The sequence below is a fragment of the Megalops cyprinoides genome, chromosome 6 (assembly GCF_013368585.1).
Source record: "Megalops cyprinoides isolate fMegCyp1 chromosome 6, fMegCyp1.pri, whole genome shotgun sequence".
NCBI lineage: Eukaryota > Metazoa > Chordata > Actinopteri > Elopiformes > Megalopidae > Megalops > Megalops cyprinoides.
Genome location: NC_050588.1, coordinates 23,530,116 through 23,768,641, shown reverse-complemented (window position 1 = coordinate 23,768,641; position 238,526 = coordinate 23,530,116). Strand labels below are relative to the sequence as shown.

At 41.8% G+C, this 238,526-nt stretch overlaps 8 protein-coding genes across 13 annotated transcripts; 3 read left to right on the top strand and 5 right to left on the bottom strand.

Annotated features, from left to right (window-relative positions):
- Nucleotides 1-57,751: 57,751 nt before the first annotated feature.
- prickle2b (prickle homolog 2b) lies at nt 57,752-74,824 on the top strand. Its single transcript, XM_036531844.1, has 8 exons — nt 57,752-58,476; nt 63,771-63,954; nt 68,218-68,331; nt 68,725-68,862; nt 69,838-70,041; nt 70,752-70,938; nt 71,823-72,671; nt 73,495-74,824. The coding sequence occupies exons 2-8, from the start codon at nt 63,823-63,825 to the stop codon at nt 74,376-74,378; spliced, it is 2,508 nt and encodes an 835-aa protein (XP_036387737.1). The 5' UTR covers nt 57,752-58,476; nt 63,771-63,822; the 3' UTR covers nt 74,379-74,824.
- A 14,473-nt stretch (nt 74,825-89,297) lies between these two features.
- On the bottom strand, nt 89,298-94,580 carry slc2a9l1 (solute carrier family 2 member 9, like 1). The gene is made up of 12 exons (XM_036531759.1): nt 94,557-94,580; nt 93,966-94,061; nt 93,672-93,832; nt 93,442-93,566; nt 92,840-92,969; nt 92,532-92,680; nt 91,855-92,042; nt 91,184-91,294; nt 90,820-90,921; nt 90,381-90,456; nt 89,985-90,112; nt 89,298-89,483 (listed from the first exon to the last, which is right to left on the bottom strand). Exons 1-12 carry the CDS (start codon nt 94,578-94,580, stop codon nt 89,298-89,300), a joined length of 1,476 nt encoding a protein of 491 aa, XP_036387652.1.
- Nucleotides 94,581-94,917: 337 nt separating this feature from the next.
- Nucleotides 94,918-99,325, top strand: psmd6 (proteasome 26S subunit, non-ATPase 6). The gene is made up of 8 exons (XM_036531140.1): nt 94,918-95,128; nt 95,770-95,975; nt 96,249-96,394; nt 96,770-96,989; nt 97,184-97,292; nt 97,718-97,886; nt 97,980-98,057; nt 98,545-99,325. Exons 1-8 carry the CDS (start codon nt 94,984-94,986, stop codon nt 98,639-98,641), a joined length of 1,170 nt encoding a protein of 389 aa, XP_036387033.1. The 5' UTR covers nt 94,918-94,983; the 3' UTR covers nt 98,642-99,325.
- A 383-nt stretch (nt 99,326-99,708) lies between these two features.
- LOC118779499 (ataxin-7) lies at nt 99,709-131,794 on the bottom strand. Of its 5 annotated transcripts, none has more exons than XM_036531637.1 (13): nt 131,651-131,794; nt 129,085-129,180; nt 126,078-126,293; nt 125,820-125,888; nt 119,833-119,937; nt 111,072-111,324; nt 110,403-110,653; nt 109,933-110,015; nt 108,561-108,826; nt 107,445-107,643; nt 105,922-106,043; nt 103,535-104,558; nt 99,709-103,183 (listed from the first exon to the last, which is right to left on the bottom strand). In XM_036531637.1, the coding sequence occupies exons 3-13, from the start codon at nt 126,283-126,285 to the stop codon at nt 103,166-103,168; spliced, it is 2,598 nt and encodes an 865-aa protein (XP_036387530.1). In that variant the 5' UTR covers nt 126,286-126,293; nt 129,085-129,180; nt 131,651-131,794; the 3' UTR covers nt 99,709-103,165. The 5 variants fall into 5 exon arrangements, with proteins under 5 accessions (XP_036387530.1, XP_036387528.1, XP_036387527.1 ...); XM_036531635.1 differs by lacking the exons at nt 129,085-129,180; nt 131,651-131,794 and adding an exon at nt 126,388-126,511 and having other exon boundaries at nt 99,709-103,046; nt 103,127-103,183; XM_036531634.1 differs by lacking the exons at nt 129,085-129,180; nt 131,651-131,794 and adding an exon at nt 126,388-126,511.
- Nucleotides 131,795-132,124: 330 nt separating this feature from the next.
- On the top strand, nt 132,125-135,154 carry thoc7 (THO complex 7). The gene is made up of 8 exons (XM_036532068.1): nt 132,125-132,180; nt 132,728-132,845; nt 133,092-133,219; nt 133,455-133,541; nt 133,770-133,827; nt 134,446-134,512; nt 134,600-134,669; nt 134,952-135,154. The coding sequence occupies exons 1-8, from the start codon at nt 132,162-132,164 to the stop codon at nt 135,008-135,010; spliced, it is 606 nt and encodes a 201-aa protein (XP_036387961.1). The 5' UTR covers nt 132,125-132,161; the 3' UTR covers nt 135,011-135,154.
- A 7,690-nt stretch (nt 135,155-142,844) lies between these two features.
- On the bottom strand, nt 142,845-145,303 carry LOC118779586 (sentan-like). The gene is made up of 4 exons (XM_036531758.1): nt 145,293-145,303; nt 144,903-144,937; nt 144,388-144,527; nt 142,845-143,000 (listed from the first exon to the last, which is right to left on the bottom strand). The coding sequence occupies exons 1-4, from the start codon at nt 145,301-145,303 to the stop codon at nt 142,845-142,847; spliced, it is 342 nt and encodes a 113-aa protein (XP_036387651.1).
- Nucleotides 145,304-151,241: 5,938 nt separating this feature from the next.
- Nucleotides 151,242-193,343, bottom strand: synpr (synaptoporin). 2 transcript variants are annotated; one of them, XM_036531639.1, is made up of 6 exons: nt 193,254-193,343; nt 193,046-193,111; nt 161,176-161,300; nt 154,829-155,027; nt 153,301-153,492; nt 151,242-152,030 (listed from the first exon to the last, which is right to left on the bottom strand). In XM_036531639.1, exons 1-6 carry the CDS (start codon nt 193,269-193,271, stop codon nt 151,749-151,751), a joined length of 882 nt encoding a protein of 293 aa, XP_036387532.1. In that variant the 5' UTR covers nt 193,272-193,343; the 3' UTR covers nt 151,242-151,748. The 2 variants fall into 2 exon arrangements, with proteins under 2 accessions (XP_036387532.1, XP_036387533.1); XM_036531640.1 differs by lacking the exons at nt 193,046-193,111; nt 193,254-193,343 and adding an exon at nt 170,234-170,522.
- A 19,879-nt stretch (nt 193,344-213,222) lies between these two features.
- On the bottom strand, nt 213,223-234,231 carry nampt2 (nicotinamide phosphoribosyltransferase 2). The gene is made up of 11 exons (XM_036531633.1): nt 233,998-234,231; nt 224,905-225,040; nt 223,393-223,496; nt 222,984-223,112; nt 222,448-222,606; nt 216,626-216,756; nt 215,889-216,114; nt 215,080-215,199; nt 214,845-214,985; nt 213,742-213,867; nt 213,223-213,493 (listed from the first exon to the last, which is right to left on the bottom strand). Exons 1-11 carry the CDS (start codon nt 234,043-234,045, stop codon nt 213,320-213,322), a joined length of 1,494 nt encoding a protein of 497 aa, XP_036387526.1. The 5' UTR covers nt 234,046-234,231; the 3' UTR covers nt 213,223-213,319.
- Nucleotides 234,232-238,526: the final 4,295 nt, after the last annotated feature.

The following is a 238,526-nucleotide window of genomic DNA, read 5'->3' as shown; positions in this document are numbered from 1 at the left end:
CTGCCTGTAACAGTTTCCCAGTTTTGCCACAGGTGCCAGGAACAGTCCGAAGGCCACGGCTTTTTGCAGACAAAGCAAAGGGATTACACAGGCCGACTTAAATGTCACTCGGTTCATTCCTTTTTCAGCTCATTGAAAGGTTTCGCAAATTCAGGTCTTCGCAAAAAACTGACCCTAACAGGAGTACCTGCATGATTCTTCTCTGTGTGTTATGCCTACAGCAGTCACAGACCAATCATTGCTGCCATTTGATGCAAAAGGGTGACGATGATCAAAGCTTTTTAGGTCACGGGAAGAGTAAACAGTGGGATGGTGTCCTCATTTGTAATCCTTAACACCTTTTCTAAATGGCTATAGAGTACAAAGGAACATCTTTGCAGAATTAATCTGTTTTGGAAAAACACAAGCATAATCTTAAATGTGCAAATCGGATTTGGGGGGTACAACAGTGGTGCAAACGGTGTGCAGTCTTGGCATTGCTCTGGTCTGTGAAAATGTGTTGGGATTGAGGACCCTGGCATTTGCTGGAATCTCAATGCTCAGTGTTGCCAGTTTAGTCAAAATAGTGTGTACAGTGCATTGTGCCTATGTTTGCCATACTGGTTATCCCAAGCCCTTTAGCTTGAGATACAAAGCAAAGGCTTGGTGGAGAACAAATTCTCTCCTCCTTCACAGGGAATGGAAATGAGAAATCCCTAGCTGGAAGACAGAAGTCAGTGCTTTGTTAATTAGATGCAGGGAGAAATTAATCATTTCTGACCAAATGTGATGTTGCTGTCAGAACAGAACAAATCGCTTGACCGAGAAAAATCTGTTTTGCATGAAAAAGTCACAATGCATTTCAGAATGCTGAAGAGGGAGCTAGAAATTAATTCAGTAAAACACTTTGAGTTTTGGTTTTTATTTGGTGGTTGTAGTTGATTCCTGGTCATAAATTTAATTTTGGTGTGCTTTAAATACAATTTAAAATCTAGAAATACCCGGCCAATGTCAATTTTAACATGAATAACAAACTGTTAATTGTTGTTTTTTTTTCCGTACTCCGTTGTTACACCGGTCTCTTGGTCTTTTCTTCTCTTAGTACGGTATTAATATTATAAATATTGACTATGATGTTAAAGAATGAAGTGTCTCATCTTTAAGCCGTAATTCTGCTGGTTGAATACCGTCAGGGTAAAGCAGCAGTATCCCCATAGTCTTTTCCCTCTCATTTGGTAGTGAAACGGGCTAATGGGACAGTGTGTATGGGAGGGTGTGTGTTGGGGAGTGTGTGCATATGTTTGTTTGCGCCGCGGTGAGGATTTGCTTACGGATGTGCGCGGATACTCTTCCAAGTGTCTCTTTTGCTTGTGTGATCTTGTTTCACGTTTCTGAAACCAGCCTGACATGTTCACTCGCGGCTCCAAGAAAAGACATTCCAGTAGATCGGTGAGTAGTTGCTTCATTGTACCGTGCATTTGATTTTGTTTCAGCGCCCCATCTCACCAAAGGTAGTCGGAAGGGCATTGTTAACGCGACTGGGTTCTTTTAGTCGGACACTGGGGCTCCAAAACAGCAGTGTCGCTATGTTATGCGTTTGTATATAGGGGTTTCCTTTATCAGAATTTTGAAAAGAGCATTGCTTTACATTGTTATCGTTAGTTAACAAATGTGTTAGCTTATCATTTCCAGTTATTTGCGCCGCTTTGCTGGAGAGAGTAAGTTCATGTCGATGCAACGCTGGTGTGACCGGTGCACTTAATACAGAAATTAGTGTCCTTCATGATCTTTAACAACGGAAAAACACGTGACATATTTTTATTTTGCTTAGTTTGTCATTACTAGATGCGCACCTGGCCGACCATTTTATGACTGCATTATTTATACTTTGACGTCATGCATGAAATATGAATGAAAGTTAGGTCGCTATGTGTGTTTATATTTCATGTTAGTTCTGCTTGGCGCGTCAGAAATGAATGAATACACGTGAAACAACCGCAAGCAACTTGCTAAACAACACCACACTGTGGGATAGTTTACGTCAAGTCCCATCTTTCGCCTTTTAATTTGCATTATTGTTATTTTTATGGCTGTTGTTGTCACTGGTTGTGCAGTTATGGCCCACTTACAGGTGGATTATTCCGCATGCAAGTCGCACAGTGCACATTAACATTGAAATGTATGACCTGCTGTATTCCAAAAATGATTGAGGTGATATGCATGGGTAGGTGAAGTCCTCAGCAGTTTTGAGTTGTTCTGGTGGGATGGAGTAGATGTAAGCCTACTTTTGTAGATTAGACTACAACAACCAGGGCAAATATCAATTCATATTTGGATGGGAATGGGATTGGGGGTAAGTACTGTGTAGGAGGACTCTACTAATTATGCCAGCATTTTTGCATACCTGATGGTTCTCACAACGCACCTCCTCTCCTCTCCACCCCCAGCTGAATTCTCTGGATGACCATGAGAGAGGACAGCCGTGTAATGTGTGTGGTGAACAGTGCCCTGGCTTCGTTCTGCACAAATGGAGGTACACACTCCCTCACCCTCACTAGCACCCAGCAAGCTGCTTGTGCTGGTTATTTTAGTTCCTCATAAGATGACATTTTCAGTCGGTACCAATATTAGGGAAAGATTCAGATTTTCCAATGGCATTTGAAATAGAATTGAAGTTAGTTGCTGAAGAAAAGTTGGTCTCAAGACCTTCATATACACTACAGGATTGATTTCATCAAAACTTTAGATTGACAGAATTTATATACTCTCATTATCTGATTTGTCATAGTGTAGATGAGACGTGTGTTGAAGAGGTGTCACAGCTGAAATATTGCTCATTGGAGCCCGTAGAGTCATGTTTATTTATCAGACCTATCTAGGAACGGGCAGTAATGTTTTCCTGTATGTTTGAAAGAGGTTAGTGGTACCTTAACATATTAACTGCTTGAATGTTAAGACAATACTAGTGGTAAAACACACACACACACACACGCACACACACACACACACACACACACATCAAAGTGTAGCATATAATATATTCAGAATGTTATTAGTGTGAAGGCAGAGGTCCAAAGCTGTGGAGGCTGTACTGAAGTGGTTTAACCTGCTCTCATGATAGCTCCAACCACTCACATATAACTGTTTGCAAACTTTGAACTGGAAGCCATTGAATGCATAGAAGTGGAATTTAAATGACCATTTAATATATATATTTTAAAATTAATATTAAAAGTTACATATGATAATCAAAGTCAAGAGCTCCCATAATATTACTTTGCTTAGCAGACATCCATAACCTGGGTAGCTGCATTTTCTTTAAAACATTAATCATTTATTCAGTGGGGTATTTATTGAAGCAATTTAGTTTAAGTTATGTTCCTCAAGGGAACAATGGCTGTGCCCCTCCTTTTGGTCACAGGTCCAGGTCCTTAATTACTACACCGTAGCAGTGTAAAACTATTTACCCTTCTATATGACTGGTGCATACTTGTTGGCGAAGACAAAAACTAACCTTGGGCTACAAAATCTACAGGGTGAAAGGCAAGGGATTGTAAGCTTGCAGTTCTTGTAAACTGTTACTGGGCAATGGACGACCCAGGAATGTGGCCTTAATTGCACATCTTTGTAGTGAAACTATAAATGTGAACCTTTAACAACAATTGCCAGCAGATGTTTCTTGTATTGTCTAAGCAACTTGGTGCTTTGAACAGTGTAGAAGAAGAAAAAAAAGTCTAAACTGATATGAAGCATTTTATCACTTTAAATGCTTGTGAACATCTTGATTTTAGCTGCAGTGGTGGTTTTTGAAATTCACAAAACATTTAGTATTTCATGTTCTCATAGTATCAATCACAGACTGATATTGATGCTTATTCAATAGTAGTTTGATGTGGTGTATGATAGTGGTCTAATTAACCAGGAATCGCAGAATAACAGATGTTTAAAGTAATATTTTAAATCGGTGTGTCATTTGAAGTGATATGTATGCCATGAGCACACCTGAGATGAGTAAAGATGGCATTGCCTAGTATCAGCTGTCTATGAAGAGGGAAAGCATGGAATCATGTCACTCTGAGATTGCTCTTTATTCATCATGGGTAATACAACTAGACTTTACTCTTTTTTTTCTTTGCTCTCCACACTTCTCAGTTATAGCATTGTGGACTGTGTTCAATACATACTAGTAATTGGATACTCATAATTTTTAAAACTCATTTTATTCTTATGTGTTTGCACACTGCGGTGTTCTGTCCCATTCAAAGACATGTACCACCAGAAGTGCCTGAGGGACTCTGGGGAAGTGTAGTCATCTTATTGGGGTGAACTCTCAGAGAATAAATAAGCTACAGCAAAAGGCTCTGGGTGGGCACCAGGACCTACATTCGCTACACTTTTAACACATGTACATCTTGAACTTCTCTAAAATATTCATGGTTTTTCAAAATATTCAGTAGATCCTGAAGATGTCAGGCGGAATAGAAGCATGTTCACATTTAAAGAGACAGTTTGCTGAGATACAGTCCCGGGCTTTTCTCACTTTTCGGTTATGATCTTTCTTTTTATGTTAGAAAAGAGCTCAACTCTGCTTTGACTGCTGCTAAAGAGCTTCCTTATGTATTGACTTTTAAAATAGAACACTTAACATTTCTTTCATATTCATTTTTTAAATTAATGGTATTATGCATGTAAATACTGTATATCCACAATCTGAAACCTTTCACCACCAGAATCTTTATGGGTGTTGCAGTTGTACTTTTTTATGTTACATTGTCAAAGTTTTTTTTTTTTTAATCTTTATTTTTTTTTTTACTGTAATGCAAAAGTAATTACACATTTCCTGCAGTGATACATAAGCATGCACATGCTTGGGTCATTATTAAAGGAGGGATCTGCATTAGGGTTATATGTTGTACTTCACATTACAATAAAGCAATCAAGTATTATATTAAGATGAATACATTAAGGTAAAAATGTTATCAAATAAAAAGGGTTGTGTTTAAAAGTATAGTTTTAGAGTTAATGTGACGAGCCCAACAGTGTAAGTAGAACAGGCAGGACTGAAGAAACAAAACACTTGAGCAGAGTTAGCTAACTCAACCCGCTCTCTGAATTATTTATGGTTGCCGTTGGCTTGATTGATTTCCATTGTGCTAATGAGGCTCATTACAGACCCTATTAACATCAGCGGTGTGAGAGTTTGCTATCTGATCCTGCGGATTGCATGACCCACTTATTTTCAACAACTCCTTTGGATCGCTGTCTCGATATTGACAATATTCTGGTGATGCGTGTGAGTCTTGGTGATGAATCTCAAAGTTTCTCCTGAGGTATTTCTGTGTAAATTACACTAGGCTAAGCTGTACACTCTGTAATTTAAACCATTTTTTAGCATGCACATTCTTTTAATTTCCTAAGACTGCTTCTCCCTCTAGCTTTATGACTTGAGGAGCAATGTTATTCTTGGTTGGGATACAGACAAAGCTCCCTGTGTGTGTATCCATGCTGAAACCCTAGCTGGATTAAAAAGGGGAGTTTTTGTGTGGGGGGTGGTGGGGAGGGGGTCTGTCAGAATCTAGAGGAAAGGAGGATTGCCGTCTGTCCTTGCAGTAACCCGATCAGATCTGCATGACACTGGCTGGGTTGCCTTTCAGCTTGTTAACAAGCTGCGGCCTTAAATAAAACTGTCAGGATGATTTGGCATATGAATAGGCTTTTAAAAGTGCTTTTTTTGCCTCAGAAGAAGAGAATCCAGGAAAAAAAGAGGGTGAAACACGGTGGCCACTGCCACACAAAGGCGGGGTGGATTTACCACTGGGGTTCATGCTATTAGCATGGAGATGCAAACCTGAAGGCTGTAAAGGGATGAGCTGATAATGGCAGCCAGTATCTTTGATATGGAAAATCAGTAGCATCTGTGCAACATGGCAGCAATCTGCTAGTTCATAAAGCTAATTTGCTTTGTGCTTGTTTTATATTGAAACAGCCTTGGAAAAGGCATTTATAATGAGTGAAGTGCTGAACTAGCAGGTCAGATACTTGTTTAAACCCACATGGAGCATAAAGTGTTAAGCCTCCATTTCCTTGAACAGAGTGTTAATTCAACGCTCTGTCTGATTCCCGGGTAGATTTTTCAACCCTCTCTACCCAGCTGTGGTGAATTGTGTGGAGCTCAGTGGCCCTGCCATGGGCAATTCTCAGAGGATAAGAGGGAGGACCAGCTTTTGATTGCGTGCAATGAGGGAGCTTCAGCGATGTTGGTCACAGAGCCGTGGAAGGTGACTGTTGGTTTTCATTTGGTTTGCTGAGGCAAGTAGCGTCCTGAGAGAGGAGGGCCTCTGAATGGTGAAAAGCCTGTTCAAAATCAAGAGGGGAACCACGGTCCTGCCCGCCCTCTTTGAAACAAGTGTGTGTGGTTGTTCAGAGGCCACTGTTACAACAGACTCTTCCTTAGAGGGACTCTGTTCAGCCAACATCCAGTTGATTGGTTCCATTGAGCCCCCTTTTAATTCAAAACCGCTGCCCTGAATAAACCTTGCTTTATTCCCCCTTGTCCATATCCAAGCACTATGTTTGTGTACTTAATATGAGTGTGCTTGGGTACTTGGATAAGTGCTAATAATCTTATAATAAATCCAGACAGTTATTATACCCATGTGACACTCCTGTGGCAGCAGATGTTTAACAGCGCCTGACGTAACATCAGTATCAGTATGTATTACTGTTTCAAGGCTGTTGAGCTGATCATTACAGGAATGACTAATTTGTACATGTGAGGAAAAGTTCTTTTTTTTTGGTTATCAGACGTGGCAGGAGAAGCTATCTAATACTGAGGGAGGCTGTTCAGCTCATTTGTGTTATCGTGTGCATCTTGCAGTGATGAAAAACTCATCCATCCAGTTGGAGTGGAAATTAATTTCAACTATACATGCAGCGTACCCCATGTCACCTGACATTACTCCATTGTGTAGTATGAATTTCAATCAGATGATGAAAGCATTCTCAGCTTATCTCGTAGACATATGTGGTGAGAGTGGCAGTATAAAAATGCACAAAGGTATCTTATCTTTACTGGTTTTTGTTATCGTTCTATAGACTTAAGTTATAATAATTTAAATAGATCATTTGTTTACCTTTGTAATGTACATTAAAATGATCCAAAGCAGAGTTGGGGTCAATTCCATTTCAATTATAATTTCAGTGAATGAACTGAAATTAAATCCATGAACTGAAAAATCTTCATAGAAAATGAAGGGCAATTTTCAGTTCTTGAATTAAATGTCAGTACATTTCTTGATGTGACTGAACTGAAATGGAATTGAGACCCATTCTGATACGAAGAGTGCTGTAGCTATGATAAAATATATAAAATGTGTTTATGCACAGGGTTTTAGGAATATTCAGCCAGTAAAACACAATGGGGCTTAACTTACATTACCTTCACATTCCTCCACATGTTTTCCTTAACAGCAGCTCTGGGAATGTGTTGACTGAGGGTTTGGGTTAAAAAGTGCAGAAGCAGCCAAGAGCATGTTTGCCAAAAAATGAGAGATCAGCAAAGTACAGACAAGCTGCCCTATGGGTTATCTGCCAAAATCTGTCCAGCTATTGTGTTTTCATAGTGGTATTTTTATATTCCACTTCTCATCAGAAGGATTCTGTGTACATCACCATCACCAAGGTAAAACACCCAATTGGGGGATGGCAGCCATTTTGTGCCTGAGCACTCACCTCTCAACCATTGGAGTGGAGAGACAGGGATAATTAATTACCCAATTATATTGGAGCCAGATGGAGTGGGCCAGACTGGGAATTTGGTGAAACACCAGGGTGTATACATAGGATTTGCGTTTAGGTGCCATAGGATCTGCACTGACTGCAGTGAATTAGAATAGCGGATTAACAGCTTATCTAAAAGCTGCATCTTGTGCAACGCTACCCATAAATTCACTGGGATGTTGGTTTGTGCTTGGTCCAAGGGGAAGAGGGAAGAGGGCCCCCTACTGGCTGTCTAACATTGTCCATGGCACCCACATTTTTCTGTTGTTTTTCAATCATGTGTCCTTTCCAAGTTCTAAACTGAATTCATGCTGATTTGATATTATTTCCTACTGGGATTAAGCAGCTAGGACACTTTTTTACTTCAGAGTGCCATGAAAGGGCATGATCAGTCCACCTACACACCCGCCTTTGATTGTCTTTGTGCAATCTTCAAGGACCCAAGACAGGCAGCACATTTTCTTATCAGTCTGTGCATCACCAGCAACAAAGATCAGCAGTAAACCAGTGGAACAGGTGCTAAAATGAGTCAGTCTGAAGGCGGGAGCAGATTGGCATCAAAAAATCCCTTCGCCATTGGGGGTCAGAGTCAGCCTCGCCCTAATCTAGACCCCTGAGAAGGAGACGCCTGCAAGTCAGTTGCTGTTTTCAGGGGATTAAGGACAGGACACAAATTGAATCCTTGGATTGATCATATCTTTAGAAACACTCGGCGAATTTGCCAACCTCAACAACACTAGTTTATCTATAATTACAATGTCAGAAGCATAATGTTTGCTTTGCATAGTGAGCCTGAGTGGTAATATCTCTCCAGGACAGTATCTCCGTGGGCCTGAGGGCCTACTGGGCATGTGTGTGTGTGTGTGTGTGTGTGTGTGGGGTGGGGGGGGGGGGGGGGGGGATCACTGTACCGCTGATCGTGGTCATCCAATGCACCATAGCAGCTGTAGGAGGGGATTGTGTTACCTCCCTCCAGACCCATGCCCCAGGCGACCATCTCCCTGAGCAACGCACGCTTCGGAATGTCTCCATGGTGCCATTCCCTCTCTTATGCATGGGTGACATGGCCTTCAGAGTTGGCCCCCAGGGCAAATTCAAGTCAAGCAATTAATTATTACCGGGAGGCCTTTGTTTCTGAGTGACACAGGCCGAAATCTGATACAGTCAGCCCCACCGCTGCTCTTTTTGGACTCTGCTTCTTTCTGGATCTGGAAGTTGAGCTGGGGTTTAGACAGGAGCGACACACACAGCCTGGATAAAACCGGGTTAATTCCTCGTTATCCCTCTGTGATTCCCACTGTATTTCACACCTGTATATGAGAAGGGAGCTTGAATATGAAATGTTATATCTTCTTACATTTAATAAAGGATGGACATATTAGTACTTGACCCTATATATGTCCCATAGTCTTTGGCTCATGGAATCTCCTATGGTGCCTTTATTATACTGTAAGTGATAAAGAGTAAAAGACCTAGTTCACATTTACAGTTATGTCTGAAATTAAATAGAATGAAGACAAAGCACAGTGTTACTGGGGCAATTGCGAGAATAAGGGAATGTGGAGGTCATGCTTGATATTAATAATGACAGCCTTCAAGCAAATGGATGACTTTTGCCTTTTGTCTGCAGAAATGTAAAAATGTGCAAAGCAGTTTCACCATAACACATTATATGGAAGAAGATGAGGCCATTTTCTGACTCTTATAAAAGCTGAACACCTTTCTGGAGGTTTAGTATGGTCCCTTGTTGTATTACTCATTTTCTGCATTAGAGACTGCTTTGCTTTTTCTGTAGCTGAAACAGCCTTCCTTAATGCAGTGATCTGGAATGAGGAATGTAATATTCCTGTATATAGGGCTTTCTTCCTGAACGTCAACAAGAGTCTGTTGACTCCTGCCCCAGTTTCATGGAGGGTTCAGAGGGGTAATTCATTGTGAGTCTTCCCGTTGCTTATCTCTTACTTAATTAGGGCTTATGAGTTAAATCTGCCTTTGAAGTGTCATCTCAAACAGACAGGAGCTTTAACCTTCAGCATCTGAATCAATTTGTATTCAAGAGATATCACATTGCTTAGTTTCACTCCATGTGCTGTGGTAAGGATTTCTGTATGTACTTTTTTGCATTTCTTTTTGCTTCATCACTACCATCACTTAAAGCCATGGAGCAGCACATCTGAGAGGCATTGCTGTTTGGTAAACTGTTGTTTATGTTTTCTGTAAAATGGAGCCTACCTCTGAGAGAATAGCCATGTCTTAGTCAGCAATGGGCTCGTGGGTCGCGTGTTTCTAAAAGAGCAGATTCATTTCCCCTGGAATTTGTCCCCTGACAAACGAGACATTGTCACCCTGGGGCTACATTTAAAGGTTTACTATGCAAGTCTCCCTGGCTGTTGATTAACAGCACTTGTGGACTGGCTGTCACGCGGAATGTCATTGTGCTCAAAGGTTTCCTCAAAGCAAAGGCAGAAAGCAGTTTGCTTTATACTACCAGCAGTGTGCTGAGGATGTTAGATGGGTATTCAACCTGAATTTAGCCTGAGGGTTTCCTGAAGATACATTAAGTATAGGCCTCCTTAAAGGAGAATACACAAATAGTGCACTTCTTTTAAACACTTCTCAGCACACTAATGTTTTCATTCATCTTAAAACATTTGTGCTTAATGAAAGTCAGACTCAGCGGTGTGAGCACTTCGTCAGATGTGTTTACTGTAATAATTTTAAGGAGTTATTAACATTTATGAAACCTTTTTGTAGTTTTGTTTGTTCCTTTCTTTGAATAATGCCAATGAAACACAAACACACACCATACACAGATGTCTGGAGGTTCTTGCTCTGATGGCCTGTTAGTTGATTAATGGTATAGGTAATTAATACCCTAGTGGACACTTTAGGACATTTCAGCTCCACAGGTGACCCCTGTCCTGGTTTCTCCCCTTGTCTTTTTGATCTCTGGGGTCTGAAATTTAGCATAGATTAACCGTGAACTTTGACCCTTGTGCTAATCATTAGCACCAGCTGTGGTTTTGATGACAGCAGACTTGTCATATAACTGGGTCGATTCTCACTGTTTGACATGGGGAACAGGTTTAAGTTTTTGGGGTCGTCCTGCCCAAAGTTCTAAATAAGTAAATAAATGCCCTGGGTCCTCAGAGAGTTCAAGACAGATGTTTTACAGTTGATTGGGTATAATGAAAAGGACATTTTATCACCTTTATTTATGGGTGGGCCCCATCTTGTGGAATGCAGGCAATTACTGTCCTCTAAGAGAAGTCCTCTCAAAGGAGCTTTCTCTGGCTCGCTGAGTTGGAGCATTACTCCAGTCACACGATGTGTCTTCCCTTCATTTCTTCTGCACCCAGTGGGGCTTTATTTGTCTCTCAGAGCAGCACACTGAAGCCTCAGGAACAATTTCATCTTTGTAGTCCAAAATGGCTGCTTTGCCCACACAAAATAAAGAGCAATGATGTGTGAACAAAATGTGTGTATTTCTGTGTATGTATGTGCATATGTGTGGAAGGTATATATGTGTGCATGCAGTTATAATTGTCTTTTCCTCATTACATTATTTTAGCTTAGCAGGTGCTCTCATCCAGAGCAACTTACATTTTTCTCAGCACTCCTGATTTATATGAACACTGAAGACATGTGGTGGTTGTGTCAACGTGGCGGGTAGTCCAGTATTATTGCCGGTGTAAGAAGCAAATTAGGGGTCAGAGAAGGAGGAGCTGAGATGTCTGAGCTTGGAGTCGGATATCCTCTGATGTCTCATTCTAACATTGGAGTTTACACACATAGCTCTAATCAGTAGTTTTAATATGATCTCTGCATCTAATAAGTCTAATGTTCTCACCTTGAGTAACCCCAAGTTAGACCAGGCAAGGCTTGTTTGTACCAAAATTGTATCCTAAGGTGAAAACTCATGAATCAGTTACTGAAACAATACAGATGGCCAGCCATAGTTCTTTAGATGCTGCTTGATACAAGTGCTGAAAGAGTACAATTTAGCAGGTTTTCCACAATTCCCTCCAGAACTGAGAAGGGAATCCGAATTGGATCAGTCAGGGTGGTGATGAGTTGTGTCAGATGGTTAAGTGTCAGAAGGAGAACTTACGGAAGTTACAGTGCTTTGACCAGGGTTGAATAGACCTGTTATAGATATTTGTAAGTTGTTTTGTCCTCAAGTGTATCAGTCCCTTTCTCTCCAAACACCCAGAGGCTTCGCCCAGTGGTGCCCCCAGTTTACTTCCCATGAAAATATTTGGAAAAGCATCAGGAGAGACATTGTTTTTGGACCTTGTAAGAAAGGAAATATGGTCATTAGGTAGTGATATCCATTGGACAGAAGTAACCATCAACTCTGGAGCCAAATGGATTCATTTGTTTGAGGGTTTTTTGGGGGGCAGGCAGGGGGTTTGCTCACAGCCTCAAGGCTTGTTTTGAGAGCTGGGCAACATGGTCACCACAGGAAAAGGAGGGTTTCCCTTCAGAGTTAGGTCACATGGTTACTGCAGGTGAGAAGGGCCTTCCTCTCAGAACCTTTAGGTATTGTTGTAGTAACCACTAGGGTTTTGAGGCTTCCCTTGAAATCTACAGCATTGTAGCTGCAGGTAGACTAGGAGCAGCTTGATGTTTGAAGAAGATGAAAATTCCCTCTATCCATAATGAGGGAGAGCCCGGTGCTCTCACCAACCTGGGGCACATTGTGGGTCCCTCCTGGCAGACAGTGTTGGACCAGAGTGCCCTTTAAGGGGCCTCATTCGAAATTACAGCCATCAAAAGCCTGTGGACCTCAGGGGTCTTGCCGACTCCCTGCACCACTTCAAAGATACCTTTGATACTGCCTCCTCATAATAGCAGAAAAGAACAGCTGAATGGCAGTATAGATTGTTGTGACAAGATGTGTGCATTATCCCTACATATAGCATTGTTTATTACGTGTAGATTTAATTAGAAGTGGCATTTATATTTGCTTGTTATCTTCTGTGTGATATGGAGAAACAATATGGTCACTATACTGCAGCAGGCAATGCATTGCATGTATATTATATATGATATTTAAAGGGTAAGGGATTTTTTTTCATTAGTGTTTGGAGTAGTGTACGTATGTGAACCTAAACGTAATGTCAGCTTTTTAGTATGCATGACCAATTTATGAATCAGTATCAGAGAAAATCAAAGGCTAAATCATGTTGACCATTACATGTAAATGCCTATTCCCTAGCACAGTTCTGACCAGAGCAGTTGTATAACACATACATGCCTCTAGGCTCTTTGAAAAATCACTTGGTCTATTAATTAAATGGCATGAATCTTAACTGTCTGGATTATTTCCGATTTTTACGTGTATCAGTGATTTTATTCATCAACATTATTCTCTAGCAAAAAAATGGGGAATATATTCTGATATATTCCCCATCTGACAAGATTGTGTGTTTTCAAAATTAAATCAGAATGGATTGTACCATGATGTTTCCTTAATTAGCCCTTACTGGGTGGCAGTGTAGCATAGCAGTTAAGGCGCAGGACTCATACCTGCAAGATTGCCAATTTGATTCCCCATAGGGACACTGCTGCTGTACCCTTGGGCAAGGTACTTAACCCACAATTGCCTCAGTAAATATCCAGTTGTATAAATGGATAACATTGTAAAAAAACTGTAACTGATGTAATTCACTTTGGATAAGAGTGCCTGCTAAATGCCAATAATGTAAAAAAAATGTAATGAGTCATACTCAAAAAAATTATTTTCACTCATCTTTAAGCTTTCAATGATTACATATACAGATAGTTTTGTTTTGTATATTTAAAACTCAAAGAGAACTAAATGAGTAAAATTGTACTAAATGAATACTTACATGCTCAAAAATTAATATGTATGGTGTGTGTATTTTTAGATATTTTGCCCTGTATAAGATAGCAACCAGTAGAGGTCACTATTTGTGTCATGAAGACAGTTTTCGCAAGGAATACCATGCATATTCTTTTTCACATTACTGCTAAAATGTAGTAATATGTCACAGAAGAGAATGTATTTGCAGCAGTGTGTTAATGCTTTATAATTTGAAATTTAGGGTAGGGTAGGGGCAGAGTGTTGCCTTATACCAAAAGTGTTGGAATGTGTTTCCTCTATACTTGACTACTTAGATGTTCGGTGGCACAGTGCATTGCTGTGTGTGTGTGTGTGTATGTATGTGTATGTGTGTACTTCTTAATAGGTTTATAATTTTTCAGATGAATATATTGAGTGCACATCAGCTTCTCCCATTTACTCTATTTTTCCATGGAGAACAAACCTGGTTGTTTTATTACATTTGTGTCTTTGCCCTTCAGCTGTGAAATGAAAATGAATTGATAGAATATTGAGACTTCTACATCAGCCTTCGTTTTAATATGAAAGCCTGTGAGCTGTTGGAGCTGTCATTTTCCCCTTTTCCCTGGGCATTGGTTAGTGACCTTAAGGCCATAACTCTTTTTGGTTCAGCCCTGCCGCCTGAGCTGGGCCTATCAATCCATCTGAAAAGCAGGGGGCAGGAAATAGCCTCTAATAGGATACCTGAAGTGGTGCCAGCTTCCTGTGCTGAACAGGGCATGGTTCACTGAGACACACTCACTGCTCACACACAAATACACACCCACACTGTGCAGGCACACTGCCCTTTCACACATATTCCCCAATCACACACACTCACCATCCAACACATTGTCTGCTCACACTCACTTCTGGGACGCAAAAGCCATTCGCACATGCTCGCTGCGACGACATATTTGTTCCATAAACACTCTCATGCAGCTCACACACACCTGACACTCATGCACTCATACTCTCACAGTGAGAACATGCCCCCCGCTCAGACTTTCTCTGAATGCACAGCACACACTCTCCAGACTGAAACTCCCATTGCTTGCATACTCCCACACACACTGCCCACACGCACACACGCGCACACACGTGCACACACACACACTCCAGCCCTGGTACAGTCAGCACTTACACCAGACGGGGACGGAACAGCCTCACGACTGCAGCTGCCGTGATGCAGAGCCCTGCTATGCCTGGCTGTTAATGGTGGGTACTCTAAAACATGTTGAGCAGGCCCTGGTGTTTATGGTGCTTCAGGGTACTGTAATGGTTTTACACCTAAAATATGAGAACACGTTAAACTCTTAGAAGCGTGTTCTACATTTATATTTATTTGGAGTAATGAGGCTTTGTGTAACCTTTTCCAGTTGACTTACTGGGCTTTGAGAATTCTTTTTTTTTCTCTTGCTTGTGCATGAAGGGAGGGGGAGAGAGAGAGCAAGTGGGAGAGCAACTACTGCCAGTTGTGATCAGTTTATCAATTTAACAGTCAGAGGATTTTTGTTTTATTTCTGTGCAAATTCTAAGAATCTCATTTGTTTCCTTGTTTAAGTGCTGTATTCCTTTTGTGGCTCGACTGTTGGTGGAAAAGGGCTCTTCAGAGCAAAGAAATTGGAGCATTTAAAACACCAGGTGGCGCCAGGCAAAAGGAGGAAAAAAGCTTGCTTGCCCTGTAGGATATCTTCAGAATGTGAAAGCTGTTATTGTTCTTTATAATATAGAAGTCATAAAAATAATCACAGTGGAAGAAAGCAGTGTTCCTAATACTTCAGTGAAAAAAAATATGTATAGGCTTGGATGCTGTGTCCATGTACTCATGGTGGGCAAATTATGTGTGAAGTGACTCGTTTCTAAGGAAATTGCAGGACACGACAATGGTTTGTGCCTTGACAACTGAATGGAGCAGCCAGCAACTCAGTGAAGTGACTGTGGTTGGAAGGCCAGTGAGGCTGATTCCTGGTGCACAACTAGATAAACACCAAGGGGAAGAAAGACAGACAAAATACCTTGCTAGTCCCTCTGGCTGAAGGAGAACCTTAAGTCATTTGTCTTGGCTTCAAATTCCAGTGCCTCTTTAAAGTTCCATCTCTCAAACTGTCGTTAATCACAGAACATGTCTGATTATGGTTCAGTGCAACCGCAGATCTTGCAAGTGGGAATGGATAATTAATAATTATTCTCAAGTACTTAAGTGTGAAGTGGTAGCTCAGTGTAGCCTGCTGCTGGATTGTGGTCTCAGAATGCAATGATGGATGATTTTTGGAGCAAGTATTTCTTAAAGAGCATAGGAAGTGTGTAGTGATGTTTGAGAGCAGATCTCTTTACTGTCTAGTACACTTAAACATGCTATTAAAGATTCAGACTTCTGTTTGTAAGAGATGTCAATATGGGACTAGATGTGTTGACACACCATACCATTTTACCAGGGCCAGTGGCTGAGTGTATCTTTTATGTTTCTTCTCATGATATTCCCATCTATCATTGTGAACTTCCAAACATAGGCTTTAGGCTTTCTGTATTGGTCTAGTTTGGACCAGTGATTACTAAACTGGGGGCTGGTGAGCTTATAGTGAGGCTGGTGATCCAATGATGAAAGGAGCTTATTGTGGGACACACATGTAAATATGAGGCATTAAACATTGTATATTATAAATGTTAGTGTACATAGTACTGGGGGGATATTGGAATCTGAGGGCTGCCAGTGTGAGATGTTTTAAAATCAGTTGTTTCAAGTTGTAGCAATAGCAAGGGCAAAATTGTGCCAAATATGGCCAAAATATGGAATTATTTCCATTTTTATTATAGCCTTTTGTAACCTATCGCTGTTCCCATTTGCTGTAAAAATCTTAAAAATGTTCAGCCAACACTAGACAGTGGTGGTGAGGTGCACATATATGTCATTGTAGCGAAGGACGAGAGCAGTCACCCCACCCGGCCTCGAACCTGGGTCTACGGGGTACCAACCATGCCACTTTGACCGTCAAAGTCGCATGGTTGGTACCCCGTAGACCCGGGTTCAAGGCCGGGTGGGGTGACTGCTCTCGTCCTTCGCTACAAATGGTGTCAGAAGTGGGATGGCTTGCCGCAAGGCCATCGGAGGCTTGCCTGGTGTGTGAGCCGTATGACGGACCCCCAGGTTCGGTTGACCCCAGTGTGTGAGGGACCCCAGAGATGGGTGAAGCGCGGTGTGAGGGACCCCAGAGATGGGTGAAGCACTGGTGAGTGGGGCACCCTGGGATGGGAGAAGTACGGCAGGAGAATGCGTGAGGGACGCCATGGTGCGTGATGCGCATGGGCGCGCTTCCTGAAGGGGAGGGCAGTGCGACGGGGTGCCGTCACTACGGTTGAGGATGCGCTCTGACTGCCATACCATCAAGCCCGGCTCTTTGGCGTCGCAGTCAAAGTTGCATGGTTGGTACCCCGTAGTCCCGGGTTCAAGGCCGGGTGGGGTGACTGCTCTCGCCCTTCGCTCCAGTCATTTATTATACTAAGTGGATTTTATGTATTACGTAAATAAGGATAAGCATGCTTCTAGAAATCATCTCTATAATGTTTGGTCCTTGAAGGTTGGCTTATATGTAGGTTTATTTCCTCTGTGCTTGTGAATAAGAGGTGTGTTTGCCTTTACATGAAGTATTTGCTTTGACAGGATGACAAGTTCAGCAGTCACCAAAATTGAAAAAAATGAACTCTAACAGATGAATAACAAATTTTGATTCAATACAGGCGTGTGTCATTTAGTTAAGATCCCTGGTTACAGCCACAGAGCTCAGCTTACATAATGAAATCTGTTTTTTTTTTTGCACTAATCCTCAGGTCAATACTTTTTGCTGGAAGTTAGAGGTCTCTGCTAATTGTAGACCTTACTAATCGTGAAATCCTCAGAAGCAATATATTTCCCAGCTCTTATTCCCTGCTGTGTTTCATACCATCTAGTGACTGTTGGCCAGTAATCAAAAGGTCAAGCAGCAGACTTTATCAAAAAGATGGACCGCTGCTGAGAACATAAGAGAGAGGGAGGGGTTTAGCTAGAAAGAAGCAGAGGAACAGAGAAAGAGCTGATTAAGGGAGTGATAGAGAAAGAGAGAAACCGAGCGTGAAAGTCAGACTGTAACTGAAAATAGTATGAGCCTTCAGTGTCTGATGTGACTACTCTGCAGACTCTGCATAGATATAAGTGCAGAGGGTGAGGGTCAAAGAAAGAGTTTAAATGAAGTAGTATAAGCCTTTCCTGTCTGCGGAACACAGAATAATCATTCTCTATACAAATGGAAAAAGAACGTGAAAAAGAGAGAGAAAAAGAGGAACTGACTGCATGCCTGTTCACTTGGAGATCACAAGACTTTAACCCGTTGAGGAGGGTCTCACAATCGCGGTACTCCCCCAATACATAGAGCATACAAACACAGGAAGAGGCACTGATCCCTGAGTCAGTGATGAGTGCAGGTCTGAAAGCGGGCCAAGAAAAGTTCTGCATGCCTTATTTAAACCCCCTCGGTGTTCACTTTAACCCAAATGATCTTCCTCAGTTCCGGAGGGGGTTTGACCCACGTACACATTCCTCATCTGTAGACTGGCTCTCTCATTTAGAGCCAAGATCAAAGCCTCAAATATTTATCAGCCTTTTCTTGTGTGCAATTTTCCTCTCGTTTGATTATAATGAGCACTGGTCTGATGTGGGGTTATTTATTTATTTATTCAAACTTTGTCCTCGTCATCAGAAGCTTTTTTAATGTCTTTCCAGACTCCTTCCAAATAGATTTTCAGTGAATACTGTATACACATATTCTGAGTACAATGTAAACAGTTTAGTAAGAGAAAGCTGTTACAGTGATTCAAGACAAAATACTGTAGTTGATGCCATGTGGCAAAACTTCCTTGCATTGTGCAGAACATAGATCATGTTCAGTGTCATTTGAGAGACATTGATTTTCCAATGTTGTTTCTTGTATTACACATGAACTCACATATATGGCTTTAAGTCTCATTTTCTGCAGCTATAATTAATTGCACCCCAGTGTTGTGCTGTGTTTGTTTTGCATTGCTTTTTACAAGTTGTACATGTCCATTGTCTCTGTAGAACTTGGAAAACTCAGTTTCCAGATGCTCTGTGCGTGTTTTCAAGAAGGCTCCAGGCTAGCTAGGCTGTGTGTCTGTGGTGTCTGTGCTGGCGACTGCAGATTGGATAACCAGAGTTATGCTCTCTCTCTGGGGGATGTTCCGAGGCCAGGGAAATAGTCCTGGCCTCTTGCTTTGTGTGAAACAGTGAAAGAGATGTAATTAGCTGTGCATCAGTGGTGATAGGGGAACGGGTGGATGAGGCACAGGCTGCAGTGCAGCCCAGTGCTTTTCCTGGGTCTGCTGTTCTGGAGCCGGATTGAGTTTCGGGCCTTTGTCCCCCTCGCAGGTGGGGTGCGGGGGGCACGCCACAAATTGAGCAGGTGCTTAACGCCTGAGCCCCCCATGCCCTGAGGCAGAGGGACGCCGTGCGGCCCGTGCGGAAATCCCCAGCCCCGTCCCCCCCCGCCCCCAACCCTCCGGCACCCCACATCAGCAGAGTGTGAAACCCAACGCCTGTGGCGTGACAGAGAGTGAGATGGGGACTTCTGTCAGGCAGATGATCACGTCAGATGGGATGGTACTTGCTGATCGCCTTGGCTGGAGATTTTCGGTGTTGAGTTGATTCCTTTGTCTCCTTAATAGGCGGAATGACCGTCTTCACTGAAGCGTAACCCCTCTTTTCCCCAAATAAATCAGTCTCAGCAGTGCTTCAGTCCTGTCCATACTATTCCTGTGCTCCGTTATAAAATCGCATAGGTCTTCGTTGAGCTGGAATCAGAATCTCCAAAGCACATAGTTGTGAAGTGAGCATTTCCCCCAGCTTGCTGTCAGAGGCTTTAATTTGAAACGGGTCTCTGGCTATGTTTTGTCATTCTTCTGCATGTTTATGGATGGACTCTTTATTTTGTGTGGCACTTTGAAGTCTCTGTTAATTCATGCATGCCCGTGGTGAGCTGGGTACTGTGCACTGAAACCTGGCCCTGAGTGCAGACTTGTAGCCTGCTTGTTTGAATTTTAAATCCTCAGACTCCAGCGCACCATCTACCTTTAGTATAAATAATGAATTCCCGGTATGTGGTGAATGCCTAATGTCGGAGTACACGTGTGTACGGATGTGGTATGATGTAAGACGGTGAACAGGATGTGTATCAGCCAGTTTACCCAAGGTGTGTCAGCTCAGGGGTTCTTTTCCAAATTCTGGTTACCCACGAAATATGAACTGGCTGTGGTTTGTCTGACAGATGTGTTAATATGGCCATGAATTTGATACTGTAATGGTGGTAGAATTTGCTTTGACTGGTTTGCATTTTTCTACTCTTTGCTATCATGAGCTGCAAGCTCAGCAATTATCCCAAACTGGCCTGAAATCAGATCCATACTTCAAGCCTCCTCATATCACTAATTATGGACTTGGCATTACTGGAAGCTTTATAGCTTTGCACAAGGCGAACATTCTGGCCCCGAATCTAAAATATTTGCATTGAGTTTATTTTGTCCCTATTAAACATCCCGCAACATGGCTCCTGCATTTTGGTTCTATATGAGTTTGCAGAGTTTTGTTAATGCTCCAAAAGGGCCAAAATAAAAAATAATAAACACACAGTAATTAGCTCAACCTGAATTCTGTGTGCCTTTTTCATTTAGTTCTCATGCAGATGCTAGCCAGAAGGAGGAGGGGGAGAAAGTGAAAACCAAATTTCCCTAACAGGATATCAGATGGGTATTAGGTGCATTAAGTGAGGGAGGTTATCCTGCTCCATAAATCACCTTCATGACAGGGAAATGCTGTCGCCTGAGCTCCACACTGAACTGCTGAAGTCTAATCTGTCTGCAGTCACCATCTCCTTTGAGTGCCTTATTGGCACCTTCTGTAAATATGACACTTAACGCCTGTAATACATAGGCAGCATGCGTTTGGCAGTGGTCTGGGTTCTACATATGTGATCAGACAGTCTCTGAGGGGTGAATTATTGCAATGTGTTACATAATCTTATTTGCTTTCTTTACCTGCCTGTTATAAAACTTGTAATTGGAACAGGTGCAATAAATATGCGTTTAATGAGGGAGGAAACAGGGCAGACTGTGAATGGAAAATCTAGATTTGGATCGCTGAATTAAAAATAAAAAAAAAATTCATATTCCCCAAATGAATTTGAAACGCTGGTGGAAATGACAGGCGTGCATTGTCTGCTTGCTAATAATTTGCAATTCATTTTTGAGTCACAAATTATCCGGGCTCTATTATCAAGGCTGAAGTTGGGAAGAGGGCTCCTCTGAATGTGGGGAGGATTGGGGCCGTCTGGACTACGGTGTCACCGGGGTCTCATTGAATTTGCCACAGAGGATGAATACATGCATCAGCTGGAGGTAATTGAACGTCGCCTGTGATTAATGACAGAGGACAATTGACTGTAGAGCTGACAAGCTTCCTGGGCAAATATAAAAGGACTTTCCCTAGCATGTCTATACCGAGGGCCGGAGCACATGACAGAACGTCAGGTTATGAAGTCTGTGCCTTCTGAAATTGGATTTCAAGAGCCCAGCACCTGTGAGTCACTAGGGCTGCAGACAAGAGATGAAAGCCCTTTGTTTCAGAAATGTCTCGGGAAGAACACAACCGCAGTGTTTAGCCTCGTGCTTTCCATAGAGTTGCACTCGCACTGCGAGGCAGGCATAGTCAATGACAGCTGTGACGTATTTGCAGAGTTTATAGCCAGGCTGGATGCGCAGGTTGTGACTGTCACCCGATGGCTGGAAGCATTAAACCAGTTTCACGGTGGCTTTGGGAGAAAAAAAAAATTATTTGCTGTTAAAAAGTTAAAATGAAAACCAATAAAAGTGTATATTTAAAATGATTTGCTGCAGTTCTGCTTCATGACAAGGAACCTTGATAAACAGCATACTTTCCTTTTTTTCAGTCCTTCCAGTTTCATTTGATGCTTTTTGAGGTTTGTGCTGAACATTCATGACACATGTGTACATGAATTTTGTTGATTGTCATTATGCCAGCTTTGATTCTGGTAACATAGAGAAACTACTTGTTTTTGAAGGATTGTTCTAGATATTTTTGTAGGAACATGCAGTTTGACAGCATGTATGCTCGTGTGCGTGATCAAAGCCTGTGATGCATATTCAGTAGCTGTAAGATGAACGTGATACTGCTTGGCAGATACTGGACCTATGGGGTCTGAATCATATTTTTCAGGCGGACGGGGTGGAAGTTCCTAGATGGTGAACTAGCTGTCTACTTTAAGAAAAGCACTCCTTCCCCTCCACAACTAACAGTTTTACTGTGTGCCACTCCGAGACCCGTAATGCTTTTTACATGATGTTGCTCTAAATGTCTGAACTCTCTAGAAAGCCGAAAATGGAATTACTGCTCCAAGGGATAAGCATAATAATCTGGGATTTGATTGCATAATAGTTGGACTGACAGCACTGGAGTTCAGGTTTGACTCTCTGTTATTAGCTGTAAAATGAAATGAAAGAGCCCTATAAAGAGCTATGTAAGCTTGTTCTAGGGATCTGTCCTCTTACACTCTTTCACCCATATTGTTTGCCTGCAAATAAAAAAAAAACTTCTGTAATATCTTTGGAAACATTTTTTAATGTTTTCACGTACGTAGTGTGATATCTCAACATTTACAACAGAGCTCCTGCTGTGTTGTCTGATTCAGAGGCCTAAACCTTGGCCTTCTGACATATCTGCTCTGTGCACAGTTGTAGAGGTAAATTATTCATGAGGGGCATTGCACTTGTAGGGGTGTTTAGTTCTACTCAACGGCGGCAGAGTCCGCGATCCTAATCCTAGCAGCCATCTGTTGTTTTACCTACTCCAGCTCAGGAGCAAATAAGTGGCCACGTCCGCATCAATATGGCCAGTTTGTTACCGTCAGTCAGTTGAAGGTGGGTTAAGTGTCATTTGCTAGGCCCAGCTTAAACCTTTGTTTTGTGTTAATAAGGTCACTCAGCAGTCAAAGGTCTCCGCGTGGTGCCTGTGTTTTTTAGGGTTGTTCCCAAACGGGATGGGAGCATCAGTCATGATCTGGTTACAACGCAGCGAAAGGAAGCTGTGGTATTGCATACTAGTGTTGGTGTAGTTGGGTGTCAGTACCGTAGAGGTGAAAGAAAATAAACAGGGACTGGAACTTGTTTCATTATATGGCATGCCTGGACCTCTCTGGTTGCTAATTGTGTTGCCTTTTGTCACCATCAGTCTCAATATATATGACAGGAAACATTTGTTTGAAAATATATAATGTTAGTGGCTTTGTGCGAGTGTATACATATAGAAGCTTGCATATGACAACAGTCATATGGAGACTGGGGGCATTTTTTAGCTGTTTTATTCAGTGAGTTTCACAAATCTCTCAATGTTTTCTACTTTTGTTAACATGACGAGGTATATATTTACAGCTTTGACCATAAACGTCACTCACTCACTTTTGAAGTGAAAGGCTTTTGGTTGTCCTGGATTTCAGTGGGTTTTTGATGACATTTCTGTCAGAGTAAAACTGTTATGCAGTTGAAGGAAATCTTATTTCATTCCATTAACTGGAGGCTCATAAATTATAAATATGTATGAGAATGTGGCACTTTTATGTACTTTACTTGAGGAGAGATTGCTTCAGATGATTACAAATCCTGGTTTATATAAATAACATGACTCCTACTCTCCCTCTACTGAGCTGCACACAGGAAAATGTCATCATGTTTCCTTTCATGGAGGCATTTAAATGGCTTTTAGTGGGGAGATGTTTAAACACCATGCTCAAAGCACCCCTGACTCATTCCGATTCTATTTTAAATTGCACTCTTGCACGGTTTGTCCCAGTATCCAGCACAATGAGCATAATGCATGCTTTGAGAATTGTGACGGCATTCTATATGGTGACCTCATGCACGACCGCGATCTCCGACGTGAGGCGCCTGTGTAAGTTCTCACGGCAGCCGCTGTCAGCGGTATTCTCCAGTAGCACTTCCCAGCCTTCCAACAGATCGCATTGACAAATGAAATTGGACAGGGCCGGTTTGCCCATAGCCCTAAACGGTCTCGACGTACGGACCCGGGAAATGAGCTCGCATTGCTGTGTGCTTTGGCACACTGACGCGCACAAACTGTCCAGGTTTTTTTTACAGAGAAAAAAACCCCATGCAATCTGTTGCTAATATGTCTGAAGAATCTAATCGGGACTCTGTGAAGTGTGCAGCCCGGCAGGTCCGGGTCTCCTTTCTCTAATCAACATCACTATTGTTTCATTCCCCGTGCTGTAGGAGCTTTAGCGACGTACCAGACTGATGCACTTCATGATTTGCGCTGACTAATTTATCTGCCATATGGTACCCAACATCATGCCAAAAACTTTATAGTTAATTGAACAATATGCATTATATAGTGCTTAATGATTTTTTTTTTCTATGATGGCATAATGTTTTGTTCCAGAAGGTCAATTAAAATGTGTGCTGCACCATGCTAGTGGAATTTCTGTATATTCCTTCTGCTGGTTTAGCGAGTCTTCATCTTTTATTTGCCTGAATTTAGGTTTTAGGGTTAATGAAACGTTCTGGATGTGTCTGCTCGCCTGTCAGGAAGTTTTGATCACTCAGGTCTTTAAACCCGCTCCTGGTTTTCAGCCGAGGCTGCTGGCCGTGGAAGTGTGGCCTGCGACAGTTTCAGAGAAAGGCTACGGACAGATGGTATTCCAGCTCAGACTGCGCACGTATGCCAAGCGGATTGTATTTGCTTTATTAAACGTCATGTCTAATTAGACCTCCGCGGAGTGCTGGCCCCCGGTCCAAGGAGACGCACCGGCGGCGTCTTTGAAGTGGCGGAGACCGCCTCTGCCACCCGTCCGGAGACGGTCATACGTCACGCTGAGCGAGTTTGAAAGATGAAGTTCAGGAGATTTCACCACCTCACGGTAGCTGACTTCCCAGCAGTTGGGGAAGCATTCTGCGGTTTACGCATGAACTGAACCGGCTGGGTAGTTACTAGACTGTGGGTCAGGCAGATGGGAGGTGGATGCTGCAGTGACCTGTTGCGCGATAACCGTAAGATGTGATTCAGTTCACACATCAGACTTTGAAGTTTCTTCCCCTAATTTTTTTTTTTTTTGCATTGATTTGCATCCTTAAGTTTTGTAACCTTTGTAGTGCAAAACCGAAATTAGCTGTACTTCAGATTAATGAGCTTCAATTATGAACGGTACTAAATTGCAATGAATAATTATTAGACCTTAGCTCACCACCTCCAGGTGAAAATTTTAATTCTTGTGGATTAGAAGCCTTTAAATGCTCTCTGAATACATTACTGCACTGTCCTCTGCCCAGACTGAAAAACTGAACTCATCCAATGCTATTGATCTGCGGCCAGCCAGAGGTTGCTGACCTGGTTCGATCATACATTTGCTGCTGCACAGTAATTATAACAAGACACCTTGCCATTGCTCTTTGTTAATCAGAAAACAGATTCTGCAGTGAGCTAGCCATACCATAGTCTCAGACATGTTATGCACGTAATGTTGTGTGTCTTTGTAGGGTACTGTGAATAAGAATAAATGACTAAATGTAACGTATAGTATAATCTACAATGTGATATAACATATATTCTTATGCTCAACATATCAGCTGAACATATCAGCCAAGTGTAAGTTCTTTAATACAGACTGAAATATCTGTGTGTAGGAGGACTGGATGAGGTGTTTGGCTTTCACAGTTTCGCATGTGAACCGCGGCAGAGCACCCTTTCATTCCTCTCAGCAAGTGCTCTGTATAAACTGTGGGGAATGAAGTCCTCTGAATCAAAAGGAGCGATTTTTTTCTTGTATCAGAAAGACCTTCATAACAAACTCACAGATATCAGATGGACTCAATAATGACCGCCTTATCTGTGTGATCGAAAAAAGGTCTCGGCCAGTCGAGATCGGTGGGTGCGGTTCAGCTCTGGAGAGACATCAGGGTGCGCTCGGAATGCTGGGTAGGTTGTGTTTCCAGCACTTTGCTCTGACTCACCGCCGCTGTGATTCATGCCGAACAATGGCTGTCGATTCAGAGGAGCCCACGGCTCCCTTTTCAAGATCACGTTCGCATTCACGGCCATTCGCGCTGCTCTTGTGATGTGGAGATGCAGGGAGAGAGAGTTGGCTTCTCCCTCATCTGCAGAGCTGAATGAAGCCCACAGAGATGTGCTGAACTGAATGTGAAGGATCACAAGGAAGCAAACAGAATAAGGAAGCACGAGATAAGATGAATAAGCACGATTGTCCTCTCAGAAGGCTTATATTTGCACACATCTCAAACTGCGAGTTGCGAATTCCTCACGGAGAGGGACACACATTCTGATTCGGAATGGAATTAAATTAAGGTTTTTAGTCGTCATCCTTCTCGAATTGCATTTTGTTGACTTAAAAACCCCTCCTGAGCAATGTGGATACCTCTCTCTGTTTTCTCTGTCACACATAATGCACATAAACACACACACAAACTCTCTGTTTTTCTTCCTCCCCTCCCTCCCTCCCTCTCTCTCTCCCTCTCTCTCTCTCTCTTTCTCTCTCTCTCTCTCCCTCTGAAAACATCCACAAGCAATGTGATTATATTCATTACTTGGAGTTGCAGATAGTAAATGCACACTAACAGGTTCTTCATTAGATGTTTTTCACCCAAGCCGAGGCCTTGAGCAACCTTCTGGGAGGGTCACAGACATCTGTTTGCCCCAGGAGGATGGTGGGAATGATAAGAAACCAAAAACATCTTGCCTGTCTGCCTCTCTCTCTCTCACCCAGACCTGAGCTGCATGGCTTCCCTGTGGACTAGAGCTAGAGCTATTGATAAAACAGGTGCTGAGTGGGTTGGGGCGGAAGTCAGAGAAAGAGAGCGAGAGGGTGAGAGAGAGGGAGGGTGAAAGAGAGAGAGAGACAGAAAACAGAAGGAGAAGACGTGAGGGAGAAGCAGCCCAGGTGCTCGGTCCTAGATGATGATTCAGTCTTGTAGTTTCCTGACCTGTCATTTTTTTCTCACTCTTTTCCTCTGTTTTCTCTGTCATTTTATTGAACTATAGTAGAATTCTATTGACAAGCCAAAGAATGTAACAAATAGAACAAAATAAAATCTGAATCTGTATCCTCTTAAGTTTTGACTTCCATCCAATTTTCTGTGCTGTCTGAATGGATGACCTTCATCAGGGACATCAAAAGTGATGGTATATTATCTTTTTTAATTAGGTTTTTTTTGACGGGCTGTGTGAAACAGCCCACAGGGAATAACAAGCTCATCTTGAAGAGCTGGACCCACTCAACTATGAACCGTATGGCTGGGAATAGATAGGAAACCACTTTGGAGAAGGCCAATCCAATCACCCAGGCTGTGAACCAATCCCCTCTCACTAACGGGCTGGCTCACTGCCCTCGCCCATCCCGTGGAAGTGTTTGATGGCTGGCAGCCTTTTGGAACACAACCTTTCAAACTGGGATGCTCCCTGCTCTCCACAGCAAAGTTAACCACTCCTACCACATGGGAAGATGTCCCACAATTATGATGTCTTTGAGAAGCAAGTTTATCAATGCAGCAGGACTTGATGATGACAATGCTCCCTTGTAACGCTTGTGTCTCTAGCTTAAGTGTTTGTCATACAGGAACCAAATGAACACACATAGTTAAGTATATCCAGGGGTTACTTTTACTTTTATTGGGGAAAACTGTCCATCACAGTGTTGTCAAAATAGTTTTTATACACATTCTGTTCTATCTGCTTTGTTGGCTGACGTTCCTACAATGAGCTGACAAATCTACAGAATTCTATGCATAAGAGCTGCTCTTCCATTCCTTTTGGAATTTTGTTTTGCTTTGAAGTAGATGCACGTAGTGCTTTGATCTTCCCACTTGCCACATTCTAATGGACACATCTCTGTTTTAAATTGTAACTTTTGGATTTTTGACATGTGCTGGTTGTTACATGCTGCAGTTTATTGAAGGCTGACACACAGATTTATCCTGTTCCTGTGAGTCTGCATAGCGACGAGCAATGCTTTGGCCATCCATTCACAGCAGCGTGTTCTATAAATACTCCAGAACAAAAGAGTTACAGAACAGCTTCTCTATGAAGAAGCAGTTGAATTCACTGCAGATTGCCTTTCTCATTTTTTTTCCTATGTGGTGAGATGCAGCAGGGGGAGGGAGGGGCCTCCCAGCTACAGTAATTGTGAAAGGGGCACAAGCGGGTCACGTTTCTGCACTGAGCGACCTCACCCTGTTTGTGCTCATCATTAAATAATTCCCTGGGTTTTCATCCAGCACATGGATTGCGTGAGGCTCCATGACCCAATACACACTGTAGAAACAAAAGCTTTTGTGTGTGTGCGTGTGTGTGTGTGTGTGTGTGTGTGTGTGCACGTGTTTATGCGTGTGCGTGTGTGTGCGTGTGTGTGTGTTTTGCCTGCAGACCTTCCTTTGTTCTTTGTTCCAGACAACAGAGGAAGATCGCTTGGCTTGTTGCTTTTAAAGGTGGCTGCCTCAGAGTGTCTGTTATATGACATCTGTTTGTGTGGAATTGGATTCTGGCCGTCCCCAGTGGCGTATGCAAATGGAGCGGCGGTGTTTTATCTGCAGCGTGTGAGCAGACAGGACTGAGACGCAGAGGGAAGGGGAGAAGCCGTCGCTCCTTTCTATCCAGGGACAGGGATAAAATCACCCATGTGAAACAGGGAGACGATCTGACACCGGCTTCATGAAGTTTACACTTTCCTGTCAGAGAGGTTATTGCCTTTTTCCATCCTTTTGATGGACTCCGTAAAACGCAGTCTCACCACCTCCTTTGACTCTGGGTTTACATTTTTACCTCAGGGATTACTGTCCTGTGCTCTTCTTCGTTGAAAGTAATCACCCCCTTCATTTGAATGGCTCATCAAATTTAAGCCTTTTTTATCGACCTGTGACTCATGACCCTATCATTTTAATCTTAAAGTTATTCTTTAAAAAAAAATCTGACACCTTTGTTTTGCAGAACAACCCAACAGAAGGGTTTCATGACATTATGCATGCAGCGAAAGTGTATAGTAGTAAATAAAATATTCACGCGTCCATCCACAGGGACACTGTGGGGCAGAACCGTTTTATGGTGTCTGGTCATACCACTGGGAAGGATCAATAGCTGTGCAGGCAGCAGGACAGCGACCACCGCAGGCCCTGTCAATGGAAGCAATATCAGCTGATTGATTGTGTCACAGGGAGGGGCTCCACAGGGATTTCGGGGAGGGGTGGGGGTGCCGAGTGGGCGGAAGGTCCCAGAGTGAAAGGAGAGCGCTCAGCTGCAAGGGTCTGGGGGCGCGCATGTGCGTTTGGGACACTCGAGTGATCCCATATGGGGGGCTACAGCTCTCACAATAGCCCAGTCATTTTGGAAGAATTCCCTGCTCAGATTTTTTTTTTCAACATGGCCAGACCGCTTGACTTTCCATTGTGTGGCACTTTTGAGGGAATGGCTTTTTAATGAGACCAGGAAGCATGTGTTTGGCGTCAATGCAGACAGTTTGTAGTGCTTTGTTTGGCTGTTTAGATGAGCACACTGATGAGCAGAGGGTGGGATTTGAATGTTTACCTTCTTGACCCAGAGGCTGATGAAAAAACTGCAAGGAGAAAAGTCGTGCGCAGACTTTCTCAGAACCCTATTGCTCATCGTACCAACTGTCGTCCTGTTTGAGAGTCTTTCTCATGAGACACCTCTCAAAGCTCAGTTTTAGTATCAATAAACAAAACTGTTTTCATTCACATTGGTGATCTCGTGTTTTGTGCTGATCATGTGGTAATGATACACCATTCACCACTGACTGTGCTTCTTAAATCCACCAAATAATGCAAGCACCATAGGAAGGTAGGGGCAGAGTGCTCTGGGAGGGAGCATAGAAAATCGGTTCTTGGGCTGTGGAATCAGATCGAGAATAATAAATATTTCATTAGAGGACATTGGCTAAAGTATTCCGATAAAAACCCATCTGATTGTGTATGCATTGGTTAAGGAATGTGATAAGATGCGAGAAGCCAATCAAAGCAGTGCAGGTCACACAGATAAGGAGACAGTCTGAAGCGAATGAATACTAATGATCACTTTCAGAGGGAACGGTTGCTCAGCAGTGATTCACAGATCTGAGCCTTCCTGCCGTCTGGTAAGTGTCATCGCACTGCGGACACGCAGATGGAGTCTGATGCAACGGTGTTTGGAAGCGGCTTTGAGTCATGACCACTGCGTGACCTTGTCCCGTCCCTTGCAGGAGGCTGCCGTGGGTTCACTGGGCGGGTGACGGTCGGGAGGATGAGGATGAGGTGCTTTTCGAAAAGGGCTCCCGTCTATCCCATGGGCTTCGTGATTGACCTCGCCTCCATGTCTGTCATCGCCCACATGCAGATGAGAAGCGCAGATGCTATTATATATCTGTCCCGTAATGGAAAAGAGTCAGGTTGCGGTCACAGACCTGCCAGGCTCACCTTCTCTGCCCCGAATTAAAAAACAAATTACCCTTCAGCTTCTGTGAAGGCCGTACAGCGACTTGCGCCGTGTGCACGGTTAACAGCGGTGATTGAGCCGCTGCTTTCTTAACAAATAATGCTGCGATTCTAAATAGGATACAGTCCGTAGTCTTTAGTGTGATTGACAGGACAAACAGCCATCCTATAAACCTCATTAGCTTCTGTATACAGACTTGGGCAGGAGGGGAATGGGAATGGTGATTAGCAGAAACGGTGTGATTAACACGGGGAGCCAAAAGGCCCACGCTTAGCCGCTCGCTATTACAGATCACTTTCACTGTCTGTCCCTCTGTCAGCCCCCAGCTCTCTGTAACAGACGCCTTCCAGAAAAGATGGGTGAAGAGAGGGGTGAAGGGAGGGAAAAATCCAGGCCTCTGCAGTATATTGATCCTGGCCCTAATTACAGTCCCTGTTCTCCCCTGTGGTCCCTAGCTGCTGGCTCACGCTGGAATTCTTGTGGCGTTTCCGGCAGAAGCAGCTGGGCATTGTGAAGCTAAATGTATCTTCAGCATGGCAGGAATGCACTGAAATGCATGGAGGATCGTAACCCTTCGGATGCTGGATCAAGGGAGGGGTTCATTTTTCAGTGCTGTGCAACAGCGCATTAAACAGTTCCATTGTATTCTCATACACTTCAGTGTTGCACATTGCATTGAGTGTGTATTCCTTGCAGTGTAGGTTTAAAAGGGTTTAAATGGGTAGATAAAGTGTTACAAGCAAGAGATTAAAAACCTGTCAATGAAGGAGCAATCTGCTGGACACTAATTGTATGTTTTTCTGAGCTTTGAGCTGACCATTTTCCACTAGAGAATCATGACTTTTTTTTAGGTCCATCCTAATGTGAGTAGAATGAGAGATCAGAAACAGCTGTGAGAGACAAATTGGCATCAATAGCTTCGGGCTCAACGTCATTCTGGTCTGCAGTCTTGGAGAAGGAGTCCCACATTTCCGACGAAATGTGTTCGATGAAAATGCTCTCAGTGCTTGCGTAATTTCAACTTTTTTTCTTCTTATTTTCTATGTGGGTCAGTTCAGATGACTGAGGTGACGTTTGCACTCCCTTCCCAGTAACGCAGTGTGCTCTGTAGTTCGCAGACTTCCCCCCACGCTGTGCCGACGCACTGAATACCGCAGGCCCTGCCAAGGGCTTGACGCCAGCACAGCGCGGTGCAGTTTTTCTGCCTTGGCCGTGGGTCAGCTGTGGTCTCTGCAGGCTTCGCCTCTCCACTCTGATGGAGGAAACCTGGATAATGACAAGCCTGTGAACTGACAATCAGCTTCATTCTTTTCATCAGAGGACAACTAATCCCTGCCTGTTTCAGCTCCACACACTGACACATGGTGCATGTGGCTACGGGAGTGGGGTGGGATATAAACAGTTATCAGGATAATCTATGGGGTACTGCACAGTGCTGTCCTTGGCCCTTTTGAGTCCTAATTTTTACACTCATTATTAACTGTCTAGACACTGTCTTACTTTGTGGCATTTTACTGTTTTGATATTGCATTGGGGAAAAAAGCCTGACAAAATTACATTTAAAATTTGTCTTTTTTTTTGACTTATTTGGTGTAGAAGAAACTTTTTCTTTCCAGGCTTCAGTATAATTGCTTTAGAATTTGAGAAGAAAGGGAATTTCAAAAGCAAGGCACAGACTCATTCTTTCAGAGCATGATGACTTTCTATTATGTGTATAAGATGTCATTACCTATTTTCAACATGCTGCAGAAAAGAACAGGAGAGAAATGGCTTTAACATCTGACGCAGTCATTTGGTATCACGTTTTTCCCTCCGTCCCTGGGCTGGGAAAAGGGAAAATTGATTTGGATCTGTTGGCTTGGCAAAATAGTTTATATCAGTACAGATGCTCAATCTTGCTAATATCATTAACGGCTGCTCCTGTTCATTTCCAATAGCTTTCTGTGTGATTTTTATATGTAGCAGAGGACCAGATTTTTATGTGAACTGAAATATGGCTGAAATTCTTCCCCCAGGAGCAGAGAAACAGAGATTAGGCAGACTGGTTGATCTGACAATGCCCTGATTCATAGGATGCATTCGCAGTTTCGCCTGTAGTGCTGTCCTCGGATTCCCCGTCACTGTGGGACTTGATTGATCACTTCAATTAGTAATGAAGTGAGAGAAGATGAGTTAACCACTCGGGGTGGAGGGGTACAGTTTAGATCTTCAGTGTTTTCAACAGCACGTACGCTTTGGTGAAGACACCCCAGGCAGTTCTCCCAAACCTCTGCAATTATCCTACATGTTTCAGTCAGCTGTGTGCGTAACACTCCATATATTAAAAGACAGAAAACTAAGAACAACTGTTGTGCTTTGGCTTCTTAAAAACAAAGCAGATGCATTTTGTCCATTAAAACTATTATTATTTTTGCAGCATTTTATAATAATAGGTCAAATAAATATAAAGAAGTTTAATGTTTAATGTAGTGTTCTGTAAGATGCATACTTTCCATATGGAATATGGAGTTTCACATGTTCATTTATCACCATGACTGCATCAGAGAGAGTACGTGATGATGTCTGTAATAAGAGAAAAAAATTACCCTGGGAAATGTTGAAAGTAAAAACGTAGCTTATTGCTTGGCACAGCTCTATGATACATTCATGTTAAACATCATAGAAGCAGCTGTGGAATTTTTACTGCTGTTCACCCTGGCATTGGAGCAGTGGTTAAGGGGTGAGGAGGGGGGGTGCGGGGGGTCTAGCTGCACACTGTGCTGTGTTGTCAGGTAAGGACAAGCTCCTTCCACAACTGGATCCCCGTTGTCTTTGACCACAGAAATCCAACTAGATTTATAGAAAGTGCCTACCCAGAGGTCCCTGGAACAGTGGGGGTACAGTGCAAATAGCGTTATAAAACATATCATATTATGCCCACAGCGCACTGCCCCATTTTTAAAAATGAACACTGATGTTATTATGATGAGTAACTTTGCTGTTGCCTGTATTCACATATACTTGTAGATATTCAGTTTCATATTTTATTGATGTTGAAACAGTGGGGAGGAGGGCCTAGATTTTAAAAGGAGTTTGGGGGTGGTGGAAGTGGAGTGTGAGGATATGAAAAAAAAAATATCCAATGTTAAGGCGCACAGAGTCACACTCCATGCTGGTTCAAGATATTCATGAGTCAGTCAGTTTGTGGAAATAATGTGCTGTTCTCCTTTATGGAGAATCAATTCTTTTGAATTCTTTTAGCAGGAGTTAACTGAGAATCCCATCATAGAAAAAGGAACTAGGATGTGGTCAGCTCGACAGGAATGTGCCAACTGCTCACAGACCTCACCTCAATAGATAGAGTCAGCACCCCACCCAGACAATCACTCATAAAAACCCCAGTTACCCGCAAGAATGTAAACCTAAGGTTTCATAGCCCTAAAAGTTTTTTTTTTTTCTCCTCCCATCTCTTCAGGATTGCTGTGGGGCCGCAGCTATGGTACATACCCTTGTGATTTTAATCAGAGTCTGGCAGCTGGGCTTTGATTGGCTGAGAGCTGATGACTCACTGCAGTAGATGGAGGGAGGGGTGGGTGGAGGGGAGGTGGGAGTCATTTTCTCGCTGAGGAGGCAGGCTGCACGGCTCTCTGCTCACTGACCCAAGCTGATCATATTCCTCCAGAGCACAGCGCTCCCCTCTTTGCCACCCTGCCTCCGAATGGCCCTGTGACCTGCCACTGACTAGACCAGGGGTCTCCACCAGCTCCAGGGCTGTCCACTCTGCATCCTTCTCCTTCTGCTCTTTATTTTTTTCCTATCTGAACAAGGGACAGATTCTCTCAGTTAAGAAGACGTTAAGCGTGTTCTCCTCTCAGAGCGCTCCCTTCTCAGAGCTGTGTTGTGTGCATTAGCTCCTGAGTGCATCTGTCCTCTGAGTGCACTTTTGAATTCCTGCAGAAGGAGTGAGGGAGAAAGCGAGAGGTGAGTACGGTGCATTTGTCTTAGACTACATGAGTGAATGTGTTTGGTGTCATAGCGGAAGGTGCCGCTTAAATACAAGCATTCAAAGCACAGCCACAGATAGTTTCTTTCCCACTTCTGTCATCGGCAGAAGCAGAGATCTCACACCTCCGCTCGGTCTGTTTAATGACTTCCATCATGATGATTTGATTCTGCTGCATTATTAATGTTGTGTTGAAACATTACTGATAGCTGCACAGTGTTTCTTTTAAGTGGAGTGTGTTATTTTTGGGATGTGAGTGGGTTTAATGGTGAAAGTTGTCAGTAGCTCCTCAAAGAGCCATCATGCCAGCACAGTTAGAGTTCGTCCATAACTGCGGATGTATCTGTGCATATGTGCTTATGCGCGCGCGCGCGTGTGTGTGTGTGTGTGTGTGTGTGTGTGTATGTGTATGTGTATGTGTGTGTGTGTGTATGTGTGAGAAAGAGAGATAGAGAGTCTGTATGTCAGTATCTGTATGTGCACACACAAACACTGACGTCAGTGTGTGTGTCTCTGTGTATCTATGTGTGTTGGAGTGTGAGTGTGTGTGTGCACATGCCTGTGTATGTGTGTGCATGTCACAGTATAAAGCACCCTTTTCTGAGCCTCGTCCCTGAAGAACAGGGTCTTCACTGTGTCACCCTGTGTGGGGAACAGGAACTGAGCCGCTATATCTTTAGCTGTGGGGGGAAAAAAAAGGAGCAGCCCCCGTCATGTCAGCTGTTGTGATTTAAGTGGAGTGACAGGGCACAAATCTTCAAGCATCTCACAGCTGCACGACATGCCTTCTTTATTTTTAACTCCTCTTCTTTTATTGGCTCTCTAGAGGAGGGGGCCAGCCTATTGTCTTTCTGTTCAGTGGGGATGGGGGGGGGGGGGGGGTCATCCATTTCTGTAGCCTTTGGTGTGCTGCCTCAAATCACCATGCCTTCGACAAGCCAGAGTCCAATCAGTACAGTAGAGACCAGTACAGTGTCTCCTGTCTTTATAGACCGTCTAAGTCAGTGAGTAAATCAAGGAGAAGGCGGCCTCTTCCCTCTTTGTTGTGACACTTGTGAGAACGGCCGCTGCCAGATGGGAGGGAGGAAATCGTCAGACAGGGGCAAGACTGAGTTATCCCTCAGCCATTGCCGGTCCCCTTCCCAATGCGCTGGCTGCCATGATTCCCCACTTGCGTGGCAACGTCCCCCAGAGTCCATGGTGGCGACTGATTTAGAACTTGCTGAGGGCCGTCGCTGGCTGTCTCTGAATTTATGGTGGATCCAGACTGCAGCCTGCGCAGCAGAGCCAGGGATAGAGTGATGGGCCAGGGCAGGCTCGCAGTGAAGGGGTGAGGGGGGGAGCAGCAGAGCACAGAGGCTAGGGAATGGAGGGAGGATAGTGTACAGTCAGTGTGCCTCAGCACCCCAGGCCATGAGCACGTCCATTGACTAGCGGGTGAGTGGGCAGCCCCTGGGGCTACAACCCCCCAAAGAGCTCATTTTATTGCCATTACCGTGCAGTGTTAGTGAATCGCTGCCAAGTCTTGATTTTGCTGGTGCATTCAAACTTTATGGGGGAACTGCTTTTCCACACAAAAATCACACTCTTTACCTGCTGGTTTGCATCTCCCCACATGAAATTTAAAATCTACAGCATTTCATGTGGGTGCTTTGTTTGGAATCCTCTGTTACCATAACTTTACACCAATAGTATATAAGCAGTACACATGTACAGTAGCAGTGATTTGTGAGCAGAGAGTTGCTGTGGTACTAGGCAGTATATTACATAACCTCTTTACCTGCTTGTTATAAAACTGCCTGTTATACCTACCAGTTATAAAACTCTAATTAGTGAAGATACAGATCAACCTGGAAAAGGGAGTCTGCAAACAAAATAAATTAACCCTGGGCAGAAGCCAACCCCTGGACAGTGCAGACTAAATCTTTAGTTAGATTTAAAGAAAATGTGCTTCAAAGGGTAGCATTGCCATGATAGGAAATCAAACAGATTTAATTAGACCTTTCACCTTTTCACTTTGACAGAATGCTGTTTGGACCCCCACCCCTTAACATACAGGCACACACATACACATACACACACACACACACACACACACACACACACACTAGAGTCAGAGTGAGGGGTGAGTGGGGGCCCTAACTAAATGATCTGTCACTCAGAGCCTGATGACTCAGGCCTCTGATAAGAGAGGGTACAGGAATAGCTGTCTGAGAACCTGTCAGTCACACTCAAGTGGCTCCTGCCGTATTCCACCCACCACTACCAGAAAGATTGGGCAGGGGGAGAGAGAGAGCAAGGGGAAGAGAGAGATGGGGGGGGGGGGGGGTGTGAGGGAGAGGTAGAGAGAGCGAGCGAGCAAGAAGAGAGAAAAGCAGAGAAAGAGAGAGAGAGAGAAATCTCACAGGGTTAAACCATTCTGCTTATAGCCCACCAGTCCCCATGATGTGCTATCCTGTTGTATTTGACAAAACCATAGAGCATTGCTTTTTTCTTTTGATTCCTCCAGATTTAAAAACATTTCTCTGTGATCCTTTAGTGTCTGGGCATACTCTCAATTACTTGCTAAGCTATGCATGGTAATATGTGCAAAAATATGCACAAGGGAGTCATTATCTTTATTATCTTTTTACAAAATAGTTGATTGTATCTCTTGTTGCTTTATCTCATACTGTGAAAATTATGCAGAGGCTTTTGAGAATATGACTGCTTCAGCCTGTAGCCTGTAACAGCATAGCTATCCCTAATGGAAGTGCTGTGCATAGCATCACATTCTCCATGTCATCGCATCGACTGTGTGGGTTAGAATTGGAGTTTTTATATGTAAAGCTGTATCTATTGTAAAGCTGTACCTATAAAATCTATTTGTATTGGGTCAGGGAGGGAAATGCAACCTGAGCTCTGTTAAAAAGAGTAAGTGTTATTCAAAACATACTAGGGTTTTTTTTTTCCTCCTGACCAAAAATATTTATGTAGCAATGTTGGAATTGACCTTTGGGCCAGAATTTCCATGATCTAATAGGGGTCTCTGGTACAAAAGTTTAAGACCTATATCCAGCCCTTTTCAGATTTTGTGCTGACAGCAATGGAAATGAAGTTGGCCATGTTACAGCTCTCTTTCCAGAAGCAGACAGTCATTTAATTCCTCTGTGACTCACTCCAAATAGTAGACTGCGATACTCACAGAAGACGAGCATTGTCGTTCGACAATATAGAACACAACCGCACAAAAAACAGATGTTGCTTTTTAGTTGTCACTCTGCCATCTTCACATTGCTAAAGAATGAATTGAAAGCACTAATTTCACGAAGATGTGTTTTATATCTGTTGCTTTATGAACATGTTTCGCTTGGGGGGGGGGAGGTGGTTGGAGTGCTCCGCTGAGGTCCTCAGATCTTTGTCTCACAGTTAATTAAGAGGAAAGAGGCACGGCGGCATTGCAGCAGAAAGCTGTGCAAATTGGCTTTAATGGCATCCTTTATAACCGAGCCCTTGAAGTTTGAATTGGCCTCTTTGTTTATGGGATGGAGTGCTGGGAGCATGGAAGACTGGATGTGTCACACTCGCAAGTCCATTTGTTTCTGAACGTTCAGCTCGCTCTTGTGGCGCTACATGAACACGCGTGCCCAAGGGAATGTCAGAGGCAAGGGCCGCCAGTTCCTGAAGTAGGCCACATTGGTTGACCGTGTTGAATGTATGGTCGCCACCACTGTGACCAAAGGCGTTAAGCATATTAAGGAAAGGTCATGTGTTGAATGTTAATGTGTCGTGCTAACCTGCACAAATCCTAATGGCATGTTTGGTATTGTGCTTTGACCTTAACATTTACTGCTCAAGGCTGTTCACCACATTGCACATGTGCAAAAAGACCTGGTGCAGCATGTTATGTGCCATGGTTACAGTATGTCCCGAATGCAAGTACTGCATGAACTGAAGGTCACGAAGGTCATGTGTCTGGGACACACATGCAGTATGTTCAATACCAAAGATTTTAGATGCAGTGACCCCTAGGGAGGCTATCCATTGAAGTGGTTTGGGCTGCATAAAATTGCCATGAGTATTCAAAAGTAAAGTGACCTGTGAAGTGCTTTATTGTGCATGTGAACAGGGCAGTTTATCTCCATCCATACACTTCAGATTGCAATGCCAGAACAATGCTGATGGTTCCTACTTAGAGCAGGCTTGCAACATGCATTAACCTGTATCTCCATTAAGAAGCAATGCTGCCCAGGGAAGTCTGCAGGTTGAAATGTGTCATGACTTTGCTGTATAATAGAAGCCATTGCCATTCTCTAATCTGCAAATGCTTTTTGGTTATTCAAATCTGCAACTTTCACAGTGTCTGCTAAGCATATAAATGAGCTACTAATCTATAAGAATGTAATTAAGAGTATTTTGATAGCTGTTTTCTGGGTCTGTAGCATAATGGATGCCAGAGGTGTCCAAGTAGTACAGTTTACTTTCAGAGTGAATAAAACCAGCCGAGCTAGATTTCAGGCATGTATCATGAATTGCTTTTGCGTCAGAGGATGATCCAGATTTCCAAAGGGCATCACTGCATTTAAGTTTACAAGTTTTTTTAGTCACTTTTGGTCCACACTTTTTCAGTATCAAGCAACTTGCCTGAAGTTTTTCACTGATCCTTTAAAGCAGTTCATCCTTTCCGGGCATAGCTGGCAATTGGCCTTTTGTTCTTTCATCTCCCCAAATAGCTAAAAGGCGCTCCATTTCTGTCTTCCTGCATGTCCCTTTGCTACTGTCTTTGCCCGTTTTGTTGTTTTCCCCCCCAAAAAAAACAACTCTTCATCTTGTACCTATGAACAAAGATACTGTCTTGTATAATCCCCTGCTGAACTCTCGTCTTGTGTTCAAGGGATAATTAAGGTAGAGCGTTTGTTGAATGTGGAGCTACACTGTCATCTGCAGCTACATCTTAAGTACTGAGCTTTCAGATTTGACATTGCCACTACTGAGCAAGTACTAAACAGAATTTACCATGGGAAAACTAGAAAGGGAAATGGAATATTGTGGGAGCTCAAACACAGTATCTTGGTTCTCTTGTGCTAACAAATATGAACATCATCATTTGGCTTTCTGGAGTCTGCGGTTATACTGTATTTTAGGTGTCTGATAGGTTATTGTTCTGTTAGTCCCACACATGGGCAGGGAAAAGGCAGGCAAAATGGCAATCCCAGGCAAAAGGGGCAAAATGTAGTCATTTTGATGAGACTGTGTCTTGGAAAGATCATCCTGTCTATTGGTCAGCAACGTCCCGCAGCTGAACTGTGAATATCTGGTTTGTAGACCAAACTGAAATCAGAGGACCTTTTCAAGATGGAATCGACACTATCTGTGTATATTATCAATACTATGCTGTGTATCTATTTGTTAGGCTGGCTAGGTTTAAAGTCATTTGTGTGTCTAACACATGAGGTGGCTATCAAGTTACACCAGCCCATGTAGCCCAGGCTCTGGAACACTTTGGCCAAGCGTTCTAGAAATACAATATTCTTGCAATACAATTTTGTTTCCACTTAAGAATTTGAAGCTGTCTGTCACTCTGTTTCAAATAAGAAATGTGAAAGGGCCCTAAAATGGCATCTCTGCTGGAGGCCTTGTGTCCCCATCTTCCCAATAATGCCCAGACACAGGGGGCTTCCCCCAGCAGTGATCTGCGGAGGTGACCGCAGTGGATTGCAGCTGTGTGTGACATGTGTGTGTGGTGGTGCTAGCGGAGTCACAGAGGCGTGAATGTCAGTGCGCCCCCAAAACAGGACAGTGACATCCCTGACATTCCAATTTGCGTGCTCTGAGGAAGCAGGTGAGGAGCACGGACCTGCGGCTGCCAGCTGATGTGGGGCAGGCCTTGCAGACTAATTTAACAGTCTAGAAGGCAGATACATTTTCATGGTTATATATATGTGTGTGTGTGTGTGTGTGTGTGTGTGTGTGTGTGTGTGTGTGTGTGTGTGTGTGTGGGTGGGGGGGGGGGGGGGGGGGGGGGGGGCGTTAGGTTGCCAAGCCATCCCACAGCTGACATAAGAGGGTGTAATGAAGTTTGTTTTTTCCCCTTTCCCACTGTTTGATGCAATCGGTCTTTGTCATAACCCGCAGCCTTGGCACGGGAGTCCCTGAGCCTGCATGGATCGCATGGTGATGGCCCATTGTGGACGGAAAGCCCCAGTGAATCCGCTTGATGTACAAGATGGCTCTTGCTCAGAGTATGAATTTTTATAAGTCATTGTTCAGGCGAAGGACTCCAAAATATGAAATGCAAAGTGGTTTTGACCTCATGAAGATTGTGGCAGGCTAAAATTTCCCTGTCTCTGTTGTCTGTCTTTTGTGAGTGTTTTCTGTGAATCAGATTTTGACATTGAAATTGTAATTCCAAGCCTTGGTCCTGAAGCAAAAAAAAAAAAAAAAAAAAGGGGCGGGGGGGGGGACGGGGTGCATTCCTGAACATGACAGTGAACGGACTGTGGAGGAAGAGAGGGAGGGACAATGATGGCAAACGAGGAAAAGCAACCTAACAGAAGGCAGCAAAAACAAACCCTTTATCCTACATCTGTGCCCATGCTGTTTGCAGAGTCAAGGTGTCACAAAGAGTATTCGCACAGCTCTCTAGAAATAGAACAACCCTGTGAATTCCTTACTCAAGTGTAAATCATGCCCCTTTAGAGTTCTGCAGAACAGAGTGCGTGACGATTAAGTGGTCTTTCTCAACCCAGTTGTCATGTGAATGAGGTTCTTCCCCCCCGAATTTGTCTCAGATGGTTCCTGGCCTCTCTTCCGAAACCAGGAGCTGCTATTGGATGAACTCACTTCCACACGCTGTTCGATTGGCACACAGCCTCTGTACGCCCCTGGGACTGAAGAAGGGCTTTTTTTCCATCTGATCTACTTCTTGCTCATCCTCCTTTCCTCATGGGTCTTACGCAGGAAAGAGAGAGGAATGCAAACTGGTAGCTATTAAAAGTATGTCCCAGGTGCCTTTTACACTACACTTAAACTCACAGTAAATGGATGAGGATTTAAATATACGTGTGTCAGAGTGGGGAGAAGCTTATTTTTTCTGAAAGGCTGTTAGACATTGAGCAGATTCCTTGGAGATTTATTGAGAATTACAGAAAAGTTGAAAGCAGCTTTGGATTTAGAGGGAAAAATTTCAATATGCTGTCCATCCCTCTGTGAGAATGAGTCAGAGGGGACAGTGCTGGTCCATTCACTATAGATGCCCCCACCCTCCCCCCAGGGGATCTTAAAATATGGGGAGAAGTCTTGAGGTCCGTTACTGATGTCCATCTGGGCTAGGTCCAGGCCCTGAGGGCGTACACTGATCCCTGCACATATTGGTGACCCCTGACCCCCCTCACCCAGCCTGGATCCGTGCCAGCACTGGGCCTCTGTGCCAGGATTGTGCTGTGCCCCTCTGAGAGGGGTACCCCCATTACAGAGCAGTGGGTCAGCAGGATACCAGGTCATGACCAGTCTGACCTTCAGTCCTTCTGAAATCACCATCAGGCCTACTGAGGTACAGCTCTTCTCTGTTGTGATGAGCCTTGCATTCACCCCCCCCCCTCCCTGCCAGGAATCCTCCTTTTCAGCATTATCTTTCACAGTCTGATTGCAGTGGTAATTTTCTTGAGCACTGGGAGAGGAATTCTGCATGGGAGTGAAGCCCCTATTCTCACGGCAGTGCACAGATGTGACAGGGGCGCCTTATCGTGTGGTTATCTGTGCTTTGGCACACGCTGTGGGGATGATATGCAGGAACAAGCCTAGGCCGTCCTCTTCATCCAGGTAGCAGGTCTGCCCAAGAAATCAGCTTCTCCCCTGCTCTGTGTCAGCCACCAGGCTTCCTGCGCAGCAACTGGAGATCGTTTAGAGGCCATTTCCAGCAGACGGTAAGATGAGGCTTTTCCTAATCATTTTCCCAAATCTAAGTGGGTCTGGCACGAGAGAGGAGTGCAGAGCAGGCCAAGCTAGTCCCTGTTACACATACTCTCATCCCCTTTGTGTGTTTGTCCAAAGTGAGGATTGTTTTATCACCTGCTTTTTATCTCCCCCCTCCCATCCCTCCCCCAATCAAGATGAACAAAATTACAGTAAACCCAATCATCTTTTGGTAGAAAGTTTTGCACATGGACATTGGTATGACATGTTTTTGTTTTTGTTTTTTTGTTAGGGGATAATCTTTGTTTATGTACTGTGGTTTACACGTGTGTGCATGAGGATTGTTGTGTGTGTGTGTGTGTGTGTGTGTGTGTGTATACGTGTGTTTGAGAGAGAGAGTCCCAGTAAGCATGATAGAAAGGTCACTGTGTGACAGGCTGCGGGCTGGTGAGCCTGCGGGTAATTAGAATGGGTCTCTTTCTGCCACTGCGCACACAAGACCTCCCTCACAGCCCTGTGGGAGCCTTGGCTGTCTGTCAAACAGAAAGCCCTGCTGGCAGAGAAAACAGGGGCATGCGTGAACCCCCTTCCACCCACCCACCCCCAGCAGGGCTGCCAATCATAACTCTCTGCAAATGGCACCAGACATCAAAAATGTGGCGTTATTTTTGATTGCCTACAAATTAAGTGGCTTCTTCTAGGCATCACAAGAATTTGGTCTGAAAAAGACGTTCCAAGGGCCACTACTTTACCGTAATCCCTGACAGAATTTATCGTTGGAAGGAGATTTTCCATTTTCAAGCAGATGTGGACATTTCAAAGTGGAATTTTTCCATTTCAAGATTCCACAGACGTGTAAATTATTGCATGTCAACTAGGGCAAAACAGGTTGAACAGGTGGCACTGTTCTGTTGCTCTAACCAATAAAATAAGGGGAAGGGGCATGCATTCTCATTGACATTTAACTAAACAACACAAGATCCTTGAGTAAACTAACTGTAACTCATTTGTGTTTGTACTTAATGCATGACCTCCTCAGCACTCACGTGATTACAGTGCTGTTTTATAGAAGCACACAGAAAAATGTGTGTGGATCTTACTTTCTCGTTTAAATAAACAGATGGACTACACGGTAAGAAACTGACAAGGATGAAATGTTTAAAAAATTAGTTGATATTTTGAAAAATCAAGAAGCTGAGCTTTTACATTCTCAGCGTCATCTCATTGCCGTTCAAGCAAGACCAGTGTTATACAACCATTACGATTCTAGTAATGAATTTATTTCCCAGAAAAAAAAAAGAATCTTCAGTCCTGGATATCAAGTGTTTAGTCATGCATTCCCTTGCTAATGGTATTAGCTATCCCCAAAATACCCTTCACAAGAATGCTGAATGCTAAATAGTGTTTTTAAGGGACCCTGGTGTAGTGTTCTTTACTGTTCTGTGATGTTGAGGATTACATTACATATTATTCATTTCATTATAGCTTATTTGCCTAGCAGAAGACCTTATCCAGTGTTACATGCATACATTTTTTACGTGTCTATTTATACTGCTGGATAAATACTGAATCAATTTGGGTTAAGTACATTGCTCCATGGCACAATAGCTGTGCCCCTCATAGAAGTTGAACCTGAAACTTTCTGATTACTGGTTCCATCTGGTTACTTACTCCAGGTTACTTACTATGCCCTAGTTCTACCCCTTGCTCATCACGTCAGACAGGTTGGTTGAGGCTGTATTTTTTGCCACAGGAGTCCTGTTTAGGCTCATTATATGCATCAACACACTCACAGTGTTCTAAAATAGATTTTTTGAGCTCATTTTGTTAAATTGGAAGCCATAGACATTGGGAGGAAAATGCTGAGAAGTCAATGGCTGTTTGGACCCAAAAGCTGTGGGGTAAACTGGCCACAGCTGTGTGAGCAACTCTTAGCCTAGCAGTGAACCCATTCCGCCACATGGTCTAACTACTGTGAAACCCCCTGAACTCTGTCTCCTCTGTTTAACAGGAGAAAGAGTTTGTCAACCACCCATGAAACTTGCCTCAGCTACAACACTTTTTTCTGCCAATTCAGCCAGTCTAGCATTAGGATTTTGCGATCATGTTATATTTGGAATGGTACAACATATATAAAAAATGTGCCAGGCATAATTTCTGGAAACTTTTTATTGTTTTTAATTTTACGTTTGTACTTAGAAATCTCTACTATGTTGTTTGCACAGAAGTGCGTAGCATTCTATTTGGGTAGAACATTAATGATGAAATTATCAAGGAGTCTGTGTGCACAAAAAAAGAAATGTCCAGTGTATATGTGTGCATAACTTGATAATTCACTCACCACCCTTTGGCTGAAGTACATACAGTGATAAGGACAGATGAAATGAGAGCTGTCGTTACCCGGGTGATCAGGTAACTGCGTTTGCACTGTGTAAACTGCAAGCAGTCAAACCTTTTTTTCAGTCTCTGACCAGAGGGATTCAGACCTTGTCTGCCTGCACTGCATGTTGTCTGCCTATAGTAATAAAGTGGCATATAAAACAGGGTTTTACTTTGAAGCTGGACAATGACCTAAAACCTGCTACCTTTATAGCCCTCCCCTTTGTGTGTTTGTGTGTGTGTGTGTGTGTGTGTGTGTGTGTGTGTGTGTGTGTGTGAGAGTGTGTTCAGCGGTGGCCCTGCAGGAGGCCTTTTCTGACTTGTTTGGAGTTTTGGACCAGGGCTGGGGGGAAGGGGGGGTGTTTTTCGGTCTTAGGCTGGGATGGAGATCATTAAAGTTGTCATGCTTCCTTCCTGAATGCTGATGTCATCCATGCTGGGCTTACTCCCCACATTGCACCACGTGCAGCCTGAAGCATTAAAACCACAAACACAGGGAAAATGGGAAACATATTTATTTTATTAATTAATCGTCTGTTTAGAGGCTGTACTCTTTGTCTGAAGCATATAGCAGCACCTCTCCTCCATCTCATCCCACTGTGTCTGCCCCCCCCCCCCCCCAACTCGCTTTTAACCATGAGCATTTACTAACCTGCCATTTTTCCAATGCTCCCAAGGCCTTTACTATCAATTGAATATGAAACAAGACAAACGTGTGTATCAGTTTTAACGTATGCCTCAATCCAGCCTAGCAATACAGCATTGATATGTATTTGCTGTATATAAATGAGATTGCTCTACACTACCCACTACTCCTCACCACCTCCCTAATACACACTTACACCTACCCATCATGCATTTCTCCTAACCTAAATCTGTCACATTCCTCATTACGCAGAGATAAGGCACCTACTTGGGTCATTATAGATGGTATCAGAAGTCTACAGTATGACCATTTTGTGGGGGGGGGGGGGGGGGATTTCTCTGTAAAAGTAGCACAATGGAAAGCTGTAATTATTTTACCACATACCTCTCTTCTTTTAAAGCTTTCTTTAAAGGTAATTTGAATGATCAGTACAGTCCTCAATTAAAGTTTATGGAAATGACTCATTTTGTCTGTCACTGTCAGCTCAGTTCTATATGCGTGGTCGTTTTACCAAGGCCTTTCATTTGGCGAGTGCAATAAGGACATTGATGTGAGTCATTCCTCCTTTGATTTGAATGTCATTGCTTGACAATTAGCTGGTCCTCAGCAAGATTGGCCAAGACAATGAGAGGAACATGGAGTGAGTCACGGTAGAATTGCTTTTCTGTATTGATAGGGAAGGATTCTGCTCTTAGTTTGATGTTTTTATGTTTGAATAGATTTCATGTTTGAATTGATTGTCCCAGAAAGCCCTCGCTGAGGGTAGGTCAATGTCTATACCACAGGCAGGGCACAGTGGACTGTGTCTACGTGTTTATGATATATTACATAAATACATATATATCCACAAAAAAATTATTTCAACTTACAAAAATGACAAGTTACTCACACATATGTATTCTCTGTAAATGAATAGGAATACTTGCAAAAACAGATATCCAGTTTCATGTATCTTTTACTGCCAAAACTGGAATGCAGGTTTTCTTGCCACTAATACCCTCATTGTCTCATGACCCTGGATATGAACAACCTATCTGAAGATCACTTTTTTCCTGTGAATTTATTACTGTTGGTCTGGATGTTTACGCATCTGTAGTCCTGCTGCTCTCTGCTGACAGTATTATTTAAGGTTGGCTGACACTTAAAGCATTTTTCAGTGGGGTGAATCTACATGTAGAATCTGTGTATGTGTGTGTCTTCTGTCAAACATTCTGTCTATGATAGTTTGCTAGCTAGCTATTTAGATACTATTGCTTGAAATTTGTCAGAGCAAATTAGCCCGCTAGAATGATACATTATGAGATTATGAGCTATTACAGCTTTTGTTGTTACTTTTTTCTGTGAGATCATAGGTAAGATTAGCCAGGTAGTTATATAAACTGAATAGAATGATCACAAATTGATACCTTATTAAATGGTTGTAATACTTACAAAACATATGACGTTGATATATGACAATTCTTGAAGTATTAGCCTGGTACCACAGGCTGTCTGATTCTTGTCCCCTCATATTATATTTATGATTTTTTTAGATATATGTTTTAATGCATTTTGAGTGGAAAGCTTTTGGTTTTGGTATGTGTAATTCTCCACATACTGTAATTTGTAGTTATGGAGCAATGTGAACATGAATTGCAGTGGTGGCCTCAGACCTCTGACAGGAGTTCCACATGGACTGTGCACATTGTGCACAAGAAAATACAGTATAATACAGTGACTGTTTTGGCTATGATTCAAAGGCTCTGCATCTCAATTAAAAATTTCCTTTTAATTGCCTCAAAGTGAAACTGGACTTTGCTAGTAAGTCATGAGAAGTGAAAATTGGCTGACTAGGATTCTTTTTTTTTCTAGAAGTCTGGCAGAAAATCAGCACGAAATTTTAAAGCAACTATTGCCAGTTGCTGGCTAAAAATGAATACTCAGGTCATAACTGGCCCTGTATAAAACCTGCCCAGAGTTGGGCTGATTGTGAATACTACCTTAGATTGCATAGGGTTTCCCCAAGTTGAATGACTGTACAGTATTGGTCAACACTTGATCTCCAAAGTTTACCCAGCCTGCTGGCTGGTGAGGTGCTGAATTTCACCCCTGCACTCTAAAATGGTAATTTGTGGTGAGGACTGCTGGGAGTGTGAAGGGTCTTGTCACCGCTCTCTCTTTTGGCTCCTGTTGGATGCTTATGTTGCAGGTTAGCTGAATCAAAGAAAGCAGACTCTTGAAAAAAAAACCCACATCTACAGATTAAAGACTAAGAAAAAGGTTCTTTTTATAATATCCGTAATAATTTGCACATGTCAACCAAATGTCTCCCAGATGGTAAAGTTCATACATTGTTCAAGCTCTCTGATACTCGAATTTGTGCTATGTCATTAAAAAACAAGAACAACAATAACAAAACGGCTTGTTCACATCATTTCCAATATGGGAGAGGCTCATTTTTATTTATTTATTTTCCCCCAAAAAATAAGCTGAAACTGCATGTCATAAATCAAGTCCTTCCTGTGCAGTGCAGATGCTGCTTGTTCAAGCAGGAAAAAAGGCCTGCTAAAACCAGAGTGTTCTCCTTTATATGTAATCAAATGAAACCAAAAACAGCATTATTTGTTTCTAAGGGTCCTCTTCCGATTCTGCTTGGGGGGCAGGTCAGGGTGGTTGAGGGGTGGCAGATACAGAAAGGAAACACAAGCAATGTTTGCCAAAGCTAAATGCAAATACACAAGATCAATAGTCTCAGCCAGGTGTCTATAAAGGCCATCAGAGGCCCATAGCCTCCCGGGGCTGTGTATTGACAGGGGGGAGGTGATTTAGTGAAAGGCAAGGGCCATTACTCTAAGTGTGGTAGAGAGACACTCCACAGCGCACACACACACACCTCATTGAGTTCCCCTCTGAAGCCTGTTGCCCCTGTTTGATAAATAAGCAATCTCAAGGTTGCAAGGTCACAGCAGCTAATAGGATGGCCCCTGTGTCCTCCTTCAGAAACCGTGTATCTTATAAGGGTGATGCAGCTGGACACCATTGGCTTTTCAGATTTACGCTTGCTCTAAAGACCTGGAATATTGAGGAATCAAAAGTAACTAATCTGTTGTCCTAGTGATCTGGCCAAAGAGGATACATAGATACAGTATCTATGTCTGTGTAGTATATTTATTCATACCACTAATTATGCCCTGATTTATATGTACATTTTTTCTATGATATCCTATTCAATCCTATACTTATAATCCTATGATTTAATCAGGGGTATGGATAAATACTAAGAGTACTTTTACATATATATTTGTTTGCTGTGACATATTTTCCAGATCAGCTTGTACAATTTACACAAGTTCACATTTTATCCATTTATGCAGCTATATTTAGTGAAGCAGTTCAGGTCACCTTGCTAAAGGGGATGTGCCCCACCTGGGAATCAACCTACAATCTTTGTGTTATGTAGAAGGCCTGGCTTCACAGCCATTGCAGCACACAGTTGCCCAGAGAATATATGCACATGTCATTTAAGCAGTACATATATTCTGGAGGAAGACTGGCCCTGGTTGTGCTTGCCCAGAGTTGGCCCCGCATCACTACATCACATGACCGAGAGTGCTTTTGCTAATGCTCTCTCTGAAGTGGCTGGTGGGGAGCGGCAGATGCAGAGCATAGCAACAGAGTCACTTCTCTCACCAGGCGCGAATAATAATGTGCAGTGATTAAACATTCCACCCGCAAGCAAATGGTTTAAGCATTTTTAACATGAATTAACATCAAGTCATGAGTCACAAGCCGAAGGGAAGAAATCTAAACCGAATAGAAATCTTCATCAAGAGGGCAGTGTTTCATTATAGTGTTTTTTGTTTTTTTGAACTCTCTCAGCATTATATCTTCTTCTTGGTTTATATGGCAAATGCCACATTAGAGTACTGGCAGGTTTTTAAGTCATCTCTACTCTGCTCCTGAGGCATAGGGTGAAAGCTAATGTTTGATTGTCTGAGAGTTCTCCCCAATATTTATCCCTGCATCACTCAAGCCAATGAATCCCTTTTTACATCTGTAACCATGTTAAACTATTTCAGGGAATCCCACACACATTGTGGGGTTGAAAAGAGAAATTTGTCACCGCTGAATTATACAGTAGATTTCCAGGTCGTTAAAAGCCTGTGTCTAAGTGTGTGTTATTTCAGAATTCAGTGTGTTCACCCAGCAGTTGAAACTGTCCAGGTCTAAACTTCAAGTTTGGCAAGCAGCTTTTTTTGTAAGTGGTACATTTTAATTTTAAAACTCAGGATAGGGAAAAGAGGATCCTCACAGATTACAGTTACATCCTTGAACGTGGAATATGCACCATGTTACAGGAGGCCCTTTGAATAATTTCCACATGTAACTACCCATAATGAGTGGGAATGACTGGAAGCACTCCAACCAGCACAACAGGGAAAAGATTCCCATTTGGAGTCCAAAGGAGTTGTGTCTTGACGGCAGCATAATGCAGTCTTATTTACTTTCTCTGTGCGTGTCCTCGCCTCTGGTCACACAGAGGATTGTCTGTAAGTGAAGACCAAAGGCCCCATCAGACTCCCAGAGGAGATAAACTCATAGTGAAAAGCGTGCAAAGAGTATGTAAAAGTGTGAAAGGGGGTAGGCCCCAGATTTCATCCATGTATTTTAAACCCCCCAACCAGCACCCCTTCCCTGTTAAAGCAAACATGAGAGAGTGAGAGGAGCATATTTTAGAATGCTTGGATCATTAATTGCTTTCAGGATGTTATCCTTTGAGAGATTTCCAATGACCAGCAGTAAATAAACAGAAACACAGCAGACATCTTAGGAAAAAGGAATCTGAAAAAAAAAAGATGGGGAAAATGAGAGATAACTGCAACACTTAAAAAAATCACCAGTTGTTCACTTGCCCTACCTAAATGCCACGGAAAGGTTAGCAGTTGCCTCCCATTGTATTTTGTATTTTAGATGTGAAAGGTATGAAAAGAACGCTGTACTCAGGAAAATTGATGAGTTTTTGTTTTTGTTTTACTTTATTTTGGTAGTTGCTGAAATAGTGAGCTGGTATTTAAGGGCCTGACTATATAACAGTTACTCCCAGGGGGCAGGAATATGACCATGAAGTCAGTGCACAGGGGTACATGGTGGTGTTATGTGTCAAATGAGAAGACTAACAGCTAGTACATCAGTTGCCCTTTTTAGTATCAGTCTATTAACACCAGAAGCCATCAAAACAACTGTGACTATATTGACAGGTGTTGTATTTTCTGTATGTGGTTGATGAGCAATATGCTTTTTCTCTTAATGGGCTATGTGGGGTAACTGGATGCTACATTGACAGTGCAGCTTTTTCACCCTGGGCAGTTTTCACCATTTATTTTAAGCAGGTGCCATTGTGTTGTGTGAGGCAGAGCATCTCCCCAGTCTGCCCCTCCTCCAATTTCATAATAGAGCTGATCCCTTATATTTACATTGGCCATTTGACTGAACTTCAGTATCTTTGTTCAGTGCACTCAAAACTGGATTAAAGTTTAATCCCCTTTATCTTTTTTCTTTGTTCCCTCAATTTTATCTGTTCATATGGTAAAATGGCTCTGCAAAGAAAGACCACCTGCATCTTGCGATTTCATTTTATTTCTTAATGTAATTATGTTTTTTGTTTGTTTTTTAATAGTCTGAAATTATACATTTAAACTCATCACCACTTCAACAGGAGCCACTGAACTGAACTGCTTTTTACAGCAAGATACAGTTGAAGTACACATTTCTTGTAAAGTGCTTGTGTCTTGTAATGTATTCTCAGTTTTTTAACATGGAAGGTAAAGGGACAAACTTTACTGACGAGAAACTGACAGATTATTTTATGCAACAGTTTGATGGAATAGTTTTAGGTTCATGTCAACAAATCTAATTTTACGGCATTTGGCTGGATTGATATTATGAAATACCTCTCCGCTTCTCCCCAGGTTATTCACTTGATGCTATATAATACCTATGACCAATTATGTCTGGCAATATTAAACCTCTGAATGAATGCCTCTTTCCCTGAATTTCAAGATATAAATTTGTCAGCTCAACTTATTCTTTTTCAAAGCCGGTATCTCCCTTGCACGTTTTTCCGAGTTGCTAGTTTGCCGTCGTAAATCAAACAAGTATTTAAATCTGGAGCCAAATATAATATTTTTCCCTGAAGATGAATGAAAGCGTGTCCGTTTTTATATTGTAGACTGGCTGAAGTGAATGTTTGCCCTAGACAGACAGTAAGTGTCTCCTGTGCAGCAGGGAGGGTAGGCAGTGCATCATGGACTGGGGTCCACGCCCTCCCGGGCAGTAATGCTTTTAGCAGACTGCGCAGTGCAGCAAAACACAGAGGTGCTGTTTCATTTGGCTTGCCTATGCACCCTGACTGTTTCCACTGAAAGAAAGGGGGGGGGGGGGGGGGAGAAGAGAGGCAAAAAGCCCTTGGAGCTGTTAGTATCATTGGGATTTTTTTTTCTCAACGCTTTGCTGCCCTAAGTAAATATGTTCTTATTCGAGCATGACCTGCATGGTGTATACATTCCATATTTTAGCATTCTAAGTGGAAATGCAGAAGTCTTTTATTCAATCTAACTGCAATTCACTTAAATTAGAGAACACAGTCTAAGTTTAACTTTTTCATACTCGCATAGCATCATGGGTTTGAGGTTTAACAGTCACTGAAATTAACAAAACATGTTGTGTAGAAAAATATGTAATTGCTTATATTCATCACTCAAATTAACGTCAAACCATATTGCTGTTATATTAAACAGAGGCCTAAGCTTGGAGTGTCATATAAGTATATCACAGTCATAAGAGGAATTTATACTTACCATTAAAGTGAAGGGGGTTAATATCTATTATGTGATTTAGTTCTATGCCATGACTGAGTAGTTTTATAAAAGCTTGATCAAAGCAGGATTTATAGAATTTAACCGACATGGCTTTTCCTCTAGAAAAGTTGCATTAAGACTCCATTTATGCTTTGTGCTGAAAGGAATTAATTGCCACTTGTCTTCACTCTAAAGTTCAGACACACAAAGGAAAGTATGACGCATTATAAACAGAATGAGTAGAAACTTAAAATGTTGATAAGTGTGATTCATTTCCAGTTATTTTGTTACTTTTAGATTTCATATCATGCACAGAAAAAACCAGGGGAAAAACAGATTTAATTTGGTAGAAGCACCTCAGGAGTTTTTGAAACGAGTAAAGCCAGTAAAGAATACAGTCACCTATCCCCATTGGTTTTCTTAAGTATAAAGACTGCCTGCTCCTGTCAGATATGATGAACATGAGGACACTGTTTTATGAACGCTAACTTTACAGACAAGAAATTGTAAATCAAAATTAAAAGTTGACATAAGCAAGATCAACACCAATGGGTCTTCCCAACAGGGTACAGAGACTGTTCAAATGCCGCAGTGTTAGATTGAACGACCGCTCATTTTAGCAATCTTCCCAAACTAAATATTTAAACAGGGCATACTTGAGCTTGAGTTTATTTAACTGAAAAAGTTTGGAGTGCTCATTTTAAACCATTACAGAGCTCTCCTGAAAAGCTGATTTGGGTTTTTGGCACAATAGCATAATCAGAGACAGTTGGTTTGTTTATTTCATTTGGATGTGGGGCTGTTTTATTTTTCGGATGTCAGCGTTCAATGTAAAAAAAAAATGTAATGATGGCAAGTTACTAGCAGTTTTGATCCTCTGCCCTAAAATTTTTGGCAGTATTTAAGTACCAATATGTGCACGGGAATTTCCAAGATATCTGAACATGCAGCTGTTTTAAAGTTCCTCAAGCACAGTGATCACCTGGCTGTGTGCAATAATCTCCCACATTAATGACACATCTTGTCATTAGGGGTTGTGAATGTAACCGTGGATACTGAGTCAGACAGGCACCATGGTGACTGGGAACAGAGCGGAGAGGAAGAGAGGGAGAGAGAGAGAGACAGACAGAAACAAAGACAGAGATATCAGACAGAGAAAAGAGAGAGACAGACAAACAGAGAGACAAGCAGGGAAGAAGAGAGAACCTTGTCTTCAGAAGTTCTAATGCCTTGCCGAGGGGAAGGAATCGCCTCCTGAGACATGCAGAAATATTGACATCCCCAGCCATTCTATTATGGATTGTTTCACTGGGGGATGTATGCAAGTTCAGCTGGAAAATTGCCATTGAATGCTCTCTCTTGGAGTTTAACATCAGCCCTGCTTCACTGAATAAGCCCTCTCAGATTGTATTGCATGAAAGAACAACACAATCATCAATGTGTATATGCCATGTGTCACCTGCAATAAGATATCCTTTAAAAAGCATTGTGTTGCTTTGGAAGGCGACAATTTGTTTTCTTATCAGTGCAGACACAGTTGGTGTCTTGTCTTGAACTCTTGTCAAAATTAAAACTGTATCATTTCCATGGCATGTTACAAGTATTTACATGCACAGTTAGGCATATTATTCCTGAGAGAGTCTGACTCTACTCAGTTTGTGCAGGGTAACGAGTCTAGTGTCTCAAAATTTAATGAAAGAGTATGTTTGCTGTTTTAGTAAGTCATCCCCCATTCAAATGATTTATGAGTGTCATCTGTAATTTCATTTTGGGTTTTTTTGTCGAGCTTTTCTCTCAATTTCTAACCAGTAAAAACCTTCACTGTGCACAAACTGCATATTCGTACATTCACATGCAGGTTCTCTGTGAGATTCTTGGTGTCTTTAAGCAATCAGATAGCTTTCTGAAGAAGAGACAGTTTTTCAGATTTTTCAGTGCTGAAGTTGAGCCAATAACTGGTAAGAAGGTCAATAGAGCTTCAAAATGCTGAATCATGCATGCAAGTACTTGGTATATAACATCAAACCTATACAATTGTGATTGTTCTACCTTTCTTATTAGCAGTTCCTCCACTAAGAATGAGCATGACCCAGCTCTGTGACATATCAGAATCCACTTGTAGATCCGAAGCATAGGGGTAATGAAGGTAGATGAGAAATGTGCTCGTCGGCCCCTGAGACTTTCTGGAATTTTTCTGGAAATGGATGCTCTGATGGACGTGTCCTAGCAACACTTTTAGTGAAAGAACTCTTGTCTAAGTGGGCCAGGAGGGGCAGAAATAGCCTGCCCCTCAAGTGTCTCTTCACAAGGTCATCTCAGAGCCCAGGGCCCCATGGAGCAAGTAACAGGCACAGCACGACCTAATGAATTACACAGCTCCAGAGTAGGGGTGGGGGGGAGAGAAAAGGACTAACGCTGGAGCAAATTAAATTTCAACTAGGCTAGCTTTATTATCCCCCTCCTTAAAATATCATTTCAGCCTTCAACCGTGCAGAATTGAGCCTGTTAATGTTCCACATGGAACACACAATGGCCTCTTTTTATTGGGAGAGTTTTTACAGCAGCGTGCTCGAGCTAAGCGAGGTCGGCCACAGCCTCATCTCTCCACCCCCAGCGTGTGTAAACACTGGCTAAGCATTCGTGAAAATCCCCAGGAAGAGATTGGAAATGCTGTGGCAGAGATTGTAGAAATTACCCCCCACCCACTGCTGCACCGTCGTCCAACAGGAAGCTTGCCTGCAGAGACAGGAAGTTGGTGCAAATACCATGATGCAAGGCCTTCCCAGCCTGTGTTTTGTTATCTCTTTGTGGGTGCAGACCAGAAAAGGAGTGCTCCACAGTAATCACGAGCTGGACGAGAGATACAGCTGCACTGTGTTGACTTACAGTGATAATCATCTGCATTTTTGACTTGAAAGGAAGGCGTTCTCCAGAAAACATAAAAATGAAAAATGCTATTCTAGGAAATTCAACATACAGTCCATAGTTCTTATCAGTACATTTTATACATTTTCATGAGGATTTAATCTGCTTCATATTTAAATCAGGGACTACATTCTTGTTGTAGATAGGGTGTTGTTTTTCTTTTTTTGTGTGAAGATTGAATTTTGTCCTTTTTTTTCTCTCCTCCTTGATAATGTTTGAATAACATTATTGTTAGATAACATCTTGTCACAAATAGCACCAAATTCTTCAACAATAAGTGCATTCATTTATGTCCATTTGTCTTTCAGTAGGTGAAGTACACACTGACACTGTTCAAAGTTGCTTTACGTGGAACAAGAATCCTGTGACATATCTGTGCATTTGGTAGCAAGCTTAACTGTATGTAAGCTAACAATTAATCTCCCAAAAGACTTGGTTTTTAAATGCAATGTAGGCCATGTTCCAACAGTGTGTGGCCAGTGCTGGTTTTATATGTTCTACTGAGTGAACAGGATGCCATATAAAACCAAGGCCAGCCTACTCAGTGGTCAAGGAATTACTCTGTGGCTGTGAGGACTGGGGAGCTGTCACTCACAGATCCTTGTAAAAGCCCTTTGGAAGGCCTAAGTATGGAGGCTCTCGGGAAATTGATATCCTTGTATTCGTCAAGCTATTTGGGTTATTCAAACGTGTAAAGCAGAAATGCTGGCCAGAAGACGTTGTATGGCTTCCCACGTGCAGTCGTGAACCCTGAATCAAAGCCAGGGGCAGTGTACAGGAAAATGAGGGCCTGTCAGCTGACCCCTGGGATGTAAACACCACACCAGAAGGACAAATAAACACAGAGAGCCACAGCATTGCTCCAAGTCCAGTGCACCAGTCTGTGCCACGAGCTGTTTGTAACCATGTTTGTCCCTACATGATGAGATTAGCAGCAATGCTGCCGAGGCAAAGATGTTACACTTTGCCGTCACCAGCTGGTACTGTATATAAATGATTTAAACCAAAAACAGTTGAAAGGGCAGGGTTCTCTTATGAGCAGCCTATGGGCTGTTTCACTTTAAGTGTTCTTGCCATTAGAAATTGTTCCACTTTCCATAGCATATGGCTTAATTCCTTTCTCACACCTTGTATCGTCTTTCCTTCCCAGTTCATTTCCCTTTGAAACCAACAATAAAGCACTCGACCACATTGTAATAACATTATTTTGATATGACATGAGTTGGTCTGATTGTTATTTTTATTTATTTTTGTGCCATAATCAATGCAAGAAAAGCAAGGAAATTAACAGCAGTTAAACAGTCCTTACACTAATTCTGGAAACAAGCTTAGAAGGAATTAGGCTTAACACCATGCAAGTGTTTGCAAGATTACAATGTACCAAAATAGCCAAGATGGAAACAATCTGTTGCTGAGAAGCAGTCAACTGGTTTATTTTGCCATTCCAGAAGAGCAGGTTCATAACAGAGTCTACAGAGACTCAGGGACTTTTCAGCAGTCAAGAACATTTTACTGTAGATTGAAGTGCCCTGATACCATGTTTTTGTGATGTTTTTCCTTCCAAAAGTGGGTCTTTGTTTCACTTGATTTAATAGTGTAATGTTAACTTTAAATACAGCATCCTACTGTATGCTTGCATTATACTGTAAATAAGCTCCTCTTTCAAAATGGCAAATGTGGTGGTGAATTCCCACCTCTCTTTTTATGCTCTGCTGGGTGTGTAATAGAGCAGAGATCCAAGGCTGAACAGGACAGAACCTGCATATGTCGTTTTGTTTCGTACTTATTCCTGCTTATTATACTTTCATATTTCATGAGTGGGGTTTTCTAAATGTGTAACATAATACACAGTCGCGTGTTAGCACATAACTTTAAATTTTCAAATCGTAGACAATGAAATAGTAGGCAGGCAGCCAGAGAAACTCCAAGTAAATATTTAGAAATGTTAAATTATATTATCTTTGGCGATGCCTGGGGCTGCAGTTTTCTCATTAAGAAAACGGAATTAAACGCAATTACCAGCTAAGAAGTCAAAAAGCGAGTGTATGACAATGAACTTCTAAAGTGCTTAAGTGAGGGCTGACCAGGTAAATTTCAGCGAATGCATACATAGCTATCGGAGGTTTGCTTAATCGAAGTGCGGGGTTTCTCGGCAGCGATATACTGTCAGTCTAAGGTGGAAACACCAGCATTCAAAAAGACAAGCATGAGTTCATGGCAGTAACCCACATTTTTGTATCCCTGTCTTAATATGTAGACTCCTTATATAAACACTAAGTTGTGGCTATTACAGCTATAACTTTAGTCTACATGGGACCTTCAAAATACATTACATACCTGACATTTAAATGTTTATTTTATCATAGCAAGTTTTATTATACACAAATGTTCTAAGTGGAAAGAAAAACTAAAATGGTACACAACATTTGAATTTTTGCAATATTTATACAAACTAAAGTTTTTTGCAAATGAAAACAGAACGATTAATATAATATTGTTAACTGTGGTATACAAATATTAAAACCTTACAAAATTTAATTAATGGATTTCTTTGTTCAAACTGCAGAATTAAGAAAAACGTGTATTGTAATGTATTAGTGCCTATTGTGGGTGTTGGGGGTATACAACGTATCTTGTAGTGAACTATTAAATAAATACATGCATGATAATTAGGATCACCATTATATGTAGATTATAGCCTACAACACATTCGCGTATTTTCAGTTTCCTTCAACCGCAATGTCTTAATTCGTAATTTACATACTTTGCCCGTGCCTACTCTTTACTTGATGCGTACGTGCAGGGTTGTCGTGTTAAAGGGGTCACTTGTGACAGTGTTTTGTTTGCCGAGCAAGCTTTTTTCCGGCGGAGCGGGACTTGTGGTTCACACCGAGGTGCTACCAGCTCTGGGGGCAGTTGATTCATGGAAGATGTCCGATTTACATGCAAATGAATACAAAACAGCTGCAGTCATTGACGCCGCTAATTATGTCGCTGTTAGGACGTTGACTTGCTGACATCACGGGCGCTTATTAGCATTCAGGAGGCTGTGCGGGTTGGAAGAGCGAAAGCCGCAACTCTTGGACTCGTTATCCAGGCGGAGAGCTTCCTACTTCCTTTCAAATGCCTCGTACTGGGGAAACCTTGGAGATCAAGTTAAATATACGCCGGCTTCTCTTCCTGCAAGGTTCATTTAATAAACCCCCCTCATACCGTGTCTGCTGCATTCATCTGGACTTCTTGCAGGGGTAATAAGATGGGAAATCTTGTATTCTGAAAGTAAGAACATGGAACAAAGCCCAAAGCCGTAAAGGGAGAACATTTGTGTATCTAAGCTCCCAGTGCGGGGACGTAGTTTGACGTCGAAAGAAAAGTTGGGGTCGCTGTTTGGCTTAAGAGTTGTTTCCAAGAATCTGGGAGCTTTGGTGTTTGTTTTGCGAAGGGGTTTGACAAAGGCTCGCAGCTCAGACGGCAGAGGAACAGCTTGCGGTGTCACACGGACGGAAGAGAGCGAGTGGGATGATTCGTGGCAAAGCGGTGGCGCAGGAGCGGTGTGAAAAGGCTGGTAATGAGGATCGCATTTTGAAAAATAACATCACGGGGAGCGGGGACAAGCTCTCCTTTCAACTTACCTTGTAGAAGGTGAGAAATACGCCTGTCAATATCGATTGATGATGCTGTTTCGTTCAGTTTTAGCATCGTGTTTGTTTTCTGTTTATCTTTATGTTTGTTCTGGTCTGATTACGCATTTGCTTGCGTTTTACCGATACGTGATCTGCCTGTATCTGCTTTGATTGGTAATTAAATTGTTCTTTGGATGAAAAGATCCGATACTTCCGAAACCCTTATGATGAACTAGAGTGAAAATGACGCATCTGTGCAGCATTTTGACATTTGTCATCCAGATAACATAGTAACAAAATGCGAAAAAGCTAGCCTCGAGCATTGAGAGTACGCGATTGATAAAGCGCCCCGGTGGGTTACCGTTTCTGTGCATATAACATTCTGTCGCCACTGTTGCGTAAGGCAGCTGAATATGTAGATGTGCCCACGTATTTCTGAGTAAAATTTCACCCTGGATGTGTACGGCGTCTCAGAAAATCGCATACCTCTGTCACAAGATGCTATCACTCAACATTTTATTTGTTTATATGAGGCTGTATTATTGAGAAACGTAGGTTTTTATCAAGTGAAGCAGTGCTCTCTCTTTCAATCTGTGTGTGTGTGTGTGTGTGTGTGTGTGTGTACCTGGTGGTTGGAATGTACTCTCCCTCCTAATCTTGTCTGTCTTAACTATTTTATTTGCTGTTTTAGTGTAGTATTCTCATTCTGACTTGGCTTTTCCAGTAGGATTAGTCTTTGTTGAGTTACCACGACGGGGTGGTCATCCCCTGGATTGATTGAGTCTGGATGGGTCACTCTGGATTAGCATTTGAACAGACTAACAGAAGAATAATGTGACTTCAGCAGCTGGAGCTTCTCTTGGGCAAGGAGATCGCTCTCTCTCTTTCTCTCTTCCCTCTGAAACAGACGTCACCCCTGATACCAACGCCACTGTTTACTGGAGCTGCCTAGCCTACATTCCGAGCAGTGGTTTTCTCTTGGCTTAATGGATAGGGAAAGGCAATTGATTATATTCCCCTATGTTACAGTCCAAGGGATACAGTTTCATTTGACTATGTACCTTTTTCTGTTATTTTTTCCCAGACACAGACTATACAGTTTTACAGTGTTATGATTTTTACATCTGATGGCAGTGTTATTTTCTGAAGGCTATTTGTCAGCTTGCTAATGGATCACACAGATGTGCTTTTTAGTCCCCAAACGCAGTGTTGTCAGTCAGTGCCATTAATCCAGTAATGTGCAATATCTGTACCTGAGGCAGTCAGTCCGTGATGCTCTCCCCCCAAACGTCACAAAATGAAACTACCTGCTGCTACATGTGTCACCAGTGTTGTCTCAGCTCTTACCATGTGTTAGGTATGTAAACACATGATGAACAAACAACGTGAGCGGCACAGAGCCTCTAGGATGTCCTCTGTTGTTAGTTATTACATAAATGTGATCCTGGCTCTTAAACGCCCACACAAAACCTGTGTAATTCAGAAACGGTTGGGAGGCTTAAAAGCATGACATGGAGCATTTTCTTTTCTTGTGCCAGATAAATTGCTCTTCAGATACGGTATTGGCTCAGTGCAGAGGAGGCGCTCAGCCCAGTTGCCTGTAGTCGTCTTTTTTTTCTGTGCTGTTTTCTTTGCTCCTCTGTGCGCACAGGTGTCTGTGCGCCAAAGAAGGAAGAGTCTCCGGATTTATGATTTATTGCGGTGGATGGACGCCGGCCTAATCTTCATGTGATGGAACATATTGAACCGCGGTTCTTTAATTGGTGGCTAATCGCGCGTCTTTGCTGAGATGAGCTTGATCGAGCCTGTTGTAGCACGATCGGTTCTAGCAGTGATTAAAAGCTTAATTTATTATCTACTGACCTTTCCAAGGGGGAAAAAACCAACGAGCCTTTCTGCATTGTGAATTTATTTCACGTACATTAACACCATCCACTACATTTTAAGCACCCGCTGAAAGTGCATGCTTAAATACTGAATTAAGGTTTTTTTTCCCTTCTCCCACTTAATCCAGAGCTGCAGAAAGACATGGCAGACCAGCCTCCTTCCCTCACCCCCCTGAAAAATGAAATAAAAAGGGAAAAAAAAAAAAGAATTCGCTGCTGCTTGCACCCAGCTGTTTGGAGCTCTCCAACCTAGAAATGCCATTTATATGTGTTGTTTAATCCATCCGGAATGATGCCATGGAAAAGCTGAAGTGAATCTGTGAGCTGCACTGGAGAGGTCGCTGTGGTTTATGGAAACCACTTCAGAACCCACTCCATGGCTAGGATAATGTGCCTGCATTTTTTGGGATGGCGATCCCATGTGTTCCTTGACCGGGGGACAGCGTTTAGAGCCTGGGGTAAGGTCTTTGCCAGTAGGAGAGCATTGTTGTTTGAAGGGGCGTTTTTTTCTGTGAAAGGAGGGGAGAAGTAAAAAGAAAGTGGTTCACAAATTGACAGCGGCATGCAGTGGAGCCCAGCTTTCAGTCTGTTGTTGCTGGGGTCATTTGGAAGTGCATTTGATGATTTAACACCCTGTGGTAAATTACTGTTTTTTACAGCATGGATCCTAGGGATTACTGCTGGTCTAGATACCTTCTAGCTATGAGAGGCTTCCTTTCAGGCCTGCTGGTTCTTTCATCTCTGTCAGGAGGATTAGGTCATATTTAGTGATCACAAGTTACAAGTTGTCTCCTCTTATTCCTTTTTTTACCGGTTTTTTGTGATAGATTGACTCCTATTACTGGAGTGCTGAATCCATCTTAATTGAAATCATGTAGAATGAATGAATAGAGAATGGTTGCAGGATGGCAGCTTTAAATCCCCACTGTGTTGAAAACGCTGTAAATCGGCAAGTGGGTGTTGGTGTTATTTTTCCACTTCTGTCTGTCCTCATCGTGTGAAATCGGGCCTCTCTGAAGTAAATTGCTATTTGGCATCTCTGTGACCTTGTCTTACATCTGGACCAAGTCAAAAATTACCCCAGTCCAGCCCTACTGCTTTCATTCCAGAGGGAAGGAGAATAATAACACAGTCAGTTTAGCCTCTACACTACAAACCTCGATCACAGTGTGAAAGGTAGTCCACGGGCCTGCATTTTTTTTAACAGGCTATTTTTAAATGCTGTCTCCAAGCTTGCTTTTCCATCCAAGGCAGAATGAACCAGAATCACATTAAAAAGGATGGAACCTGTGGGTTTTTTTTGTTTTTTTGCCTGCGTCTCTCATTTGACCCTCTGAATCATCACTCCTATTGTAGAGCAGCTTGCAGCGCTTGTAATGGAGAGGGTATGTCATGTCCTGTTAATCATGCATACATTAGGAATAATGCAGAGCTGTCGTGCTCTAATGAGAGGACTCTCTTGCCTGAGGCTGTGGCGTTATTACCGCAGCGATGGGGGTTTCTCGTCCTCGACTGCAGTATGGAGAGCCTGTCAGGTGGCTGATGACTCTGTCTACAAGCCAGGCTGCTTGTGCTACCGACTATACTCATCATCAGTATTCATGGATGAGCTATTCCTGTGTTTGGTATTCATACTTTTCTTTAATATTCATGCAGGCCTGTTGCTGTAATGCAGGTGAATTGCCCTTGCTCAAGGGTGCTACTGTGGCCAAGAGCTTGACCGCCTGTGAACCCAAGGATTGCAAGCACAACCCATCCACCCTGCTGCCCAGACTCCACCCCTAAGCACCCACCCTAGCCCCCAAACAATATCTGACCTCATAATTGTTTCAGTGGTACCACCCTGACCTCAGCGTGATCTGGCGACTGTATCAGATTTACACGAGACATGTTTGGCAGGCTAAACCACCGACTCCATCAATAGGCTCACATTGCATAAGCTGATAAGGCTGCCATTGATCGTGTTTCCCTGTGTGTTTGTATGTATTACACAACTACTCTCAATATTCCCTTTTCAGACTGTGTGCTGCTGTGTTTACCGATGAGGCATTTGTGAGAAAATCATGACTTTAAAATGGCCCTTTTCTCATCTTACAATCTGAGAGCTATTGGCAGGATCAGGATTCTAGTGGTATCCAGAATTGCTGCTAACTTAATATTTTATGATTCGACATTGTTTTCAGGGAAAAAAAAATAGTTGTGTGTTGACTTTCAGTGGTGAAAGCTGCCACAAACATACTTGCGCAAAAAAAAAAAAAAGTAAATAGAGGTTGTATTCTTTAGTTAATGCCTCCGTGAAGGGCCCTTCTAATTCATTATCGTACTAAGTATGAAATACTCGTCATTAATGCATATTTATGTTAGAGTTGTGGAGGCGGGGGTGTTGCAACATCACAATAATGTTGTAGGGAATAAAACAACATTTCTGCAAGGCTGAAGCATCTTAACAGAAATGACGTGTAGCCTGTTAAATCTCTGCTTTGTTTGACAGTCTCCAGCCTGTTTCTGAGGGTCTGAAACAGTAATGGGGTTTGTCGTAAGCTGGCCATTTGTTTTTGCAGTGGAGGGCAGGTGAGGTTAGAAGCTTTAGAAGCTAGGATCGACTCACTCCTTGTGATTCTCGGTTGAGGGCCTGGTGTTGGTTCTGAAAGCAGAGGCCACAGGGTTTGCGAGACCTCTAGCTCTCGGCTGCCTGGATACAAACCAGATGCAGCCTGCCTGTTTGCCTGTGTGTGTGTTTTTTTGATCTGACGAATAGCAGGAAATGGGGGATTCTGGCAGAGCTCCACGCCTTAACTAAGTTAGGCTTTCAGAGCTGAGGGGAAAAGTAGGCATTGGTCACAAATGCAGACACCGGTGTTTAAATACAGGCAGAGCAAGGGCACTTTTACACTTTCTCAAGCCTTCTTGAATCTTATACAGATTCTTTGATTTTTTATGTGCTGGAGCAGTGTGTAGCTTGGATGTAAATCTTTTTCCTTTTGTTTAAAGTTCAAAGACCACCCAGTCTAACATGCTTTGAATTTGAAGACCTCCACAGTATTAAGCTGAGCTTTGGCAATATCTCCTTCTCGTCTGTAATTATGATAAACCATCACTGACTTCATTTCTCATTCTGTTCACACTGTTCATTTCCTTGAGGTTTAAGGTAGTCCGTATATAACCAGCATTCAGCCCCCTTGCAGTGAATCCTGGGGATTGAACATCCCTGGATGACCCCTGACCTTAGAAACTGTTGTGATGGGCTTATAGTCCACAACTTCAAAATATCTGATAGTTTTTGTTATTTATGATCTGCCAAGCAGCGTTTTTGTTGCTTTGCCTGTTAGATCATCTTTGAATTCTCTCTCTGATTTTTCTCTCACTCTCTCTTACATGCGTACACACTCTCCTTCCCTCTCTGACGGGTTTGTTCTGACCCTCTCAGGAAGATCTGCCTCCACTGTAAGTGCCCTCGAGTGGAGCATGTGGTGGCAGTGATGCCCCTGGAGATGGAGAAGACGGTCACCAAGCTGATGTACGACTTCCAGAGGAACTCCACCTCCGACGATGACTCGGGGTGCGTTCTGGAGGAGTACGCCTGGGTCCCGCCGGGACTCAAACCAGAACAGGTACCCCCCACCCCCGCATGCACACGCACGCATGCACGTGCACACACAGAGACAGTGTCCTTTCATTTCTCCATGTTAGTTGTCCATTTGCTAACCTTTGGCCTGGTTTATAGTCATTGTTTTGTTCAGTTTGATTTGGAGTTGATTTGTGTTCTTCAGCTTGTGAAATGTGTGATCATAAAGTTAACTCTGCCCTAGGTCTTCTGCATTCTTCTACATTTGTTGAAAGGTTATGACCAGTACACAGGCTTTCAGAATATCCCTGGTCGGCTTTAGAAGTTCATGGTTGAAATGCTGTAGGCTTTGCTTTATTAGACAATGAAAGTATTTATAGATGTTATTTTCATTTTCTTGATTAACTGAGAGTGGGCTTTATTACCAAGCGAATGAGTTTGTCAATAAATCATTAAGGTATTGGACATCTTCTAAAGGACTGTGTAGAAAATGGCCTCTCTTCCTTGAGGTCACACAGGGGATGATGTGATGGCACTGTGAGATCAAAGCACTGTAGAATGGACCGCAGGGTGCATCAGTGGAATAAGTAAGATGATCTTAGGAGAACGCAGCTGAGTGAATGTAAGGGATGATAACAAACATTAGAGGTATTTCCTGTGCAGGACTGTTGGGCTTATATTAATTGATGTATTAAATAGTATGAAACACTACTTAGTCAAGTGTTAGTGCTACAGTTTTGGGCAGTTTTTTTCTTACTGCGCTCAGGCAAGGAATCAGAAGTATATTCATGGAGGATTCAGATATTGTACGAAAATGTGGGTCAATCATTGTCACTTGTGTCTGTTGACTCTGGTTCAGTTGTGCTCCAGTAACCAGGCTGATATGTTTTAATCTGATAAAGATTGTCACAGTTGGATTAATAATTATTAATAATTTTTTGTCGTAGCATTTAGATTTTTTAATATCAGTTTGAAAGCCTGGGTTCTTTTAACCCTTAATAGCAAGGCTATTGGCTGGTTCGGGAAGTCTCAACCAATTACATGTACACTTACTTGCTATCCCAAACATTGGGAAGTTGCTGGGATGTGGAAAGATCACTGCATGTATGCACCTAACCATCCATTAACGCTTGTTTTCCATTAGGAAGGCCAATCCCTCACTTGGTCCTTAATTACCGCAGGGCTGTACGATGTAGGCAAAGATAATGATTGTGTGCCTCACCAGTCATTAAAGTTAAAGCATTATTTTCCATAATGCAGACTTAACTATCAGTTTAACCTCAGTCTGTTGCCTCACACTACTGAAGGCACACCTGTTCAAAAGCTGCAGCACCTTAAAACAAGGATGACTCACCAGTTTTCCGAAGTATCACCTAGGCACCCTCTCTTTCACACTCTTTCTCTGCCTTTTCTTTATCATTTTTACTTTCTTTTTTCTGATTTTCTCTCGCTCTTCATTTTTAACCTCTATTGCTTTCATTCCCACCCAGTGTAGAGGTCACTCTGGGCAGGCTTGATTTGTTGCCACAGGCCTGCACAGTCTCTTCCTGGTTTAGACAAACTGAGACAAATGTCTTCCCTGGATGGAACAGACAGTGGAAAAGTCCTGCCTGAGCATAGGCCAATATCCCATCATCGTCCCATCTAGAGATGGCTTTGCCTGAGGCGGCCGCGCACCTCATCTGGTTGCGTTCAGACTTTATGGAGTGGAAAGCTCGCTCTTCCCAGTTTTATTTCTCTCACCCGTGCACTCAACATGGAAATGCCTGTGTGAGTTACTTTTGCAGAAATTTAAGTGTTTCCCGTTTCTACCTATTTTTTTTTAATATATGTGATTTATAAAGGACATTGGTCCTCTATCCCAGTTGTAGGTATTGATCCTCTAATAGGCTGCAGAAGGACAGAGGCCCACTGTTCAACCTTTGCAGAAAGGGCGTGTTTAGCCATGGATGTACCTGTTGGTTGTTTTTGGAACTGTGGTACATGATACAGTAGTGCTTGATGACAATCACAGTTTCGTTATGTATTTAGGGATCCTTGTATTGCCTTTCCAGTATAATAGCTACAGCCCCATCTCCAGCGTCAGCAAATGCTAGGCCAACACAGGGGACGGCTGATATGTTATGTGTTACATAATGCTTAAGATGTGTAATAAGGCAGATGCCTATTCAGGGTGGCAGTGTAGCATAGTGGTTAAGGTGCAGGACTCGTAACCAAGAGGTTGCCGGATTCCCTGCTTGGGCATTGCTGTTGTACCTTTGACAAGGTACTTAACCCATAATTACCTCAGTAAAAATGTCCAGCTATATAAATGGATAACATTGTTTAAAAAAAAAACTGTAGCCAATGTAAGTCGCTCCGGATAAGAGTGTCTGCTAAATGCCAATAATGTAATGTATACAACAGCGGGAATTGATTGTGGTTTGCGTATGTCATTGTTTTAACTGCACTAAAGCACTGCAAGAGAATGTAGATGTTTCTTAGCTTTCATAAAGTATAGCAAGAAGACGTTCCCCTTGATTCAGTCAGTATTTGTCCTAAGGTTTGACTTTTAGTTAAGTTCAATTTTTTAACCAGCAATGTGAGTGCAAAAATGCCCAAAACCAAGTTTGTAAGTAACACTCTTTGGTCAAATTATTCTGTTGCTTACAATGTCATGTGTATATGTTGTCTCAAATCTTTACTGCTCTAGGAATCCACACTGCCTTTAACTAATTTACATTTAACTAATTTGAATAATTTCATGGTTTTGTGACCAGCTCTATGGTCGCTATAAACTAATACAACAATGCATGTTGCACCCAGAGAGAAAAGGCTTAAACTACCCTGCTGTGCTCCCTGAGGATTTGCAGCAGAGAGCAGCATCATTGTGTTCCAAGTGAAACCTTACAGAATGGCATCACTGTGTAAATGTAAATGAATTGATTTGGTCCACGACATTCACTTAAGCATTGGTTGAGGATTGAAAAAACAATGGGAGAGCTCTGCTCCTGAGACAGTTCATGCACTTCATTTGCATGCCTGGTAAAAGTGCAGTGTCTCTTTAAAGACGAATGTTGATCGAATCCAGGTGTTCGTCAAGGTCAAGAAGCCTTTAGCCACATTTCAAACATTTTCCTTTCCATTTTACCCTTAATTTTAGAATGATAAATAAGCACAGGACAAAATGTCTTTCACATCAGCAGGCTGCATTTTTTTCCAAATCCCCGTGTAAGGGTAAAGAAAATATGCTGTCTGTGAGAATAGAAATAACAGCTATTCAATCCAAGGCTAGCCTTTATTCTGACAGATTGTTTGCCTTGCACATATCAGCCTCTACAAGCTGTGTATTACATACAGGGACAAGGCAGATGAGTTTAACAAATGTACTGAAAATACAGCAATCTGGTTAATATCATGTTTGTGTGGTACCTTAGCACAGATTCTTCATTGCTATCTTCCTTTAGTGTATACTAAAAAGCCCCCCACCCACCAGCTGAGGTTTTTTGATGAAATATTAAGATCTGAATTAATGTCTCAGTTTTCACAAATGCCTGTGCAATGATGCTGTTGGGTGTCTTGTTCGGTGTTGTTTCGCCCTACCGTGTTGTTATTGTCTGTAGTTTCATGTTGTTTGTCAGATATGGCAGTTAATTTCTGTTATTGGTTATTTGTTATTTATCTGTTGATGCACACTCTGTATTTTGGGAAGCAACTGAAAAACATAAGATAATCTAAATATGTCTGGTTCACAACCTCATCAAATGGCACCAACCACAACTTTAGTTCAGAATGACTCATAATAAATCAGTGGTATGTCTATGTTTGGGCTAATTACATGGCTTTTTTATGAATAATCAGATTGTGTAGGTGAGATCATTACTGAAACCAGAGATCCTACATCAACCCTCCACACCCAGTAATTCCACAAATCGAACAATTCATCTAAGACACCCAGTGCATTGTCATTTTAATTTGAGCCGTATTTTAAAGATTCCTAGTGCGAGCAGAATTATGGGAAACAAAGCATTCCCTTTGTCAGCATGCACAGAGAGAGGCTGAGACTAGATTCAATTAACTCTACATTGGAAATCCATAAATCAAGACGGTGTAATGGCAGTATCTCCGACTGTGCAGTGGGAGAGAACAATGATCGCACTCAGTGTGCTCCATTTGCTCACACAGGCACCTCTGAAAACCCCCTGTGTCTGGGTTTATTTGTCTGGCCTAAGCGTTGTAGCGCTAATGGTGGAATGCAAGGACTCTTTATAGCTGGTGGTGGATGTTTCTGGTTGCTAAAATCACCGCTGTACCCTTCCCCCCTCGTCAGGTTCACCAGTACTACAGCTCGATCCCGGAGGACAAAGTGCCGTATGTGAACAGCCCTGGAGAAAAGCACCGAATCAAGCAGCTGCTTCATCAGTTGCCCCCGCACGACAATGAGGTGAGTGTTCCCGCCACCACTGGGACCTCTGACCAGACTCTCCGTGACCCTCAAAGTACAAGCTTGTTCTGAAGAGCCAGAGAACAGCAGCCTGTAGCAGCATGATTATACTGTGGCAGGACATTAGTCACTCTGTGTGTGTGTGTGTGTGTGTGTGTGTGTGTGTGTGTGTGTGTGTGTGTGTGTGTGTGTGTGTGTGTGTGTTATGGTGAGGTGAAGTAAGGAGGATTGTGGGCCATGATGCATTTCTCATTTGCATTGTAATGACATCTTGAAATATGAATTGATGCATTCTCATGTTACCAGGCACATTCCTGTAAGCCTATATGATGGTTACGGTGAGGATGAGGATGATGAAGAACATTATGAGCTGATGATTTCCTCTGTCCGCAGGTCCGGTACTGTAACTCTCTAGATGATGAAGAGAAGAGGGAACTCAAGCTTTTCAGCAACCAGCGCAAGCGGGAGAATCTGGGTCGAGGGAACGTGAGACCGTTTCCCGTGACGATGACCGGAGCGATCTGCGAGCAGGTAAATTCCCCCAGGACCTGGTTTCTGAGAGAGGCAGGGAAATGACACCGGGAGAGCAGGAGGACCAAAGCACAAAAGAGTAATGTGCCTTTCCTTTGTGCTTTAAAGCGGCATGAGGAAAGAGGGGGCGTTCTCATTTTCCTGGACATTTGTCTCCGAACGCTAGGTCCAGCAATCAGAAAGTGACAGTTTTCAGCCAATTCATCCAGATCTATTAATCTTCCCCTTATTTTCTCTAAAAGGGCTCATTTTTTCTTTTGGCATGTCAATACATACACCTGATTGGTTCGCTGATGCGGTAAGATTGTGTGTCCAAAAGACAAGCAAATTGCAAACCTATGTAAGCTGGATTAGTTTCCCCTGGCATTGGGTCAGTTTGTTCCTTCTGTTCCTATGCCAGAACAGATGTCACAATGAGACCATTTGCATCTTGCTGGCTTGGAATCTTTTCATCCTTATTCAATATCTTTTGGTTCTTAAAATGAATTCCTGATCAAATCCCCTTTGTTGTATCTTAGAGAATATGGTATCAGTCTTTATTTTGAGGTGGCTGTTTTCCCTCAGGGGCCAAGCACATATTTTTAACATTTCCATGTTTTACATATTTTGTTACCATGGTAGCAGTAAAAGCTTCATGAAATATTTAACAATGACATCCAAAAATGGGCAATAGCGGAAACGATGGAATGCTGGGAAGTGCTCTTTAATGGCTAACGTCAGCCATATTGATGGGTACTGATGAAGATTCACTGCTTATTCATGTATTCTTTGGCTAACACACAGCCTTACCCAGAGAATGCAGTGAGGAGAAGCAGCACTTCCAGACCTCTCAGATAACACGCATTGATTTACCCATATCCTCACGTTGGCATAAGCAGTGTGTTAGTTAGATAACATCATCTTGCTCCCTCTCCCTGTCTTCCCTCTGCCTCTCTCTACTTCTCCCTCTCTCTCTGCACCCCCCTCCCCCTCCAGTGTGGGGGACAGATAAACGGGGGAGACATGGCGGTTTTTGCCTCACGGGCGGGTCACGGCGTGTGCTGGCACCCTCACTGCTTTGTGTGCAGTATGTGTGACGAGCTGCTGGTGGACCTCATCTACTTCTACCAGGAGGGGAAGATCTACTGCGGGCGGCACCACGCGGAGCGGCTCAAACCACGCTGCTCAGCCTGCGATGAGGTAGGACAGCCGCAGCCAGTCCTCACCCACAGGACACGTGTCACTCACGCTAACAGGGTCAAACTGCACCCGTGACCCACAATGCATCCCAAACCACTCCCTCACTCCTTGTTCCCCTCGGCAGCGCTGATCCCAGATCTGGGCTCAGCAAGGGTGAGATTGTGAAGTGCTCGCTAAGCGCTGATCAAACACTGATTTTGCTGAGGGGAGTCTGAAACAAGGGAGAGGTTTGGAACGCTGCCCTAGTCAAAAAGACTGTGCACTGTTTTGCTGTACTGTCTCAAGCTGATTGTGTTCCACAGGAACCTTCTGGAATTCCAGCTTTGATACTGATCCATCAAGTTATTATTTTCCATGATTCATTTTCCATATTAGCACTTAGATAAGCATTGGGGGAAATAAATGGCTGAAGGCCGATAAAGAGCCGAAATTCTCCTCTAACATTGCATGATGGAGAACACAGGGACCCGTGTGATTTATTTTTGGACGCATCTATGAGTTGCGCAGGCTTCCCTGTATAATGAGATCAGAGACCAGATATGTGCCGCACGCACCGCAGCCCTCAGAACGTAATAACAAATGCTGGAGCGCTGCCACCTTTAGGCCTTGAAGCATCGTCCTGTCACTCCCTGTCGCCCTGCAAACGCTTCGTCGGCGCTCGGCCTCAGAGGCTCTGTAGCATGATAAATGATGCGTTCTTGTTCCCCTAGATCATTTTCGCGGACGAGTGCACAGAGGCGGAGGGAAGGCACTGGCACATGAAGCACTTCTGCTGCTTCGAGTGCGAGACGGTGCTGGGGGGCCAGCGCTACATCATGAAGGAGGGCCGGCCTTACTGCTGCAACTGCTTCGAGTCCCTGTATGCCGAGTACTGCGACTCGTGCGGGGAGCACATAGGTACAGACCCATTCGTCAACTCTGCCTTTTTAATGCCCTGACCAATATACGTCAACGCGTGTTTTCAAAGCAAGACCAGTATGTGTGCAGCAGTAGGTTTTCAGCAGCAATTACTGGGAGAAGAGAAACGTGCTGGGTTTAGCTCCGAGTAAGATGTTAAGCATGGGTATCAAATTATACTACAAAAGCACCAAGAGTTTGGGTGCTGGGGGGGGGACATACGTATTTAGTGTACTTATTTAACATATTTTAGAGAAAAAACATGGTCGCTGCACTTCAGCGGCCTCTCCAAGCATTGCAGAAGTTCTTCAGTAAGAGTGGCACAGCTGTGTTTTGGCATATCAGCGAAGAGAAATTGGGGCCATAATTATTTGTTACACAGGATACAGAAAGTATTTGAGTAAAAGTCATTATAAACTGAAACCATAAGTAAACATGTTGAAAGCAGATGGCGGCCATTAAGGAGGGCTGTTTTCCTTGGCATTAGAGAGTGTGCCTCAGATGCAGTGTATTCCTATATCAGTAAGCATCCTACATGATTACAGTTTACCCAAAGCCCACAAATGGCATGGCCCAGTATTTGAAGTGTATGTAAACTGTACATACATACACACGCGTGTATATAATCTCCTATTGTCGAACCATCGAAGGAGACTGCGGTACTGAATCATCAATTTCATTAATCTTACTCTTTTTACAGGAAATGCCATCCAGGGTTTCGGTTCCTACTGCTTCTAGGATCATATATGCCATATGCATAACATTGAGTTTGTTATCCACGCTGCTTCTGTACTGTGGTTATTGTAGCGCTCCTGAAACCTCTTGCATCTGGCTATGTTGTTGACCGTTGTCCTTCCTCACCTTCACGCGTTGACGCGTTTCAGGTATTGACCAGGGCCAGATGACGTATGACGGGCAGCACTGGCATGCCACTGAGTCGTGTTTCTGCTGCGCCCGCTGTAAGAAGTCCCTGCTGGGACGGCCGTTCCTGCCCAAGCAGGGTCAGATCTTCTGCTCACGCTCCTGCAGCATGGGTGAGGACCCCAACGGCTCCGACTCCTCCGACTCCGCCTTCCAGAGCGCGCGTTCCCGTGAGTCCCGCCGCAGCGCCAAGATCGGCAAGAACGGCGCCAAGCCGGAGACGCGCCAGTCGGCCCCGCTGCTGGCCACGTCGGCCCGCTTCTCGGCCGACATCGACCCGCTTTCCCTCCAAATGGACCTGCTGAGCCTCTCCAGCCAGGCCCCCAGCCTGAACCGGGAGCCCCAGGCCTGGAAGAGCCAAAACGAGCTGTACGCCTACGAGAGCCGCGACGAGGCCACGCCCAGCCCCCTGCAGCTGCTCAGCCAGTGCAACATCAGGACAGGCTACAACCCCGCCCTGGGTCCCGGGAACCCCCCAGATTCCAGGGCCAAGGAGCCGAGCAGCAGCAAGAGGCCCCCAATGGCTGCCCTGAAGGGGCACTCCTTAAATGAGAACTGGTTCCATCAGGGCCAGGAGGAGTATTTCCCTCCAAAACTGAAAACGCAGGCGAGTTTCAACGAGGTCTCCCACAATGGATTCTCCGACAAGCGCTCGGTCAGTCTCCACGTGTTCCAGAGGGACAGAGATATGGGGCCTCAGCTGGGCCGCACCAGGCACCCGATCAGCGCACTTAGCTTTACCGAGCAGCTCACTCCCCTGGAGCAAACACCAAGGGGCTCCATGGAGTCACTTGCCCTATCCAATGCAACAGGTACACGCTTCCTATCACACCCGCCATACTGTTAATACAGCACATATAGTGATTGTTAAACATACTTGGAAATGTATACAGTGTAGCTTTTGTGTGATTCATATTCACAAAAGAGAGTTTACTATTCTGTGTTGCATTAAATCATTTATTCATCATTGATCTTTATTTAATAATGTTTGCAATTATAGCAAACTCACTTCCAAGTCATTTATCTTTATCCATGGCATGTCTTCAGCAGTGACTTGTTTTCCTGTTTTGGGGGGCCAAATTTTTACAGGGTAACAATTGGATTAAGATTGTCTCTGCAATGTGGCAAAATAATGCGTATCATTACATGCACATTTAAGATCTGAGGACATGAAAAGGAAGTTGAGTAATTGATATTCATGCTAATTGTCTCTCTGGGTGATACTGAATTTAGTCTGTTGTACCATAATAGAGGTATAATAGACTTGGATATCATAGGTCTAGCTGAACAGGAAGGAAGCCACACAAGAGAATGCAAAGATGAGTTTCAGTGGTATTCTTGTAGTGTTTTTGCAAAGATGGCACTAATTATTTCTACCTCTAACGAGCATCTGTTGTCTCTTCAATTATTGTTTGCTTACATGAATTTCACATAGAAGCTTGTTCCAGAAAATACATAATTTTTATGTTCCCAATTTCTATGAGTCATAGAATCAAAGTTACTTATCAGTTTTTATTTTTCATGGGGGAAGAGTTAACATCTGAGGTTTGTTTCAGTAAAATCTGAAATGTGTGCTTGTTTTTAGTCAAGAACATCCCATGTAAACAACATCTGCTACTGATGTCTGTTTCACAGGAACGTCAGCAGACGGGGGCACCAAACGGCAGGAGCACTTGTCCAGATTTTCCATGCCGGATTTGAGCAAGGACTCTGGTATGAATGTGTCGGAGAAGAGCAACATGGGCACCCTGAACTCCTCAGTGCAGTTCCGCAGCACGGAGTCCCTGCGGAGCCTCAACTCCGTGCAGCGCTACGGTGAGCTGGAGCCGCCGGTGCCACTCAAGTACCCGCTGCAGTACCACGAGGCCCCCGCTCTGGCCCGGCTGCAGCAGGGCTTCTCCTTCCAGGAGGAGGACCGCCTCGGCTTGGCGGGCGGAGCCAACAACGCGAGGCTGGCACCCATGAGCGAGAGGACTCGGAGGCGGGGCATGGGCCAGGAGGAGCCCCGCAGGCGGCACCACCACCACCACCGCTCCCGGAGGTCCCGGCGCTCCCGCTCCGAGAACGCCCTGCACCTGGCGGCCGAGCGGCGCCCCCACGCGCAGGAGCGCCCCCAGCTGCACGTCCGTGAGGACTACGACCGGTTCCCCCCACCCAGGGGCGCCAGGGACCCGTTCGGGGGCGGCAGGTTCAGGCAGGAGTCCTACCGCCCGTGCCCGCGGACCACCTCGGACCTAACCCTCCAGAACCCCATGAGCCACCGCCCGGGTAACTACGGCTGGGACGACTACGAGGACGACGACTGGTGCTCCACCTGCTCCTCCTCCTCCGAGTCCGACGACGAGGGCTACTTCCTGGGAGAGCCCATCCCCCGGCCTGTGCAGCTGCGATACCTGACCAGTGAGGAGCTCCTGCACAAGTACAGCTCCACAGGCCTGGGCGGCCCCGCCCCACTGGGCAGCCGGGGCCAACTGCACACCCGCAAACGCAGAAAAAGCAAGAACTGCATCATCTCATAACCGGCAGCCACAGGCGAGGCCGCACCATAGGAGAATGTTCCCCACCTCCCTCAGGGAGGGCTTGTAAACATTTATACAGTACAATTTAAAGCCACAGCTTTTTGGAAATGCTTTTAGTATTGTATGGTTTTACAGTGAGTGATAATGCAGTAAGGTGACCGTTGACAGCACAGCATTGCATGTTTTCCATTAGCTGTTTCAATCTTAACTTGAGTATCATATTACTACTTACTCCTGCCTTGCACTCCTTCTGCCAACATGTTTATCAGTGACAGTGTACAATTGGATATATTTGTTACTCCACTCAAGCGCAGTAAAGTTCAGTATAGTTCTGCTTTTTTATGCAATGTGGTTTTAGTACTTAACCATTTAATTCAATTCTATAAAATGTATATAAATAAATTCATTAAGTTAAGGATGGTACATTGTAAATATTATGTAAATGAGGTCCCACATATTTTTATATTTTGTATTGATAGAATCATTCATGTATTATAAAATGTAGAAATAGGAACGCATGCACGTTTATTTGCTGATCTTGTCTTGCATTGGAATTAAAGAGTATTTCAATGAATTTTCTGGAAGATGTTGCTTCCTTGCCAGAACTGCCTATGATATTATTTTAATCTTTGAAGTTAGAAGCTTTTCTTCCCCTCCATCTGCTCAATGCATAAATGTACAAAATAACTGGGGAGTAAATTGTATTATCATCTCTATTATAATAAGGATAACATAATAGACAGATGGTCATTTATAGCTGTTCAGTTCATATGCAGAAAGATCCTAGCAAACCACACCCTTAAGCCAAAAGAGAACGCAGATGATTGGCTGCACGTTGCATTTATAATACACTTAGAGGGAGATTGCTTTATCTCCCCCAGTGGATCTTTTATGAATAGTCAAAGGGAATAGTTTAGCTGTTGTGGCCAAAAAATAATAGATTTGGATTCTCTTAAGTGGAGAAAAAAAACACTTGTGCTACTTCACTGAAATCCAGCCATTTTAGTTTCTCCAGTGTAAACAGGCAGTTGTCACAGTCAGCATATTAGCATCATTGCAATGGTATTATTGGAATGTTCATGCTGTACAGCTGTCTGCACACACACAGTGGCCAAATGACCAGAGAAAAGAAGTCACCGTCACCACACCTTTTTTTGCAGCAATACAATAGAAATGGCTGCATAAACAAGATCTAGGGCACATACTTCTGATGGGTTCAGAGATTTGGTAGGTTTCTGTTGCTCAGCGCCTGGGGGACAGTGCCACTCCATATGTAATGCTGTTTGAAAGGAACTCTGTGGCTGCATCATTGTTTCCAGAGCAATGATCACAAAACAAACTTTCAATCTTCATTTTGGCAGCTCTGGTATTGATCTAGCATACAGTTCCACTCCTGGGGGCGTTAGCAGATGAAACTCATTTGAAACTCATCATTTTCCAATGTGTTTCCCAGCCCCAAGCAATGATTTTATTTTGTTGATTTTTGCCTGCCTTTTTTCTTTTTAGAAAGTAATTTGTTTAAATGAATTGTCTATTCAGCTAGGCACCAACAAAAGGCACCTTTTTAGCGCTGGAAGAAGACACCAGTTCAGCAAAAATGTAGATGAAATTGCAGAATGCTGTCATATGCATTTGTCACTCCTTCTGAATCTGAATGTATTTTTTAGGTTAAGAAGTGACAGGTCTAGAACACTCTAGATTATACATACTTACATTTTGTTTAGTCAGAAAAGTCAAAGTGAAACTGACCCCCAGTTTTTGAACACCACACCAAAATGTAATCAACATTTTTAATTGGGCATTTAATGTAGATAAAAGCAAATAATGAATTGTGTCAACAAATACCTGCAAAGAATTTGCGTACAACAATAAGAGTACAGCAGCCAATGGGAAAAAAATATATTACAAAGCAAAACATCCAAGCAAACCAAAATAATCCTCTTTGGAGAAGTATATATGTGTGTGTGTATGGATAAAAGATATCTAATTCCAACCATGTTAAATCCACCATTTACAAGTGGGATTTAAATAATGATATTTATAGTCACTGATAACAAGAAGACCTAAATGCAGCTGATACATTTTCACTGAGATGAGACTGGAGGAGTATTCAAAAATAGACTTTTCTCAAACACCCCTCTTTAAAAAACAACAACCAATTTACCAATGTTCCAGGCATGCAAGAGAATTCATAAAGGGAGGCTAAACTTAGCTTCCCTGACTCTAATGAAGACACAGAGTCAAATGCTGGGAACTTGACACTCCTTCGGTGGCCTATTATAGCCCTAAAGACACATTGTTGTGTCCAATTCAAAAGAGTCCTTGAAGGGTGCCAGACAGAGGCGCCACTGTGCCTTAACGTGAATAGTGCTCTTCCCCTTGTGTTCCAAGGTATGTGCAGGTCAGAGGCACTCAGTTCAGCTGATCATCTTTTTAAGTGGGTTGCAAAACACTCTCGAGTTACATGACAGTACAAACAGAGTGGATGGGGGGTTCTGTTAGAACAGTCATACCATAAAGGGAGCGTGTGATATACCATAAAGCATCACAAGGAATTACTTTTTTGTTTCACCAAATTCATTCCCATGAAGGTAAAAACTCCTGTAGCTGAGTATCTGAGGTGTCTAAATGGGAGGAGCTAGGCAGCTGACAATAATCAGTGATCAATGGGAAGGACTACAAGTGAGAGGAGGAAGCAGAGGGGTCTCTGGAGTCATAGTCCACAATAAACTTCTCCATAGCTTCCACACAGTACTGTTCCATCTCTCTCAGGTTCTTCCTTAAGGACGACCGAAGGGATTGCTCCAGTGACGGGTCCTTGGCAATTAGCATCTTCACAACAGTCTCAAACGTGTCGCAGTCTTGCCTGTATACCTGTACAATTCAAATACAGTGGCACTGAAACATGTTCAAATGTGGTCAGTTGTTTGAATACTGTTTACAGACAGTGATGCCACTTCAGTACATGCACTTTGTACTCTCAATTCACTCTGGATATGAGACAAAATGCAATGTCAGGATTCAGAAATGGTTCTAAACATCTTTTGTTATAATAATGTGATAAATAAGCAAAGACTGTAAACAAATCTAATGTCTAAATCTATCTAAGGATAGATGTAGAATAAGCATGGATATACTCACAATTCTGCATGTATTGCCCTCCCCCTCATGGTTCTTGAAAATATTTTCACCTTGATAGTGTTTGACGGTGGTGTTGTGCGGAGGCGTTTCATGCCAGCCTCTTTTTTTAGATTTGTTTTGCAATGATTCCATAATACTCACGGGGCTAGTAAGTCATAGTTAAGCTCATAAAAATGCATGATATAAGTGCTGGCAGTTTAATGTCCTTATAACTGGTGCTCAGATGGGACTGCTATGCCAAGGGAGTTTTGGTCATTTTTGCCACCCATCGTAGTGATGCTGGGAATTTTAAACTGTAGCACAGTAAATGAGAAATAGAGGATTGTCATGACAACAGACAAAAGAAATATTGTTGTGCCATCATTTATGTAAATAGGGTCATTTAACAAGTGCATATTAATCACGCATTCCTGACCAAATGCTGGCATTACCTCCAACTATATTCATTTCTCAAGAAAAGAAATAAAGACTAGCGTACAGTGTACATGTAGTGTACAGAATTTCAATGCCTCATTGTCCGTTAGAACAATTAAGCCAGAATAGAACAGATAATTTGCTGACTCAACTGTGAACCTTTTAAAACCCTATTACTATAATTTAAATGCACAAACAAAATGTTTTTAGTTTTGTTAGAAGGGCTCTATATTTGAAAATGTACAATTTGACTTTTATAGCACTGTGTCCGGTTAAGTTCAAGGGTAACTGCCGTTTGTTCCGTATAAGGAGAAAAGTGGAGCTTTCTGAGACATTCTGGAAGTGGCTTGAAAGCCATAATTACCGGTCCTTTGGAGCAAACTGCACCAAATTACAGCTTAGTGCCGATGGACTAAAATAGCATGATTCAATTATTTACAAATGAGGAATGCTGGTATGTTATCGGCTCGGAGCGTAGGACCGAGGCCTGAATGAGAGACGCGTGACCAGAATGGGACGTGCTGACTCGCAGTCTGTCCTGTGTCATGTGTGTTCAATTACCAGCTAGTGGATTAGCCCTAAACAGCACTGGAGCACTGGAGCAGGCCACTGCCCACACCAAATAAACCATTTGTTAACCATTATATCTGACCTTTAGCACTGACAGTGAGTTGGATTTATGGAGTTAATAACAAAGCAAACAAACAAAAACAGACAGGTTGACATTTGATTTACTGAATGAATTGCTCAATATTGTTTTCTTTCTTTTTTTCCACTTCCAATATTTTATTCCTGATATTGATAAGATCTGACAAAATCCCCTCACTGAGCCACTGGTGAACCAAAGGCCAAGTGCATCTGATGTCACAGTCTTAAATTGGCAGTAATCCTCAAACATAAGAACAGTAGGGGATGGGGATTTCCTTGACTGATCTTTTTTTTCCATCTTCACTAATGAAAAAGGTCTATGTGTGCTGTTTTGCGGGTATCTCCTCATGTGACGTTATCATGTTAATTCTGTGTGACTTTAAGTCTCTCTGTGGCATTACCTCTATCTGTTAAGCCCCCTCCCTACCTCATGAAGCACTTTCCACCCACTCCCCCTACTTCGCCTACCACACTCGCTCTGTTCAGCCTGTCCTTCTCTGACATTGAAGAGACACTGCTTTCATTATGTGCCTGTGTGTGCACCTGTGTGTGCATGTGCATGTGAGCACGTGTGTGTGCACATATGTCTGTGTGCATGCGTGTGTGCTTCTGTGTGTGTGTGTGTGTGTGTGTGTTTGTGTGTGTGTATAATAGCGTGAGCAATTTTCACAAGTATTATGCAGGGGTCTTAACCCATTTTAGTGTGTTATTAGCATTATTAGCAGAAAATCACATCTCCCTCTCCCGTGATGCTCAACCGCTAGGGGACAGGAAGTGATGTCAGGTCCCAAACACATGTCTCCCTAACACCAGGAGAGCCCTTCACAATCCTTCACAGTCCTCTGTTTCCCCCCATCCCAATGTTCCCAATTTTATGTTATGAATTTATAAAAATGTCCCTTGCACATGCATAGGTGCAGCCATGTGTTAGCCCTCTACCACATGGTGCAATGTCTCTCAGTGCTATTTCTAAGACGGGATATCAAATCACACAATTAGGAAATCTCAAAACCCGCTTTGAGTGCCTGATTCTCACACTTGCTATTTAAAGTGAATGACCAGGTAATGCAAGCATTTAACAGGTCATATTTAAGTGAGAAAGAGCCTACTTCCACAATTCATAAAAGAAGTGCAAAAGCTCACTGAATACTAACAGTAATTATTTCTATCAAAAAAGAAAAAGTGGAGTCTAAATGCAGGCTCAATATAATTTTAGTTCATATGTGAGCACCAGCATGTAACACAACAACTGCACGTACCATTTTTAGTTTCATTATTTTCATGTAATTGTGAAGAAACTATAGCAATTTAATTCATATGCGCATATTATCTGGAGCATTCATATTTTAATTGGGCCTATTTACAGCTCATAATCCATAGATCAAAAAAGCTGTGAGGCATTCAGTTGTATGGAAGCGACACGCTGGGTATTTTTCTTCCCCCTGTGCCAAAAGGCCCATCTGGTTCACATGGATGTCATGCACCCAGCCGCCCCGCGGTAACTAATGACATTATCGAGCCCCAGTCCCTGGGGGGTCCCATCTGCACGCCACCTGCACCACGCCGTGCGGCTACCTGCCCCCAGACCTCTCGCTCGCAGCGCCCGCTGCCTACGGTAACCATGGAGATTAGAGGTGCAAAAAAGGAGACCTGCTCCACGAGCAGGAAGGTATGAAGGAATGCTCCTCACATGAATGAATTATTTATTTCTTTCACTCTCTGACAGGGATGTATGTGGCAAGGGGAGATATCGATTGTTTATCACTCGTCTGCTTGTAGATACTTTGTAAGCATCATGAGTCATCACTTCCAAGCACACCCCTTATACAACCCAAACCTCCTCTTCATACAATACTTGTATTGCTTGTGGGTATTGTTTCATGTGGTTTGAGGCTTATGATGTAATATTATCATCACATTGTATTATCATATCTAAGATTTACAGTACTAAATAACTGAAGGAATTGTCAGTACTGCAAAGGCTGTAAGGATTTTATATCAGAATGTAGTGCCCTCCCTTTCTGAATCACTCAACAGCAAATGTTCACAACATCCTTCTTCTTCTTGGGAGAGCCAGAGTTTTTAAACCTCTCTAATAACTCTCAAAAAAGACAATCAGATCAAGCAACCTCCTGACATAACATGTTACCAGTGCATCAGATACTGTTTCTCATGTAAGCAATTAAAAAAACAGGTTATTTAATAGCAGCAACTTGCAGTTTTGTCCATATCATCGACATCATGGCATTCAATATTATCATAGGCTACTGGCTGTAAATCACATTATATTATTCACATTGAAATGTTTCTTATGTTGTTAGAGGCACCCTGGGGGATGCCAGTTTGAATCCCTCTGGTTTAGGCCGCATAGACTTTGGGACTGCCTCGTTCCATCTCTATGTGAGTAAGAAATGAATGGCGCCTATGATGGATGGACCACTTCAGCCCCCAGCGCTAAATGAATCAGAGATTGTCTTTGATGTCCTCATTTCTGGACAAGTTTTTCTGATTTTCAGTCTGACTCTCATTTCTTGCCTTGTGATTCATACATATCTGTTATGTTGTTTGTTCCCATCTGCACTGTATTGTTCACACTGTAGTTAAGCAGACTGTCATCTGTCCTCACAATAAAATGAAATACACCAATAATATCTTCATAGACTTACATAGCCTTGAATCTATATCTTACATCCATACAAATGGAAGTGTATATCAGTACATAAAATGACTATGGTGCCATTGTGCTACATTAATTTCAAAGAAATTGACTATGAATAAGAATAGGCCACGGTATCATTTGAAAGGCAAATTTCTGTAAGAAAACAGAAATGCAGCAGGGTATGAGAACACCGGCTGGCTGTATTTATTTATATTAGTTCATACACAAACCTTTTGATATCTTACATGTTATTTGCTTGTGTATGTGCGTGTCTGTGTGTGTGTGTGTGTGTGTGTGTGTGTGTGTGTGTGTGTGTGTGTGTGTGTGTGTGTGTGTGTGTGTGTGTGTGTGTGTACGGGCACACATTTCATCCTATGTATAAACTTTCACCTTACCTCCTTCATTTGTTTCTGTGGGAAGCATCTCTAAAGCTCAAATACTCACATCTTTCTCATCTTGTTTCTATACTAGAAGCAGTCCTTGCAGCCCATATATTCAACCCTTCCTCATTTGTCTGTACAGTAGAAGGGGCCCTTAAGTCTCATATATTCACTCCATCCTCATTTTGTCTCAACAGTAAAGGGGGTCATACATATTTTGTCCTTCCTTGTCTTGTCTGTGGTAGAAGGGGTCATTGAAACTCATTCATTCAGCTCTCTCCCATAGGTTTGTGTTGGAAGGAGCTGCTGACACTCACCTCTTCTATTTCTCTCCTCTTCTCTTGGATGGCTCTGCTTCTCACTGCAGCCTGCATCACTGCCAGAGGGAGCTCTTTTCCATGGATGGTGCCCCCTTCCTGTGAGATCCAGGGGTGCAGTCATGTGAGGACAACAAAACACATTGAGGTTTTCTTGGGATGGGGAAATAGTAGAACTCAGACTCACCTCATGGAGATATGAATATAGGGATTTCTCAGAGAAGAGATTTGAATATTGTTGAATATACAATATATATGTATACTTCTACTATAATCTATCCTTGTAGTATATGTGAATAAAGTACGTGTGAGTAACTATTAATAATCCAGCATTCAACGCTGATCATTAGAATATTGAATATCTATGGGATGCTGACAGTTATCATTTAGAGCAGCTAGCACCCACACTAGCAACACTGTTGAATGCAAGACGTGACCTTGTATTCAGCTTAGTGCTTGAGTTGCCTGATCAGGACCCCCTAATTATCATAGCTTTCAATTATCCCTCCTCTAATTCTCTTTCCATCTGCCACATTGTTGCTGCCACTTAATCAAAAATACTTCCTGTCTTCAGCCCCACAGTGTGCAAGTCTCATAAAACAGCCACAACGTACAATGTGTGCACACAACTATGCCAAAGGAAAATAACGTACAAGAAAAGAATAACCTACATTTCACCTCAAAAACCTCGGGGGATGGGTTTCTAAAGAAGGATGTTCACTGCCTTGTAAGAAAGCTTTCAAGTAGTATGAGTACGGCCATATATTCAAAAAGACATTTCAAAGATATGATCCATTATAGACTTCTTTGATTTAAAGATCCCTTTCCCCCTCCCTGGATGTGCACACAAAGGCCTGCTCTTGAAGTTCAGTAATCTGAATAAGATTACTTTAAAATATACTGTACTGATACAGCTGAAGTTATTGAGCAACTCAGCATGGTTTGTTCCTAGCCACTCAACTTGTAGCAGGCTCCATATGACCTTTTCATGACAATCCAAAGGGATGACCTATTGTGCAACCAAAATATTTATCCAATATCTAATTTAAAAAAATACAGTGCCTTTTTTCCATTTTCCTTGTAAATTAAAAGAATTGGTAATAGTACTGTGTTTGTTAACACTAAATACTTTTTTATGTCTCACCTTTATTGTGAGCTTTCACAATGGAAAAGGACTATGGAGGTTTGATTGAAAAACATGTTTCTATTTGCTTCTGTTTGAAAGGGAATTTTGCTTAGATTTTTAAATACAAGGTACAGATGGCCATTGTAAAAAAAACACTGGCATTTGAGACATAAACATCAGGTGAGACCAGACCCTCTTGCTCCACCTGCTAATCAAAAGGAACAAATCCTGCAACAGCCGAATCAGTCTGGAGTAGAATCAGCCCCCTGGCAAAAGGAAATGCCACCAACGGCTGCAAGTTCAGAAGCTTGTGATTAGAGCAAGGATCAAAGAGTTAATATAATCCTGAACATCATCTGAGTAATACCTGATATGGGAGTGGAATGGATGATGCAGGATGATAAATAATCATTTGGATCATTCCTGGGTGAGCTACATTAGTAAGGAACACATTTTAGCATCCATCCCTCACTGCCAATGATATTGCCTGTCTCACGTGTGTGTCGGATGTGAGTCATGCACTGAATGAGAGAAAACAGGAACGTACCCTGGCTGAGTGAGAGCCCGTGTCCATCTTTCGGCTTGTGCTTTTAAAAGTCCTTTGAGCATCTGAAAACATGAAGGACAGCAGGCTTCAAAGGTAAATTGATTTTGATGGTTAATGCATTTTTGCACCAACAGCCTGTCTAGGCATTATAGCTACAGCTACAAACACGTAAGAGGATGCATCTGGTTCCTGCCTGTACAATGTACCAATGTACAATTATTTCATCCCTTTAAAGAGAATAAATTAATAAAATGTTAATTCTAATTTACAAACGCAATTCATAAATGGTAAGAGAGGAAACGGTGTACATTGTAACTGGGCAACACTTAGAGATATATTAATTAGCCTATGCGGATTGCACATAAATATCATTACATTCTATGGAGCCAATCAAGCCCTTTTCATTTTCAAGTGTTTAAAACATGGCCCGGACGTCTGTAGTGATATCTGCTCGACACTCTTGTCAGGGAGCAAAATATTACAGTATCAGCCGAGAAACATGTTTCTTTAAGAAAATCCATTGGGTACAATTTAGAAATCTGCCTCGCAACGTTTGACTGCAGTGTTTCTATGTGTGGGGAGAGCTTTGTTATGGCTCATTATATGCAATTGGCTCCAAGCCCAATCCTTCTGTCACAAAAGGCCTCTGAGTCATCGCATCTCTGCAGCACACATACAAGAACCTGCATCCACTAGAAAAGCAGTGCTGTAGTCTGTCTAAATGCAGCTCTCCCTCACATAGAAAGACATCTTTCAATCTGTACTGAAAATACATTTCAGTCTGTTAAGAAAGAATGGCCTTGAAAGCAGCTCAACGTGAGTGTCATTTTTAGGTGAAATATCAAAATTCTTGAGACAAATAAGTGGTGCCACGGGAACGCTTTCGTGAATGAAACAGACTAATTCCTACACAGAAATTTAGTGTAGCCTAAATTCCGTGAAAGGATTTCATTGCAGAGTTGAACCCTCCTGCTTTTTAGTGTGACCTTGGTTACAAGCAATAAATTTGAGAAAGCGTTACCTTGTATGTAAACATGTAAAAATGTTGCTTATTTCAGATTGATTATGCACCAGACACTACAGAGTGCTGTTAATTTTTCTTTTTTTCCTTTGTATTCTTTTTCTTCATAGCTCATTAAGAGATGAGGAAAAGGCGTGACGGTGCTGTACATTAAAGCTGCAACAGTTAGTTGTCACAGGCCTATGCGCGCTAATGTTGATTAGCAGTGCCATCTGCTGCTTGCAAACTGTTATAACCATGAAAGAGGGTGAGAGAGACAAGAGAGTGAGGGGAGGAAGGAGACAGAGAGAGAAAGGGAAGGAAAGAAAGCACACATCCACAAGCATGCACTTTTTTCAGAGTATATATACCCTCCTGATCAGCTGATCCCCTCATGGAATCATTTCCACCTTTCTTCAAGTTTGATTGCATGGACTGTGTAGATGGGGCGGAGGGCTCCAAATATCTCTTGCAATGAAATCTCCCACCTACTGCTGCATGGTACCTCTGCCCCCTGAAACCAAAGCCAGGTCTTCGGTAGAAACGCTCCTCTTTTCTAAAACTTAAGTATCAGACACAACACATATTCCCAGTTACCTATCTTACTGAAATTTCTGCTATAAATATAAAATGTGACTGTATAACCTGCAAGTGTAATGAATGATTATATTCTATGTGTCACTCAGTCTAAACATGTTGTTCAAGAGTCTTATAAATGTGTGTAGAAAACATATGAAGTATGCATTTTAAGTTCTCTCCTACGAAGGTCTGAAGAACGTTCCACCATATTTAGGCATGAAAGCAGCTGTTCTCAGTTTAGCTCTAGGTTGTTGAGAGGGTCCTGTCTCCACCTGCAGAGATTAATGAACATCAACACAAATACTGAGCAGGTTTATAGATAGTAAACTCAATACCCATTGATGAGGGCTAATATCAATGTAGGGGTACCCTGTAGCTTGGTACTCAAGGTCAGGACAAAAGGCTGTGGGTACTTTGCAAATCCTTTGATGTTGTTGAATTCCATTAAGTGACGGCATTTTCATTCATAGATTTTAACCAGAATACAAAATGCCCTTTTATTGTTTCCTGAAAAAACGTCTGACAGACTTTGTTTACAGGACCTTGCTTTCATGTTTGTGGCTACCGTCGCATGATTGTTTCTGCTTCTGGTCCGATTCCTCACTGCGCTCTTTGTCCCGAGAGGCACCCTGCAAAGTGAAAATGGAAATATTTCTGACAGAAACTGCCTGGTAGGTTCTTGCAGGTGTCACTTGACAGCGGCTCTCTTACAGTTTGTGGTTAAACGTCCGCAAAAGCTGCAACAGTACTTGTATATAGCCTACTCAATATAGATTAATTGCTGCTTGTAGTCTCGAAGTTGAAAAAGGTTTGTAATTAGAAAACGTTGCTAATATTTATCTTTGGACAAAAATGCTTGCTTTGGATAGCAACATATAAGACTTTTCTTCAGATCACCATATATTAAAATCACATTTAAATTAGACATATACGTGTTTTGTGTACACAATCTTCAGGCGTCGGTGAAAGCAAGAAAAAGCATTCTATGACATATATAATATAGACTACATATTAAATATCTTAAATATAGCTATATCTACTTATAGATCTTAAATATATTACTTATATATATTACTTATATATTAATTCAACAGAGGAAAGACCCATGATCTTCGCCTCACATGTCCTCATTCACATTCAATTCGCATTCATTTCTTAGAAATCCAATGGATTTAAACTAAGGTTCACACAGTAATTAAACCATGCTTACCATTCTGTTTCTGTGTGGATGTGAGTATACTTCATTAAGTGTAGTTGTAGTTGCAATTGTGTAAGTTGCAGTTTTATCATTAAGTTTAGTTGTAGCCTACGCCTCTTTCAGTTTTGGTTATGAAGCCAATGCATAGCCTACTATACCATTGTGTTGCAAAGGGACGTTGTCAGAAAGACCAGGAAGAATAACATCCATTTAGCGTGCGCTTTGACAGGCTCTTAAAAGCCGTCCACTACACGACTACGTCAGCGTATCAGTTCCTCTTTCGAATTTGAATTTAGTGATGGATCCCATGAGAAAAGGCAAAACTCGAGAATTTTTTACTTAAATATGAGTGTTAAACAAATGAATTGACGTATGTTCCACACTCGAAGCTTTTGAACAACTTGAAAGTGAAACATGGCAACGTGCTCTAAATATTATCCTTGATTGTGCCTGTTCTACCGTAATGATGACAGCTAATATTCCTTTGTTTGAATACTTTTTCTCCTTTTATTTTAATTTGTTGAGCGTATTGTTTTGCCTGTCAGGTTTGTCATATTTTATACTGTCTATTGTGAAATACTACTACTACTATTACTACTAGTACTAGTACTGATAATAATAATAATAATAATAATAATAATAATAATAATAATAATAAACCGTATTGTTATGTAATGTAACATGGAGTTCAACAAGCCAAAATATATTATTTAAAACAAAGAAATTTTGAGAATGATTGTTTAATTTAGTAATTCCATTAATATTCCTGCACCAATGCCTGAAAACAGACAACACAGCCAGACAACCAGAACAGTTCCTAGGCCTTGCTCTAGATGGACCCAGGAGCTGTTCAAGTCACTAATTTAGGCCCCTTGATCTTGACTGTCTCACTCAACTGTCTTGATTACCTCCATTCTGCATATACAGGTAGGTCGTGCACAGTGCGCACACTCACAGATGCAGTCTTTTTATGTTGCTGCAGTGACCTTAAAAGAATTTTTGACGATGCTTGAAATGGCTTATCAGCTAAAAGTGGTGTGGCCATGCCACACTTACATGAAAAGTGATATGGCGTTTGCTATACTTATGGCAGCAGGCACACATGGGAGACAAGTGTAGCAGAGCTTAAATTCATATCTTGTGTAAAGCTACTAGGGCAGCACATAGCAGGTAGCAGAGCAGTTTCAGCTGTGACATCACTCTTGAGACTTGGTTAGCAAGAGTTGTTGCCAATGGAGTTGGGGTTAAATTACTTTTACCTCAACTGGCAACAACATTGACCATTAGAATTTAGTCGTGGGATGTGAACAGGGGTTCTGATATCATTTGCAAAGGTACCAACCTCTGTCACTGTGGTTAGATTTCTGCCGTGACTCAGATCACTTGACTGTGACTCAGATCACTTGCTGTGGAGAAAAATGACGTTGAAGGGAGGTGAATGTAGCAGAGCTGAAATTACTAGTGTGTGAGAGTCCTGCATAAAAGCCAGTAGGGTAGCAGGTAGCAGAGTGGTGACATCACTCTCTGAGGCTTGGATAGATCAACTGGTAACAACATTGGCCATTAGAATTTAGTTGTGTGATGAGACAAGGGCTTTGGGTTCTCACAGAGGTACCAACCTCTTTCACGTTTTTACACAAGCTGGCAATGAATGGACCTAAAGCAGACCTACAGTAGTACAGCAGATATTAATGTAGCGCTGCTTGGAATTGCCCCTGAAGAGCTGGAAATAACTTTGGGCATTGGCTTTTAGTATGTATAGTATATAGTATTATTTAGAGCTAGTAATGATATATTATGGAGTAAAACTGAGGTTTTTTTTTTTACAAAACTGTTGTGCATAGAGAATGTCTAGTTATTGTTATTCTCAGATTCACTTCAATGATTAAATGCAGCATTCATTTGTCTGTTTGTCCCACCTTTGGTATTTCAATAATTGCCCTCTGTATAGGTTCAGTCTCAGTGGCCTGGTCTACATGGTCAGGCTGTGCATGTTTCTACGGTCCCTCAAACAAATCCATTGTTAATCCTTAATTTCTAGTGCCAGATAACGAGGAGCAGTGGGGTTGATGCTACATCTCGTCCTGCTGAGATAATGTCAATCATTTTTCTGCACTCAATGTAAACCGCATATAGGACACTTTTAACTGCAGATGAAGCACTTATGCCGTGACAGCTGGTGAGCATTGATAAGGGAACTCTCACATACTCCAGCTCCAGCCACTCAGGAGCTTCCCTCTGTACAGTGCACAGAGTTAATGGGGCTCACGCACGCAGAAACAAATGCTGATAAAAAAATGTTTAAAAAATTAAATTGCCTGATTTGTTTCTGGAGACTAAAAAAAAATTAACAAATGTATTTAGCACAGAATTCTATGGCATGAAAGGGGTAGAAGCATTGTTGATGAGAATATCAAGAACTTTCCCGGTTTTGTTATTTCATCTAATTTATATGAAATTGACCACATGTCAAAAGGAATAGGTCATGGTGTTTTTTAACCACTGCAAACAAAACAATATGTAAAATTCATAGTCAAGTAAACAATCTATTAAAACCAAGAAAGTGTTCACATAATTATTTAATGGACACAACACAATTTCATTACAAGATATCTGTTTAATGTGATGTTCAACGGCTCATTAAATACCTAATTTTTCAGAGTGAATAGCCATAAACTTGGCTAAAACCATTTTAAAAATGCAGAAATGAGGAATGAATGAACTGGAAATTAAACAGAATGAAGATATAACACCAGTCCAGTAGCATTTGGAGTATGCCCATGACTACACTAGCAAACTAAACAGATGCAAACATCAGGAGAAAGTCCTTAGATCAATGTCTCCATCTGGTGCAGAGTAAACAGACTCACTGTTCCTCTGTTACAAAATTTCAACACATTACATAATGGTTTAGAACCTTGTTTCCACAATCATGTCTTTGGTTAATGAATGTCTGCATATTTGGATTTTGTTGAATTCTTCAGATATTTCCAGGAGCGTTTTACCCTTTGTTTCAGGTACTAAGAAGAAGATGAAGAGCCCAGCCGTCAAACAAACACAGGAGAACAACACAAAGCTGAGAGACTTCAACAATGCCTGCAACAGAGCAGGGAGACAAAGCAGGGGGTGAGATTTTCTTTTCAATACAACTGTGGAAAAAAAAGAAACCAGATGAACAACATAAAAGCTTTCTGAAAGCATGTGATTATCCTTTGTTCCCGTCAGGGGTAAAAAACTTTGTCGATTTTGAGAAAAGTGTTTTAATTTTTGCACAAATGTGCTGTGTTAATTAGAGCGCTGTAGTGCTTCCCAGTGTGGATGACAGGAGCTTCATGCAAATGAGTAAAACTTAATAGCTTACTGGACTGACAAAGAATAGAGTTTTAATTACAGTTTCTCAATATGGCATTCACAGGAACATATTAACCCATCATCCTCTAATATATACTGAGGGACTGAAGCGTAAAACAACACCTTCTAAAACATTCTGGGCCAATTTCAATGGATTATTTCTTAAGTGTTCGAGTGCTTTTGAAACGTCATATCCTTTGCATGGCTGTCAAGAGGCGAATGTTGTGGTGCATTCCTGAAACTCACAATTAGAAATGGGAAGGCCAATCCCATTACAGCGAATCCCAGCCACCTCAGTATCCCAGTGAACACAAAGGCGGCAGGTCGAGATGACTGGATAAAGATCTCGTGAGTTAGAGAAGGCATTACGCCCGCTGAGTGACAGAAAACAATTCCAATTACACATCACCACTTCATCAATGAGGATGGGCCCACCGACCTGCACACAAGTATTTACAATATATACAGTATACAGAGAGGTATCAAAAGACAGTGAACAACCTACATAAAATGGAACATTATAATCTAACTGAATAAATCATACTTGGCTTGAACAACTGAACATTGTGGAAGACTATCTGTTGACTCCTCATTAAGAAGTTATGTCAAGGTGAGTGTAATGCAAGGCTATGGGGTACGAACCTGGTCCTCCTACATAGAATATGACAAAGAGAAATATCAGGCCAACCATACTATATGGAATCCAAAAGCTGCTTCCCTAAAAACAAAACAAGTATAAAATGCATAAAAATATTTGAATTACCACAATCAAAAACAAAACGGGTAAAGGTAGCTTTAATGTTTGAGATTAACGACTGACTTGATATGAATTGCCAGCCCTGTAATTTTGTGTTATCACAATTTTTAATCAGTACACATCTTGACAAGTATAAACTGGCTGGAACAAACACTACCTCAGAGGCGAGTGTGAACATAATTATAGCCCTCAGATGGAACCCAGACCACGTCCGCCCTAAAACCACCAGCCGAATGAGCGAGAGGCCTTGCGACATGCGGGGGAGTTTTCTCTGCTCAGCAGAGAGCACAGTGCTGTCATTGGGAACAGGCCAAGGACTCTCACCTTCAGGTGCAGCAAGAGCGTGATTAATGCCATTGTTACAGACATGGCCCCAAAGCCCCTCCACAGCAAGGCTCTCCTCCCCACACGCTCAATGAGCAGTCCCTGCAGAGGCACAGAACGGCACGCTTTCTCAGGAAAGGGCCCCTCTGAAGAGGAGCGTACATCACCCTCTACACAGTTGGGAAACCGAAACCAGGAGAACCTCAAGAAGTGATGAACGATTTTGTATCTGGAAAATGGCATTTGGGTCCTGTGACAAATAGCTCTATAATGCCAGCAGGGCTGAACGCGAGCGATGAAACATCACCATGAAAAGCTGGAATATATGCTGACTATATGACTGTGCATGCTCTTCCAAACTCACACATGTGAAGGAGGTCATGACTTCAGAGGCTCCCACACCCAGGGTCACATAGCGGATCTTGTCCAGTGGGATACCTGCTTCCTGGAAGATGTTGAAGGAGAAGGCACTGATCTGGAGAAAGAACAACAAAGGCTCATTGGATCACTCTAATCCTCCTGTGACTTTAATAAAATTACATAGTGCAAAGAAGAGTTAGTTCTTCAGTCCTTTATGTCTCATTGCAGGTGTAGGAGTGTATACACATCATTGGAAATTATGCATGCACCTGGTTGTATGTGTAAGTATCTACATTGGCATGAGAGTATGTATATGTACTACTGTGACAATGTGGTTATGTAAATAAGGTGTTTATGTAAAATTGGGGTCGTGTGTGTGTGTGTGTGTGTGTGTCTGTTTATATGTGTTTACATGTAAATGCACATGAATAAGTGTGTTTGTGTGTGTGCATTTGTATGCTGGTACTATATACATGTGTACCACTGTGAGTGAGTGTGTATGCATAAGAGTGAGGTTATATGTGTGTTTGTGTGTGTATACGCATGCATGTGTATGACTGAGGATGTCTGTGTGCATGTTTGTGTGTGTGTGTGTGTCTGTGTGTGTGTGTGTACGTGCATCCTCCCTTCACAGCAGGAAGATAAGCAAAGCGGTGGAAGCGGTGTGCTATTTACAGCGGAAATGCCGCAGAACTGGATGCAGACGTTAATGACCAGCATGGCGAGGAGCTGCAAGCGCACTCGTCTGTCCCTCAACAGCTCCACAAGGCTTTGTGTCTGTTGCCCTTTTATAGCTGCCTGTTCCGCTACCATCTCTTCAATCTCCATCTTAAAGTCCCCCTTACCCCACAGAGTCTGAAGGGCTGCAAATGAAAAACAACAAGAAGACAGCAACAGGTCTTACATTACCTGCTGTATAATCAGCACATCTACCATTATCTGTGCTGGTAGCTAGATACTTTTATGTAATACATACCTAAGTGGATCCCCTCATCCAGGCAGTAATTCTGCCAAATCTAGTTGTGCTGCTCCTTTAACTTGACGGAGAAACTAAGCTCAGCCTAAGTATTTACAGTCCACAGTGTCACTGAATGAGTGGAAAAAATGAATACTTGACTTCTCGCAAATCTGATTAATTTATTACAGATGATCATGAAATTCTCATAAAAAGTCAAGGCCAATTTCTTTAAAAAGAAATGACTACTGTGTGTTTACAGAAGTGAAGACTGCATAATTGGACCTGATAGTGTCCGTGTTGAGTGTCAGTGATTTTACATGGTATTAGTAGAGACAGAGGCTTTCCTGCTCTGTGCTGGAAGATTCTCTTGAAATGAAAAACAGACAGAACTTACCCTTTTTGCACATTGCCTCATTGCCTTGGTCTATTAATAAATATCTGGGGGCCTCAGGAAAGAATGGCAGAGCTATCAGCTGAATCACAGAGAAACATGCAGGAACACAGAGCAGGACATTCCACAGCTCCTCACGGCCGAGGATTTCCCTGGGATACAAAACAAAGTCCCATCCCATGAGACATCCCATCCTGGCAGGGCTTCCAGCTGAATTATCTCTAAGCTTCAGTCCCCACTTCAGCATTTGATTGCTAAATTTGCTGTTCCTCACTTTGAAAACAAGAATTCTCAAACACTCTGTACTGTACCTCAGACCAGCAAGTTGGCCAGACAGTTTACCGATGGAAACAAAGGTAGCTGATGTCAGTGTCACCATCCCTCTCAGTTTTTTGGGGGAGCATTCACCCAGGTATAGGACGTGGATGTTTGAACCCAACCCTGGGGTAGGGGGGAGAAACAAGAGGTTCTTGATTCACCCAAGAGTATCAGATCATACAGAACTAGACGACTTCCAAAACCAAGAAACATTGTCATTCTGACATTTTTCTAAATGCTACTTTTATGTGTTTATAAGTATGAATAGTTTGATGGTGTGATTTAGCCAAAGAACATGAAGTTCACAAACTTTTAAAGCAGTGGTATTTCATGTGCTTCACAACATCTCCTTTTTCTTACCAGCAGATTTCAAATACTTTGCCCTTTCATTGCAATCCCAAGCTCACGCACAGAGTATCAAAGGTCACACTTATCTCTGCATACAAATTAACACAGCCTGCTCCAAAGGAAGTCAAAATGCATCTTTGAAATCATCTTCCTTGATATAATATAAATACTTATTACATTCAATATTGCATGGACATTTATAATGTCAGTGGATATTTAAACATAAAACTATGTGTATTCTACGCACCTGCAGCAAATCCAAACAAGAAACGTGCAACCATTATCATTTCAAAAGAGTTTGCACTCCTGCTTGAAAACATGATTACCGCAGCCACAATACTGATAATGTTATTCCAGATCATGCTTTTCTTCCTAAAACCAAGAAAAAGAACACTGTGAACATTTAAATGAGCATTAACATATGATAAATGTATCAAATGAAATCTCTTTAAGATATAGGGAAAATGCGTGTCTCACCTTCCAAATTTGCAAATAATGTCCTTTACACTCACAGACCCCAGAACGCCCCCTACAGCGTAAAGAGACACCATAGTAGACCAAATTAAGGTAACAGTCTCTGGCTTCGTAGGTTCTCCATACCGAGCCACCCAGCTCTGATTGATGAAACTCTGAATGTACTGCAGACACAACCAACAGGATAAGGAGTTCGCTGAGCACCCTGAAGATACATGCATCTAAACTGTAATGTGTCCCGGTCAAAGCTTTATGCTTCACAAAGCAAAGTCGTGAAAACGATAAAAAAACTCTTACCGGCGAAGGTGAACTGATAACCGTAATATGAAATCCATTCTGAAAGGTTCCTCCAATCCCTAGAATGACTATGAAGACTAACGCGTTTCCACGGACCTGAAATTGAAAACAATCTTATCCCGTCTGAAAATATGTGTAATATAGGCTACTTCACCATAGGGAATGTTGAGACGGCAGGTATGCAAACCCTTATGAATAGATTCTGATTAATTCTTACAAATATAAATATATAAACGATATAAAATAGAACTAAAAGGTATATTGATTTGGAAAAAGTAAATGTGATTCCAGTCCAGGGATTTTTGACATTTCTATCAAATTCTTGTAAAAAGTCAAAAAGTCATGTATACACCCCCCCCCCCCCCGCCCCCCGTTATCTTCTTTCGTTACATTCATTTATATGTTAGTGTTCATTAAAATGTGTACATAATAAATTTTATACAATGTACATACAAATAATATAAATTATGAAAATATCGATGACTTATGTTTGCAAATGATCAATATTACAAAATATTTATATTTTGCAAATAGGTAATTTAAAAATGTTTATATTTTGTAGCCTGCAATTATTGAAAATGTTTATCCTACCAGTTGCTTCAGTAAAGTTTCCATTTTGGGTTGTTAGGAGCTCCCCACCAGCTGTCCGATAGCTTACTGAGTCTGACTTAGCAATTTATGCTCTGTTAGGTATTGTTAAGAACAAGATTAAATTTTAAAAGAATATTGGGCAACACTTAAAGTACAATGCGAAACACATCATCGAATACATTAGCGAGCTAACTATATTCTGCTCAGGATTTAGCATTTTAATACTGATTACCACAGTTTGCAGGTTGAATTGATAGTTAATAACTTTTATGTTCAACCAGTGGATGGCAGTAAACACACTTTATCACTCTCGCTCTCTGTGGACGTTCTTTTTCTGCACTCGTTGGTGTCAGTACGGTAAAGGAAGCGCGTTTATGTATCCGTAGTCCATACAAACTCTGCTGTTAAAACAGGGACGACTATAGAAATGCCGCTGGAAAATTTGGAAGAAGAGGGTTTACCCAAAAACCCAGATCTGAGGATAGCACAACTGAAGTTTTTGCTAACTTTAGATGGACACCGACAAGACGCTGCAGTTAAAAATGAACTCATGGAAGCTATCAAAGAGAACAGTAAGTACAAAGGATCGTCAGCAAAATCATACCACTGAATACCTAGCTAGGTAGCAAGTTAGCTAGATGTGCATCGTCACTAGGGCCCGGAACTGATCCTGGGGCTCGACTACCTCAGGCAGCCGTGGCCTAGATGCAGGGCTTAGGCTACACATAAACTGCTACACGCTAGTTAATTAAAATTGCACTTGGTTGTAATTAGCAACGTAGCTAGCTATTACTTTTTGTTTGTAGTATTTATAGTTAGTTAGTTACATCTTGTGCATGATACTGTTAGGTAGCATGATACTGTTAGCTGATAGAAATTTTGCTAGCTCGCTAATCGGACACCTCGGATAGTTGAGAGAATGAATCAGCTAAGTTAGCTAGTTTAGCTAGCTGCCAGTTTTAGCCATTTATCAGGACATGTCAGTTAACTGCTTATTATGTATCGGGGGCTTTTGAGACAAGCTAACAAACTATAGCTAAGTAGCTTGATTATTCGTTTGATTAATCAGTTAGCTACCTGAGTAGCTAGCTTGCTAACTGGCCTTTTCGTGCTTATTGAACAGATTTTCCTCAATGCACCCCGTTTTGTTGACTGACGATGTAAAATGTTATAGGTGGTGAACGACTGAACTGTCACATTTTTTGTTTTGTAGACATGGCACCATATTATGAGGCTCTGTGCAAAGAGCTGAAATGGCAGGTGGATACCGACCTCCTGAGCAAAATGAAGAAAGCGAATGAGGAGGTGCAAAAACGCCTGGATGATGTTTTGGAGGACGCGGAGAAGAACCTCGGGGAGAGTGAAATACGAGATGCTATGATGGCTAAAGCCGAATATCTCATCCGTATTGGAGATAAGGTAAGATAACGTCTGATAGTTTTACGTAATCAAAAAATAGTAAATATTGATGAGACAATATGTGAAATGCATGGAGTCAAATTGTCATTGTGATCCCAGTGTTTAGCTAAATTTGTGTACCTATCACTCGCTTGGTTGCTAGCATGACATGTGGACGCCAGCCATATTTCACCACTGTAGTGAGCATGACTGTGACTTTGTGGATAATTAGAATAATGTCATTGTGATCATCATCGTGCTAACCACCCGAATACTTTTTGTTTGTTCACATAGGAAGGAGCGCTGACTGCTTTTAGAAAGACCTACGACAAGACTGTTGCCCTGGGACATCGCCTAGATATAGTATTCTACCTGCTTAGAATCGGTTTGTTTTACATGGACAGCGACCTCATAACACGGAACACCGAGAAAGCAAAAAGGTAAAGACAAGTGTTTTTCATAGTAGTTTCTTCTCAGGTCTGTGATTGATTGGTAGCATTTACGCTTTGACTTTCCCTTTCACACATGACTTTAGTGGTCAGACGTTTGAGATTGCAAGGTGGTAGGATGCACTTTGTTTTCATATGCAGCTCTTGTGGTTAAGTTGACCGTTCAAAATTATTGTAACCAGCATGACTTGCTGTTTTTGTCAGTGTATTTTGTGTATCTTTAACCCTTGGTTTTTGATGGCCTTTCTAAATATGATTTTTTTAACGATATCATATAGTTTTATATGTTAAATATTTGAAAGTTGTGTTACGAGTAGGTTAATTCCCGAAAGGTCACAGGCTGACAGTGATCCCCGCCTTTTGTAGCCTCATCGAAGAGGGTGGTGATTGGGACAGGAGGAACCGTCTGAAGGTGTACCAGGGGCTGTACTGTGTGGCCATCCGGGACTTCAGGCAGGCAGCCGAGCTCTTCCTGGACACAGTGTCCACCTTCACCTCCTACGAACTCATGGACTACAAAACGTTCGTCACATACACTGTGTATGTTAGCATGATTGCGCTGAAGCGACCAGACCTCAGGGAGAAGGTAAGTCCTGAGCAAACATCTCATCACCTGGTTGCTGTTGTATGGCAGGGAAGCCATATTTGTGATAAGGGTGGATTTAGTGGGATTAGATGCATAGCTGGGTTTCACCTGTCCTGTCCAGGAAATGTTATTTGAAATAAGTGCATCTGTTCAGTTGTAAACACCAGAACTCTGTTTTCCCATTACAATGCTAGGTGATAAAGGGGGCAGAGATCCTGGAGGTGCTGCACAGCCTGCCAGCAGTGCGCCAGTACTTATTTTCCCTCTACGAGTGCCGCTACTCTGTGTTCTTTCAGTCCCTGGGTGAGTCATTCTCCTCCCTCCAAAGCCTGTGCACTGACCATAGGGCTGCTCCTAAGGGAGTCCTGCCAAGTAGAGGTTTGAGGACTAGATTTTTGACCAGCAGATGGTGGGCTCCTGTACCTTAAGTAATTTTTAAAACTCACCTATAATAGACATTAGTCATTATCCAGGGTGACTCGGTGTAGCTCACATTTTTACATGTTATCCATTTATGCAGTTGGATAGATACTGAAGCAATCCAGTTTAGGCACTTCACTCAACAGTAGAGCAGCAGGGCCCCGCCTGCTGAACCTCCCGCCTTTGTGTTCCAAACCCACCACCTCAACCACTGCATCATGTTGCTGGCATCTTTACACATGGACAGTGGTGCATGTAGAATAAGTGACTGGATGATGTCCACATAAACCCCCTCCTCTTTCCTGCAGCTGCAGTGGAGCAGGAGATGAAAAAAGACTGGCTGTTTGCCCCTCACTACCGCTACTATGTTAGAGAGATGCGCATCCACGCCTACAGCCAGCTTCTGGAGTCCTACCGCTCACTTACGCTGGGCTACATGGCAGAGGCCTTTGGGGTTAGCACCGAGTTCATTGACCAGTAAGTGCCCTCATCCACACCCTACAACAAATCAGGCCCAGGATGGACCAATGTCACAGTTGTGCAATATAAAGTTATTCATTTTTTTTTTAGGGAACTCTCCCGATTCATTGCAGCTGGTCGACTGCATTGCAAGATTGATAAAGTGAATGAGATTGTGGAAACAAACAGGTACAGTATAACAGCACCAAGATGTGCACTTCATGTAGCCATTAGGAATTTTTGCCAAAACTAAAAACAACACTGAATATGGATTTACAGCAACCCAGATTTGTCGAGTTCAGTTGTAGCTCTGTGTGAAGCTGTTATGGTTGGACCTTGACCAGGATTTGACTGCTGGCAAAAATGTTAAGCTTCCTTTGCCAGAAATCTCAGGTGCCCCCTGCAGAGAAATTAGCTGCTCCTGCTTTCTCAAGGTGACATTACTAGGATGTTGACCCAATGTAAAGTTTATTTCCGAAGCTGAACATAGTGCAAGTTTTGTAGTCTTGAGTGTATTTTATTGCATTTATGTAAAATGGCCTGATCAATAAAACATATGTTATCATAGGATGTCAACTAAAATAGGTATGTTATGCAAGCCACAAAAATGTTTGACTTTTTTTTAATTAGTTTTTTTTTTTTTTTGAATTGTTTGTTTTTTGCTATTTCTCACTAGACCGGACAGCAAGAACTGGCAGTACCAGGAGACTATAAAGAAGGGAGACCTTCTACTGAACAGAGTCCAGAAACTGTCCAGGGTGATCAACATGTAATAGAAAGTATGCCAGGTTGTTCCCTGAGATTTATGGGTAAAGTGATGCTTATGTTATAGTTCGTCTGGAAGAAATACTCCCTGATTAAGCGTTTAAATGTATATAATAAAAGTTCTTTTCACAAAAAGTCCACATTTTTCATGACATTCAAATATATGGCTATTTTGAAGACATCCTTTTGGGGGTAGAGTTTAACTTTGTTTTTTACAGCATAGGGCACATCAAACATGGCAATTTTACAATGACCAGTATTGCTCTATGTACAGATTTATTCCTGATCATCTTTTGCAATTTCATCTGTTGTCACTTTGCTGACAGTGGTTGTCTTGCAACACCTGGCCCTTGAGTGTTCAGTATGCTGTAGCAGAACTGTATTGGTGTTCTTAAGTAACTATCCAGATTACAATAAATCATTTCTGGTAGTTGCTGTACATTTAATCTTTGAGGCAGGTTCATGCCATTGTGAATTCTGCATTGTATTCAGATTTCCTGTATTTACCAAGAGCTCCAGTTTGAAACAAGAGTTGAAGAAAATTAATTCAGCTGCTAACTGCAGCTAAAAGATACTTTTTTGGTTTTCTTTTTTAGTATTTATCATTGTTACAACCATGTAGTCATTTTATGGTAAACAGTTGTCCATACTTTCCCACATCAATATTTTTTGTTTATAAAATAAAAGTTAAAAATTAGTCCGCTTCCTGAATAGTTTGACTTTGTTTCTCTGCCATTAGCTTAACAACTGTGTTTTTGTGGTACTAAGGACAAAGAAACTGGGGGGTGGGGGGGCCAAGCAGACCAGGTGAGGGAGCATGCCTTGGACTGTCAACATGAGTCACTGTATTGTGCAACAGCTGAGACTAAAATTAGTTCAGAAAAGAGCATTTCAGAGAAGAAGCCGAGACTCTGTTTCCTTATAAATAACTGTATAAATTATTTTTTATTTACAGAAACCTGTTACAAAACAAATAGACTATACAATCTTTTTTTTCTTTAAATATTAAGTAAATCTCCTAATGTCCTACTACATTTGTTCATGAATTACATAGCAGCCAACACAAAGTCCAGCTGATCAAATGCATTTGATTATGTATACTTTAAAAAAAAATCAACTATACACGCTTTTACAAAGGAGTTTGCATGTAGAACCTTTTCCCCACAAGCAAGCTGCTTTCCGTCTTAAATTCACATTACACATCTGTAGTGCTTAATTAAACAGTATCTTTGTATGTTTCCACCACTTGAAAACACTGGCAGAATCACCACAGGAGTTTGAATGTAAAGGGAAGTGAAACACCTTCACATTTTGTTTTTAATTTTTCAAAACATCTCCTAACAGACCAAGGACCTTTAACACGCTCGGGTTATGCATACAAATGTGGGAAGAAACCTGGATTAGAGTTCAACAGTAGTCTACAAATCAATATCAACAGATTTAACAGGGAAAAAAATACCCAAGGTTCTGATGAGCAGTCAGATCTGTACAGTGAGTGTCATTGAAGCTAGCCAACACTATCAAGACTTTTACCACAATTTAGGACCCAAATGCAGGTGTAAAAAGCAAGCTCATAAACCTTTTCTTTAAACATTCAAGTCACGTAAAACAATAAACCCAAAGAGTGGTCCTTAAACAGTCATCATGTGAAACTAATTCAGGCACTTTTTTCCATCATTTTCTAAAAGCTGCAAACTAAACATTAAGTTAAAAGCAGTGTTTCAAATTAAATGTTTGGCAACAATGATGCAAGCAGCTGCATTGGATTTTAAAGTGTTTTTTTTTCCTTCTTTCTTGTAATAGTTGCCCTACTCCCAAGACCTTAAAGGGAAAGTGTTGCCAAAAAAGACATTTTCAGCTGTCACCCAAACCCAGTACAATTCATCCTAATCATTAGAAACCAAACTGGACAACAGATATTTTGTGAGAAGGACATTATAGAGGCCAACTCGCCATGGATAGGACACTATTTCAGTGTTCAGAAGCGACATGCGAGATTAGTAAGACCTCCCAGGGTTAAAACACTATTCCATAAGCTACACTTCAGTGACAACACTCCACCTTTAAAGGATCCAAGTGCGTGTTTTAAGAGACGTCCTATCTGTCTGTTATAGGCATATTGCGTTATTGGCTTGGCAGTGAACCACTTCAACTAATAAAAGTTTTAACTTGTTATTCATTTACTAAATAAATAAATAATGATGATCTCAATTGTACCAAAATTGTATATAAGAAAAAAATGCCTGTGCAAAAATACATATTTAAATATGTACAATCTTTTTTTTTTTTAACAAAATATGTATTCTGAAATTGGGATACTTCAGTATCTGTATAATACATACAAGAAAGCTAAAATAATAGATACAAAACTGACTCTGCTTTACAGCTACGTTTTGCTTACTGACATCAATAGGGTTAAGAAATCTACAGGAGTCACAATGGTACAATAGTAGCTAGTAGCCAAAGCGTGCAGCTGCCTCACTCAAGCCACCTCTAAAGACAGTTCGCCAAAATAATAATAATAATAATAAAAAAAAAAAATCACCAAAAATGTGTTCTACCAGGGTGAGGGAAGATTTTGCCGGTCAAGGCCCAGGACATGGTTAACATGGAACCCGTGAATGCACGACCCAAATTTCCCATCTTTGCATGACTGATTTTCAGTTCACATTTAGGATTTGCAGTGTGTGAAGAGATGTCACTGTAAAAGCATAACTGCAACTTGCAATTAGTGGTGTAGATTTAAGGGTGTGGGGTGCTGCCTCTTAACAATGCCTGCCGCTCCTGGTCAGTTGTATGTGGGCAAATAAATAAAGCACTTGCATAATCTACTCACAAATAGTGGCTTTCTGTTTGGTCAGTACCATTCACAGTATAGGGAGTCTCTTGTGGATGCAGGTGCTGACTTAATTGATAAAATGTTTAAAAAAAACTGTTCCATCCAGTAATACATGACCTAGCACAAGAAACCATATATTAATATCATTCAAAAACTGAGTTGCTAGTTTAAATCCAGTTATTCTGTACTCTTGTCCCATGTTTAGTGTATTTGTGCTAATTATCAAAAGTGCAACATGTGTGTGTTTGTTTATCCAAGTTAAAGGATGAGTCTGGTCAAATTCTGTATGTATCAAATGCATCCATGCTAATGAATAAGCTTCAGAAATGAGTCACTTCTCACTGATGTATCAATCATACCTGCTTTAGTCTACAATAACAAACAAAAATTATTCCCCAACATACAGTTGTTCCCTTGGACAAATTCCACACACACATATGTATGCATTTACTCACGAGAAGTATACCAACAACCTGGTATGTGACAAAGACATTATAGATCTTTGAGCAAAAAAAAAAAAAATACAAAAAGTATTTTCCCAAGTTGTCTGATTTAACTTTGTAGTACTGTGTTAGTGTGTGCAGTAAACTTGTTTCAAGGTGTTTATCAAAATATACATTTTTGACCAGACTTGTCCTTTAAGTTTCTGAGGAAATACAAGTTGTTCTACCATTTCAGCAGTTAGATTTGGTCTTCACAGGAATTAACACACTACTCAGCAAGCCATGAAGGAGATCAACTTAACGGCCTTGAAACAAAGAGGAAATGTACACACCAGTGATCACTTCCAAGTTCACTTCTTGCATAAGCCTGTTTATAAAATCAACAAGGACCATGTCAGACAGATCAAGAGACCTGGTTAATTACTCCAGAAGCCACAAGCAGCATGGATCTTGGACAACCATGAGTTGATTCAGGCACCTCTCGGACTTGACTAAAGTAAGCTTGCATCATAGCCTACACACCCCAACCCCTCCCCTCTCCATTCATTTAAATCAGAATAGCTTGGCAATTTTGGACAACGGAATCTGTGCCCATGTTGTAATGATAAAATCAAATGATAAAGTCGAGTTAAAAAAAAAAAATCATAGTGATTGTGTATCAAGTGTGGGAACTCCTGACAGTTTCTTATCCCTACCTACCTACTCCTCCAAGGCTCGAGTACAGGCAGGTTAGGTTTTTATTCCCAGTAGTTTAGCAGAGTCTGACCTGACGAACACACGCAATGTGCACTTGCATCCATACTACAAAGAAGAGACTGGTAGAAACCGAAGCGTTTCACCACAGTAACAACAGAGTCGTTCCCCCAACAGCACGTCTGGATGCGAGTACAGCGCTGCATGAACCAGCCCTTATCTGTACCTCAAAACTTATTGTAAGGTCACTGAACAGACTCCTCCCCCACAGGAAGACCTCACAGACCAGCATTCCACTGTAACACTGATAGGAGCAACAGCCTGACCCACTACATCGCCCTCCCCCCCCGGCTGTGTGGGATCCCCATGGCGGCACGGCTGCAGACATGGCTTCGGGGAATTCCGTGATGTCGCTGACTGTCCGGTGGATCTCCACCCCTGAGGATTGTGGGAAGCTGAGATTAACACAAAAGGCCTCGTGCAGTTCAAGGTACCAGAGCCAGTACCGTTCTGCTTACATTGTCCATTTCTGTGCAGAGAGGACCATACGACTGTTGTCAGGGACGTGCCTTTGGCTGGAAGAGACAGGAAACAGTGATTAGCACATTTAAAAAAACAGCTTTGCTTTTCCTTTTCCTTCCTTTTTTTTTTGCTCGGTTATTATTGCCCCATATGAGTCTTTCATCCTACCGTCATGTATGGCTCTGTTAATTGTCTGGAGATACTGGCATACACTGTCCAAGTCCGAGACATGTAATCACAATGCACTCTGGCGTCAATTTTGAGTGTACTCTTTACTTGTAGCTTTCACCTAACTTCACAAAGCAACATGTAATGACACACAGAAAAGACTTCAGGATGTCAGAAGCACAGCTGTGATGCTGTCAGACAGGTTGGAGAGGATGGGTGGGGTGCATGCCGCCTACCTGTGGTATGAGTGAGTTGCTGGGAAGTGCTTGCGTCCCTGGGATGGCGCGGCCGTGTTTGCCGTGGATGTTGTTGACGACGGGCGGCTTGGCCATTTTGGGCCTCCCGGGGCCCGGGCCTCCTCCTCCTGCGCCGCCGCCGCTGCTGTTGATGCTGCCGGAGGCGGGGGAGCCCTTGCGCTTCTTCCCCTCCAGCCGGCCGTCCAGCGGGGCGTGGGCCTGCTCGGCGGCCTGGTGCACGAAGGGCCCCAGCGACAGCGTGGAGTCGCTGCTGTTCATCACCACGCTCATGCGCTTGATGGACTCCGCGGGGCTCCCGCAGGCGGGGCCCCTCCCTGATTGGTCCTGCTTGAGGCTGAGAGAGTTCGTCCTGCCGGGGGCGCAGTTAAGTCCCACGCTGTGGACACCGCTGTGCGAGGAGGAGGAGGAGGAGGAGGAAGAGGAAGAGGAGGTGAGCGACGGGTGGAAGGCGCTTCCTGAGCCGCCCGAGTTCACAGCACAGTTTCTCTTGAAGGACGAGGACGAGAAGGAGGAGGAAGAAGAGGAGGACTCGGTGGGGTAGGGCGTGTGGGAGGACAGCGGGGAGCTGTTTTTCCTCTTCTTCCCCGCTCCGAGGCTGCCACCACTGCCGCCGCCGCTGCTGTTGGAGTTGGCGATGGAGGCCGAGGGCTCGCGGGCTCTGAAAGGCTTACTGCTCGGCCTGGCCTTGGAGGCTCTGCTGGACAGGAGAGAGGGAACGCTAGAGTGTCCTGAAGGCATCTGGGGCGATGAAGACACTTGTCTGGACAGCGTGTTGTAAGGGGGGTGGTCTGTGGAACTCAGGGGGGAGGCGCGGGCATTCAGGGTCGTTCCGTAGGAGAGAACAGACTTGCTGTCGAAGGACTGCGTGTAGGGGGGCGAGGAGATGGCAGAGGCGGGGCACAGGAAGCCTGTGACACTGGCGCCGCCGTGAGACGAGGGCAGGGAGTTTGTGCTTGTCCTGTGGGGCGTCGTGGAGGAGCTCTCCGAGGCTGGGGGTATTTTCCTGGAAAAGAAACGCAAATGTTAATCGTGCCCTTCTACTGCTTTTAACTCTCGTAATTAAGGACACAGCACAGCCAATTTACTGAATCCACCTGAGTAGTTAAAAAAAAAAAACCTGACCGAAACAAGCGCATACAAATAAAGATATTTTAAAATGTTTTTTTTCCTTCTGGTTTTCGCTGTGCTTTTTGCTGTGCTTTCTTCTACAACACTGAAAATACACCAAGCACTTCAAGGGCTTGGTGCCAAAGTCAGTTTTTCTGCAATACTGGCCAGGTACTCATAAGCACAATCAGGTTTAATCACTTCTGCCAGGGAACTTACTGTAACCAAATATTGTGTACATTAAACAGTGTCTCTGGTGTTTAGCAAATAGGTCAAATTTATATTATTACAAAACCAAACACAAATACACCGAAATGAAAGGTAAAACATTAACCTGTACATTGAATCTAACTTAAACCTCATCCACGCATCCAGTGCCTCAGACAGGCAGAAGATAGAAAAGCATCAATATCACATGCATTCTATTATCATTCACATATTTACCACTGTTAAAAGTCTCCACTTTCAGGTATATCTGTGTTATTCACACAGGTGTGATGGAATAGACCCATTTAAGACCCACAGGTGTTGACAATGCATGAATAAACCCGGGAACACAGTAAAATGTGTGGGCCTTCCAAGTTTTTGGATCAAATCAATCTCACTCTTCACAGCACGGCACCTTGTGGCCGACGCCCACGGCGCGTGGATGACACACATTTAAAACTGTAAAAATAGCACAAGGACAGCAAGCATGACCCAAACTACAGAGCAGCTTCACCCAGACATCCCCTGTGAAGACACGGCCATAAAGGAAGTCAGCACCACTCCGTTTTCAGAGAATATATTTCAGAATGACATACAGTTATGGCCATATGATTTAACTGCTTATTGTATTGATTGGCTTTCTATATGGCCTTATCCATTCATGGCTTTTACACATGCAGCACTCAGACCCCTAACCTTCATACCACAGTTCTGCCCCTTATGGATATGTACATACACATTAAAAGCCCTTCATAAATGTCATAATTCATAGACTATAATGATTATATTTTATACATCATACTATGGATGGTCTCCCTATTTTATGGAACAGTTATATCATGAGGGAAAATTACGGCAAAGTCTCTCACAAAAAATTTAAGAATTGTGTGTTAGATTGTCATTCAACAAATGCAAGGTGCATCATGCGTATCATATTTTCACATGTGTGGGTAAGGATCCATTACACACAGCCCTGCTTTCTCATTATTGACTCAGTCTGAACACATCTGTGCAAATGAAAGCACACAGACACACTGCAAAAAGCCACTCACTTCCACATCTGAGAATTGACGTGCTTCTCCACCATGGCGGTGAGCACACATCGAACTCGATCCCAGCGTCGGTCGAACGCAAAGCAGCTTCTCCCGAACTGTCGGCTCCCAAACGTGCAAAACTGTGTAGAAAAATGCACCACATTAATGCAGCAACCCCCAACTGCAGCGTGTGCACAAGGTGTCCGACAACTCGAAATGTCTCCCAATTCCCCTCTTCAGAGATACTGAGGAACCACGAGCCGATTCCACAGACTTACATAGGCAGAGAAATAGGTGGTGACCTCAATACACAAAATAACTGACAACATACAGACCTTTTAACCTCATTTCTTGGAATGTTTGGGTTTCCGCAGCTCTTAATGAAGGAATGAAATGAACTGAAATGAATGAAAGATCTACTTGACTATTTTTAGAACTAGTTACTTATTTGGAGTATTTTTTGCTAGGCAGTAGCCTATAAATATTCAATCTGTTTCATGAGGTGACTTCTCATGAAGTAAATCAATGAGATTTTGCCAGATTTTTGTGGTGCGATTGCTTACTGACAGCAGCTTTGTGGAGTGTCAGATGTTGGGCTTGGGAAATTCCCTCGCATGGCTTTACAATACTGAGCTGGGAAAGACACGTCAAACACATTGAAATGCACATCCCATATTTTAGTTTTTACTGTGTCTACATCTTAAAATGTGTAATAAGGTTTCCATAACAAAACAGCCTTGGACTTAAATGGGTCCTATTGTTTGAAACAGTAAACAGTATGGTCCTGTAGCTAAGTGCTGGCAGTTCTAACCACAGCCTTCTCAGCAGTTTGGACACCACAGAGAATTACCCAATGCTCAGTGCAGGCTGAAACCCAGCTCTGTCAGGAATACATCTTCAGTTATTTCAGAACAGAGCAATTTGCTTTCAGCTGCACCACTTAACAGAATCGTTTCATAGAACATTGAATTTATTTGCAACCATTTATTGGTACACAACATTAACTCTGTATGTAATAGAACAAACTCGGTTTGAAAGTGTTTGAGGAAACTTAACAGAGATACACATTCAAATAACGACTGAATCAATCCAGGTACATACTCAGCTGGATAAATCAATTGCTGAAAGAGCAGACCCTCTTCACGAGGTCTGGAGTAAAAGCATTCTGCAGAATAATAGTACAGATGCAGCACAGAGCGACTGTGTGTGGGAACACTGCGAGCACTCAGAGCTGAAACACCGAACGGCCGCAGTTACAGCTGAAACGCAGAGCGATGATGTAGGGGAAACGGCACATGTATTCACAGGTAAAACAAAAAGCAACTGTTTGGGGGAGAGGCCGGGTGTGGTAGGATGAAACTCAGTGCGACCGTGTGGGGAGTAGGGAGTGTATGCTCACAAGTAAAATGCAGAGCAACCATGTGGCAGACAGGGAGGGTCTTCTCACAATTAAAATGCAGAACAACCGTGGGGGGGAGAGGGCACGTGTACTCACAGCTGCAACGCAGAACGACTGCATGGGGGCGGGCATGCATACTCACAGCTGCTGGTCGAGGGTGGTGACCTGAATAGTGGCAGTCCAGCTTCTCCGTGCTCTCCTCCTTCTCCTCATTCTCCCCCTCGTCGCTGGACAAGCGGGACGTCCCGTCGGCAGCGGACAGGGAGTGGTGGAGCGACTCATGGATCAGGGCAGGGTCTCCCTGCAGGTTCCCACTTGGGTGCAAGGAACTACTGTTGAGTCTGCGTGCACAAACACACACAAACACACACACACACACACACACACACATACACACACGGCTTCAGCTTAGAGGCATCTGGAGAAAATAACACTAGTGAAAAACATATAGTCGGATGTACCAAGAATTCATAGATCAGAGTAGTAATGGGAAGAGTGAGGCATCATAAACCCTGTGATTGATGACGCATGGAGCCCCAGCAATAACTGATTTGCTGCTAATGGAAAGACTAGTGCTCCACAGGACACTTTGATTCAAATGTCAAATCAGCCAGTCACTGCTGATGCACACATGATTGCTCCATCCATTTCGGGGCTCATGCCACACTCTTCAATCCCGTTCAGGGCTATTCACCTGGTGCAAGCTTGACACACACAATAAAACACTTTCCCCAGAGCTCCTTTTCAAATACTTGTCAACAACAGCAGCGGGGAGGAATCGAACCAGCAACCTTCTGGTTGTGACTCCCGTTCCTTACCACTACACAACACTGCTGCCCCATGATACATAATAATGATCAGGTAGAGATGTAGAAACATTTTAAGAGAACAGCAATTCAATCTTCAGAAAAAAACCCAGTGCAATGACTATGGAAGCAGTGGGTTTAATAATAGTGAGCACAGACACCATCCAAACACTGCTGTACCAAATAGAGTTTCAGTGCATTCAGCAGAGTAGTCAGTCATTCACTATAAACTATATGATAAACACCTATTTAACATCTCTGCTCCACATCTTAACCATGCAAGATGTCAAGGTAAATTCATGTGGCTCTTTATGGGTCAAGACTGAAACAAATAATTCATGCTCACCATCTCCAAGAGCAGTATTAGTTTCAGCTTAGGGTGCTGCGCAGTGTTGCACTTAAGACTCAGCACAGACCACCAGGACTGCAAGGCCGAGGTTCAGCTCACTCACCGTGGAAGACTAAGATTGTGAGGTTTGGGTTTGCTGGGCGCTGAAGGCTTGGCGTCGGCGGCACTGTTGCCGTGGGAGACCTGGTGGGGGTCCTGGGCGATGCGGGAGGGGGAGGGGTGAGGGTCCCTGAGAGGGGGGGTCTGCTGGGGGTACTCTGAGCCACGCAGCAGCTCCTTGTCCCTGGCTTTACTCTTGTGCTCCGCTAATAAAGTGTCAAAGCGCTTCCTGCGACCCAGCACCGCCCTCCGCTGGCTTAAGGAATGTGTCTGAGGAGAGGACAGGACCAGCCAGGCTTTACTCACAAAGGTCAAAGTTCAGTTAACATGAAGCAGCATGGACATTAGGAATCCTGACAAGGTCAGGTTTATAAACAGGTGAGAACATAATAATCAGATTAAGTCAAATTGTACTTATCATAAAGTCTGTAATAAGGTAACTGTCACAGGCCACTTCAGAGAGTAATAAATCACAGTAATGCAAACAGCAGACAACAAATCATTGGTAGTAACACCTGACACACACCACGTCAGAGTTTCTGGTATGCTGGTTCGTAAACAAATCAATGCCTTGATGTGATACCATGCTATTAAGTGTGATTTGTTCAAAGAGTGGCAAAAACCTGAAAACCTCACGAAAATAATACGGAAAAAATGGATGGAAAAGTACTAAGCTATGCAGTTAGTTTCACATTTATCATTTACTTGGTAGACATGCAAATCAGGGGAATCCCCAAACAAGAGAATTATGGTGTGGTGCTATCACATTCAGTCATTTGCACCTCATGCCCTTTGCTTCACCAGTACATAAATTAGCTGTAATGTTAAGACGTTAATGTTAACCACTCTATATGGCAAATGTTACAATATGTGGGAAGAGACCGCTGAGCACAACCCCCTCACCACACAACTGCCTTCACACAAACTATTATCACACTTTTATCTTTACTCTTAAAACACTTTCACCACACCAAATATTTGGGCTTTCTATAATGGGCAGGACAATGGTCACTGGCCATCTTCCACCACAGACTTAAGACACACCTCTTCAGATGCCATCTTGGTTCTCCCACCTCATCATAGCTTAAATATTATGTGCTAGACCACAGGGTATTACTGCACTTGCTATCGCCATTCCTCAGACTTTTGTACTCACGAATGGCTCTAGTCAGCACCGCACTGCGTGACAGACACATGTTGTGATGTGCTATTCAGTTTTCTTTTTAGTTTTACTGACGTTCTTATGACTTAATTCGATATTCTTTTGTACTCATGCTTTGTAAGTCACTCTGGACAAAAGTGACAATATATAAGAGTCCCTTACGTGGGGAAACTCCTGCCATGGCAATAAAGTGTGAGGAGGCTGAGGGATCTACCTTGCATGTGAGAGACCTCGTGCATGGCTTCCTGGCAGTCAGGTCCAGGACCCCACAGTGGATGTCTGGATTAAACTCGCGCTCTGCTGGCAATAAAACAGCAACTTCATTACCTTCACACAGTGCTGCCAATTCTTTCACAGAGCAAGAGGCAGTTTCAATCTGTGAAAACGACCCAAGCTTATTTTATTATTTTAAAAAATTACTCTGTTAATTTAGGGATAAAGATCACATTTTCATACAGCAAAAGCATCTACATCTGAACCATCAACTGAGTGGATCTATTCTATATGTCTACCCATAGCTTTTCAAAGGCTGTGAGCTTTGCTTAAATCAATTCTATAAAAACAAAAAGGAATCTCATGTACATGCTGTTCACATCATGACAGACAGTTCAATGCAGACCCAAACAGGGGGCAGACACAGGGCTACCCAGTCGTTTATCCCCTGCAGCTGCGCTGGCCACTCACCGGAAGGTCTCTTGTGCAGCGGTCTCTTGTTACTGCTGTTGTCGTCCTGTTTCTTGTCCAGGGATGGGAGGCTCTTCCCGTTGGGGATCTGTCCCGGGGACAGCAGGGGCGCCTTTGGTATGGAGGGACAGTTAAGGCCGGGCTTCACGGGCGAGCTCACAGTGGCGGAGGAGGTGGGGACGTGGACCAGCTTGGCCAACGCATCCACCCTCAGGGGCATCTTCTCCACTTTCACAGCGGGAGTCAAGCTGCTGAGAGGGGATAGGGATTGGGAGGAGAGGGGGGGTGCAGTTAGGACGCACCACTCTCCATGACAACAGTGAGTCACACTCTGTGACTAATCACTGAGTGCCAGGGACAGAACATGTTCACAGGACCTGACCACAAAATGAATCATCAGAATGTACCTTGGACTAGAGCATCGCTACGCAACAAGCCCTTCTAAGCTCAGAACTAAAAGTGCTAAAACGACCAGGCTTTTCTTTGTTCACTCATATGTCTTGCTGTGAGACTTGGACAAGAATGCGCAGCGGCAGAGACCCTGCTGAAGGACTGGATATGTACAGAGTGGGAAGCCAGTGCGGTGTGGAGGGCCCCTGGCAGCCAGAACCCCAGAATACTGTCCCGCACCTTCGAGGGGGGGGGGGAGCGGACACTTCGGCCACTTACATTTTGTTGTGAAGCACCTTGAAGGGGAACTGTGGCCTCCCGTGAATGGGCAGCTTCTCTTTGGCCGGTTTGAGGATTTTGGAGTTGGAGGAGGCGGTGTTCCCGCTGGCCGAGCGGCCCACAGCCCCGCCCCCTGCGGCCCCGGCACTCCCGCCCCCGCTGCCCTTGCCGCGGGATGACAGCGTGGGCACTGGGTAGGCGGAGGAGGACGTGGTGGCAGACGGGGGCTTGCTGGCCGGGCCGTGTCTTCTCTCTGAACGGGGCAAGCGGAACACCAGTCAAACCCAGACACCCGGTCCGGCTCTGGGAGGGCGAAACGTCCGGCCCCGTACACTTGCTGACAAGTGTCCATCAAACAAAGGGGTGGAAATGCAAAACAGTTTGCTCCATATTAAGGGTTACTAGAAGTAGGGTACCATACTGAGAGAAAGCCACCAATAGGTGAAGCACACCAAGCAGCTTCTGATCAGTCCTGGAAAAGCTCAATTTGCTGTGCACGCCTGAAATTCTCATTTCCTCTCATGATGTTTCCTTTACTCTGACATAAATACACAACACCAACAAGTCGTGCAGTACAACATTCAAACAGACGCTCAGAAACTCAGACGGGATCCTGCCATCCCCACACACGGAAGTTAACAGAAAAACACGAATATGCAATTTGTTCAGCTTCATGAATGTTTTGAAAATCACCCTTTATTACTGCATTACCTCATCTACTAGCTTATGACATACCCTTGTCTGCAACATCTTAACCTACACTTTAGACATCATGCAGGTTTACACAGAACCACTGAATATTTACCAAATTTACTGAGCTGTACAATGCCACCCACAGCCATGACAAACAGTGGAAGCCATTCTGTTCTGTTTATCTGAGAAGAAATTTCTCCATGTTTCAAAGGTAAACAAAAGTGAAAGGACAGAAGGGAAGATTACAGAACTTTAAGGTTGAAAAGCACAGAAGCACTGAATATTCTATTCACTTATTTCTTTAAGACCCGAGGCCTGAAATAAGACTCAGGACACTTGGACTCTATTCTGGAATGACTTCTTATGGCACGGCAAGAAAGTCTGGAAATAGCTGCAGTGGAAGAACGTCCCTCCAGCATTTGTACGATGTGACAAGCCAGGCGCTTTCAAAGCTGCAAAAACAACAGTAGGGGGGGAAAAAAGGAAAAAGAAAAAGAAAAAGAAAAAAAAAAAAACAGCCATCGGAACCTGAGGTCTGGCAGCGCGGCTCACAGCAAATCGACATTTACCAGCAAGCCTGTAAACAACCCCGGCCAAACGGCTCTCCCGAGTGCGGCCGCGGCCGAACGCGCCGAGCGCGGGAGCCCGGTCCGCATTTCACAACCACAAAGGTTGGAACAGCAACAAACAGATGTGAGGAGGAGATTCAATATTTCTTTCCCCATCCGTAGAGAGCGCATAACTCATTTTATTTATCGACCCTTATTTGCTTAGCAGATGGCCTTGCGCAGCGCAACTCGCATTTAACGCGTTATCCATGTGTGTGGCTCTGTATTTAAAAAAAACAATTGCTATTCAGCACATTGCACAAGGTTACAAAAGCAGCACTCCACGGGGGAATAAAACCTGCAACCTCCTGGTTTCAAGCCCAGTCTAAGCATTACACAACACTACCATTAAAGACATTGAGCAAGCCCTACAACAGTGCTAAATGAGGCCATGCATGTTTGGGTGGGGCGGGGTGGGTGCAGGCAGAGGCACCAGCGTGCACAGAAACGATGAATACAGGGGGTTTCAAAGTCAACAGCAGCCCACAGGTACAAATCTCCAACACAGGAAGCCTAATGTTCCTGACACTGGAGCGCGCATTTACAATCGCCATTAAAGACCACACGGTATGCCATTCCGGTACCTGCCTCTTCAGCAAAAAACCCCAGCGCTGAAGCAGAAACTACTCAGGGGCCTTGCTTTTCAAGCGCGTCTATTAGGCCAATCCACCCCAAATCTGCTTAAAATAGCATTACAGGTCAAGGGCTCCATTTTCTGCATAAAACATCTGCGCGGCGTACGCGGGTAGCCGCAGACCGCTAAAAGGCGCTGGTGGCGTTTGCGCAGAGCGAGACAGCTCCCCGGACGCCGCGCTCAACACGGACAGAAGAGGATTTCGCTGCCGATAAACAGGCTTCTCTGCTGTAGGGAGATAAGTTTTTCCCCGAGCCCCGCGGAGCTGACCCCCCTGATCGGCGGGGCCATTCGGCCGGCACTCACGGCGTCCCGGACGGGGCCTTTCCTGTGATGAGAACCAGCTCCGGCGTCTCTAAAGCACAAAGTGAAAGTGAAGGAGGAGACAGCGAGAAGGAGGAGGAGGAGACTGCCTCACATTCAAAGTGCGAAAAAGCATTCGGCCCGCTTTCCGACGCGTTTAACCAGGCTAAAATATATTTGTCTATGCGCCGCCGTGGGACGGCGCTCCCCGCTCCGCTGTGGAGGGTTTCACGGTGCCCTCCCGCCTGGCTTTGAAGTTTAGCCAAAACAACTCCAGTGACATTTCAGAATAGCTGGTGTAGGCCGACAGCCGTAGTTAATCTTATCAGATTATCCACCCAAGCCAGCGAACAACAACTTCTCCCTCTACCCAGGGCCAGCCGCACAAACACATGGCTGCACACTGTTATTCAGCAGAGCGGAGGACATGAGCCAGCGTGGAGAGAAAGAGAGAGAGAGAGAGAGAGAGAGAGAGAGAGAGAGGGAGAGAGAGGGAGAGAGAGGGAGAGAGAGGGAGAGAGAGAGAGACAAAAGGCAGCACAGGAAAGCCCGACCGGAGCTGTGCAGCTCGCTGAGTTAATGCACAACTGTACTAACCTTCTGCAAACTCCATGCAGGTCTGGGCAGCCTGCCAAGGCACTGCCTCGGAGGGAGAGCGGCGGGACGCTCGGCCCGCACTCGCGGCGCTGCGTGAGGCCATCTTCCTCACAGCTCTCCTCCTCTTCCTCCTCCTCCCCTCACCGTGTTACTCCCTTCCTGCTCCCGGCGACCCCCCAGCTCAGAAATTCAGCGGCTCGCCCCAAGGGACGCGGCGTTTGACATTTCCACCCTGTCTGCCAGCGCCTGAGCGGTGTGGCAGCCACAAAGGCCGTGGCAGATAAATACAGCAGCAGGAGGAGGAGTCTCCTTTTTATTTCGTGCCGTCGCACAAGAAGTCCCCGTTTATGCTAATGAGCCCCCTGGTTTGGGAGAGGGCCTGGCAGCGCTTCAGGAGGCTGAACTCAGAACAGTTTATATTTCCAGAGCCCCAGTCAACAGAGGCCCAATTATTCCAAAACATTCCACAATATTATTTTTCTGTGATGCACTTTGCGCCGTCTTGTAACACCACTGCAAAGGGGTGCTACACCACATCAAATCACAACTGATTCAAATGACAAGGTATACATACAAAGCTAAACAGCTATCAAAGAGATCCTTATGCTGACGAGTTTGAGCACTCAATGCTAACTGAATAAAATACAGCTGATTTAGAAGAAAAGATGCAACACAGCAGAGCATTTAAACCACACTGTGCACCAACTGTGCACCAAGCTTAAAATCAAAATATAAATTACACCAATATGGATACAAGCATAACTTGGATTTGGAGACAGTCCAATAAAGAGTCAATCGTCAGGACATAGTAAGTAGCCACCATCATTTAATCCTGAGCTCTGGGGAATGCTTACACGATGGCACAGGCCTCTTCCTCACACACGGGCTTGACAGTAACCAACCTTGCGCGAAACATCAGGAGTTTCTTTGTTCACGAGACTCATAAATTAATCAATAAAATATGAGACGCGCCGCCTCATGGATCTCCGGGAAGCAGGGCCCCCCCCCGTGCGCCGAGCTGCCGCGGAACGCAGCGGGTGGGACCCTGCTGGGAAACGTACCCCCGCTTCAGAACCGTGAACGCAACCCAAACCCGACCCCCTCCCCCATTCATGTCTGTCAGCCTCTTACTGTAGGTTAGGCACACTCTGCTGGAGACAGCGGCATCAGAGCGGCAGTATTTGCAAAAAAAAAAAAAAAAAAAAAACTGCAGTAAAAATCCCAACACAAGGACGTCACAAAGTAGAATTCTGCTTTAGAATGACAAATGCAATTCAAATGCCTTGCAGCGTCCTTTTTTTTAGAAAGCAAAGAGCTCTGTAGTGATGGATCTACCTTTACAGTATAGGCTTACAGTTTATAATCAGTGGAACAGTCTTCGCTGAAACAAAGGAGGTGAGACATCTCTAGCACGCGGAGAGTATGAACTACCTGCTATATGCAAATATCCCCACCTAAAACGAAACGCTGAAGGCTTGATATCACCTGGGCTAAATCTTGCTGCACTGCTCTGGGGTTCACTTCTTGCTAAACAGGTACTCTGCTCCTCTGTCTTTAAAGAGGCACTTTGTTGACTCGATTAAGCCCTGCTTTCCCCCAGTGTTGACTTAGACAACATGACTAAACTGCTGCCAACTGCAGCCTGTTTACCTTCTGCAACAGCTCCACCTGCAACTGTGCACCGAAGAGACAAGTGTCTTCAGAGCTATGAAATCCACAATGTCTTCTATGAAATGATCCTGTGGAAATGCAAACATGCACCACTAAACCTGCGGAACCCGCAGAAGATGCTGTTCCTGTGCGAGCCATTCAGTCCTCACTCAGTCTCCTCTAACTCTCATTATCTCTTGTTCCTCAGCACCTCCTGTCACTCAGCACCTCAAGTCCCTCTATTCTTCATCACATTCCATTATTGATCACCTGCTGCCCCCCTCTCTCTCATCAACTACCAACCCTCAACACCTCCTATCCCTTGTCAAGTTCTGTCTGCTGTACACAACAGTAATGATTTCAGAAATGACTTTTGCATCTCAGGCATTACTGACTGAGATTCACACACACACACACACACACACACACACACACACTGCCTTGACTTATATGATAAACAGTAGACACACGCAAAACCAGTGCAATTCCACTGTATAGCACTGGCAGAGTTTACTGGAATAATATAAAAATGCAATCATGGTTTCAAAAAATCCTGCATGATTAAATTCATAAACAGCTCAAATCCACATAGACCCACACAGATATTGTTCTAATTGCATACTGTGTTTAAAGGAAAAAACACATTCTTCCTCGGTCAACATTTCTGATGTAGTTCTGGTTATCAACAATAGATGTCACCAAAGGACTAAATTAGCCTTTCAACTCCCCCTGCTGGCCAGACCTGATACAAAACTATGCACAGACTTGTATGAAATAAATTGCCAATATTACTAAAAAAATTTTTAAAACCATAGCTGAAATTATTTTGCGTGCGTTATCAACTGAAAAAAAGACAATTCTGAAAATGATCCTGGTCCTGACCTATACGTAAAACTGACCCCGAACACTTGAAAATTTTGAGAGTACAGTGATCGCAGTCAGAGGTGCAATGAAAACTCACAATAGGACTCAGTTTGAGATCATTCACCTGTGTGACCTGGAGCAGGTGAGAAACATGCCAAGACACACCTGCAGATGCCGACTACGGCTGGTCCACACCAAGCACCGAATCTCTACAGCACCTGTTTGGTTTACTGCCTGTGGGCAGGACGCAGACTTGCACAGGGCTCATCTACCACTGATTTAGAAGGGGCTCAGTGTGAAAGTGTAAAAGTAGTTTAAAAGAAAAAAAAAAGAAATCCACAGACTTCCATCTTTGCCAATTCACTGCACATTGTTTCATTGTTATCACTCCGGCACATTTTGAGTACATTAAGGTAAAGAGACAGAGTCAGGTTCCAAAAACAGCAGCTGAAAAAAGAAAGGGGGTTCATACATTCTCCAGCAAACTGTGGCTCCGGCTAAGGTCCAGACCACCCTTTCCCAGGCAATCTGTTCACAGCGCCAGGAGAACAAAGATCTACTTACAGAAGCACTCCAACATCCCAAACCCCGGACTGGTCTGTTTTATATCATACGCTTACCGCATACATTTTCAGCTTCTCCCGGAACACTACTAGCGACGTGGGGACTCGGCTGAGCGAGAGCTTCATGGACTACGGCCACGGGCACCGCTAATCCAGCACACCAGGATACACAGGAAAGCCAGTGCTCCATTTCCCATCATTAAAAAGGAGCTGCCTTTCATGTAGCGAGACACACTTTGTACTACAATGATCCACTGAAACAAGCCTCTTTGCAAGGGTTTACTAATGTCAAGTGTCTGGAAGGCTTTGCTTTCCAGCCGGCAAGTGCACTGGCTATGAGATGGATCACTTAGCTGCCCAGTGCAGAGGTTTGCACACACAGAGCACACGCCACGGTGTTTTCTAAAGACACAATGCAGCGCTTTGCCTTGCTTCTTAATCCATAATTCAGCAAATCTCTCCAGCGGGGTCAAGGTCCATCCCACGCCTCCAATTTGAAATGACTATCAATTGCCTGCTTCTCTTTTTCCTAATCATTTCCATTCATAGAAATGAGTGTTTGAGGTACGCTCACTCAAAGGAAGGCATCAAATATTAACTTGAGAAATGTAAACAGAGCTCTTCTGCTGTGAATATCAAAGAATTCCGCTCTCATTCTCATGCTCACTTAGTGGAGACAGGGCTGGGGCAGGGGGGGTGGAAGGGACCACTTTGAGGAGTGGTTTTTTTTCATACCGGTTAAACAGCCCTCAGTCCCAATGGCCTCATCTATCCCTGACTCCACATGGCAACACGTTCAAAGCCCAGCCAAGTACTACTTGAGGCTTTACACTCCTCTACACATCTTCTTCAGCTTTAGAGAACATGTGGGCTGTGGATAACAGGCCCTGCCACTGGTGTCCGGTCCATGGGGTTCACTTGCACATCAGCTGGTTCACGCTACAGATATCAGAATAAGCTCCAAGCCAATGACACACCCCCTTACAAAGCACCACTCAGTTGCCCACTGAACAGGACATTTTCAAAAGTATTGGTTATCAACACTGAACTGATACGACAGATATCAGAGATCAGAAACCACCTGTGTATGACAGTATGTACTGTACATGCTGACATAGCCTACATGCTAGACTCCTATTTGCAATGACACACAACCACATGAGGGGTTTACAAAAAGCCTGCATGATTACACTCTGAGCTTTACATTTTATCACCAGATGCTTTTATAGTAATAATTAATTTTTTTCATTTCTGCATTATTTGATTATTATCCTCATTACTGCATTTATAAATTCCACAGTGCCTTTCTTAAGCACGGTGGTATCTTTAATTCTTTATTTAATGAAAATGTGAAATTTTGATTAAGATTTTTATCATCAGACATGCATAACTGGTATAACTGACTGGTATAACGAATTGACTGTATAGAACACGAGAACATGCTGAAGAAGTTGTGCTTTGGAACATAAATCCCAGAAATCATATTTCCTCCACCGCCATGAGGGTATGTCATCGAACCTTTGTCTGCCTGTGAAGACAATCACTGAGAAAAGTCGCAAACAGTTTTGAATCAAACTTTGTGAAATTATTGCCTGAGGATAAAGGGAGGAAATGAACAGACTTTGGGGCTGCTATGGCAACAGCCAGGGGTGGCACAGTTTCGAGTGACATGCCCTGAACTCTACCATTAGTCCACACAGACGAAGCCTAGGGGAGAACTCGAGAGTGTTTTGTCAGAGTGAGTCTACTGTACTACAGACTCTCAGGGGACCACAACTCTTGTGCACAGGCACTGCCATCTCTGGAACAGTTCCATCTATTCATCCATCAATACCTTACACAACGGCGGAACAACAGTTCGGTATCCCGAAAAGAATCCTGGATCATGCACACAATCGCAAATAACTGCTGAGCAGGGCTGGGGCGAACTGCTCGCTTTACCTGTGGATTAATCTGGGGACAGATTTAATTCGTCTGTTTGTGCTGAAAGGCCGTGCGACAGCGGAGAGACTGAGGACAGCGGCGGGGGAGTGATGACCCGCACAATGAACGCGCAAAGGACAGAAGGGCCAGTCTGTGCCACCCTTCACACCTGCAGCCATGCGTGTCCCCAGAGAGGCCGGCCAGCAGATCTGGAGGGGTGCGCCACTGCTAGGGACACGGTCAGCGCTGGGGCTCGGAGGAAACGCACGCACTGGTTGTAAGTCGTAACCCTGAGCCTTTACTTTGAAGCATGTTTGCCTTGGTTCTTTGGTGCAATTTGGTTTGACTGTCCATCACAGATGATCTAAAGCCATGCGTATTCAAATGTTTTTACACGTTTTGATTGTTGGCCTCTCTTTTTGCAGATTACACTGTAATGTTTTCAGTTCATTAATGACCACTGCTTTGCCAGCGTGTAAAATGCAGGCAGGTCAAACGTCAACTGGTGCACAACTCTAATGCGGATCTTTATCAGCCCCTGAATGTCAGCAAGCAGTTCATTAATGACCACTGCTCCACTAGGTCCATGTGGTGTACAAAACTGGCAGGTCTAATATTAACCAGTGCACAAAGCTAATGCAGATCTTTCTCAATCTGCACATGTCAGTAAACCCTGGCCTCACATTCTCATCACCGCCATTGCCTGGTCCAAGTTAATTGCATTTCACAACTTCCACACACTCAGCACAATAAGTGCCTCCGACAGCACGGAGACTTCTGGAGCAGCCCGGGCACAGCATGTTGACACCCCCAAACCCCGGAGGAGCAAACCCCAGGGCCATTCCTTCCCTCAGTGCCCTCTACAGATGCTCAGACACAGGAAAGACAGGAGCAGAGCAGGCCGACAGAGACAAGAAGCGACTTACCGTAGTGCGCTTGAAAGGCCTGCGGCTTGACCACCTGACTGCAGTGGTTGCACATCACCAGGAAGAAATCATCCTGTGCGGGGCATTGGCCAAATATGGGCATGTCTGTACAAAGGAAAAAAAGGAAAATCAGGAGGAAAAAAACATGGAGTAAATAGGACAAGCTGCCTTTGTGGAACTAAGCATTTGACAAGAAATTACTGGAAGGTACCATAATGGAGGAGAAGCTAATGAGTGGAGCTAACAAACAATGACAATCACTGACTAGTAAGACCTAGTCAAATACTTTGCTCTTCATAAAATAAAAAAGTGATTAGTTAGTGATTAGTTAGTGAGTCTCTGATAAGATGACAGCTCCAACCATTTTGGGGTACATGAAGCCTCACTCCCACCTACCTTACTATTATACCTTATTATTCTCCTTATTCACGGTGTTTAGGAATGCTCACCATATGGACCAAAACAAACCGAAACGCTACACCCCCCTTTTAAGGATGCAGGCCAAATTAAATCCAAAACATGGGACACCCCCCACTGAGCAGTTTCACACCAGGGATGACAACATTAGTTATGCAAAATAAATTTTACAAAAAAAAAATAATAGATAAAATAAACCAATGTTCTTTTGTTGCTCAAAATCAAATATACTTGGCAGTGATAGTGCGTTTCTTCACTCCTGAGACTAAATAAGCTGTCGGAAATCAGATATCACTTTCCTTTTGCCTGCTGTCTCTCCAGTGGTGCTCATCACTGGCGGTGCAGTGCGGGCTTTCTCCTCACCTTCACTCCAGCACTTTACTGCTCAGCCACCAGTGGCCCAATGGTCCATTTCAGTGGCCCTTCGTGTCCCCAACCACAGTGTGTGAGTAACCTGGGCTGAGTGCAGCTTTCCTGCACAACACTCAGACACTGGGGTCATTTTAAATGGCAGTAGCTGGAGACTGCCCTGTCCTGAGAGGGCTTGGAGGTCCCAAGTCATCACAAAGACTGTGGCTCGGTCATCTACCCTGTCCTGGGAGTTTGTGCATTCAGTTCTAATGTTACCTCTCTGCTCAGAGTTAAACAAGGATGTGTGGGGACTGGTGCATTAAGACGTGAAGCTGTTTCACAAGATAAGCTTTAATCCAAAGAGCCAAGTGGTTCAGACATGGTGTCCACTGGTTTGGTTAGGAGAAAAAAAGTGCAGTAAGAGTGTTTTTTTGGAAGTCCCACAACAATACTAAACATGTATGCTTAATGCGCTGTAAATGCCATTTGCTTGACATGTGCTCAGCACACCCAATTGAATATTTATCTTAGGATGCACTTATGTTTGGATATCATCATTATCTAAATAGCTCAAAATTAATTTCAGACAACTATAGGCTAAGATATCCACACGAAGTGAGAGATCTGAGGTAAATGAGAGTCCTAGTGGAGGAGGGGCAATGGCACGTCCAAGAGGTACTCAGAGGTAGGAACGACCTGTGCCCACGTAAAGAGAAAACACAGACTGAGACATGCCCGGGTGGTCGCCTTTAGAACAAAGGGAACAAATGAGTGAAAAACATGGATAAGACACCAGAATTCCAAAGGTTGACTGAGGCAATTGCGTTCTAAGAAGAAAGGTGTAAGATAATCAGAGTTCCCCCGATAGCAACTGTAGTAAGGAAAAAAGGGGACCTACCAAGAACGGATATGCAGTAGGTTCATTTCTGTGGTTGCAATCTATTAAATCTGTGTATTTACCCAACCACTGAAAAGCCGTTTCCTGGCCATTTTTGAACAGCAAATGTTTCTACTCAGTACAATAGAAACATTACCGCTTACTGTTCTTGTAGACTTGGAGACGTCTCTCACAGCAAATAACTAAATGGAAACTACATCTTTTCTTTCTTAAAAGGATGTGCAATTCAAGTATAGTGCAGCTGGACAGTCAGTGGGCTGACAGTACATTAAGCCTGTGTCAACTGATACACAGCAGCTCAGAAGCTGTACTGTAGGTCAGCCTTGAGTACACAAGCGCAGTATTGTGTATTCTCTAAACTAGCTCCAAGATGTGCACACTTTTCATGCTCACAATGTAAAAGAAATATCAGAAAGATTAAACATTATCACAAAAATCTGAAAATACTGAAATGGGAAATGATCAAAATTTACCATTGTGTAGAAAGCACAGGAAGAGCTGATTAATCCCTCTAATTAAGAGATCACCCAAAGTGCTGCATGTAAAATTAATCTGCATTCGTTCACAGTTTAGTACAACAGTGAGGATGCCTTAAAAATTTCAAAATGTGCATTTGAAAAGTGTCACTTTCAGCTTTCATTCACTCAATCGTGTTCTTGTTTTAAACCTTTGATGTTTTAAAGAATAGAATTGACTCAAACCGAGCACAACATTTTTAAGGACTGCTTCAGACCATCAACAATAAAATAAGACCTATGGTGGTTCACAAGGTCAAGTTTGTCATGAGAACAGAAAAGAAATCCTGAAATCACTCAGAAATGCACAACTCAAAAGATCCCAGTAATGAACCTACCAATTTGACAAAATCCCACTCTAAAATGTGTCATCACAACCACAGCTGTTGTAGGTTCCTAAACCTATTTCTTACCTTCATGTTCCTAAGGATACTAGTCAAGAACTTCAAGAACTACCCCTTCATGAAACACAAAACATGTTGTACTGGAGAGGAACGCAATTTCATCGAGCTCAGAAGCCTCTGTGTGTCTGTAAAAACAGCATTCACACACAAAATGTACAAACACCATGGCTGTTGCAGGGCACACATATTCAGTGAGTCTTGCAATTTACAGTTATGCTGACCACAAGATGTTCTGCGAATCGGTCCCCTGAAAAGAAACATGACAAAGCAGCCATTGCCTTGACCATGTTCATATTTCTCGCAATGTCTACATGGTTCGCAGCTCATTTCTATGTCTTCCTGAATGCAGGAGTGAATCTAGGGGCATCAGACAAAAAGCTCAATGACACTTACTTTTATGCAGAGAAAAATGCAAACGCTCCAGGTGTAAAGAAGAGGTCCCCTCTACAGGACTGATGTTTCAAGTGTTGCGCTTTTAACACAGAAAACCTTACATCAAATGAGTCACCAACAATGCATGGAAAACTCTGTAAAGCATTAAAACCACAAAGGCACACTTAAACGTTATCAGCGTGAAATGGATTAAATGACCCCTTTCTTAGCTGTGTAACATTTGCGCCTTTTAACATCAGGTTGATATCCCCTTGCCTAATGTTCAAACCCATTTTATGTTACATTATTTTTAGACCACTTAATACCCTCATTTTCCTTCTGAACAGTGTTCATCTGAACTTTGAGGGGTGTCGGTGCTAACACTGTTTTTAGAGGGGCATTCTGACAGGTAATTATGCAAAAAATAAATCTTCAGAAAGTAGCTGAAGAAGAATGGAAAAGGTCAAGTTGCGCTTTAATACTGAAATTCTGTGTCGTTTTCCTTTAGACTTCCAGCCAGGAACACTACAGACAAAGCTCAGTTCATTTTGCTTCATTGACTGATATCAGTCAATCACAACATGGAACAACACCAGTATGTGCGCTGCTCAAGAAAGTCCCCACATCTCAAGTGAAGCGGTGGTGTTCCTGACGTCCTCCTTCCTCCGATGGCTACGGGTGATCTAACTGAGGAACGTGCTGAAATGACACCTTGCCAGATAGTGGCCAGAGAGGACGACACATCAGCCACGTTCCCCAGGCGACCGTGCTAAACTCAGGTCCTGTGGAGGATGGTTTTTGACACGGCTCTTTTCAGTGAGTCACAGTAGTGATGCAGTCACTCACAGGGGGTCAATGATAATAACAACCCCCCTCCGGTTGGGGGGAGGATGTACTCTGTCGTCACAAGAGAACGCCCGTGGAAAGGATGTCTCGGTTGGAAGCAGACGATAGCTGAGGATCACCGACAGCCAGACAGGGAGGGTTTGCCTTGCAGCGTCAGCCAAAAACAACTTTTTTCTCACCTTCGACAGAACTTGGACGTAGCCCAGTTTACATGCATTTCAGTCAGCAAAAGAACATTAGAACAGGCACATACACAGGCGTTTCTTCAGGCAATGACATCACCCTAGAGCGCGCTGCGCTCGCCGTGAGAAACCGACTCCTTAACCCCTCTGGGCAGCGCGGGAAGCGGGAATTGAATCTTCATTCACCTCCATTTCAGCGTGCTGAAGACCTGAATTATACAATGGGTTCTAGAGCCGGTCACTGGCTTCACCAACCGGAAGCCAACTGCTGCCAAATTGGCTGCAGTCCTCCAGTCTCCCCTGATCACAATGAGCTCTGAAATCCTCAAGAACTCTAAGTGTAGAAGAGCTAAGCCACGCAAGACAGTTACATCTTCGTAGTGCTTCTTTCATTAATGACAGGTAAATTGTATGAATTTCATTTACACAAACTTAAAGGGGGGGGGGAGACGACACACACCACAGGATTTCCAGTTACACTGCTTTCAGAAGTCTAAGCACCAACAAACACCATAGAAAAACAATTATAAAAGCTGCCTATTTTGTTTGTCTTTTTTGATACAATAAAAATCTGACTGCCACACAAACGTTTTCTAAGAATTTGGCTTCAACGCAACTTGTAGGATATGACTAATTTGTTCTAAATTGCAATGAGTTTGTGGTGCACACACTGGCCCCATTGTCTACCAGTGCAAGTGCACCATTCAATAAGTACTCTGATGAGTACAGTGTGTAACCCTTTGCTTTTCAGTAATGGCCTAATGGCACACACTGGCAAAGGAACTTTAATATTATGACATAAAGAATGTCTGACAAAGCCATGTCTTGCATTCAATTATCTGTAGATTAAAACACTAACTGTACACAATCAATACAAGCACACAGATTCTCTCCGAGCATACATACACACTGCATGTAATCAGTGCACCATAGCAAATTTCTACCAGGCCAGACTGTCTGTTCTGTGACAGGATGTGTATGTTCCTAATACACAAAAAATTTGTAATTGACCTTTATGTAAAATCCACAAACATGTTATTTAGTGCAAACTCTCTTTTGTCCCTCATCCGTGTGCACAAACCACTGTAGTAAAAAGATTTGTTGCGTGTCTTCTTCCATGCCAGTCTAAAAGTTGACAGATTCTCAGTGTTTTCAACAGAAAATTCTGTGAGAGTTTAATGATGCCTCAGCAAGCTGTTGTATGTATGAGGTGTGCAATTATGAAAATGCACTTTTACAGTACTCCCTCTTAAGACCTAATACACTCAGGTGTTGAAATTTTCCATATAAAATTAAGGCATAGATGTGCTTCACATTCCCTCGAAGGAGGATTACCTTTGTGTCACTTACAAAAAGGGACTAAACTGTGTTTGATTCCCTAAGTACCTTTTTGAATTGACAGGATTGTAAGTTACCCTGTCTAAGCACATACACCGCATCTGTGGTGAATCCTGATCTGCAATGAGACCAATTACCTCACCATGTATAGCAAATGCATTTAAATGATCTGAGATCACTTTGTAAGAGAGATTCCTGGAAAGGAAAGCTCACAGTGGACTGTGCTTCTACTTGTTGTCATGGAGCAATCTGGGCTTCAGTTCTGCTGCTAGCGTAAAAACAAACTTGTACAGCAACATAATTCTACAGCACCTTTTTAACACTTAAATCGGTAGCCTATGCTAATGACAAGCTCAGCGCTCACGTTTAAACTTTGTAACTGCTACCTCTTCAGTGTATGCCCCTCCCAGGCAATAAACAGCAACAACAGTTATTACCTGTACAGGCACTCATGGCCCCTCTGCCTGAGTTTCTTTCTCAAACCTGTGCCCATTCCTCAAGAATGCAACTTTTTACCTGTATAAACACTCGGGTTTTTCAGGCCCCTCTACCATAAGTCAACCAAATGTGCTTGCATGACAGTGAAATCAGATTTCTGCCGGTGCGTGAAGTCGATGCAAACCACCAAAACAAAAATGCACATTTTGAAGAAAAAAATACTCACCGTCTCTACATAGCCTCATGGCTTCTCGATTTTTCCCGCATTCTTTCAAACTTTCTTCTGATTCTGCACCTAAGGAAGCGATCAGATATAACAAGATAAATAGTTGCACTTGCTTGCTGGTGCTGTTGCTTACCAGTCGCGTTCCTCGTACTCCCCCCCCCCCCCCCCCCCCCCAAACTGCACGCAATCAAAAAGCTCGCGATCTTCCGTTTTCAAAAATCTCAACAGACGGACGGGTTTTTAGATACAGCCACTCACCGTCGTTCCCGTGGAGTTTAGCGGCATCGACCCAGTTGCTCCAAGGCTGTCCCAACATGATTTCTGGACTGGGCAGAGATCTGCGCTCCCCTACAGTCGCCATTGCTGTACAGCCTTCTCCCTGCTGGAACTGCTGCTGTTGCTGCTTTGGCTGCCTGGCCGCTTTGCGCTGCTCCCCCCTGACGTCATCATCGGCCCTTTCCGACATTCTTTCCGCTACAAATGTAACAAAACAGCAGTCAGCGTTTAAGGTGGTTAACTCGAAATCTTCAATGATTTATGCCATACAAAATGCACGTTTCCTTTGTACCCGGTGGTCCATAGGAACAGTGTTTGGGGGAATGTGCGGTTGACTGGGTGTCCCTTGTTTTGGCAGATGAAATACAAGATACGAGCGACGGCGTCCTTCGATACATAAGGTTACGTACTGAGCGGCGCTATCGTAGATTTCAGAAATGAAACTTTAAGGAGGAACCCATAACTTCACTCCACTGACGTTTACGTGAAACACGGGGAATCCGGGTCATTTGCAGAAACAATCCAAATTTAACATTAGCGCAGTTGTTTTAAGATATAACCGTCTGGTTGCATTACGTGCTAACTGGCAAGCTAATATAGCGCTATTTGTATAAATATCTGCATGAGTCACTCCACTTCCGATTCAATAATTGCTAAATAAACTCAGTCTACGTCATGGCTCAAAGGCACGCACATGTCATAACGATAGCTTTAGTGATTACGTATCTAAACCTTAGCTGGTACAATATTAGTGCTAATAATGTCTCTAGAAAACAAACAATTTTCTGTGTTGACATATGCGTTTCCATCGATATGAAATTGAATGTTGGTAGCTATTAATTATAACGTAGCTATCAACAAAATAAAAACAGAACTGAGTACTTTAATAAAGCTTCTGTTGTTCTGTTGCTGGGTGGGATGTCCTGTGATGCCCTACTTCGCCCCAGGTTTACAGCACGTCGATTCATATTTTTCACAAGTGCGGATTTTGCGCAGTGTGGAGCAAGGATTCGCCTACGCAGACTACTCGTAATATTAGGCACATTTTACATAAGTCCGAAAGTGAAAGTGTAGGATTATCGATTTCACGACACGCAAGGCCTGACAACAGTGCATCACAATTAGGTAATGTTCATCTGCCGTCTTGCTGGTTACTTCAGCCAGCTTGTGAACTTTCCTAACACAGTAACTCGGGACTCGGGTGCAAATGAATTTTTAACATGATCAACGTTTCTTTTAGGCCTCCCAATTAACTAGATGCATTTTTCAAAGCAATTAGATCTCGGGCAAACGATTATTCATACACAGAACATTAAAGTAAAATACCGAACTTTACTGCATTCGTGAGACACCAACATGCACGCTTTTTACTTTCTGAAGCCTCACGAACATCGCGATATTACGTTTTTCGGTTACAATTTTAAGATAAAAAAAATCTGTTCTAAAAAATCTGCTTCCCAGAGTAACAACATGACAAAACACCACAGAAACATTTTTACCTCCAGACAGCAAACTACATACACACGACCTGAAATAGGTCTTTATCTTTTAAATTGTTAAGATGCATATGCTACAGTTTGTAAATAGAAAATCTGAGCACAATGTAGAAACTACAATGACTTAGATCTTAATCACATGTAGAATTATGCAAGAAGTCCTGGACCACTGCCACAAATTTGTGTTACTTAGCAGGATTTACAAGTAATCATGGCTGTTGCCATTTACAATGCTTTCTGGTGTCCACCATTTCAAGCTTAGTGGACCATTTACCTTCTCAACCAAAATTCACCAGTATGTCAAACAAGAGGCCTTTGATCATCAAGTTTGTTAAAAGATATCACTTTGCAAAAAAATCAAAATTTTTACTGCCTGAATGCCACTTAGATTTGCACTTATGGTGGTAAACTGGGCAGAAATATTCTCCAGTTTGGGAATGTTAAGTTAAAGAATATAACCAAAGGAGACATGATCTTCTACCTTTCTACATGGAACACTTCAGTAAGAAGACAAAGAATCTGCAGTACCAGGAACCTGTTCTAGTGTCCACACCCTTGGCACCCCATGTGATTCTGGGCTCCAGTGTTACTTCATACTGCAGTCCTTATTTGTTGATGAAGTACCAGACTATCAATAATTGACAAGATTCTCTCTAATTCAGACCCCAAACATATCAGGGGGTTCAGTTTAATGTTAATTCATTTTAGGGATGCTGCGTTTTCAGACTCATCTATTCAGCATCATTTGTTAGGGGTCATATTCAGCTAGGGAAGGATTCTATCTCCACAACTCTGATTTAGCTGTCACTAGTGTTTTTTGTCACTCTGCTTTACATAAAGATAAAACACTGCTGTTTAACTTCATGATAACTCTTTAAGGTTACACCATTAAATTAAAATGTTATTGTGATGCCACTCCACTTATATTTCTCAGCTTTGGGGGTTAACATTTTGAGAAATGAGTCATATTTAAGGAACTAAGGCATGTCAGAGACTTGCATGGCATTATATAATTTCACATTCAAATCATATCTAAGTTAAAAACACATTAAACTGGCAAATATTATGAAATGTCATTCAATTATACTTAACATATCTTATTAGTGAATACTAATTGAGACTATGACTTAAATTCTCCCTGAATACAGGTCTGCATTGTCTGACCTACTGGTATTTTCTAATCTTTTTGAAAATGTGTTATAATAATAATATAATTATTTTATTATATTATTAATAATATAATAAAAACACAACTGATATTGCCAAGTGCTTTGAACATCACATCATAGCCAGATTGTCCTGACTGGCCTGTATGGAGTCAAAGAAACAGACTGCTCCAGACTTACTAGTGAAATGGATGATCACTGTGTACACAGCTTTCCAGGCTTTGTTGTGGTGGCTGTGGTGCTGTGCCTAAATCAAGGTTTATCTGTGTTTGGGATCCATGAAAATCAAACCGCGGCGAATCAAGATGCAATTTACTGGACCCATACCTTGTCAGATGTGAAAACAAAAATCCTATTATTCAGATCAGTCGAGCTTCATCAGTTTGGGTGATCAGGATCCGACACACCAGTTGAACAGAGAATCTGAAAGGAAATCGCATCAGGTTTTATCGTGTTCCCAGTTCACTTTAAATGATGACCCTCAAGGGAATCTCCATATCACCCACCTGGAAGACAACACAACACAGCACAAGCAAATCTGGCCACAGTCGTTCCTGCATTTCACAAGAAGAGCTTTCATGTGTGTGCATGAGCTACTTATGGAACAACCCAGCCACTGCCAAGTAATCCAATCCAATAAGTACTATCCCTGGTTGACCACCTGAGCGTCTTGCAGTTCTCAGTTCAATAATCCCTTTTACAGATAAATTACTGAAAACACCAAACCATCTGAACATCTTTCCTGGCTTTAGGCATTTAATTACCGATAAAGTTAAATCAAATATCCCAGTTCATCAGCTTATACAAACCACTGGTGTTCTAAAGAGTTGAAACCAGAACAACCATCATGAACAAAATGCACCACAATGTAATGTAACAGCAAAAGAAACAACATCTGGACAGGATTTCAGAATTGTTTTTACAGTAATCTTACACTGTTCTTCGAAATGGAACTTGGAAATACAAGTTGAACTTAATGGATCCTTTTTGTCATTTGCAATACAGGAATACTGAAAAAAAGTCTGAACACCAAGAAAATATAAACAAAAGAATAGTAGAAAGCCAACCATAGTATTATGTAATTAATTTAAGATCATTTCCGCTGGTCAGGCTCTAAGAAAACTGCCTATGTTTGTCTCTGTTGCTAAATCTTAAAAATAGTAAAACACTCATGACATTGACACAACTTAAAGTTCTCATTATAACCTAACTACAGTGAAGTACTTCTGCCTTCCCACCTCCCAGCAATTTTTATAATTCATTATGAGCCTTGCAGGTTAACTTACATTTACTTAGCAGATCAGGTAGAACACAAAGTAGACTTCTAGCTTCAATATTTATTTTTCATTATTTATTTGCTTTACAAGAGCCCTATACACAGCTTGTTCCCGCATTCTTTATTTATTCTGTTGGATGTTCTCTGAAGCTATTCTTGCAATGTGCCTTTGCTGAAGTGGACAACAGCAATGACTCATCCAGAATTTGAACCAGCAACCCTCTAATAAAAAAAGCAGTCGCTTCACTACTTTGACCTTTTTTGAGAAAACTTCACCCTAATGTATCCATTTATTTATGTGCTTGTCTGTTTGCATTAGGATCTTCATTGGAGGTGCTAGTCTCCACAGATTGAGGGCTTAGAACCATGTATATAAATTAATTACCTACTGTACCTCTGGGCAGTCTCAATGCTATCAGCAAAATGTGCAATACTGTCCATGGGATGCTTTTCTCCTAAAACTGTTTAATTGCATTGCTTCAGGTGGATACTGCATATAATATATGTCAGCCTACAATGTACAGCATGACCCTACAACACGATTAAAAACACCACGTGATAATTAGCTACAAATGATTGTTTCCAAGTTTTTTTTATGGAAATGAAAAAGGTGCTACCATATAGATCACAAGTTACAATATCCAATTCAGCACAGAATGATCAGGTATATTTAATATTACTATCAATGGCTTTGTCCCTTTAAATGTTTCCTGAAAAGCAGAACAGCAGACAATTTCCTGTTTATTGTTACTAGCTACATACTGTGACACTATAAATATACTTTGAGTTCAATAGCATGTGAACCTATAATTTAGGTGTAAGTGAATCATGCGGATTCACAAAGGATGAAAAGAAAATGGGATAAAAAAACAGCCCCTTCTGCGGTCCCCAATAGCAAGAATTGCAGACGATCCTGATAATCGTGTTAATACCGCGTCCCACTAATGCACATTCAGGGCACGTTCTGTTCAAGCGCGGGATTTAAAAGACGACTGAACTCAAAGTCTTTACTGACATGCCAAAAGTGCAAAATTATAGAGAGCTTAACAACCAACTAACAAATAACTGCATCCGTACACAATGCACACAGAACATAGCGAGCCTTAGAGTACCACGAATTATCATTCATAACACTGTTAGCTACAATACCTGACACACACACTATGCTCATGATTGTTTTATTTCATACTATTGCCTTAAATTTTTCATTAATAAAAAGTATTAGAACGCATTGTAATGCACAGGTCAAATAAATAAATAGTTGATAAACTACACATTTTCTTCTTTATGTGTTTATCGTCACTGTTGGTTAACATTACCTGTGCTAGTGTTAGAACTTGGGTGCTGTTTTCTCTTACATTCTAGCTAGCCACTATGAAATTGTTTTTTAAGTAGCTAACTTAGCTATTAAACTAGCTAGACTGTGATACTGTGTTAAGATATTTAAATGGTAGCCAAATGGCTAAGTCTACTAGCAAGCTGAACTGTTTCATTGTCGTCAGCTAGCTGGCCAGCTACATGATAAAATAGTGCCTTGCAGCTTGCTAGCCAGGATGGAGGTGGATGTCAAGCACTGTAATTAACAGCAACCAACGAAACACGTCTATCTGCTCTTACCTTGTTCCAGAACGTTGTGAAAGTAAATTTTGGTCCTGGGAGATTCCAATGTACTGAATTTAGCAGATATTTAAAGATACAGATCGCGAGTTAAGAGCGAATGCAATGTTCACTGACTGTGGAGGTCTTTACTAGGTGCTTCCATGTCTGTTTACCAGACGGCATTCTGGGACACAGACGTCACCTTCCCCACACGCATGCACGTTTCAACCAGTCTTCTGCGAACGATATTTTCAAACACAACAGGGTAAGGAAATTTACGCCATTTTGGATCTAGAGAGGACGCCATTTCAAGTGGAATGAGTTGAAATTAGAGCCGTAATGGCAGTCAACAGAAAGCAGTTACGGGGTATTTTAAAGTCGTTAGACCATCCTTGTTCCTCTGACCAATCATCGCCGTCTTTTGTCGGAGGCGGGGCGCTGATTAACTAATAACCTTTTTGCAGGAAAGATGTATTTTTCTAAGTCACCAATAAAGTTTTATTTGAAGATAGACGAATAGCGTCGAGCGATGGGGTCCGTAACTGATGGTAAATTGCTTTGATGACTTTCTGCATTACAGCCAATCATTCAATTTGTGCCGTATTTGTAAACGTGACATTGATTCTTTAATTATACGACAGCGAACTAACTATCTAGATGAGTAACGATGCAATTAGCTAGCTTCCATGTAATGCGCGCTTGCCCGGTCTGTTCAACAATACATAGTGTCAAGATCGGGGCCTAGCTAACTCGCTAACTACAATACACAAGCTCTAGCAAGCCAACTAGCTCGCTAGCTACAAGTGAGTTGCTAGTTACTGTTAGCTTGATGAGCAACAGATCTAACGTGAAGTAGCAGTGTTCGGCATGAGTACGTAAGAATCTAACTTCGCTAGATGATGATATGTCATAATCATTTTACTGTCTTAACACTAGCTAATGTTAGTTATCTAGGCAGCCACCTGGCGTGATTCATGAGTTAGCCATAGTGCTGGTCTGTCTCACAAACACTTACGTATTTCGTAAGTGGACATCTCTTAGCAAGCCAGCTAGCTACAAAATCATGCAGTAATAATTGATTGTTTTTAATTGTAGACGAGGTTATTCGGAAACGTCTACTGATTGATGGCGACGGAGCTGGTGACGACCGACGCATCAATGTGCTCTTGAAAAGCTTCACAAAATGGTGCAATTCTGGGTCACACGAGGACGGGTAAATAAAATTATATACTGTGCTAAGATTCCTAGACTCTCTTTGTCTTTGGTTTAGCTTGTTTGGTCTTAACCATTTAGTAGCAAGTCGAGTTTTGGATGGGATGACAAAACTTATGTAACTTTTAATGTCCCTGCTTGTCCATCTGTAAAGTCTTAAGTGGGTCAGCCAAGGGTTGACTACTTTTGGAAAATGTCCTAAAGTTCAATGCACCACACGGTTAACCTTTCGACCACTCTTCTGCAGGTTCACGCAGTACCAGAGAATGCTGGGCACCCTCGCACAGTGTGAATTTTCAATGGGCAAGACTTTATTGGTGTATGATATGAACCTCAGGGAAATGGAAAATTATGAAAAAATATACAGCGATATTGGTGAGAAACCTCTTATTCCTGTTGATGAGCGAAAACTAAATGATTTAAAGTTAAATTGTTTCATGATAGAAAGTCTGTATGAATGCCTCATTTGAAGTTAGCCTACTTTTGTTGAATGTTCACATGCATCTTCTGCTGCTGTCATGACTGAAACACAGAATATGAAAATGACCTGAAAGATTGGTCCTTTTGTTTTTGAATTGTGCTGCATTGTAATACTTTATTTTTGTTACAGAGCAAAGCATCACGTCTGCACACGAGAAAATAGCTGAATGTAAAAAAGAAATAATGAGAGCTAAGAGAATACGAAAGAATCGACAAGGTGATGCATGGATTCCCCAGCTTTATATGCCAGTTATGCACTATGTGTACAGAAGGGATGTCTGATTTTTAGATTTGGAATCACATTACCCTGTAGACAAACTGTATGTCACTTATTTCATATGCTGATATTGTAATGCTTTGATTTGCTTTGTAGTGTTTGAAAGTCTGAGCAAAATAAGTCTGAAAGTCTGAGTCAAAAGTCTGAATGCTGTCACTTTTTTTCTAGAATATGATGCACTCGCAAAGGTAATCCAGCAACATCCAGACAGACATGAAACACTAAAGTAAGTACTCTCCTTTGTCTGATAAAAAAGTATAAGTAGAATAGTTGGGGAATGCTGATCACAACAGCTGTGCCACAAGTCTGAACAGCAAAGCATCTGCTGAGGCACCTCTGATAATGTATTCTCAAGGTGGCTGGCAAAGCAAGAAGGCAGATTTAGACAAAATAATTTGGTTATAAATCAGTTATCTGCATGGTAATATTTGTGTTTAGAATTTAAAATTCACACAGTATAAATATACATATAAACCTTCCCACATATTGACCTTCTTAATATGGACTGCATAGATGGTCTATGTAGTATACGCTGGGCTACGCATCATTTTATTAGTGCCTGTGGGCTGATTTCAGTTTTGTGATTATTGTTAAATGTCAGGACAGGTCTGGCTAAAAATGCATCCACTGAAACAACTAAAGCTGTCAAGCATCCCTGGGGGAAAATATCAATATCTCTGATGCACATTCCTACCTTTGCAAAATTGCATTTGGTAAAGCGGTGGTGGAATTTTAATGTGAATTTGAATGTTTTCATTAGTTTTGACCATACACAACAGAACACATTCTAATTTTAATGCATCACTTCATCTCTAAAATCGGAGTATTTGTCTTCTAATCCCAGGCAACTGGAGGCTCTCGACAAAGAACTGCAGCAGCTCTGTCATATAAAAGAGAATGTGGAGGACAAGGTAAGGGATACAGTTCATTCACCTGCGCTGGTTTTTCTGAGTCCCTGATTGTTTCAGATTATGACTGGTCATTCTGCTCCTCCACAGCTCGAGCTAAGGAAAAAACAGTTTCATGTGCTGCTGAGCACCATCCGTGAGCTGCAGCAAACTCTCGAAAGTAAGTGTTGACCCTGCACTCCTGCGATGGCTGTTTTGAACTCTTGGTTTCACTCTTCTGAGGCACAGAATTTGGTGGGAGAAAGCCAAACAAACAGCTTGTGTGTTTAGAGGGGCATGCCAGCATAGTTTATGGGATCAATAAACAAATTATGTGTAGACAGTTCCCTTGCTGTAATTCAGTAAATGCAAAAGGGATGGTAGACAGATGATGTGTGTGTGTGTGTTTTTAAATGCTTGCTCTGATTGGGAGGAAAAAAAACATCTTTATTTCTTTTATCAGATGATGAAAAATCAGAAAATGAGGAATCCCAGGAAAGTCCAATGGACAATGGACAGTGAACATTGATGTGATGTTTCAGCTTTACCTCTTCAATGATATGTCAGAATATTTGTTTTCCCTATAATTTTTTTTCTCTCATGTTGTTAAATTGATCTGAACTTGTGATTTTTTTTTTTATTGGTTTAAATGTTTGCATACAAATAAAGCGGTTGTTTGTCTACAATTTTGTTATTTTTACTTTTTTTTTTTTGCTTCAGGTTTGCCATGTTATCCACAATGTGACTTGTGTGTAATATTTGGTGGTAAAATTCAGATGATGTTGGGATGCTCACTGTGTATTTCAACAATGGGTGTATTTCAAACAGCAGTGATTGTCCATCACTACAACCTTGGTAGTCATAGCCTCAATATTAAATGAGTAGTTCTCGCAGAATAATCATATGCTCTTATTTTGCCAGATAAAGGTAAAACATGCATGTATTCAGGAAGTACTAACTTATAAAAAGATGCGAACATAATTGCCATGTGGCTGAATTCCCCTAGCAGCACCATATACAGGGAATGCATGTGGTCCACCACCTGTGCTTTCTGGTTGCCTTCTTAGTGACTCTCTGGAACTGCTTGCTGGCGTCCAGGATGTGGTCTCCCATACCCTGGCATTGCTTCAGCTCGGCCCGCCTCTGTGCCAGAAGCTGTGTGGACTGATCCACCATGGTGCCAATCAGATCGTCCACCTGTGGGAGGGAGGAGAGGGAGGCTTCAGACGCTCCCACCTCTCAGGGTCTGTTCAGTCAGCTAACACTTCGTCTGAAGGCACTGTCCCACTATTGGACCCATCTGTATTGCTGGATAAATGCCAAGACTTGTAGGTGGTGTACTAGAAGGGTGTGGATACTATCTCAAATCCACCCAAATCAAAAACCACCCAAACCAATTACAAGTTTGACAAGAATGAGCTGTATGTTACTATTCATAACGCTGAAAGAATTTTTCTCATATATGGCTGCTAAAGCATGTTTAATGGGTTAGAGCTACATGCACAATATTAGTCCTCACTTGAGTCTGCAGTTTTGCTATGGTCACAGCCGACTGCCTTCTGCTTCGTTCGGCTGGTCTCCTTCTCCTCTTCAGGAATGCAAATGCTCTGTTTTTCTTTCTGTGGGAAATCTAAACAAAGTGGACATAAGCCCCCTGATCCCAGCAGTATACACACTGGCAGGTACATCTGTAATGAACGGTTTAAAAATCACTGATTGTACTAGTTTATATATGGAAAGTTACCTTCTGTCTTTGTGAGGGCGGACTAGTGACCGAGACCCTTCGGGACATGCGACGGGATCTCAGCACGACATCATTGCCAACAAACCTCTGCATTTCTTCCTCCACCACATCCACCTGGATTGTGGCTGTGTGATAAACACATTAGGGCTGATGACGGGCATGTCCTCATGCCTGTGCTTCAAGTACGATATAGATACCTCAGTGTCAGTCCTACAGCGCTACAAATATGGGAAAGTATCAATTCTGTATATTTACCACTAGGTGGCACTGAGAATCAATGAACCCATAGATTTTAACAGATTTGCTAAAGGACATTTGTGTAATAATACTTAGGAAGGCTACCCTAAACATATTGAGCATTAAAAGTGAGTAATCGTAGTGTTAGCTTTTCGATGCCATTGGCAAAATGTGGAAAAAAATGTAAATGAAAATATCCATGATAACCAGATCTCTCCTTATTTCAGGAAGCAAATGAATTTTTAGAGACGCCACAGTGTGCTGTTTGGTCTCCTCTACTCCCTTGATATTCACCATTATAGCCCGGAGGGTCACTGATGGAGTTGGACACATAATTGTCTTCCCTCTTACAAAGTATTGAGTGCCGCAATGTCCTCTTACAGCCACCCTCCTGTTATGGGCCCATCCCAAATCCATCTTTGGCTATGGTAAACTCTTCTCAAGAAGTGTCACTCTACCTGTGGAGGTTTTGCACCCAGGCTGCTCTGCTGTTGCACTGTCTTTTGGGGTGCGGCCTGTATTCTGGTGGTGGTTGTGGTGAAGGGGAGAGAGCAGTCTGCCCAGTGACCTCTTCACCTTCCTCATGGCCCCTCCCCGTTTGAGTGCTGGAGCTTTTCTGCTCTCGGACATGTATTCAGTGGCAATAGATGAGTGGAAAAGAGCACTGCAGTTTTGACTCAGCTGAGAGGACACTGTGCTCTGGTACCTCAGAGGAAAACAAAGTTCAGCAACTCACACTGAACTTTAGCATGTTAGCCTTATCACTTTTATTAGTGTCTCCCCCCCTCCCCAAAACACAAGCTCTTTAATTCAAATAAACAGTGCTACCTTATGATTACATTCTGCAGCTGTTTTACGCTTGAAGTTTCAATTAATAGTAGCAGAAGGCCATTGCTTTTACATGAAAAATCAAATTCTGTGTCTAAACAAGAGTGCATCATTAGATATGGTATTGAAGAGAAGAGTCTTGATGCATTGAAGATTTGCTTGGTCTGATTTTGCCAGCAGTGTTTGAATAAATCACTCAATAAACACTGACATATGAACATCGTTCAGATAGATGATTGCATTAAAATTCAGTCCTGATTAATCCTTTTCAGGCACATACTGATTCAACAGATCAAATTCACTATGTATATATTTTTTGTAATTGCTTCTCTTATACTGTACAGACAACACACAGGATTCTTAAAATCAATCTCACAACGAGAGCACAGTTGGAATACAATCAAACTGACAAATCATTGCCTTTGATATTTTTATGCAGTACATTTGTTAGCAGGGTTATTGTGATCTGTGATGTGTGTAGATACTGATTCTGCTGTAGAGCGTACAAGAATTTTGCATTACCTTTCCATCACTGTCCCTCTGAGCTTGGCTGTGACACTGGGGTTGCAGTTCACTGTGCCATGTTTGGTGCCTCTGTCACTCAGACTGCATGGAGAGGTCCAGGCTTTACCCTTCCACATAATGAAATGCAAACGACTCCTCTGAAAGTGTGTCTATTGCAAATATCACTACGGACAGACACGTTTCCTCGGAATGGTGCTCATAACCCAGTGTATGTTTAGGAGCTCTGTCAAACTGGCAGAATTCCACATTCATTTGATTGCAGGTGTGAGTTGCATCTTGAGGTGTCTAAAATGGCATATCGATGGTGATGACATTTCTGTTACAGGGACGACAAATTCCTAAAGCCACAACCATTGGCGTAAAAGTCTAAACTGTTTTTCCAGAGGGAATAACATTGTGTGTGGTAATGTGGTGCTTCATGATGTAAAAAACAGGCAGCATTGATATTGTCAACCGTAAAAATATTTCTGTCATTTTAGACAATGAGTCATATGTTTCTAAACTCATTAAGTGGCATGGCTTATTTCAGTCTCAACAGGGGATTATCCATCGGTATTGTGAAGATTCAATTTTCACGTTGGATGTTCCTTCCTGTCTTTATTCATAAACAGAAAATATACTTTTATGTTCAAGTTTAATGCTGGCAAAGGCCAAAAAAATATTCACCTCTGCATTAAGCTCAGTCTATGCACTTCTAAGCCTTTCCATGTACTGATTTGATACATTCTGTGATACTTCAGCTATTGCTGAAGATTCAGATTTTATCTCAGATAGTAATATAGATAGTCCTCAGGGGAATACAGGAAATAGGCATGCAAGTATTTCATTACTAAATGTACTTATACTGTATATGTGAAATTTCTGACTTTTTTGGCATTAAAGTTGAAAGTAAAATCAGGTGTTTGCTAATGAATTTTCAATGTCTCTACCCAGACAGCAATTTAAGTGGTGATTTAAAACGCACATCTGTTTTCAGGGCTCTGTATGTTTTCATTTACAAAATCGTGCAACAGTGAAGCTTTGTTGTCATGAGGTTCACGTCAGGCAATAGAAAGCATGACGTGTGTTTGTGTCTCTGGTAAGCCCATCTGCATAAAAGTGTATGTTGGGTAAGCCATGCATCTAGGGATTAATGTTTATTTTGTAACACAGAAAGCACCTGCCTGAGTGGCTAGTGACCCTTCAACGTTAACCTGCCAAAAAGATAAGGCAGGTGTTAATTTCAGACCCTGTGGGTGTGAGAGAAAGGGACAAGAGGGATGGAACTGGACTGTTACTAATTACTGATGTATCTTTTTGAACATCTTCATACCTGTGTTTTTAAACAAAATATTTGTTTTATGGGCTTTATGTATCTTTATGTTTTATTGGCCATGCAAACTGATATATATCAATTGAACAGACATTTCATTCTGTAATGGGAGTGCATGGTAAATGTCTATGCAGTGTGTTCTAACATTTCTCCAGCAGATGGCATTAGTGTTCTCCACAACTGGCCTGAGGTTTACCCTCACACAGCCTTGCATCTCGTCAGTTGTGTTTAATGTCACTGTGCCAACTGTCCATAACTGCGGTTAATAAGCAACAGTTTCAAAGGAAATGTGTTCAGTGGCTTTTTCCTATTGAAAGTATGACTCTTCTGTCCCTTGAAAGTATGACTCAACATTAGAAGCATAGATCCAATTACCTCGCAATTGACGTGAGATTCTGCATGCCACGTTCTTTCACAGACAGCTGCAGTGTTAGTGACATAAGTCAGGGAAAGCATTTAGGGCCCATTCGCTGAGGAAATGTAACTCTCAGATACAAGTGGAAATTTGTGTTTTAATCAATGGATCTATAAACCTCTTTATTTTTTAAGTGTCAGTTTTTGTTTTCCTGTCAGGAATGGCCTGTAGTCTGTTTATCTGTAGCTCCCTTCTTTGACTGTATGAAGGTTGCAGTGAAGTGGAATATTCTTGCTGCTGTGGAGTTGGATATTCATGAAACATCACCATGACCAGGAAGGACAAGTGCAGCCAATGACATATAAGACAACTGCATATAGGTGGGCTCACATCCTCAACAGCATGGCGTACAACTTGCCACAAAGAGCAGTCAAGTCAAATTTTACCAAGACACATCTCTGTCCATTGTATGTAACATGACACTGTTTCTGCACTGTAACGTGAATGTAAACTGTTATTTTTACACTTTTAGTCATGTGTTTGGACTCCTGATAGTATCTCTTCAGTATGGTCCTGTCAAACTCCCATTGTGGTGAGTGTGCAAAAATCTCAGCCAAGCTCTGAGCAGCTGATTGTAGAAGCTATGTCATGTCTGAGACGCCATCTAATGACAGTATCACTGAAATCATGCTTCACATTCACGCTCCCAAGAAGACAGTGTGGCAGTTTTACTGTAACATCATCTTCTGTGCCACATATGCCTCTGAATGTTTTGTTTTAACATGGCAGAGAAAAAGCACATCATGTGGCTATGGGACTATAACAAATCCAGCCACGTAACCTGGCTCTCATCTATGCAAAATATAGGTCCTTGTGTGTAAATAGAGATATACAGCAGAGGCACTACTCAGACATAGACAACCTACTACAATCCCCGAGTGACACAAAATGTTGACAGGGGACTCACTTGGGAAGCAGGGTATGGATGAGATCATGAGACTACTCTCTGAAGGTCACTTGCCAACAGTCCACTTGGGGCAGCCAGTTCCAGCCACTCAGGCTGACTCTGGGTCTTTGAAGTTGCATTTAGGTAAATAAACCTCAAAAAGAAAATCCACAAGCACAAAATAAAACACACACAGTTCCTGGATAAAGGAGGGCAAAGCATGCATGGAAGAAAACAGCACTATCTGTTTCTGAATCCAAGAATATGGTCTTGAACAAAACAATACTGATAAATGCTCAGTCCAAACACAGCAGTTTTGTCATATTCAATCAGCAACCAGGGACCCAAAACCCAGGTGAGGTCACATCCCTTTAACCTGTTCTACAAGGAAGTCAGACTGCCCCCACTTGGGATGGGTGGGATTAATCCAGTGGCAAAACAACCACAAGAAAAGAAACCAAAAGGCTGTGTAAAGCACATTGGAGGAGTAGGTTGCAACACTGTTCAAAACTGCTGATAATATTTCAGATTTATTACACTGGATTAGAACTCTGCCAACAATATCTTCTTTGATTTGTGGCTATTTCTTCAGTCTCTGGGTTTAGTCTGTGCAACTAGAAGTAACACCCACATGTGTATCTGAGGCTGCTTAGTCAGATATGAGATTGCACCCCAGACAAGTCATCCCTCTTGAAGCAGGTGCTGGAATGATGGGCTATCCCTCAGTGTGCTCCAGTGAAGTGTGGATTCCTCAGTAGGATGAAAAGAAACTGGCATGTAAAACAGAAAAATACAAAAACAATTCTTACTCTGGTATGCATGATGGCCACTCAGATGCAAAGAAAAACACTGACATGATTAGGTAATAGATTAGGTTACATTTTCCCATTCCAATTCCCATTATGTATCTGCTTTGCAGGCACCCTCATCAAAGGCAGCTTACATAGCTCAAAGTTGACCTTTATCTACCTGAATATTTATTGAAGCAATTCAGGCTAAGCATCTTGCTCAAGGGCATAAAAAGAGTGCCACCCAGAGGAATTGAACCTGCAACCTTTCAATAGCAAGCCATGCTCCCAATTCAGCACACCACACTAATAACTGATGACATCTGTCTCTTCCTGGTTCAGTTTTTTTTTTTTGCCTTTATGGTTGCATTGAACACTAATTTATGACACATTCCCTGAATGAAATACTTCATAAGTCTTTCCAACAGAAGTGAATATGCATGTGTTTTTAAACCAGACTTCCCAATACACAGTAGCATTTGTCTCTAAATTTGTCAGGATGAAATCATGAGAGAGGGCAAACCCTGAGAAGTTCTTCTTGGAAAAAAAGTATTATTGTGTGTAGTGTTATCTGGTCTGAACTGTTGCATTGTTTGAGCCCATGCTGACACACCATCAGAACACTGAGTCTGTCTGAGCAGGGCAGTGTTGTCTCCTGAGAAAAGAACATTGAGAAGTTAATGAAGCAAACAGCTGCCATGGAATTTGTCAGCACACCAGATAGAATGTGCTGATCTCTTATCTATTAATCCAGCTCCTCAGTGACTTAAATGAAAGGAATAATGCTCACAGCTGTCAACCTGAGGTAATCTTTGAAGCCAATGTTTCTTTTTTTCTTAAAAGGAGGATGTCTCATAATGAATAGACTTACTGAAATTGACCCCTGCCTGGAAATTAAGACTAAATTCACTTCCACATGTTAAACCCAATTACAACCTCGTATTGATTTTTTTTCAGCAGGTGCTGGGCTTCTCTTAACAAATGAATCCATCAAAAATTCAGAATTTGTATTCTGCAGTTTTCAGCTGATTAAAGGTGCTTTTATTATGGCCCATGGTTGCAATAACATTTTACTATTTGACATACAAAAGCGATTGATCGTAACAAAACAGTTATTTTGTTGATATTTTTAGGGGATAAGTAAAGGCACCATGCTTAATTAACATGTAAGTTTGTGAGGTGACAGCGTGGGTGTAATGCATTTGCACAGCTTGAAAGGAGAAGCTGTGATTAGACTATTCATTTTTCTGTGAATTGAATGGGATAAAAATAAATGTTTTCAGACCTCTCATTCGCCAGAGTGGACTGAATAACTAAAACAACAAGTAGACAGCCCCCCCCCCCCCCCCCCCCACCCAAATCTGTTCATTTCCAACATTTCTCATATTTTTTTATTCAAACCTTGCCCAGGATCCAATTTAGAACAATCTGACAGAGCCACTAATTACGCCAGCAACATCCTTGATGACGGAGGGGAAGGGGGTGCCTTTAAAGAGAACAGAGTTTGTCATTTGCAGTGTACAAAAGAAAGGGCTGAGTCTGTCGCCTTTAACGAGTGCTGACTACTCCTGGGTCTGGTACTGGAGCATATCACGGGGCAAAGAAAGGGCTGGCTTTTTCTTTACTGTGATCTTGCTCTTTGAATTTCTGGCAGCAGCTCTGAAGTGACTGTCAGGCTGAGGATGAAAAGCAGGAAGTCCTCTACTGCTATTCTCCTACCCGCATCCTTCTCCAGGTCCTCCATGACCTCTCTGTATTTTGGTTTTGACTCTTGTCCCTGGAAGGTAAGAAAGTGATTTTAACTCTAACCAAGAATTTCCACAGCTCTGTGGCACACTCCACCAGAACAAAAATGTTTCACGCAATCACACACTGACTCATTGGCTCCCTGAAGGTTACAATGGGCACACAATGTTTCTGAAACTACCATTCCCTCAATAGCTGCACAACCACAGTTTTACTAGATTTTCTGACATGTGAGTGGTTCATGTTATGTTTGTTTATACATTGTCTGAACATTTCAATCCTCATCCTCAACTGAATTCAAGTTAAAAATGTTTAGGGTTGAGTCAAAAATTTGAGCCAATACTGTAAAAATCATTTTTCTTATACATCACCACAGGTTGAGCTGTCACTGAAAACTAAAGAAAAATGTTACATAAGAACTGAAAACATGATACTTGCTAAGATGCTCATAACTTCAGGCTGAGGAAAAAGTGCCGTAAAAGCAGTTTAAATGATTTTTTTAGATAAGTGCGGATGTTGTGTGATGTTAAAGGGACCTGAGTCTGACATTCCGCTCCTGCAGGACAAGCGGAAGTGATGTCCCCCTTGCTGTTGTCTCTCAGCACTCATTTAATGGGGTCCCGTGTCATTTTTAATGAGCGAGCCAGCGGAGTGGATAGACATGCACGCACACCCGGCAGTCCTGCTCTCAACACGGGCTGTCATGTGAGTAGACATTTCTGATATGTCTCCAGGAAAACTCCTTTAAAAGAGACAGTTGCCCAATGAACATGAAGCCTTGAAGGGCTTCTCTGATGATCTCATAAAGTGTGGTACTGACAGCAGCCAAAGTAGAGAATCGTGGGATGCGTTGATGCATTAAACTGTAATAACGGGAAACCACTTGACATAACATGAGTGCAATGATCATCTAAGATTTCAGCACCCTCAGCAGATGGGACAATATTTTTGTATACTAATTAGAGAAAGAGTATAATTAGGCAGAATTAAGTTTATGAGAAAGGGTGATATCCATGTTCGTAGCATACAATAAACAGGAGACATTTTGGATAGCATAATGCATAATAGTGATGGTATGTATGGGAGGTTTTTAGTGATGCTGTTTTGGTGCCTTTATATTTAGACCCTCACTGCTGGCCAGGGAGGCGTATTGTTTCAGTGAGCAAAGGTCTATTCATACTGTCACGGCAGCAGGCCTGGCCACCTAAATAATTCCAGAAAGTAAAACTGCGTCTGTCTTTTAAACTAGTCCTCTGTTCTTCACTTCACCATGATAGTGAAGGGAAACTTTTGAGAAACTTCACAGCTACCTGCCATTTCTCTGCTGTGCTCCAGGGTTATGCGATTCCTTTAATCTCCCTCTTTCTCAGAGAGGAGAGCTATAATAGCCTTTTCCATCCGGCTGCGCAAAGTCTTACCCGCATGAAAGTCTGAAACTGTGTCAGTAATATTTCTTTGGCGTCTCCTTTGCTGACTCTGCCATCTGGTCCTGCCGAGTTATAAAAGACCAGTGCTGCTGTCGCTATGGCCTTCTCCAGGTCAGAGCCTCTGGCCAAAGCTGACGAGAGAGGAGAGGAAAGGAGAGTGGAGCGTGGCAGACAACCAGGGGAGACAAGAGCTCCATCACACGGGAAAATAAAACATCTCTTCTCCTAGACTGCATCTGCAGTGGAGCACGCACCGTCGCATGTGGGACGACTTATTTTTAAAATGCAGAAGCAGAACAGCTGACCTGCCAGGGCCTGTAGTTGCGTCTGTGACAGACTGTCTTCTGTACAGAGCGACTGCGGTATTACTGTAATTAACAACAATCCCTTTTGTACATTGACGTAAAATCTGTGCCTGGTCAGGCCTGGGTGAACATGTGGGAGGAGCTCATGTGGAGCAATCACACTGAGAATATAAAGGCATTACGTGGAAGAGGCAGACCTACCTTTAATGGAGGAGAGCTGTTTAGACACTGGCACACTGTTTAAACAACAGGAAGGACGTTATTCGGACACATGCAGACTAGAATCCCTCAAATCATATTAAACCCATACCATTCCCCTAAATATGAGCTTTTTATGAAAAAGCAAATTTTCAACAAATTTCACTCATTAAAAGGCACACAATGTTTCTGAAAACAAGGCTGCAGTAGACATCACTCTAGCCTTCACTGTTCTGCGTCAAGATCAAACGACTACTGGAGTGCCTCTGGAATTTTTCTTCTGAATCTGGTGATCCCCAGTGGATGCCAAGAGCACTATCAATTTCGATTACTGAGCATGCACATCGCATAACTCTTTGGCATTTTTCTTCACAGAGCGTGTACGTAACGTACCTCTTTGGCATTTTCTTTGAGGTCAGATTATTCTCTGTTTTAGTGCCTGGCTCGCCTCCTTTCTCAGAGATAGAAGTTGATCCCCCCATATTGAACTGCGTCTCCGTTGACTTGGGTCACTTGGCAACAGGCGTTGCCTCGCACACACCTGGCTCTAAGGGTGGCTCGATCCAGGAGCTAAATCTCAATGTTTGCTCAGTCCACAGCAATCAATTTCAGAAGACAGCGATACGCTGATCCTCCCTGAGCAAACGCTCTGGTCATTGATCTCACACCAGGGAGAGTCTAGGCAAGGCAGTTGAAACTCTAATCTGTGGTGACACAGCACATAACATAATAAACATTAAAAACAGTCACGGCTTCATGATGGGATTAATCATTCAACATAATACTAAGAGCTTTTCTGTTATTAATTTGAGGTTTTGCAGTTTTGTTGTGTCCTCAATTTGCCCTTTTGTTGAGTGGAGTTAATTTGGAAGCCAATGCTGCAAAATGTAAGGCCTTCCAAGAGGGTTCTTCTATTTCCTGCCTGATGGCTATTGGTGGATCAGATAAGCCTCTGAACATTGAATTTTCTTTAAAGGGGATAAAGTCTTCATCAAAAAAGTGCTTTCCCATTGCACTAATGAACATGTAGTCCAATGAAATTAAATCACATCTGATGATACCACTTAGTTTGTCCTTTTCATCTACCATCATTATGGATATGAAACCTGAAGTAACTCTGTCCAATTCATACCATCAGGTGCAGTTGGTAAATTTTATTCTGTGAATAAATTTAGACAATTTACCGGGACTAATTAAGTATTAAAATATGCTATTTTACTTCACAAGAGCAAATGTGTTGTGCAGAGAGCGCGTCTATCTCATTCCATCTCTTTAGTATTCCGCCTGCTCCTGTGAATAATAATACAGCCTGTCTGAAGCCAGCTCTAATGCTCCTCATTAAATCCCTGCTTTACATCGACAGTGGGAGACAAATTCACTTAATTCCAGACATCTGAGAAATGTATTACACAAAGGACAGGTTGGTTTCATTTGAAAAAGCATCTCTTTTTATATACATTTAGACAGTCAGGTCTGGAGTTTTATGTAGCATGCAGAAGCCAAGTGGGAGAATGTGTGGGAGATGTGGCAGAACCACATCATCAAAAAATAGAGTCGACATCTGTGGAGGCAAAGGACAGTGTGACTGGAGGATACTGGCAGTTCCGGATATTTGTTTTATTAATTTTTGCGTAAATATAATGTTGATCAAATAAATTAGTAGAAGTGTCAACCAAGTTTCCCATAGGTGTCCACTTTATGAAGGTGAGGAAGAGGCGTTCTGTGCCCACAACTACAGAGCCCACAATGCCGATGGCCGCAGGGCTGAGTGATAGTTGAATGTAGAGACAGACCTCTGTTCACACATCAATATGTGCTTCCAAGCTGCAGTATGCTAGCCCCTCAGTTTATTTGTGTACAGCTGCCCAGAAGCACACTTACCAGCATCCCCCTGCAAATCAGACCTATGATAGTATACAGAACAATTGCTATTATCACCTCTTGCAGACACACAGTCCAAAAGACATTATTTAGAAACCAAGAAGTCACTGATCAACATAACTCCCATCAAGGATCTCTGTCGTTTCTTTCTGAGTGAAAATTTGATTCTACCTTTCAGTTCTGAACTCCTGCCAGGTGGAACCCAGAATGATACAGAAAAATACCACAAAATACCACAAAAGATTTATTTTATTTCTTTTTTTAAGAGAAGATGTATTTGTGTGCCTTACAGAGCTCACTCTCAGCTGCATGGTAGCAGTTGAAGACTTGAAGCTCTTTGAGGACTGGAGGAGTTGAGCATTGATTTTAACCTTTCTGACTGCGCCCCTGTTCGACCCTTTTGACTGTTTCCAGGTTTGACTTCAATTTGTCAGCAGTCTGGTGGCTTTTCTCTTGCACCCCGTCTGTGGGAAATTACTACTTGCAGACAGCCTGCCATGACTGTGAACCTAACCCCTAGTTTCCTGCAGATAACCTAACACTAATTGTTGTTCCCTAAACTGCACCTACATTAGAATTTGAACCACAGTCTCTCTCAGCCCCAGACACCTCCACATGTCTGGCATCTCTGCAGAGGGTTGAAGACACATGAGCTTTTAGCCAGCACCCCCACCTCCTAGAGAGAGATGTCTTAATTACACTCATCAAGAGCATGCCCTGTCATCAACAAGGCTTTGCTGGTAACGACTTTTCACAACCCAGTCATTACCTCTGCCTTTGCTTCATGCAGGGTAACTACCCACTTCTGACTGATGTTCTACGAAGAGGGTCTGGCTGAGGTGCAGTTTTTGGTGCTGGAGATCAAGGAATGCCCAGGTGTATTTTACTGGGGAAAGATAGATGAGGCCGTCCTTTAAAATGATAATGTTCTGGCATGTAACTGACTTTTGAATCGCAAACATTTAATGCTTCTTTCTCTTGGGCTGAGCATATTTTCGGTTGGACACAACATTACATTCTCTGTAATAAAATTAAACTCCTCAGAAATTAACTCCAAAATGTGTAAACTGGCCTCTCATTTCTCCGCGTCAAAAAGTTAATCAAATATCCTCACAAAGTATCAGATTGCAAAACAGAAAATGTTTTGTTACATACAGCAGATTACAGTAGTCAGAATGCATCCAGAGTACACAACATTATGATTTTGAGAAGTTTGTAGATGCACCATTCCTTTTACAGTTTTAGAACTATAGTGAACAACACTCTACTCTTTTAAGATATTACTGGATTGTACTAAAATCACAATGACATATTTCAGAGATGGTGTTCTAAAGGACATTAGAATATTTTCAAGGAATGTTGCTTTTCACTCCCACTCATAGCCATAGCAAATTAATTAATTTGTTTAGGACATTTGATGATTAACTGTAGGTCACAATGGTTTTTTCTAAATATCTCAGTGTTGAAGACTGAAATGTTACTTCTGTTCTCTTCACTATAAAGGAACATTTTAAAGAGAATGGTGTCAACTTTGCATGTTGAGCAAAATGTACACTTGTTTCACAAGAGCCCTTTTGTACCAATGTGCAGTTCCATTACAGGTTTTCTGTGAGATGAGTAATTTTTTCATATGGCACAATTATGGTCCATGTCTCTGAGTAAATTTTCAGCAAGGCTTCAGAGCATGTCTTTCAAACAAATTAAAAAAGCATCCCCCTATGATTCTCACTCTTTTTCACTCTGCCTCTCTGCCTGCAGTAGCAACCATGGCCTTCATCATAGCAGAGCATGGAATTGTGGCACCCCTCACCTACACCTGTTGTTATGGCAACAGCAATGAGGCGTGTTTGAAAACAGTACAGTGAGTCTGAATGCTAAGGCATCATGGGATTAACCAGAGTTAACCCTTTAAGAGCCTTGTTGGGTAACTGAGATTGGGGTGTAACATCCTGTTTGGGGATAGCTGCCAGAGGTTGCTGGTCCTCACAACTTCTCCCTCATTCCAATGGTGAAGAAACAGCCAAGCTGTCACAGTCTTTTGCAGCTGATGAGTGCCGCCATGTCAGAGGAGCCCCACCAGACTGGAGCAGAGAACACCAATAGTGCTTTGGCTGCAATGGCAACACGCTTGGCGCTTCTTTTGCATGTCAAAGTTAGTCTGACTTCACAAAGACTACCTCTACCATTGACACTCCCACTGATAGCCTCATGTTTGCTAGTGGCACACCATACTACTGTTTTAGCAGATTGTTGTTGGTACTTGAAAGGCTGCCAAAGTTCACCTGTGACTGTGTTAGAATGGGTTTGGCTACACTCGAAATTCACTAGAACATCCTATGTTAACAGCTTCTCATCTTGGCTGTGAGCTGGATATTTTGGTTTGTTCTTTTGTCTGATTGAGTCTTTTTCAAGCACTGCTGATGGAGAGGACAGCTGGATCTTTTTTTTTTTTTTTTTTTTACGAGAACAGGCCATTCGGCCCAACTAAGCTCGCCATTACAATTAAAGAGAATCCAAAGCTGCATCTAGAGACAACTAATATCTGACCTATATGTAATGTGAATGTAAATGTGAGCAAAATTCCTAAAACGAATCTATTTTTTTAAATTCAGACATTAGCTATTCATAAGCTCGAAGATCCTAAAATTTCAAATTGCTGTATGTATATTTTGTTAAGTTCAAATAACAGAACATTGTAAAATAAATCAGATATTGAATCAAAATACATAGCTATAGAAAAAAGCAAATATGCTATTTCAATTTATCAATTTCCAAAATAATAGGATCAGACTTCATAATTCATCTGAGACATGAAATGCACACAGCATTGATCAAATGCCTCTGATGTTTCTTTGACTTTAATAACACATGATAAACAACTGCTCTCATGTGAGGTATTGATATTTACAGCTGCACAATTATGTGTCTTTGATAACTTCCCCCATTTAAAAATGTCATTATTCAAATGACTGTTGACAACGTGTTCTTCACTAAATGTCACTTCCCTCCTTTGGGAACTATGACAGCAATTATGACACTCACTGCAGTTAATGATATTTACCCTTGAACACTGTTCTTGCAATGATTCTCATCATTTCCTGTTTTAAGAATATATCTGCAGAAGGTTACTGTAAAACTAAGAGCTTTTGCAATCTCAGTATTTTGACTGGTGTGGCTTTATGCATGTGTGAAATAATAACCTCTCAATTTGAGTTGTGTTACACTATAAAATTGCCTTGATTGGCAATCAAATCAAGGCACTGTGGACCATTACTCCATTCATTTCTGATTTCTAGGGAGAGGATGCAAGTGAAGGGCAATTCAGTTCTCCCTCTTGGAAAAAAAACATGTTGACTTTCACCAACAATCATGTGGAAGTTTTACATTTCAGTGCTACTTAGTTATTGCTAACTTATGTCAAGTTGAGCAATCAGAGGATTGACCATTCAGCAGTGAAGTTCTTGAATTGTAGTAATCAACTTTGGCCAAATGCATTCCCCACACAGTCCTCCACAGATAATACCACCTCATGTAAGGGTGTCAGCAACATCTTTATTAGTGTTCCTTGATATGCAGATACAATATCATTCACATCCAGTAATCATGTACAGATTACAACAAGAATACGGACTCTGACTTTTTTCACATTATTATGTAACACTGACGGTAGAGCAAATACAAGAATGAATTTTTTTTTTCAATAAACAAATGCAGTTACCGTGATAATTCCAGCCACATGCTTTGGGATTCAAGAAACAAAATTGCACAGTTAAGAAAACGTTCATGTACAAACTTTGATATTTTTTTTCTCCTTTTTTCGCTTTATATCACAGATTTTTCTCTAGCTCATATAAACTTGATTGATTGGTAAATTTGATTCAATGATTTGAAGTGCGAATGCAAATGGATGGTAGGTGCTGTTAAATGGTAAATTATATACAGATGGACTTCATTGATCGAGATTAGAATATTGTGCCACTGTTACTGGATACATATGGTTGCTTAGATTAAGCCCACAGTGTATGTTTCATGGAAGTATTTGTAGGTTCATATCAGTCGAAGTGCAGCATAAAAATGATTGTTCTTATTAAAATCATTTCAAAGAGCATTTGTAAACAAAGAGGACACAACTATTTGCTTCTTTTACAAATATAAACACTAACATCAAAATCTTCACAAAACAATGACGGAATTGAATAGAAAGGTATTGTGTGCATTAATAGTAAATCTGAATCTCATAAACAGGCATAATTCACTTTGGAGTGCATTAAAACAGAACATACTACATAAAGCAAATCTGTTTGTTAGGAAAATATATCAGCGTAATCTGAGGAGAAAAAAAAGCGAAACTGAAATTTAAGGGACTTAAATTAGAATAGAACTCATCATTTCAGAATATTTCTGAGATCCTGCCAGTTTTATATTATTATAAAAAATAACTTAAATGTACACGAGCAGGCATATTAACAACTTGAACAGCACAATTTCATGCACTTAACACAACATAATCATCTTCAATAAGTGTACAAATGACCACATTTTCTTTCACAAGAGTGCAAACCAGTTTGAAAAATACTTACGTTGAGTCGGTCTGTGGCACAGCACCTACGGTATCACAGAAGAAGATTCCTCTAACAGACAGCTGAAACCACAGGCAACACAATATCCAGAAAACCAAAAGAAAACCCAAGTCCAGAAAATAAAAGAACAACATCTGATTTTGTACAATACTCCAAATACACACCTGCTGTACCTGCAACACCGCTCAAGGTACCAACTGGGTCTCTACTTATAATCTACATATTAGGATCTGGGACAAACTGGGACCATTCCCTTTTTTCATCAGAAGACTGGTAGTAATGCCACCCCCAACTGCAGTGAAGCCAGACTGAGATGCCAACCTCTTACCACTCTTGTGCCCTCCATAAATGTGCCCTTAGGAATGCAGTGCTGGCCGGGACACGCAGGCTACATCTGATTGGCGAAGGAGATGGGCCCGCTGTGTGCGTACCCGCCCACCTGGCTGTAGCTTGACTGCTGACCCAGATCACCCTGGGCGCTCAAGCCCCCGGACTGAGCAAAGTTTTCCTGCTCAAAGCTGCCCTGGTTGTAGGGCTGCTGGTTGAAGCCGCCAGCCTGCTTTTCCGAGGTGCTGGAGGGGTACCTCTGGCCCGACTTGTGCCATCCCGTTTCCTTGAAGACGAACCAGATGTTTCCGGCCCACAGGACGAAGTTCAAGAAACCAAAAACCTGCGGGCAGAACACAGTGATTGGAGAGAGTGCCTTCAAAAGTCCTCAACTGTGCCATCTTACATGCATTCCACACCAATGGCTGAGTTTCACTACGTTTACAAAAAAATGTCATTATAGTCAATGGTGTATTCCACACTAAACCTGTTCTTGCTAGGTTACTTTTTCTGTACTGGCCAATTACCCTGCTTGGTTTGATTTCTGTTGCATCACTTGCAGATTTCTACTTCAACAGGTTAGGGATTCATCACTAGTCTCATAGACGAACCAACAGACTCACCCCAACATTTTGCCTGCTGTAAGATTCCAGCATTTGTGGCTATCATAAATGAATCATCTTGTGTAGACAACAATAACGTGGACAAGAGGCCAAGGACAGATTATGAAACCAAATGCTAGTGCAACAGAAACACCTGGGATCCTGTAAAACCTCCTGCATGACCTGCCCTGCAACTGACCACCAATTAAATTAAAAATGAAGAGTAAACCTGACCTCATACATCGTTATGATGTCATAATATTTTCACAATACTCCCTGGGCAGAATATATGATGGCAAACCCTGAAGACTTTTCAGGGTTTTCATTTATAGAGGCATTTTGGGGCAGAACCTACTCTACCCTGTTAAAATACTATATATTAATTTATTCTTAGGACCATAGCAATGGGGATTATGAAAGGCTTTGCCTACAACAGTTTGATCTCAGACAAAACATTATTACTCTTTACAACACTGGGTGTAAAGGGCTTCCTCTTCGGAGCATAAACCAAATCCACTGAAATATTAACATTATTTTCCCTTTTGTCTTCCTCCTCTTACTCGTATGGAATTGTAGATCCAGTGGCTTAAAATGATGAACCATGACTCCTGCATTAGGTTATTAACATATTTATTAAGTAAGGCTGTTCGATGTAGCTTGGGGGTCAACTGCTGCATTAGACCTACCTCAATTAAATCCATTTCACAGTAGGATTACGGGATCAGAGTTTATACTCAGAAGAGCATTCCAATTAAATTGTTCTTTAGCTAACCTTGTCCTCGCCCCTGACATACATGCAGAAAAAATGCTCATGACAACATGGTAGAAAATGTTACAGTAGTGATGTACTTCTCAAGTGAGAGAAAAAAATGGTCAAGCACTCATCATTTCTGTTGAAGGTCAGGAAAAAACACCCCTTATAGTCCAACACAATTATGTGCTACCCTAAGGAATGTACAGATTCATCACTTATCCTGCTGTTGGCTGTGTGTAGTGCGTTCAGTCACTTACCACAGAGGTGTTGAGGCCAGACCAGATGGGCCCATATACCGAGCCACACTTGTTATTCTGGACCTTGCAGGCAGACATCAGCAACAGAACCTCGTCCGGATCTGTTGCAACCTTGACATCTGATAGTCCCTTGGCCCAGGCAGATGAGCTGACCAGCCACAGGAAGGAGAAGACCACGGTCACAATGAAGTCCTGGGGAAGGGGGAGACGGATATCAGACCACTTGCCTGACTGTTTGATGTACATAGCACTGTCCCCATACAGACAGCTCTTTGGAGCTGAGCAACAGAAGTCAGTGAGAATCAGCAATCCTGAGAGTGAAGAGCTTCTCTACAATGTTTTATGGCATCAAAGACATCCATCAAGATCATAAGGACATAGATATCTTTGAAAATTGAAACATCTTTGAATCACTTCCTTTCAGAAAAAGACTCACACAGCAAGTTGTCTTCCAGCACTCACCAGGCGGAGGTATTATATTATTTAGCACAGAAACACAGTTTAATTTACACATCACTCCTTCATTACTGGTTCAGCTTCTCAGCTGGATATGAATCATATCCCTAGCCTGTGTGCTTCAGCAGAAGATTTGATTTTTATGTATACCTGTGGTGAAACACACCATTTTGAGTCATACGGAAATATGAGTTGGTGACTGCAACTCTGACACCAAATTTAATTACACACACAGAAACCTGTAGGAACTATTGGTCTTTGCCTGTAATTCTCTCTGTAGCAGCTTTGAACTAGGACTCAGTGATTGTGATAGTACAGTACATGACTCCAACAGTGAGTCTTACAAAACAGACACTGAACTGTGGCTACATAACTCTGATAATGAGGACAAGACACAGACACACAGGACTGTGACAAAATCTAGTGTGTACACAGTCTATAAGACTCCAACAGAAACTCTCACAAATGTCAGTCTTGCAGCAATTGCCTCAGTGTAGAAACACTAAGGCATATGGGTCAGTAGGCCTTGCATGTAAGCAGGTGTCACTGACATTTGTAGTGACTCATGGAGTGACAGTGACTTCTGCATTGAGTCTTGCTGTATTTTCTAAATAGTGAATGGACCCTACAGCTCTCTACATTCCCACTGGACAGCTCTGTCTGTCCTTCCGTTTTAGCAATCAGAATCTGGGCTAACACTAGAGGCTGTATGTCTACCCCAGCTTCCACAACAAAACATTGTTTGTTATGAGTGACACACAGACTGATGGATGTGGAGGTACTCTAGGGTTATTACACCAGGACCAAGGTATTGTGGGAGTTAGATGGCATTTAAAGAGAGCACAGGAAGTCAAATTGCATATTTGGATCAAGCTACATGTGCACAAAAGTATTTACAGCGAAACATGACTAAAAAATGACAACAATACAGCAATAAAATACATCAATACTAGGAACAGAGGCTCTTATATCTTTAGTGCTAAATAATCCTCAGTTAAAACTGACATTCAGAACCTCAGTAAGAAAGATCAGGAAAAGTTCCTGGGCAGAGAGGAAGAAAACCAAGACTCACAATGAGGGGCCCTCGGTTGTTCTCTCGATACTTGTTCTGAAAGAAGATGTAGACCACAGTGGCAAGGAGGGAGTACAGGAAGGCAAAGACGGCGATGGTGACAAAAAATTCGGCTGAGGAGGAGTAGTCTCCTATCAGGAAGAGTCGCTCCTGCTTCTTCCCCTGACACAACGGGGCATCAAAGTATACCTGGTGCAACCTGCCACCCAGCCAGACAAAAGAGGTGAGACAAATTAGCCCACAGCCCATCGGGATGCTGCAAACAGAAAAAGAAAACCTGTGACTCACCGAAACTTCTCACAAAATATACAAGGTAAAGAAAAAAAAAAAAACAAGTCCAGCCAGATAAACAGCGATTCTCCTATACGAGCCATTAAATCAATAGTCACACGGATACAAACATCAACTCTCTAATGCACGGCTTTACTTTACTCTGCCCTGTGGTACATGGAAACACTATTGACATTTTTCAGGACCTTTACACTTTATGGTTTGATTTTAAACTTTGAGGCTATAAACACCTATTCAAGTGTTTGTTATTATATTACAGTTTTGTCATGCATTACACATCCTGGTGTAAATATCAAGGCTCCAAGTCAAGCCACTGCTGCCAAGCAATTTATCACCATGCAAAGTCTGAACAGTCTGCCAAAGTGAACAACATGATCATGATAACCAGTACAATTACAGTTCTGCGGTCATACAACACAAAGGTAATGTGCAAGCAAAGACAGCTATGCATCAGCTAACAAGGTAAAATGGTAGCTAGCAATTAAGTCATTACCATTGGGCATTAGGTAGCATGCTAGATCACAGCTCATAATATGGGGAGCACAGTAATATTTTAAAAGTCTTTTGGTTCTTGCCACCTTTTTAATGACATTCTTACATAGTGGGATAATGCTAATCTTACGTAGTAAGACTAACCTTGCATAGTAACATTATGAGAATGAAACAATTTGTAAGTGTGAGCCTAGTTTCTTTTTAAAAAATACCACTGGCTAGTTAGCAGGGTCACTAAGATCAATGCTGTCTAGTTGTACAGACAGTGAAAGAGTGTGGTATACACATATGCTTTTCCTTTCTATTCCTGTCAACCCTCCGAAGGAACACTAACCATTAGCAACAGAAGTTATCAACCCAGTTCTAACCCATAATCTGTCATGAAGTAGCTAGCACATTTCATTGGTAAAGTTCCACATCGCTGTATCTACGGCAGTGAAGTGCTTCTGTCATAGAGTTCTCAAACCCTAGGGTGACCATACGTCCTCTTTTTCCCGGACATGTCCTCGTTTTGGGATCTAAAACATGCATCCCAAAATGAGGACATGTCCGGGAAAAAGAGGACATATGGTCACCCTATCAAACCCTGTATAATCCTGGAACGTAGTCATACAGATGCTCTAAAGGAACTTTGTACTGACTGTGCAAGAGGCTGACATGGCATGCAAAGCTATATACTGAAATTTAGTGGTGGGTAATCAATTGCAAAACAGTATGTAGTGGAGTATCTTGAACTGAACTGGTGAGTATTTGGTTGTGTTGCAGTGGTTCATCCTCTGCTGTGCTAGGGACATATTGTAGCTACTGAGTTGTTACACATTGGATATTGGTACAACTTGACTAGTACTACTACAATCAGAATCACAACATCAATGCTATAGAAGTGCTCAAGCACAAACCTAAACATTATAGAGTTGTGTGTGAGTGGGAGGTGTTACAAATTTGCTGTGTTAAGAATCTCTGATGGTGTAAGAAGAACAGAAACATTTTTATACACCCTAATTCATGCCTCTTCAAAGTGCAAACTCTTTACAGTTTTAATATGGTGACATAAAGGTAGAGGGATTGAAGATTCAATTGATGTTCCTTATCAACTAGAAATCTGCTTGAGCAGTTATAGGCATCTAATTCAGTAAGGTTCTCCATGTGGTGAAACTCTACAGTCACGTCATGTTCACCTATACCCACCTGAGATAACAAAGACATCAGGAACTGTCAAGTATTAACTAGTCTTTATTCATGCGTGTGTGTGTGTGTGTGTGTGTGTGTGTATGCGTACGCATGTCCATGTGCGTTTGTGTGCGTGTATATATGTGTGTGTGTGTGTGTGTGTTTTGAGCCTTAAAAGGAAATGCAAAGCAGCATTGGCCTCTAATAAGACATATGCAACCTTTAAAATATTTGAGTCATACTGGTGGGTAACATCCAATTCAGTCTGATCTCCGAAATAGTTGTCTAAAAGAGACAGCATTATCCACGGAGTTCAACTCATCACTTATGAAACCAAGAAGATCAGACAGGAGCTTCAAAGAGCCTTGCTCTGTGTGTGAGTGTGAATTATACTGCAGGGTTTTCAGATGTCAAATAACAAAACCCCACATTTTTCAATGCAGGAAATGGCATCAAACTCTTCAGAGGCCTTGCAGCATTAAAACAATGCTCAGAAGTGCAGGCAATCAAGTAACCAATTATTCCTCACTTGATGTGGTATAATGCATTTCCAATATGATAACAATGTAATAATTTCTTGGACAAAAATGAACCAATGAATTAAGTACAGCAATTAACCTAGTAGCTTTAAGAAACAATATTTTATACTCTTTGGGACTATTGATAAGTTACTTTTATGCTCCCTACTAAAAGAGTTGGTGGAGCAGGTTCTTGGGAGTAGAAATCCAATTAAAACAGACAAAGAAAGAGAAAACTTGGCAGGGGGATCCATCACATTAGCACAAACCATCCAAGCGCCTCATTTTTACAGCACAATATTTAAAAAGCTGTTAGTGCTCCAATGCATCATTTCCTGTGATTTACCTCCCTCTGTGAAGCCTCAGGCCTCATGTAATTGATTTCAGCTTAGCCCTCAGCTACAGTGGATTCAAGGGAATGCTCTGTAATGCCATCCTCATTTCACATTTAAAAAGACAAGGTGATATTAAACAGCCTCAGTGTGACCAATATCCAGTCACATATCCAATGACATAAAAGTAACATATACATATATTATAACATTAAAATCAATATAGCCATGCAATATACTAAATCAGGTTAGATTCATATTTCCATAAAAAAAACAAAGGAGTCATTTATATATAACATCAATTTAACAGTGGCAAAGATTTACTGGACGCTATTAATTTTTCAACAAGAAGAATGTGTTAATCAGCAGTTCCTATTGGTCACTTTAACACACAGAAGAAAGCAATTTAAAGATCTCAACTAATAGGGAACTGGGGCCATGGAACTGATTATGTAACTGATTACTGTTACACTGGCTGGCTGAATCGGCCTCCGACAAACTTTATCTACAGAGCTCCAGAATACCGGGGCGTTGATCAATATAACAATGCTCTTGCAAGCTTATTAGTGTGCTGGTATATGAATTGAGAAAGTAGCGTGTTAAAATCCTTTAATATGCTGATTAGGGTCACCATCTGTAAAGGCAGAAATCCTCATCCCTCTCAGCCCTTATTGCATGTACTCCATTGGTTGTACTGTACAGCGCAAAACGTGAGGCTTGCAATTCACAATTGTACAGTAACAAAGTTACAGAAAGTTTACCTGTCTTCATATGAATCATTCATTCAGAGAATGAAACTCAACAGGGAAGTGCATGCCTTTTCTCGATGAATCTGTTATGCCTGAGCTCAGGAGCACAAATGCTTTTTTTTCTTTGCCTGAAAGTTTACATATGAAGTTTAACTGTTTAGAAACTTTCACGGTGTCTATTCACGTGACTGAATAATATTGAATATGTTGCTGTCTGATGTGAACCTTTTGACTGCATACATGTAGTTTCTGATGGGAGTGGAAAAAAGACAATGTACCTTAAACTTACAGTGCAAAATGCAAAGTGCAATCACCTTATGAAAGAAAGAACATATTTTCTCAGTGATCCTAATATGTGTAAATAATATAAACAAAAAAAAAAAAACAAAATTATGCTAATCCTTCCTTTCAGTCAAGAATTCATTTTTACTTTCTTAAACAAAGTGCAGAACTTTAATGTGCTAAGTCAGAGATGCATTTACTAGAACTGGCAGATGATGAGCTAATGGTGATGTTTTAAAGAGCAGAAAACTGAAAAGAGTATAGCAATGGTTTGGACATGTACACACTAGGTAGAACAAAACACTAATTCAATGAAGCATCAAAGTTCATAATGTCTTGTTGGTATGAGTAATCTTTGTCTTCATTTCAAGAAGAACTTTTTTCCATTGATTTTCCCAGTAATTAAACGGGCCTTGGAATTCAACCAGAGTTTTAAAGGTCAGTGAGCATGAAACAAAAATCATCTGTTCCCTTTTAAATCACATAAAGCAGAGGAATTGAAAAGACACCTTTTGTGACAAAAGCGCTGCAATGACATTTTCTTTTCAAGGCTGTTGTCTGCATTACATTGCTGAGGGCTAAGCAGAGCACAGAGCAGATAAGGCCAGCCTCTCAAATTTACACATAACAACTAAGAGGAATTCTGGAATGCAAGATAGAATTCATTGACATCAGTTTAACAATTTCATAAGCAATTTACTAGAAATTACCACACTGCTTTTAACCCCGTGTGCAATGTTGGTGAGATCCAGCAAGAGATCAACCACAGTAAAAAATATGAGCAAAACCTATACCTAAAATATTCAGTGCACTGAATGACAATATATTGCCTTATGAGATGAAACTACTAAAATGTGTACTCATGCCTTTGATGTTTTGTCCACTTTGGGATAGTGGTTGTTTTCTCATGTTTTTTTTTGTCTCAATTGCAACAGTAATTCAGAATGAATACTTGACTTGCACAGGCAAAAATTTCAAATTTCAACCGGAGTACACACATTGTTGTGTTGATCTCACAGGAGTGAGGGAATTACACTTTCTTTCTGTGCGCTGCACACGCAGGAATAGCATGGGAAAGACCAAAGCCAAAATACCCCTAATTATCCCATTTGAATACACATGGGTATGGTCCCCTTAAGATACTCTCAGGCCTGGAGGCATGTTGTGCCTGTTAAGTGCTAGGCGAACCACTGCAGGTGTTCACAGCAAAACAAGACCTTAGAATTGGTGAGTTCTGTCTGCCAAAAATATAATTCTGAGATCATAAGCTGTATCAGTATGAGCTTGGAAAGAAAGTTCTGATTCCAGCTCTGTAAAATTTTCAAAGCGAGTCAGAACTTGTTCATTTGAGATTTTTATTTTTACTTTCTTTGGAAGAAGTCAATTCACAATTTAATTTATTTGTTTTCACATATATAGAACATGGAATAATATTTTTCCATTATAGTTTTCATATGTGACATTGAGAAAGTGGTTTACAGTTGGTGCAAAGAAACCTGCTTTTGCATCTGTGATGTCTGGTGATGTGGAGGATGCATTGAAAAATCTCACAAAATCTGTGGTAAAACAGAAAGATTTGCCTACGTCTAAGCAGAATGCTGGTGCTGATACAAGTCCAAGCGTAGGAGGGGGCAGGTCCCTGGAGACAAGGTGACCAGTTCCACATGGGGTTTAACTCTTAACTCTGTGCTTGTTGTTGGTGTTATTTTTCAGTGAATGAGACATTTGATACTGATTTGGTACTGGACATCCGTCTGCAAGATACACAGGTAATGTACTAAATCCATACATTGGGAAAATACATTGAACTATAACAGTAATGCAAAAGTTCTATGTTTTTCTTTAGTTGGTTCTTCATGAAATATGCATGCTCTTTTTTATTTTTGCCTCAAAACATAGAATGTCTTGAATTACTTTGCTTTTGCTTAGAGCATTTTTCTCACATAGTTTCTTTATAGTTTGAATCTTGTGAACTCTAGAGTATGTCTTGCTGCTGTTGTTCCTGTAATTGTGTTGTGAAGAACAATCTTTTTCCACATTGTCAGTCATACCACTCACAGGATTTGTGAGGGAAACATGCTAGATATCTACAAATACAGCTCTGTACCAATATTATGTTTGCATGTATGTAGGGGGAAATGAATGTACAGTTATGTACACTATAAATAAAAAGGGGCTTGGAATTAGTAGGGCTGTGTGACATGATGACATGAGTATTAGGTATTAATCTGTGAAAACAGCCATCTGATCAGAGATCTACTAGCTATTCTGTATGTCACCAGCAACTTAATGCTATTCTACTTTATGAACAGAAATTCACCACTGTTTTCTCATTAAATATGACATTTTACATGACAACACTGACACAGCCTGAAAAAAGACAGACATTGACAAATGATTTGCTCAGCTGGCACATTTGACCTTTGTTAATCAGGACGTGACTATTTGTAAAGATGTTATCAGACTACCAAGTTGAAGCCCTTTAAATGTAATTAGCTACATTTAACTCTTACCTGAATGGATAAGCGAAGTTGATGCCAATGCTAAGGTTACTGTCGGTCTTGTTGACACAGTCCACACTAACCCGCAGCTGACCAGAGTATCCTCCACATGTTGCAAAGGCAAAAATGGCAAAAAGCTGGGAAGAAAACACAAACATTAAAAATATACATTTCTTAAATACCTTTATCAGGGAAGGATAGAGAATACAATGAATCAGTATCCAATGAAGTCATCCAACATCTGACATCATCCTCTGACATCATCCTCCAACATGGTCTATGCATATCTTTAGCACCTTTGACTACATATTTACAATTTTTCACAGCAATTCAACATAAAAATCTGCCTCACTATAATGACAGGAATATCGGTTTGAGTTTTGTCCCTGAAATGAAAGATCTGTGCTAAACTAAACCAAGGAAACCAAGGAAAAGATATGACTGGTTGTGTCACTCTCATGGGCTTGTGGCCTGTAAATTTTGCTGCTGTGGCTAGTTAACAAGTGTTGGATGACCGGTTCTCCCTTGACACACTCCTGCGAGAGTCTGAAGGGGCACGAGGATCACTTCCTGTGGGAGCATGAGAGACCACTTGCTGGGACCCTATACTCCTTCTAACTTGTCCTGACAGATTACAGCCTTCACTTTCTATCCACTTTAACATCTCTTAAAATGCAGAGGTGGTGGGGTTGAAATGTATTCTGCCATTAACATGCACTGCCTTCTCCCTCTAAGACAGCACTGGCTTATACCCAGAGTCATGCTGTGTCTAAGACACTCCCCTGCGGCCTGCAGGAGAACATCAAAATAGTTCAGAAACTGATATATTTAAGGAACTGAATGCATTCGGAGATTTTACCCATCCTTATTCCAATGAGCAGCTGATTCATCCAGGTAAGACACAGATAAGACACAGGAGGGGACAGTGCATGTGTGCTCTGCCCACAGAAGCCCACACTACCTACGCCACTCATCCAGCTCTCCACGAGCTTCCTGAACAACATCCCCGATTAGAGCAGGAAGTATGCCCTTTTGGCCGTGCATACAAACAAGGGATCATCCCAACTCAGCTGAGACTTCATGTCCTCATATCTGGCTTATGAGTAGGTGGTTGGGTGGTCATTATTTCTAAGATTTGAAAATGTATTATTCATGTCTTTATTAAGAAAGCAAGAGAATGGGGTCCAGCTAATCGGATTCTCAGACCCAGCCATAATGTACAATTTCCACTGAAGTAATCCTCAGGAATTTCCTATTATGTATTCTAATTTTTGTTAGTATTGTAGTTCATCAGCAATCAAGTATAATACTGTATGAGTGTGCACACGCAGAGATGCTTAGTGCTATGCAGTAGTTTTCCCTCTCTCTGTATTTGTAGGGGGTGCCATTTCATTTAGCCATCTCCTTGATTGAGTCTGTTTGTCCTGTTGGGAATGTGTTTGGGATGTGTGCAAAATGGGGAGGTCAACAGATGCAGTCAGTGGAAATGGATGGATGAAGGATGAAGGATGGCTGTCAACCAGCTGGCGCCTCTCCTTCCCCTATAATCAGGAAGTCATGGCTCTTCCTACCTTTGGCTCAAAGCACACAAATATTGATTTCAGCCATCTTGAGACAGAGACCTCAGAGAAGACATAGGTATACCAGGCAAACAGCTTCAAGGGTTGTTCACTGAAAAAATCTGAACTTTTCAGGAAAAAATCAGCAAGACACTGAAAGGGAACCACAAGCAGGTATTTAGCTGAATGTGGCAAACACACATCAATGGCCCTTACAGTGCTTATTCAGAGATGTTTGGCACTGTGTGTCTAACTGAACACTTTCACTGGGTTTTATGTTGTAACAGAATAACCATGGGTCCCTTTTTAATGAACAAATATTGGGTGTTTACAGGCATGTTGAGTGAAAGCTGTCTGTGAGAGAGCATTAAGCTTTGTTATTTCTATTTATCAAAAACCCTGGAGTGAACTGGGACTCTTCGGATTGTTTGTACAGAAAGAAAATATTTAGCTGTACACTAGCATCACCAAATACTCCAGTACGTTTACTGTCTTACAGCAACAAAGAAACAAACACCTATTGCATAGTCACATGCTGGTTATGTCAGATCACCAACCCCATGTAACAAAAACTAACACATTCCTAAATCATCTCTTCAGAGTGTCCATCACCCCTGAACACCAGACTTCCTTTTCAAGTAGTGAAGTGAGTCAATAATTGCACTATATGGCTGTGTGCTCAGCTTGAACAGCGCTGGCTATCTATTGCATTAGCCTCCCCGTTTGGTAATGTATGATTTACGGTATTACATGGACTGGCCTCCCTTTTTGGTAAAGAAAGATTTACGGTATTACATGCATAAAACATTGCAGGCTACAAAAGATTAATAGGTAAATAAGTAAGCAATATTACTTTAAACTTGTACACAAAATTAGTATGTTCATTGTCCATAGTATGTCCATCGCATTTTAAAGACATTTCAGGAGTTTAATTTAGCCTACGTGTAAGGTCAACGATTGCATTGCAAAAGAGATTGTTTGGCAATGTACAGTATGTGGCCAAGGTCCTGAAAAAGCTGAGCTGGGATTCCAGGCGGAATCTCAGCTGCGCAGAGGCTGGAGCAAGTGACATAGTACAAGGAGTATGTGGAATTTAAATAGTCCTCACAAAGGGAAGTCATTGGGTAGCACGTTAATGAATGTTCCTTCTGAACTTACATTTGAACATAATTTATTTTAAATGATAGGCCCATCTGCGCTCCCCCGGTAGGCTACTTTCTTGTATTTTGCAGGTGAGCAGCTAGGTGTGATAGTGTGTTACAAGGGTTTCATGACTGTGTCAGACTAACAAGGCTGAGGCTCACAGTCGTCACTGATAGGCTTGACAAGCTAATTGGTGCCCCACCAGAATTTCTATGCCAAAGACGCCACTACCAACCACACTTTCTATGAAGTTTCGTACATAAAAGCAACATAAAGCCTCATAAACTCTACTTATGTCATTGATAACACTTCATAAACACTCATAAAACATATTCCGAATGACAAAGACTATCATAGAGTGTGCTATGTCACCATCCTCACTATAAGTGACATTTCCATGGAATTTTGATTTAGAATATTACAACAATGCTGCTGGTGACAGGGACGGGGACAGAAGCCACAAAATGGCGGTCAGTTGACATTAGAGTTTGTGGATGTTGCTTATTTAGGCGTTATGCAGCACTTCTGTATAACCCTTCATGGAAAGTGTACCATTTTTTCATGTATACAAGAACCAAATCAGGCAGACCTTTTTAAAGACATGTTTTTTCTGCAGGAAAACTGCATCTCAGTGACGGCACCAAATGTGAAAACTCATTACAGATTCCCTTTCTTAAGCCCTTCAATGTGGAGACTCACGGAGCAGATGACAGCCTAAGAGTTTCTAACAACTTAAGTTTCAGTTGATCCTTCAGGGTCTGTTCCGCACTGCTCCAGACATAGTGGGAAAACACTAAGTATCTGCTCGAACTTTTAGAAACACTCCAAAGACAAACAGAGAAACATCAAATATTTCAACTCCCGGGAAGTGCAATTCATAAAATCAAGAAAAACATCAACAGGCCAATCACCATCTCATACTAACTGTCTGGAATTTGATATAAGAGGAATCAATAGAAAGGTCTGTAACATTTTGAAATTCTCTGATCAAAGATATCATCTATGCAGTACAGATACAGTTAATCCTAGACCCTTTCAGACTTAATGTATCTGGTCAGAAATGGTCTACTTTGCAAGTTTAAAGGTTGGACAAAACATGCTGTCCATTCCACTTGTTGTTTAGCTCTGAAGGGGCTTTGTACGTGGTTCTTTGTCCACTACAATGGCATATTGATCCCAAAGGAAATTATTGTGCCGGAAATTGCAGAAGAAGATAAAATAAAATAAAATAGAATAAAATGAGATAAAGTAAGCAAGCAATGCAATAAATAGAGGGTAAAATAATGTATAAATAAGTAAGACACAGTGTAATGACACAGTAAATGCAGAATTAAATATTCAAGTAACAAGGGTATTACACAACCATTAGCTGTATATATAGGTATTGCACAACCATTAAGTATTTTACTAATATTGCCTCGCATATTGCACAGTATTATGTTTCTGTTGAGGTATTTATATTGCACAAGGTAGATGTTGATGGACACATACACATTGCACGGGAAGATGCTGATATGAACATCATTTTTATTTTATCATTTATTCAACAGATGCAATGCAAGAGTGAAACAGACCTGAGGAGTAGACACTATCGTGAGTACTGTAAATATGCATATGGATGTAGACCAGTTGAGTAGAGACACTGCTGCAGTATATTAAGGTATGCAGCATGGTACAAAAAATGTATGCATTTTATAACTCAGTTCAATAGACTATAAAATATAATTGCATGCATGCCATGTGGATTAAATATCAAATAAAAAGGAGCAAATGGGAAAATCATACAGTATGTGACTACAGTCACCCGCAGAGATGGCTGCTTGCTTGCCACTAGATGAAAGGAATTATTACATTATATTTATATTCCATTAGCTGAGCAGATTTTCCTATCCAGACCAATTTACATGGCTCAGAATTCTTATGTGTCATCCATTCATGCAGCTGGTTATTTACTGAAACAGTTGGCCTTAAGAGCAGAAGCCTATCAATGACTAGCCACTGACCTTTGGGTTATGAGCCCTGCCCCTTACCACTACATCACAATAATGTCCTAAAAGAAAAATGCTATTTCTTCAGTAGAGAACCCCTGGGTACAAAAGTACATCTGGCTAGGGCCTCTTTGTTTTTGGTAGCAATGCCTGTTCTAAGATATTGTGGTGGTCAATTTCAATTAAGAGGGATGCCATATAAAACATGTGATTCCCCTTCTGCTTCATCTGTTTCACAGCATGGGCTTGTATGGGTTAACCACACAACACTGATGAGATTGCATCAGTGATTTCAGAGAGCACCCAGTCTGTGGGTGTGCACTCTCTGGAAGGCATTCAACGTAACCAGAAGGGTCCTTTGTGTCATTACTTTTGAATATTGAAATAACCAATTACGACATTTCTGGTTCTTTTGATGCCATGTTCTTGATGTGTACTAATAGTGAAAAAATAAAACAATTCAGTTCACAAGTTTGAATATTGTTTGATTGAATATCCCCCCATTCACACTCTCCATGGGTGAAGTTATTGAGGATATTGGACTAGAATATGAGGCAGTGCAGATTTGCAGAAATATAATCCATGAAAATGGTAATGCACACAATAGTAAAAATAAACTACTGGAACATGAAGGCATTTTAAAAAAGGGGTTCAGTTCAAGGGGAGGTATGGTGTAGACCCCTAGAATTCATCTGGAACTTGAGAAGCACACTTGAAGAATGCAGTCCAATCTGTTGTGTCAGTTTTGATTTTAAGCAGAAGCTCTTTTTAATGTGCACAATGGAGGCCCTCACTGTGAGCTGGAATTACAGCTCTGAAACACATTAATGGAAAAATGAGAGTGGAATTGAGCACATGCTGAGAAACGTTTCACACTACTGTTAGGTATAATAGACATGGAGTCTGCAATTATATAATGTCTAGTGATTGAAAACCCAGAGTAGATCCTTATTATGCATGCAACTTCATTAGAGTATGTCAGGGTAGAGGCAGTTTTTTCTGATCATGAAGCCATTTGTGGGTTTGGTTTGGTTTTTTCTTCAGTTCTACGTTAACATGTCTCCAGATGGAGAAATGTAGCTTGCCCTGAGACAAAGTCTCACCCATTCACTTGGTTTACAGAAAGGTCTATATTTTGCCCATAATACAAAATTACAAACACAGGTGTTTTCATGAGCTCTTGCAGTTGTCTTAAATATGACACCTTGATTTTACTGATTGATGTATCGATAAAAATGTTTTAAAACAGAAATATGATTTAAAATATGTTGTAAAATGTTTTAAAGATGATTCTTAAATATATGTGTGTCTGTGAATATGTATGTATATATATATATATATATATATATATATATACATATGTGTGTGTCTTAAGCAATATAACTGTATATACTTTAAGCAATCCCTCAAATTGGATTACTGTAATGTCAAAAAACAACACTGAAAATTCACTGGAAAGTTCTGAAACTCCTGGGAATTGTCCCGCCCTTCTGCAACCTGGATTAAATTTAACGAATACTAAGCATCAGCACAAGCAGAGAATCCTGTGGAGCAGATGAATAAATGAGCAGAGAGGAACTAGCGAAGTGAGATTCTCTGTTTCCCTCCTGGCAGGCATGATTCTATTATCTGCTGCAGCAGGAGAGCTTCCTGGAAACCATTAAGGACCATACTGAGCATGCTCACATTCCGCATCTCTTCTGGTCTACTCATGTATGGGGATCAATTTCTGATCGATTGCTTCTACACCAAAAAGGCTCAGGACTTTCAGACTTTCACACTTCACATTTATCCTCAAAAATAACAAGTGGTGTAAAACCACTGAAAAGCCCAAATCTGAAAACAAAGTCTTATTACTTCAGCTTTCCACAGTGGAAGGCATGACAATGTGTGTTTTAGTGACCAGCTCCAAAGTTAGACAGAGAATAAGAGAGAGAAAGAGAGAGAGAGAAAGCCAGAGACAGTGTAAGTGAAAGAAAGAGAGAATGATTTGTGAAAGAGAGACAGAAGGTAAGACAGAGCATGTGTCTGTAAGATGCAGAGACAGAGGGAAAGAGTAGAATGTTTGAAAGGAGAAGAAACAGACAGAGACAGAGTGTGACTGAGACTGACGGACAGTGAGCAAGACACAAAGAGAGAGAGTATGTGTGTAAAAAAAGAGAGAAGGAGACATGTAGTCAGATAGAGCGAACAAAAGAAGAGAAAGAGAGACAAACAAGGTAAAGCAGCTGAGTTTCACTATCGACTGGCTAACCAAAGCCGTTAGCCGGCACTGGCGCTATCAGCTCAGACCCACTCTCCAATAAGCAGTCACTGTGAATAAACACCTGTCCAGAAGGTCCTTCAAGCCCTAATCCATACCTTACATTTTCATTCCAGATATTGAAAAATGACATAAAAGCTATGCACGTGATGGCTATGGCTAGTGGTGGGGAAACTGACCCCACAATGCTACTATAATTTACAGCTAATATTGGCAGAAATAACAAAATAATATTACAGTGTAGTGTACATTCTATTTCACTGTTGTTATAAATGAGTAAAACAAAAAGAAATGTCCTTAAGAATAACATTATTTTTTCTTCATATTTATTTTTATTTTTTTATTATCTAAAATTATCTCCAACATCAAACATAACCATTACATCAAAATCAACTCATTCAACAGCTCATTTTCTCAGAAATCCCTGTGGTATCTAGTAGCTCTTAAATGGTTACACCTGTCTGGACAGGTATCATTTAGACCACCATTACAGGATAAGACTTTCTAATAAGTTAATGGGGTGCATCAGGTATTTTTTCTAGATGCATTTTTATGTGATTTTAGTTTTTCAGAGTGGTTAATGAGGAAAATAAATTTGTAAACAGATGACTGAATTGAACTTCATAAAATTCATTCAGTCATTGAAAACCCATGCTAATGTAGCCACTGTTCATCTTAAATCTGACTTATTTCATCCCAACATACCTTTCTTCCATAGTATCTGTTCAAACTGACTCCTTGGCACTGAGAAAAAACAGCTTCTCTGTGTTTACCCCAAGGTTTGGGCTGTTCAGTGATGATGCAGCAGTCTGACTGCATGCACTGCAGAGAATTCAGGATTTATCACCTCTTTGGCGAACAGCCCCCAGCATTGTTCCAAGATTTTTTGCTAAAATATTTCTTCCTGACCATTCAAGCATCCCGAGGACCCCTGCAATACTGCCACTGACAACTAGGGGTCTGTGGACCCCACAATAGGGAGGGAGGGGAGGAACACAGCTAAATTATGCAACACAATCCCACAGGCCAAGGAAGAGACTCCTCTCTGTGGTGCTTCAGTGCCCAAACTCCTGGAAACCACCCCCTGCTGTCTGGACCCAACAGGAATTCACTTCAGACTTGGGGCCGTGGACAAAACAAAGGCACAAAACATGGCGTGAGGACACCGGCCTCAACCCATTACTCTCTGCTGATGGGGTGATGCCAAGTGGGAATTGTGAAATTATAAACTTGTGAGAAAATGAGCAGGCGATGTTCCCTTCTGCCCCTGGTTATTATGTGTCAAGTGCTGGGAGATAAATGAGTCGATTTAAGAGCCAACAGGAACTGTCTCCAGAACCAACTGTGAGGTACTTCAGCGATACAGATAGCCCCCCCACCACTACCAACACCTTTAATCAGAGTGAAGGCAGTACATCTTTGCTAAAGAATTGATTGAGGATTACTTTCAGGACTTTCACTGCTCAGTAAAACATGAATAAAACATAAAAATATGAAACATAAACAGAGGAAGACTGCAGAAAGAGCGTTGACGTTTGGTGGGAAAATGAATGCTGCTGCAGCAGAACCACAGAGGGACTAAACCTGTTGGAATACACAGCCCTTGTTGCACAATACCAGAATATGCTGGAATATGCTGTTACAAATGTTGAAACAGATCTTGACATTCGTAATCCATAGGCAGCATGGAATGAAGCAAAAATCTAGAAAAATGGCACAATGATCTTTCACACACACACACACACACACACACATATATATATATATATGTATATAGATAATGACATGATGAGGAATTTCTATGATGCAGTAACAATGCAAAGTTAATTAAGCCTTTAAAAAGAATGTGGTATTCAACTAATTGACATACTACATCTTTGAGTAATTCTAATGCAGTTATAACATGGTATTAATCTGCAGATAATTCTTCTCAATTTAATCATTATTGTTTTAAGCAATATCACTGAAGCAAGAAGACTATCAGATAACACCAAACTGAATTCTGACAACATTCAGGATGTCAACAAATAACTTGCTTCTTCCTTAAACACACTGTTCATTCTTTATCTCATCACACACAACAATCTGTACAGAATATTAAAAAGTTTGATGCTTACCGGCGCAAATATCACCATACACATTTATAAGCCAAAGATACAGTCCAGTCCCACTGCACAGAATAATCTCAGCCTCTCTCTCATGCTAATGAAGGAAAAAAAAGAAAAGATCTCCAGGAGACAGCTTGCCAAAGGACAGAGCGGGATCGAGTGTCTCTGCTCCTCTCTTTTCAGGGGTAAATAAAGAAGAAGCAGGAATCAATGCAGATAGAAGCTGGGAAGACGCTCCTACCAGCCTCCAGCTTACGCTCTCCTCACACGCAGAGCACTCATATCACTGAGGAATGCCTCTCCCAGCACCACTGCCACTGCCACTGCCACTGCCCACAACAGCAAGGCCTCCTGTCTGTTGTGTCGTCTCCAAACCTCATCATACTCGGGATTTGCGTTACTCCTGACAACACTTGCAGGTAGGCAGAACAGACTTGCACCCACCTGCTGACTGAGCGTCAAATTGTAACGCAGAAAAGAGAGGGGAAAAGGAAAAAAAGTTAACGGTGTTCTACCAGGATGATGGTGGGGATCGTATTCATTAATTATGAGATGAGAATTCACATGCTGATATAAAGGCAATAGCTTCAAGCTGTATGTACATCAGGGACCACCATTGTTTTAGTTAAGATGTCTCATTTGCATAGCCGTGCAATGTGCTACACTGCCCTGGCACTGTGCATGTGTCAACACTAAATTAATGAAATGATTAATTACAGCTCAGAGAGGTTTCATCACAACCAACTCTTGTACAGTTTTATTACACAGAAACCATTTTATTGTTGATTAGCAAAATTAGCTAAGATAAAACTGCATTAATAATATAGCAATTAATCATCACCCTCACCATTAGTTATAATAGCCGTAGTTGCAGAGATAGGAGCAGAACATCCTGCCTCAGTTTCAGTGTAAATTCAGAGTTTGGGTATGTGTACCCCAAGTGACTAAATATTACAGCAGTAGCCTTAAAAGTGGTATTGGCTCAGATTAAAAAAAAAAATCCGAAAAGACCAAACACATCACCTGACAATGATATGAACAGTGGGCAGTTTCAAAAGGAATCTGAGGCACATTAGAGGCAAACACCTTCATTTGCTATTCTATGAAGTAAATCTGAATGCTCAAGGGTTTCATTTAATATGATCAAGAATAATACTATTATCTTGTGCTTTGCACACAATGCAGAAATCTCAGAATTTTTACATAGACTGAGTCAAACATGATCCATACTTCATCATTTCCCCCTATGCACTCTCTTCCTGATGTTTATAGAGGCCATAACTGAGGGGTTACAAGCAGAAAGGACAAGGAGCCCATAAGTGGCAAGAGGGACTGCTAAGTGTGAGGACTGCTGACTTTGGTCCAGTCTCCACTCGTCCATACCTGTGTTCTATCCTTCAATTATTCGCTCAGCCTGCTTCTCCCCAGTGCTGACACTGTTCTCACCTTTTACGGGCCTTTGCTAATGGGGGCAGTTGGCCAGCGTGCTGAAACATGGGACACGGTGATGTAATGCTGTGAAACTGTTTCATAATATGCAAGATGAAACCACAGAGGAGCACAGCTTCTGCAGAATTAATCACTGGACAATGGAGAGAGCTAGGATGTGAGCATGTACGAGAAAGAGAGAGACAGAGAGACAGAGAGAAAGAGAGAGAGATAGACAAACAGTGTTCTCTTAGGGGTAAAAAGGAGGACAAACAAAAAAGTCCTGCAAACCTGTTATGGGCTACCATCAAAATGCACCTTCAAAAGACCTGTGAAGTAATGTGTCTTTATTCTAGGATAAGGTGAACTGGTAAGAGATAAAGGTTTCCTCCTGTTAATAAAAAAACAAAGCCTTAAAAACTGGCTAATTCTCTCCAGAAAAACTACTCTGTCCATGGCAATTTAGCCCATTATATCGGAAGCGCTGCCTATTGAACTAGCCAAAAGACAGACAAAGATTACAGTCTTTTAATTTTGACAATTTTTTTCACGTATCGAACTTTAAGTGATTTTACTACCTTATTAATGAGGCACATGTTAAAACATTTCTGAAACCATGAGATTCCAGCTGCCAACCGAGGCATGCTGTGACCGTTGTGTGTTGGGTCATGGAACACTGAGTCAACGTTGTCTCGGCGCGCTGCTCCTAGCAGAACCCCTTGATTAGGTGCTTTCACTCCACACGCTCAATAAAGAAGCACAATCAATTCAAAGATGTTGTTCGCAAAGCCACCCACACTAGGCCGCAGGTAAACTGCTCCCACAATTACCCTCTGAAGTGTCAATCAGCAGGGTCCACCGAGACAGAGAGATCTGAGGTTTTCTCAACCTCCTCTCTGAAGCCTCCCCAATACAGCACACCTGTACCTGAGAAGTGGAGTCCCGGGATTACCAACACGCACTGCGGAGAGACATAAAAGATGTACAAGGAATAAAGGGCGCATGAATATCAAAACAAGAGCTCTAAGTCCACATCCATAATTAATAAACTCTGGCATTTCAATTGTTCCCCTTTTCGCCTTTCCATTTTTAATTAACGCCATGGACATTTTAGTTCAAGGATGATTCCTGGTTTGGAGCAATTCAAGCAGAACAAATATGCAAATGAGTGAGGCTGGTCAGCTGTGGCATATTTCCTTCTGCATCAGGAAACAGCAAGCACTGGTCTATAGGTTTCACACAGCAAGGGAAAAACTGAGGCTTGATGATTAGTTTTCCGATCAACTTGTTTCAGTAAACCCCACTTAAAACACATTTCCATACAAAGCACTTCCCCCACAGGCGGCTCTAGAACAAGATCACCATAATTAGCGCTGACACCTACTTAACATTCAACTTCCTTCCGCTATTAACCGCAGCTGGACAGCCAGCTTGCGGAGGGAAAAGATTTGGTTTTAGTTTAGCCTTATTGGCTGGATGCTTATTCACTGTGTTCATCCGCTGATAGATGGCTCATCCTGTCCACACGGGAACAAATACACGCACACACACTCAAAAAAAGCACACACCCACGCACACACTCACATGCTCACACATGCATGCATTCAGGAAAACAGGGGAATTAAAGGACAAACAAAAACACAAATTTTACAGTATTTGAAAATAATTTATAAAGAAAATACTTCTTCCCCTTTCTGTATTACCTGTAATACTGAAGGATTCTGTGCCGATTCAGAGATCATTCGGTTTGGAAAACAAATGATCTAACAAAATAAACAACCTTGAAGCAATTGATGCTCTTAACACAAAACTAAAAGCTTTTCCTGCCAAAAAAGCACCACACATGTACTCCAGTTAAGTCACTGGCATTTCCTCCATGATGTTACCATGGTAACACAAGTCTGGCACAGATAGAAATTGAACTCCATCACCAAAACCAATGCAAAGTTCATATTCATTCCTATTCATTATCAGTGAGGTAAAGATCATTATTGATCCCCACAGAAGTTAATATTTCATTGAATTCAACTCACAGACATGGATCTTAGTGCATCTATGGAAAAAATAATAATAAATGAGCTTCTTTCCGGGTTAATGTGCTGCACTATTTCAGACAGAAGACATCAGTGTGTATCAGTTTCTGCAGGAAGAGGACTGAGATGGCATGCTGAAATTCTGTCCCTGGGCCTGGCTCCTGTTACAGACGCTAATCATCATATCCTTTAAGAAGTCTCCAGAGAGCATGAGAGGATCATTTCATTTTCTCATTCATGTTCACCTTCATACTGTATATATGTCATCACATGCTGCATGGCTGGGGTTTGGGCACCAGATACCATCATCAATGACAGGCACATTCTTTTATCATGATGGAGAAGGGGGATGAGGAGAAGGAAAAAGAAAAAAAAATAATAAATAAATAAAATTAAATGAAAAAAATAAAAATTGCAATTAGAATGGCTTGGGCTAACAAGTTAAATCAATACGATGTCACTAATTATATCAACTCTGGTCTTCACCATCTTTGATACAAAAATGTTTTTGATGTTGCCTAAATAAAATATCTCAGCAGCATCCCCCTAAAATAAAAACATGGAAACATTTTCGTAATGCATTTCGTAATGCATTTAAAACACTTTTGAAAAGGACATATTTGAAACAGTGAGGGGCCTGGCTTGTTCTGAGTATTGGCAGTAGTGTCTGCCTAGTTTGGCTGAAGACAGTCTGTCTAAAGTAAGGAGTTTGTCAGACGCTCAGGGCTGAAGTCACAGAGATAAGCAGGGCTTTGTTACTCAAGATTGTGAGTGAACAGCACATTTCTGTACTGAAAATATGCTTTCCACATTCAAACAGAGCTCCCGTCGAATTTGAAAAGTCATAAACCTGTAAAGCCTGGCATGATTTCCCTTAAATCAATATGTGAGGAGCCCAGACTGCCAAGTTATCACCATCTGTCATGTAAACCATTAAAACCTACTTGTTTCTTTGGAAAACTGGGCAGCCATTATTTTCCAGTCTCAGTGAAAGTGAATTACTGTCCAGCAGGAATCTGGTCCACAGCTCAAAAGCCAACTGCTCTGTGGCCTGAGCTCACAGAAAACCGGCCAGGCTCCCCTCTTGCCACACCCACAGTGATACTTCTGGGCTGCCCTTTGATCTCTGCGCTGGTCCTTAACGAACACTTCCACCCCTAGCCACAGGTGCCTGGGATCTGTGACATGCAGCTTCAAAGCAGCGGCAGGAACTGAGTCGCGCACCTCGCAGACTCAGATACTACCCAGCAGTCAGTAATGTCTGCATCCATCCATCCATCCATCCCACACAGAGCCTGCCACACACAGGCAATGCACACAACGCCCAGTCGCCCTCCTACCCCAGACGGCTTACTCAGCCCTCAGTGAGAGTCACAAGGGGGCAGATCTTTCTGGTCACCTTACTGTGAGGAGCCAGGCTTGTGATATGCTCCACACTGAGGGAGCACAAGAGCAGGTGATTTAACTCCATATATCAGACTGTGAAATGTGGGCTCAGTCAAGAATTCTTCTGAAAACACGTTCTTTGAAGACTGCCAGTTTAGCCCCTGAAGGGAGTGCTGTGCCTCTTTGGTGCCATTTTGGAAGAAGGTTAACTAGCTTCTGCTCACAAAGAATATTGTGTTTATGTGAACTGAAGAGGATCTGTTCTGACCAGCGTTCATGCATTAAAGGCTCCTGAATTAACATTAAAGTGACCCAGAAAATGGGAAGCCCTCTCAGCAGCTGCATCTTCAATGGTCAAATGTTTCAAATGAGATCCAGCAGAAAATGAAGGAGAACAAATACTATTAAGAAGAATGTACAAACATGCATTGCATTCCTATGCACACATGTACACACACACACACACACACACACTCACATATCCATGAAATCTACCATACACCAAATCAGTTTCTTAGGCATGATGTTACTGAAGTTATTACAAGGAAAACAATGTCTACCAGTACACTGTTTGATCCCCCCTTTAAAAATTTATGTTTCAAGAAGTAAGTCCACTATGCTGGAATCACTGTTTTTGTGTTAATCAAACTCTGCATGGAGCCTGCATGGAACCTGGACCAGGTGTTTCTAATTTCACTCCAGCATTGTACCTCCACCCCTAGCACCTGCAATGCCACTCAGAATGTGTAAATATACCACTTCCTTACACTCAATTCACTCAATTGTAACACAGCCTGTTGTTGATAACAAGGTGGAAAACATAACAGATCAGGAGAGAATGCTTGCAATCGGATGTTAAGATTTCACTGTGTTGCAGTACTAACCCTTACAGAACTGTTGCTGCACTGCTGTGGCTGATTTGTGTCTTTTAGCTACCCAATGTCTCTCTCTTTATGCATTACAGGAACAAGCACCGCAAACACCAGATGTGTGGTGTCACCAATTACACATTTATTATTAAAATACCCTTATTTTTGCATGACCATACAGTCATGCAGCTTAGTGTGATGGAACAGGACTTATAGCTCAAAAGTTGGGAGCAGTTTACTTCATTAAATATCCAGTTACGGATAATATGTAAGCTAAGTACGAGCAAATAATGCAATGTAATATAAATGTATTAACCACCCCTTTCTCATTTTATTACAGTACATTCTACCCTGGTTCTTAGTTTATTTTGTACAACAAACTGAACATGCGATATGAAGACCTGACCTAAATTAGGGATGTCACTGTATATGTGCATATATGGGTATTTCAGGACCTTTCCTCACATGGAAACTACAATAGTATGATAACATCTTTCCTTTTTATTGTGAGTAACGTTTTTTACCATGCACCTGTGACTAGTTAATTTGAGTGTACTTACCTACACAAGTGCCTCCTTCACACTCGTCTTTAATACAGATTTTTTTTTTTTACATCTAAGGAAGCTGTAACAATATTTAGGACTAAATAAGAGGGGGTACTCAACTTCTGTTATAGAGTGGTCTCCTTTCAGCGATACACAGTCACAGTCAACCAATGATTGTCTTGATTGCATCTACTTATGTCCCCTCTATAGTTCTGTGAGTGCTAGCAAGAAGGAAACAGAGAAAGAAAAAGAGAGAGAGAGACTAAGAGAGAGAGAGCCCTGTAGATGTGACTAAATTGTAATAAGGGCTACTGCATGTAATCTAATCTCGGGGTACTGTAATGTAGCTTATCAAAAGCTTCACATGCAGGGGACACAACCTCTTGGAAATCTGAGCAATTCAGTGTCATAACAGCTGTTGAGGCGTTGCATCTGGTGGAGAAATATTTGCCATGTCCACCTGTGAGTCAGCCAGTTACTTGCCTTGTGACTCATGGTGTTCAAGCATCTTCTCTTACTCAAATTACACTGCTGACCCCCTATGGCTACAACAGGTACTGCACCACACATCATCAAACAAAAGAAAAATACAGCTCCTCACCTCTTCACAAGACTGAAGACAGTCCATTTACAAGTAAAATTATGAAATGTAATGATAATAAGAGATGTTTGTATATGCAACTGATTTTTTCAAATTTTTAATCATATCATTAGACTTCTTAAACACCTTCCTCCACTATGTGATCATACGACTGAAGTCAAATCTGATGAACCTTTGTGTCTCAATTTACACCACAAGGTACACATTTCCAGGAAAAAATATTTATCTCAGTATCAGATGCATTCATTTGTATGTTTTGAGAAATGTAAAGTTTAAAAATAAATGCTATTGTATATGCAATCTCATATTAAGCTCCCAATAATTTCCTTTTAGGTGAACAAACCACTTTGTACATTGAGAGCACCAGGCGATAATAGGCTTGTGAGTCAGGGGATGGGTAAACACTGGAAACCAGACATCAGCTGATGAAGTAAATACCCAGTGACTAGGAAACTCAGATGATCAACACCATCTGCTGGTGATAAACAGAAATTGAGAAATGTCATTGAGCGATAGCACCATGTACAGACACACTCAAATACACTTCAATGCAGAAGCCTATATGATCTGACTAGAGGTTTACTTATGCCATTAATATAGTTACTATAAATTAAGATGGTGAAATTTAGTCTAATCAGTCATCCAGCTTTGCACTTGTTCCCTGAACTTTGACTGATCTATTTATGGATTGTATTTCTTTTTACCGTCACTTACATAACTTATTCATGTCCAGTTCAGACACTAACATAAAAAGCAAATAACAAAAAATGTAATAACTGTGTCATTTACCTAAAATTAAGTACAAACGATGGAGGATTGAATATACCCCTACATCTATAATCTGTTATCATACGTAAATAGGACAGGATTAAAAGTCATCTTTTTCAAGACCAATTTACAAGAGACCAGAATGTAAAGGCTCATCATCTGCTTGCCTTTCGGCACTTGTGTTAACACACAAAAAACCTGCACCATCAATTAAATGATTGAGTTGCTACAGAAAGGATATCTTCTTTGTCATAATTTTCAGTAATCTCACTGAGTCTAAGTTTGATTTGACATCTTAGATATGTTGCAATGTGGACACCCAGCAGCCAGTCCACAAGCATGGCTTCATAAAGAACATTCAACATGACAGTAAGGACAGTGAAGACCTTACTCAGCTAGTCAATGGCACACAGATCCTGGCTCTGGCATGAAAAGGACTTATAAAGGGATACGTAAAATTCAGCAAAGTTACAGTAAAATCCTCAGTGTACAAATATCAAAATCCCAAATAGCAAAATGTTTTATGCCTGTGAAGCCATTAAAGTTCACCCCAGATCTGCTTGCTCTCTGATATATATTTTATATATAAAATGTTAAACATAAAAACACGGCAGGATACATCCCGGCCACCTTCTTCCTTTTGCAGAAAAGATTACGCAAACTGTGATGACAAGTACAAACATTCTGCAGTGCGGTACTGAATAACACCTCCATGAAAACCATGTGGAACTTGCAGCTTCCAAACAAACAGTCTGCTATTTGAGACTCATACAAACACATTAATACAAGGCACCAAGGCTAAATAAACAGAGGCAACAGCTCTTCCCTGTCTGAACCCCAGCCAAGACTCAATAATTAAAACAGGGGATTTTCACAAACCAAATCCTTCATAATACAGTATGTCTCATTCAATCTGACTCTAAGAGACTGATAGACAATGTGCCTGAAATTCCTTAATGGCTCTGACAATAATGACTCTGTCATCCCTGACTGTTGGAAGTGAAGTTAGTGGGTGTGTGTGTGTGTGTGTGTGTGTGTGTGTGTGTGTGTGTGTGTGTGTATGTGTGTGTGTGTGTGCAGCAGGGGGTGAGGGGAGGAGGCAGGGGTGGGGGGTGACTGTGTGATAATAGCGGTTTAATTTGTTTTTGGTAAGGCCCGTGGCTGAGGTCTGCTTATCTCATCTCCTTCTATGATTAAACAGGCTGCTAATTTTCATCCTGCTCTCATTTCTACAGAGGGGGGAGAGCATCCCTCCAATCACTTCCCTGCACACCTATCAAGCGTGCAACCCCTCAACTCACTGCACCACAGCATGAAAAAAGCACTGCTCTACTTCACCATCCCAGAGCACTATGACACAGGCAAGAACCTTTATCACGTCCTATAACCTGGTCAAAAAGTCGTGTTCCTTCATTGGGTAAAGTATTAAACCTTTTTAAGACATACTGTAAATGTAATTTTGAAAAATCCTCATATATGCCATTTGTTGCTGAGACTGAAATCCAATTCATAACACCTACTCCCACTAGCTGGGTTCCAGTCCCATCCTAGGCAACACATTTGACAAAGCACCATGGAAACTGACACAGCGATAAAGCAGGACAGACAATACTGCCGCTTGTTTTAGAGCTCACTTGTACTTCAAATTTGAAATATCACCCAGGGAATATGCTTTCCATTGTAAAAACACAACAACTTTATGCAATAACATGTTTGAGTGCAATATTTATTATTTTGAAAATTGTCTCAAATTGATGGCAGTGGTGAGCCCCTGTCAAGGCGGCTGGGCCTATGTGACCGAGTGAGGGAGGCGTTCCTCAGGGCCCGCACAAGTATGGTTAATTTCCTTTCAGGATTTGCAAAGACATGACCTCGTCTGGACTCAAGGCAGAGAAGAAACACATCATTTGTAATCATTGATCTTTTTTTCATTTTAATTGGGTTTAAAACTCAATCCCAAAATATTCCTGAACTCAATTCAAATGAAAAAAAAAAAACAGTATACCTGAAGGTGTCTAAACTGAAGATCTGATGATTAACTTTCATTATAACAGAAGCAGACAGCTTCTATATACAGACTGTAGGTGTGCCAACTAGGTAGAAATATTGAGCTTGGTAGATCTAGCCCTTTTAGTGATAATGTAACGTTTACGTGCTGCAGCCTGGGAGCCTGTGATGCAATCTCTGGCTCTGACAGGTAAACGCCCCACCTACCCACCATAAATGCATTTGCACAAGATCACACACAGGAAGCTCTGTATGTAGTACCTCTACAAAAATGTAAAAATGTATGATTTTGTGGTATTCTGGTCTTTTGTTGCAGTAAAATTAATCTGATAATTAATGTTGTGCTTGTTATACAACAACTTCTACCAAGAGGGCTTCAATTCAAATTCAATTTAAAATTATTAAAATCATTATACATCAGTAAAAATCCACACATTCTTTTAAAACTGAAGAGGACTGAAACTGGCCTGGAGGCCAGGGAAATGAATCCGCACGCTTGCATGCGGCCAGAGCAAAACCACTCAGAATGGATTTCGGTTCAAGGGTGGAAAAGCCTGAAAGCACCACTTACAGGTGCAATCCCAATCAGGCTGTGAGCATGGCAATTACGCTTCTGTAATCACCCACCTAGATGTCATTATGCCGGGGAGGGAAAGTGGAGCACGCTGGCTGCACGAGCATAAATTCAAGAAGCTGTGGGCAGCCCTGGCCATTGAGCCCAGCGTTGGACTGCAACCTTTGGAGAGCCACCGCTGGCGTGTCTGTGCTGCCGGGGACTCTCGCTCATCAGGGTTTCTCTCTCTCCGCCACGGCGCTGATATGCGCTCCATATGCGTGGAGCCGCTGCAAAACGGCGAGGCTGCTCCCTGGGGTGGCCTCACCACGGTTCCACACAGACGGTGCGCGGCGGCCCGGCGGTGTGTATGTGTGTGTGTGTGTGTGAGCTCAGCTGCAATGTGTCACGGGCTCCACGCTCCACTCCCACCGCAGGGGCTCGTCTCTCTGTCACACTGAGCCGCTTCTGTCTCGTCTCTGCAGGACGCTGGCAAATTGCACATACGTGCTTCTTTGCCCTTTTGGATAAACTGGAGTAGGGCTCACGGGCAGCGCCACTTCCCCATCATGCATGTGCACACACACACACACACACACACGCATGCATAAATGCATATGCATGCACACACACATGCACGCTCACACACACTCACACACACGTGTGCGCTACTCGAGCCCTTGTTAAGATCCTCGCCAGGCTTGCCTGCTCGGTCCCTCCCTTCCTCTCCTGCAGCTGCCACTGTTCATGCCATTTCCGTCGATTACCTCTCTCTCCCGCTCCTTAATGTGGAAACCTTTGAACAGACTAGTAGAGCGCAGTATAAATACGTGTATTTTTCCAGCCGCTAAGCCCCTCGCCCCTGTTTGTTTATCTGCCTCTCCCAGCTGTGTTCTGTGGGGCAGAGATGAAGGCTCCCTCGCCTGTGCTGCAGGAGCAGGGATTATACAACCCCATGGCTGGGGGGCCCAACAGCCACAACAATTAGCAGACTCCATTTTAACATGCAGGGAGAAGCAGGGAGAGAGAGAGAGAGAAACAGGAAAGAGATAAGTGGGAGACAGAGAAGAAGGAGAGGAAAGAGAGATCATGAGAGTCAGATGTAATACGATGAAAAGAGAGACAGAGAGAGAGCTCCAGTGAATTCCTTTGCAAAGCATGTCGGTATACATGAATGACTGCCTGATATGTTTTGACTGCAACATCCTCAGTCAGTCAGTGGGACTTAGAAGACAGATACACACACACACAGAAAAATACAAAACATTCAGTCACAGAGCTAATTTGATTTGATTTGATTACTCTCCATTCACCTTCATTGATTTTATCTGTCATTTCTATTGATGAAGTATTAAAGAGATCATGCATTGTCAGTGTATCACCTAATCCTATTTCAGCATATCCTCTACTTCCGAACTCCAGAACAATGTTTATTCACTGAAGCCAACAGTCTGTCAGTCCTGATTTAAAATAAACTTGGGTTTTCTTTTAGAGGTACCTAATAATAGCATTAGGTAGAAGCCACCCTCTACTAAAGACACTTTATTCAATCACCAGGATCACCAGGAGTTCTAATGCATTATCTAGTTAAATGTCACAGTGGAGCTACGAGAGAGTAAAAATAATAAAATAAGACCCTGTTTTTTCCCTTATGGCCAAGAATCTAAATTCTTTATTGAGAAACAAGAAAAAAGAACAACATGATACATAATACATAATGACAGTTAACAGAGCATTAATATTCATTCAAATTCCCAGATACCAAATTAGGAACCTTCCATGCTATGTGCCAGGAGCGAATCAGTGTAACATTAAAACCGTAACTGAATCACATGGACGGGCGTTTGTGTCTTCCATGCTTTTCTCTTTTGAAAGCACACCTCAGCACGTGTGTTCACTTCCTCTTTACTGCAGATTCTTGCTGCCTTGAGACAGGTGACAGAATGTTTACACTGAAAATCACATGCCAGAGGTAGCCTTTTTAAAGAGGAATGTTTTTATCCAATCACGTTCATTGTATGGGGTAAAAATATACCGCTCTCCAGTGAAGCGGAAGAATTAGACGCAAATTCCACAGTTTCTATTCTCTGCACTGTCAGTGCCATAATACTAGTGATTTTAGCCTAGCGTGACATGTGCAAAATACAATGGGGGAAAGCTTTTTTAAGAACGAAAAACAGAGTCAAGCTTGTGAGGTTAAACTAATTATCCCTCCAGCCATTCATTGCAGTGTACTAGTACTACAGTTAAGGAGGAGGACCCTTATTAAGCTACAAGAATTGACTAGAAGCACTGCAGCCACACTGGCCACTGGTCTGGCCTCATAAAATCAGTATACGCTATGTCTTAGCATATCCACTAATGCCCATCACCAGCTTCACCAGTGTTATATATTACATTTAATGCTGCCTTGTATTGTGGAATAAATGGGTACCATGAAATAATAAATAAATATCTATTTATTAAAGTAATTTGCAATGAATAATCAAAATAAGTAACTGCAATGAATAATCCATCACTATAAGTGTGATTGATGTCATTGCAATGATGGTGGGAATTATTCTTTTTATTATTATGACATAAAGTCACTGCTTATGCGGCACCACAGACCTGCATCTTACCAAGTCGGTATCCAGAAATGTCCCTCTAGGGTTTTGTAGCCTGGTGAACTTTGAATGACTCTCCTTGTTTCCACGGCGCTATGATCTGGTCCAGTCAACACCAGTGGAACAGAGAAGCTGCACACTAGGGCAGATGTTTGGTTTTTACTGAATGCCATGGTATGAACTGGGAAGACTCATTTTTACATATATTCCAGAGACTGCATTTCTTCCAGGTTTAAACTAATGAGGTCTTACGGTATAGGGAATAGTTAGAAACAATAGGGAACCAGTATTAACCAACATTAAAGCAATAATAATGGCTTAATTGGATGGAAAAATCAACAGACAACAGATCCTACTGATTACTCAACTGACATATCAGGGCACAATTTGGCTTACAACAAGGGCCAAACCCTCTGAACACCAATGTGGTGCAGCAGGCAAAGATTTGGGCTTCTTGCCCAAAAGGTTGTAGGTTCAACTCCTTTGAGTAATGCGCTTATCCTGAATTGCTTCAAAACGTACCCAGTTGTATAAATGGATAACATGTAAAGATTCATGGTATCAAAGTCGCTCTGGATAATGGTGTCTGCTAAGAAAATATGTAATGTAATGAGAGTGGAAAAGCCAGAGGCGCCAACTCACGCCTAGCTCTTCATACAGACTGCTCCCACATCTGCTCAGCAGCAGCCAAGTGGGGATTGTCAGAAATTACCCATATCACCCAATTTCTTATGCTTACAAGCTGGAAACTTATTTTGAACAGGTGTGCCATGAGGCAGAAAATGTATGAAATATAATGAACCGAATAGATGCACTTGACTTGTATTCCATTTCCACTGTGTGTGGGATGATCTTCTGGGACAGTATTCTGTGGGATGTGAAAACGCCTTCAGTTGAATAGCTTGGTCATCACTGGGCAGTATTTTCTCTTCAGAGTGGTGTGACGGTTCCTTGTGTGAGGTGAGATAGTCTTTAGAGAAAAACAAATGTATCTACAGGGAGGTGGGACTATCTTTTCAGAGGAAGGGGACAGACTTGGAAGGAGTTGGACGGTATCTTCAAATGGGTTTGTCTATCTGATGATTCTATTACATTTAGGGAGTGGGAGTAGGAACATTTTGGAGCTGCCTCATTAAAAGTTGAAATCAGTTGTGGGTCAGGTGCTTCATCATGGTCAGATGTGAAACCACACTGTCTAGTGCTGTTCATCTCCCTGTACTATACGATGGCTGTCGTCTACCATGCTCTACTCAGTCAGTTCAACCTAGCCTCCCTGCAAGCTTCAGCAGTCATACACAAGCATAAAATCTCAATTTATTTTTATAACAGTGTTTTTCCCCCTCTGGGGTTTCCATGGTTACTTGGTCAGGTGACCCAGGCAGAGCCCATCCCTTGCCCTCCAGTGACTGTCACAGTGGTTAGTCAGCTTGGCCACCCAAAGGGGACGTGATCTGACTGCATCTCAAAGACGTGGACTCAGTGTGCATGCGTGTGTGTGTGTGCATGCGTGTGTGTGTGTGTGTGTGTGTGTGTGCGTGCGTGTGTGTGTGTGTGTGTGTGTGTGTGTGGGTTTGTGTGTGTGCGGGTTTGCGTGTGTTTGTGTTGGAATGAGTATGTGTTGGGGGGATTAACCCCCATGACTGTGAAAATCTTCATCAGATCCTCAGCCACACAACTGACCAAGCCTTAAAAAGCCAATACTGATACACTTCACATTTCACAGCTGCTTTCCACAAGAACACATTAACAGCTAATACAAAACACATGAACACAGATACTGCTATGCGCCGTCTGACAGAACTGTGTACCTCTCTCCTGCTTCTTATTCTGAAAACCTGTTCATTAATTGCTGATTCATTTTTCCCCGTGAGCTCCAGTAAACAGCTAGAATTCCACAGTATAACACAGATTGCACTAACAGCACAACAATTTTACACCACCTTCCTCGTACAGAATATCACGTGCGTCATACTTGCCTGAAAATCTTTCAAAAAAAAAAAAAAATCCTTGATAGCAGCACCATCTTTAACCTTACCACAAATCAAGCATTAATAAATGTACCCACATGTCGCAGCTTTTAGTCATGTCAGTTTCCATTTACAGCACAGCGGTCTTTTAACACAGTCTGAACTTTCAGCCAGATGGTTCATCTGAGATGCCTATTGAAGGGGATGAGATCTGACCCAACACTCCAACCACTATGCCCACGAATTTTCTGGGTGATTCTGAAGAGAGTGACAGCGAGTGCAAACTCGGATACTTGCAGGGATACAGCCCACGACCAAAGAACAGGAAGTGACAAGCAACCTTTTCATATTGAGACAAAGATGGAGATATACAGTCTGTTGTCTCAGGAACAGTCATGCCCTGAACTTTACAGGGTCAACCGTACACTTCAGCACTGCGATGAACAAGCACATATGTAGACACTTTAATAAGACAGGAACTTTTGATCTCCCTGTGAGAAGAGTACTTGTCCTTAAATAACACACCGTTATTATTTATTTTATTATTCAATTTTATGAAATGAACTATTCTTTAATTTATCATAAATATGAATTATGACAAAATGTTTTACAATACAGAATAATAATACTGCATCATCAATTTGTGGAATAACTATGAATTTTTGCTGGAGATAAATAAGAAAGACACATACCTTGGAAAGCAGTGAAAATCAATGACTGGGAACAAATTGTGCAATCTGAATCTGTTTACACATTGTCAACACACATATACAGTATTCAAGTCAGTCCCACTAATGTTTTGAAAAGGCACAGACAAAGCGAGTTATCAAATTCACCTCTATATTCCAGTCCCTTACAGATGGAGTCTGGGACTAAACCGAGCGCTCTGTTTCCCTTACACACCAGTCTACAATATACCTGCATAGACATCTCTGCACAGAACTCTGATTCAACTATTGGTAGACACAGAGAGATGGCCACTTTTTTTAAATTAAACTATAAACAAGAAAAAATAAACCAATCAAAACAATGCAGTGCAGATTACATTCACACCAAGGAAAGGTGAGAAAAAGACTGTGATTGTGCCACCAAGTTAGCACCTCATGCTTTTGGAAATCGTAGGGACAGAGAAGTGAATTAAATTGTATGCTACACTTGCTCAGGCTCAGAGAATCGTGAAATTATTGCCCTGATTTGCTTAGAATAACCCCACCACAGAATAATGACATAAGAAGGGTTCTATTTACATACTGAACCATGCATTAATTCTAGGCTTGTGCATGTGCAGAGATTTGTCTATGGGCAAAGCATTGAAGTAGACCATGTTTATGAACACATAAAGAAATTATCATGAATCATCTTTTGTTAAGAGCAGACAAATCCTTGTAAAGAGACCCTCATTGTACCCAGACTGTTCATTGGAAAACCATGCTGGTTAACGCTGCTGTTATAGATGCTGGCTTTCCTCTTTAATCTTCATGAGAACACTTTAAGAACAATAAGGGACATTAAGGAAACACTACATGTGATAAAGAATTAGCATAGAAAAAGAAGACAGTCATGTGAGGGTACAACACACGTGTAAGCATCAATACTGCCCTCTGTGTCTCTGAATACCCCCCCAACATATACACATACCTATCCCTCTCTCTCTCTGTCCCTGTCACTCCCTGTCACACTTTCTCTCTCTCTCTCTCTCTCTCTCACACACCTCTTCACTGTGAGTATTTTATTCTCTCTAGACTGGTATGTGAAACCTGTATGTGTGTAAATGTGTGCTGTGCGCAAAAGAGCGAGTGAGCAATGAAAAAAAAAAAACGTGGAATTTAAACAAGGCCACATGGCCCTGCACTGCGCAAAGCCACTGACGGACCGAATGTGATTAGACTGTATGTTTCCCGGGCGATAAGCCCTTCGTTCTCCAGAGGACACTTGAAATAGAAAGCGGGAAAGATTAATTTTCCCAGGAGGAGTTGCATCTCTTTTCACCAATTCCCTGGCATTCAAACGCAATAATTATCTGAAATGGCATTTCCACTTACGTAGCCTGCCCTTTCCATAAACAACCAGACTAAAGGGGGTTTCAGAGGATGGGCTACACTACATATAACCACTGTTCTAATTTCTGCTCTATACTTGTACACTACATAGTCCATTTATATTATTTAGTTTGCCCCAATGACTGATGAGCGTTTAAAAAATAAATGATTGCATCTCACTAAACTAAATGTTGGAGACTTCCTTAAAAGAACTGTCGTAATATTGTTGGCAATTACAAAAAAAAAGAAATGAACATAAACATGGGTGTCTGATCTGACCAAAGTGGCATGCTGGACCATTATAATTCTGTACTGACTTTTTTAAAATCAACATTTAACATGTTCTTTTCATATCCTTTCTTACTGTGTACTTGAGATGGATGGACTGTGCGTGATGATGGGTAATGTGTGACGTCTTTCTGTGTGACGTGTCTCCAAGTGTAAATCGGGGGGTTGGGGGTCTGTTTGATGGCCGCCCTATTGCTATATGTGGCATCTTCCCGTCTGAAACAGAACATGTTTGCAAAACATCATCCACCAAATTCTTTTTCAGGGGCACAGAAAGATAATCTCCTCTCCAAATGGGAATGTCAAGACTACTTCTCTGCTTCTGACAAGTACAAGTAATGATTTATGTTGGGGCAGGCATGCACACCCTCACTTTACATCTGAGCCACAGAAGAACATGTAGAGTGCATTCTGTGCTACACACCAAAGAAATTAGCTAGAAGCACAATGAGGTACACTCCATATGAGAGTCATCCCTTAAAGCCTTGTGTTGCCTGCATTCACAGCGACTGGCAAATCCGCTTGGCAAGTTCGCTTATTATAAACAGCAAAGGCAAAATACACACTACCTATATTTACTAGCACTAGATGTTACTTTTAGAAAACCCCAGGGTCCAAAACCACAGGCACATGGCGAATAGGTGACAAACCTGCCAGCGCAGACAAAGTCCCCTGGCAGTGAGATCTCACTCGTTAAATCATTAAGGTGACATCACTGTGACCGGCTCAAGATTATCATAAAACAAGCACCATTACAGAATGAGTGCTATGACTCACCAGCAGAGAATGAATCCCATTATAACAAAAATGGGACCAGGTTCAAATGCTCACAGCTATTGGCATCTGGGCTTATCAACATCAACGACATTAATGGCCTACTCACACACACATGCACACAAAGAAAGAAGAAGATTTGTGTGTGTGTGTGTGTGTGTGTGATTCTGAATGCCACAAAGACAAAGACCCAGGCATAATTTTTCAGTGTTTGCTATCACAGGGATTAGTCTTAAATGTTTGACTCCCAACAAACAAGGGTGACATTATAACCACAAAGCCTGGAGTAAATATTGAGTAAGCCTAGGTTACACCTCCAGTGACACCACTCCTTTTGCCCTCATAGTACCCTTGCTTCATCAGCCCTGTCCTGGGAGGTGGGGGTAGAACAGGGGCAGAGAAGGCCAAAGCATGGTCCATTAAATTCTCCTGTACCCAGCCTTCCATTTTGTTCCTCATACCCGTCACACACATGGCCCTCCTTTCTAGGATGATGAGGAGTGCTTGCCACTCCCTCTTTAGCAAACTGGGCTTAATTTAGGGCGAGAGGCTGCAGTTCTATGCGCTCGCAGGCAGAGATGACCAAGCTGGGCACGTCTCAAAGGACAGCTTCTGCATGACTTCAGAACGGAAGCTTACAGCTGTTTGGAGAATTCGCTGCTAGACGCTGACAACATGCCAGAGATGGAAATGACTGGATGTGAAGCAAATCGCAGTTGACCCATACAGTGATTGCATAAGCAGGTCATTTTCATTGTTTTAAATCAGTTTGTTAAACATAGTATGCGTCACAAAATTATGTCATACTATTAGCTGTATTTTGAAGAAACAGTCAAAATTCTGTCTCACACATGGATTGAGATACATCAAACATTCTCTAGCACTGTGCATGGCAATATAAATACACAGCACAAATGCAATTTCAACAGCAAACACTCACATCAAAACTGCAAATGTTAAAGCTCATTGTATTCAACATTTCAGACTGCGATTCCTCTGAACAGAAATGATGACGGCAGTCCTTAAGAAACGTCAAGCTCCAAACAGTCTGGCAAACCAGTCTTGACACTTTAATTAGTGGCATGCACTATTTGTACAGATGTTCCTTCTTTAGTCTGAATGAGCAACAAAACAAAGATCTTCCCATAAACTAATCTCATAATAGTTACCAGGGAGACAAGCGTCTGACACCGTCATTCATTAGGCGCTTAGAGATGGGAACTGAGCATAACCTTCTCTGAAACCGGAACATGTACGAGACTTCATTTTTCCTTACGGCTTGAGTGTGCACAAGAAAATAAGACTATAGTCTAAAGCTGGAGCACATACATTAATGGAAATTTCACATGCATGAGAGATATGGTTTCTTCAATCTCCAGTGTAAATGGTCACAGACACAAATGTCACCACCTCTGCCTGCCCCCCAATGCATTAACTGCACATTAAATGTACAAAATCAGTGATACGTTCTCTGAACCCACTAATTGCTTTCATTGTTAGCAGAGCTCCAGTGTGCGTTATGTCAAGCAGGCAAAGAAGAGGGACCAAATGTGGCTATTTCTCCTACAGCATATATTATACATCAGGCCTGCGGAAGGCTCATTTCATTGAGAAACAGTAAAAGCTAGAGACCTAAGTTCTGTAGCCTACACTTTCTATAGACATTGTGCGTTTTAATGACATCTACTTTCAAACTAATCAGCTACCTCCAGTGAATAGTGGAGGCATTAAGGCTCTGTGTGAGTGCATAAATACTACCAGCACAGTGCTACTGCTTCTCTTTTGAATGTTTTTATTTTTAAGCTTTGGTTTCTACACATCTAGATTAAATAATATGTGTGAACTTTAGATATAATTTAATGTCTGCTTTTTAAATACCTTCACTGAAGTCTGTGAGAACAAAGAGGGCACACATTGATTTTTAAAGACACCAATCCATGTCTAGAGCACCAAGATTGCCAGGTCTCTCAGACTCAGATGACCATGATCATTTCAGACCCATGCAAACATTAGATAATTGTCAGCTGCTGTCTACTACCAAGTTAAAGTTTGAATGACATCTCTGTGTGACTAAAGATCAATTACAGTTACCTAATTGCTTGGTATATCCAATTACCTCATATTGAGAACATTTTTCCACATTATTCACAAAAATCCAGGTGAAAATTCAAGTCAAGAGACTTAATCAAGGGGGCAACAACACTGCAATACCTATGAATCAGAGAAAGTTGTAGATGCTACAATTCTTTTATATCAACTCTCCCTACCTGACCCTACTGCAGATTTCCTGTATGCAAAAGTCACTATGTCCACTGCCGAAGTCCACTTCCTTCCTCACTGCTCCACATGGCAGCTTCATACAGAGGGAGTGTACATGCAGGCCTACAATGAAGTGTGTACAAGGTTCCACTATGGTAGTGGCCTTCACTTCTAAAGTGCACCTGGGGTATCAAAAAATATCAGTAGTTCACCATACTAATATTTTACACATCTACTGTTATTTTGCATGTGTCTATCCAGAAGTTTAAAAAAAATATATAAGCACAAGAAGACTAAATCCAAGGAATATGTTTGGTTGGATGCACCAAACTCGAACCAAAAAGATGGCATTTATATTCATTCAAGCATGCTGTATGTCCATCAAAATCCTTTCCATGTGCTTTTTCACAGAAAAAGCCAGGCACCCTTCCCAGGGTTTGTGCAGTTATAAAGGGGGTATTAAAACAAACCAGAACCAGGGGCACAAAATTGGTGCATATCAAAGTCAGATGAGTTTTGGCATCCAGTTTCTTATTGCTGGTCAAATTCCTGCATTTGCAAATTTAATAATAATTTAGCTGTGCCCAATGGCAGAATATCTAAGTGTTCGAAGAGTATTGCTGTGCCCAAAGATTGGATGTGCTAGCAGTGTTTTTTTTTTTTTTTTTTGCTGTGCAGTCACTATTGGGAAAAAATCTTAAGAATTTATGTTAAACCCCAATTCATTTGTCTGACTGCTCTCATTATGTTCATGGTTGTCATTATCTGCATGGCATTCTTAAGTCTTTCAGGGTACTTAAAGCTCATTTGCTCAGTAACATGCTTCTTGTCCCACAATCCATAGAGTGTGTATGCATGTAAACGTGCATTAGTCATTAGAACCCTTACTCAGAAGGTGCCATGAATAAATCTATTTACCATATATTCCATATTCCGATAACAACCATTGGAATATGCCTAAATAAAAAAATCAGCATGTAAAATCATATACCTGTGACAGTACTTGCTTGTATAAGCAGCATGAAAAATAATGTAGTTCTGGGCCCCTATGAATAATTTTCGTGACATGCAGTGAACTCGCATTCAGGGTTGTTCCTCAGATCCTCTGCCACTGTTTGTCCCCTGACCCACAAATATCATGGTGCATAACAATCACAAAAATGAGCCATGGAGCTGCTCCTCCTCTCCTATTACTGAAACCTGACTGTCTGCTGTTACATTTCAGGAGGACCGTTTTTCCGTAGTTATGGACAGAGTGGATGTGCACTGCAAACCATAAGCCATTATCCACCAATGACACAAACACACAAGCAACACCAACCCCTCTATATAGCTATACAACCCACAAACATATACAGTACACCAAACCTTCTATTCAGTGACGCAACCTACAGCACACCAACCACTCGATGCAGCTATGATCAGAAATAATAAAATCTAGCTATGCAATCCATATAAACAGACATTCTCCATGCTAAACATGCACAAATACACAGTATCCCAGTACCCCCCAGAACAATCAACTAACACAGCATACCAGCAAATTTACCCTACTGCACAACCCCAAAACATACATGGATCACTCCCAACGCTGCACAATCTCCACAAAAACAATACACCAGCTCCTCTATTCAGCTACACAGTCCTTAACACATTGACCCTGAGTATGGCTCCCGACTGCAGAATCAATCCAAACTGACCACAAAGCAGACTGCACAGCATGTGTGCAGGCTCATAGACTGACCCTATACACATTTGATCTGAGTGTGTTCCCTTAAATGGCAGTATTGTATTTACAAGTGCTGATATTTACATCCTGAAGCTTTGTCTCTCTGGGAAAACAACCAAGTTAAAATAGGCTAAAAGGGGCGGGACGCTGGTGTCACAGTTAAAATGGACATTACATCATTCAATTTGACATACATATTGGAACATTAATACATCTAATGTATCTACAATATTTAGTCTGTATTATGTCCCGTATATATGTATTCAGCCCTGTGACTGACGTGTAAAATGATTTCAGTTATTAACTGCAAGTCAGGAATCATAATCCTCTAGACTGAGATTGCATTTATTACTCGAATATCGAACATATTTTACATTTGTAACTGCTGTCATTTGGACACGTAGAGGAAGAACAATAAACCTTTGTAGAGAAAGGAGCATAAATCTGAATAAATCTGCAATGTCTTTAAGTTAACCATGGATATGAATAGCTTCAATTAAGATCGTGGCATTTCATTACATAAACTTGAGCCATTTGGGCAAGGTAAAACGGATTGCTCACGCACTGGTTGATCAAGCAATGGGACGCTTTTTGAAACAAGGACATTGGAGCAAAACGACTCATGGAATACCAATATGTCACCATGCATTTCTGTTTTAAAAATATGCAAACAATATGCACACATGCTCCGATTATACTGTAATATTTAAAAACAACGCTGAGACGGAAAAGCTATATGGTCAAAACATCAAAGGCATAACCATTATTGCAGCGCGCGCGAGTTCAACGTTAAGAACTGTGAGTGAAACAGAGAAGGATGTCAAGGATATATTTTGTCAATCATTCGAAAAAACAAAAAACAAGTCATATTTTTCTATCCTGTGAACTGACAACACCACTTCATGAAGTTTGCCTTTGGTGGTCCAAAACAAAACAAGAAAACGTGTTCCTTCAAAACACTGAACTCACCCATTCCAGAACGCGTATAAATCCAAGGGGTAATTTAAGCACTCCAAACGTTCCAACTGACACGACCTACAAGTAAAATGAAGAATACAATTTTTATGATGGACATGTTTACTTCATTTGAATATTTTCATTACAGTTTTAAGATATTCGAAGAAACCCATTTTACAAAATAGAAGACAATGAAATTGCATCTTGCCATTATGCCTACCTGGTTAGCGGTATCCATTTTGCAGCAATTAGTCAATTTCTTGATGCTGAGCAATGTATGGAGTAAACACTTCTACAACGCTAACCTATCCAATTGATGTGCCCGTGTCTCGCTCTAGAGTGGGGACTCGGCTCTAATTACTACTCCATACGGAAACAGCCGAACGCCTGCGGCTTGGTGAAAAATAAAAAGCACCACGGAGACAGACTGGGATTGGCTTTCCGAAAATGAACGATAATTTTAGCATTTTGCTATTGGATAATATCAATATCAGTGTGCAATTTCTTGCTATGGGGTGTAAACAGAAACATTTGTTCTACACGTTGGTATCGGTCGCCGGGGCTTGCAGAGAAATACCCAAAGGCAAATCCGAGAGGCAGAAAACAGGAGTCAGCTCTTCAGAATTGCGCTCATTGACTTCCATAGCAATTTGTATTCTAGAACAGCAATCTAAACCAAATCTTTGGCCTGATTTCGGCCACAAGGTAAAAATAGCAAGGAATCAGTGTGTTCATTGTATTCATGAAAACAAAGGAAATAGAAACTGACGTTTATAATGTGTGCATCAGATTGGCAGTTGTAATTTTGTAGGTTCCAGATGCGTTCCATCATGCAGATAACCGTTTCAAGTTACAAGGTAAATAAGTTTTCAGAATGTTTTGATCGCGCGCGTTAAAGCAAGATGGCTAGGTGCACGTGCTTTACAAGGTTTGTTATGTGACAGATAACCTTTGTTATATGACAGATATTGAACGTTTTAGCACACCTGTTTAGTTAGAATACACATTGCAGATTTGTGCCTAGTTCGTGGAAAATTTTCTTTTGAATGTACCATTCTGACTATCTTAAGGTTGACAACAACTAAATAGCCTATTATGTGCACTCATGTGTGAATGAAGCATAGTAAAACCTCGCGTACGTCTGAAGCATTACGTAATAGTGACTCGCTTCCCCTTTGGACATTACACGAGCTAGCGGACAAAGGCAAATTGGCCATTGTCGTTTCCGTGGAATGCTTATTTTTAATGACCCCTCCTCATTTTTCTCATTTATTGTATTGCAATTTAAATGTATAAATATTTTGTGACAACATAATTGCAAATGTAGATATATACGTAGATATTATACAGTTAGTCTTCACTTTTACTACCTGAATTATTTTAAAATTTTCATAGCCTGTAAATTTGTCATATAAAGTCGTAGCAACAAAGTGAAAGTGTGTACAATGACAAACGAAGACATTAATCTTGCCACGCACCATTTCCCACACTGTAGTGTAGCAGACTAAGATGATTGTGAAGGAAGAGGGTTTTGTGAGTGTCCCTAGAAAAGAGTCTGAGTGCCAATGAGGCAGCCCTATGTTGGATTCATGAAAGGAGTTTAGAGGGCCTACTTACGGTAAATGGAGAGGCAATGGGACCTCATTAATTTAGATTATTATATATATTATATATATATATATATATATATATATATATATATATATATATATATATAATAATTTAGATTATATAGATTATATAGATTATATAGATTTAGATTATATATATATTATTCATTTATGGAGGTACTGTTGTGTCAAATGTTTTTACTTTCTGCCTTCAGCCAAGCCACCCAATAGTGCTATGCTGTGTGGCACTGTCTTGGATAACAGACCTCCTGGTACAATCTCGTTGCTGCTGAAGTGGTGTTGATGGGCCAGAAGGGGGCAGTCTTTCTCCAGGACTAAGTATGCACAATAATGCGCAACTGTAGTATTTGGGGACACTGTGCTGCAGGAGACGCCATCTTTTGGTTGACATGTTAAACAAAGGTCCTGAATACTGTCGTCATTAAAGATGCCATGTCCTGGCTAAACTCCCAGTTTCCTTCTCCATCTCAAACACTGTGAGGTCTTTGGAATGTTGTGACAGGCAGCAACTTTCAAATGGCAAAATAGAACAGAAGATAATGCATATACTATATTATATATATATATATATATATATATATATATATATATATATATATATATATATATATATATATTTCAAATGGAAGATAATGCATGTAGAATGCATGAATGCATGAATTTAACAGAATAAAATATAATACATATATTTGTGTGTGTGCATGTGTTTCTGTATCCACTATACTGCAATGCTGAAACAGCTTCAAGCTAATGCCTAGCTTGTGCTGGGGAAGTTCACAGCCTAACATAAGGCTGAGGGACATCCCATCACAGACTCCCATTGAATGCACCACAAAATCGCCCCATGCCGGAGTTAACCACAGGCAAGAGCACAGCATGGAGTCTTAATAATCATGGTGAGCAACCACTAAAAACATGAGTCACAGAAGCCTAAATGTTATGTAATGTAAAGGAGAGAGCAGGATTCCATAAATCAGACTTGAAAAATGATAAATAATTTCATATGTGTTACATTAAACATTTCACCTGTGGCTGATCTTACAAAGCATGTTAAAGCTATACTGTCATTATTGGGCTATTGCTGTTCCTAGCCAGTCCAGTGGAGGTTAAGCAATTTGTCATCTAATTAGTCAGACGAAACACGACAAAGTGAGTTGGACTGTAAATTCTCTTCAGGCTAAATAATTGCTAGCAAGGGAAGCATCCTGAGTCTGCTAAAGTGATGACAATTTGAATACAAATAAGTGAAAACTAGGCTGACAGCAAGGCTAATTTTATATCTCTTCTCACCCCCATCCCCCATCCTGCCTTGAATTCTCTGTCCCAATCAAGCCAGCGATTAGAAAACTGTGAGATCTGATCAGCAAATCTTCTCATCACATGAAATCAGAAAGACTAAAGACTAAAAGAGGAGCGGTGCATGCATAATGCATGAGTTTATCAGGATGTGCTCTTTCATGATCTCTGTGGCAAAATTGACTCCCCTGTCATTTAACACATTGTTTCATTTGGCATGTGCTAATACCAAATAGCAGGGCAGCAGTGTAGTGTAGTGGTAAGCAGCAGAGCAGCAATGTGGTGTAAAAAGGAGCTGGCTAGCAGTGTGGTGTAACTGTAAGGAGCAGGCAAGCAGTGTTTTGTAGTGGTAAAGAGCAGGGAAGCAGTATCATGTAGCAGAAAGGAGGAGGACTTGAACCCCAAAGGGTTCAGATTCCCAGCTGAGATTAGACACTAGTGTTCTACGTTTGAGCGAGTTCCTAATCCTTAAGTGTGTCTGTTAGTATACTGCTATTCAAATTGATGAGTAACATAAATTAATGTATGAGTCACTTTGGAAAAGGGTTTCAGCTAAACAAATAATGTCAAGACATGTCTGCTAGGCAAGTATATAATATGGTCAAAAGCTAAATCTAAAACTGTCGTCCCTAAGGGAGACCTTTTTGGATTTTCCACCATATTGGCAGTGATAAGGGCCTAGGTTTGCTATAATATGTTTACGCTTCACTCACTTTGTTGGGGGTAGAGGGACTGAAAATGTGTGTGTTGGTGCAATTCCTTTTTAATGAATGGGGAGAAAAATGTTCAATATATAAGAGGAAAGTGGCTTCTTGTTTACCATCCCTTCAGCCTCTCTCTCTCTCTCTCTCTCTCTCTCTCTCTCTCTCTCTCTCTCTCTCTCTCTCTCAACAAGTGTCCACATCTGAAGGAAGTGCTTGATACAGACTGTCTCGGTCCATGATTGCAGCTAAAGTTCACACGCAGCTGAGGATGAGAGATTCACCGCACCGGCACACTGTGATCTCGAACAGACAGACAGCTCACAGTCGTGCCTGCAGGCCTGCTGGCATACTCAACCACTCAAAGACACTGACACACAGAGGGGGATGGGTCAAAGGTCATGTCACATAATGTACGTGTTACCTCCAGGTGTTGTTATTTTCACAGACTGGGGAGTCAAAAAAGACCCTACATCGGGGTGTTATTGTGGATATTGTTGCTATTATTAGAAGGCCTTGAGGAGCGAAGGTTTTTTCTTTATTACTCATGATATATACTGTATTTTGAAAGATAATATATAATGAAAAATGTATTGAAGGATTTATTTATGTAGTACTTTCAGTTTAATTAGATAGCTGAAGTTGAACTGCCATACTGTTTAGACATTCTTTCAGATCATCCTTAGAACACAAGTACATCTGTCAATCATTCTCTGTGCAGTGATAACCATTGGGAGTCCGGTGGGCCTATTCTCAAGGCAAACTAGTCCTTTACCCCTTGGAAATACCAAGGAAGCCTGTGTTCCCTGATAAGGTCATCTCTACCCCTTTCACCAGCATTGCCACCCTTTGTGTGTGTGTGTGTGTGTGTGTGTGTGTGCAACAAGCACCTGCAGGGATCTCAGCTGCAGCCAATCTCCACTCAGAGCCTGCTTTCCTCTTCACAGATCAAATTCCCAAACATCAAGTAGGAGACATGAAAATCCACATGCTCATGCTGTATATTTAGCCACCACTTGCCAATGTGCAGCCTAAACCAGAAAGTGCAGAAAGATCACTTTCCCATGTTACTTATTCTTGTGATTTAGCTACAACCCACTATCATCTCTTCCCCAGTCTGAAGTTTCATTTTTGTGGCTAGATACATTGTATTGTTATGACACAACAAAGAGCCGTAAAAGACCATGTGCTATCTGACTGAGTGTTCATTTATTTCTGAGTGTCAGTGTATGTACAGTATGAGTTTGTGTCGGCATGCTTGCGTGTTAGTTAGTGTGAGCATTTGTGTTTGTGTATTGTGTATGTATGTATGAGTGGATGTGTACATACAGTATGTGTATGTGTGAGTGTGTATATGTACAGTATGAGTGTGTGCCTGTGTGTGAGCATTGACATGAGTATGCGCGTGTTCAGTCAAGTTAGACACAGACGCGATGGATGGGAAGAAGCCCCTTGGGCGTTCACCATTCCGTGTCCGTCAGGCGCACTGGCAGGTGTCCAAAAGGATCACTGTGACAGAAATGCAGACACACAGCGGCAAAGTCGGCCCTCAAAATGCACCTGGGTTCAGCGCTCTCAGGCACATGGAGGAGAAGGAGCTCCATTTCATAACAGAAGCATAGCTTTGCTGATCATTAAAATTAGGCTTCATAATGAGCAGGCCTTGCTTCCAAATACAATCAGAGCAGCACTGAAGGTTGTAACATTTACTGCGTTTGATACATGGATATTGAAACAGTGATCAGACCAAGGAGGAGTGGCATGTGGCTAGTATCCTGCACGTCACTGTAGGGAGGCTAGGGGAACCTTCATGAAGAGACTAAAATAAAGAACAGTAGTAACTAGGGTGTCTGTTTAGAATGTGGCTATGTAAATTTATTATTCAACAGAATGCCTTGTTTGGGGGGTACAGAGGTAAGCTGGAGACCTAAATCTCAGTGTAACAGTATTTGAAAAAGAGTAATATTTCTGGATTTACAGGACATGAGAGTGTAAACACTGCTCTGAATTGCAATGTTTATGCCTGATGATGGCAACTCAGCAATGTCAAGAAGCTGGACATCGCATGTTTTTAACAAATCAAAGAAATTCTTGGAACATGACTGTAAATTGCATCTTCATGTCTTTCATTGGCTGTCAGATTATGTACTCAGGCTGTATAAATTAGCAAGCACAAAAGTAGTCATTAACATCAAACATAATGCAATCTGATCAGAGTGTCTTTGTTGTGCCATAATGTATGAAACGGCATGTGTTATCCAATGTCTTTGAAGAGGATCCTAGGGGCTGATTCCACATCCAAATAAACAGAATGCCATAGCGTCACCCTAGTGTGATCTGTTAATTTTGATCTATCAGATGTACAATGGAATGTTCTTTTGTGCAAGGTCACTATAGATTGGGTTTCCATTAGAAGCGACGCAGTCATTTTAAAAAATGTCATGCTTATAATCAACACTCATATAGGCGTGACATTACACTGACGTCACACACTTGGCACTCAATCAGTAATTAATGTTGTTGAAACTTATTGCACAATGAAATTGTAATTAATTGACCATTTCAGGTCTTTGGCAGAACCCATGTTCTTGGGGTAATTCTGTTACACGGTAATTGCGCTTCCGTTGCTATAGTTACCGCAATTCTCTGATTCAATTATCTAATCTTCCGGAGCAAACGCGGGACGCGCATGACTCCAATCATCCGTGCGGTAAACAAGGCTCCCGTGAAAGAGGGGGACGGGGTCTTTACTTACAACTGGGTGGGTACTCATGGTAAACAGCAGAGCGGAAGCACGCTGTTGCGTGGTGCAGTGTAGTGTGAGCGAATCCAGTCCGTTTCGTTTTCGTCACACGCTCCTGTGGGGTGAGAGACCTGAACGGTCATTTGTCCCATGCAGTGACCAGTCAGTCAACCACAGCACGTAGTAGCGCACCTGAATCCTCCTACACCTCACAGGTAAAGCAGATCGAGCTGAAGGACACTGCATGAAACACCTGCAGGAATATGCATGTAGGCGGTATTGGCCCTTACACGTGATAGAGGATTTAGAGTGGGAGGAAAAAAAACAAACTGTTTTTCTTTTCCTCAAGGTTATCTCGAGGCAGATCGTACGATATCAAATGAGGCAATATAGTTATTGTAGTTTCAGTTATGTTTTTTCCACTTAAGTTCAAATTTTATCTTGTGTCTTTTGTCTTGTGATCAAACCTGTGTTTTCTCTCTCGACTCCTTTTAAAAGGTCATTTTTGCCTTGAGACTATCGTACTACTTTAAATGTTTAGTATCTGAGATGTTGACTGTACCATAGATACAAATTCATCAGTAAAACAGTCCTACTGTTCAGGCCTGACTAACAAAATAATTGTTCATGTAGTAGTCATTTGTAATGACCTCTGGCTGTACAGTCCTGATTTTCTCTTCAGAAATAATCTCAATTGCATCGTAGAAGATGCAGAACCAATGTTATCATGACGTCTTATTCAATTATTAATTTCATATTACATGAAGTAATTTGTTCATTTATAATACATGCACATATTTGAGATCTGAGACTGATATTGAGCAAAATCAGTAAACTGCAAAAATCAAATATTTTGCATGTTTCTAGCAATTTAAAATGTAATTGAAAATAGAAAATAAACAAACAAGACCTATATGTTGTTAATATTTTTGTTGTCGTTGCTTTACTATGGTATGGAACCCCATTCACATACTTCTTTTGTCACATTCTCTGTCAAACGCTTACATAAATATTTTGTGGCCCAGTGTGCTTTTATAGCCACTAGGTGGCAGTTGAATGTTGCACAGAGCTCAACAAGGGTAACCTTGACAAACCCTTCAAAACAGTCCTGTTGTTACTGCCACGTGTGATAAGGCTGACTTTCAAATTGAGCTTTTTAAAGGGCTTTGTCAGAATAAATTAGTTCTTAGAATCATAAGAAATCATCACAATTAACCTTTAGAATCATACAAAACTGATCAAATTAGTCTTAATATGGAACTGTTTACAAAGAATTCTCAAAGAAACAGTGTGAGTTATAGCAGATGAAAGAAGGAGTAGTGATATTGTATGAGCAGAGAATTTGCCACCTAGAGGGACAAAGACAGCATTGACACGTCTCCTGATACATGCTGTAATGTGCATAGAGCTGTTCTGCACGAAGTTCTGCAAGTTCCTTCACCTGCTGTGTTCTCGTTCTCTCCAAGTATCTGGATGTTAACAATAAGCTGGACAAACGGCTCATAGACACAATCTTTTTAAAACACTGTATATCTGTGAATATGTCATTGTATGTTTATTGTTTTGTGTGTGCTTAATTTCACGGAATGACTATTAGAACTAGCCAGTACATAAGGGAAAAGTTGTACCAACAGACAGTGTATTGAAAATCTGTTTGCCCGTATTTGAGTCTTTATTTTATAAACACACTCACTGAAGCAATTTTCACAATCACGTTGAAGCTGCTGCCACAGTGTTGAGTGACATGTTGGAAGATGATTTCACAATATCAAGATTTAGTAGGAAGAGCAAGGAGGTTTCAAATGGCGAAGATAATGTGAAACCATGGGAGGACCATCAGCATTATGCTTTTCCTTTTAAACTTCTTTCATGTGGCAGAATTACGTGCCATCCCATAACTTATGTGTCTGAAATAAAGCAGTCAGCTGAGCTCTCAAAGAACTGCCTGTACAACTGGCAAATTTCCCAGAGCACAGGCAGAATTTGGAATGCATGTAGCGTCAGCATACAGCTGGGGTTTTGACAGCTGGTGCAAATTAAAAAAATGAGTCAAATATATTCAGATATGTGAGCACAAATTCATTTTTCCTAATGAGAGCTCAATTTTCTCATTTTCTCATTTTCAAGGTTTTGATTTTTTTTCTAAGGTCTATGAATGTGTCTTATAAATGAGATTATGAAACATACAATGCCTGCAGCGTCATGGAATTTTGCCTGTTCTCTGCTGAAAAGTGAGAATCTAACAAAGAGGAGCTCTATAATGTAATCATATGCATTTATTGGCCTGGTAACCAGAACCTTCCATCCACATTTTGCTGAAGCTTTTTAAATTAATTATATTGCACTTCGACATTTGGAAAAAGGTCATCACGACTTTCCTTTTGTTTTCTATCTCTACAGTACAGTCATGAAATAATTTAAAGTATGATGTAACACAGATTAGTTTTATAACCCTCTATGCAACACCATTCCTGTATTCAAACAGACCAAATGAAATGCAGTTGCTGTCATGGTACTGAGGAATCTCATTTTAGACTGATTATTAATTGTACTTCAAAGACACACTGGTCATGTAGTGATTTGCACATTTTGTGCCACCAGGTTCATATTATGCAGGTTTATATTATGATATTGTGATGGTTATTTACAAACCTGCTTAATCTGCCATAAACACATGAGGGTTCCATCATGTGATAAAGTCAGATTCTTTATAATACAAGCTACCTGACTTGATACTTTCTACAGCAGCCTCTGTGCCTATAACTGTCTCAACTGATCAAAAAAATTGACTTCATTTATTTTCCCACAATGTACGCAAAAGGCCTGTCATTGAATATGTTTGTCTTACCGGTTACTCATGTAATTCAAAGCTGTGAATGCAAAATTGCAGGCTATAAATCATTAGATCCACCTTAACCAACTTTGGAATTGTTGGCCACTGGCTATCATTGAGAATGGGCAGCATTAATTGGTTCTTTATTACGCACGTGATTCCAATGTTATCTACAGCATAAAAACAGGCGTGTGAAGGTGAAGGGAGGATCCATTTTGAAGGAGCTGCAGTGCAAGGCTGTGGTTCAGGACTTGACTCTCATCTGTGTATTTAAAATGTCTGCCAGTCATGTGAAGTCTTTTTTAATACAATAATTTTTAGAGTAAATAATATTTGTGTAATATTGTAGACCTAACACCTTTTAAAAATGCATGGAGCATTGACCATCTACTTCACACACTGAAACTCTTTAAATCATCACATTAAATACAGATTAGAAATCCTTACCTACACTAGCAAAGAAGGTGAACCATGAGTTCTTCCTGCTGATTAACTGTGTCTCAAAGAGCTAAATGTTAAATTCTGTTGTAGTAAACACAGTTCTTTAAATAATGTGTACTTTGTCAGGTCTACTGTAGTAGGTTTAAATGCTTATAATAAATGACAGCTTCAAAATGTTGGTCAAGGATGTATTTTCCTGCTTTATGTTTTTCTACAACTAACCCTTGGGCAATTTGCGCATCCTCACTGAACAACTTCATTTCTCAAGCAAAATGTAATGACTCACTATGGCAGAGAAATTGTGAAGGAAACTGGGACATCACATTTCCACTCCACGGTCCATTGTTAAACCAATCAGCACATGTCTTTAAACCACAAAGGAACAGAAATGATTAAGCACTGAAACAAAGGGCCATCTTTTGGAAGTATGTCTGCAGAATGCCATTAGCCCTCCATTCATTCTGTCACAGTAATACAGCAGAAATAATCAGGATTAAAATTAGCATGCAGAAAAACAACACTGTTAAAGTGAATAAACTCAATCAGCAATCACACAGTGACTTACTCCAGCTCGTCAGGCTCATGAAACTGTCGCACACACTGAAAACATGGTGTAAAAATAACCACTTTGACTGACCTCTCTTTAGCACAGGGTCTCTGGTATAAATCCATCTTTAAAGGATTTGGGTGTCTTGTCCTTCTGTCTGGCTGATCTGAAATATAGAGGTGTAATATTAAAGTCTTTGTTCACCAGAAAAGGTTGGGAATAGCTGTTTTTTCACCAACATTTTAATGAAAAATGAAGTCTACTACAAGAGCCAGTGAAAAGCCATTGTAGTGCATGTTTAAGGTTTGAGGTGTGGCATTAGTGGATGGACCTGTTTTGACAGAACTCCTTTTGAAATGTACCCTCAGATGTTCAGTCCTGACCAACACATGGTAGCAATTTACCCAGAGCAGCCTTTTTTCAGCAGTTATTGCAACATTTCAGCATTGAGACCCTTTCTATAGGCATCAGAAAATTCGACACCATGACAACAGGCTTATTCCATAGGTTGCTAAGCAACTAATCCCATCTGTAAAGAATGGGCCTGTGTATTATGACAATGTTGGCCATTATCAGCCCCTTACTTCTTAAAAGACATTCACTTCACTGAACCATTTGCTGCCATTTAACAAGGAGTATTAAAATGTTGTTACATAAAAGCACTAATATGCTTTGCACATTGCTAATCATTGTCTGACAATTCCCATCAAGGCACACACTGAGATCCTTGTTGTCAGATTTGCTGGATATAGTAAAGTTTTTGAAAGGTCACCAGGTATTTCTGACCCTCTAAACTGCAAGTTCTTCTTGAGGTTTTTTTTATTTAAATTTAATATCTTCACTTGCCCTTTATTTTATGTTCATATAATACAATGGTTTATTGTTTTGATGATGTCATTGCAATATGGATAAAGGCTTTAATACTGTCACTTCAAGCAGACATAAGAAGATTCAACACTCAACATTTACTCAATACTGAATGACAAATGTGCCAATTTCTATCAAATCTTGTTTCCAGACATAGAGTGAAATTAAAATTGTACATGACCATCTTTCAAATTAATAACTGCATTACATCACATAAAAAACTGAAAATGCGGTGCTGTGTAGCACAATACAGCCACAATTCCTTTGTAATCAGCCCGATTTTTCAGTTTTGCGGTCAGTAAGGACACAATAGCTCACGTTTGGTTGCAGGGAAAGCTGTATTGATTATAAACTCAGGTCTACCAAAAGGTCACATTCCAGCTGATCCTTTTAGCCATCATGTTCACCTCATTTGTGTCTCTGTACTCTGATTACTGCACCTACAGAGAAAACCTCGCAGCATATGATGTAGCCTTCACTATCCAGACCTGTAAGACCACATATTGTGTATATTGACGGCCATACTATTTAAAAAAAAAATATGGCTGTTGAGTAATGCCATTTCTCTCAGCATAACTCAGCCTCCTCCACAGCCAGTCTGGTACAGGGGAATTCCTTTTCAGCTAGCATACAGTTTGCATTCCTTGACTTCATGAGTGTTCTACTTGACAGATATATCCTAGGGCCCCCTATGTATAATGCATGTAGAGCATATTCAGCTGAATTGGGCAATACATATACTCCATGTTGTACATCAACACAGTCACACCGAGATCATCGCAATGTAATGGAGATCCATTTATCACCATGGTATAAGCAATTGTTCTGCCAATATATCCTGACAACACGATCAATTAGCTGTAATGAGAAATGGACTTCAATGAGGAGCCTTTGGCTAGACATCATTGTGCAGTGGTACTTATGTGCATGTTTTATGTGTGTCTTCGACAGCCATTTCTGAAACTAACGGTTTCACCATGGCTGTAAACATTTTGCAGAAGGAAGGCCATGTTTCAAAACAGGCCTGCAATACATAAGCAGAATTTAATCTGGATGGATGATGGTAGCAGGAGTTACTGTACGTCATTTCTGTCACCAGTCTTATTGTTCTGGAGAGAGGGTAGGAGGTGGTCATTGGTCAAAATGTCTCATTAAAGTGGTGATAATGGAACCACAAATCTGAAGATGTGCCTGACTTTCCATAGCTTGATGTATGGAACATGTCTTTGTGCATGCAGTACTTTGTACGTTTATATATTGTCTCTTATTTGCACACCATGTTGCCAAAAAATCAGGTGCTGGAATGTTTAAAGATGGCATTGTGCAGAGGTTGCAACACATTTGGTAGGTGCTATGAGTCAACTAAACGGTGATAACAGCAAAAACATTTTCACTGGAAACACCTCCACAGGAATGTTCAGTTCACCATGATGCAGGTCTCCCACATAGGAACTGTGGGTGGTGGCATCCCCATATCAAATTCACCACACAAAAAGTCACAGTTTTACATGCTCTCGCGCAACGTGAAGAACCTGGTGAGCAACGTTATGCTAGCAGTTCTTATGAAATGATGAGAGGAGGAGGAAATAACTGATGTGTACATTTCCACCTGTAAATCTGAGGTTTTGAAAGACAAAGAGCTCATGGCTGTGTTTTTAGCTTGGTCAAAAAAAGTTCCCTAAATGTGTACTCGGTGGAGTCACGTCTGACTAAAGGAAATAGAGTCCAAATTCAAGACAAGTCCATGAAAGACAAGCGTATGACTTGTTGATGGAGTGTGTTGTGGTAGAAGTGTGGTACTGCAAAAAGTAGGGTATTAAACTATGTACTGGAACTGCCCAGATGGTTTCAGGTTTCAGGTGAATATCCAGCTGTATAAATGGATAATGTAAAAATTGTAATCTATCTAATTCACTCTGAATAAGAGTGTCTGCTAAATGCCAATAATGCAATGCAATGGATAAGAGCATGTACTAGATGACATAGGGTAAGACAAAGGTAAAAAGGTAAAATGAAAAGGGGCTGTAGTTTTGGAATCGGTTGGCTGCTTTGTATCTACAATGTGTTATGAATTAATCCCTATAGAAACCAATTAAAAAATGGAAATGATTGTAAGGAAACAGGTTTCCCTTCTCTGAACTTTAAGAATCCACTGAATCGTCAACACAATAGCAGTTGTATAAATGAAATGAATGACTAACATCAGTGAAAGATGACAGTAAGGCACTCTCTACCTTTGTCTAATCCAAGGATTTAGTGAGAATTCAGGATTGTGTCTGAAAAAGAATGGCGATAACTGATAAATCATTGGGAAGAACCTGACCAACACCTCTCACAAAGACATGAACAAAAGAGCAAATATTTAAAAATACAATAGTTTATTTCAAAACGCAACAAACGGAAGGAACCACAATTTAAAAAAAATAAGAAAGGAACTAAAAGTAAAAAATGAGCTCTCCTGCTCTCCAGCCACACCTGTATTTTAATATGCCTTTAATTAGGCAGGTGTGGCTTGTTCAGCAATGGCTGGTTGTCTACAGTTAAATTACACATAATGACAATTACAATTGACAATGAAACAATTTTAGTATGAGCTCTGTATATTACAAATACTGTACTTTGGGAAAAAAGGATCCCTAATAGAGAAAATTTAACAAGAAGACAACATTAACATCACATTAACAACCATTGCAGCCATTTTGAGGACAGGTCAAGGTGGCTTCCTCACAATCATAATGAAATAAAAAAATGAATTAATTTCTAAATAAAATGTAATGGGTGTACCCCTAAATACAGCCATAAAAATTAATACACATGAACACACAAAAAGCAATTAAATATATTTAAACCATATATATATGCACTCCTACGGCATGAGACTGACAGATTTCCAAAATGTCAAATATGACTTTATTACAAACTTCCCATACATTTTTGCTTCTGCTTCTGATTATCAAAGGCTAGACCTGGTAGCAAACTGAGTCATCCCCCATTCAGAGACCTGTGTGAAGATCATTCACTAAAATTATACTCATTATTATGCATGTGCAGGAAGGACTGAAATGTGTTTGTGTTCAGAGCATTTGGCTATTAAAGCAATTCTACAATGGCAGTAGTGATTAGAATTAGAAACAAATGAGGAACACTCTCACTGCTAATTAACATTCATAAGCACTTGCCTTTGACAGATGTCTTTATATTCAAGATTGCAGGGATAATAATAAAAAAAACTTCTGTTAAATGTCCTGCAACTCAAACATCTCACTACTGAAAAAAACCAAATGAACCTGCATTAGACAGCAAAGTATAAATCATACAAAATGGTGCCATCAAGTGCTCAGGTCAGTCACACTCTGCATGTATAGAGCAGGGACCCCTCATGAATTAATCACTGTTTTTAGTAAACAAGGTTTATTAAACAGGACTTCAGTGTAATGCAGTGTTGGACTTGTTATGTGCAAAAAAATACTTCTTAAAGTGCTCATCTCCTTGTCCCCACAAACAGACATACAAACACACCCCAACACCTCTCAACACAGACCCTGGTACAGTATCCAACCTTTATACAAAATGACTGCTTAGAGTGAAAATGTCTCAAATGATACTCATGTCATAGACAGAACGAAGGTGAGGTCCAAACAACCGAAAAATAATAAATGAATGTAGGGATAAGGGGAGGGTCAGCTGTTTTAATAAACTGCCGACGACTACTGGGGAAAAAGAGTGCGGTTTAGAGGTTCTACAATTGTGGCATAGGAACTCTGCAGCGCCCTCTGCTGTTCATGCCCTGCACACGCTAACCCTTTGTCCTTGATCTACTTACCATCCTTCACTTGATATGCCAAAGCCTGCATGCCGGAACTGCGGTATTAATTATCAGCGCTGAAGCCATTCCTCTCCCAAGCGCCGACTGTGTGTGGACCTTTACGCGAACGGAGGGGAAGCACTTCGCATTCTAAGCGCTCACAAACGTCCCTCCAGCGAGACACAGCAAATGAAGCACCAGGTCAAATGAACTCGTTAGTGGGACCTCTTATTGCTCAGACATGCCGATGCATTTAATCGTTCCATAATGAAGTAGCACATATTGGGTAAAGGGTCGCAGCTGGGGACTGTGATGGAGAATGGCCCGCTCTTGATTTAAGTAAATTTCGTAAGTAGATAAATGTCACCAGACATGGAGTTTCAAATGCTAACCTTTCAAGTCAATCGTCAAAGCTGTGACCTTCATCATTCAATGTCATATGAGGTAATACCTTTTTTAAAGAGGTAGTCTTCCATCCCTGCGTTATCTGCACATTTTTTCGTCTTTTTTTTGCCTGTGACTAGAGGAAGAAGCCGCTCAAACGGAAGTGTCCATCAGTTGCTGACTCATTGATTTACCGGCTGACTGACTGAACAGCTTCTGCAGCACATTTTACCACTAGAGGGCAAAAAGGCCGTCTGAGTAGCAGCAGCTAGAATGAACAGTGTTTGTTCACTTATTTTTTATATTTAAAAAATCCATGATCAATGATGGCAGTAGCTGCTTGGCTCGAACTATGAGTTAATGAGTTTGTCAGTATGAGTTTGTAATGTCCTTCTTAAATTGACCTGTCTTCCAAGTGTCTTGGAGGTTCCGGCAGGAAACATACTGTAGCCTAAGCATTAGTATGTTGGTTTAAAGGTTGAACGTCTGCGATCTGCTCCGCGCGGCAAGACTGCATGGAGGATTTTTACATCACTGGTAGGCTCCTATCTCCTCACACAGACTGCTCTAGCAAAAGCTGTGCCAGAACCCTCGCGAAACTCATTTCATCTCCAAAGCCGTGCAATTAATTAATTGGCATGTGAAGAAAGATTTTGTTTACTGCAGACAATCAGTGCACTCGATAAAAACAGAACGACTCCAGAAATAAAATTGCACACGCTTGAGGATAAATTAAATTTAGGTGGAACGGAGCCCTTTAAAATTTTGGTAGCTTTTACAAGAGGATGTGCTGCATCATCAGTGATCAGCATATATTGGAGTATGTCCTTTTTGGATACATTTTTACATCGTTCAAATATAAAACAATCAATTTATGAGAGGAAGACGAAGCTCTGGCTAAAAGGGTTTGGAGTACAATGACCAGCAGGGGGCTCCCTGTCATTGCTCAGTACCGATAACCTGCTACAACTCGGCTGAACAGCCCGAGAGATAGGAAACCAACCTGGTGTTCCCTTCACGCCACAGCTGCATAGACTTGTTAAGGACAGTGCAAAACACCAGCTTCACATCATCAGCTAGACTGAACTACCTTTTCATAGAACATCACTCGCAATTTCCACTTATGGAAATGTATGTAGATAAACGGGGCTATAACTGCGAATTCAATGGTTAAAATGAGCTGGCAACCAGCACAGCGTTATCGATGAAATGGAACGCAATATCCAGGTCGCTGGCATTCTTTCGGAGTCAGAAATATATATGGATGCCCAGTGATGTCTCCCGGGGGAACACAGTTTATCGTCTGCCTGTTGGAAATACGTTTTCCGGTGCTTATGTAGTATAAGTAGCGTTGTACCGTACATTAGCAATGTGACGCCCTATTTTGAATGTCAAAGTACAATAAAATAATCGATAATTTTTCGAAATCTCGTTCCGGAATCACGCAGAAAGATAGGCACGTACCAGAGCCCCTTTCCCTTTAATAACGGAACAGGACTAGCCAAGGCCTTGGGTATGATGTAACTCTTATTTATAGTAATGTCAGCGGACTGGAAACATGCCCCTAGGTGCAGCAGCAAATGAAAGCTCTGATTCATTGTATTTCTCGGGAAATTCAAATGAAATTCTTCCGGACCTACATCCATCATGACCTTTTAATGGCAAATGAAATATAAATCGGAGACATTTTAGCTAAATAATGCATTTAAATAAGACAATAATCATTTTTGTTCAGCCAGCACTTCTAAAATGTAATGTTTGAAACAGGAACCGTTTCAAACGGTTTTTGTCATTGCAAGCTTTGGTCGCAAGAGTTTTGGACCAAATTTACCGATCTAGTAGATGGGGAAAATCTTGTTAAAGTACTATCATCTTAAAGTTACGCAACTGAAATACAACGCTGGCACTCGACCAGCATCCTAGGTGAGTGTGATTATTAAAAATTAAGCCTGTTCTGCACAGAAAAGACAGGACTTTGTATTGTATGTGTGCATATCATTATGGAACACTCCGAGAGAGAACATGAGGTAAATGGCAAAATGGAACAAACAAGCCCTGAAAATACAGTACAGCAACAGTCCCACAGATCTTCACAGAGGCGACATTCTTGGCTCTACAAAGACACCTTGTTTGGTGTAAATGAAAACGTGTGATCAGTCTGGACACAGGACAGTTTTCAATTATTTAAGTGGATCTCGTCGGACCGGAGCATTAACTCTACCCAGACAAATGCTAAGAGATACTGTATAAGTAGGGACCTTTCTCAGTCCCACAACCGTCAGATTTGATCCAAAGACAATTGCTTGAATGCATGGACATGGCCTTTTGTATTTTGGTTGTACCGTTGGCAAGGTGTCATAAATATCATGTAATATAATCGTTGTAAAGCTTGGAAACTTTCAGCAAAACGTTTCAGCAAATTGTCACTTTTAATGTTGGCAATGTATGAAACAATGTTTACATACACATGTAATGGCAATATATGGACATTTGGTGCTAGTCTAAGACTTCTAGAACTGAAAACAGAAACAACAGCTATAGAAAATCACGTGAGTATCCATACAGAAGATTACTGAAGCATGCTGTTGATGAGCCTAGAAAATATTGTCCAGTATAGAATTTCACGCTGCAGTACAGGCCATGCTTCTGATTGGTTATGATTTTATTGAATTTTATATGGTTACGTTAATTAGAAAAAAGCCTAGGGTATTACTCTGTACGTTTGCTTATTACGGGTTTTCCCTACCTTATTCTAGAAAAATACACATCTTCTCTCTTTGAAATTAAAAACATTTGAAAATGAGTTTTAAGGATTCATTTTCAAACAATCCAACAGTGCAAGGTTCTGTCATCAAACACTAACCCTGGCTCAGAATCCACTTTTCGCAGTTATTAAGGTTAGGACAAACCGCTAGAAAAGCTTATTCTGGATGCGGTGTTGGTGGGCACAAAATGCCGCGTTAACATGGTGTAACTAACATACTCTGGCATGATCCCTGACTTTTCAAAAACTCATTGGACTCCATGCATTAACTTCGGGCAACAAAATAGTACTCGTGTTTATGTTTCAAAGTAAAGAAAAACAGAAAACAGTCAAAGTTAGCACCACCCCTTTTCCTGCGGAGGTTTGGGCATGACGCTTGTGCTGCAGTTGTCTTGCCACGCTCTCTCAGCTATGCCAGCTATGACCTGTTGAGGGTTAACCTAAAGGGCACATTTCTATTTATACTCAATTAAGTGTTCAGGGTAGAGTGGGACTTTAATTCTAATCATGCTAAATATGCAGGACAGGCTATTCCCAGCCATGACCCTTTTTAGTTTAGAAATACTCAATCCCAATGAAAAAAATCATTCAAAAGGTGACAGTGTATTCAGATGATGTCAAAACCAAATCAAATCCTCATATAAAAAAGATGAAATAAAGCCCAAAATATATAATGGTAACAATTATACTAATAACAAGAAATTCTCTAGCCCTGGGGCAATGATGTCAAAGACATGAAAAAAGGAAAAATAAAGAAACAGAAGAAATCATTTCAAAGCTTTTTCAGTTTTGGATCTTTATTTTTTGTCATACAAAATATCACTTTTGTAAAACCAAAAAAAAAGAAAGATACATTTTTATGCCACTGGCATGCTAAAAACAAAAATTACATTTAAAATATTTACACAGTAGCATAATATACAACATTTTAGCCTATTTGTCATTAATGTTATATTAATATACAGGTGTTATAGAAAAAGAGGTAGGATCAACTGCTTCATGTTCAATATGTAACTTACATATTGAGAATAGGTCTTTTGCATCAAGGCAGATTTTGTGTTAGAATGAACAAAAGACAAACACGCAGCATACCGCAAAACTACCAGATCCGGGACATGATGCATGTCAGCAAAAGCCCTGTGACTGCATATAACATCCACACTTAAATCAAGATAACGATCAAGGTCATTTAATCCAGGACGGAGATGATTTCATAAGGAATAACTAACATGAATAAAAAGCCAAGCTAAAACCCCCTGTTTAGCTGAGGTTTGTATACTACTAAGGCAGCTGTAGCTGCATAAGCACGTAACCACAGTGCACGCTCGGTTGCAAGAGAGCGGCTTCAAAATCAGCAGCCTTACGATTTGTCAGCCACTCTCCTTCACTGCTGTGTCACACCATCCACGGCCCCTAATCACAGAGAGGGTAAAAAAAAAAAAATGAAGACACAACCACTCTTTGCCAGTTTAGGCTGGGCTCTGAAGGCTGCCCTTGTGCTGTCAGATTTGACTGCTTGACAAGATCAGAGCTGACTGGTTCCTACACAGTGACCTCAGTTCAGCCATCATGACACAAGGAGGGACCAGGGCCTTTCTTCCAAAGAAGAAGCTTCATTGTAGAAAAAAAAATCAAATGATCTGGCAGCTAATGTGGGAAAAGCTCATTTACATGTGGGACTGAGCGAGCGTGGGATGTGATAAAATGGGGTTATTTTAGGCATGAGGAACCCTTGAGAAGTCACTCAGCCATATCTGGCCTGAGATTTAAAAACATACAAACAGCTGGGTCCTGAATCAAGTCCCATCCACCTTATCCTACCTATTCCTTGCCCATAAGGAACAGATAAACATGAAGTGTGGACACCAGAACACCGGCTCACCATCACCAATCAGCACCATTGCACGATCACTTTCAAACATCACACTCGCACCTTCTTCATTTCATCCATTTCTCATTTTTCAATACATAAAGGCAGTTTTAAAGTAGTGAAACTAAATAAATTAGATGTCAGTACTCAAAGATGGGGCATGTTATAAACATGGGAACAGGTCAATAGGGCGGTGAAGTTCAACTGAACCTACTATTATAGGTTCAACTGAGAAAATTTAAATCAAGAGTGCTGAGAATTATTCCTCCTTCATATGTGCTGCTGTATTTGTTCCAGAATGGGGGGGGGGGGGGGGGGGGGCTAGGGCAGGGAAGGTTCTGTGAAGCTGAGCTGAGGAGGTCTGATTGGTCCATGGGCCCAGAGCTCATTTGCATAACGGCTGATTAGTGCACACCATTCATTATGTGCTTCTGGTGCAGCTCCTGGGCCTTGGGGCTGTCGTGGTTGTGCTGGGAGAGGCCTAGGTCCTCCTCCCACAGCCGCGCATTCTTCCTGATCTCCTCCAGTGTGTACTCCTGAAGTATGCAGCCGTTCTCGAATACCGTCACCAGCAGGTCCTAAAAGACGCCACATTTTCACATTATACCCACCCCTGGGCATCGCTTTTGGCAGTTAAATATCTGATGCCAGTGCCCTGATACACAAAACGGAAAAACATTGGAGTGCTCAACAGAAGTTCTCCAGGTGGACTTGAAAAATCCAATCAGCGTGACAAAACTGATGGACGACTCCATGTCAGAGTCAAGGACCTACTCTACCCACCCTGTGAAGAACAGTGCTTCTTTAAACCACCCAAAGAGCTCACCTCCTCAGGCTTGCCGACGCCGCGCTCCACCGTCTCGATGAAGCCGTCGGAGTTCCTCCTCAGGGACAAGCGGCCTCTCTTTGACCCTTTAGACGGATCTGTAACGGGCTGCTTGTACACATCCATCTAGGGGGGGATGAAGAAATGGAAGCTGGTTTGTGGTTAAGTGTCATGGCAGGCCAATGAAGGCCGAGCAAGGATTGGTGGTTTAAATCACGGCAGGACTTAGGAGGAAACACTCTACGAGTGCCCTCGACCACTGTTCTTTTCTATCCTTTAACTGCGTCCCGCAGTCCCAGAGGAATCATTACACACACACACACACACACACACACACACACACACACACACACACACACATATACACATACACACGGCTGGAATCCCAGACACCATCCCCCGGTTCATCGTTTTCCATATGTCCTCACAAACTGAGCCAGAGTATGGACTCATGATGTGAAACCACAAGGACAACAAATGTTGAATCTTTTATCGTTTTTAGATCATCTCACAGCATTCTTAGAAGGACTGAGTCTGAGCACTGTGTCTACAGGGTCCCTGATATTCAGCAGCATACAGCACAAGACCATTATGCCAACAGAAAATCCATTTTGGCGAAGGGCTTCCTCTTAAAATGAGAAAGAATTTTAAACCATCTTGAAATAACCATATAAGCACTGGTCTCATTAGAAAATGAAATTTTCTGCAGTGCTAGTAAAAACATTTGTGACAACTGATCACATACACACAAAAATACACACAGGCAGGCAGTAGACTATAAATATGAGTGAAGCTACAATACACCGCACAATATTTACTTCAGTCAAACAGGAAAAGTCTAAAATTCCCTTATGAGAGTGGCACAATAAATATGCAAATAAGGTTCTTCTTATGATTAATTGCAGCTGTAGCATTTTTCCCCCCTGGGTTTTTAAAAGGCTTGTATTAACTGCAACGAGGATGCAGGACAATTAAAAGCTCACAGATGCCATATGTCATAATTAAAAAAACCACGGCTGCTTCCTACAGTGGCCTTTCGCAAGCCTGCGATTACAGCCGTCCCGGAGCAGGGAGGGTGAGAGGAAAGCGGTAGGGATACGTACCCCCTTCCCGTTGGTTTCCACGTAGCTGCACTTGAAGGCGCAGTGCAGGGTGTCTCTGTTCAGCTTCTGCAGGAGCGCGCTGCCGCAGCCGAAAAACACGTTCTCTGCGCTCCAGCCCTCGTCTCTCAGCTTCTTCAGGATCTGCGCGGGACACAGAGAGGCTGTCACAGGCGCTCTGGTGTCCCAACAATGGCGGGCACTAGACTGCAGGGTATTTGGGGGGCGGGGTCCCTACCTCTTCCACAGACTGCAAGTCGATCCCGTCTCCCTGGATGATACGCAGGTAAGATGGCAGGAGCTTGTAGCCCATGGAGTTGACAGAGCTCCCGAAACAGTCCTCCAGAATCTTTATCACCTGGAAAGGGGGATGGGTGGGGGGGGGGGGGTGGCGTTAACCAGGCCGTGCGCTCAGCAGGAAAATGTGATCATGATGCTCATGACTGAAATTTCACAAGAAATTAAAACCGGCAAGTGCGGAAGGTGGCCAATAAATGCACTGACTGCTAGCATGTGCTGGTGGTTTGTGAGCGCAGGGTAGCATGGAGCTGTTATGTTCCACCTACAGCAACTTCTTATGTCTTAAACTTTGTTTTCAAAAGAAACAAAAAAAAAAAAAACAGATCTAATGCAATTAATGCATTTATATCTCTAGCAGCTAGCTTGTACCTTGTACCTACCCCAAAACTGCCATCAAGAAAATAAGGCCATGTTATAATCAGTAATAAATTTGTTTTATATTATATGGATAATTGTTTTATCTTTTCTTAACAGAACAGCAACATCCTTAAGGAAAGATTTACTCATGTTTACTCCATTACAGCCAAGAAAGAGTGATGTGATTGCATCCAACACAGAGAGAGACTACTGGATGAAAAGGGTTCATTGTTATCCTCAATGGGTAATAAGGTAAAACTGTGGATGCCTTTCTAATTGATTTGCTACATTTCTTATGGTTCTCAGAGACCCCAGTCCCCAGTTCCAGCATCTCACCTCCAGGCCCCAGTCCCAGCATCTCACCCCTAAGCCCTAGTAACAGCATCTTACCTCGATGACTGTTTCAGCAGGGTCTCCAGAGTCCGGCCGAATGACCAGGGTGGAGTCCTCGCTACGCTCCATCACACGCTCCTTCAGCTTGTCCCCCCAGATGTGCTTGCAGGCCTTGAAGATGTCGTAGCTGTCGCTGACCACAGACACAGGTCCAGAGGGAAACTGGTCCAGAAGACTCTCAAACGCCTCCTTCTCCCGGTTCCTCCCCCATGAAATGATTGTGCTGGAGTCAGAGACAGAAGGAGAAAGCAACAGAAAAGACAGGCAGATAGAGGGAGGGAGGGTGAGAGAGAGAGTGAGAGAAAGAGAGAGGGTGAGAAAGAGAAAGACAGAAGGAGGGAGGGGGAAGGAGGGTGACAGAGAGAGAGACACACACACAGACAGTGTGTGTGTGAGAGAGAGAGGGTGGGAAAGAACGAAGACAGAACAGACTCAATCAGCTAACAATTCTTCCTCGGGACCTTTTAATGATTCAGCAAGGAAATTCAGTGCCCTCCCATCAATTGATCATTCATTCATCAATGTGCCCCAATACTAAACATTGAAGGCGCAGCATCCACGTGTGCTCCAGTCAAAGAGGTGAAAACCTTTGGAAAGCGGACAAAATGGTGGTCTCTCTCAGCTGCACTCTGACAAAAGGTGTCTTAACACAGGCCTCGGTGGCCACTTTCTGCATGCATTCGGCTCAGTGTGTTGGTGCACTGGTAGAACAGTGTTCCAGGGGTCCCTCCCACCTGTGCTCAGCTGCAGGGATGGAGAAGCCGGCCATGGGGCAGCTGTAGTAGCGCTGGGCCATCAGGAGCCCAGCCACCGTGTCCGTGCTGCAGAAGTTGACCAGATGGGCTGCCCCGCCCAGTGCTGCCGACTGTAACCAACAGGAAGCATGATAAAGCAACAGGAACTCACTGACAACACTCAACACCCTTGGGCAAAAATTCCTTAAACACAAGCCACTCCAACACAACCCCCGTACCTGTATGTGTGCCCTCTCTACTGCAGGCCAAGCTTCCACCCACAACATGTGTTGCGTTTACTTATACCCTAAGGGTCAAACAGTCGCAACAGAGAAATCAAAACTTCAGTGGCGCAGTCTCCACCCCTCAAGGCATTTAACTACAGCGTCTGTGCTCATCACAATGGCCCCTCCCTCTCCCCTGCCCTACCCCTCACACTGTGCGTCCTGCCCAGCTTTTTAATCCTCGACTTGCTCAGCGATCAAACGCGGCATTCTCAGTATTCGGAATGAGGCCACGCACCTCATACACCAACAAATCTGCGTACAGTTACATAAGCATTTGTAAACTCTGCATTTGCAGTGAGTTAGTCACATGGGTGGGATACTATACAGCTCTGCAGAACACAGCAGCTGATTGAGCACAGACTGGTTTACAAGCACAGACAAAGAATGCAGAGACAATTGTTTACAGGTTGTGGGCAGAAACCCTCTGCTTGCTGAGCTGCATTCCTAGTGTAAAAGCAGGTACTATACAAGTAATCTACACTAATTCAAGGTGTGTTTGCCATAATGGGAGAGTGCTTTGTTGCTTTAAAATGTTTTAAAAGGGCTGGGGGCTCCTGAGTCGCTCAGCGGTTAAGGGATTTGGCTTGAGTGCAAGCTGAGCCTGGGTTCAATCCCAGCTGTGTCATCAGCTGATAACCAGGGGCTCACAGCCGCAGAACAAACTGGCTTCCTTCCGCAGGGGATAGGGATGGGTATGTCAGCACGGGCTGCTCGTCCCGCCACCCTCAGATGTCCTGCTACTCGTCTAGCACCTGCAAGTCACTCGGATGACCACACTCATTCTCTAACAGGTACTCAGCTCAGTGTAGAGCGCTGGGTGGCTTGCATTGTGAAAAACTGTCGTGAGTGCGATGAACTGCATTTGTTACTACCAAGCACGCCTGTGTGAGCGCAGTGGTTGTTGCAGTGAGACAAGTCTAGTATATCAAACTGGCAATTCCAAAAGAGGGCTGCATGAAGAGGAAAAACATTTTAAATCTTAATGGCTGCCTCCTTTGAAATGAATACAACTGGCCTTCAGAAGAAACAATCCCCTTCTTTGCTCCGTGATAAAACCGCTACTGCGTACAGTACCCTCACCCAACCAGCATGCGCTCCCAGACCATGACCCATTTTCCTCACTCTTTTTCAGCCGCTGCCTCTCCCAACCTCCCCTGTTTCCATGACAGTAAAACACCTGACACTGCAAGGTCTTTTGCTTGACTCTGCCTCGTGCCCGGTAGATAGTTAATCGGTTCGGCGGTGATGACGTGGTGATGTCATCCTGTGCAAAGTGCAGCCGGGCAGGGAGATTACAGCTCAACCCGGCACCTCCCGGCAGTAATTACAGTAGAGTTCAGGTGGAATTACAGGGCAGGTGTGACTTCCCCCATCAGACGCAAGGATTAGCGCTCCCTCCCTCTGCGAACAGGCGTTACAGTGGAAACCAAGCCCCCAGCTGTTAAACAGACCCTGGCTGAGGGAGAGAGAGCACACAGACCGCACACATCTTGCCTCAGTGCCCCCTGCTACCCCTGCTACCCCTGCTACCCCTGCCTCATTTTGTTAACTGCAACAGTGCACGCAAATAAATTTCCAAGCCACGATGCAAAACCAATTCAAACACAGGCACAAGCATCCTTCCATGGATTGAGGGCAATGGGAGAGAGAGAGAGTGAATCTTCATGTATTATTCATGTTTAAAACTCAGAGAGCACTCTCTCTCTCCATCTCTCTTTTTGATGAAGGAGTGGCGTGTAAGATGGTGGAGTACCCAAGGGTTAGAGACAGTGCGGAGACGCAGAGCTGAGAAGCGCTGCTACCTGCTGGGAGATCTCCGGGAGCCAAACGAGGGCAACATCTGGCACCTCCGCTGCCTCTGAAGGCTTGTCAGATTCGGAGTCATCTCTGCTATAATTAAAGTCTGCCCGACATTCCAGTACTGCTTGTTCCAACTCCACAAACAACATTGTCGCAAACTCAAAAATCTAACTACCTGTCATCCTTCCCTCAGCTGAGTTCCAGTCAGGATCAAATCTTCCAAATCCGAAACATCTTTTTCACATTCGTCTTCTGTGCTGTGCGACTTCACCACAGTCAGAGATAACACATCTGCCAGTAATGGGAGCTTATAAAACTCTGGCATTCTCATCATTTTGATTTATGAGAAAAATGTTTCTAAAGACACAAAAACAACACCTAAAGCATTTAACATTTTGCAGATGACAACTACTTGTGCACTTCCAATCTTCCAGAACAAACTGCAAGCTCCCCAAAACACACATTCTCAGAGGCCAGTCTGGCCCAGTTCCTAGTATTATTTGTGAACAGTACAAAAGCCTATGCTCTGTATCATTATTAAGACTAGGACATTTTTACATTAAGCATAAATTGATCAAATTCATACATTTTTCAGTGATATGACTTCAGTTACATTGTTCCTATTTAATCAGAGTTATGAATAAATATGGAGGTCACTTTAAATAAAATTATTTATATTACCATGCTCCATTACCCCTCCAGTATCAAAGTGAATTGGCTACTACTGAAAATGCCAGGTCCCCCCGTAATATTTAGAGGTGAACTCAAAAATGATTAGAGCTTTTCCCAGAGATTTTCCAACTTAAAGGGCAACATACATAATTCTGCTCAGATAAATGGCATATTGAACATGTTATTTATATAAAATAGACAAATGCACATTTTTCTTTAGAGTTTTCAATCCACCTTGACTGTTCTTTAGTATTATGTTCCTTGACTTCAGCCTGCATGACGTTAGCACTGTCAAAGGTCCAGAAAGCTGGCTTTAGCTTGGAAAATTGGCTTTAAAAATCTATAGTTCTCATTTGATGAAATAAACACACACACACACACACACACACACACACACACACACACACACAAACAAACTCACAGACACACCATCTCCTGACAGAGGCACAGCAGTATTTTTTCCTCAGTGACTGAAGGACAGGTGGCCTGAACCACATCTTACTGCATGTGCAGCCTAAACAGCCACTGATCACGTGAAGGTTCCCTAGAATTGTGCCAGCTATTCACAGGACTTCACACATTTGCAAGAGCCAATCACAACACTTCATAAAATCCTTACAACCAATCATTACATCTCCCAGCTTCCCATCCTCCCCAGTCTGGCTGCAGACTCTGTGAATTACCCAACCTCACCCCACCAGGCCCAGCATGTGTGTGTATGTGTGCACAAGGCAGAGAAAGAGAAAGAGAGAAGGGGTAGAGTGGAGGAGGGAAAGGAGGCTACAGAGATTACAGGCTACTGTGTCTGAAACCCAAACTGGACTGGGGCTTTAGAAGATCAAAATGTTGATCAATAAAGACGTTTATCTTGGCTTTTCCCCTGCAATGCTGTGCGATGCTGGCACACAGTAAGCAAAAGCCAGCAGCAGAAGAAAGGTCAAATGATGAGAGGAGGCATTAATCTTTCACCAGAACCATTAATCTCCCATCAATTTCATTAATCCAGTGAAGTCAGCCACGACCAAGGAAATCTATAACACTGACAGTAATCCTCCAAAAAGAAAACCATCACACGCACATACCAATGGAATCAAGCCTGGCACCTCTCTGCAGTGCAGGCGTGCTGCTTTCTGCTTCATTCTGGCTTCCGACCAGACTACTGCAGATAACTGGCGTACAAAAAAACCCAAGAGTACACACTAATTTCTACCAAACTGAAAATGAAATACACTTTCATGTCAGAATTTCAATACAGGTATTAGTGCATTTTCTTCCCTGCTGTACTGTATTTTGTAACTTATCAATATGTATTAGCAAGAGCAGCAAGAAGCAATGCAGTGCTCATTTCTCTCTTTAAGCTTAAAACATTGAGCGCGCTAGCATTTACACTTCCTATTCCCTGGAGGCTTGCCATGCCTGTATATTTCAAAATGAAGCTGTGAGACCTGAGAAAGCTTTCTAAAGTGGCCTTCCTCTCCGGGCTCATTATAAAGCAGGCTGCCTAGCACCTGGTCATCACCTTTACCGCTCAATACCGCTGTGCGCCTGTCTGCCCGCGCTGCCATGCCAACAACCCGGTGGCCAGCGGGCGCCCGTCACCTGCGCCCTTCAGGGTGACATGGATTAGAGAGGGCAGTTCTGACCTTTTCCCACGCAAGCGGAAACATTCCGGGACTCAGGCACGCACTACACGAGACAAGTGCTCTCAGTGTTCACCTGTCCCCAAACAAGAGGAGCGCCTCTTTGCTCTGATTTAATCACACAGTGATGGGGGTGCAGTAACCATCCCAAAACCAAAACGGAACATGTACTGACACATGCATGCATACGCACACATCTCTGTTCAGCTGAACAGAGATCAGCTACTGCAGGAGCCCTGGCACCACATTATACCAAATAATGAGGTTATGATTTTATTGCCATTATTACCTCCATCTGACAAACATCATCTTCTGATAACGAGCATATATTTAACTATCCTTCATATGAAAAGCGGTGGATGGCATAGCAGAGAAATTGCTGACTAGCATTCAGAATGGACAGTTAAAGTGGGAGTGTTACTGGGCTACCCATAATTACAGATGTACATCAGCAGTCTTTACTAACTTCCATTCGTTTGCCTCAATGAGTATAAATAAGAATTTATCCTTTACATCTGAACATGCAATTAAAATATTATATTGGCTTGACTTATAATCATGTGTGATTAGGCAGCAATATCATGAGAAAATCTAACTAAAACAAACATGAAGAGTCTGTTACTGCACTTATAACTGCAGCTAGGTTACAAAATGGAGCTCACTCATAATTTAACACACAACAGTAGCGAGTAAGGGTGAGATTCAAGGGTACTTGGTTACTGATGATGCCAATGTTACCATGACAAACTCTAGACACTGACGCAACGACAAATTAAAGGTTATTATAAATGCCATTTGGTTACCATCCAGAAGCAAATCATAAACCCAGCAGCAGAGACAGGTGCTCAAACTCCCAAGGAAGAGCTCAGTGTGACAGCAGAGTGCAAAAGCAAAACATTTTAAACCTTTGCACTATATGTGGTCCAACTACAAACTAGGACAAAAGCCAGGGGCTAAATTTAACCAAACAGCTTCTGAAATACCAACATGAAAAATGTAGTCAGAAAGACAGAAAATGGGTATACAGCCAGAGTCTGGGAAATTGGGGATCATGACACCTGGACTGAAGGGAATCTTTCCCTACAGGTTAAATCCATTAAAAAAATCAAAACTATTGATTAAGATGTAGTCTTATCCATCATAAAAAAATAATGAAATCAATAGATCATCACATGAAATTGAAAAGCTCAGAAATATAAACAAATGGATTCATTTCACATGGAAATGGTACTTGGTAGTACAGTATTGACTGTCTTCACATAGTACGAAATGAATCATGCAAGGCTGAGAAAGGACCATTCGATTTTTCATTGCATTAGAACACAAAGGCTCTGACTCAGAGCTGAGGTGTCAGAACGGGCTCCGTCACATCCTGATGATGTATGGAGCTGTGTGTGTGTGCGTGTGTGTGTGGAGCTTGTACCTCTTGTGATGAAACCCCTCTGTAACCAAAGTCATGCAGCTTGAACTCCAGCCCTTCCAGACTGCCTGAAGTAGCCTTCAGGTGCTTGGCCAGGATCTTTTTGAACTCCCGGGAAATGGTAGCCACAGTGATGGGGTACCACATCTGGACCAGCATGGTCTGAGGAGGGAAATCAGACACATGCAGGTCACACTCCAGCATCTTGTGATATCATCTGCAATAACACCCCAGCCTTCCATATCCACCCAGGCCTCACTGTTCTCTACTCCATTGGTGCTCTATAATCCCACGCATCAGTAATCTACACCCAACATATGTTTTCTATAACCCCACACATCAGTAACCTATACCCAAAGCACATGTTCTATAACTCTGGTGTTCTTCTACTCCCTGTGTTACGTGTTCTGGATTCCCTCATACATAACGTGTCCTCAGTTTGTGTAACCTGCATTTTGCTCAGGTATATTCACATGTAGGACTGCCACATAATTTAATGCCACAGGTTTGATAAGGGGGAAGATGCACTGAATTGTCACCTCAATGTAGTTAGTGAGCCAGAAGAAGTCCGGGTCTGTGTTCTCCACCGTGAAGAGCACGTTTCCCCGGGGAATGATCTTCCCTTCTGGCACCGCTTTGATCCGGATGGGGAGGCGACCATCGTACTTCTGTCAGACGCATTCAGAGAGTACATCCTAAATTAGGGTGGGGTCCCCGATGTACCTTCAAAACCTCCCTGGATTATGCCCACGCACCACACTTCCTCTATTACCTAAAGCTACCAACCCTCTACAGTTTTATAAAGGTTTACCATCAGCACCAACCCTTTGATAAACAATGGCAACAAAAAAGTACTCAGCATATTAGCATTACAAATACGTTCCTGTAAAGAAACAGACCTGCACATCTTGAATGTTGAGGAGATATGTATCATTTCAGGAAGTTCACCTCTAAAATTTTTCTCCATCCCTCCTCATCAAACACTGTTTGTCTGAAGTGCTGCTGGTAGAAGAGTTTTGCCTCCTGGATCTTCTCCTCTGTGATGACGGGACCTGGGGATTGGAGCAGAGGAAAAAGGGGAGGGACAGTCAGATAGAGGTAGGGACGTAAGTCATTAAGAGTCCCCATGCATCAATGATAAGTGACATTAAAGGAACGCAATGAGCACCGGCATCACTTCAGGAGATGGGAGGTAACAGCTATCAGGGAGTTTGACAACTCACAGTGTCATCACGAACATGCACCCATATGTGTACAAGCAGTCCAAACTTACATGTGACAGACGTGTAGAAAAACAACTTTGTAGAGGAGCGTAGCTTCAGCGAGGTATTACAGTTAAAGTGCATTGGCAGTCAAAAATCTCCAGTGCCCTCCACCTACTGCCTGACTGTGAGAGCTGAATGACTGAATGGTTTCCAGCTGCTATTTAGACAGGGTAGCAGGCATGAGCCTATGTCCTGACCTGTGCAGCCCGACACACAGGAGGAACGCAAAGCAACAACACCAAGCGTGCCTCAGAGGGAAGAGGCTGTCAAAGGTCATTTCCATGGGCCTGAGGGCAATCGTCCAATCAGAGAGCAGAGGACGAAAAACCCCATAAAAGCAGCTGTGCCACTGCTAGGATTACTGCCAGACACTGGTGTGGATAAGGTCACTGTTCCCACATTCCACATGTGTTTGCAATTAGCGCTGGACACACACACACAGCGTCTCCTCAATGTCTATTCCAGGGCACAAGGCGACCACAGGAAGATTTTGTGAAGAGAAACAGGTTTTTATATGGTCTGATGTGTGGACTTTGTGAAGAAGATGATCAATAATGCAGTTATGGATTATCAATAATAATCATTACTACTTCATACAGTATTCTTAACTTAGTAATACTGTTAAGTACACCAGTGAGAGAGGCTGAAGCTATAATACGCTTTTCCTTGACCAGCCCACTGCAAAAAAACTTTACCATTTTAGTTTAAAGTTACAAACCGCTATTTAATAATTTGCATGTAAAAAGAAATACTAATGTCAAGCTGTCCTGTAGCAGTCAGTGGTAACTTAACTACTTAGTTTTGGCCTGAAAAACAAGGACAAAGTGATCATCAAATGCATTAAAATGCACAACCTTTCAGTATAATAACCAAGCTATGCATAAACATTTATTTTTGGCATGTGATTTTTCAATAGAAACTGACTTCATCCCTTGTTCAAACTATTGTGGAAAAGTTAGAGAAAAATGCTCAGCAAAATAATGCATAATGATATGGTGTGTCATTTTCACCACACATATAATTTTATGATTGTTTTTTCCAATAAAGTCATTCTAATGGTTTGTAATTGCACACAAAAAAGCTATATCAGTATGCAACTGTGATATATAGAATAACCAGAAATGTAACTTATGCAGTTATGCAGTTTCACATGCACCATATTCACATGGAGTACAGTACATGCTAGGTAGCGTACCTGTCAGGTATTTCTTCAAGAGGTACTGCAGACCGAAAAACACCACTTCGCTGAACTGGCCCTCCTTCCTGCGGCGACACTCGAAGTAGGAGTACACCTTGCTGACGTTGGGCGGGTACTGCTTGTAGTGTGTGATCTGAAAAGCAACATGGTTTGAGTTAAAAAGGGTGCGTTGTACAGGAAAGCCACCAGAGCTCCCGCCCACTCTCGCACCCCTGCTGGCTGCAGCTTCACCGTTCAATGAGAGCAGAAAAAAAAAAAAAAAAAACGGAATCAATCAGCCCAGCTGTCCTTGTGTTTCTACAAAACATACCAGTGTTTCATGCTATATATTTTGTCTTTCACGTGCCTACCCCTGTCACACAGGCAGAAACTCTAACAACAACTAAGAATGCAATATAAGCCGGTAGGGCTTAGTCAGAAAAAAAACATTTGATCAAGTAATTACCCCCACCAGTTGCCTTATGTGACCCGTACATACTCGTGTAATTGGGTTTAATGTATTAGGGGTGTCCTGGAAACAAAACATACTCTTTGTTTCTTTTGTTCTTTTGTCCGCCATGCTCAACACCTTAAGGTGGGGTTAAATTCAAACAGACTTTTTAGAGAACGATTCCTAAAGAACAAATCCTAGAAGCCCATGTGTACAAGGATTACAGTCCGGGTTGTTTTTGTCCAAAAGCTCATTCACCTATCAGTCACAGAAAACAAACATAGACCTTCTCTCTTCAAGGCACTCAAATCTAATAATTAAGAGCAACTACCTTTCATTTGGTAATGTACAGTAATTAAATTTGCATTTAAGTGACACAGATGTCTACAGTGGTTGTTTTGTGGCCTCTCATCCCCTTTGGCTGTACTTGAAGTCATAAGGTCGGTGATCCGTGCAACAACATTTCAGATGTTTTGCAAACATCCAAGGCCACTCCATGACATGTGGGACTTCAGTAAAGTAATGAGTGACACGTGGAGACAGCGCCAAGCGTCAGGGATCCTAGACTTCTCTTCCATGACATCCAGGACTGACAAGGCAATCCACAGCAAGGACAAAGAGCATGCTCGCAAAACTGCCCTCAGAGAGCACAAATCTCTGGAGAGCTGTGCAGGTGCCAGTGGTATTATCTGTGACCACAACACACGGGCCCAAACCGCAGTGCAGCTGGCAGCTCAACAATCCCAAAAGGTTTGGCAACCCCTTGTCCCAATTACTTAAAAATGCCATCTACTCTGACACGGCAGCACCAACCCATTTCCATTTCACTGCTGAGAGCGGCAACAGGAGTCGGCCATCAAACACAGACGAGCAGCTACACCCCGGGGTGGAAAGCAGCATTGGGAAAGGATTTCCTCCTGAGGCCAAACTGCCTGTCCCTAAGAAAATAAATTACAGAAGCTGTGTGGGCAGTTTACCCAAAGGAAAATCCAGTCCGTGCAGTCGGGCCCCCCATGTCTAACCGGCCCAGTTTCCATGCAAGGGCAGGATGGTGGTTGTCTTTTAATACAAATTTACAGTCTATAAGTAGATTCAAAAGTACTATTAATCAGCTTATAAAAGACTTAAAAAGAAAAAAAAATTACCAGCTGGGGTGTGCACATGTTTTTATGTACTATCAGAGGAAGGAAGCGACAAAGTAAGTTAATGAACAGGAGTGAAATTACAGAGGTTAAAAGAAGTTATAGGATTTTAACCCTGCAACCTGAACCTGACGAAACCTGACAGAATGTGTGGGGTTTGGGCCAGTTCAGGCCTGTAATTGCTTTATAGCACACAGGTTCGGTTCAAGTTGGGCTCAGCACTCCTGGATATTAGATTTTGAATGCACACTCACCTAAAATCTGAGCTAAAATCTCATTCAGAAGAAATGTACAAAAAGGGAATTAACATTTTTAAGGCAACTGAATATCTCAAGCTTGAATAGGATTTACTCATTTATTTATTTAGAAAGGAGAACTTTTCACCCAAGTGGTCTCCATCTTCCCAAAAAGGGCTCTTAGTTTTGTTGAACTGAATTTTCCACTTCTTATTTGTTTACAGTACAGACTTTATTCATCATATAGTCCTCTATTCTCCCATCAATGATGGATTGTATTGTGTTCATGTTAAGTTGCTAAATGTTACATACTATGACACATTTTTTGTACAAACTTTTACTCACCAATTCCTCTGCATTTTACTTAAAAGCAGATGTTTTGATAAGATCATTTTTGGAATATGCACACTGCTGAGTATGCTTTTGATTTGATATCATTATTACCAGTAAAATCTGTTGTCTCATAACATGTTCTTAACTTTGTGTTTGTTAGGTGCTTGCCCAGAATTCACAAACTCTATGAACTTTGAACAAATAGAGCTAAACTGGTTTGGTAATTACTAGTGTTTCTACACAAGCCTCGTCCTCAACCCCCCTCAGATAAATTATCTTCCTGCCCAATTTGGTTTGGGTACCAAACCGCACGAATGGGATCAGGTTTCAGTTTCCAGCCTCATCAGACCTTTTACAGGAATTAGAGATGTACAGCTTAAAGAAAGCTGTGGACTCAAAGAGTAGGGTCACTCGTCCCCCATCCCCCTACTGGATCAGGTGTTGGCGTTTGCCATTGACACCACAGGTTTCCAGTTCAGGCTGTGTGTTGGCTTGCTGCTCCATAAATGTTAGCCAACCATTTCATGCTTACAAAAGGTACAATCAACCCTGCCAATAAAATCATTGTGGCAAATGTAATGTGGACTCAAGTTATTACAATACAATCATAACGTGGGCAGTGGCTTTAGCGTGGCTCATAAGCTTAAGCACAATTCTTTTACCAAACATGAACACAGATCAGTGACCAGTGAGTTTGAAAAACCATTCACAGTGTACATCAGCTTTATTATGCTATCATACGTGGGTGGAATGTACATGTTACTCCATGGCTCTTAGCCTGGGCTAGTCCATTTGAAGCCATCCAGTTCCTCCGCTGCCTTCATCTCCATGTTACCAAAGCCACTGCTGTGCCTTCTTGTCAAACTGATGCAATGGAGGCTTCCACCCAGGTGTCTGCTGTGCACTGGCAGTTGGGGAGTCGGGCACTAGTGTGTACTCTCGCCAGACTATATTCCTGCTTGTACAATTCCTCAGGTGCCATGCACCTCACGTAACTAAAAACCTTTAAGGGAACCAGGGCTTCAAGTTACACATCACAAATTCCACTGGATATTCGGCAGTGTCCCACTCCAATCACTGACTGCTGCACATTGTCCATATGTAGAAGAGGTGACTGACATGCTGTTTTCTGTGGACAGAATGCTGTTTATTTTTGAGCTTTTTCAGAGGATGTGACAATTTCACAACTCCACAAGTTGAATTTCACAATTTGGCAAGCAATTTTTAGCTATCGATTTTCAGCTATTTTAGTCATCGATGCCGCATCGCCACCCTGCCAATCCACTGTTGTAACTTGCAGGACTATTACTGGGGGCGGGGGTTGGGGAATGAGATGGCTATGTTTCAGCACCACTGCTGAAGAGAGATAAAAATTGTCCGGACAGAATGTTCCCGATTCCAGGATCTTCCTAACATGTACGCTGACTTTTTTATGGTCTTAAATTACTCATCAGGTCTTGTATAAAGGTCTTTGACTGGAACCTACAGGCGTAAACATTTTACCACAGGCATGAGGGGGTTAGAGGGCCAAAATGCTCAAGAGAGGGGAAAGTAAATGAGAAATGAAGCAACAATACAGACTTGGAGGACAATGACCCATACAGAGGCACTGTTAGTTTGACCAAGTTTAGAGAAGCAATGAAAGAGATTCCACAAGAGATTTGTGGCCTACCACTCATGGGCACTCATAGTATTCCAGTACAGATCTGGACTTTTGTTAACCAAAATCCTACTGGTGTAAGAAAGCGAGAGTGGGCATTTTTTCCAGCCACTGCCAATAGCTCAAGCCCATCTGAAAACGCCCTGTGGTTACAAGTCTATTGTCTGTGTTTTGGAGGTTTGCCCAAGTGCTCCATGTGAAAAAAAATCTGCATACATCAGTGCCATTAGGCTGAGGACCTTTCATAAACACACTGAGTGCTTTATTTTTTGAGGCTAAGAAACATTGTTTTGACACAGAAAAGGTCCACTGTGGAGCCACTGGTGGGTTTTTATTTGTACCCTTATATTATATTGACCTGTGCATGCTGGTTTGATCTCAGCACAATTTTACATGATCACATTGCCCCAACACAATATGTAGTCAGGTCAGTTTCTGTTTGGGACAAGTAACATTTGTCGACACAGTTTTGATAGGAATTCTGCCTACTCAAAAGGCTGACCATGACATTCTGCGTAAGGTGCTTCATTCAGTCATTCATTCATTCAAACAAAACCTGCATTAAACCAAAAAGAAAGAGTTAACCGTGATAATGAAAGCTGCTCTGTTTCATCTTTTTCCACAAATGGTTCTTTTATGAAGTAGAACCCTTAGAGGAGCCAACAAGCAGGTACAGCTACAGTGCAGTTTCTTCAGATCAGCACTGATCACAGTGAAGCTTCAGCATAGCTGAACATTATATAATGACTGGCAAGCCGCCAAACTTTGGCAAAATAAATACATAAAATACAACTCTGCATTTTAGTATGATCAAGGCAAGACATTTGTTGTGCTGCACCATGGCCAGATGTAGCTTTCACAAAGAACTCTAATGTCTGTCCAGACAAATTACAGATTAGATTCTCCCAAAAGATTCATGACTTTCCACTACTGTATTTTACAGAACAAAGGCTTATTCAAATGAAACCTATACAAAAATATATCCATCATATACATACATGCATGCATACATGCATACAGGGACAGTTTTTATACTGTGTAGTTCTCTGCAGCATGCTTTGGAATTAAAATAATCACCATAAACAGTGTGTACTTCTGATGCACAGAATGTTAACATGGACATTTATTATGGCATCACGGCTCATGTTTGGCAGGAATGTAGCAGTCCCAGCCATTTTCACAAATGCCCTGATAAGAACTCTACAGCACCAACATCTGGATTCTTCTGCCTTCCTGAGTAGGCTTACACACTGCAAACATTAACCATGCATACACGCACAAGAAAATGCACATTCTGAATAATTTGCTGTTCGTATATTCTACACCTGCCAAATCAAAAATTAAAAATGTAAACAAAGACTCCAGTCGCTCAAACTTTCAAACAAGAAAAATTAATAAATTCTAAGGGTTCTTAGGCTGTTTTTCATGCTTGACTGGTGAGAAATATAAGACTGGACTTTTCTTCATGTTGCAGTTAATTAATAAACATTCTAGCACTGATCAAAAGAAATAAATAAATGATGTCAGTGTCAAATATTCTAAATGTAAAAACCTTTCATCTCCATGCACACACAGTACCCTTGGACTGCTACAGTATTCCCTCCACATGCACTTTTACAGCATGCCAATGCATTCTCAAAAGAGGACAGAGTCCACTGGTTTTATCTTTAGAAGCAACGGTAATGGATGTTTGGTGGCAGGGTTCTGGACCTGTGAGCCCATGCACACACGCACACAGAGGAACTGGCACACAGTTCAACACCATCTGTTCCCAGAACAGAAGGACACCTCTCCCTGTTGATTCTGGAGAACCCTCCCATCAAACATGAATCTATCAATGTTTCCATTTGGTTGGCCATCTCTGAATTTCTGTGCACTTTTTCCCCATTTAAGACAGTAGCCAGAGCCATTAGGTACCCTGTAACAGTGGCGAAGCATAATGTACAGACCATGCTTTCATCCCATGCACCTTGGTGAAACTAAAGCTTTCAAATATCTCCCTGCCACTAACATTCAACTTAAGGCTGCGCTCTCTTGTAGAAGCAGTAATTTGTTGATGGCACATGTGGTGATAACATGAAAAATAAAGTAATGATACAGGGATGTTATTTGTCAAGAGTCTACCGAGTTAAGCTGTTACATGTCGTACACTTTTTTTAATATGACAGGAATGTGCGCATTAGTAGGGAATGTGTACAGGTTAATGTTTGCAATTGCTACAAATACAAGTTTGCTAGCAAAATACAAGACATATTCTAGCTAAACTCCACTTGCATCCATTGCTTCAAAGATCACATATTTCCCCATTTCAGCGTGTGCCGATTCTGATGCATATACACAAAGAAATGATGTCATTTCCTCAATAGGGCTATTATATCCACATGGTAACACATACTTTAAGTTTACTGCAGATACGAATAATACATTACACTTTTTCCAGAGAACAATAAGCTGTGGCTGCAAAGACATTGTACTTTATTAAATTTTAGACTTTTAGACTTCTTTAACCTTCATTTGATTTCAGACATTTTCATTCTGGTGTACAATTTACATAAGACTTAACCTCATAACAAATGTAAAAGTTTAAAAAACAAGTGAAAGAATGTTAAAAATAAATTCAAGCATTTTCAGCCATTCCCATCTTCAGGAAGAATTTTTCAGCAAGATGTTAGAACTCAGGGCACGTTTGTTCTTTGAACTTCAAGAGTAAAAACAATCTATGATCCAACAATTAGGGAACTGTTTAAAAATTCTGAATCACCATACTAATTTTAAAGGTGGGCCTAAGTTAATGGCTAAATGGTGCCTCTAAACCTTATGTTTAGAGAATCCCATAAGTTATCATTCATAAATATACCACAAAAATGCTACATCAATTCTTTTTAATGCATTTTGAATTCCTCCAACAGTCAGTGAAAGCCTGTGCAGCAGAAGCAGCAAATCTTTTCTTAAATCAATAACATGAATATGAACAAGAGAAAGGGTGAGAAAGAGCTCCATCTAACTCTAATGGAAGAGCAGAGCCCCATAAACCCACAGGGAATCTGTGCTTGACACAGAATCCTGCCTCCATTGTAATCATGCTGTGAAACTGTGGAATCATCATCAATCATTCCAATTCAAATATAAACAAACATACAATGACAGAAACATAACACCTTGTTTTCATTAAGGAGCATGCCATTATGTTGCCACCTTGAATTCGTGGATTAAGTGAACCACAATATGTTACCCAATGAGCTTCTCAAAGTACAGAATGCTCATAGGTCAGTGCATGAAGAGAAAAGCTTCCCCAACATCTTAAATCACTGCATCCAGTCATGAGAACAGGCATCCTGGTAATGAGTTGTTTTAAGTAACAGAGCTAATAAGATTCCGGAAGGAATTAAGAGAAACAGTAAATCTCTAACCTCCCCCGTACGGTCAGCATTGCCTTCCGTCATATTATGAAATATCATTCCTTATCCAGGTTGGATAATATTTAATCCCGAGCTCATGAATTGCATAACTAATGCACATGTTGCCCATGTGCTGAATCTTACAATTACACAAAGGTGTTCCTCTGTAATAGTAGCATCAACAACCTTGAAGTTCCCTGGAGCACAGCCCTCCCATTACCCTCAGTGACTTGTTCTAACCATATTCCATCACAACAGTAGCTTCACTTGGAAGGTCCATATGTAGCAAGAATATGTCCCTGTTCCTGAAGGGGAGTTTGTTGTGGACACACCAGCAAGACCTATTGTACATATGCATTACAATAAAAATCCATTAAAAAAATTATGCATAGAATTTATAATCTATATGTACTTGTACACTGAAAGACGCGTCACAAGGTCATAACTGAATGACCTGAAAGTCAGACGGGGTATTTACAATATGTCTGTGTGCAATGATTTCCAAACATTTGTGGAAAAGCGTAAGGCCCTCCACCCATTCTATGACCTCGATACAATGTCAGATTGTGGAGTAAAACCTAGCGCTATGTTCACATTGGAGGTTTGGGGGTGGAATTGGATTTACACAAAACAAAACGATTTTGATGCAGTCAGAAACTGGACGTATTCCAACTCTATAAAGTTGCTGTTGATTTAGTTCAGTTCCGAAACGTTTAGGAATACCTTTAAAGTAGTATGTAACTGTACTGCCATAGCAAGGAATACGTGCAAGACATCATGCATGCGCTTCTGGTCATCGGGGGAAGCTTGAGCCGTCTTAACGGGAGTCATCCTTTGCCATTTCCCTTGCGATAAAAAACTGACATCCTCCTAATGACGTATAACCTTTCCGATGGGCTAATTAGATGGCTAGCAAAAAAATTATAAAATCGATTGCTTCACGTCTCAATGCTATAAGGACAATAAAGACGTATAGCTAGCCAGACAACTCGTCCAGTTTTCCCCCCCTCAAGACAAGCGTAACTGACCCATTTCTACCACTTAGCTAGCTAAGGTAACTAATTTCACGTTTCACCGCGGGTTTAGGAGTACTCAGTACTTAACTGCGCCCTCAAATAGCTGGCGACAGTAAGATTATCTTAGTTAACTGTTAGTCATATAATTTTATTGTTCCATATTTGTTTCAGAAAAACTTAGTGCGACTTGATTTTGAGACCTCAGGGGGCGTTAACAGAGCTATGATTTGACTATCCATTACGTGAAAATAGCCAGTTAGCCAGATGGCTAGTTGGTCACACAAGTACCTAACTTGACCCTCTTTTTCGATTCTTTGTTGCCGTCAGTTTTTTTAGTCGCTAGCTAGCTAATTAGCTAGCTCTGAACACAGGCAAGGCAAGCTAGCAAGCGTTCCAGTTATCCAACTGTTTGAAGTGTGTGTCTGACCAATTAGCTCCCTTGGAAGCTAGATCGCTGGCAAGCAAGCGGCAGATTAACTTGGTCCAATGGTTAACATTTCTCGTTCGCTAGCTAGTTAGCTATCTTGCTAGCTAAGAAGCTAAAGCCTATACTTAAATTTTCGGTTTCTATGTGTTCCACGTTTGGAATGACGTCCAACGAAGCTCCACCCATCAATGGTTTCTCATAGACAAATGCACATAGAAAGCTAGTTACAGTCGTCCCTAATCCGATATTAAAGCTTCTGGCAACACTGATTGCTTTCTACCTATACTAACATTATGTACCACAGATAATAGCTCTACACAGCTGGCTAGCTAGCTAGCAAACCAAACTTCTAATTCTAATTAACATTGTCTAGTTAGCTAACGAAGGACATCACATTTTCTGTAACGTTATTCCTCTCCGTTAACACGTCTCACAATAGAGAATTTACCTTGTAGGAGTCTGTCGCAAGCAAAAAATTAAAATCCTGTGCTGCCATCTTCGCCGCTGGTTTAGGGTTAATGTCGTTGAAGGATGATTAGGGTTTACCGTTCTCTCGGTATATATAGTTTTCGGAACCGAAAGCGTGACTTGATGGGGCGGAGAATGAGCTTGTCAACCTACAACACCTTTCAGTCACTCCCCATAGCCTGCACGTACTTCACCGATGTAAACCGCTGGCCAGTAGCACGTCCTCTCGCTCGACGGGATTGGGCGGTCGGTTCAGTTTAATGAGAGTGGGGGTGGGGAGAGGGAGGGCCGTATCGTGAAAGCGGGGGCAGGACGTAGTAAAATACCTCGAGTTGAAGATTCTGTGCCTAAAGTTTCGATTTCCCTGCCTCGACAGCTGAAGTCTTCATGAAACTGAAGGTGCGCCCGACATGCGATCGATATAGTCTGACACACTCTGTGCCCAGTGATGAGTTTCCCTTTCCTGGAAAAGGCGTTATTTGTAGTATCCTGAGGTCCACAAGACACAACAGTGTGTAGAGCAATGACCGCGCTATTTTGATTTTCATCAAAAATCAAAATTGATTAACAAGAGAGGTATTGTGGTTAAATCAATACACTCATTCTCCGCGGACTGAGATCGGTACAATTCAGTAATGTAACTAATTAACAAACCGCGATCATTTTAGTCATTAGAGATCAAAGTCTATTTAGGACTCTATTAAGCCTGTGAGGCAAACGAATGCTAAGATGGTGTTCCCTCTTATACCTGTCTAGACCTATCAAAAACAAGTACAAATTTGGAAAAAAAAAGACAGACCAAATGTTTTTGAGTTATTTATGTATCCAAGTAAGTTATAGGTGTTGTATTCTCGAGGAGTAATAAAGTGGGGTACTTTTAGGGAAATGAAAGGGTCATTCCAGTCGTTCCCCAATCCTGTCCCTTGATGCATTCACAACAACAGCTGAGCTTTGGTGGCGGCAGCACATATTTTTCTTCTCTTCTTCATGACAAGGGAGTAGTGAAACTTCAATCCTGCTGCCGATGACTGGGCAGTTTCACAATGCATGTAAGTTCTTATCTTGTGAGTTAGGTGGCTCACCGATATGTTTTCTGAGCTTCACAAAATGGATTTCACCACATCTCTGCAGCTCCTGGGTTCTTTTTCATGTTCTGTAACCTGTCCGATCAGAATGGATATAACAGTACTGTACCACTCCTGGCATGGCCCCTACTGGTTTCAAGGGGGCATTTCTTCATTGCTGCTGGAACACAGAGAAAATATGTTAAGGACAGGAGCACAGAGCTAAAAAGCTTTGGTAGGCTGGCAGAGAATGTTTGATAATCAAGCCGCAAAGTGTTCCTTACTGAGGAGAAGGGAAATATCTTTGCATAATGATACATTTAATTCATTTTACAAATCTGCACAAGCTGGCTACTTCCAAAGTGTAGCAAACACCTTTGTTTCAGGTTTATATTACATTATCATTCTTCACCCAAAACTACTTTGGATTTTTATTCTCAAAAATTTCTTTCACCTTTCTTTCTTTCTTTTTTTGAAAATTCTTTTGATTATTTTCACAATAAAACTCAATTAAAACTCTTGTTTCCATTGAGCATGTAGCCTAGATGAAAATGTAATTCAGCCTTCAGTACAAGAATGTACAAGTCATACTCTACCTTTCTTTTGGTCCACTAAATTCATGGGAGAATGCAACCAAAATACTTACAGACATTATAGAATTATTATACCTTTTTCACATGCTTTGCTTGTGGAGTGTAAGTAATTAATATGGAAAAGTTTACAATGGCTAGTCCAAAGTGAGAAACAATGTGACACTGGGACCACTGGTTCAAGGACATAACTCCCTATACCCTATAATGTTGCCCATGTGAAATGAGGCTCATGTGAAAGGTGATGAATGAACTGGGAATGCAGTTTAGCACAATGGAAATTAATTCCATCCATATGGGTTGAGCCCTCTTTTTGAGGTTTTTGTAGAGTACTTTATTTATCCCTAAAGAGAAATTGCTGTAACACTGAAATTTCCCTTTGGGGATAAATAAAGTACTCTATCTATCTATCTATCTATCTATCTATCTACTGTTGAATTTACAAAGGAGGCTGTAGCGACTATAGTGGCATCTGCTGGTGGTATGACTGTATTGCAGGTAAGCTTACCCTTTGGAGGATGGTAGATTCTGAATCATCTTGGTCCAAGGACTAGAAAACCAGTGGCTGTGACCACAGAGTCTTTTTTTTTTTTTTACTGTTGTTTGCGTTTGATTTATTGCATTAGGTTATGTGGTCTTGTTGTTATTATCTGCTTGACATCTGAAGGTTGTGAGTTCAGTTCACATTATAGTCCTCCAATATTCCTAAAAATTGTACCTCTTACCTGTGTGCTTGTGTTCTTTATTACAGAGATGGATTAGGGCAATGAAACTATGATGGACTAGCATCCTGTCCAGGGTAATACCCATACATTAAACTACTTCACAATGCAGAAATCAGGTTTCCATCCTGTAAGTCATCTGGAGACAAGAGACATGTGCTGTATTTCCTCCATTAGGCTTGAAAGGAAGGGGGGATTTTCTTCTGTAAACCAGCACAGGTGGTCATTACTGATAATAGCAATGATAATTAATTTGAATACTATTATGTTTTAAATGCATGTGACAGATTAACTTGGCTGCATTTGAATACTGAAAGGAATTGTTGTGTTGGCCTCTGCCTCTGTTTGTCATCTTACTTTCCTGTGTTCCCTTATTTTATTATGCTGGCTGTTTACACCATGCACTGTGCATTACTTTGTGAATATTGTATCCTCCATGTTTGAAAAATGCAGTGAAGTATTACTTATTATTATGAAGTATTATTGCATTTATTGGGGAAGGACAGGCCCGATTAGAGAGATGTTTAATAATTCATATGCTAGGATGCTAGGCTAAGACACAGCAAGTGGAACACGTACTATAAAACTGCCACCAACAATCATTTTGTCAAGTGGAGCTTTTAAAACTTGATTTTAATAATGTAAGACTAAGTGCAGTGTTTGGGAGAATTAAACTAGTAGAGATGTTCAATACATGACTAATCCCCCACAATTTTGACCATTCATCTTGAAAATGCCATTCATGATCTTGTTGACTATTTATGTATTCATCATGTTAACATGTTTTCTAATCAAAATACATGTAAGTGTATTCCACAATACTATTTATATTAGTATTATAATTAGTATTAAATACTAATGTGGAAAAAAAAGCCAAAATGCATAACAGTTAATGACATAGTACTCTGCTCTGTTGTAAAACACCAGCAAACATTGCCATCATTTTTATTTACATTGTGGTGCAATGCCATTATATATTTATCTCTTGATTTTGGTGATAATTTACAGTTTCCAGTCTGATTTACAAGATCACTGATTGTTGCAAAGAGAAAGCTCTATTTTGTGAGTTCCAATTTCAGTTTACTTTCACAAATATATTGCAAAAAAGCTTGGGTTCTGATTTATTGTTTCTTACCTATGCCATTAGCTACATCTGAGTCTGGAAACGTGTGTTTTGCTATGTGAAGAGGTTTATGCATGTTTATGAATTTTCTGCTTTTTAAAATATCTTGTGAAGGGTGGAAGTTAAAGCAATTAACTTAATAAGAGATATGTCTGCCCATCACCTTTGTAAGTCTTCTCCCTCTCATGTGCATTGTGAATAATAAATAAATGGCATTCCTCTTCTTTACTGTCAATAATGTTTCTATTACACCATCTCCAGTTTTAACAATGTTTTTGGGAATTGTATTGAGCATATAATCATATTGATAATGCAACCAATTTAAATGAAATGTATTATCAACTCAACTCAATAATTAAACTGATATTTTAACAGTTAGCAATTGCATTTGGAGGCCTTGGAATAAAGTGAAAAAACATCTCTTTAAAAACAGCTGAATGGTCCTGCAGAACTAGAAGCCAACTGATATGAATAAAACATTGCAATATAGCTGAAACTCAGCCACAAAGTCTTTGATATCATAACCAGTGCACACATTGGAATCATTAGTGTATTTTAAAATTTGCACTTAGTGTTGATCAACATCCTAAAGAATGGAATGTACAAAAGCTACATGAGAAAAGCAACAGCAGTAGCAACCACACTGAGGCCTAGAAGCCTAACTGCAGTGTGCTTTGGTTTATGAGTTAGTGATTTAAATCAGTGTTGTGTTTCTTTTGGGCATTATGTGATTCTTTCCTTTCATTTTAATGATTCAAACTACTACATAAGAGACCGAAGTGATTCTAAAAATGCACAAAATCATTATTCAAAGTTAAGGATAAAGAGCACTGACATACGTGTCATGATGTTGCAGTTAAGTTTGAGTAACATGAACAAAAATGGTAGGAAGGATATACTTTACTGTGCACTAGTTTCTGTATTTGTCCCCAGAACAAAGGATATAGGTGCTGATTTCTTTCAACATTAAAGTTTGTTTCTTTTTATATTTGGACAGAAAATTTGATATA

What these genes read in the sequence shown, in the direction of transcription:
- nampt2 (XM_036531633.1), bottom strand. Translation starts at nt 234,045, where the DNA reads ATGGCAGCACAGGATTTTAATTTTTTGCTTGCGACAGACTCCTACAAG. An exon ending in GGCTCACTAACTACATTGAG is followed by an intron (nt 222,607 to 222,983) that starts GTGACAATTCAG and finishes TTCCCTCCTCAG; the next exon opens with ACCATGCTGGTCCAGATGTG. An exon ending in TGGAAACCAACGGGAAGGGG is followed by an intron (nt 213,868 to 214,844) that starts GTACGTATCCCT and finishes ATCCCCCCCTAG; the next exon opens with ATGGATGTGTACAAGCAGCC.
- synpr (XM_036531639.1), bottom strand. An exon ending in TTATACGCGTTCTGGAATGG is followed by an intron (nt 161,301 to 193,045) that starts GTGAGTTCAGTG and finishes TTTTCTTCCCAG; the next exon opens with CTTTTTGCCATTTTTGCCTT. An exon ending in AACTTCGCTTATCCATTCAG is followed by an intron (nt 155,028 to 161,175) that starts GTAAGAGTTAAA and finishes GCTGGGTGGCAG; the next exon opens with GTTGCACCAGGTATACTTTG.
- thoc7 (XM_036532068.1), top strand. An exon ending in AAAAATATACAGCGATATTG is followed by an intron (nt 133,220 to 133,454) that starts GTGAGAAACCTC and finishes TTTTTGTTACAG; the next exon opens with AGCAAAGCATCACGTCTGCA. An exon ending in AAGAGAATGTGGAGGACAAG is followed by an intron (nt 134,513 to 134,599) that starts GTAAGGGATACA and finishes GCTCCTCCACAG; the next exon opens with CTCGAGCTAAGGAAAAAACA.
- prickle2b (XM_036531844.1), top strand. Translation starts at nt 63,823, where the DNA reads ATGCCCCTGGAGATGGAGAAGACGGTCACCAAGCTGATGTACGACTTC. An exon ending in TGCCCCCGCACGACAATGAG is followed by an intron (nt 68,332 to 68,724) that starts GTGAGTGTTCCC and finishes CTCTGTCCGCAG; the next exon opens with GTCCGGTACTGTAACTCTCT. An exon ending in TGCCCTATCCAATGCAACAG is followed by an intron (nt 72,672 to 73,494) that starts GTACACGCTTCC and finishes TCTGTTTCACAG; the next exon opens with GAACGTCAGCAGACGGGGGC.
- slc2a9l1 (XM_036531759.1), bottom strand. Translation starts at nt 94,580, where the DNA reads ATGGAAACTTTACTGAAGCAACTG. An exon ending in AGTTCTGCGGCATTTCCGCT is followed by an intron (nt 91,295 to 91,854) that starts GTAAATAGCACA and finishes TTCTTTCTCCAG; the next exon opens with ATCAGTGCCTTCTCCTTCAA. An exon ending in TCATGACCTCCTTCACATGT is followed by an intron (nt 90,922 to 91,183) that starts GTGAGTTTGGAA and finishes GTGCCTCTGCAG; the next exon opens with GGACTGCTCATTGAGCGTGT.
- psmd6 (XM_036531140.1), top strand. Translation starts at nt 94,984, where the DNA reads ATGCCGCTGGAAAATTTGGAAGAAGAGGGTTTACCCAAAAACCCAGAT. An exon ending in GGAAGCTATCAAAGAGAACA is followed by an intron (nt 95,129 to 95,769) that starts GTAAGTACAAAG and finishes TTTGTTTTGTAG; the next exon opens with ACATGGCACCATATTATGAG. An exon ending in GAGATTGTGGAAACAAACAG is followed by an intron (nt 98,058 to 98,544) that starts GTACAGTATAAC and finishes ATTTCTCACTAG; the next exon opens with ACCGGACAGCAAGAACTGGC.
- LOC118779499 (XM_036531634.1), bottom strand. Translation starts at nt 126,493, where the DNA reads ATGTATCGAAGGACGCCGTCGCTCGTATCTTGTATTTCATCTGCCAAA. An exon ending in CATGAGGCTATGTAGAGACG is followed by an intron (nt 119,938 to 125,819) that starts GTGAGTATTTTT and finishes TCCTTTGTACAG; the next exon opens with ACATGCCCATATTTGGCCAA. An exon ending in AAGGTGCTTCACAACAAAAT is followed by an intron (nt 110,654 to 111,071) that starts GTAAGTGGCCGA and finishes ATCCCCTCTCAG; the next exon opens with CAGCTTGACTCCCGCTGTGA.
- LOC118779586 (XM_036531758.1), bottom strand. An exon ending in ACAGCTCTCCTCCATTAAAG is followed by an intron (nt 144,528 to 144,902) that starts GTAGGTCTGCCT and finishes CTCTCTCGTCAG; the next exon opens with CTTTGGCCAGAGGCTCTGAC. An exon ending in AGTTTCAGACTTTCATGCGG is followed by an intron (nt 143,001 to 144,387) that starts GTAAGACTTTGC and finishes CTTACCTTCCAG; the next exon opens with GGACAAGAGTCAAAACCAAA.